Genomic DNA, 288358 nt, shown 5'->3' on the forward strand with positions numbered 1-288358 from the left:
AAAAAATTGTTTCAAGTATGGACTCCGATGTTTATTAGTTGTGGGTCAATGAAAAAAAAAGTTGCTCATCATCCCAAAGCCTCTAATCAATCTCTAAGACGTGAAATTAGGTACTCTAATTTGAGATTAGGTACTCATCTACATGAATGAATAATGGAAATAGTCATTCCTTATATCAATGAAATCAAGGAGTCTCCTCAAAATTAATATATATATATATGGTTATACTGTATATGTATATATATATACATACATATATATATATATATATATATATATATATATATAATTTCCTGCCTTAAAGTGCCTATTTATTAGATAATTTTTTCAAGGTATTTGGATTTTTACCTTATTTGATCTTATGAAAAACTATTTAAACAGCCCATGGATAACTTGGATAACTAGAAATCCTGAAAACCTCATTGGTTTAAAATCTTAATTATTAAGAAGGAAAAAAAATCATTAGAAGACTTATTTAAAGCAGGTTAAAATGGAAGGAGTACAAGATTCAATGCCAAGAGAGACCTGTGTTAGAATCATGATGTAGACATTTATCACACACACACACAGAAATACACAAATATACATATATATTATATGTCTTTGGGCAAAAAAAAATCATTAAATAAGCATTTATTATCTGTTTCTGAAGGGCCTTTATCAAGTATGTCTCCTAAATTCTCTCAGGGTTTCTGTAAAGTGAGAATAACAATAATACATATATGGAAAATCATTAGTACAAATTTTCAAAAAGGTGATAGTTTGAGGTAGGATTGATTTTTATGAGATGATAAGCAATGATGGTCCATGATCCCCACTCTAGTTTGGATTGTTTAACAGCTTTCATGGATAATGTAGAATATTTCCATATCAAATTAGTATCTCCATTTCAATAATAGTCACAAAATTTAATATTTATCCTTATTTGAACATCTGAACAACACTGTGGGGTAAATATCAACAAAGTTATTAATTTGTTTGGGTTGTATGGGGTGCTCAGGGAGGGGTAGTATCTCTGGTATGGAGGGCTTGTCATACCCTCCTAGGGCAGCTCTCCAGCCTCATACCCCCACCTGACACCCAGTTCTCACTTGTGGCTCCCAGTAGCTGCTAGCATGCGGCAGTGGCCACACACCTGGCAACGGCTTCGACAGGCCAGCTAAACCTTGTGAGGGTAGCCATCTGGTCTTCGACCCCTGGTGAACCAGGGCTTTGCTCACCCAGCATGTGAACACTGCTTCGGCTGAACAGACGGAAGAAACCAACAAGAAGGTTCAACGGCTGAGAGGGCAAGACAGCGAAGCACTGTGAAGTGCTTAGGGCATGTTGGAGCACAAAGGACAACACGGCCATCTAATGCAGCTGAGGAAGTCTCCAGACGTAACAATTTTTTTGTGCCACTGGACCCAGGCTTCCAACGCCGAGAGAGTGGGGCTGTCTCTGTGCATCAACTTTTCCATGTAAATCTCTTTCACGCACAATTATCTTTGTGCACACTCATCTATCCTAACCCCGTCCACCCTCTTCAAGACCTGTGGCGATGGGGGAGTGACAACGCAACAGGTGGAGGTGACCACTGGCAGTTGTTGTCACAATCCTGCAAGTAGGTGACCCATGGACCAGTGATCACTCAGGCCTGTGGGCAGCAGGGACGTTTGGCAGCATCCTGGGCAACTGAGCAGCCCTCTCTAGGACAGCACTGCTCACCCTAATCAAGGGAGGGGACTAGAAAAGTTGTCCCAAACATTGCCTGCCCTACAAACACCCGGTCAGGACATCGCACCTGGTGGGTCATCCCCTTTAAGTGGTCAAAATCAAAGAAAAAATACAAAGAAACTCCTACTAGGAGCATGAAATATCAGGACATTACTTGATAGAGAGAATACCCCAAGACCTGATGGAAGAACAGATCTAATCGGTAAAGAACTGGCGCCATATAACATTGGCATCGCAGACTTAAGCGAAACACGCTTACCAGAAGAGGGATCACTCAGCGAACCCACCACTGGATATACCTTCTTCTGGAAAGGTAGAGCCTCAAATGAAGACAGAATCCACGGTGGTGGCCTGGCCATCAAGACCAGTTTGCTCAAACAGCTACCAGACTTGCCTGTGGGCATCAGCGAGAGGCTCATGAAGATCCATTTGCCTCTCACCAAAGACCGGTATGCCATAATCATCAGTGCATATGTCCCAACCCTGAGCAGCACAGAGGAGACCATCGAGCAGTTCTACTCTGACCTGAGTGCCATCCTGCACTCAGTGCCCACCAATGACAACCTGATACTACTGAGAAACTTCAATGCCCGTGTTGGCCAGGACCATGAAAGATGGAAAGGAGTGCTCAGCAAACACGGTGTGGGAAAAATGAATAACAACGCCCTACTGCTACTCAGCAAATGCTCAGAATTTGAAATCACCATCACGAACACTGTGTTAAGAATGGCGAACAAATATAAAACAATGTGGATACACCCAAGATCAAAACAGTGGCATCTTATTGACTACATCATTATACACCAGCGAGACATCCAGGATGTAAAGATCACCAGAGCCATGAGAGGAGCTGAATGCTGGATAGACCACTGATTGGTTAGGGTGACTCTTCAAATGCGCATTGCACCTCAACATCCAAAAGGCACCCAGACAGTTCACGCATTTTACAATGTGAGTCCTCTTAGAGAACCATCTTATTTGCAAACATTCCAGTACTGCCTTGACAACAAGCTGTCTGCCAAGGGACCACTCACTGGAAGCTCAACCAAGAAATGGAACCAGTTCAGAGACTCAGTGAAGGAAACATCAAAGGCAGTCCTAGGCCCCAAACAACGCAACCACCAGGACTGGTTCCACTAGAACAACACTGCTATTGAACACCTATTGAGCAAGAAGAACAAAGCCTTCATGGAGTGGCAAAATAACCCAAACTCTGCACCTAAAAAGGACAGATTCAAGTCTCTCCAAGCCACAGCTCAGCGTGAGATCAGGAAGATGCAAGACAAGGTAGGAAAATAAGTTAGAAGAAATCCAGTGCTTTGCTGATATGAAAAACTACAAACAATTTTTCAGTGCCCTCAAGACTGTCTATGGGCCATCAAAACCCAATACCATTCCCTTGCTATCCTCTGACGGTGACACTCTCATAAAAGATAATATAGGCATTAGTAACAGGTGGAAAGAACACTTCAGTCAGCTTCTCAACCGACCCTCTTCAGTAGACCAAAGGGCCCTTGACCAGATCCCCCAAAACTGCTCCATTGAACAACTTGAAGTCCCTACTTCAATAGAGGAAGTCCAAAAAGCCATTAAACAAATAAGTGCAGGCAAGGCACCCGGGAAAGACGGGGTCCCAACCGAAGTGTACAAGGACTGAAATGGAAAGGCACTCCAGGCATTCCACAGAGTACTGACCAGCATATGGGAAGAGGAAGACATGCCCCCAGAACTCAGAGATGCCTCCATCATAGCCCTATACAAGAACAAAGGTGCACAAGCAGCCTGTGACAACTACAGAGGCATCTCACTACTCTCCACTGCCAGAAAGATCCTCACCCATGTTATACTCAACAGACTCCTGTCATCTGTTTCAGAGCAGAACTTGCCTGAATCACAATGTGGCTTCCAACCAGATCGCAGCACCATCGACATGGTCTTCATGGTGAGGCAAATGCAGGAAAAATGCCTTGAGCAGAACCTGAGTCTCTACATTGTCTTAATAGACCTGACAAAGGTGTTTGACACAGTGAACAGGGATGCATTGTAGGTGATCCTCAGCAAGCTCCATTGCCCAGCAAAATTTGTCAAACTGATCCAACTCTTTCATGTCGACATGACAGGGGAAGTCCTATCTGGTGGAGAGACTTCCGATCGCTTCAATGGCGTGAAACAAGGCTGTGTCCTTGCTCTGGTACTATTCAACCTATTTTTCACCCAAATATTATGACAAGCTGTGATGGATCTAGACCTGGGCTTCTACATCAAATACCGACTGGATAGCTCACTATTTGACCTTCGCCTCCTGACTGCAAAACAAAGACAACAGAGAGACTCATCCTGGAAGCTCTCTTTGCAGATGACTGTACAGGTTCTCCATCACAACAAAACTGTTTGGCCTGACTATCAGCCTCAGCAAAACAGAGGTGCTGTTCCAACCGGCACCAGGGAGGCCAACTAACCAGCTGTGCATTACAATCGACTGCATGCAGCTTTCTAAACTCAACACTTTCAAGTACCTGGGCAGCACCATCACCAATGACGGGTCCCTAGACCACGAGATTAATGCCAGGATTCAAAAGGCCAGCCAGGCACTTGGGTGGCTGCACTCCAAAGTCCTCCAACACAGAGGTGTAAGCACTGCAATGAAGCTCAAAGTGTATATATAACACAGTGGTCCTCAGCTTGCTCCTGTATGGTTCTGAAACATGGACACTGTACCAGAAGCACATGAAACAGCTGGAGCAATTCCACCAATGCTCCCTCCGGTCAATCATGAGGATCCAATGGCAGGACTGAATCACCAACCAGGAAGTCCTTGACAGAGCCAACTCCACCAGCATCGAAGTCCTGGTCCTCAAAACCCAGCTACGATGGTCTGGTCACGTCATCCGCATGGACCCACAGCGAATACCAAGACAGGTATTCTATGGTGAACTGTCAGCTGGACTCAGGAAAAAAGGCTGACCAAAGAAAAGATTTAAGGATCAGCTAAAGTCCAACTTGAAGTGGGCTGGCATTACACCAAAGCAACTAGAACTCTCTGCCTCTGTCAGAAGTAGCTGGCAAACCCACATTAACCATGCTGCCACCACCTCTGATGATGAGCAAAGTTGACATCTTGCCACTGCGCGTGAACGCTGACACCAGGCCACAACCGCGCCTCCCGTAATAACTGGCGTCCCATGCCCCATGTGCCACAAACTCTGCGCCTCAGCCTTTGGACTCCAAAGCCACATGAGGGTACATCAATAGATGATAATGCACAAAGACAATAGTCATCCTCGATCACCGAGAGACTAATATATATATATATATATATATATATATATATATATATATATACATATATATATATATATATATCAATTTGCTTTAAAAATAATAGTTTACATTAATATTAGGCTATAAGGTATCTAAAGAATTTTTATTTTTCTGATACTTAAAGTTACCTGGTGAATCAGTTGGTATTCATTTCTCTTTTTCTAGGTGAGAGACAAAAACAGAACAACAAACTGATCCATAGGGAGAATAAATGATTTTCTATGGGTCCCTCTGCTAGTAACTAACTAAAGGGAGAATTGAACTCATCATCTTTCTGATTTCATGCCTAGTGTCTGCTTTTCTTTTACTTAACCATATTGTCTCTACAAATTCTGCCTTTGTCAATTAGAAAATTGGGGCTTACCAAAATTTATTGACCTACATTGCTGTAATCAGAGTCAAGTGGGATATTATATGTAAAATGCTGTAGAAAACCATTAATTGCCATAGAAATATTGATAATTTCACTTAATTCTGGCAAGGATCACTCAGGGATTATGAGGACATTCTTCAGAAAAGAGTAGCCAAGATAGATGAGAACAACAAAACCTGACCCTCCCAATTTCAAAATCAAGACTATGGATTTTAAGAATCTTAAGGACTTAAGTTCTCACCACTCCTACAATTATGATGATGATGAAAATAATGATTTTGGTGTTGACTAAACCTGATGATTTTATCATGGGATACAATTTTAGATGAGGAAAATTTACTACCAATATATACTGACAAATTTTTCTTCAATTTACACATTTTTTCCCCCTTGGAGGCACTGAAAAGTTAAATGACTTGTACAAGGTCATACAGCTATTGTGTCAGAGGTGGGATTTTCATTTGGCTCTTTTTGCCTCCTAGGGTACCTCTCCATCCACTGCTCTCCCTCAATGATTAAGAAAAAAACAAACAAACAGGAACTGAGGTGAGGGAATCATTTATATCAATAAAAATATGCCAGATACATCTAGATGTTTTATTACTTTGTTTTAAAGCTGAAAAAGGCTTGAAAGCAGTTTGAATTCTCTGCTCCTTCAAGAACCTAAATAAAAAAAATAGTTAACTTAGAGGTAAGATATAGGTTTAATAATGAAAAAGAGGCTGAAGTGTCCTCAGGGAAAATCCAACTAAGCTTGAGGAATAGTCCAGGGCCACTTGATTAAAATCTTGCCTAGCTTTAAGAATAACCATGAGTATCTTGTATTCATGGTAAGTGAAATCCAAGCACTTCTCAAAAGCCCTTCAGTCTGCAGCAGTCAGGAGGGAGAGGATCAAGGAGAGGGTCTGCTTCTTTATAGCTGATACTTGTGGACCAGGAATTAAATACACAAACAAATAAAAGTTCTTTATTGACATCTCTAATGAATGGAGGGCTGAAGGTACAAAGAACCTGTGTTTATGCATATTTCTTCTCATGGTAATTTATATTTAATTATGTTGGGGCAACAAAATCCAAATGGTTTTGCTATTTGTTGACTATTAAAAAGAAAACACATACACATATATACAGAAGGGAAAATGTTAGTGACTCTAGTCAGCAGTGTTACAAATGAAAAAAGTAATGATGACATTCTGATTATTAATAGCAAAGCTAAAGCATAATATTAGCATCATGATAAGTAACATACACCACATTACATTTTGAAAAGCACAGAATAACAATATCACAATTACTGTAAAAGTATTAGGAAAATTACTAAGAAGCCTAATCTCTGAAATGATTAAGAACCGATCATGGTATATGCTATGAAATTTTTGAGATAGAGAAGAAGCATTAAGGGTAGAGAATGAAATATACAAACACTCATTTACATACTATACATATATATACACATACATGTAAAAGAGAGAGAGAGAGATACATACTTCATTCTATTCCCTGAATCATATATATGTAGGAAGAAAGGAAGGGAGGAAAGAGTTTTTGAAGAAAGAGGTGAGCTATTTTCATTTGTGGACTCTCCTGAAGTTGAGATCCTTTTTGTTTTTTTAAACCCTCACCTTTCCTCTTAGAATCAATACTGTGTATTGGTTTCAGTATAAAAGAGTGGGAAAGGCTATTCAATGGAGTTTAAGTGACTTGCCCTAGGTCACACAGCTATCAAGTGTCTGATACAAAATTTGAACCCAGGACCTCCCACCTCTGCATCCCAATCCACTGAGTCATCTAGCTGATACCTGATATCCTTTTTTAGACTCTGAGAATCAGTGGCTTTTAAAGGCTCCATGGCTGTCTCTTCCTTGTGACATGAATAATCCCCTTTCCAAAATCATTCTTTCCTTAAGTAATTATAATTCCTAGATAGATGAATTATTTTAAGTATTTCTTCGTTTAAAATATTAAAAATTTTTCAGAATACATATTGTTATAATTTTTAAATATTTCTTTTCTGATAATTTGCAATCCATGCTCTCTCTCTTCAGAAAAGATGAGGCATCCATTCAATCCCCTCTGTGTGACTTCTCCCTCTAACTTCCCTTACTAATGGAATTGTTATGATTACTATTCCCTACCCAATACAGGGGAAATAATATAAGAGCAAATACTTACAGGGTTAACACACACATGTGCTACTTAAATCCACCCAGATTATTACCTTAAAAAGATTACATTCACATAATTAAAACCTAAAGATCATTACCCATTACCCCCTCCTTTCACTCTTAGCAGAAGTATATTCAGAGACCTCACACCCATCTGTTAGCCAAACACACAAGTTCCACATCAATAACTCCTCTAAAGCACAAGTTACTGATACACTTCGTTGATATATTGTATTTACAATAACCAGGCAACATTGCTAAGGCGCTGTAATGAAACACAAGAAAATTGTAACTTGGAAATTGAGGAAAATTCCAAATCTAGTCTGTTTTAAGTTACCTTCTAACTCCATACCTAGCTATGAAATGTTTTGTTACCTATCCCCTAAGTAAATGTGATTGATTGTGAAAGCTGATCAAAAGCAACAATGATTCTCCTAGCTGGTCATCCCACAGGTCAGGGAGAACTAAACTCCAGATCACCCTGTCTATGTCATTCATCTCTATCATGAATATTTCTGTTGTAGCAACAAGGCAAATGATTGCAGAATGTTTATTAAGTGATTCGTTGATTGGTGACATATCCAATTATCTATAGAAGATCATGTACATTGAAAAATGATTGTGTGCCATAAAAGCATGTACTCACTGAAGCTATATAATAAACACAAATTCTGTGCCAAGGCAGAACAGCTGTCTGAGGCCTAAGCACAGTTCTGAGTACTCAGTTGTCTCTCATCTCTTCATTATTATCCTGACTGCTCCACCTAGACAGAAGGACCTTCAGATTTGAGAGACCACAGACTTGACTCTCAAAATGTGGTATTGCTGGGTCAAAGTGTATACACACTTTTGTAGTCCTTTGCATATGTTCCATATGATTGTGTCATTATACACCTCCTCCAGCAGTGTATTAATGGCCTGATTTTTCCACACTCCACCAACATTTATTATTTTCCTTTTTTGTCATGTTACTCAGTCACAGAGGTATGAGGTAGAACTCAGAGTAATTTTAATTTCCATTCCAATATTACTGATGTACTTTTTATTATTGGTTGCATATATCTGATGCTGTCAATGTAAAGAAGGATGGGAGCTAAGCGAGATAGGGACAGAGAGGAGTAAGACAAGGAAATAGAAACAGAGGTACAGAGTTAGAGACAAAGAGAAACAGGTATAGAGACAGAATGGTAGAGAGAGAGACAGAAAGAGACTGTTTGAGAAAAATAGGAAGGAAGATTTTAAAAAGTGCCGTAAAGATAGAGATAAAGAAAAATACCTAAAGAGTAGATGTTTTCAACCTATCACATAATGCTTTGTCAATGGCATCTTTAGCCTTTGATTTAATTACCTAAAACTTTTAAACCTTTCCAATTTATTAAAGACTTAAATGACATTTAGTTTATTCATTTGATTGATTGAATGGCTTATTCATGGTCTCTGTAACTTCTGTGACTTTGTTGCCCTGAATCAAGGAGGTCTTCTATCCTTAAAGAAACATTTTGTGAAAATCATGTTCTCATATATTGGTATAAATGGGAGTTATTAGCAGGAAATATCAGATTTTCATAAGCAATATCCCATAACATAAAATGTGACTGTAGGGTGTTGTGAGTAACAGATTCATTAATGCTTGTTTTTAAAGAATTATTTTGAACAATAAATTACTAATGTAAAGGCTCTTTTCCCCAACAAAGTGTCCCCTACCCATCCATTAAAATCATTCAAGAGTCCTTGAAAGTTTTATAATAATCTTCTGACTATCAAGTCCTTGGGATGCAGAAAACTAGAAGATATATGCTTATGAAATTATTCAAACTGTGAGAAAATCAAATAAAGAGGAAACTTGAAGATATAGTTTCTTTGAATGGTGTGGAATTCCAGATGATTCTATTTGCAGATAATTCTACATTGTTAATATCTCACTTAAACATTCAACAATAATATTTCTTGGTAATGATCATTAGCCACTTAAAATAGTTTTTTTTTTATTGTACTATATAAAACAACCAAGATGATGAAGAATGTCAATTGTCTAGAACTGTGAAATGGTGGATGACCAACTCAAATGTTATATACATGAGATCCATATCTGGGACAAATATTCCAAATCAACAATAACTTGCATTCAAAAGTAAAAAAAAAACACGTTAGATTGTCTTCAGAAAAACAGGTCTGTTTGTGTAATTTCCTATTTCTCTCAGTAACAAAGATTCATATTCATAAAAAAATATGGCACCAATATTGTGTGGCTTTGAGGCATACAACACAACATTCCATGAATATTGGAAATGAAATATCACACAGATGATAAAGTTATCGTGAAAGGTGAAAATGAACATTCTACAATATATAGTGGCATAGGGATAAACAAGGTGATCATATTAATCAATTAATCTCTAACCATTAAGCAACTACCATATGCCACACACTTTGCTGAGATGAAGTCATCTGCACACATATAGATTGATGATATAAATGAATGATCTAGACCAAGAAATCAAACATAAGAAGGAAAAGGACAGTTAAAATTGCCTTTGGAAAGTGCCTCTGTTCTCTTAACAACCTGAATTTTTTCCTGAATTTCTTTAGTTAAGTATATTGTAGGCACTGAATATCACAATTATAGAGAATTTTCATCCATTTACCCTGTCTGTTCAAGATTCAGGTAATGACTGATCATTATTTGTTAGATAAAAATCAGACTTTTAACCTCCTCCAAACATTTTCTCATTTCTTCTCCCAAACGAAACTTGTCTATTTCTACTTAAAATATGGAGAGGTTCTTGCCTATCCCTCTGATAAGTATGAATACAATTTAGATGATGAAATCAATCATTCAATCAATAAGCCTTTATTAAACTCTGTATGCATATCTAATTCCTCTAATGTGGTGTGAACTCCTTCAAGGTCGAAGAAATGTAATTGTGTATCTTTTATAGCCATTGGGAACTAATATACTGGCCTTTTCATATAATGGATTATTTTTTCAATGAATAAACCAACAAGTATTTATTAATTACTTTCTATGAAATAGACATTCTGTTAGATGTTGGGTATACAAAAATAAAGAAAAATATATTTTAATTTCAGGAAAGTAACATGCTAAATATTTGTGGAAAGGAAATAAAAATGTTCATCCTAGTTTTTGTTAATTTTGTTTTAAATTTATTATGTTTTTATTTGAATAAAATTCATTTAGTTATTTACATATTGTCAGATGTTCACACTGTTGGTTAGTTTTTTAAGGAGACATGTTACATATCTCAGTTAAGGCAATTAGCAATAAGACTGGACCAACTTGAACACCCAGGCAAAATTATTGGGATCATAGGTCATAACAAACTCAAGACCACTCATGGATCATAGAATTCCAATGTAGAAGAATCATAGAAATCCAAATGTAGATTTAAAAACCATCTCATTAGAGTCATACCTAAGGTTTTTCATCAGAGCTTTATTTCATAACATCTAATTGAGAAGGTGCTAAAAATCTTAAATCTTTCAGCAAAATAGAAAAAAAATTAGTTAGCAACAGCAATTAGTTAATAGCAAAAAAAAAATACAGGCTGATTGATCTGAGTTGAATTCTGCCTTCCAAAATACCTGTTTTCTCCCTCCTTAGCTTATTATTTATGCTATATTCCCTAAGTTAAAAAAAGAAAAAAATCATTATTATAACTCTGCATGGAGTTCTCACCACTTATTTTATAAAGGATACCTTGGTTTGCTATTGGATAGCAGAAGGAAGATTTCAATCCAAATCCTCTGAATCAGTAAGTTAACACACATTGATTAAGTGCCTGATAGGTGCTGACCATTGTGCTAGATATTTGACATATCAATTCAGAAATGATTTTTAACATATCCTGAAATAGCTAACATTCTGAATCTAAATCATCCAGTTGCCAATTAAAAGACATTTATTAAACATCTATGTTGCTTAATGGGCAATGCCATGGGCATATAAATAAAATAAAGGAACTCATCTCAACTTATAAAGTTAAAAAGGAGTTTGTATTTTATTCCAGAAGCAATAGAAGCCACTGGGATTTATTGAATCAGGGACTGTTATGGTCAGAACTCCACTAATGGAAAATAATTTTGGAAGTTGTATGGAGGAAGGTCTGGAATGGAGTGAGACCTTGAGGCAGTAAAAGCAATTCATTGATGTTATTTAGGCATAATGAGGTCTTCCTATTCTAATTCTAATTCCAATATTCTAAACCAAGCTGTTTATTAAGACTGTCTCCTTCTAACTAAGTCATCCCTACACAGTCAGGATCTAGAGCTTCTGACCCATAATTCTATTTCAATCATACTATGATGTCACTTGCAGGAATGGACTCTGAAAGAAGGGCTGCAGTGATTGTGGAAGCCCACAATGCATTGTAAAATATCCTCCCAGGAATGGAGAATGATGACAAATATAAAAGTCCTCTAATTGTTGAAACAGAGTCATAAAAGACAAGGTAACAGTTTTGGAATCTTGCTCTCTCTCATTTTAATTGCCATTTTGACTTTCACTTCTCCAGCCATTGAAATGATGACCCAGAAAATTCTGGAGCCCAGATTGTACTTGAAGACAAGGGATGTAGGTTCAGCCAACATTAATTGGATCCTGCTGATTTGTGAACAGAAAGGGTCACAAGCCAATGTCAGCCTGGCAAAATGCATGGGCATTAAGACTTCACAGGTGGTAGAACAAACATGGAATGTGACAGGAGGATATTTTGACAACTTGCTCTTTTGTGCTTTGCAATTCAATGTGCATCTCAAATTCTTGTAAGCTTAAGTAAATCGCTCTGCCTGCTGCTTCTATAGCAGTCAAGATTTGAGCTGGGGCTGCTCAGCTAGGAACACTCATGCCCCGTGCTTCTGAGAAGTAGAAGATGGCTGTCCTCCCAACTGCTATAATTCTACCTCCCTCTTTATAGCTCACAAAAGAAAAATCAAGATATCCTTAGTTAGCAACCTGTTTTTGCTTTTACCATGTAATATATGCTATTCCTCCTGCGCTGCACCCTTTTCTGATGCCGATTCCTCCATCTTATAACTTAGGTAACATAGTGGATAAAAGGCTGTGACCAGGAGTGAGGAAGACCTGAGTTCAAGTTCAGATTCAGAAACTTTTTAATTGGGTAATCTTGAGTATGTCACTTAACCTCTCTCCACCTCAACTTCCTCATCTGTACAACTGGGTATAATAATATCCCTATCTCCCAGGATTGTAGAGGAAAAAATGAGATGATATTTTAAACCACTTAGAATAGTGTCTGACCAAAATAAATACTAAATAATAATAATAAAAGAAGAATAACAAGAAGAACCATAAGAACAAGAACAAGAAGACAAAAGACAGAAGGAATATATAAATTCTATAATGTAACCACTTCTCATTAATGATTTCTGGACCTTAACATTAGTGCTTATACTTCACCCTAAAGGTCATTAGACTTTTCCATCTACCCAATAGCTGAACCCTCCTGGAGAAATTTTCTCTCCCAGTTAGAATGTGAGCACCTCAAGAAAAGTCTATTGTCCTTTTCTATTTGTAGCCCTACAAAGAGATGGATTCAAAACAAGCACTTAGCTGATTATTTTTATCCTTCCATTCATCCTCTCTTACTCTTTTAGTTGAAATATTTACAATTTGCTAGAAAATCAGTAGATGACCAACTCTCTTCTCAGAATTAGGTACACAATTTGATACCCTCTAATTGGGACCATTTTTTTTTCTTTCCTAGAAGTTCTGATCCACCCTGAACCTGAATTTCCTGGAATGAGAAGAGCTACAATAAGAAATATGTGTCATTTTGGGAAAACATGGGGACACATCATATTAATCAATTTCTAGACTCAGCTTCTCACACGATTATATAGAAATACCTTCCTCCCAATGCTGCATGAAAACTACTGTATCTTAGCCCCAGCTAAGGGGCTTTTTCTTCTGGCATTTCTACCTCTTAAACTTATCTAATCTTTTCCATTTTTTAAGGGGTCAAACCTACCTCCCACTTCAGCATGATGAAGGTGTTGATTTTCTCTAATTTGAAGGTTTGAGGCTTTGTACCATTGTTGGGGATGAAGAGACTAACCTTTTTTTTCTAATCTTTTTTCAGATTATATCTCTATATAATTTTCAATATTGATTTTCAGGAATTTTGTGATTCATGTTGTCTCCCTTCCTCTTATCCTACTCCCTTTCTTAGAATAACAGTGAATATGAAATACTTTTTATATGAGTTATTATACCATAAACATTTCCATGTTCATGATGTATTTTAAATAATACACATATTAATTATACTAGAGGCAATTTTATGGAGGAAATAAAATGGAGAATTCTTTGCTTCAATCGGCATTTAGACTTTACCAGTTCATTCTATAGGAGTGGATAATCTTTTTTCATGATAGGACCCTTAAAGTTGTCCTTTGTTTTTGAATTGTTGATAATAGTTAAATCATTCACAGTAGATCATCATACTTTATTTTTGTTACCAAGTTTAGTGTTTTCCTGCTTCTGCTAACTTTTACTTTGCATCACTTCATACAAGTCTTTTCAGAATTTTTGTGATCATCTTTTCTGTCATTTCTTATGGTACCATAGTATTCTGTTACAATCAGTCTGACATTCTAATTGCTACTGCTGCTTTTTCTGTTTTAAAACTTTGCTTGAAGCATATTAATTTCTGTTCCAGCCCTTTACCTTTACATTATGTGTTTTCCTACTTTAAATGTCATCCTTGTGAGACAGTAAGTTGTGGAATTCTGGTTTTTAATCCACTCAATGCTCTCCCATTTTATGGAGGATATCATTATGTTAATATTCACAGTAATGTCAAATTTCTTTTTCTCCTGTTTATGAACAATTGCTTTCCTTTTAATCTTTCCCTGTTCACAAATATTTTGGTTTCTGACTGCCACCTCCCCAAATTCACCTTTCTTTTGTCTACCCCCTTTATTTGTTCCTGTCCCCTCCCTTCTTCCCTATAGTGTAAGATGGATTTCTAGAGTTGTGTGTAGATGTTATTTCTGTTTTTTTTTTCAATTCTGGAGAGAGTAAGGGTCATGTATTGCCTACCACACACCCCATTAAACTTTCCATTGTATTGATTTTTACATACCAGGCTACCCTTGTTTTTTAGGTAGCATAACTGTTCTATGTTTTAAGAGGTGAGAATGAATTAATCCTCTTTTCCCCTTCTTTTGTTGCCCTGAATTCTCTCTTAGTACTTCCTTGAATACCTCAACTATAGCCTCATGGACCCCCTAAAATATATAAAATAGCTGAAGCTCTTCAGTTTCATATTAATTAGCCTGATTCTTTAGAATAAAAATCATTAACTTTCTGTTGGGAAATTAAAGTCAGAACTATGATCTTATATATAGAATCAGATCATCCCTTAGAGATTATCTAGTTCAAATATTTCATTTTATAGATGAAGAAAGAGGCAAAAATAAAATGACTTCTCTAAAATAACATAGGTAGTAAGAAGCAGAGATAAGATTTGAATCCTAGCCCTTTAACACTAAATCTGACCCTCAGCATGATATCTAGCAGATAGTAGGCACTTAATAAATGTGAATTGACTGCCTTATTTTACACTCTAGAGGAAAGGACTTTTTTTTCTTCTTTTATCATCATATCATTAATATTGTTATTTGTTCATATCCTGCTCAACTAATAAATAATTGGTTTTGAGGTCAATAAATACAGTTAATCAAAATATTAAAAAATATAATTTTGCTGCATCTATATAAATTAATGGAATAGATAATTAAATATTTTAGGTTTTTTCTGTAATTATTGTTTGTTTGTTTTCCTTAATGGTGGAGCATTGGGAAGATTTGCAGTCACATATTCAAAGATGTAATGAACCTATTGTTCCATGTCTCAACAGTGAAATGGCCACACTCTTTTCTTAATCATAGCAATTGAAGCTCATCCTCTTACTCTTTTAAGTCACTCACAAAAAGAGACAACCTAGCTAGAACCGTCAACTAATGGTTTAACACATAAGGTATGAAGGATAAGGCATATTTTCCTAGTGTTGATATGTCCAGAGATATTAAGTCAGCTGCAGAATGACAACAACAACAAAATACTCCTAAGGTACAGTCATGGAGCAAATAATCCTTAGTAATATTTTTAGTATCTGTGTTCTTGGAATAAGGAAAAACTACAGCCCCTTACAATACCCATCAAAGGACATTAAGAAATGGAGGATTAGGTGGTCATCATGTCGCTGGTATTTCATCTCTTGGTGTTTGACATGATTGCAACCCAACAAATAGAGTGGGAATTTCTCTACCACCAATGACATAGAAAGATATTCTCCCTGAAAGTTGACTCTATTCTTGGATTTCTCAAATAGGAAATATTTTCTATCATTGATCCTCTTTCTCAGATTTGTTTCTCCCAGAACATCTATTTTAGATAAAATGCTGAGGTCAGATATGTCTTAATTCTTCTGCAGGAAGCATTCCTTACTCACCAGGTTTTTCTCTTTTATGTCATGAGTTGACATTGCAATAGGATGACTTCTCCTAAGCTTCAATGATTCCTCCTTTTATTTGGATGACAGTACAATTTTGGCTCTTCCTTCTATCTCTCCTTCCAGTTCTCCTTTCTACATGATTGCCTTTGTTTTGCCTTGCCAAATATTCTCGTTTATTTATTTCCTTCAGCTTCTCATGGAATAGTAGTATGTTAGGGCCCCTTGAGTCCAGTGAATTCAATCATAATTTATACTATACTGTCTTACTAAATAAGCTAATACATAAATATGGAGATAACTTCTGAATCAATCATTGAATTTTAAATAGAATTTGTCTATAATGCCTAAATTAGAAACTGGAAATACTGGGGAAATTGAAAAATTACTCTGGGAAAATAACAAGTTAACAACTAAATACGTAAAAAGCAAAAATGAAATACAAAGGAATTTTAAGAAATGAAAAGATTCAAAATTTTGAGAGATCATGAAATGTCTTAGATATAGAAAGAAATTTTAACTGAAACTTGAAGAGAACTAGGTATTCTAATAATGGAAAGTGAGGAATGAGAGTATTCCAGATTTAAAGAAAAGTTATTAAAATGTTTTGGAAATATGGCATGAGATTTTATGTAGAGGGGAGAAAATAGGATATTCTGTATGGGAAATAATATGTTGGGAGGCATATGGAATATATACCAAAAAATTAATTTCAGGGACATTGTGAAATGTTTAAAGGCCAAACAAGAAAAGCTTTCATGTTTTTCTTAAATATGATAGGAAGCCAATATACTTTATTGAGCATGGGAAGGGCTTGGTCATATAGAGTATCATAAACTAGTATTGATTTCAGAGTTCATATTTTCCTGTCCCTGTCTCTGTGTTCATATATATATATATATATATATATATATATATATATATATATGTATATACATATATATATAAAGAGAGAGAGAGAAAGAGAGTTAGAGAGAGGAGAATCATTTAAAATATTCCAAGATTATCATTTATATTCAACAAATCAAAATTCATTCATGTAAATAAATATGTACAAAGGGTCTACTTATTTCAAGGGTCTATGTTCATTTGACATTTAACAGGAGTTTTCTAGTACACATTTAACAAACTTTTTTAACAAAAAAAATTACACACATTCATGTAAGTTTAAGTTGCATTATTACAATTTTCCATATTCTTTTCTTACATTTATTTAGACAATCAACAAAATAGTAAATCAAATCTTACTCATAGGAGTTTGCCAATTTCTGAGAACAAAATACTTATTCTGAGCAATTAACAATTGGCTCTGGAAAGGTAGTGGGAGCTGGCTCTGGCATCTTCAGTGTGCTCTTCTGCACATTTTGAAGTTTGTTGAATTGAATCTACTCTAGAAAGATAGTTTTGGTAAGCTAAGGGTCTGAACTTATGGAGCTCTCATTCATTCTACCACCATCAAAATGTCCTTGGACCAAGTCATATAAGTTACCTTATTTTGTCTATTCCCTCCACTTCCTCAAGACAGCTGGAAAATCCATGAAATGTCCTCTTAACACCTGCACTTTCAATTGTTAAATCTGCCAGCAGGTAGAGAAAGTTGCTTTATGGTGTGAGCAGGAAGATTCCCCGAGGACACAGTTAAGTAAGTCACAGATTTAATTTCTTTATTTTAGGTATTTTTAGTGAAAATGAAATTATTTAAACCCTCAAATATAAATAGTTCATCTCCTCTACTCTAATTAGTTTACTGAGTCAGAAAACATTCAATAGAAAATAGCAAATTAGTTGTGGCATCAGAGATCAATTAAATTTCTAGAAAATGCTTTGTTTTAATACATAGCAGACCCTACACCAGGATCTAGAGTGAAAGAGATGAATAAAGAAAGATAGAGATATAGACACAGAAGACAAAGAGACAGACAGAAAGAGTCACAAAACCAGAGAAATATAGAAAAAAAAAAGAGACAGAGGCAGAGGCACAGAGCTAGAGAAATGGACAAAGAAATAGATAAATATATTTTTCAATGAATAAATGAATGAAGATGTCTTCAAAAGTTGGATGACTAATTACCATGGAAGTTATAGAGATTTTCTTCAACATCTATACTTTGGATTAGCTCCTAAAAGATCCCTTCAAATTTGGAGATTCAGTGATTTTAGGAATGTTACCAAAAGTAGAGAAAGGGCATTCAAGTCATTAATACCAAGTCCAAGTTTTATACTCATGAATTTTAACATCAAGATCAGAGGTTTCTACAGTATATCACAGAGGTATAATGTGCCCATGTTGATAATATTTATGAAATTCGATAACTTTTTTAATAGTGTAATATAATGAATAAACTACCATTTTAATGAATAAAGGTAGTACTGTGAATTTCAATGTCAAGCAGAAAAAGCACTGCCTCCAACTTCTTTCTCTGCCTGCTAACTCACCATCACCAAGATGAACTTTCCTTTCTCCTCCTCCTTTGCCTTGCACATAATAATTATCCTTATGTATTTGTTCAATAAAGTGAAACTTCAATTAACTGAACTCAATAACCAGAACCCTCAATTAATCTGGCAAAATTGTTTTTACTACTTTGCACTATTGGGAGAGAAGCAAGTCAAAAGAAAACAAGCTGACCAGAATGATTTATGCCCAAAGACTCTATATGAAATGTCCTTGAGAAGGCCAAACCAGTTTCTTAAACCTAATCTACCCACAGGACAATGATTTACCAATAAAAATATCCTTGAAATAATGGTCTCTCGTATTTTAGTGCTATTTCTTATAAATCCTTTTCATCACCAAAATCCTTTGAAATTGCCACCTTGAATACTACAATTTCCACTTTAGAGATGGTCTAACAGAACATAGAAAAAAAAAAACAAGAAATAATCCTTGGACACAAACTGAGATTTTCCAACTCTTTGACCAAAGCTATTGCCATGATAGCATCTTAGATTCATTTTATCCTCTATGTTACATCTCTTCCATATCTCACATGCATTTATCAAATATCTACTCTGCTTCAGTCACTGGGGTAGGTATTAGTGGAAAAAGCATAAAAAGAAATGAGTTTTCTTTTATTTTCATTTCATAAAATTCTTATTTTATTTTGAAATATAAAATAATTATAAAATATAGTTATTTGTATTTGTTGTTCTGAGGCAGGGGGTGATATGTGTTATCTATATAAATGAAAAAAAAAGTAATATTTGAAATGAACTTTGAAAGCAATTGAGAACTACAGGAGGAAGAGGGGAGGAGAACTTGCATATAAGTCAGGGGAGGATGGAATACTGTAAATATATAAAAGTAAGAGGAGAGTTTGACTGTTATTAGGAGGGCACCCAGGAGTGTACCAGAGTCAAACTGAGGAAAACTTTAAAGGACAAATCAATCAATAGATATATTATAGTACCAACTAAAGGGAATCAGTTTTACTCCATGAGCAAGGGAGTAACATGATCAGCCTTTATTTTTTGGAATTTTCTTTTTGGTTGATGAGTTGGGAAAGAATTAAAATTTGAATTTTCCCATAATGACTTGCAATATAGAAATGACATAGAACTGCTCAGAGGTGGAGCCTTCTTAAAAATATTAAGATATATTTACCAGTTGTCTAATAAAACTAATACTCAAAAGGCCTTTAACTTAGAGAAAAGAAGAAAAAGGAGCACCAATGCCTGTAGCGCAAATGGGATACCAAAAAAAGTACATACAAAAAAAAAAAAAGAAAAAGATAGACAACCAGAAACTGACAGGAGTCAAAAGCTAAGAAATGAACCAGTAGTAATATGTGTTGCCCTAAATATCTATATGTAAATGTTTAATGTTTAGGCAACAATAAGAGTAATTAAAATAACTTGGATAAGGAGACAAATTCAATAACAAAGGTAATATTGCCATGTCATGTGATTAAACCATATATACCTTAAATAAAAGAAATGGACTGGATTAAATACTTTGAGGGAGCACTGAATAAGAAATAGGCATACTCATTGATAGCTATCTAGGAGCCAACAGGGGAAACCATAGCAGATAACATTTGAATGAAAGTCAAAAACAAATTAATAGAATGTTGTCCTTTGTTTATATTATAGGCCAAGTGCATGGAAAAAGAAAAAAAAAATGTTTTGAAAACTTCAATTATAGAAGAAAGTCATAATGACATTAGAGATTTCAATTAACCAAATATTGGCAGAATTTCTCAACATAAAAGCACAGCAACTAAAAACTTCCCATTTTTTCTTAATGATCATTTCATCCATCAGAAAAAAAGGAATTGAGAAAGGGAAATGTATTCAAGTCTTGGTTCTTATTCACAGGAAAGAAAACAATGGTATACTATGTTTGGAAAAATATAATTACATTTTAAAGTTCTACATAGGGAAAATGGTGGAGCTGGGAAATGAATCCATGATATTTTAGTACATAATCCTGGTGATCTCCAAATTATTCATGGTTGACTGTATTGGGAGTAAAATACCTACTGAGGAGAAAATGCCTGAAAACTTGTGGGAAATAGTTAGTTCCTCTTAAAGCCTGTGTTAAAATTCAGAGAAAACAATCAGGCATAATTTTATGGGCATAGGGATCCCCAGTATGAATAATTTCTTTTTCCAAATGCAAGTCTGAAATTTCTCTGCAAGTTAGAGTAGTCTTAGAGAGTTACCTAGAAGACAGAGATATTAAGTCATAGTTGCTTGCATTTCTATATGCATGTAATGTTTGCAAAGTGTTCCTATGGGTTGTATCATTTGATGCTACCAATAATCTTGGGTTGCAGGTATTATTATTATCCCTTTTTACTATAAGGAAACTGAAGTTATGTAAATTGGGCAGTCACAGAACTTGTAAATGACTAAGGATGAATTGCAACTGTATTATCTAAGTTCTGCAAATCTGAATTGCTTTCTACTTTAGAAGTGATCATGTTTGTAATAGTGGGAATTGCTTTCATGTGTGGGTTGAACTAGATGGAACTTTGAGCCCTCTTCCAAATCTCCAGTTCTGTGACAGGGAAAATACTAGAGGTAAAGAAGTGAAACAGGGCACTAGTGCAAAAGGGCAGCTGACAGGTGAGAAAGGCCTTAATGAAGTGGTGACCATGTGATTTTCCAGCAGAGATGAGGGTGAGAAATATTGTTGGAGTCAGAATTTAGACTTGATAACTGTCTGGATGTCATTCTGTATGAGGCTGATAGAAGCTTCTATTCATTTGGTGGAATTGGGGAAGAAAGGTCTCTGAGGAAGGAAAATGAGCCTCCATTATCCTTTTATCAGAATGTGATGGTGTGACTCTCCTGACAGACCATGTGGTTTATTGATCAGAGGAGTAGACTTGCAATCAGAAAGACCTTCATCCAAATACGCCCTTTGACACGTTCAGAATGCATGTCTCAGGGCCAAATGTTTAGCGTCTCTGAACTCAGAATTCTCTACACAACAGAAAGGTAAAGGGATTTCTTGCTCTGTACTAGTGATAATACTTTTATATAATAACACTGATGTAAAAGGAAAAGGCTTTCTTTTGTTACCAGGATTATATGCAATAATCCACATAAAGCACCAAAGTGTGGGCATTTAGTCCACTCTACAGTCTAGCATACGTGGTTTGGAAATCGCTAGAATCATGTAATAAAATATCCTAGGTGTCCCATTTGCCCCCAGATGAGACCATTTCAAGTAAATAAACTTTTCCAAATGTCACTTTCTCCGTATACTATCTGAGAGGGTTGGCCAACTCATGCCTAAAATTCCACCAAGATCTAAACATATGATCCTCTTATGAAGCAATATGTACTCATTCTAAGAAAATTTGTTTTTGTTATTTTTTATTTTATTTCTTATTGTTATTATTATATTGTTGTTATTATTGCTGCTACTGCTGCTGCTGCTGTTCCCTAGCTTTGCCATTTAAAAGGTGTGTAAGCCTGTGAAAGCCATCTAAATCCTCTAAGCCTCAATTTTAAGTCATTCCTCTATAAAATATAGATAATGAGAAAACTCACCTCAGAGACTCCTTATAGGGAATGATATTTCTAGACTGTAAAGTGCTATATAAAAATCAATGATTAGTCATAGAAAATGGCTGAAATGAAGATAATTCAGTACTGGATGAAATGGTTCACAGCTCTTATGTTCTGTGTGTAATCCTCTCCCAAACAGTTGTTATCAGCATATTGTCACATGAAACAAATGGGAAATCAGAGACAGAGCAGGGATTGTCAATAGGACCTACAGCACTTAATGCTCTTTGTTTTAGACCTGTCATTTCCAAAGCATAGGGGGTACTTGGTCAGGAACTTCCTCTAGAAAATCAGATCAGCACAGTTTCAACCACAGGAAGTCTTAGAGAGTTTGTTAAAGCACTGATATTTTAAGTCACTTGCCCTGGGTTACAAATCCATAATATGTCAGGGGCAGAACTTGGACCAAGATTTTCCAATTCTGAGGCTGGACTTCTTACCACTAGAAAATATTCTCTAGCCAAGAGTGTAAAAGTGTGAATTTTAGATTTTTTCCATTTTGCTTAGTCTTAGAATCCTAGCAACCAGGAATGTATACACCCCTAAGTAGGGGTGGATTAAGTGTTGAGGGGGGATGGCCTATGACCAAGATGGTCTAGCAAGTGACTAATAAGAAACAACTGACAGACCCCCTAGGCTGTCCTAAGTCAAGCTTAAGCTAACATTGGTTCATGTGAGACACAGGAAGTGATGTAAAGAACTGTCTATACATTTTGTTTCACTTCCTCTCTCTCTCTCTCTCTCTCTCTCTCTCTCTCTCTCTCTCTCTCTCTCTCTCTCTCTCTCTTCTCTCTCTCTCTCTCTCTCTTACTCGCTCCCTCTGAGATGTGGGAGTGTGATTTCAGCATCAGGAGTGTGCTTGGTAAGTGATTTAGGCTGATTCCTCTTTTCCTTTACCTCCTAAAACACTATCCTCCTAGGAAGCCCCTCATCTTGGAGGAGGCCTTATGGCTGGAAGCCAAGCTAGATTGAGTTGAGAAGACCCATTGGCCAAGGACTCTGAACTCCTATCTGGCTTGCCAGAGCAGTCCAATTCCTTTTCCTTTCCCATTTCTTCTTAATTTCTTCCTAGTATTGTAATTAAACCACCATAAAAATCCCAAACTGATGAGTATTTTGTTGGGATTGAATTTTAATCCCCGGTGACCTCTAGTATAATATATTCAGTCAACAACCCTAATTTTTACCCTTAACAATAGATCCTTAATTAATGCTTCTTGATTGACTTATTGATATTCCTAGCCCTTTAATAAAATGAAATAACAAATATTTTATTTTGCAAAATTTATGCCACTATTTAAATGTTATGTATTAATTCTATAATTATTAGTCATAATAGGCATAATTGCATAGTGCCTTCAAATAGCAGATATGATATATTTATATACATCTATGCATAACATGTACACATCTACATGTGATTTAAAAATATGAATTATCTAATTTATCAGTAAACTCATATTTCCTATACATGATGGATAAAATAGGAAGTCCAAGAAACAAAGTACAAGTCTATTGACAATGATCTGGCATCACACTTCTGATCTAAGAAATTTTCAAATTTCAAAATAAGCCTCGCTTTAAATGATGAACAGCTAAAAGCACACTGCATCTGGGGCTGAGTCAAAAGAGGCAGGGAGAGATGGTCATTCTCCTTGACTTTGCTGTGCTAACACTTTCTCCTTTCTGTCATTCTGTGTTCAACTCTGCATTACATTTTGAGAAGGTATTTAATAAACTGGAGAGCTTTCACTGAATGGTAGCCAAGATGGAGCACAGTTAGATCATGCTCAATCTGGCAGAATAAGGGGAGAGGGCATGTTGAGGTTGGAAAAGAGAAGATTTGCCAGGAGAGGGCATGAGAGCTATCTTCAAGTTGTTGAAGTGATGTCATGTGGAAGAAAGGTTAGACTTCTTCTCCTTGGCCTTAGGGAACAGAGGTGAAAGCAAAGGATTGAAATTAAGGAATTTCATTGAGATTTGATGCCAAAAGGAAAAATAACAAAACCAAGCAAAATCAAGGAACTCATCACAGATAAAGTTATGTTAAAATACATCAGGGTCACTCCTATGACTGATGAATAATTATAATCTACAATATAGTATCTCAAGGCCCTAGGATTTTACCACTATGGAAATTACCTCCGCCTTTCAGAGTTTGACTACCCAAGATCATAAGTGATTGTTTTCTTCAATGACCCAGAGAGAATCCAGAAATCACCTCTTGGGTCTTTGTCAGTCTGATCAAAACATTACAGCAAAATAATTCCTTGACTACAGTATGTGTCTTGGAATAAAAAAGATGTGGGATATAATCCTACTCCAGATATCAGGTCACTAAGTTTGTGATTTTAGTGGGCAGTGAAAGTGTATGATCTTAGTTGTTAAGGCATCTCAACCTTGGTTTCCTCATATGCAGAATACAGATAGTAAAAGAACCACTTTCTTATGATCATTGTGAGGATAAAATTTAGCATAACACATACTCTAGATTTTATGTAGGTTTTTTAATTGTTTTGCTTTCATGCTGAAGAGGAGGAGGAGGAGGCAGATAGGCCATTCTTTGTCCTGTATACCTTGAAAGTCTTTTTTTTTTCTTTTTACTTTCCTTTATTTTTTTGCTACATGTAGAAAAAAATTATTTTCTGCCTTTTTTATGGTTAAGATTCTCTTCTTCCCTCCTTCCTTCTGAGAAAATAAATGGTCTCTTATATGTTATAACAGTGTTTTCATACAATACATGTTTCCATATTCCTCACACTGTAACAGAAGACACATATCACATAGACAACAACAACAAAAATTCTTGAAGGAAAAAATGTCATGCTTTGATCTGCAATCAGGTTTTTAATATTTTCTTCTTTGGCTGTGGATAATATTTTTTATCATGAATACCTTGGAATTATTTGAGACTTTAATAATTAAAATTGGTTTGACTAAATTTATGAGGTAAAAATAATTATTGTGGTCACCATTTATAAAAGTTAAAAATTAAATTATGAGTATTTTAGTAGCTTTAATAGCTTTATTACAGCAGGCGAGAGATAGTAAAGAGGGAAATGCAGGAAGGAAGTAGGAAATATTTCCTAGTAAATACCCTATAATTGCTGATCCAAAGAAATACGACTCAACTCCAACAAAGGCTCCCTCAGGTCCTGATCTCCAACCAGGAGTCACAGTAGTCTCTCTTCTGCAAGAGTCTTACCAACACATTAGAATCCCAAAACAGATATACCAGTGCAGAAGTCCTGCCTTAGCCAGTCATCAAGGCAATAGAATGAATGAACAATACCCTCAGCTGGCTTTTATAAGCAGTTTTCTCAACAGCATTTCCTATCTCTCTGATTTCTCCTTCCTTTTACTGTGGGCTGATCTATCACAACTCAGGAACCAAAGTCATTCACTTTGGCTAGCACTAGGGAGTGTGTGTGTGTGTGTGTGTGTGTGTGTGTGTGTGTGTGAGCAGTACTTATGGTCTTTTAGGACTAAGTATTAATAACTAAGTAAGTATGAACTCTCTATGTTAGTGTTTTATTAATTGTTAAATAAAGGTATTTCAAGTTCCGGATCGATTAACATAAAATATAAAAAGGGAATAAAAATTTCCCTTTCACAGAACCTTGTCTTGTTGATAACAGTTTATTTATTTCTTCACAATTGACAATCATACTCTATATTTCTTTTGGTGTACATAATTTTCTAATGGTTGTGCTCACTTCACTGAACATTAATTCATGTCTTTATAGTTTTTTTAACTCATCTTCTTCATCATTTCTTCTGATACAATGTTATTCCATTAAAACCATAGATCACAACTGGTTCATTCATTCCCCAATTAATGGAAACTCCATTGGTTTCTAGTTCTTTACATGTACAAAGAGAACTGCTAAAAATATTTTTGTTGATGTAAGTCCTTTTCCCCATTTTCCCCATCTCTTTGGTATATAGACCCAATAGTGTTTTTTCCAGATCAAAAGATATGCATAGTTTTATGACCCTTTGTGTACATTTCCAGATTGTTCTCCAAAATGGTTGTATCAGTATACAGTTCCACCAACAGTATACAAATATCCCAATTTCCCCACATCCTCTTCACCTGTGTCCTCCGTTTGGAGCATTCACATGATATCCAGTCATATAGCCAAGTGGAATGAGCTGGGGGAAAGGAGAAGTGGAATTCTGTTGATACCCTTCCCTCAGTAGCTTGAATCTTTAAAGTTTATTGAAGATGAGGTCACTATGGCTATTAACCATTACATATTGATTTCCTAACCTATTCCATTAGTCAAATATTCTATTTTTTAGCAAGTATCAAATTATTTGAATAATTACTGTTTTATATTATAGTTTGAAATCTGGCATGGTTAGGCCTCCTTCTTTCATATCTTTCATCAATTCCCTTGAAACTGACCTTTTGTTCATCCAGATGAATTTTGTTATTTTCTTTAGTTTTGGGAAGTAATTTTTGGGTAGATTGATTAGCATGACACTGAATAGGTAAATTATTTTAGGTAGGATTGTCATTGATTTTAATATTGGTTTTTCCAATCAATGAGCAATTATTTTTTTTTCCAGTTTAGATTGGACTCTGTGTGAAAAATATTTTGTAACTTTCTTCATATGGTTTCTATATTCCCATATATGTTTTATAATGTCTATATAGTGATCCCTTATCTATTACAGTAGTTACATTCCAGAGACCCCCCAGTGATAAGCAAAAATCCAGGAAATAATGACATTATATTTATTTTATTATTTATATATATTCTAAGGCTTTATAAACCTTTTCAACTCTCCTATAAACCCTTTCTACATTCTTATTAACCTACAGTCACTGAACCAAACAGCACCCAGGATACAGAACACAGCACTGTAGTTGGTCTTTTCATTCCATAAGTCAATAGTGTGCCATGATAAGGGTTACTCCATGATAAAGAATTGGATATAATATTTTTCAAAACCTGAGATTGAATGGAGCCACAATAAGTGAACAATGATATATAAATAATAAAAACACTAAGAATATCTGACAAGGAATGTCTCCTGGTACAGAAACTAAACCTCTTAGTTTGTTGTGTTTTTTTTTTTAATCCCCTCTAGTATCTATTGGTTCCCTGCAAAGACATTGATGCTAACTATTGATTAGCTAAGGTCATAAAGCTTTAGCTTTTCATATAGGGCTTCTGGGCTGTTCTCTGGGGTAATTCTCATCTGTTATTTAATATTCTCTGCTATCATCTGATTGTTTTCAGCTAATATGTTTCCTCTCTCCTAGTGGGAGAGTTCTTATCAAGTCTTTTAGTTTAGAGCTTCAGGGAATATTAGCCCTTTGTGCTTCTAATCCAGGCCTGAATAGGTTAGGGAAAGTTTGGACCTTTGTTGTTATCAAAAACAAACAAAAACCAAATTTCTGCCCTCTCTGTATCTGGCAACCCAGTAATCCTTCAGACTTTCCTATTTTAATGGAAAGTACTAGACACTTCCCAGACTTTTTCCTTCACATATTGACCATATTTTTTTTTCTTTTCACTCTCTTTTAACTTCTCATATACAATTAGTGACTAAATCTTCTTAATTGTGCATTGACATTTCTCATCACTTCTCACACTAAAATAGACTTCTCTTTAGTTAAAGGGTTCATCACTATTTTTAATATATTGAAATGGCCTCCTAATTTTGCTTCCTATTTCCATTTTTCCTCTTTTCAATCCATCCTTCATGTACCTCTCAAAATTATCATTCGAAAGCATAGGACTGACTATATCACTCCTATAATCAAAAATATTAAATGGCCTTTAGAATAAAACTCTTTAGCTTGTCATTTAAAGAGATTCAAAATTTGTTTCCAAACGAAATTTCCAGAAGAGTTTTCATTCTGACCTTTAATTTCATGTTTTTCTTATGACAGCAGAGGATTCAAGTTAATATTTAGTGAATCCTTTATGGGCCTCTTCCTCTCTCTTTCCTCTTTCTCTTTCAGTGTCTGCCTGCCTTTGTCTCAGAGCACAAAACAATAAAATTAGTCCAAAGAAATGAATTCTTAATAAAATGAATTGTTTGCATTTGATTATAATGGCAAAAAAAGGATTATTGGAGGTAATAATAATAGAAAAGTTAATATTCTGATTGATATATTCTCTCATTCATATTTCATCTCATATTTTCTTCTCTCAAAAGGAAAACCTATTTCTTTGCATGGTGAATCTATAATCCATCCCTATATTATTATCCTATGTAAGTTTTGCCCCAAATTTCTCATAAATCTTCATAGACAAAATGTCAGAAACATTATTAAAAATTATACCAACACAAAACCTGAAAAAAATAATTGAGGAACCAATGCTCCAAGAACTTAAATACCATGAAAAATATCATGAAAGGAGTAAAAGTTCCAGAAATTAAAGTGAATTCTTCTGACTTAGTTCCAACCCTCATTCCACTTTATTAAACATATTGCTATGTGAAGCAGGTCACTTACCTTCACCATAAAGCCCACTTTTAGCATCAGTTTAAGATTATAGATTATTAAGTGCAACAGACTTTGGAATGTATATATGTCAGTCTTCTTAATCTGTAGAGAAACAAATTGAAGGTTAAGAATTTTAAAAGAATTATCCAAGATTTCATAAGTAAGAAGCATGAAAAGTCAGATTTGAATCAAGGTTCTCAGACCCCTGAGCCAGTAGTCTTTTCACCATGTCACGAAAGTCAAAACGAAGGTCCATAAAGACATAATCTTTTTATCCTCTGTTTCCATGGAAATAAAGTAGTCAGAAATAGAAAAAAACACATTTTAATGAAATTATCAATGAAAGCTTTTTTAGTACAGGAATGGGCACCCAATGATAAGGATAATGCCATTCATTTTATCTGTGGTAGTGAACTGAGAACCAAGATATAACAAAGCCATATATTTAAGTCAAAAGGACATTTTGATTCAACAAAGAAGAGAGGCAAAACTATTTTGTGGGAGATTCCTTCCCCTCAGAAGACAGCCTGATTATTGGCATTTACATATGGTCTTTTCCAAAGTGACTGTTATATGATTCAAAGAATGCCTGGCAAGTCTTTTCCCACAAAGTCTTTGGCATAGGTGAGAGGAGTAAGTAAGGGCAATCTTCTCTTTAATAAGAAATTCAAAGATATTCATCTCCTGTTTAGATATAAAAAGAATAAAGGCTACTGTAGGTCTAGTATTACCTTAGAGATAGCAAAGGATTATGGAAATAGATTTTTGGAGAAATGGCATACTTACACTACTACTTTGCCATTATGAATGCATTAGCTAGCCATATAGACTTAGTATGCAACTCCATTGAAAGCAAGATTTAGCCAAATTCAACACATAGAAGTATGTGAATTATTACTCTATTTTTAATTGTTATTTTAATCTTCTCCATGATCCAGTGATGTTTTATTTTCCACATTTTCAGATGAAGAACCTGACCAACTTAAGGTAAGTGACTTGTTATTCATTATTCAGTAAATAAATGATGGTGGAAGAATTTAACCCCACATTTTCTTTAATTTCAAATCCATCATTCTATCCACAAAGCCTTACTGTCTCTCAGATCTGAAGAGTACTAGAAACACATGCCTTGTAGTTTTGAGGCATCCATAATCTTTACATAATATCCTAGGCAAATGTCCACTAAAGGAAGCATTATGAAAAATTTAGATATTAGAAAAGATATTTTCCCCAGTTAAATTAAATATTCATTATAAGAGAGAGGGTGGGGGTAAGGATAAGCCTGTTCTAGATGTTCTAATCTCAAGTTGGCATCCCAGAAAGTAACTCTAATATTGCTCAAAATTGACCTAAAATTAACTGAAGAAAATGAAAAATTCTGGATTTTAAGTATGCCAATTTTCCTGGTGCCAGTTGCTATACATCTGAAGGCAGAATCAATTCTATCAAATAAATCTACTATTTCTTTTTTTTTCTAATTGTTCTTGTTTCCTTATTGTCTGCTTTCTACAATGAGAGTGTAGAAAAGGTTCTGGATAATATTATTTCAATGGACATTGTATCATTTAAGCTTTTCATTTCCAAGAAAAAAACTGTCAAGCTTTTTCTTATATATATGTGAGATGATAGCAGTCTCTTTCTGGGATATGATTCCTTTATGCCTTGTTGAGTAAAAACACCATTGGTTTCTAAATTATCTCAGTTGTAAGCCATTTTGTTAAATATTGGAGATGCTAAATATGAAAGAAATAGTTTTTTGAATTAATTGAAGTGGTAATCAAATAAGTTATGTTTATAGCAATTGTACGACACAGTAGTTTAATCTCATCACTATAATTATGATCGCATCATTGCTTCCATTCAAATATGCTTTTCCATCTGCCCTGATGGCCTTCTATTTCAGAATAAATATTTCTTCTTAATTAGTTTCTCAGGAGAAAAAAAAAATCTCATTCTCAATATTTAGTTTGGAGGGAATTCCCAGTTTGTTATTTCTCATAAAGTTTCAGATAGGATAAAAATAATTTGAAAACTCAGGTGAATTTGTATTGAAATTTTTTAGTATGAGTAGCATTTACATAATGAAGATGGCAAGAAATTCTTGGATGTTGACAATATGCAAATATTTTTCCCATCTTCCTGAAAATTCTCCATATGATTTTTCTCCAACATCATGAGAACCTCTTATCATTGCATAGATTCCAATGGTGAATTCGAACTATCATTGCTATAACTATTATTCAGTTATTCCTGACACTTTGTGACTTACTTTGGTGTTTTCCTGGAAAAGTGGCTAGAGTAACTTGTCATTTCCTCCAGCTCATTTAACAGATGAAGAAACTGAGGCAAATAGAGCTAAGTGGTTTCTCCAGAGTCCATACAACTAGAAAATATCTGAAACCAGATGTAAACTTCTGTGAAAATGAATTTTTAATCTTAATCAAATAGTTGGAGTTATCTACCCTTTTAACTTTGTGAAGATAAAAATTAACTCTTCCCTGATTGTGAAGATTTAAATTTTAAGTCCAGCCAATCATTAGAACACCCTATTTAAAGTTGAGTGGGAAGATATGCCCATTTTTAGATCTAATCACCAAAAATATAAACATCACACTTAATCATTAAGTGGGAGGTTTGTTACCCACATGTGAAATAGTGGGTGACAAATCAAACTCAACTGACTGTCCCTGGGCAGTTCTAAAAGCAAAAACATCAGCTGTGATTTGTAGATGTGAAAATTAGGAGAAGTGATGCAAAAGAAAGTACCTTTAAGAGGGAGTGACAACTGCCTGAGTGCAGTGGACTTGGAACTTTTACTTGGAGTGGAACCTCTTGTGAGAGAGAGTTCTACTGGGAGCTCTTCTGGGAGTTTGACTTGCAGTGGAGGCTGATAAAGAATCTGCTGACTGGTCTGACATGTGGTGAGTGAAAAAGCTGACTTTTAACTGCTGTTTTCTTTTTTCTGAAGAGACCAGCCTCAGAAAAGACCTATCCTCTTGAGAGGACTTCCCTGGGTGCCAAGGCCCATTGAAACTAAATCTCCCTGCGGAATGGGGGTAGCGGTGGGGAGGGGGCTGTGCTGAGTAAATTACTTAGTGCTTAGGCTAGATATCGTACCCTACCCTTTTTCAGATTTTTCTTACTTCACTCTTTCTACATTTTGTAAATAAATTAGAAAATAAATCTCTTTGGAATTAATTAAATTCCTGGATTCCACTCTTAAATAACCAAGTCCAAACTTTAAAAAAATTAACCTCTTTTCCCCCTTACAACTTAATCATTCAGGAACCTGTGAATCCTTTTGATAAGAGGTTACACCCTCAGAAGACAGGAGGTGAATCCCACAGACTCTGCCACTTGGGCAGTACTAGGTAAATTGAGAAACTTTGATTGGTTCCTGTGAAGATGGGGAAAGACAGTAAGTGACATGGGAAAGGGGACATAAAAGGCGATACCAAAAGACTAAATTCACTATCTTGGCTTCCTTGGTTCTTTGGAGAGGAGACCCTCTCTTGGTTGGTTCTTTAGTGGGACACTCTCTTCAGTATGAGCTCTGGTGAAAGTCTTGGAGGCAGTCACCTTTTCCTGGAATTGTTCTGGAATGTAGCTTTCTGCTCTGGAGAGTTTTGCTGGGTAAGAGATTGGACCTGAAGGAAGAGGCTTGCATTGGTGGATTCCTGGATGAAGATACCACTAGGACTTCCATGTGGAGATCAGGACTTGAGAGAGCCCATGCCGGGGACTGAGCTGGACTTTACCAGAGCAGCACTTATGACATTAGGTTAGACAAGGCTCTGTCTCCTTCCTACATTTATCACTTTCAATATCTCTATCTCGTTGTAAAATAAAAGCTGCTAACAGTCATTTCTGACTTAAAGGCTAATATTTTATATACAGTGATTTTATATACAATCTCACTTTTCTCACTCTGATATTGAGTCAAACCTAATTTTATTTATTATACTCATGAGGATGAGAATTCCTGACTCCAGGTGTGATACTTTATCTAATCTCTTTCTTAGATGTCCTTAAATTGACCTTTATTCGCAATGAATGGTGTGAATCTTAAAATTTTTCATACTCTACTTTGGAAATTTTGGTTAAGGATATTCCCCATTTTAAACAATGAAGGTACTTGGTCAGGAATGTATTGAGAACTTTACATTACTCCACTCATACTTAGGTATGCCTTAGAGGAAGATAAAGTTGTAAACTCCTGATTGAACAATGAGAAAAAGTCCCCAACCCATACTTATAGTGAGTCAAAAGCCCTTAAGCTAGGTCATTTTTTAGATCTAATACAAAAGGGTGCTAAGTACCTATGAAGGTCAAATTAATACTAAAAGATCAAGCAACTTACAAAAGGCAAGCTTAGCAAAGAGGTGTGAAGTACTCAGAAAATATAATCTACCCAGAGAAGTGAGAACTAAAGAGTGGTGAAAACTAAAAATGGGCAGTCCTAGGAAAAGTGTCTACTGTGATTGGTAGACATGAAAATTTAGGGGAGGTGACACAAGAGAAAATGTCCTTTAAAAGGAAGGAGATTAAGGACTCTGGAGGTAGTTCAGCTTTGGAAGCTGAATTGGAAATCAGAAGTCTCTGAACTCAGTTTAGGATTTGAGAATTTCATTGAAGAATTGGAGTATTTTTGGGGACAAAATCTTGTGGTGAGTGATTAAAGACTGACTTAGTTTCTCTCTTAAAGAGAAAGGCCTAGGTCAATTGGCCTAGGCCCTAGCCTTTTCCTACTATTTCCTCTTACTCTGTCTTCTTCCCTTCCATTAATTCTTTCATTTGCATTAATTAAAATCTCCATAAAACCCAGCTGATTTGGGTATTTCATATTTGGGAATTTTTCCCATGTCAACCACTTATTTTTTATTTAACTCAAGACACTAAAAATTATATTTACAGTTTTGGCAATTCAAAGTCTTGAGCCCACATTTTTGTGGTCACAATGGACAGTTCAAATATTGAAGTAGTCCTAGCTTTCTCTTATCAAGGCCTTAGAAATTCTGTAGTATAATTCTTAATCATTCTTTGGTTGCTGACTATCCATATGCAACATGACACAACTCTCTTTTGGGTAAAATACATTATATTCTCAGAAACTATTATATTTTTTGATTCTCAATGATTTATCAACCTGAGAGAAAATAAGTTCAAGTTAGGGTAAATATATAAAAACCTAGTTAAGCAGGTGCAGCAGTATTAAATACTGAAAATCCAAAGCACAAAAGCAGACTTTGCAATCACATTGTAATGGGGCCAGAAAGCAAATTAAGGGAAGCTAGAATGGAAGGTAGGGTATATGTTGGCTATTGTTTAGAAACACCTTGATAATGGTTTTAGAAAAAAAGCTAAAATGTTCTACATCAGCTGATGCAGAGTAAAATAAGTAGAATCAGGATAAGTGTGTCCATGTTTATTGTGTGATGATCACTTTGAAAGACTTAGCTACTCTCAGCAATACAATGAACTGGGACAATTCTGAAAGACATATGACAAAGAATGCTATCCATTTCCAGATAAATAAAGCAGATTATCTCTCACATTAGTTTATTTATGATTTTATTCTGGGGTTTTGCTTTTATATAAGTATTTTCATTCAACATTAATCAATATGGAGTTATATTTTACATGATAATACAGGTATAACACATATCAAATTATTTATTATTGACAAAGGTGGAAGGAGGCAGGCAAGGAAACAATTTGGATCTTACAGTTTTAGAAAATGTATTTTGAAAATTGCTATTATGTGTATTTGAAAAATGAAATATCTTCAAATAAAAACATTTTTTAAAGAAATGCATTGTTTTAGGCAATATGAGTCAGAGTCTTTTGCTTATACTTAAAGCTATTTACATGCTTTCTAAAGAGCATTTTGATATGAAATAGCAGACTGTAGAAAATTGATCACATGATATTCTACCTTCCCACTGTGTGACTTTGCGAAGGTTGTTGATCATGCCTAGAATATATTCTTTTCTCACCAATACCTCTGATACTATTGCTCTTTGAAACAGTCCAAATACCACCTCCTCAATAGGTCTTGATTCCTTTAAATTTTATTAACTCCACTTCCACAAATCCCTATGTATTAGTATTGTATGTTTATGCCACCCCCCCAATTTGTGAACATATTTTTTTCTCACTAATAGAATTTTGTTAAGCTCCTAGATTTCTAGCTAGAATGGCTGCCTGAATGTTGGCAGGCAGATATAATCACCTACACCTATTCCATTCAATTAAAAATTGTACTGGGCTGAATAATGATCAAAGTATAGACAATCTCTAAGTATAGACAATTAAGCCAATAGCTTAAAAACTCACCCAGAACTGCAATGGGAATATGGCTAGCCTGAAGAGTTTTGTGTCCTTAGTCCTCAAGAAGGTATGGATATCTGAGAAAGACACAAGATGGTGGGAAATGCATTGCAGAGACCATGAAAGGGAGAGGAAAGTAATGTCAAACTATCCCTCTTACCTATAAGATGTCAAACACACTACACTATAAATGTCATAGAGGGCTCTGAAAGTCCAGTATTCAGAACCATAAAGACTTGGTATGAACATGAGGTAGGGAAAGAGAGAGAAAAACCCAAGGAGGTAGAGATAACTGCAAGAAGGGACTCATGTAATCAATTCATTGGAAACTAGAATAACCCCTCCAAAAAAATCACTAAAAATACCATCTATTCAAAAAATAATTCATGTAATAAGGGATCATAGAAAGTATCATATATTCCCTGGTAGTTTTTAACCAAATAATAATAATAATAATAATAATAATAATAATAATAATAATACACTAAATAAATAAATAAAATTATAAGAAATCTATGAATACTGTCTTCCAAAAGCAAGAGCTTCTGGTCAAGAATGTCACCTGGTAAAGATAATCCCATAGAAGAGAAAAAGATTTTAATAGAATAGAGTATTTTAAATATTTTCAATGAAAGGACTAGAGTTGAATAGAAAATGTACGATGACTACATAATGAGTTTTTTATGCACTTTTAATATTTTTTTTAAATCATTATTTAGCAATTAGGATGGTAGGCTATTCCTACTGCGCCTTTTGGTTAACTGAAATCATATCTTCTGTTAATATTAACCTCATTTGTCTAAAAACTGAAACATAGAGCAAGAGTGCTAAAGATAGATTTCTGAGTTAATAACCAAATGAGGGGGAGAAAGAAATACATTTTTAAAATCTTGTAAAAAGCTTTTATTTGTGGAGAATTTCCCTGACCCAGAGTCTGCATGACATATAAATCCCTTCCTCTCAATTAGCCCATAATGACTGCTTTAAAATGTAACATTTTTAAATGTAGGATTTTTGAAGCTAATTGTTTAAGCTATATCTTAGTCGATTATAAAAGTATGTTTAGCTAGGTTCATTTCATTAGTTTATGAGCAAAATTATGATCCTGTTTAAGTCAATCTAATTTTTTAAAAAAGTTAACTTTAATGTTATCAAAGTTAGAATGGGAGGATAAAGCCTTCCTTTTTAATTCTTGGAGTCTAAAAGAATGAACAAGATTACAATATGTAAAATAATTTATTTCTCTCTTTTTTATAGATATGGAAAAGACTTAGGAAAAACAAAACTGCCAAGAGATATTTGAAGCATTGCCACACCTAAGTGTCATAAGTCTTATTTTAATTAAGCCCACAAGACATAAGATTCAATGGGTGAAAATTTTCAAATGTAAATTTTATGGGGATAAAAAATCTTTTCTACTACAAGACAAAAATGAAGCAAGATTCCTTCACAGTTAAAGGTTTTCCTCCCCTTGTTTCTCTAAAAGGTTGTTGATTTTTGAGGAATATTCTAGCAAGACTTCTGGTTCACGGATATTTTGAATTAAATGAGGCCTCAGGCCTTTCTACTCTAAGGTAAAAAGAATAATTAATTTTAAGCTTTCTGGTCCTATCTGATATTTCCTCCCATTGATTTATTTTATTCCTTGAATCCATGGTATTTGAACATGACAATGATGTTGTCAATGATAATATGTGGAGTTTTACCTCCTATATTAATTATTTCTATTAGGATACATTAAATAAATGCCTCTAGTATATTCTGTTAATTAAGCACTGGAAAGCTAATGGCTGAAATGAAAGTTTATGACCTTACAGAGCTAAAATTCTACAGGGGCATGTACAACAAATGTAGCATACTGTCTAGAATATTCAGTTTAGAATCAGGAAAGCCAATTAATACACTATTTCAAATTCTTAATAGCTGTGTGATCCTGGGAAATTCACCTAACATTTCAAGTCCTCAGCTTTCTCACCTTTAATAGAGGAATAATAATGTCATCTAACTTATTGTGATGTGAAGATCAACTGAGATTGTGTTTGTGTGTGTATTGTAAAGGATAATTTTAGCGTTGTGACTTAAAATCTAAAATTTAATTGGTTGCAGGGAAAATCCAAATAATAAAATACACAAATCAGCTGGAAATTTATGGCAATTTAATTGATATAGTGGAGGAGATTAAGAAGAAAGAAGGAAAAACAATAGGATTTCTACTGCCTGCCTAGTACCAGGCAGGAAGATTAGGAGATCTATAAAATCTATAAAGTAGGTTTTTTGAACAGTAAGGAGGAAAAGAATCCTAGTGAAGTTCAAAAGTGCTCAGCCAAGATGCCTGACCCTAAATCAGACAAATAATTGCCATAACTCTAAGATGTTGGAAAGCCTAGCATGCTGCCAGCCAGTTGCCTCTCCAGGGAAAAAGAGCAAAGAGAGCCAGTGACATGCCTTATATAGACAGTTTTACGTCACTTTCCTGCGTCTCATCTGTACCAATGATATCTTAGCTTAATTTAGGACCGCCCAGGGGTCTGTCTGCTTTTTCTGCACGTCTTTTGAAGGCCATTTTTCTCAGATACTGAATCCTTCAGTTTGGTGCAGACCTTCCTAATCTTGTTAAAACTAAGGAGGGTCGAGAAATGTAGAGTTCTCAATACTGATTCTGTTAGTCCAAGTATCTCTTTTGTTATTCATCAGGAAATAGCTAAATCAGATTTTCTAAAGTACAGTCTGATCAGGGTGGGATAGTTTTAGAATTCCCAATCCACTCTGAGGCCTGAGGAAGACTAGTCTCTCCATTGGGCCTTGTAAACAACCCAGCTATGAAATTACAATAGTTAGAGAGGAATAGAAAAAAGAGAAAAGCAAAACCAATGTTTTACTAGGCACATTGACAAAAAGCCAAATTAGGGGCAGTCTCCTTAGGCATAAAGTATACAATTACAATAAATGTTCAATCAAACTTCAGTTCAATCAACCACACCCAAAGTTCATTTTTGATCTTAATGTAGTGTAGGATTTATGGCATCTTTTTGCAACAGTTTATTCTCTGGATTTAGGAGTTAGCAAGTTTCTATTTATCTAAGTATCTATCTCTATTTCTCTTTAGATATGAATTCAAATTTCAAGGCCCAAGTTCAAATCCATGCATCACTACTAATGATAGGTATGACTGTAGGTATGGCATGTAAACTCTAGAAATGGATTTTTTCATCTTAAATAATGTGTCTGTATTAGATAACTTCAAAATTTTCTTCCATCCCAGATCTATGATAAGTGTGAACTCACTTAGGATAAGAAAGAACAACAGGAAACAGAGGGATCAGGAAGAGCCTGGTATGGGAAGAATTCTGTGACAAGGAAATCACTTTAAAAGACTGATATATATTAATTTAAGGTCGCCAAGGAATTCAGCTATGTAATTCCTAAATGAAAACTCAAGTCAGCAGTCAACCTTTTATGGAGTTTAATTACAAACAGGAGGAAGAAAGCTATTAGAGATAGAGAGAGAGAGGGAGAGAGAAAGGGGAGAGAAGGGAATAGGGCTTAAATACCCCTTCTGTTTAGGCTGGGCCAAAAGGCCCAAGCCCTTAGATAGCTGAGGCAAAGAAAAGAGATCAGTCCCTATCACTCACGTGACCAAAATGGAGAAACTGTCTCAGGGGCCTACACCTCCAGCTTCCTTCAGAGCAAGCTTCTCAGAGCACAACCTCTCAGAGCAAAAACCTCTCCAACCACCCCTTAGTCCTCAGACCCAGCTGTCTGTAAGGAAACCATCCAAGTTCACTCCCCTCAGTTCTCACATCTACCAATCACTGTTCATGTCTTCCCTGTGCCAATGGTAGCTCTAGCTTAACCCAGGACCACCTAGAGGTCTGTGGCTTTGCACATGTCTGTTGAAGGTCATATTCTCAAATAATTAAATCTTGATCCTTTGCTACAGCCCTTCCTAAATCCTGTTACCCTGAGTAGGGTGGAGATTGGAATAATTAAATTTTGATCTATGCTGCAGCCCTTTCCATTGTTCAGCAAAAGGTTTCTGTCCTAAAGTAATCTTAAGAAGGGAGGAGGAGGAACCTCCCTTGCCAATGGGGTTCACATTCCAATGGTGAAATTTCCAACATTCACAAGTCTAAGAAATTTTAAGGTTTACAATTCTTATGCTATTTCTTCTTTGAAAGAAATTAGCAAAATCAATCAATGATAAGAAAATAGCTAAGAAAAATACTATACCAAATATGAGGAATAAATTGTCATTACCTACAGACACACACACACACACACACACACACATGAAATTTGCTAGCTCTGACTCTGGCTCTTTTCAGGGTCCAAACACTGAAAATAATGAGTCTGGGGCAAGGCAGAAGTTACATACAGCTTCACTTTCTCATCCATAGGCTTTGTTTTTTATAGAGAATGAAGTGTTGTCATTGTGGCATTATATCATATTTAGGAAGAATTTTTTTTTTCCTTCAGAATATTGTTTATGAAGAGTCAGCACCCAAAGCATGTCTAGGGCTCCTCTAGAAACCCAAGCAATCCATGGGGCCAGAGTTCATCCCAGATATCCACCTGCCTCTCTCATAAATAGCCTTGCTGGGCCCTTCTCTCAGTATAAGGAAGTGTCCCTGTGAGAATTATTGATGGCGCCTTTCTCCTTGAGTCAGACTGACCCCAACACAGAGCTTCAAGGAATTTTACCTTAGAACACTCAGTGATTTATTTACAGTGCTCCTTACACCTACCCCTTTTAAATTAAAAAGAGGAAAGGAAAAAGAGAAAAGTCATTAGAATGAGATCTAAGGAACCCAATGTAATTCTAACTAACCAGTGGTACCAAGTTCTTTTTTAAAGGAAAGGAGCAGTAGCTGCCCTTCCCTAAACCATGTTCCTTTTGTATATGAAGGCCATAAATATCCTCTACTCAAATTCCCTTAAAATAACATGAATGGGGAATCTGATGTTTGATGTACAGTCCTGGTAGAGTTTCCTGTGAAACAAATAAAGTTTTATGGGCAAGGAAGGAAAGCTGCCTCTTTTAATTCAATAAGGGTATCAAATTGTCCCTGCAAATGTGTGTTGGTAGGAAAGGAGACAATTAGGATGAAAGAAAAAGACAGAGTAATCACCTTGCATTGTTCTTTCAGCAATTTAGAGAGTGAAATTTCAGAAGCGTGAGCCCATATGCTTGCAACCACACCTGGTACATTGCTGGGGAACAGAGAGAAGATCTTGCAGGACAACTTGGCACATATTTCCAAGGTAGTCTGCTATAACATAAAGAATGATGGAGAATTTTCCTTTTAAAAGTCATTCCAGAGTCAGCCTAGCATAATGGAGAGAGCATAGAACCTAGAGTCAGAAAGACCTCCGTTCTAGGTCAGCCCCAGAGATTTACTAGTTGTGTGATCCGTGACACAAAACTAAACATTTCTGGATCTGGATCTAGTTTTCCATATCTATAGAGGGGAGGACCAGATCCAAAGTGCAGCACCTATTTTACTTACCTGTTATGAAGTTCACAATAGATAATGTATAGAAATCTCAAGGCAAATAATAAATTGTTTTATTGTAAATGTATTGAATTAATGTGCCATTGACAGATGAAAAGTTTTTATGTCAAGACATTGACAGAGGGATCAGCTGAATGTAAAATAGTTCTTGCGATCTAAACCTAAACAAGAGCAGAGAGTTCATCAAGGCTCCGTCACCCCACATAGAACAATAAAACATCTCTGGTCTAGAGGACGATATACATCAACCAAGATTTTTACAGATAATAGCTAGCAGAACTGTTTTTTTAAACACAGGGTTTTTGCTTCAGAAAGCCAGTTTCTTTGCATGTTGATACATGTTCTCTCTCTCTGTTGGTACAGATTCACTGGGGCTATGAATCTTAACCTGAAAGGGAACCAAATGGCCATTAGGTCCCCTTCTGTTTTTTTTTTTTCTCTATAAGGAAAGTGTTTGTTACCTAGGTAAATAATTAGACTTTTTCCAAGATGGCATGGCTAGTAATCATCAGTTAGCTAGCAAATCCCCACAACCCCCTCCACACACACTAACAGTTTCACATTGTAGAATTATTTCAATTTAATAAAATTCAGCTCAACAATTAGCATTGAAAGGTTGACAATGGACCAGCCTCCTATTTATAGAGAGTTGGCTCTAGAGTAAAAAAAAACATGAGTTTAAGCCTCAGGACTAAATAATCATCTTTGTGACTTTGGCTACATCAAAGACTTCATGCTGTAAGCAGCTCTCTAATTCTGTAAATTGCAGGTTTGCATTAGGAGAAGGTTTCATCTCACAAAGAATTAATTTCTTACATCAATGAAGTCAAAGATCTTATCTGAATATATAGGCTTGCAAATCAATACTGATGATGATGATGATGATTGATGATGAAAATGATGGCCTAATTTCATATGTGGAACTTCATATATATTATGTCAATTGATTCTCCCAACAATCCCGTGAGGTAGGATAAAATTTAAATTAATATCCAGTATCTCCAAGTATATTTTATAAGGTTTATTAATAATCACTTAAAGTAGAAGAAAATAAAAAGAACAAAAGCAAAAATGAGTAAAAATCAGCTGAGTAAAATTCTCCTGCTTCTCACCTCACCCCACCTCCACAAGCAGTGTTTCTAAGAGAAGAGAGTGAGGGGTGGGATCTACACAACATTTATATTCTCCCTATGTTAGAATGTAATGTGACAGGGAACATGGGATGCTGGGAGAGAGCATTCTGGGGGGCCAAATCCTAATTACACAATAGGACCTTTTATTATCTCTCTTTTAGAGATGAAGAAACTGAGGCTGAAATAGTTTAAATCAAGGTCATATAGCTAATATATATCTCAGGTAGGATTTGAATTCAGCTCTTCCTGACTCCACATCAAACATTCTAACCTTAGTGCCACATGAATGCAAATACATCTATACATATGTATATTCATTCAATATGAAGTTAAATTCCAGGCTGGCACTGTGCTTACACCTGGGGAATATAAAAAGAAAAATTAATCAGTTCTTGTCCTCAAGGAACTTTGATTTTACTGAATTTTAAGAGACTTTAGAAATCATTTAGTTCAACTAGTAGGAGCAGAGATTTGGACTGAAAATTCATCTAGATATCTTGGCTTCTTTGCTTCTGCTTAAATAAGACAACCTATTCCTCATCTCTTGATACTTTCTTTGACTGTCTACCATGCCTGGAATGCTCTCCCTCTTCTTTTCTGCTTCCTGTCTTCCCAGATTCCTTCAGATTCAAACTAATGCCCCACTCTCTATAGGAAACATTTCCCAAAGCCTCAAATCAAGCACCCTTTTTTTGTTGATTATCTCCAATTCATCACAAATGATGGAAATAAAGATCTCTCTCTCTCCTCCTTCATTTCTTTCATCTATATATCCACCTAACATAAATATATATCTCATATATATGTTCACATACAAAGTTGATTGAATGATGATGTTACTTGTGAATTTTAGATTTACTTCACCCTACTTAGTCGAAAAATCAGGAATGTCTACACCCCTACTTCAGGATTAAGTGTTGAGGAGGATGGTATGTGACCAACATGTGCTAGCAAGTGACAAATAAGAAACAACTTACAGACCCCTGGGCTGTCCTAAGTCAAGCTTAAGCTACATGTACATGGTACATGTGAGATGCAGAAAGTGATGTAACAAAAAAGAGTCTATATATTTGCATCTCTTCCTCTTGCCTCTCTGTTTGGTGGTGGAGGTGTTGAGCTCTGGGTCTGTCTCTGGGACTTTCATGGAGACATGGCTCTGGCTTTTTGTGCTGGGTGGTGTTTTGGTGTTTTGGCATCTTGGTGTCTTGGCATGCATGGGTCAGGTGAGGCGTCTTCCCTGAGCTCTCGGAGGTTAGGCTGATTCCTTTTTTTTCTTTACCTTTCCTAAAACACCATCCTTCAAGGAGGCCTCTCATATCAGAGGAGGCCTCGTGGCTGAGGTCTCTGACCTTCCCTTGGTTTAGGCTAGACCTGAGAAATCTTATACCCCTTTTTCTCTCTTTTCTTCTTAATTCCTTCCCTCTATATTAATTAAACCACCTCAAAATTACCAAACTGACTTGAGTATTTTCATTGGGATTTGAATTAATCCCTAGAGACCATTAGTAATATATATTAGTCAAAACCCCCAGAATTTACCCCTTACAAACTCCAATTATACTGTGAAGTTCTTGAGAATGAAGAACATTGTTCATCTTCCCCTCACCCCCAGTCCTTAGGAAAATGTCTGCCTAGAACACAGTAGATTTTATATATATATATATATATACATATATATATATACATATATAGATCTTATCTAGTTAATCCTTCTCCCACTTCCTATTCCCTCACTTTATAAAGGAGGAAATGGACGCCCAGCAATGGCAAGGTCTTACAGGAAGATAGTTCCAGACCCAGGATTTGAGTTTAGATGCTCTTTAGTTCTCTTTTGACTTCCTCCTTTTTCCCTGAAGGGCATACTACATTACACCTACCAAAAGCAGTCATTCTGAATCTTTTCACAAACCCTTAGTCATGGATGTTCAGATCTTCCTGAGGCAGGGATAGAGCTCAGTGTCCTTAGAGAGACTGGATGAAAAAATATTCAAAGAACTGGAAGTCTATGGATATTAAAGAGAGGGAAAGAAATTGCATGAGAAACTTATTGATTAAATTATTTAATGGAAGTTGGAGGATTTAATATTAAAAAAAAGACTTGGGAAACACCTAATATCTACAGCTTTTAAAGTACAGTAATATGAGCAGAATGGAATGGAAAACTATTTTAAGTACTTATTATGTGCTAAATATTATATAAAGTTCCATGGTTTCTAGCACATCGTAAAGACTGAAAAAAGTGTCCCATTCCATTCTACTCAGTTATGTGAGGATGGTTAGTTGAATAATAAGTGGATAGCATTCTTAACCTGGAATGAGGAGCACCTGAATTTGAATCCAGCCTTAGATAGTGACTAGTTGTGATTTAGACAAGTCATTTAACCCTTTTTGCCTTAGTTTCCTTATTTGAGCTGGAGAATGAAGTAATAAACCAAGGGATCATGAAGAGTTAGATACAGCTGAACAGCTTTTTATTTTTTGGGTGGTTGGTGGCAGATTGGGTAGGGTGATAGACATGGAATCAAGAAGAACTGAGTTCAAATCTATCCCCAGACAATTACTAATCATCTGATCTGGGTAATGTCACTTAATGATGTTTAGCATCTCTTTTATAGGGGAGTTTCCTCATCTGTAAAATGAACTGGAGATGGGAATGATAAACCACTCCAGAATCTTTTCCAAGTAAGCCACAAATGGTGTCACGAAGAGTAAAGCATTAAAACAATTGAACAACGAGTTATGTGAATGCAAAACAATACTGAGACAGAACCCATTTTCAGTGAGCTCAAGCCTTAATAAACACACAAGATCAGTTTAGCTCCAGGTCAGAAAGACTAGATGGTTGTTCAACAACTTATGGTAAAAGGCAAGTAAAAGATCTAGGTACATTCTTCCTATAAGGAGATCTGACAGATAGGGCCAATGGAGAATTATCTTTAGATGATCACAGTGAGATTGGGGAGGGAGGAGAAACAGAAATAGATTGACACGAAAGGACACATGCAGGAGTAGATCCAAGTTTAAGAATGATGTCAGGAAAATAAATGAGTGAATAAGAGAATGAAAAGCTTTCCTCTCGGATAGATTTAAACTAATTGTGAATGAAGACTTTGAATTGAGAATGACATAGACAAGATTCCTGGTCATATACAAACAAGGTTATAAAAGCTATAATATTCTTTTTAATCATGAGATTCTGTGATTTTGTCTAAAAGCAAAGTTAAGAACAGTATAGATCATTGTAAAGCAAAGAAGAATAGAGAGATGGAAAGGAAGAGGAATGAAAAGTCTTCTGTGACTTTGAGAATATTATTCAGAAGAGGTTCCTAAAGGACAAGACACCTGACCTGGGAAACTAGGAATGTGTAGAAATCAGATCTTTAGGAATGGAGAACAAAATCTCAGCCACTCAGCATATTCCATGTACTTCCTCATTAATTTAAATCTATCTGAAATATTTTCCAGCCTTTGTTTCTCTGTATCTGATCCAGTCATTGCTTATTCTTTCCCAAGAAAGAAAGACAAAAAAAAATCTTCAATATTTCAGGCACTAAAAAATACCAAATGGCAATTAGGCAATGTTTTGAACTCATTTCTTGCCAGAATTAATATTTTAAATTGGCAGTGTCTTAGGAGAGATGTAACCCAAGCCAGTAAATATTAGTTTTCATATTTATGACAATTATTCTGTCCAAAATAATCATTTTAAGCTTCAAAATAATTTTTCTATCTGAATTAAACTTTACCCCCTTCAAAGCCTGGCTCAGCACAAATGTTATTCAATGCAAATGTCAAGAAATATCAACTGTGGAAAATGAAATTGCTGAAGAACACTGGATGGATTTTTTTAGTTACTTTTTTATTTTATTGAAGGCAATCAGAAGGCCATAGTGGAGACAGGAATGTCACACATGATAGATTGGACTGTAGTAGAACCCAGAAATAAAGAGAGGAAGGAATGGTGGGAGACACAGAAAACCCAAAAGTTTCAGAGGACTAATGAAGGATTACCCAAACCTGTCTGGCCAGAGAAGAACATGACTGATGTTGTGGGACAAACACATTGGATTTTGCAGCAGGGTCTTCTCACAAGAATGGGAGACTCTAACTATGCTTAGTCCAGAAGTAAGAAAATAATTTCAATTGAAGAAGTTTAGAGTGGTATAATAGCCTGATAGCTAGTGTAATAGTCTGGGGGCTAATCAGGTAGCCCTAGAGCTGATAAATTAGCCTAGGGCTAGTAGGGTAGCCTTTCTGGAACTGATAGAATATCAGTTCTCCAGGTATGGAGTAGCATTTCCAAGGGAGAAGTATCAGCTCTGCAGCTAATGGAATAGCAGCTCCATAGACCTGGGCTGATGGAGTAGTAGCTCCCAGAGTGATGGAATAGCCCAATAAATAATGCAGGAGCAACCCCAATGTGGACTAGCAACTCCAGTAGGAGTAGCAACCCTAGGTGTGTGTCACTGTTTGCATATTTATTAGGGCCTGGGAGTTTATCATCTCCCATTCCAGAGAAATCTTCACCTTTCCAGAAAATTCTGGAAAATGGGCATGGCCAAATTCAGTTGGAGGTGTGTTTTGTGGTTTGACATGTACATCAAAGGGAATAAGGAGCATGAGTGTGTTTGGAAGATTCTTCTGGAATGGCAGAGTCCCCAGTGGGCAGGTCTTTTTGTTCACCCATTGTGCACCTTGTCATCATTTGTCAATGTGGGAGAGGTCTCACTGCCTTTCTGGAATGAGATTATGGTGGGGCTACGGGACGAATGTGGCACTTTACAGGACTACTATATGTATGGCATGGGACCCAGGGCTTCCTCTGGATACCCCAGAGATATCCCAGGTCCTTTTCTCCTTGCATTCCTGTAGTGTCAAGGGAAGCTGACTCAGAGGAACAGAAAATTCATAAGGATAGGTTTCTGAAAGCACTATTCTCTTGAGATCTCTCCTAGCTTTCTTATGAATACAGAAATGCACCTCCCAGTTCTACTCTGACAAACATCTGGCTGTTCTCTAAAACATCTTAGTATTCCTTGAACTCCATAGGTCATCCCTCATGTCTTCAGGAAGCACAACATCACCAGACATCCCTTATGCCCTCCAGACACAAATCATCACCCCATTCCTGATTAAGGAGTAGCATCATCCCATCTCTCCATTTCTGGTCTAGTAGTCTATCTCTTCAGGGAGGCAGGATTCTACCTATTCCTTCCTATTGGCCATTTAAACTATAATTCAATTTACATTCAATTTAGTGAATCTCTTTTTTTACTTTTAAGCTAAATATTGGAGTCTGTCATTGCTGACAAGGGTAACCATCTCAATCCAGGGTTTTATCTCAAAGCTCTCCCACAACAGGTACATAGTTATGTCTTACAGTTCTAAATGAAAGTAAATAAAGGACAACATGAGTAATTAATAATTAGATTCATTAATTAATGATTCATTAATTATATGATTCATTAATATGAATTTATGAATGAATCATTAATAATATGATTCAATAATAGATTCATTAATTAATTAATAATTCAGACTCAGTTTGGAATATTATAGATCCAGTAGGCAGAATGAATGGTTAACTGTTCAATCTGCAATTTATGCTTGACTGCTTAGGAAACTACAGGTTTTGTGGCTGATGTTTAATCAATGCTAACTTGTGAGAACTACAAGATTTCAGAGTATGAGGGTCTTCTTCCTGTTACTGCCCCTCACTGCCCACTGTCTGCCCCATCACTGTTGAACACCAATAAACAAATAAGGATGGCCAGCGGGTGTGTTCAACCCCTCTGACATCTTCATATCTCCAGTGTTAACTTGAAATCTGGAGACCCCAAGTTTGCCCTAGCCCCCTGAGAACTCACCCTGAGGAAAGTCCCTGACTTGCCTATTTCAGACTGAAGAACAGACCTTATAGTACTTAATGATCCCAGTTCAGATGGGACTAGTGGATCTAATCAGATGTTAAGTACCATTTTGTCCTAGTAGTTTCTCCCATTCTATCAATGTCCTCTCCCAAGTAGTCCTTGGGTGGACCTCTCCCTTTTGTCCATTGTAAATCATCGGCCTCTCCCAGATAATTCTATCTTAGACTTCTCATTTCCTTGTAAAGTAAATGAATCATACTTTCCTATCCTCAGTTCCCCAAAAGGTATATAAGGCCCCAAGTTCTATTGTTATTTGGAGAATCTTCTAGCCTGTTGATCTTCCCAAGAGATACTGTTCCCATAGCCCCAGGATTTTGACTGTAGCATTTTGGTGCTTGGCTTTCTCATGGCGACCTATTATATTGAACCTCTTTCTTTCCTGATTAAAGACTTGTTTTTTTTTTCTGAATACTTTAGTAGTTCTGTGTTTTTCAAGGTTGACACATGATAAGTAACTTTGTCAACCCCAAGGTCCTTCACCTAGTCACCTGGCTTTGCCTTTTACAATTACAACCTCAGGACATCCCTGTTGGAAAGCAGTCTCTCTCCCCATTATGTTGCTATGTTTGACATCATTAATCAATAACCTAGAGGTCATTCACCATTGAGATATGCAGGTATAGACAAACCTTCAGAGCAAGTAAGTTGAAATCAGCAAGACAGGAAACTGATCCCATAGGGACTGGGCAGTGCCAGCAATTTAAGGAACCATGCTTGGTTCCTGAGATAGGAAATGAGAGACCTATTGGGTGGAGAAAACTGCTTTTAAGGTGAGACCAAAGGACTGCTAGCTCTCTTCTGGATGGAGCTTGGAACCTGAAGGAACCTCTGTTGGTGGGGAGCTTCAATCCATCAACTGGAAAATAGGGTAGTAAGCTAATCAATTCTCTATTGCTTTCTTACATTTCCCTCTCTTTGCTATCACTATTTTGATGTAATAAAGCTACTAAGAGCTACTATCAGCTTCATAATTTAATTTTAACTATGACACCACTCACTCTAGTTACCCATCCTTGAGGTCACACACCAAGCCCAAGCCTTTTGCAAAGTCTCTTCCTTCCCAAAGTCACCTATAAGTCACATGTCTCCTGCCCCCATGCTTGTCAAGTATTCAACTCTCCTGTAAAACCAATAAAAAAAACATTTTTGTCACTTTAGGCAGGCAGACTCCCACTGGGGAGCTGCCTCCATGCTGTCAATCTCCCAAATAAATCTTTTTTAAATTTTATTGGGGTACTTTCATAATTCTTTAGATGAAAAATCCCCAAGGCAGCTCTCCCATAACAGGACAATGAATTAAGGTGGCCAAACCATTCAAGTAATTTTTTTTCTCCATATGGGTTATTTTCTCTTTAAGGAGACTTCTTTTTGGAGTAGGAATTCCTAGATGTCAGGGTAGGAGGTTGTCACCAAAACCAGACATCTTCATATCTTGCTCTGAGAAACAGTAATGAATGTTCCAAAATGAGTAAAAGAATTACAATTAAGAAGTAGGGATGGAAAAAAATGTTCAAGGTTATGGTGATCAAAGATTAAAATAAAAAAAAATATGTATCATTGGATGCACAGCTGGCTTACCAAGTCACCTTGTACCTTCCCAGGCTCCTCAACTGATGCATTGGCAACAGAAGATAATTGGTTTCAAAATAAGGGCACATATGGTGATCCATTCACCAAACATCTCCCCAGTTATTACTAGCAGTGTCTTTTTTATTGCTTTCAAAGTTATTGCTAGAATTTATAGAACAAAACTTAAGGGAACGGCTAGAGTAAGAAAAGGGACTGAAGAGATGCTCAAAAAAGAAAGAAATCTAATAAAATGCATCTCATACAATCACCGTTTTTATCAAGGGGCCATTGTGATCATCTAGTCTAAACCCTGATTTCTCTGAAGTTAGAACTAAAGCTATGAAGATGTTGCCTGAATTTTCCACTTCATACAACTCAAAAGAATTATCTTCAGGATTTAAACAAGGTCTCGTCTCACTGATTCTAAACATAACCATTATTCCCTGCTATTAATACTAACCCATGATTGTTCAGCCTCCTCTGCCTACACAGTCAGCATTTATATCACATTTTAAGGTGTTCAATTCACTTGTTGCCTTTCAGTTGATTCACTCATATTTGACTCTTGCTTACCCCTATTTGGAGTTATGAAAATGAGTATTTCTTTTTTATTTTTAAACCATTACCTTCCATCTTGGAGCCAAGGCAGAAGAGTGGTTAGGACTAGGCAATGGGGGTAAAGTGACTTTCCTAGGGTCACACAACTGGGAAGTGTCTGAGGTCAGATTTGAAACCAGGACCTCCCATCTCTAGGCCTGACTCTCAATCTGCTGAGCTACCCAGCTGCCCCAGAAAATGAGTATTTCTGATTCCAGGCCTGGCAATAGATCCATTGAACCACCTGGAATCTCTCAAAGATTCCCAAAAGAGCTTCATAGGTATTTCATTTGATTGTCATAACAAGAGGAGTTTCAAACACTTTTTCTTTGACACACAGCTAATTACATTTGAGTCAGAATCTGTGGGTAAGTTGGAATAAATTATAATTCAATCAATAAACATTTGTTAAGTACATGTTTTGAGAGGGCCTTCTAATGAGTTCTGGGAGATGCAAAGAAAGGTAAAAGAACACCATGTCATCAAAATGCTCACCTAACAGGGGAGACAGAATACAATTGTATGGTTATATGTAGGCTACTTATAGAGTACATAAGAGGACAAGGAAAGAGCAGGCAGACATGTGAAGTGGAGGCTGATAAAGACATCTTGCAAAAAATAGGGATTCAAACCAAGTAAGTCCTTAAAAATATAATTAATCCAAAAGATGTGAATAAGGAGGGTAATTAAGGCATGAAGTTCATTCATTTAAAGATACAGAAGCAAGAGAATGAGTCACATGCCTAAAATCAAGCAGATGAGATAACAAAGTATATAGCATATTGGACTATGCCTTAGAGATACAGGAGTTCAAATCCTGCTTGAGGAATTTACTAGATATTTGACCCTGGGTACTTCAGTAAATGCTCTGTTCCTCATTTTTCTGAGCTGTAAAATGAGGATAATAATGAGTATAAATATAGTTCTCTGCAAACTTTGAATTGATATAAATGCTAAAACTAATAATAATCATTATGTGATTATTATTGAACCATAGATCCTTGGAAAAAAACAAAGTGAAATAAGTTTAGAACATTAGGAAGGATCTAAATTAGAAAATGCTTTAAAATGCTAAGTATAAAATTTTATAGGACTACTAATCCAAATGCTATTTTTATGAATATCAGACAATTATAATGAACTTTAAGAATAACAATCATACAAATACACAATTATATTCATTATCTCATTTAGGTCTAATAATAACTTCTCAGGGAGATACTACTTTGATTCTCCACCCCATTTTTTAGATGACAAAATAAAGGTAAACCAATGTCTAAGAATAGAACTAAACTTAGGTCTGTCTCCCAATCCAACATATAATGTGTTCATCTGGATTACATACACATCATCCTAGAGGTAATATAGAACCACTGGAATATATTCATGCATGGATATCATGGGGGCCAGGAAATGAAAAAAATCTGTGTTTGAAGAAAATAAACAGATTGGCTGTGTTTAGGTGAATTTAATTCTATCAGGGAACCCAATCAGGTAGTTGTGTTGAAGGTCTAACTTAGGGTAGATGGAGGGGAAATTATGGCTGGAAACCACTCAATAAATATCTAACTCAACCATTATTTAAATGTCTACTCTTATACTCAAGATACCATGAGGCAGTAGGGATTCAGAAATGAAAAGGTAATCTAGAAACCTATATTTTCTTTGTAAAATATAATTTATGTTAGTGTGGTGGAGTGAACATTAGGAGGGTCAATTATAAAAGCAAAACAAATCAGTGTAAAGTATAATCAAACAATATCAAGAGTTTCCTTTAATTTCATTGGGACAGAGCAAATAGGTTTATTAGGGATAACAGCAGCAACAGTAGTAGTAGTAGTAGTTTCTTGGTAACCAGGGATGAATATTGTCTTTGTGTGTTTTTGTGCACAAAGACACTTGTGCATGAAGATTTAAGTGGAAAAGTCAATGCACAGAGACAGTCCCACTCTCTCTGTGTTGGAAACCTGGGTCCAGTGGCACGAAAAGTCCTTACATCTGGAGACTTCCTCAACTGCATTGGATGGCTGTGTTGTCTTTTGTGCTCCAACACGCCCTAAGCACTCCACAGTGCCTTGCTGAGTTGCCATCTCAGCCGTTGAAACTTCTTATTGGTTTCTTCCATCTGTTCAGCCAAAGCAGTCTTCACATGCTGGGTGAGCAAAGCCCTAGTTGACCAGGGGTCCACGAAGACCTGATGGCTACCCTCACAAGGTTTAGCCAGCCTGTCGAAGCCGTTGCCCGGGGTGTGGCCACTGCCGCATGCTAGCAGTTACTAGGAGCCACAAGTGAGAGCTGGGTGTCAGTTGAGGGTCAGAGGCTGGAGAGCTGCCCTAGGAGGGCACAACAAGCCCTCCATACCAAAGATATTACTCCATACCAAAGATATTACTCCTCCCTGAGCACCCCATATACCCCACAGCAGCAATAACTAACATTTATATAGTACTTTCTATGTACCTGACATTTTGTGATTTTTATATTATATGATACTTACAATGACCCTGAGAGGAAGGGTTCTAACAGGTGAGGAAGCTGAAATTACTTGCCAAGGATCATAGCTAGCTTCTGAGGCCAATTTTGAGTTCAGGTCTTCCTGACTCCAGGCCTGCAATTCAAACTACTCCTCCCTCCCCATCTGTTCCTAATTTAACCTGAATTTAAATTAGAAGATGGCAAGGAAACAAGTGATTGTCATCAACAAGCAGTTGGAAGTCATTCATTGGAGACTCAGAATGTTTCAAAGACTTTGCAAAATATTGGGAATAAAAATTGTGTTGAGACAGGGTCTGCTTTCAAAGATCTTATGATGTAATGAAGAAATCACTGAATAAAGGGCAGAGAAGGAGTCAAAGAAGAGAGCTATGGCTTTAGAAATGCCAAATACAATGATTGGTTCAATAGAGTAGCATATTGACACATCCATTCACAAAGCAATAGTTGGGGTCTGATTACAGTTATCAGGACAAGTGAAAGATGATGACTTTGTTCCACAAGGATGGTAGCAAAAGGCCCCATCAAGGTAAGTATTAATTCAGAGCCTCCCTTAAGAAATTCAAGTCACAAAACCCACTAAAAATACATCTCAATGAACAGATTTCTCAGCTTCTGAAAATAACATTTAAAGGACTGTGTAGAAAGAAAAAGAAGTCACGGGGTGAGAAAAGATTTTCCCCCCTAATTTACAAGGGGATGTGGGTGAAATCTTTAAATCATAGGATAGTGTACATAGTCTAAATTGCTGGAGGAGAGAGGATGTAGGTAATAATATTAAAGGGAGGCTGACAAACATTCAGTGGCTTAAAAATGGCACAGTTTTAACAAAAACAGGACATATTGGACAGCTTATTTTGGACTCCTGAAAGCAGTAATCAAGAGACTCCCAGAATCAGAGAAATTTAGGAATAGAAGGAATACTAATAGCCATCAATTCTGATCTATATCTGAAAGAAATTCCCAGTTTGTAAAATTCAATATCCTTGAATATTAATATTCATTTGATATCCTTGAAATTGATTCTATAGATTTCAGAAAGAGCTGAAAAGCCCTACATGAACTAATGCAGAGTGAAATACGCAGAACCAAGAAAACATTGAACACAGTAACAGCAAGATTGAGGAATGATCAAATGTGATAAACTGAGCTACTTTCAGCAATACAATGATCAAGGACAATGTGTGAAGGAAATTTCTCTTCCTTCTTTTCATGGGGTTGCATGGTTAAACTCATCTCCTGCCAAGGATCTGACCCCATCTAGGACTGTGTGAAAGAAAGCATTGGGTGAATTGAGTCAGAAGTGTAGAATGACAGTCAGAAAAATGTAGCAGTAGAGTTGAGACCACTAGATAGGGGGAATGATGATCTTCCCTGCAATGCCCCCTGGACTGCCCCACTGGGCATCACAGGGAAAATAGAAAGCCATAGTTGGCTCCCAAGTTGTGACAAATGAGAATTAGTGGGTGGAAACAAGGTTTGATAAACTGAGGCAAAAGCACATTTTTGTTCCCTTCTCTTCTGTTTGTTGCTTACTGGCTTGTCTGTGGAGCATGGTTAGGGGGTCCAAAATGGAGGCTGTAGAAGAGCAAGCTAAATGAAGCAATAAACAAAGTGCCTATTATGTCTTCCTTATTTTACAATTTTTTCTCCTCCTTTTAATTAATAAAATTATTAATTTATATCCAGGCTGAAAATTTTCACTCTCACAATTCCTAAGGAGTTATGATGAAGAATGTTCTCTACCTCCAGAGAAAGAACTGTTAGAGTAGAAATGCAGAGGAGAGCATACAATTTTTTTCAATGGTTTATTTGGGTATGTGTTTTGAGGTTCTGGTTTTTAACATTAGAAACTTATGAAAATGAATAATATGGAAATGTTTTGTGTGATAATATATGTATAACCTGGATTGAACTCCTTGCCAATTTCAGGATGGGGAAAGGAATGAGGGAGGGAGGCAAATCAGGTTATATAAGTTAGGAAAACTCATGTGGAAATTTATTACATACATTTGTTTAAAAATAATAATAATAATTAAATAAAAAATAAAAATAAATTGATCCTCCAGGCTATTCAGAAAGTCCTACAAAGAGGAGAAAGATACTCCATCTCTATAGCAACTTCCAGATATAGACAATGCTAATGGTTAGGAAAATTGTAATGATATTTTATTTTTCCTTACCATAAAGCCTAAATCTGCTTCTTTTATGAAATGTTCTTTGGATATGTCTGTGGTGTAGTAGATAGGAGTACAGCTAGCAAATGTTTGAGATAGAATTTGAACCCAGTTCTTCCTGACTGCAGCTCTAGTTCTTTATGACTTCTAGCCACAATACTGCCTGAATGATGTGCATTTAGGAAACTTAAATTCCAACTATCCATACATATTAATAAATGTCACAAAACCCGGGAGGCATAGATTGATTAGAATCTGCATTTTTAGAGGTAGTAATGATGTGGATGAGATTCCAGGTCCAATGACATGTTTGAGAAATTTATTTCCACATAGTATTGCCAGTATCTGTAATTGATACAGCTGGACAACAAAGGAAATGTTCATCAAAATCTGACAAAAGATTGATTTAGAGAATGAGCATTACCTGCATTAATATTAACAATAATTTCTATTTTTTAAATTATTTTTCTTCCAATGACCTAGTTGCTTTCCCATAAATCTTAGTCAATGTTGTGGTTCTATACCAATAATCACATTACTAAAATTGGAAAAAAATATTCATAATGGGGTCATGGCAACTTCTGCCTGTAGGCAGCCTGAGGCATTTTGAAATCAGTTCAATTCAGCAGTCACTTATTCCTTGACTTCAGGGAACAGAACACTCTGCTAGGCACCAAAGAGACAGCAGATTTAGGGAGGGAAATCATGTTTAAGTTGTTTCCCTTTTTATTTCCACCTCATAACTTCCCTGAATTTCTTTAAGAGCCAGTTGAATCATGCAAGAAGAAACTGTAAAAAACCTGAAAAAAGGTATTAATGCTAATGTCTTCCCTTTATTGATTACCCTAAATTAATCCTGTATAGAACTCCTTTTAACATAGATGTTTGCATGAGGTATCCCCCTTAGAATTTGACCTGCCAGAGATCACAAACTGCTTTTGCCCTTCCTGGTATCCCAGTTCTTAGTACAGTGCCTGGCATATAGTAGGCATTTAATGAACACAAGTTGACTGACTGACTGACATGACAATATCTGAATGCAAGAGGAGTTTTGAAAGATGGGATGAATGATGTATGAAGGATAGGATGAGTGATATACCCACAGCAAAGATAGGAAGGCATCAAGGCAAATTTCATCAAGTTACAAATTTTGCATATGTTTCTTCCCTCAATAGAATATAAACTTTATGAGGCATCACATATTATTTTTGTCTTTTTATTCCAAATGTCTGTCCCAGGATTTGGTAAGTGGTAAATATTTAATCTACTTTAATGTTTGTTGGTGGCTTGATTGATTATAATGGATCTGTCCTAGTGAAATTAAGATATGGGCTAGAATGATCAAAGCATATATTAAGGAGGTATACTTTGATAGTTCAATGAATTTGTAATCTCATTCAAATATGAGTACTTTCTCCAAGTAATGCCTTCCAAAGTCATTCTAGCGTATCCATATTGTTCAATTTTTCCATAGCCTTCCATATAACTAACATAGGGGATTTCCATGTTATTCCAAGCTCATATTCTCCTAGTACTACATGGAGAATAATGGAATCTACCTACAATCCATCATCTCTCCTTTGTTATTGCTTTGTGACAGACTCCAATTTTGTTTTGCCCTCATCTGCTTCTCTGATTAAATCCACTCATTGCTTCACTATTTATAAAAATTATTTAGCCTAAGAAATGCAAACACTGTCATTGTCATTGTACCTTGTGATTTTTATCCCTCTCTTCTTCTCCATCTTTCTCCACTCTCTCTCACATCGAAAAACCAACACACACACATACACACACACATATATCTATACTGATGTATGTGTGCATATATGTAAGTGGGGGGAGAGGCTAAGTATGAAGTGACTTTCTCAGAGTCACCTGACCAGCATATGATCCACCTGTGATATATATATATATATATATATATATATCACACATGTGTGTGTGTGTGTATATCTATCTCTATCTATCTATCTATCTATCTATATATATAAATATATATATATATATATATATATATATATATATATACATAGTGTTAAAATAAATTGTGATTGGGACTCTGAATATATTATTTAGGTGGTCTCCAGGGATTTAATTTCTAAATCACAAAAAATGAATTACTAAAGTAAATGGAATTTATGATAGTTTATTCACAATATTTACAATAGAAGGAAGGCATTAAGGAAGGAGAGAGAGAGAGAGAGGAAAAGGAAAAAAAAAAAACTCTGGCTTCTTCTGATACCAATAAGAATTTCTAAGCTCCATCCAGGGAAAGAGAGTCTCAAGAACATGGGCCTTACCTGGAGGTTTCATGCCTCCAGAAAGGTGGGATCGGTCACTAAGTCAGCTTTTCAGTCAGTTTTTCACTCACCAAGGGTGAGAGTCTAAAGGAAGTCCGGTTGTCTGCTTCCAGCCACTCCTCAAGTGTCTGTCTTCTGGTCACTTCTCCAAGTTAGTGCCTGAATCTCTGAAAGACTATCTGAAAGTCTGAATCCAAATGAATGCTCTGAATCTGAATGACAATTCTAATGAAATTAATCTCCTCCTGCCTTTTGGTGCTCTTTTAAAGATCTTTTTCTCTTGTGCACCTCCCCTAAATTTTCACATCTACCAATCACAGCAGATGCTTTTCTCCAAGACTGCCCATTCTTTAATTATCACCTTCCCTGGTTAGAATATATCTTTTTTGTTTTGCTTAACACTTCTTTTGGTAAATTCACCTTTTGTAGTTACTTAACACCTTTTCGTAGTTAAAATCTAAAAATAGATTGTAGCTTAAAATTCTAGCTTCACATTAAAGAAAGAGCTAAGTACCTTCATTGTTACAATCAGGAGATTACAATTTTATCTTTACAATAAAGAAAGAGCTAAGTATCTTCATTGTTACAATCTGGAGATAGCTAAATCCAATCTTCACAGTAGCAAATTGTCATCCAGTCTTCAAGGTGGAAAGATCTGCATTCATTTCTTTTCTCATATACTGGGTTCATTAAAATGAGCAAGTTATTCATCTTTTAAATGATCAGTTAAGACAATTCTAAAACTATAAATTAAAAAACATCACCAATCTGTTTTGATCCAACTTCCTTACCTAGCTATCCCCTATGTTGATTTAATCATAAATTTAATTTCTATCTACTATATAAATAGAAAAATAAAATCTAATCACAATATCATGTTAAGAAACACCTTGGGTGATATTTTCCTCCAATGAAAATTAACACTGAGTCATTAAAAATGAAGAAAAAGTATATTTTCATGTTTTTTTCTCCTTATAGTCTTTTATCAAAGACAGATTAAAAGATGTCACCACAATTGTACCAAGACTGTGGGAAATGAAGAGCAAGGTTATCTGACAAATTAGTAACAAAGCATTTATCAAATTCTGGCCTTCAAAATCCCACCCCAGAGTCCTCTTTGTCAAAGTTCTTACAGTATAAATTAGAGTGAATTTGGTTTCAGGGCAAAATAAAAAAGAACTTTTTTAAAATAGCAAAATGACAGAATTGAAAGTTTTCATTTATTATTTATTTCATTAACTATGATTAGAGTTATTCAGATTTACCTGACATCTTTAATCTGTGACTTTCAAAAAAAACAAACAAACATTATTTAATTCAGACTTACAATAATTAGCAAGGCTGCCCCTTCCACTGCAATCTGTCATGTCATAGAAATAATTCCATTTATTTGTTAGATTTGTACAATTGGACCTTTCATTATCAAAACACCTCAAGGCAAAGTATAAAAGCATAGCAATTCATTAAAACACATTAAAAATTGGATGGCAGCAGGGATCAGTTCCAGGAGCCATACAGTGCCAATATTGTGGATTAGAGTTTCATGTTTCTAATTAAAAACAAAAATCTTATCTACCATCGGATTTGTTTGAAACCTATTGAGTTTGCATGTGTGTGTGTGTGTGTGTGTGTGTGTGTGTGTGTGTGTGTGTGTGTGTCCTGGAGTATTGGAAGTGTGCATAAGGGCTTTCTAAGAATTTTTAAAATATTTGAAATGAAACACAGATGAGTCTCTGAAAGGACTTTTTGTTGTTGTTGTTGTTCTCCTTTATGTATTGTCCTCTCCCACTAAAATGTTAGGACCTTAAGAGCAGGGATTGTTTTTTAGTTTTGCTTGTATTTGTATTCCAGATACTTAGTAGAGTATAAGATTGGTAATAGGTGTTTAATAAAAAAAGAAATGATATATCAATCTATTGATTAACTATGTGTATGCATATATTTATGCATCCATGTTTCTGTCTGTCTGTCCATCCACCCATCTACATGAGATTATCAGATCTTAGATTTAGAACTACAATTTGCTCGCTCCTCATTTCTACATCCTGGCTTCTCTAGCCTCCTTCAAGCCCTAACTAACTTCCCCCTCCTATATTAGGTCTTATTCATTCCCTCACAATTATTGTGTCTTTCTTCTGTTAATGATCTCCAATTGATTTGGCTTGTAGCATTTTGTAAATAGTTATTTGCATATTACAATCTCCATTAGACAGCAAGTTCTTGGGAATGGAGATTGGCACAGGGTAAATGCTTATTAATGTGGATAGAATGACTGACAATACAATTCCTACCTATTAGAGATGAGGAAACTGAGACTCGGATGAATCTAATAACTGCCCAAGACTATGCAACTAGTGACAGAGGTGAGATATAAGCCCAGATTTTTCTGATTGCTATTCACACACTCTGTCTAATGCAACATGTTGCCTCTCACGATGTGTTTCTATGACTGGCTGCCCCAAAGGTTTTGTTCTTCTTCCTTGATTTATTTCTGTTTGAGGAACCTAAACCTAAGTTAATGTCATGAAAACAGCTGCCTAAGAATCAAACATCACTGGGGTCTCCCTCTGGCCTCTAAAAGAATTCACCACTTTTTCAAATCTCCGTTTCCATACCTCCCACATTCAACAGTGGACTCTTTCGGTGCCTTTATTTGCTGTGTATCCACGTTGTTAGTGCAGTGCAGGAGTTTAGTAAATTTGTCTTGACTTAATTTGCAATGTAATAGCCACTGTCCAAAGGAATTCAGAAAGTGCCTTAGTCTGGAAGTATTCATTATACTTACTAAAAACAGTGACTTTGAGTCTAAAAGAAGCATTAATTTAGACTTTATGCTCCTCTTTAAATTATATTTAATATATATTATTATATATTTATATACATATATATAATAAATTTAAATTATAATGAAATAAAACACTGCAAAAATCACCCAATGAAAAACCAAGATTATACTGTACTAGAGGGAATCATCCCAAGGAAATTTGTATATAAAAGTGGAAAAGGGGACAGTGGACAGGAGTGTTATTAGAGAGGAAGAGTATTCTAGTGGATAGAGGGATAACCTTAGCATTTTGACTCAGAAACATATTATATGACTCTGAAAAAATCTTAATCCAAACTCCAATCCTAAATAAAAGTGTCTCTCTTCCAAACACCTCTTGATGGAACCAGGTTCTTCTAGACAACCAGATTGGCAACTGTGGGTCATCTTTGTTTCTTGCCATTCATATGACATACTCCACCCCATTCTCAATTCAGTTGTCAAGTCTTGACAACTACCTGAAGAATTGGATTGGTCTCATCTAATCATTTTAGACTTCATCAATCAATAAATGTTTAGAAAGACTCTACAAAGTAAAATTAATTACTTCAAATATACAGAAAAAAAATAAATATATCATACAGGTATCTCAAACCCTAATGGAATTGTATAAAAGGACCCCCTTCCTCCCCAGGTGATGAACTTTCTTCTCCTCTGACCTAGTCCATTAGCTTGACTGGAACACTCCAGGGAAACTGATTGGTTCCTGAGGTGTGATAGGAAGGAAGTGATATGGAGAAAAAGGACTATATAAAATGAGATGGGAGAGGAGGGGGGGTCTTCCCTAGTGGTCTTTCTGCAATTTGGCATTGGTGCATAGGGTGGAAGACACTCTCATGGGATGATAAGATTAGGGTGAGAGGCTAGGAAATATTTTTAATGTCATTCCCTCCTTATTTCTTCCTCAGACTATATTTATATTAAAATTAAATTGTTAAAAGCTACTATCACCCTCATGACTTAAGGGTTAGTTATTCTATAAATGGTGACCATAGTAATCTTTTTTAAACTAGTATTTTATTTCCAACCCAATTTCTAAATATTGCACTTGGCATAATTTTAATTTTTCAAATTTAAACTATAAAAAAAGAACAGATATAAGTATGTATGCACAAAAGTATATGTATGTGTATATATGCATATGTTATATAGTACATGAAAACTTGATTTGTTTTTTGTTAGGAGGAGATTACTTATAGTTTAGGGCTATGTTGTTGAATCAATGGCATATGTGCTGGAAGAATCCTAAGAGCTAGGCAATGGGGGCTAAGTGACTTGCCCAAGGTCACACAGTTAGGAAATACCTGAAATCAGATTTGAACCGAGGACCTTCCATCTCTAGACCTGGCTCTCAATCTACTTAGCCACTTAGCTGACCCTTAGAGATTCTTTTTAATGTATTTCCTATACTTTTAGAACATATAAAACATATGCTAGAGGGGGCACATAGAGCCATCTCTGTTGGAAATCACACCATCACCCATCAGAGTTAATTTCTAGAAAGTCAGAGGGACTCAGGGGAGGAACTAAGCTGTTCCCCTACTCCTCTCTACCTCTTTTGAGGACTTTTCTCACTTAAGTCCTCCTTCTGTCAAGCAGTCCACTGGGACTTCCTTCCTCTGCTGTCTGTGGTAAGGTGTGACACTCAGTCTTTGGGGGGAGGTTAATGGCACTTGTTCTCCAAAAAGTTCTTCATCACTGTTCTCTACTATGTTAACCAAGAGTGGATAAAATACTTAAGAGATGGGCTGACTTCTTCCCATGAAAGGACTTTCATATGCCCAACTTTTTCACTTTATTAATAATTTATTTGTGTTATTTCTTAAAGCCAGAGATATGTCATCATTTACAGTAAGATAACATCAAGTCCTCCTAATTGCTTTTTAAATGAAGCTATTTCACTTCAGGAAGCAGTTTGTCATCAATGAAAGTTATAGTGAGTTCTGATGTGGAAGACACTAAGATCTGGGTTCAAATTCATCCTCTGAAAACTATTCATTAGGTTAAATCAGCTAGCAGTTGTTAAGTGCTTGATATTTCAGACCTGGGGTCAGGAAGACTAATCTGCCTGAGTTTAAATCTCTACTCAGACACATCATCTGTGTGAACAAGGTCATGTCACTATATCTTGTTTGTCTCAGTTACTTAATGAGAAAATTAGTTTGACAAGGACATGGAAAATCCCTTCAGTATCTTTGATAACAAAACAACAAATGGAATCTTTAGAAAGGACTAAAAAAAACAAAAAAAATAAAAACAACTAACTAAACAGAAATATCACAGGCATGGTTCTAAATGCCTAGTTAAGAAAAGTAAAAACAATTCCTTCCCTCAAGGAGCTCACATTCTAATGGGGGGGGGGGAGAGAGATGTAAATAACTATGTATGAATTAGATGTGCAAGAGAATATATGGGTGCTGGGAGCCATCAAGCCATGATGCCTTGACAAAGAGTGACCCTTGACAAGATGTGGCTGTCCACTCTATCCCCTTTGCATAACCTCTCTCATCAATATCCCTTGCCTATGTAATTGACTTGATTATTATTCCCACTAGACTCAGAAGGAATAATGCAAGAGCAAAATACCTGTACCCTAATTCCCCAAAACATCACCAAAAGATCAGATCCTCAAATTCAATCACAAAAGACTAGTATGGGTTAATTTCTACTTAGGTACATAATTCCCAGTAATACTGCAGCTATTGGCCAAGTCCAGAACTTTCCCACTCACAGAAACTTATTCTCATGAATCCAGCCAACAAATCAATCATAAAGGCCCATACAAGACATACAGGTACACTACAGGTACACTAAGCATCAACATGCCTCAGTGACTTGACTTCACAAACTTCAGAAACTCCCTTGTAAACCCTGAAAAATGATCAGTCTATTATTATATCGGAATTGTGTTCCAAGTACCTCACAACCACAATGGTATGATTGTTGAATTGTCTTTAAGAACTTCTGATTGATTATTTCTTTTTATTAAAAGTAATAAGTAAATTTACTTGATTGTGTGTAAGCTCAAAACTCCTCACAGGGTAATCAGAAAATTAAGCCTACTGTGATGAAATAATTTATCTTGCGTGAAACCTTTATTCTGTCAAGAATCTGTAATCATGATACAAGAATATAGAATGTTAATCAAGTGATTTGTTAAAAGTTAATGTATAACTTTTCCAATTATATCTATTTGGACATGTGTTTTAGGTAATGTATCTGTATGCCAAGAAAATGGGTATAAAAATAAACACCTAGCCTGGGGAGGGTGGAGCAGCTATCAGATGCAAAGCATTCCCATGCCCATAAAGATACAGCTGTCTTCCATTTGTTATTTTCTTGACTGATTGTTTGCCACCTGTCGAGAACCCCTGGAGTCACAAGTGAGGCTGGATCTTGCCCGTGGTATATGGAAAATATTAAAAGAGGGAAGGCTCTAGTGGTGGGAAAAATGGAAAAATATTTTGTTTAAAAGTCGTATTTGAGTAGAGTCTTGAAGGAAATAGGGAAATTAATGACTTGTGAGATAGTGGACAAATCATTAAACCTCTTCAAACTTCAGTCTCCTCAACTGGTAAATGGGGATAGTGATTACTGTGATATCTACCCATATAGAGCTATTTTAGGGTGCAAAATACAAATAGATGCTAGAAAAAAATGATCATGAACCTAAATCATGTGAAATGCTTTAAAAGCATGAAATATAGAAATTTCAGTTATTTGGTTAGTGTTAAGTGAGAAAATCAGTTATAATATTCTTCTAAATCCTTTCATTGTTTTCCGATTGTCCAAGATTATGACAAAATTAATCAAACATGTTACCCATTGACTATATAGTATCATATATTCAGAATGGATAAAAGACTGTCCTTGGAGTTATGAAGACTTGAAATCATGTGTTCCCTTTGACACATAATTCAAGTGTGAGCCTGATCAAGTCACAGCCTTAAAAAGTCTTGGGAAAGCTCTTTAAAAGCAAAAATTGGAAAGGGATTATCAATATACCTCAGAGCTCCCACACTGAGAGTTCATCTGACTGACTAAGCATAGATATAGAGCAAAAGAAACAAACTATACCAGCAATGATTCTCTACTATTATGGAAATATGAGAGTCATGATTTACATATATTTATATATGAGTGTATACATATATTGTATGCATATATTAGGTGATATCTATTGATCTATCATTATCTGAATATATCTCTGTATCTATTCATCTAGCAAACTATGTACACATAATTTTCTGTGTGTCCATTTTTCACCCAGAAAGAGAGAACTTTACATACTCAGGCTTGATACTAAAGACTTAAGAAATTAAGGATTCCATCAACGTGTCTTCAATGTCTGAGCCCAGCAATTAATTCTAATATGTTAAAGGACTTTTATGTTTATGATCCATCATCATGAAATGTAGGCTCATTGTGACTTGTATTTTTTCATTAACTTACCTCATTTTATTTATTAGCATCCATTTATATCTTACTTTATAATATATACTTTTCCCCAAAGTAATAAAATAAATTTCTTTTTTTCCAATCTATATTTCAAATGGTTTTTATTCCAATTAGTCAGAATGAGTGAGGTTTTATCACAGAGAGTTCACCCAGTTTTACAATTTATATTAGTAGCAGAAGAGGATATAAATTCTATTAAGCTGACTTTTATTAAGCACCTACAGTATGCAAGAATGAAACTTCATTAAGCACATTTAGTGTGCAAGTCATTTAAAAAAATAAATAGCATGAAGAATGTGCAATGCTTGGGGGCCTCTAATTCCACCTCTGACATTAACTACCTTTGTGACCTTAAGAATGTCCTCACACTCCAGTTTTTCAATTATGAAATGATATAGTTGCAGTAAGAAGCCTCTCAATTTCTCTCTACCACTAGATCTATGATCTTGAGATTACAAATAGAAAAGAAATCAGCAAGGACTTAATGTAAAGATGTGTTGTGGATTAGTTCTTGGGATTGAAGTTTCATGAAATTATAATTAGTTGTAGAGTTAAACTAAGGTGGTGTGAGAAGGGTTTGCTCATGTTGACAACTTCATCAAGAGGATTTTTATTATTTGCCCCACCCAAGACATTTGAGTTGCTAGGGAAAAGGGAATTTTATAAGGAGATACCCCAAGGATCATAGTCCTCTGCATTCTTTTGGAGTCTACCACCTTATATAATGTATATACCACTTTACCTCAAAAAGTATCTGCTCTTCTCCATTCCTTTGTCATCTCCCAGGGATTGTGTGATATGATGTATGTGACTACAGTGAATTATCTCCAGGCTCTTTCCTTTTCCTTTGCTTGCTCTGTTTTCTAATGCCATCATCCCTCTCTGCTCCCAATAGTTGCCTTTGATAAGAAAGCTCTATAAAGCAAACTTCATTTGGTGCCTCCTCACCTACATCCTCTACATGGTTATCTCCATTTTTAGGGACGTCCAGTCCCATTGGAAGATGTAAATCTGTCTCTAACCTTTCCCTAATTCTATGGCTTCCCCTCCTTTTGTTGGTGATTATCCCTTATTTAATTAAGATAATATTACTAGGGGTGAGGAAAAATTTAGTTCATAAATAGAATGTTTTTCTAGTTGGGCAGGATGATCAGCATCCCTGGATTGGTTTCCTTATGAGACCCATGTTTTTGTTTTTGTTTTTGTTTTTCATTATTATTTTTTTAAACCTTTACCTTCTTTCTTGGAATCAATACTGTGCATTGGTTCCAAGGCAAAAGAGTGGTAAGGGCCAGGCAATGGAGGTTAAGTGACTTGCCAAGGGACACACAGCTGGGAAGTGACTGAGGCTAGATTTGAACCTAGGATCTCCCATATCTGGGCCAGACTTTCAATCCACTGAGCTACCCAGCTACACCCTTGTTTTACATTATTTAGAACCAAAAGATATTTATCAAGATTTTTGGCTTGGGTACATCCCAAGCACCCTTACCTAAGAGATCTCCTATCCCATTAAAAAACCAAGGCAACAATAGGCAAAGTTTTAAATGTTTAAATGTGTCCTATTATCTTGCTGTTGTGGAAAAAAAAAAGTACAAGTTATTTTCATTAAGTCAAATATAATGTGTGTAGGGTAACAAAGAGAGACTCCTTAAAGAAATGCTCAGATATTGAAGCCCTTTGCATGTGAAAGTTTGATATGCCTAAAAGTCAATTGATGATGAAGTATTGGTGCTGAGGAGTGATTGTAGGGGGTAATATATAGATCTGCTTTTGAGGTTGTTACATTCTCATGATTGTAGCATCACATGAATCTATTAGTAAATATAAAGAATTTATGGGAGTGAAACACTAGCAACTGAGAAGAATGTGATCATAGGTATAGAGGTATCAAAGACTGTATGGGTCACCTAATCTAGTCAGAAGAGGGCTGAAGCTAGCTCATCCTCTCACAAGGGCCAATTATTAAGTTTTCAGTACCATTGATGTTTCAGATGTTGGCAAATGTTACAAATCAGAGATTGAGTTGTTGTTTAGTTGATGATCTAGACATAAGAAAGTAACAAAGAAATACCAGTGACATAGATTAATTAATTAATTTCATGAATTTTTCTTTTCAGAATTAGCTGTTAAGAATTTACCAACACATCCCTAAATCCAGGAAATTAATGTTAAGAGGAAATTAAAACCAGTCAAGGTCATGAGTGCAGAAACAGAATTCAAACTAAAATTATCTACCTTGAACCCATTATACGAGCAAACCTCTGTGAGGGTGGTTAATTTATCTATTTTTATTGTGAAGAATTGAGCTGGTCTATTAAAGGAATCAGTAATGATTAGAGGTATACGGAAGTAGTACAATGGCTCTGGGTCTGAGTTGTCTTCATTTTGAAGTGAGTGAAAACTATCCACACTCCTCTCTATTGCTTCCAGTTGTCATCTTCCCACATCACACAGATACAGTAATGGTAGTTACTGAGTTTTCATTTAATTTTTATTGGAACTAAGTTTCAGCACAACTTCTTGATCATCTCCACACCTTATTTCCTTCACACCAGAAATTACTTGCATCCTTCTCCCATAAGTCTTGATCTCTGATTCTCTTATTCTTGCAGCCTAGAATTCAATAGAAGAACTTTTGCCTTGTTCTAGATCTAATCTTCGAGGCATTCCCTAGTCATCATTACAGCATGCCACTTTGTGTGTTCCACTCCCCTTATTTCCAGATAACTTTCATGCTGCATTTCCCAATTAGAAAATAAACTCCTTGAAGGCTGGCACTTTCTTGCTTGCTTATATTTGTACCCATAGAACTTATTATAATATTTAATATTTGTAAGTCCCTAATAAGTGTTCTGCTGATCAATTTATCATTTAATCTATCCATATGATTCTATAATGAATATCCGTTTACCTCTCAGCAAAGATCGGTATGAAAATATCATCAGCGCATATGCCCAAACACTGACCAACACAGAGGAGACCATCGAGCAGTTATACTACTGGGAGACTTCAACACCCGCTTTGGACAGGACCATGAAAGATGGAAAAGAATGCTTGGCAAACACAGCGTGGGCAAAATGAAAAACAAAGGCCTACTGTTACTCAGCAAATGCTCAGAGTTCGAACTCCCCATCACGAACACTGTGTTCAGAATGGCGAACAAATATAAAACAACGTGGATGCACTCACAATAAAAACAGTGGCATCTCATTGACTACATCATTGTAAGCTGGCGAGACATCCAGGATGTACAGATCACCAGAGCCATGAGAGGAGCTGAATGATGGACAGATCACAGATTGGTTAGAGCAACTCTTCAAATGCGCATTGCACTCGACATCCAAAATGCGCCCAGACAGTTCACACATTTTACAATGTGAGTCATCTTAGAGATCCATCTTATTTGCAAACATTCCAGTCCTGCCTGGATGACAAGCTGTCTGCCAAGGGACCACTCACTGGAAGCTCAACCGAGAAATGGAACCAGTTCAGAGATGCAGTGAAGGAAACATCAAAGGCAGTCCTAGGCCCCAAACAACACAACCACCAGGTCTGGTTTGACAAGAACAACACTGCTATTGAAGACCTATTGAGCAAAAAGAACAAAGCCTTTATGGAGTGGCAAAATAACACAAACTCTGCTCCTATAAAGGACAGATTCAAGTCTTTCCAAGCCATGGCGCAGCATGAGATCAGGAAGATGCAAGACCGATAGTGGGAAAAAAAGGCAGAAGAAACAAAAGAAATTAGCTTTGCTAATACAAAAAACTACAACAATTTTTCAGTGCCCTCAAGACTGTCTATGGGCCATTAAAACCCACCACCACTCCCTTGCTATCCTCTGACAGTGACACTCTCATGAAATATAAAAAAGGCATCAGCAACAGGGGGAAAGAACACTTCAGTCAGCTTCTCAACCAACCCTCTTCAGTTGACCAAAGCACCCTTGACCAGATCCCCCAAAACCGCACCATTGAACAACTTGACATCCCTCCTTCAATAGAGGAAGTCCAAAAAGCCATTAAACAAATGAGTGCAGGCAAGGCACCCGGTAAAGACGGGATCCCATCCGAGGTGTACAAGGCCTTAAATGGAAAGGAGCTCCAGGCATTCCACATAGTACTGACCAGCATATGGGAATAGGAAGACATGCCCCCAGAACTCAGAGATACCTCCATCATATCCATATACAAGAACAAAGGCTCATGAGCAGCCTGTGACAACTACAGAGGCATCTCACTACTCTCCACTGCTGGAAAAATCCTCGCCTATGTCATACTCAACAGACTCTTGTCATCTGTCTCAGAGCAGAACCTGCCTGAATCACAATGTGGCTTCTGACCAGATTGCAGCATCATCGACATGGCCTTCATGGTGAGGCAAATGCAGGAAAAATACCTTGAACAGAACCTGAGTCTTTATATTGTCTTCATAGACCTGACGAAGGCGTTTGACACAGTGAACAGGGACGCATTGTGGGTGATCCTCAGAAAGCTCGGTTGCCCAGCAAAATTCGTCAAACTGATCCAGCTCTTTCATGTCGACATGACAGAGGAAGTCCTATCTGGTGGAGAGATTTCCTATCACTTCAACATCTCCAGTGGCATGAAACAAGGCTGTGTCCTCACTCAGGTACTATTCAACCTATCCTTCACCGAAGTATTAAGACATGCTGTGATGGATCTAGACCTGGGCATCTACGTCAAATACCTACTGGATGGCTGACTATTCAACCTTCGCTGACTAACTGCAAAATCAAAGACAACAGAGAGACTCATCCTGGAATCTCTTTTGCAGATGACTGTGCTCTCATGGCCTATCAAGAAAATCATCTTCAACCATTGTGGACAGGTTCTCCACCACAACAAAACTGTTTGGCCTGACTATCAGCCTCAGCAAAACAGAGGTGCTGTTCCAACCTGCACCAGGGAGGCCAACAAACCAGCTGTGCATTACAATTGATGGCATACAGCTTTCTAACGTCAACACTTTCAAGTACCTGGGCAGCACCATCGCCAATGACGGGACCCTAGACCACGAAATTAATGCCAGGATCCAAAAGACCAGTCAGGCACTCAGGCGGCTGGACTCCAAAGTCCTCCAACACAGAGGTATAAGCACTGCAATGAAGTTCAAAGTGTATAACACAGTGATCCTCAGCTCACTCCTGTACGGTTGTGAGACATGGACATTGTACAGGAAGCACATGAAACAGCTGGAGCAATTCCACCAATGCTCCCTCCAGTCAATCATGAGGATCCGATGGCAGGACCAAATAACCAATCAGGAAGTCCTCAACAGAGCCAACTCCACCAGCATTGAAGTCCTGGTCCTCAAAACCCAGCTACGATGGTCTGGACACATCATCCACATGGACCCACAGCAAATACCAAGACAGGTATTCTATGGTGAACTGCCAGCTGGACTCAGGAAACAAGGCCGACCAAAGAAAAGATTTAAGGATCAGCTAAAGTCCAACTTGAAGTGGGCTGGCATGACACCAAAGCAACTAGAACTCGCTGCCTCTGACAGAAGCAGCTGGCAAACCCACATTCACCACACTGCCACCACCTTTGAAGATGAGTGAAGTCGACGTCTTGCCGCTGCGCATGAATGCCGACACCAGGCCACACCCGCACCTCCCCTAACAACTGGTGTCCCATGCCCCATGTGCCACAAACTCTGCGCCTCAGCTTTTGGACTTCAAAGCCACATGAGGGTACATCAATAAATGATAATGCACAAAGATAATTGTCATTCTCGGTCACCGAGAGACTACTAATATATGATTCTAATAACTCTGCATTTTTAGAACTTCTATTGCCTCTCTACACTAGAAAGAAAAATGGGCATGTTTGTCTTTGGCAATGAAACTCAAACACATGTTTTGTCTTTGAATTTGACTTAACATACCTTTCTCAGTCTTTCTCAGTATTAGAATTCTGATTCATGGATCCTGCACACTTGACTGAACTATGACAATCAATACAATGAGTACTTTATTCATTACAACTTTTCATCTGCCTGGAAAAATTCTCCTTTCTAGACAACTCTCCATATACTTTAAAAACTATCTCATGTACCACTGCCCCGAAAAATTAGGCTCTGGCAATCCTTATTAGATGACTTTTCCCCCAATTTCTTTTGGTAATCAATCATATACTAAGAGGGGACATTTCTGACATCATCTTCTTGAAACATGATTATTGTTATTTAACTTTGCATGGATTTAAACCATTTTTTTTCACCAAATAGACTGTGAACTCTTCAAGGGCAAGAAATATTTCTTATTTTTCCTTTGTATCCCCTGTGATGCATAACATGCACTCAATAAGCATTGGATTTACTTTCAAAGTCCTACAATCAGAAGCTTTTTTATAATCTTGTATAAAAAAGAAACTTCAATATCACTGGTCCCCTGGCATCTACCAACAACAACAAAATGATATTTCTTAATCATAATTTACCTTTGAGGTGATAAATTCAACTTTTCAAGGCTGTAGAATTTGGAGATGTTTTCTCTTGGGAAAAAAATGTCAGGTATCTACCATTATCAACTTAACTTCTAATTTGTCTTCAATTCATTGACATTTGAAAATAAACATTTCTTCACTTTTGAATGACAGTTATTTCATAGCCAACGCAATCAACAAATACTTTCTTTTTATTATGATCTTTCTGGAAACATAATATTTGAACTATTCCTATGGTAAAGTTGATGTTTAATGGAGACCAGGGAAAATTTTCCTTTACTTATTTTTAAATGATTTTCAGTCAAGAAATGTCCACCATCTCTACCATTTCAATCTTCCCTTCCCTCTCCATTGAAAAGTAATAAATATAATATTTTTGTTTTGAACATTTATATAGATGCAAAATTAATATCTATATTTTCTATGTACAAAAACATGGTGTCAATTTTCACTGTGATTCCATTGTCTTTCTATCAAGACGTGGGTATCCTCATCATGATCATCATCATTGTTGACATCATACTTAGTATTTATATAGAACCTAATATGTGACAGGTACTACATCAAAAGATTTAATTTATTATCTTAAACAACATGGTATTTAGCTACTCTTCGGATTCCTATTTTACAGGTTAAAAAAAAAAAGACAGAGGCGACAGCCATTTGATTATCCTAGGATGACAAAGCTAATAAATTTCTAAGTGTCAGCTGTGGTCTTTTAGCACCACTCTCATGCTCTATGCATTGAACTACTTAACTGTTCAAAGTATATCTCTATGAATTCTCTGGAGTTATAACTTGGTATGACATTTATCAGAGTTTCTAAGTTGTTCAAATATATTTCCATGTTATATCTCTGTATTTATATTTTTTCCTCATTTCCTTCACTTAACTCTGTATCTGTAGAAGTCTTTTCCATTTTCTCTGAATCTATCACCATAATCATCTCTTATACAGAAACAGATTTTTTAATGTTTGTTTCTATAACTCAATAAGTAGTAATTCCATAATTTAAGGTATCCAAGCCATTTAGAGTTGTTTCTAACTGCAATAAAAAAGATACTGCTATGGATATTTTGGTAGTCTTAGTTAGATATTATTTTGCATAGTAATAACATTTTCCTTAATTTACCATCCCTTTTATCTTATGATCTTTTCTTCTTGATTCCTTGTTCTGTGAAATGCATTTCTATATACAACTCTGTATGTGTGTGAATTAATTTTTTTCTCTTTTGACTAGTTAATACTAGTGTGAAGTTCAATTGTCAATAATTCATTTTCTTTTTATTCCTTGTTTCTAAATATACTATTTGGGTATATCAATTGAGATAATATCTCTATCTATCTATCTATCTATCTATCTATCTATCTATCTATCTATCTATCTACCTATTTACCTGTCTTTCTATCTCAAACATTTTTTCAACAATTAGCTGCTCAATTGATTTGCAGTCATAAATTTAAAAAGGTAGTGATTGTTTAGGTACAGCAGTGTTTTGATTGACTCTTGTCTTAGTCTTCTCAATCACTGTTTCAGAAACTCAGATTCAAAACTTTAGTGTCATCCTGGACTCCTCCCTCTTCCAAACCTCACATTTCCAAGAAGTTGCCAAATTGCCTTCCATCACATTTTTCACCCATTAGGTGAATTTTCTTCATTCATAGTCAGCACCTAAGATCAAAGCCTCATCATCTTCCATCTAGACAATTAAAAACATAGTTCTATTTGGTGTCCTACTTCATGTTTCTCCATACTTATACCAACTCCACTTAAATGACCCAGTGATTTCTTTTATAAATGATTTGCCCTTCTCCATCATGAAGTTCCAGGGGATAATAATATAATGTGACTACATAAAACTATAGAGATTTTCATTCTAACTCATACTCTCTTTGATTAGTAATTTTCCCATTTCAAAGTCCCATTTCTTCTTCAGATTTCTAGGTCTACTGTTGAGAGGGTAGTAATGCCTCTTAAAATTGTTGAAAACTCAAGTCTCCATTCTTGAGGGTTCTTTCAGATACCAATCATAAATGATTATCACCTCAGGATGATTTACTGTATTATTATAAATTAACTATTAGGAAGAGATATTTCCTGAGAAGATACAGAAAAATCAGACACACACACACAAGCACACACAGGTGGGGATAATGTCCCCATTTCAACTTTTGTCCCTTGGGATTTTGGACTCAGACTTTAAGTATTTCTATAAAACATGTTCTATCAAGTTCACTTTTAAATGCATCTTAACTGATAGATGATTCACTTCCTTTTCTAGGACCTGGCATCTACCTTGAAGGGTAATTTGTCACTGGAATATGGCCTCTTTGGTCTTCCAGGACTTTGTTGATATCAGATAACTCTGGCCGGTACTGTGACCTCAATTTCTGACTGCTCACTCTTACAACCTTTCAAATCTCACAAGGTCACAGTCACATCTATTAGGTCTCACTTAATACGACAGAATCAAATAGATATAATAGTAACAGAAAAATAAGGGAACAATGCACTGATGGACTCTGATGATAGCCATAATGGAAAAATGCTTATTGTACATTATTTCTTTTTTTTTACTCTCTCTTCCAACATATGTAAATTTATTTTTCCCTAAGCATAACTTTACTTTTTCTTTATGTATTAGCTCAACATTCCCTCATTTCTCACTTTTGTCAGTTAAAACATGTAGTTACTGTCAAATTCAGCCCCTAATTTACCTATTATAGAAAGAAAATCTTGAGTTAGTGTGTTCTATTCCATCAAATTATTATATAGATACAAAGATAAATAAACATCAATAAAGATTTTAAATAATCAAATCTGAAATGGGCCTAAAAGTGTAGATTAAATATAGACATAGAATTTGATGGGTAGTGAGAAAGAAATTGCTTAGAGAGAAAGTGAAGGTGAAAGAGATGAAGAGGCATATCAATACAGATAGCTCTGTTTATATATCTACAATACAGTATCTCCCTCTCCACTAAGACTGGAGGCTCCTTACTGGAAAAAGATTGTTTGATTTCTCAGAAAGTGGAACTTAATAAACACTCACTGAGGTGGGTTGTATTCCACATTCCTAAATGCCAGTACCAACATAAAGTATTATAATTAATAAAATAATAATAATATTAATAAATTCAAAAGGAGAGCAACTTATTGAGGAAAAAGAAAAGGGAAAAGTAATGTGTTTACAACGATATGAATGCTGGAAAATTCACCAAAAATTCAAATAGTTAATTTTTGACACTTTTAATCCTTTAGTAGTAACGACTTGAAAAATTTTTCACAAATATCATAAGCTCAAGATTCAAAGAGGTAACAAAATACTGTAGAATATAGAACCATATTTGCTATGTTGGAATCTTCCTTTAGACATATCTTACCTGTATGATCATGAACCAATATTTTTCCCTCTATGGGTCTCAGTTTCCTTTTCTTTTAAGTAAGGGATAATGATTCTATCTCTCTCTTTCCAAATTACTTTGAAGGGCACCTTACAAACTTTAGAGTTCTAAAAAATATTGAGTGTCAAGATTGGATTTAACTATCTCCTAATTATAACAATGAAGGTACTTAGCTCTTCCTTTATTGTGAAGATTTAATTGCAATCCATGGTCTATTTTTAGATTTTAATGCCCAAGATGTTAACTCAGTATTTAAAGTACATCTACCCATTTAACAACCAAAAGATGTTAACTAACTACAAAAGTTATATTTTAACTAAAAAATGTATGAACACCTATTTCAAACATTGAGTGGGCAGTCCTGGAGAGGAGCGTCTGCTGTGATTGGTAGATGTAAAAATTTAGGGGAGGTGACACAAGAGAAAATGGTCTTTAAATAGAGGAAACAGACACACAAGGAGATTTGATAGATCAAGGATTCAGTCATTTGGAAGAGAGACTGGAAGATCAGTCACTTGGATTGGAAGACAGACACTTGAGGAGAGACTGGAAGACAGACACTCAGACTTGGAGTGAAGACTCTTGGCTGTGGAACTGGACTCCTGGAGTAACTCATGAAGGGGATCTCAGACTTCTTTCCTTTTATTTACTTATTTATTTTTAAAATTAAAAAAAAAAAACCTTACCTTCTGTCTTGGAGTCAATACTGTGTATTGTCTCCAAGGCAGAAGAGTGGTAAGGGCTAGGCAATGGAGGTCAAGGGATTTGCCCAGGGTCACACAACTGGGAAGTGTCTGAGGCCAGATTTGAACCTAGGACCTCCCATCTCTATCCTTGGCTCTCAAGCCACTGAGCCACCCAGCTGCCCCCAACTTCTTTCCTTTTAGATGGTCACCTTGGTGAGTGAAAAGCTGAGTTAGTTTTCTTGCCTTTCTGGAGTTGTGAACATTTCGTTTTGAGAATCCTTTCCCCTGGCTGTTCCTTGGAATTTCTATCTAGCTCTGAGGAAGCAGAGCTCGCTAGCTCTCCCCTTTTATCTCTTCCTTAATATCTTTCCTCTATTATAAAAATAAACTACCATAAATTCAATTTACATTACTAATTCAATTTATTATTTAGAAATTAAATCCCTGGTGACCACCAATATAATTCATGTCCAGCCACAAAAATATAAAAAGAGATTTGGTTAGTAAGAGATTACACCAAAATAAGACCAAAAAAAGGGTAAAAAATGAAGTCAGGGAAAGGAAAATGTGATGTTCCTTTTTCAAAATAAGTAACAAAGCACAAAACAATGAAGCCTATGCTTCCACATTGGATTCAAATGCCTAACTACAAGTGGGGGATTACCACTGGGTAAATGACCCTCATGAACTGAAATTAAATGGCACTATTAGCTTATTGAATATGATTAATTTTTGATTGACATTGATAAATGGGAAGAGGAGAACAAAATACAATGACTGCTGTATAGATCAATCCTACTATTGTCTAGGAACAAGACTGGGGATATTTCCTGCTATTTTCTGTAAAGATTAAAATTAATATCCAATATTCCAAGTATTATATGTAATAATATTTATTAAATTCAACTTCAATCAAAGGGAAAGTGAAAGCCAGAGAAACCAAGCCAGCTCCTCTTTGCCTCCACCTGGCTCCAGCCTGAGAGATGAAGAGTGTGGCCAAAAACAAAACTAAAAGCCTCAATGAATGTCATGACTCTTATACACAAAAGGGAAAAGGGAATTGTGGGAATTATAGTCATTAATACATTTCTTATGATCTGGACTTGACTCTGGAGACATAAAGACTCTTCCTTTAGAGGTTTATTAGTTTGCATTTTAAGGTGGAAAATCTGTCTTAACTGTTCAATGATGAGCAATAATGCACTTCTAATTTTATATGATCTTAGGACAGGGAATAACTCTATTAATCATTTAATAATAAATCTCTGGGCCACTTATCTAAGACTTATTATGTGTTAGATATTTTGCTTGACAATGGTATACATTGAGGAATATAGATATTATGAACCTGCAAACTTTCTGCCAAAAGTAGTGTTATGTTGATGAACATATTCAGCTTTAACTCAGAAGACCTGGAGTCAAAGTCCATTTTTGACACATGGGAAAATTATAGGATTGTATTTTTTTCAAACTAGAAAAGGCATAAGAATTTTGAGAAATTATATATGACTCACATAGTCACAAATATAATTAGTTCTCCACATTAATGACATATATTTTCATTTACTATCTGTAAACCTTAAAATTCCTTAGACTTATAAATGTTGGAAATTTCACCATTGGGAAATTTCATACTTGGAAAATTTCTTACTGATAGTCTATTGGAATGTGAACCCCATTGGCATGGGAGGTTCCTCTTCCTCCCTTCTTAAGATTACTTTAGGACAGAAACCTTTTGCTGAACAATGGAAAGGACTTTGACCTATGCTTAAGCATAGAACAGGAATTTCTTTGAGTCATGATTGATTTTAGAATTGATACAATGGAGATACTTGGAATCAATCTCCACCCCACTCAGTCCTAACAGGATTGAGGAAGGGCTGCAGCATAGATCAAAATTTAATTATTCCAATCTCTACCCTACTCAGGTTAACAGGATTTAGGAAGGGCTGTAGCAAAGGATCAAAGATTTAATTATTTGAAAATATGACCTTCAACAGACATGTGCAAAGCCAGAGACCTCTGGGTGGTCCTGGGTTAAGCTAGAGCCTCCATTGGCACAGGGAAATTGATGGACAGTGATTGGTAGATATGAGAACTGAGGGGAGGGAACTTGGATGGTTTCCTTAAAGAGAGAGGGGTCTGAAGACTCAGGGGTGGTTGGAGGAGTTTGTCGGAATGGTTGCTGTGTGCTCTGAGAAGCTTGCTCTGAAGGAAGCTGAAGGTGGGGGCCCCAGAGACTGTTTCTCCATTTTTGGTCACATGAGTAATAGGGACTGATCTCCTTTCATTGCCCCAGCTATCTAAGGGCTTGGGCCTTTTTGGCCCAGCCTAAACAGAAGGGGTATTTAAGCCCTATTCCCTTCTCTCCCTTCTCTCTCTCTCTATCTCTAATTACTTCCTCCTATTGTAATTAAACTCCATAAAAGATTGATGGCTGACTTAAGTTTTCATTTAGGAATTACATAGCTGAATTCCTTGGCGACCTTAAATTAATATATATCAGTCTTTTAAAAGTGATTTCCTTGTCACATATCCTTCCATGGATCCTGATTCTGGGTTTTTGGGACACATAGAAGAGTCCAGCTCCTTCTTCCTCATGATGGCTTCTCCAGGTAGTATGACAGCAAAAATATAGTAAATCTTGGATTTGGAACCAGGAAAACCTACTAGCAATAGAGCCAGATAGGATATGCCTATTTGGTAAAGTACCTAACATTTGTTTATCTTGATTTTCTGACCTGTAATGTGAAAGGAAAGTAGACAAGAAATTCACTTCTAAATGTATGAACATCTAATCCCAAGTTTATATACATATATATGTATATATATATACATATATATATATATATACACATATATATTTCTCTTTTGCCACAGCAAATGTATTCTTTTCTAGAAAAAATATCCCAAATTGCTCACACATGCCCTAGCTATATAGTGAACAGAATTAACTACAATATTATAAAACAAAAAAGCTCAAGTCTTTGAGAGTATGTCCTTATTTTTTCCACAGATTTTATTTCTATGAATGTAGACCAATATATCATTAGCTTTTGTGACAGCCACAAGATACAGTTGAGTTTGCATGGTACAATCTCTTTAAGTCTCTCTGTCCCTATCTTTCTCTCTTTGTCTATCTGTCTCTCTATAATTTTCACATGACCTGATCTGTTCCTCTTTTCCTTTTCTTTGTAAAATGATGGCAATGATTTCTGCTATATTTATTCCCACATGGTTTTTGTCAGGTTAAAATGAGATGATATCTGTAAAGTGCTTTGAAAAATAAATGGAGAAGTACAATGTCAATGTCATCAATATTTATTTTTCCCATTTACAAAATGAGTTTTATTAATTTCCAGGAAAAGATGCACCTTTTTGATAATCAACATTTTATGGTACAGAATCTTGCTTGTAATATAAGGTTCAATACTTCAAGATGCATATGTAAAGGAGGTCTGATAGAATAGGTATTATACTAAACAATGGGCATACAAAGAAAGGAACATCAGTCCCTTCCCCCAAGGAGCTAGCATTCTGATTGAAAATGAATGGCATCCAGAAAATGATGGAGACACGTAGAGTGGGCATTAAGAGATTGCAAAATAGCACCTATGAAGAACTCTGATAAAGACAAAAATGGATGCCATCCCCAAATTATATGATGGGATAATAATTCAAACTGGTCATGTGGCAAGAGAACAGGACAATAGGTTGATGGTCAAAGTGCTCCATAGGTACCTTTGCAATGTTGGGAGAAATTGAGTTTAGCTTCCAGCCAGGAGGGGACCTTCTGCAATGAATTTTGGGGAGGACATGAAGTAGATGACCCGACATAGATGGGTTATAGTTGCTGTCAATGAAAGAAATATTCAATGCAATAAGATCAGAGACCCATTTGAGAATTTGAGTACAAAGTGAGCAGGGTATTTTTATTCAATAATGTTTTCAAGCTGTGTGCTCAAATGAGAAGTGTTATATTAATACAATTGATTGATAAAGATCCCTGGGTGGTAACAGTGAGGTTGTATTTATATTCTGCTTTTTATTTATTCAGAATACTTCTGTTCACAAGTGGAGAGTGTAATAACTAAATTAAACTCCTGTTCCTTAATATCCATTGAGTTTAGTAATATTTACTTGAACAGGAGAAGGCAGATAGAGAGAAAAGAAAAAAAAAACCTGTTCTAAGTAGCCATGTGGGTGCTCTCCACATGGTTCACTCAGATACCTTTCTTTTACTACTCACTCAAGAGAATAGCAACAGCCCACTTCCTGGAACCCCATTTTTTATTCCTTCTCTTTTACCTCCCAGATCAATTTTTTAATCCTTTCAGGCTCAGGTACCTTGGTCAGTACCCCCTGACTCACCCTAAATGGTGTGATGTAAGAGGGACCCCAATGCATGATCTTGGGAGAGGGCTCCCCTCACACAATACCTCCTTTGATTCTTTGGAAGACCAGCATGTTATATCTCTTTATTCAGTTTTTTTTTTTAGAATAATAACATGTCAGGTCTCCCCAGTGAATAATTCCACATATGTAGCCTATACCTCTAACAATTATCTTACTAGAGGTGTATAAAATATTGCACTTTACAAAGAGGGAATTTACAATTTGGGGATAGGAAGGAAAGGAAGAAAAAGGAGAAAGAAAGCAAAAACATGATCAATAAGTACATTTACAAAAAGCCAAATAGAGAGCAGTCACCTTTGGCATAAGAGTTTACATTTAGGATAAATGATATGTTCAACCCCCTCCAATTCAGTTCATTATATCCCAAAGTTCTCTCTGGATCTCTCGATGTGTGGTTTCTGTAGGTAGCCTTATATCAACTTCTCCAGAAGATCCACTTTCTTGATTTGAGATGTTAGAGATTTTCGGTTCCTAAAATTACTTCAAAAGGTCTTAGACTTTGGAATTTAGGAAATTTATATGAGAGCTGTGGAAAATTTAACTGTCCAAAATAAATTTCAAATTCACTACAGACTTTTACTTATTTTAAGTAAGGATTTATTTTAAGTAAGGATTTAAGTAAGGAAAATTTGGAAATAATTAAATATAAATTCTAATTATGATAAGGGTCTAATACTAATAATATAACCTTTATATTGAGATTTAAGTGTTGCAATTTGTCATATGTGTGTGAATATATTCTTTTTTGATATTCATAGCAATCTAATAAATCCTTTTTTATATAAACAAGGAAAATGAGACTAAGGAATGATTTTGTTATTTTCTCAGATTTACAAACAGAAATTAAAAAAAAATAAGTTGACCACAGGTTTTCTGGATGCCAGTTTCAGAATACCCTCTATGGTGTACCATATCCAAAGTGATTAGCACTTACAGCTGCTGAAAACTTTAAACTCTAGAAACATCTCTTCCATTCCAGAAATATTTCATGGATATTTACAATATTATTATTTATTAGGAAGAGTAATTAAACTTCTTCTGCTTAGAATATGATACCACTATTAGGGATAATGGGTTATAAAGACATTTATCTCATTTTAATTTAGGAGAAAATCCCTAAACAATGCTATTCCAAAGTACATTATTCAACTGGGACTATTCAATCAGAAGTCTAATCATAACTCACTGGAGATAGTAGGAAAATAATTTTTTTTTATCAAGACTGTTGAATTGGATGCCCAATGAAGTTGCAATGAATTTGGATACTCTATGATTCTTTTACTCTTCTAATATAAAGGACCTTCTGTCTGGGTTTCTAGATGGATTGTGAATGCCAGATGAATCCCAAATATGAAAACATTTTAAAGACAATTCTTCTTTAATCTGAATACTCAGAGCTAATCTCCTTTACTATATCCCCTCTCTGTGTGTCTCTGTACCTGTTTTGTTGGGTTTCATTCTCCTTTTTATTTCCTTTTGTTTCTCTGTAACTCTCTTTTTCAGTTTCTATCTGCTTCTAACTCTCTCTGTCTTTGTCCCCATCACTTTCTGTCTCTAATTCTTTCTCCTCTTTAAATCAAGAAATTAATTTAATGTCTAGTATCTTTGTATAAATTCTCATGGCTAATAAAATAGAAAAAGTAAAAAAAAATAATTATCTTTCAAACTTAAAAGTCCAGTCAAAGTAATTATTTAATTGGTTACAAATTATTTGCATTGGATGGATTTATAGTGTTGTTGTTGAGCTGTTGATTTTCTGTATCTATAGCAGTCATAAATTGTATAAGAAACTGGAAAGGCTCCAAGAAATCATTGGCCAAACACAATATACATTTATTTGTTTGGGAGCTGTTCCCTTATTGTTTTGAGTGGATTAGTAGCTGAAGTTGATATTCCATCAACATTATTTCCTTTCCTGATAGCATAATAAAAATATGCAAAGAGAGACCTACCTCAAAAATTAGAGGACTTTAGAGGCAATGTCTGTAGCAAGACTATTCATTCCTAGTATCTTCTCTCCCCTAATTTCTGCCATACCTGTATTTGAGACTCAACTAATATGTTACCTCTTGCATGAAACATTTCCAGGTAATTCTTCCATCAGTTTATTAAAGTTCTCCTTCCCTTCTCAGGAGTACTTTGCATTTACTTTCTCTGTATTTTGTATTTGCTCAGGTATATGCAGGTTATTTTCTACTAGTAGAATGGAAGATCATTGAAGGCCAATGCTTTTATGTTTTTGTTATTACATCTATAGCAAAGCATTATTTAAAATGCATGCATGTGGATGTGGATGCATGGGATTGTGTACATGCATTTGTGTGATAGACCCCTATAGGACTCTGGTGACAATGCTTATGGAGTTCTCCAAAAAATGCATTTTAAAGACATAAACTAAAATAAGATTACAAAAGTGTTTGAATGGGGATTAATGAGGACTCTGGTCAGGTCCTGTGTTCAGAGGAAATTAGGAAATTACAAGTCAATGAAATAGAAACAAAAAGAAATTTACTTTTTCCTAATATGGCATGGATGTGAGAAAGAGAAAATACATATACATTTCATTTTGTGGTTATTCCACCCTCCACCCCAGCCCTAGCTTATCTCCATGTAGAAACCTTTTGGGTAAAGGGGAACAATAACAATATACTGAGAATCTTGAAAAATCCTCCAAGTGTGAGATGTCCCAAGTACTTGGGTTTTTGATGTTATGTTATAAGGTGATGAGGAAGTGGCATCAAGGGAGACAGAGATGCCAATGGAGGTGCAGGGATGGCTTTATTAACTTTTATAGAAAAATAGTTCCCATTTCAAGAAATGGGAATTTTCATGTTAACAGTAAAGAAAATGAAATACTTGCTATTGAACTGTTATTTTCAGTAGTAATAATAGTAGCCACATCAGAATTAGTATTAGAATTAACATTAACATTAGCATTAATATTATTAATGTATTAACATAAGTATTAGCATCCATTTTATTGACATTAGTATTGGTACTAGCATTGCCAATGGCATTAGTATTGGCATTAATATTCATTTTAGCACTAGAATTCATGCTAGCATTGTAATTACTATGAGTACTAGTATCAGTATGATCATTAGTACTAATTTTAACTTTTCTAAGAGTATTAGCATTAGCATTAAAAGTAGCATTATCATCACCATTAGTATTATTAGTATTAGCATAAATAGTTGCTATTACTTGAAGATTTGCAAAAGCATATAAAATATGATCTCATTTAATTATCATAACCACACTGGGAGAGAGGTTAAGTGTATAATTTTTAAAACATTATTCTGGAATCTTAAAAGATTTTTTTTAATATAGAAGGAAGAAATAGTCCTTTCTTTATGTAAGTACAGACAAAATACACTGTCCCTACCATAGAGAGACACATTTCTCCCCAATGGGGAGAAGGAACTGATTATGAATGAATCCTGAGGCAGTCTAATCAACATTCCAGATCCAATTCTAATCCTAACCTGTAAGGAATCGCCCATTCCCTTCCCAAAGCCATGCCACACATACTCAATTTCTTCCCCTTGGAATCAAGCTGGAAAAAAGGCAAATTAAAATGTATATGACAACTAATGAAATTCTAGAAAAATGTCAGCAGACCATCTTAGTCTTCTTAATCTAAAAAAATCTCGCAATAGTCCATAGAGTATGAAATATAAATAAGTAATAATGGAATAGTAACTTGTCCTTGGATCATGTTATATAAAGTCTGACAAATCTGAGAATATTAGTATTATTTTTTTGTTTTTGTTGTCATAATAAAAACATTATTGGTAGGGATGAAGGTGACAATAAAAGTAATACTAATAACATATATTGTTTCAGTTTCAACAAGTCCCTAAACATCTATTCATCACCTTCTATAAGCCTGACATTTTGCCAAGCAACAGGGAAGCAAATACAAAAAAGTCAGTCCTTTCCCTCAATGAGATTACTATTTAATGGTGGAAGATTATTCATTTTTCTTTGGTCTCTGAAACAAAGATATTATAGTGTTATTACTGGAGCAAATACATGCAAAATTTTATAGCCCTTTGTGCATACCTCTCGATTCATTGTTCTTTGGATTGGTTGGACCATTCTGCTACTCCAGTTAATTATAGTAACTATTTCCTTTATTTCTTTTGGGATTCATTTTTAATAGGTATGAATGTGTTATTCAGAGTTCTTTTAATTTATCTTTCTCTAATCAACAGTGTTTCAGAACTTTTTATCAAAGAACTATAGATAACTTTATTTTTTTCTTCTGAAAACTACCCACCTATATCCTTTGATCATTTATCAATTGAGAATAGCACTTATTTTGTACATTTGAAATAGTTCAAAACTTTGAGAAAAAAGCCCTTTATTAGAAACTTGCTATATTTTGCTTTATATAATCTCATTGTGACTATGGCACCTTTTAATAAAATATAATTTTCCTCCTTATCTCTTTCAATTAGGTTGATTATTTTTGCTTTTGATTTGCTTAGATCTTTTGCTGTTTGCTGTTCTTGTCTTCTTCCTTTCAGAAGCAACATAACAGACCTTACATTAGTCTTTCATTTTAAGCTTGTGTGTGTATCTGGTACATAGAATATTGTTGGAATCTAGTTTCCAATCCATCCTTCTCTCCACTTCTGTTTTGAAGGTTAGTTCATACCATTCACAATTATATTTATAATAACTAACTATACATTTCTTCCCATCTCAAATTTTTTTTTCATTTTATCCTGTTCCTCCTAAAATCTCTGTTTTTTAGGCCCAATTACTTCTTCCTCCAATAGACCCTCTCCCTTATCATTCCCTTCATACCTTTTATTCCCTTCCCTTTCTATATTTATGTTAGCTAATGTGGATTTCTATCCCCATCTGAGTGTCACATACATATACACATGCATAAGTATATATACTATCTTTTTACCAATTCTGATGAGAGTGATATTCATGCCTTATAGACCCCCATCTACCAAGTTTACCCACACAATAAAAGTTCTTCCTTTTATGTGAGAAAATGTGTCTCATTCTAATTCTCCTTTCTCCCTTCTCCTAGTGTATACCTCTTCTTCACCTCTATATTCTTTTCTTTGGAGATCATTGCAACATAGTCATCTCACAATTGTCCCTCTCTTTATGCATACTCCTTCCAACTTCTTTAATAATGATAAAATTCTCAGTAGTTCCATGAATCATGTTCTAATATGGGATTGTAAATGGTGGATCATTGAGTTTTGTATAACAATGAACTTTCTCAATGATGACATCTCTAGGGATATGGTAGAAACATCAAAGGAAGTCCTAAAATGTAGCTGGATAGGACATATTTTTCCATGAATGACATAACAAATAATTAAATAACAACAACAGTGAAATAAAGCATTTAATTGGGTCACAGCAGATTTGTTTGTGGCTTTATACTCTTAGATGTCATTTAAATCACCTTCACAGGGCTGGTGAAGACACTCTGCATGGATTCAAGACCCACCTGGCATGAAATTTTGACATCTTATGTCAGTCAGTGGAAAATGACTTTCAAACTTTCTCCCCTTTAATTTCAATGAATACTTTTGACTTTTCTTTAGACTAGACTCCTATTCTCTGCTTTTTGCTCATATTTTAGTCAAAGAACTTCTATCCCCTGAACATTATTAAGAAATTATTTGAGAAATTTGATTATTTTATCCCTACAATGAGAGATACACACATATGAAAGCCTAAAAGTAATGATATATATGTATATACATCTACATAAACATATATGTAACTGTGAGTGTATAAGTACACCCATCTATGAGCATATGGATGGATGAATGGATATGCCTTAAACAAATATTGGGGGGGGGGAGTTACCCAGACTCAAAATCATGAATTTCAATTAGTGTAAATAGCTGCTTAATGTCAATCAATGAAGGAGATATTTTTGAAAATTAAGAATTCTCTGTGTGTGTGTGTGTGTCTCTCTCTCTCTTCCTCTCTGTCTCTCTCTCTTTCTTTCTCTTTGTCTCTGTCTCTCTGTCTCTCTCTGTCTCTCTGTCTCTCTGTCTCACTCACTCACTCTCTCTCTTCCACCTGGGAAGATGTTACATAAAAACACTCAATTCATTTTAATGTTAAGAATGAAGATTTTGCTGTGTGACTCTGGGCAAGTCACTTAAGCCTCATTGCCTAGCCCCTTATCACTCTTCTGCTTTGGAATCAATATGCAATATTGATTCTAAGATGTAAGATAAAAGATTTATATTAAAAAGAAATAAACAAATATAAGGAATTAAGGTATTAAATGCAGTAATAGTAGTAGTCTCTCAGTAACCGAGGATGATGATTGTCTTTGTGCATTTTTATCTATGGTGTATAGATGAGTGTGCACAAAGACACTTGTGCGTGAAGGAGATTTAAGTGGAAAAGTCAATGCACAGAGACAGTCTCACTCTCTCGGCATTGGAAGCCTGGGTCCAGTGGCACGAAAAGTCATTAAACCTGGAGACTTCCTCAGCTGCATTGGGTGGCCATGTTGTCTTTTGTGCTCCAACACGCCCTGAGCACTCCACAGTGCTTTGCTGCGTCACCATCTCAGCTGTTGAACCTTCTTGTTGGTTTCTTCTGTGTGTTCCGCCAAAGCAGTCTTCACATGCTGGGTAAGCAAGGCCCTGGTTCACCAGGGGTCGACGACCCGATGGCTACCCTCACAAGATTTGGCCGGCCTGTCGAAGCCATTGCCGGGGGTGTGACGGTTGCCATATGCTAGCAGCTACTGGGAGCCACAAGTGAGAGCTGGGTGTCAGGTGGGGGTCAGAGACTGGAGAGCTGCCCTAGGAGGGCACGACAAGCCCTCCATACCAGAGATACTACTCCTCCTTTAGCACCCCATACACCCCAATGTATTAAATGTATTCTTTTATATTTAACATCATTAGTCCATTTATCCTTTAAAAACTGAATGACTGAAGTTTTATTGTTGTGATTCTTTGTTGAGATCGTCCAGATGAAAAAAGAATATCTTTTGGTTTGTATCCACAATTTTAATAATGGATCATCTTGAGCTTCTCTATGAAGTTTGTCAAATAATGTGGATTCATTAAATTCATATTTTCAATTCTTTCTACTATAGTATAACTCATTTGACTTTTCCACTATTCTATTACTAGAATGCAGAGTCAATTCTACACAACACTCAGGCGTCAAACTATCCTCTAAGTGTCTCCCGCCTACATCCACATGGTAATGCCTCTCCTCAAAATTTGTTGATTTCCTAGTGGACCTTTAAAGTATACCTCAGTTGTCTATTGAGGCACAGTTCTAGTGAAAAGTAGTTAGTTCAGAAGTGATTTTCATATCCCATTAATTGTTAGGGTTTCCTACCTCTCTCAAAAACTTTGGGAAATTCATACAAACTTTTTTATCCAACTGTGCCTGTATTTTCCCAGAAAAAAATATTAGCTGCTAGGAGTTAGAATTTATTTTACTTTCTCTGTATATCCCCGGGATGGTGTCTGAAAAAAAATAAAAATAGGAGTCATTAAATCAATGCTTGTTGATTGGATGACTTATGATGTACTCTATATAGTTGTTTTTTCTTTATAATTAGTAAGACAGAACTTCTCACAGTAGGAACTAAGTTGATACTCTGTTCCAATACATGTTTTCAATTTTATGGCAGGATTTAGTAATTTGCTGGCACCAATTAGCTTAATGTGCTATTATTCTTTTTGTTGTGAGTATATGATGAAATGTTTAGATATGGAGAATCAATAACTGCACAACAATGTTTACATTTTGCATTATTAAAAAAGTAATTATCCACATAAGCAGTCAGCTGTGTGGAAGTAGCTTCCTTTCTTTCCTAGTCACAGGCAATAATCATCTTTTGAAGTGTTTCTTCTGGAGAACTCTCATGTACCCTCAGATATACCACTCATCCACCTAATTCCAGTGTATTGGGATCAATTGGAAGTCAAGGAATGAGGTTCAAATTCTCCATTTCCTACTTACTTTGTGACCTTGGAAATGGGCCTTCTTGTTTCTCTAATTTACTGTAGTTATTGTTTTTCTTATTTTTATTTTTTACTTTTACTGCACTTTTAGATTTTATTTACTGTAATGTATTCACTAGTTATTTTATATTTATAAAATGGAGGTGGACAAATTTAGTTCTTAGGCCACGTCCAGGTGTAAGTATATATTCTGTTGTCATAGAAGGATGATGTAACTAACTTGGACTTTATTCATTTTGAAATGATGTAAGATCCTGAAGGGATGGGACTTCTATTTTTTGTTTCCTTAGGTTTTTATCTCTAATATTCGGGACTGGGCTTTGTACATTTTTATCCCTTGCAATTCAATAAGAATTCACACATTTAAATAGAGAGACATGGAGAGAAGCAGAGACAGACAGACAGACAGTAGGTGATGAGAATGGAAGTGTAAGGCTGGGTCTTTAGTAAAAGCAGCTATAAAGTCATGTTAACCTAGAAAAACACAGACCCACTGAAGTAGGTATCAAAACAACCCAAGTCTCTTATCAGGACAAGGGAGACTGTTCTTATGGCCACTGCAGAGTCATCCATACATACACCAATACCATGTATTTCATGACCCAACTTGGTCAGTAGTCTCTAGGCAGCAGTGGGTAGCAGTTGAAAGAGTGGTGGATCTGCTGACAGATTCCTGGATCTGCTCTTGGGCAAGTCACTTACCTTCAATGGATGCTAGTTTCCTCATTCAAATGTAATTGGTCAAAATAACCTAAAAATCCCTTTCCAGTTTTTGGTTTCATTGCTCCTTTTTGTTTTAAGTGTTGATGTGAGAGACTGAGTCTAGGAAGTTGATTTGACAGAATTAAAGAAGTCTCTCATCTATAGTTAGCATATAGTCTTCTGGCTTTCAGAATTTCTTCCATGAACTAATCATGAATTACATTGAGATTGCTTTTATGTGGGATTATACTAATCTATAGTAAGAGCGAGGCTACTCTTAGAAGTTGAAACAAATTACTGGGGCCCCCAAGCTTGTCATTTTCCTATTGGGTTCAGTGCCTTAGATTTCAGATGACAGAGCCAGAAACACACTTCAAAATGATGGTGTAGCCAAAGTAAGAAAAAAACACATTTTATTTCCAATAATATTCTTTGTAAATGTCATGTGTTGATGTAGTAAAGACTTCAACTTTCTCCATTAGCTTAATTGGACTAAACAGGTAGCACTTCCTCCCCGCCCCCAACATGCTCCTTCTCTTCACCCCATTGTTTTTTTTCTTCTATACTTTTCCAGTGCCATGATGTGTTGTCCCTCCTCCTACTCAGGATCAGGATCAATTTTTTTTCTATGGATTCTAAATTTAGGGATGAGGAAACAGATTTAGGATGGAACTATAAAGGATCTGAGATCAATCTGGACCATATTCCCTGAGTTAGGCTCAGAAGTTGTAAAGCTTTTTCTACTTTGAATGTAAAATGTGATTGATCTATCTGTCAAGAGCAAGAGACCATATCAAGTAGACTGCTTTCACATCTGGCCAGGACCATCAAAGCCAGGGAACAAAAGAGGGTTTTACTCAGCCTAACACTTCTCTCCCAATACCAGGCCCACCAATGTTCACCTTCCTTAGACTCATTAATTTGGCAAGCATTCCCCCAGGTTTTATCCAATGTTAGACCATCATTGGAATATTGTTTGGGAATTACATGACAGATGTCCTTAACATAAATTTTAATGATCAAAATACAATAATGGACTAGTAGGAAAAAATGACCTGTTTGCCAAGCTCTCTACTAAATGACCAAAAAAAGCCTCTCAGAAAAAAATATATATATGCTCAAAGATATATCCAAATTACTTATCTCAATTACAGAATGTTAGAAATATATATAAATATTTTTTTAAATACAGGATCCTATACTTATATTTAATCAGTTTTGCTTCAAAGAGCTCCAATTTACCAACTCTATATCCCAAACTTCTACTTTTTTATAGAATTAACTATCACCAGCAACATATCAATCTACTTCTATTGCTGTCAGTTACTACTACAACTATTACCACCACCACCACCACCACCACCACCACCACCACCACTACTACTACTACTACTACTACTACTACTACTACTACTACTACTACTACTACTACTACTACTACTACTACTACTACTACTACTACTACTATTATATCTAAGACTACAAATACTAGGACTACTGCTATTAGGATGAGGGTACAGTCCCCAAGTTATTCATTTAAATGGAAAATCCCATTATGGGTAATTCACATTCATTATGTATTTTCCTAGAGACATTTGAGAGTGTCAGTTATGATTGACAGGGGTGTAACTGGGACCTGACCCAGAGACTAATGAGATGAGAGTGTAATAGTATAAAGAAGCCTTATTGTAGGAAAGGAGGGGAAAGGTGGAAGGAAGGAAAGGAATAGTGAGGGAGAGAGCCCATTACTCCTGTTCAGAGTGGTTGGTGGCTTATTGTTTCATCTGTGACAAGGGTTACACTGAGAGTTTCTTGAAGGCAAGTGTCTAAGGCACAAAGGTAAATTTTGGGGTTTCATAAAATAAGATTGTCACTTGTTTAGGCATCTAAGATGCCACAGTCATCTACTTCATCCACAAGGGAATGAACTGCATCAACTAGGGAATGCCTGACCAAGTTGTGTGATGTCATTGTGATGGAATCCTACTGCACTATAAGAAATGGTGTGAGGGATGGTTTCAGAAAAACCTGGGAAAACTCATATGAACTCATGTGAACAAGCTCAGGAAAACATTATACAAAGTAACAGCAATATTGTTTGATGGCCAATTGAGAATGACAGCTATCCTCAGATACAATGACCAAACATAATTTCAAAAGACTCATAATGGGAAATGCTATCCACTACCAGAAAAGGAAAACCAATTAACAACAAATGATGGAATCTGAATGCAGATCTAAGCATACCATTTTCACTTTATTTTCTTTGAGGTTTTTCTTTGTTAGTGAGTGAGTGATATGTCTTCTTCCACAACATGGAAAGATGTATTTTATGATTATCTATCTATCTATCTATCTATCTATCTATCTATCTATCTATCTATCAAGTTACTACTCCCCATATCAAATTGATTACAGTTTCAAGGAGAGGAGAAAAGAGTGTGAAAATTTAACACTATCCCACACCCCTTTCTTTGCCACCAAAATATAAATTTTGCATTTTAAAAAGGGAAAAAAGACTAAATATTAAGATTGACATTTCTACTCTGCTTCTCATCCCAGACAAAGCCTATTGTTTATCTATAAAGGAGTAGAGTTTAGAAAATACTGGGTAGAGAAAGTAGGCATGCAACTCTGTAGTTATTCTAAATGTCCTGTGACTTCTGGCATGAAGAAAGTCATTGTCTCTCCTCTTGGCTCTCTGGCATTCCAGAAAACTCCCTCCAGCCCAGAGTGAGAAGGAATACTGCAGTAGGGGCAAGTTTGGAAAGGGACAGTAAAAAGGACATAAATTGGAGGACATGGTAGCCCTTTTCCTGACAAATCCTGAGCAAGTAGGTTCATTTCTCTGCTATGTTTATTGTTTGCTTTTTAAGTTTGCTTAATTAATTAATTTAGAATAGTTTTCCATGGTTACATGAATCATATTCTTTCTCTCCCCTCCTCCCACTCCACTCCCATAGCCAATAAGTAATTCCACTGGGCTTTACATCAATACATATTTCCATAGTATTAATATAATATAAATAATTCATGATCATTTAGAGTCTACATCCCCAATCATATCCCCATCAAACCATTTGATCAAATAGTTGTTTTTCTTCTGCATTACTATTCCCACAGTTCTTTCTCTGGATGTGAATAGCTTTCTTTCTCAGAGGTCTCTCAGAATTGTTCTGGATCACTGCATTGCTTCTAGTAGAAAAGTCAATTATATTTGCTTGTGCCACAGTGTATCCATCTCTGTGTACACTGTTCTCCTGGTTCTGTTCCTTTCACTCTGCATCAATTCCTGGAGGTCTTCCCAGTTCACATGGAATTCCTCCAGTTCATTATTTCTTTGAGCACAATAGTAGTCTATCACCAACATATACCACAATTTGTTCAGGCATTCCCCAATTAAAGGGCATCCCCTCATTTTCAAAATTTTTGCTATCACAAAGAGCGCAGCTATAAATATTTTTGTAGAAGATTTTCCCCTTATCATCTCTTTAGGATATAAACCCAGCAATGATATGGCTGGATCAAAGGGCAGACAGTCAATCTTTTAATGCCCTTTGGGCATAGTTCCAAATTGCCTTCTAGTAATGTTGGATCAATTCAAAACTCTACCAGCAGTGCATTAAGGTCCCAATTTTGCCACATCCCCTCTGAGAAGACTTTTTAAGGGAATGGCAAGTCATGCATGGCTGGAGGCCTTTTCTGTCTCTGTCCCATTTTCATTATTTAATAATTAACTATAAATTAAAGTACAGTCTCCAGAGAAGATTAACCTTAATAGGAGAGGAGATGGGGAGAGAGGGAGAGAGAGACAGACAGACAGACAGACAGAGGAGGGAATTTGTAATTCAAAGTGTGAGAAAATGAATGTTAAAATATAGTTTCAAAATGTAAGTAGGGAAATAAAATATAAAGCAGTGTATGGGCAACATAGTTTAATGGATATAATGCTGACTTTGACAGGGAAGATCTATGTACCACCTCTCACATGTACTCTCTCTGTAATCCTGGGCAAGTCATTTAGTCTTCATATGAAACTTGGTGGGCCAAAAGTTGCCAAAAAACTTCTACATTCAGTACTAAGATACTGAAGCTGAGGAAGCTTTATTTTTTAAATTTGGATTCTTAGATATTCTTGAGTCCAAGTCTATAGGCTTCTAAAACATCAAGAAGAATGATAATTGTACTAAAAAATCCTGTCAACATTAGAGGCTCATAATTTATTTCTTCTTAGTGGATATATTTAACAAGCTAACAATTTTTTCTATTAATATTACTCTTTCAGAGTTTCAATAAGTTTCCTTATGTGTATTTTTAGTGATATTGAAATATTTTTACTTTACTCCAAAGTAACCCTTGTCTCAAGGTAACTTGCCTTCAGGAAAATCCCTGACCTACCCTTGTCACAGCCTGAACAATCAAGCATCCATTATCACCCAGCAGAGGAATGGTAGATATAGTCAAATATTAAGCACACTTTTGTCTTCTTAGTTTCTCTTACCGCATTTAGACTCCTCCCAGAAACACTAGTCTTGGGTTACAATATCTTTCCTAAGCCCTCATATAACCAATAAGTGATTTCTCTTTGGTTATACTCCAGAAGGTATAAATATAACTCCAAGTTCCTAATTCAAAAGAAATCCCCAATGTTGGTGTTTTTCCCAGAGACAGTGTTACCAGAGTCTCAGAGCTGGATGGTTCTGTGTGCCTGTTTGACTCTGTGTGATATAAGAACATTGTCTCCCTTTTCCTGATTAAAGATCTAATAGGTCTATTTTTCATATAATGTGACTTCAGGGGCAAATAGAAGTGAATATTTAGATCTGAGAGAAATTTATGTAGAGATGGAAACAAAACACCAAACTATGGAAGATGATGTCATTAGGTGAGTGAATGCACAAAGAGAAGAGAATACCAATCTGAGACTTGGAATCTATTTAGATTTAATAAGCATAGCATAAATTAACATAAACTATTTTATGTATAGGTTTCTTAGTGCTGATATGACTGCATTCTTCTTATAAAACCATGTGGTCAAAATAGTCTTTTCAATATGTAACTCTAGCCCCTCTTTACTAATATTTTATTAACTATTCTTGCATCAGTAGCTATTAGAAATATTGGTATACAATTTACTTTTTGGTTTTCTATGGGTTATCATTCCCTAGATTGAGTGTAAGGACTATATTTATTACTTCAAAGGAGCTTAGTAGGGAGCCTTCTTTCTCTATTTTTGTGAACAATTTAACTATTTTTTAATTAATTTCTCTTGAAGTGTTTGTTAAAATTAACCTACTAACTTCATCATAAGAGAAGTCTTAGATTTAGTGATGAGGATTTTAAAGGTCACTTATTCCTTTGTTTTTCTGTATTTACTTTATTTTTTTACATATGAAGAAAAGGCCAAAGATGGGATAAGGCAGCAGAATGAGTCAAAACCAATCTCTCTGACTCCAAATAATTCTCTTAGCTAGTCTTGGACTAATTTCCATCCTGACATCTTCTAAACCTCAGCTAAAGCTCCAATTCAGATCTCCACAGTGAAAATAGGAACCCTTCTGAACTCTTCCAAATTGACTTTATATTTAGTTTGAATACATGTTGCAGACTTCCAGATTGTTTACTCCCAGAAGTTAGATTCCTTGAGGGCCAAAACCAGAGTTCTGTTTTTATATCTTAACTGCCTGACAATGCGGCTGAAATATAGATTACTATTAGTAAATTCTTGTTTGATTTAATAAAAGCACAGCACATTTGAATTATTACCAGTTTACATTTTTGAATGAATTAATGCATAAAGTATTTATTAAACACTTAATATATCAGACATTGTGCTAAGGGCTGAGGATACAAGTATAAAAACTGAGAGAATCTTAGTCCGTAAGGAGTTTGCAAAGGAATGGAGAACAGAAATCATAAAAAGACAAGCTGAAGATGGAGAAATAACTTGGTTCTAGCCAAGGTTAAGCAGAGATTCTATTACCAGCATCTAGGACTCCAAGAGTAGTAATGATAGCTAGATTTTGATTGACATAAAGATTTCAAGTTTGCAAATCATTTTACTTGTATTACCTTATCACATCTTCAAAAAAAGAAATATTCTGATGTCATTTTGCATGTAAGGAAAATGAGAAGAGAGATTAATTGATTTGCCCAGGTTTATATATCTATTAAATATGGAAGACAGGATCTGAATTGAGACTTTCCTAACTCTTGATTTAGAGCTCTAGGAAGTGGGCTACTATGTAATTACTCCTAGATGTGTCTCAGTAATTATAGAATGTCTTTCCTTTTGCCCACCCCCTTACTAGCTTTATATCTTTTTTATTCTCCTAAATCCTTACAAGGTACATGGAATCCATCTTTAAGTGCATGTGTTTATCCATAGAAATTTGGGGTGATCAAGATACTCTGCATTATGAATCTATGTTTGAGATTATTTACACATATAATTTATATATGGATATTTTAATCTATCTATCTATCTATCTATCTATCTATCTATCTATCTATCTATCTATCTATCTATCTATCTATCTATGAATCCATCCATCCATCTATCTCTCCATCTACCTATTTATCCATCTATCTATTTATCTATCTCAAAACATAGATTCATATATCTATATATATAACATATATATATATATATACACTCAATATCTAGATATGTGTGCATATGTTATATATGAGAGAGAGAAAAGAAAGGGGGAGAAAGAGTTTTTTTTTTTTTCAGCAAGTAGTATGGTGATACAGTGATTCATTGATTCATTAACTGAGGTTCAAGGTCTATAAAATCTACTTTACTGCAAATTCTATACAGTATTTAAAGTCTCTGGCTGAATTTTTTTTCCAACAGCCTGTTTTAGCTAATGAAGCCATATACATGTCCCTACATCTTGTTTCATGGTCTCTTTCTGGGTAACAGAGCCCTTACCTTTTATTTTATAACATTTATTCATTACCAAGTATGTCTTAGGGATTTTGCCAAGTGCAGGGAATATAATTAATAAAAAGAAAGACAATCTTTGTCCTCAAGGAGTTTATAGTCTTTTGTGGAGAAACAATCATTATGATTATGAATCTTTATGATTCCATGAAGAACACTGTCCATCAGATTTTTTGGACAAAGATACTAGAGTGTTTTGTCATTTCTCTCTTTTACTCTACCTGGTTTTAAATCCATACAAAAAATATAATCCCAGGCTAGATACTCACTGATGTCTCTCTCCTCCTTTCTGTAGCATTTTTGAGTTTTGTAGAGTGTTCAGTTTCCTATAGTGATAACATTATGGGATGATGCCTTGACTTGCTATAAAGTATATTTATGTGAGACAGAGTTGTATACATTCATCAGCCTCACCCTTCAGAGTCATCAAAGTCAATGGGAAGATAAAAGTTCAAGATGACTAATGGTAGTCCGGGATGTCATGGATGACCATTGACTTTTCAAAGTCTGGCCAAGTTCTAAGCACTCCATAGCACCTGCTTCAGCACCACAGCACCACTTTCATGGTTATTGGGGGGAGGGGGATAGTTCTCTTAAAACTGTTCTTCACATGTTTGGGGGAGGCCATCTGCCAACTTGCCAATGTAAAGCCTATTGGTTACCTTCAACCTTGTTAGGCTGTCTATTGAGATTGTTTTACAAGGGTGTGTCCATTCTGTATACTGAAGATTCTTGGAGCCACAGATTCAAACTGGGTCACAGGAAGACACCAAAAGTAGATGAGAAGCCCTAAAAAAGGCTTTGCAAGTCCTCACACCAAAGGTGCTCATCTTTCCTGAATACCCCCAATACATCCCTCCTAAATACCCCTGAACACTCTACAAAACTCAAAAATGCTACAGAAAGGAGGAGAGAGACATCAGTGAGTATCTAGCCTGGGATTATATTTTTTGTATGGATTTAAAACCAGGTAGAGTAAAAGAGAGAAATGACAAAACACTCTAGTATCTTTGTCCAAAAAATCTGATGGACAGTGTTCTTCATGGAATCATAAAGAGTTGAACAAGACTGAACGACTGAACAACCACAGCAAGACTAACCAATGCAGAATGTAGTCATCTGAGATGTTGACTTCTGTCTTCTCTAATGGAAAATATTAGGAGTTTGGTGCTGTGACATCCAATCCTCTCTAATCAGAGAGGAAAGTAGGCTAAGGGAAGTGTCAATCATTGGAGTTAGGAGCATGGTGATGACATTAGATGTGATGAATTTAACCTGGGAGTTGCAGGTAGTTCCAAAGAGGTGAAATAGAATAAAGTTAACATATTTAGTGGATTGGCAGTGACTTTTCCTAGAAACATGGTTGACTCTAAGTCTAGAAGATTCCTTTATAGTATGCATTTAATCAAGCTATCACCAGCCATAATTAAGTACCTCCTATGTGGATATGATGACAAAAAGAAGACAGCCCTTGTTCACAGAGAGCTTATATTCTACTAAGTGAAACACTGGATAAAAGTATGTACAAATATGTGTGCAAAGGAAAAATATTCTCTTGGAAGGATCATCTGAAAGGGTTCTTAAACACTGGGTCAAATTGGAAGGAAGCTAGAGATGCAAATATGGAAGAAGCAATCCTCACATAAGTAACCATTTTAAAAATGACCAACATCCCAATAACCATTAAGATTTTCATAATGCTTTATTTATCATACATTTAGAGATGGAAAAGAGGATACACAATGTACATACACATGATGCCCATTCACAGGTTATGGACAAAGATATGGCCCTGAAGTGAGGGAGTCACATGTTTAAGTCCTCATTTAATTTGGATGTGTAGCTCTAAGACTTTCCAATTCATAGAACCCCAGGCAATTCTCCATGATTCTTGAAGATTATTAACTATAAATTGATTCACTAGAATTTATCACACAAATGAAATCATACTTTTGAACATTTTAAAAAATGTAAATATAATGAGATTCACATAATTGTATTTTCATTATCATCATTACCACCAGGTTTTATTTAGTGTCTACTATGTGCCAAGCATTATGCTAAATGCTTCACAAAATCATCTCCTTTGAATCTCACAGAAGCCATGAGATAAACTATCAGTATTCCCATTTTACAGTTGAAGAAATTGAGGCAAATAGAGGCTAAATGACTTGGACAAGTAGATGAAATCACTTTATTAGGTGACTTGAGATGGTCACAAATGTATGTGTCTAGGGCCTGATTTGTACTCAGGCCTTCCTGTTTACTGTGTCAATTAGTTTAAGATCCTAGTTTATGACTATTTTCTTTGCTAACAACATTGTTCAGAAAGAGCAAGATAATTAAGACTGGGATAGCAGAAGATTGATGGTTCAAGGTTTATTATCTAATCTAACACTTTTGTGTGACAGAATTAAAGAAACATTTATTCAAATATATATGTATGTATGCATGAATATGCATATGTTATTATTGTTCAATCATTCAATTGTGTCCAACTCTACATGACCCTGTGGACATGTATGTGGACATAATATGCCAATACTGTCCATGGAGTTCTGTTGGCAAAAGTAATAGAATGTTTGACCATTTCATTCTCCAGTGCATTAAGGCATACTGAGGTTAAATGACTTGTGCAGGGTTACAACTAATGTCTGAAGCTGGATTTGAGCTCAGGTCTTCTTGACTCTAAGCCCAGAACTATAGTCACTGAGTTGTCTAGATACTCCATGTGTATCCATATATTTATTTATCCATATATTTATCCATATATCCATATATTTATCCATTTATTCATTTGTTCTTTTGTTCCTACATTTAATGTAATTACTTTTATTTCTTAATAGTCTTATTTAGACACTATTCTCTACAATACACTCTAATTAAATAATAGAGACAAAATGGCCATTTGATATAATTCTTTGTTTCAAAAACCTTGCAACATAGTCATGGAGAATCTTGAGTTAATCGTGAAAGATTGATTTCAGGGAATCTGCAAATTTAGATGGAAGAAAATGTTTCTTTATTTACATTAACTTCTCACTAAAATTTAGCATTGCCCTCAGTTATGACTTTTTGAATACTATACAGAGAAAGTTTCCATAAGATTTCCCTGACTGTCAAAGGGATCCTTAATATAAATAATGTTAAAATTCTTGCTCTACTAGCAGGATGAGAGAATAGACAGTTCTGGATGTCTACAGAGCTTTAGATCAATTACAACCAAACTAAAACTGTATGCAGATCAGTAAAAGCATCACTGTTGGACTGAAAAAATGCAAAACTTGGAATCCCAGGAACTAGGTTTGATTTCAGGCACATTCACATGGGTCTATATATGTGACTTGAAAAAATATATATATAAACTCTGAGAGTTTCAGCCTTCTTCTATGGAAATGAAAGGATTTGGGTCAGATGATTTCTAAGAACTGCTTCTGCTCTAAATGTGTAATTCTATTATCCTGCTTACAAATGGCACTTCTAAAATTTTTAGTTTCTGTTTGCCATTGATTGGTATTTTTATTAAAGACTCCATTGAGCTCAAGGCAGCCAATTCAGAATAAAGACCACAGACATTAACTGCCTTGTGTCACTAAGAATTGGTCATTAGTTCTCTATAAAGGTCATTCTCAGTTTCAGAGATATCCCATATGCCATCACTTCCCAGAAGCAGAATATAATTTTGCTTCAAAGTTGGCAGTGTGACAGATGTCCTTATCCTTGAACCCTTGTATAAGTTTATTTGAGTCTCCCCTGGTTCATTATATGCTAGTAACACACCACAGTTAGATGAGAGTCAGGAGTAGTTTTTGTTTCTGTTCTGTTCATTAGAGTTTAAATAATTCATCAATTATTCAATCATCTTCTATTGACTTATTAAATCTATCAAGTATACTTTGTTTATTTCAATCATTTAATGTTTGTCTCTGAAAACTATATAGGCTTGTATGAATTTAATATAAATCTATACTCCTGTTTTCTTTTAGAAAGAAAAGTTTTCAAAATCCATTTCAATTGGTCTCAGTCCCACCATTGGATTGGACACACATGCTTATTATGGTAGTGCGCCAGAAACCTCCATGCTCCCTGGCATCCTGGGAGATGCTTTCCTCTTGTGTCATGTGACTCCTGGCATCCAGAAAACTGGTCTTTGATATGGACTGAAGTTAAATCTGTCCAACTAGGGAGACCCAGAGGTGACATCACAGGGTTGTAAAATAGGGATTGAGTAAGAAGTAAGGCTCTCTCTCTTAGTCTGGGGATTTCTCTGATGGGGCAGCTCAAATGTGGGATTGGCTAGGAAGCAATATACTAGTCTTTTGATTTTTCCTGGCATGGCTTTTCTTGGCTAGGGAAAGGAGACATGAGATAGGGAGCATGCTCAGATTATCAAAGTGTGTCCAGGTGTGTCTCCCCAACTTCAACATTTACTATCTAATAAATAATTATAAATTAACATACCATCTCCAGAGAATTGGCATCCTAATAGTCTACATAGTTCCTCTAAGGAAATGATGTTTTGGAATTACAAAATTATATAATTGGCAGGTCAGAAGATAGTAAAATCTTTTGTGGAGAGTAAATTGATGCTATGGTAGAGATTTGAGCAAATTTCAATATAAATATTGACACTAATTCTAAGTGGTTATTTTCCCAAAACTTTTGATCCTCAAGTATATAATAAGATACAGGTTGGATGATTTAGACTAGATGAAATGATGCAAGATGGTGACAGCCTAAAAGTCTATCTTATAGGGAAAAACTGTGGCTCTCTAGCCCAGAACAAATGTTGAAAAAGGCAAAGGGTAGTATGTCTAACTCACATTTATGAAATAATTTAGTCTAAACTGTTTTCATGGGAACATGAGAGATGTGCTCAATTATTTAAAATGGAAAAAAAATCTTTTATCGAGTACCTACTCTGTGTCCAGAACTATGATTACCACTGCCATGATGTGGCATTTGAATTGACAAACTGTATTATGGCTCTGTTGGTGAACCTATGGCACATGTGCAGAGGGTACTGCTCTTCTCCCTCTCTCCACAAATGCTTGAATACTTTTCTCACTTCCCCCCACCTCTGACTAGCACCCCAATGGGAGTACTTCCTCCCTATCCAGACTGGGGTAACTCACATGAGGCATGAGGGTTGCAGTTTGGGCACTCAGTTTCTAAAAGTTCCACCATCACTGTGCTACAGAATATATGTTAAACTGCAGTTTATATATTGAGCAGAGATAATAGAAATAAGTAGGTTTTGCAAAAGGAAAATCTCAGGCTTTATATCAAGGAGGAAAACAACAACAAGAACTTTTTGACTTTTAAGTGTAACCTAAAAAAGGAAATGACTTCTTTGGAAATCAGTGAATTCCTCTTCATCTTTGAATCCAGGCTAGAGAATTATTCATTGGGCTTGTTGGAGAAAGGTGTTTTTTTTTTAATTTTGTTTTCCTAAATATTTGTTGGAATCAATGGATTCTCAAGTAGCTTTTTCCAATATCTAGTAGACAATTATCTTTGGTTTGTGAAGCACTTTACACACTCACTTATTCTTACTTTTATAGACTTCTGCCTTATTCCTCTCCAAGTACTTTATAAAACAGAGACCCTAGGTTATTTTTTTTTCTTTCTCTACAAAACTTCCTCTACCAATATCAGAGATTTTTCTTTGCTTTCCCTAATGCATTCTTTCCTTCCTTGTTTCAACCTCCTGGATTCCCTAGTTTCCTTCAATACCCAATTCAAATCTCATTTTTTCCAAGGGGTTTTTTCCAGTCATTCCTCACTGCTAGAGCAATCCCTCTGATATGACCTCCCATGCCCCTGTATACATCTTGTATGTCCATTGTTCACCTTGAGGATTAGAAATACATATAGATATAGATATATAGATAGATGTGTGTATGTGTATATATAGTTATATGCTTATATATGTTTCCTATTTTAGCTCTTAAATATTTGTTTGTCTGGCTTCCAATTCTGAGATTCTGTGATTCTCTAGCATATTAGAAAATTATTTAATTTTGGGAAAGGTAAGATCTGATCTCTTATCAATAGATGGAAGAATTTACCTCAGTGAATAAAACATTCTGGATTTGTTTGAGGAAGTGGAATGTGTGTGTGCATGTGTGCATATGTGCATGTGTGTTTGTATGTGTTTCAGGAGATCATGGGTGGTCATATTTTAATCTACATTGATTGCTGTAAAATTTCTCCCTATCACTGTTCCCTAGAGCTATGTGGGCCAACAACACATTTGGACAGATCCATTTATTCTGTTATTCTTTTCCCTAAAAAGATAGATTCAAGGCAAGAGCAACAGATATTGTTTTGTCTTTTGGGCCAAGGCAAGCCAAGGGCCCTAGCCTTAACTATTTAAGTCAGGCAACAGGCATGGGTATGGTAGGGTCACTAGAGAAATCATTTGTCCACAAGAAGGCTATGGATTGGGGATAATTCAATGATCAATGGCTATTTAAATGATCTTTCATCAGCATCAAAAGATATTTCCATGATCTCACTGAATTTTTCTCAGAGAGTAATTGACAGCATTGTCATGAATGAATGAACTGAGGACTTCTCATCACAAGCCTCCCTAGGTTTATAGTCTCCTTGTTCCTGACCACAAAACAATGACTGCATGCTATTTAAAAGGAAAAAAAAAATATGCCTATAAAGAGGCCATTTTAAGTGAAAGGGGAAAGGCAGCTGGGCAGAATGTATAGAATGTTCAACTTGTTCTAGCTCAGATATTAGCTGTCTGACACTGGGCAAGTGGTTCAACCTCATGGCCTCATTTTCTCATCTAAAATACAGGAATTAAAAAAAAATATATCTCACAGGGTGGTTTTGAGGATCAAATGAAACAACATATATTATCACTGTTAAAATTATTCTATAAACCAAATGCTAATCTCTTACTGTTTTTATGTAAGGCAAATTCCATTAGGTTGACCTCTGATCCAGACCAGGTAGGGGAGGAGTCAGATCCTACTTCTGAGGGACAGGAAATGCTTAAAGGAGGAATTCTCACTGGAAGCAGGCCAGAGAATTTTTATTTTTTTGATAAAAGAAAAGAAATCTTCCTAGCAACCAAATCTATCTAAAAGGAGAAACTGGCTGCCATAGAAAGGGGTGAGTTCCTTCCCTAAATGACCCCTTGTCAGCTGTACTGCAGCAGGGATCATCAGTATCTCTTTTCCTCAATTGTGTTGGACTAGATCACCCCTGAGATCATTTCCAGCTGAGAGATTCTCTGATTGTAAACATGCCTCATGCTGTAGTTTTATCACTTAACAAAAATCAATAAGCACTTTTTTTTGTCTCTCTTGTAATAGGCACTGGGAATGTAAATGCAAAGAATGAAGTCTTTGTTCTTAATAAAGTATACAGATTCTTCCAATGCAATGCAATCCAAATTGGCATTTATTATACACCTACTATGTGCCAGGATCTCTGTTAAGTGCTGGGGATACCCTTGATAAAAAAAGAAAAAAAAAGAGCAATTCCTACCCACAAAAACTTTATAATATAATAGAGAGAGACGACACTCCAAAGGAATCAGAAAATCTGAGAGGGAAGTACTCAAGGAAGTACCTGGAGGCACAGGTTAATCTTGTTCCAAGTACTAGAAATCAGGTAGAAGGGCACAGTGGAGACTGAACTTGCAAAGCACCACTTTATCTTTACCAAGACAACCTCATGTACAGTCTGATCTATGGGTAAATGAAGAATCAAATGCAAAAATTAATGAAGGAATGGAAAAAACAACAACAACAAGAGAGCAGCACATGCAAAGCAGAGAGAATCCAAAGCAGATACAGCCATATAAATGTCTACATGCATGTGGCTGCACATATATACATATTTAAACATGACTAAGTGCACAAGTTAATGCCATCTATATATACCCATGCTTAGTAATAGATACATATGTATATTATACCCATCTATGCATAGATATGTATGTTAGTGCCTTGGCATACATATACAATACACATGTGTATACATACACACATGTAATACATGTGTACACACATAAATATATATAAATGTATGTTCACATATATTTGTGAGTATTTAAATACACACATACAATGCTCAGTCATGCAATGCAGACATACAGGTACACATGTTCATATGTATATGTAAGGCACATGTGAAGGTATGTGTGTGTTTATCCCTCAGAGAGAGTGGCAGACACTGAGGATTTGAGCTAAAGTGTAAGCAAAGAGAAAGCTTTGCTACAAGCAATGTTACACTGTTGTCAACATGGAAGGGATTCATTTTGGCAATTGATGTCTTTGGCCAAAATTGTGGTTAATACTGTAGTTCTGAATCTAAGAGCTTGGTAGAACAATTGAGAGGAACCCACCTCCCAAAGTATTTGTTCTAAATATCAAAGGATATAATATTTGCAAGAATTTATTTAGCACACCACCTGGCATGTAGCAGATGCCATAGAAGTTATTCTTCCTCCCCTTCTCCTTGTACGTTTGATCAAAATACGGAAGTCTGGAAGAGGAGTGGACTGATGGGGAATAGATAATCCATTCTTCTCTGAACATGATCAGTTCTAGCTGTGTCCAGTTTATCTAGGTAAAAATATGTAATGGACAGTTGGTGGTGAGGAACTCAAGTTCAAGAGGGAAACTGAGGCTGGATCTCTAAATCTGTGGATCATTTGCATAGAGCTGTTGAGGTCACTGAGAGCAATTGTAGAAAAAAAAGAAAGTATATGTAAATGACTGTGCGGCCACTACCATGGAGTGCCAGAGGAATGAAGTTACCTGTTCAGTGTCACCTAATGAATAAATAAGAAAGTCATCCTTGTTTGAGAAGAGCCATATGCTGTTATTTCTTAAAATTGAATCACCTGGTTTCATGAAGACCTTTCCTTTCCAGATGGGGACTCCCCAAGTCCTCATTCTTACTAATTCATAAGGTAAATAGAGTTTTCCTATCTTTGAGTGGTTGCACTACTGTCTATACCATGTCTGAAATGTCTCTCATTCATTTCTTTCTTCATAATAAAACTTGGATATCTTGGAAAATTTACTTCATGCACCATCTCTCTTCTAGGAAGTCCTTTATCATCCGAAGTTCACATGCAGGTTGCAACACCATTCATCTCAATGGGCTAGTATTTTACACTTCTACTATGATAAGCTTGCTTTGACTAGCTTTTCTGCTCATACCAATTTCTTGAAATTTAATGGAGTGTCTTTATTTCATTCCCTCATTCCTTATCACTCTAAAACCTCAAAGCACATCAATGAATATTCACCTTCAAGGTTTTATATATATATATATATATATATATATATATATATATATATATATATATATACATATATATATATATTCTTTCATGCCTTCTCATTGTAGTTTGGTCATATCCATAATCTTCTATCATTGTCTCATGAAATAACTTTCTAATTCATTGGATGACTTCCCCAACTATTTTTTAAACATCCACTGGTTGCCAGAATGGCATTAAAGTGAGCCACCTGATATCTCTTACAGTTGTTAATGGAATTCTGAAAACCAGATGAGTAAATTGAAGGAAATTTTTCCCCCAATGGGAGTATGAGAACAAGGCCTAGATTTAAAAGCAGAATGGACTTCATAGTCAATCTACTCCAAGTAACTATTTTAAGAGGGAAGTGAGGATCAGGGAAATGGTGTGATTTCCCCACAGTCATAAATTAAGTAAATCTGAAGTAAGATTAAAATCCAAGTCATCATAAGGAGCTAAATCAATTGTACAAAAAATCAAGCCATTCCCCAATTGATATATGGCCAAAGGACATGAATAGGCAATTTTGGGATAAAGAAAGCAAAACTATCAATAAGCACATGAAAAAAGTGTTCTAAATATCTTATAATCAGATAAATGCAAATCAAAACAACTCACAGGTATCACCTCACACATAGCAGATTAGCTAAAATGACAGCAAAGGAAAGTAACAAATGTTGGAGGGTATATGGCAAAATTGGGACGCTAATGTATTACTTGTGGAGTTGTGAATGGATCCAACCTTTCTGGATGGCAATTTGGAACTATGCCCAAAGGGCGACAAAAGACTGCCTGCCCTTTGATCCAACCATACCACTGCTGGGTTCATACCTCAAAAAGATAATAAGGAAAATGAATTATACAAAAATATTCATGGCTGCCCTCTTTCGGTGGCAAAAAAAATGGAAAATGAGGGAATGTCCTTTGATTTGGGAATGGATAAACAAATTGTGGTATCTGTTGGTGATGGAATCCTATTGTGCTGAAAGGCATAGTGAATTGGAGGAATTCCATGTGAACTGGAAAGACCTCCAGGAAGTGATTCAGAATGAGAGGAGCAGAACCAGGAGAACATTGTACACAGAGACTTATACACTGTGGCACAATCAAATGTAATGGACTTCTCTACTATCAGCAATGCAATGAACCAGGACAATTCTGAGGGCCTTATGAGAAAGAACACTCTCCACATCCAGAGAAAGAACTATGGAAACAGAAACACAGAAGAAAAACACTGCTTGATCACGTGGGTCAATGGGGATATGATTGGGGATGTAGACTCTAAATGATGACTCTAGTGCAAACATCAATAATATGGAAATAGGTTGTGATCAGTGACACATGTAAAACCCAGTGGAAATTGTACACGGGCTACTGGGGAGAGGGGTGAAGGGTAGAAAAAGAACATGAATCATGTAACTGTGGAAAAAATATTCTAAATGTAAAATTTTTAAAAATAATTAATTAAATTTTTAAAAATCCAGGTCATTTCATTCTACTGAGCAATGTCAACACCATTTGGCTTGTAAGTCCCCTAGTTAAAGGACTATGTATTAAAGATCCAGATATATATCTGGAATGAGAGATAGACAATGTTACTAAGTGTTATCTTGCTAAACCCATTATATCCTATACCCATTTTCTAGCTCAAACTGAGAGTAATTCTATTAATAACAAAACAAAACTCATTGTCTTTAGTTCTGAGCTATCATCATTAGGGAAAGAATTAAAACATGTACACACAAGATATGTTAAAGGAAGGCAAGGCTTTCTAGAGTCCATCTCTCAGCAAACACAGATCTATGCCACACAGTAGTAGCAGGAAAAAGAATTCCAATATATATTTGCTTTATGCCTTCTGCATATTATAATACTTTGTAAGCCTCCAAATATACCAACACAAACAAAGCAAAAAACAGACAAAATGAAATAGTGTTTGATTGACAAGAGCTTATATTTTAATGTTGAGTCAAAGACTTATTAGAGCTGGGGTATACCTTACAGATCATCAGGGAAATTTAAGCTTCTTGGGCCCAGTTAAGAAATTTCTACTGGAGACAATCATAGTTTAGTAAAAAAAAGGAGGAATTGTAAAGTGTTTGAAGATCATACTATATTGAACCTATTTGAAGGTGGCTGTTTTTCTTTGAAAAGTAAGAATTCTAGGAGAGAATGATTATTGTTTTCAAATGAGTAAAAGTATGTCTTATATTTGAACAAATATTTTTGAAATGTATGAACCCAGTGGAAAGAAGAACCTTGGAAATTACATGAAGGTTACAGATTTATTTTAGGAGTCTGGCAAAGGTGGGGGAGACTTCCTAACAGAGATAACTAGAAATTAAAAGGAGTCTTTACTTTTTAATTATTTATTTATTCTTAAGCATTTTTCCATGGTTACATGATTCATGTTCTCTCCCTCCCCTCTCCTGGACCCAACAAACTATTCCACTGGGTTTTATTAGTCTTTAAAGAAATGATTGGTTCCCATTAATGAAGGGTCTTCACAAAAAGTAACAAGATCACAGATTCATAAATGCCTTTACTTTATCCATTTGGAAAGTGATATCCAGAGAAAATAGTTGGCTTTTCCAAATTTACATGAGGATTGATGATGGAATTTTAACAAAGGCCTTCCTGAATCCAAGTCCAGTTAAAATCAATATCAATATACAAGTTACTTCTTGCACGAGTATATTCAGGTAGGAAAATAACTTTCTGAAGTCCAAGTATTACTAGCAAGTTGTACATTTGCTCCTCTGTACAGATATTTTTGGAAATAATAACTTGTTTGGGCTTAGAAGCCACCTCTTGTGCCAAAAAAAGTTCTCCTACATGCCGCTGAGTGGGATGGTAAAGGCTAAATTGAATCACTCTGTAAAACTCCTTCCTGCCCTTTCCCCACTCATGCCTTCTCTAATTCTTTGTCTGAACATTTCCTCAGTTATACTGAGAGTAGAAAATGCAATTGTGGGAACATCTCATTATGTGTGATGAGTCCATCAAACAATTTTCTTGTCACTAAGTGCTCCATAAATGCACTTAATGGGCAGCATTGTTATGACAGCCAAAAACCTGGTCCCAAACTGGTTATTTACGTACTTAACAGCACCCATATAATCCTCAGCTATTGCAAAAAATCTATTAGATTTCTCTCTTCTTAAAGAAAGAGCCAATAAAAAAAATCCATTACTCTTTTATGGTATACTCTTTTCTACTGATAATATTGTGCCCAACTTGGACAATGCTCCCAATTGGCAAAAAAGCCCAAATGGGATTTCCCTTCTCACTCAAGTCATTTACATCATTATAACATTCCTCTAATGGTAATATGGAAGGTTCCATTATAGAGTCCTAGACAAGAAGACAATCCAGTAACTCAGAGCAATAACAAACCAGCCTTCAGCTGTAAATAATAGGGGTAAGGGGAAACATCCCCTTAAAGAAAGATTATATTCATAATACCTGAGAGGATAAAACAGACACAGAAATATGGGTCGCAGGGAGAACTCTGGGAAGTGGCTACTGGAAATCGCATCCAAATAAGCTCATCTCATTAACTATCAAAAAGTAAGGATGAAAGTTCACAAAAATTTACATATAATATTCCATTTGATCCTCCTAATAAATACTGGGATAGGCAGGTGTTTTTAATATCCTCATTTTACAGATGAGAAAACTGAGACTGAGGTCAAGTAAAAGTCACACTCACACAGCTAGAGAATATGGAATTTAAACATTGAATTCTGCTCATATTTTATCTATATATGTTACCGTAGATCTTCTCACTCTCGTCAGAAGTAGTCACTTGATCAAATTGTTATTCTAGTTCATTTAAGCCAAAAAGGTAATTTGGATGCTGACATTGTTTACCCTTTGTTTTTGAAGAAGGACAGTGATATCAGAGTGATCACCCCATGATTTCTTGGATTTGATTCATATGAGTCAGAGTTGAACCCAGTCATCATTCTCATTCTCTCCTCTAGCCATCAAAATCCAGTGGCAAGACAAAAGTCAAAATGACCAGCCTGAAATATAGGAGATAACTTTGGTATCTTCAATGTCTGACCAAGCTTTAGATGCTTCACCATGCTTGCATCAGTAATATTTATGGTCATAAGGAGTAAATGATCTTATATGTACTTTCCTTTGGGGGAAGCATTAAGAATAAAAATTAATCTAGGAAACTTTATAATTAATTTATAAATATTTATTAGTAAAGAGAGAGAAAGAGACCCAGCCTTTATAACAAATAGAATCTGGTCCCAGATTCCAGCCTGGAATGGTCCCCTCCATAGCTACTTGCCAGAGATAAGTGATAAGATAAGAGCCACCCAGACAGAGACAGAGTAAGACTAGGAAGAATGACAAGAGCCAAAGAGCAACTGGGCTTCCTGAGCTGGCTTGTCAAACCTAATTCCACACCTCCTTCCATTGGCCAATGGCTTTCATACATCATTCTGTCTTGGCTATGTGGTGCTATAAGACCTCCATCAGGCATCTGACTCTAATCTTTTCTGGCATTGGACTGAGTTGGAGGCCCTTAGATATTTAATTCACCCAGAAGTCTTTATTGGCCTAGGGTAGACATCTCTCTAAGTCACTGATGGGTTTAAAGCCTGTCAATTGCTCTGACCCTCATTTAGCTAGCCCTGGGCTGTGGCTGATGGGCATGCTATAGCTTCTTGGAGCCACCATTGAGAGTTGGGTGGTAAGCAGTCATCATAAATATACAAGCAGCTCTGAAAAGGGCTTGGTGGACTCAGTAGCAGGTTGTAGTGGAAGGAGTCATGAATTTGCAGCCTAGAACCTGGGTTGGAATCCCACCACTATGTGTGCTTGGGAAAATAATTTACCATCTTTTCGTCTTATGATGCTCACATATAAAATGGTCATGGAGGATCCTGGAGGAAGAAGTTTGGGAATGATCCCAAGGGAGAATGGTGTAAAAATTATATCTGTTGGCAATTACCATGTAATGACCAGCTGTTATTAATGCAAATTTTATGGATGAAACCTCACCTTTTTTCTGGCAACCCTTACTATTTGAAGAATATGAAAGACAATAAAAATTCATGAGGATAGGGATAAGGAGAGGTTTGAATAGTCTGGACAAAATGCCTTTGTGGCACAGATCAAATATTTTAATAATTTTCTAAATTTCTCAGTGCCAAGGACCATAGCATCCATCTTCAGATCCTACAAAACACCAAGTAGGGTAAGAGGTAGCCTTTCATAGTGAGCTCACAAGAGTACTCAATCAATATTAGTCAAATTTAATTGAACTGGGAAGCTTTTCAGAATCTTACAGAGAGTGTGTTTACTCTTCCTTTAGGCATTATTTTAACAAACTTATAAAGCTATTATCCTCATCCATTAAAAGGGGGAAATTAGAGAAAAAGTAGCTGGCGTAGCAAGGAACATTGAGAGCACAACTCAGTGACAGCTTATTTATAGTTGATGTAGTATGTGGATGTTTTACTTTTAGATGTACATGTATACATATGCACATGTATTTATACACACATGCTAATACATGTGTATATATTTGGACTTGAGTTTATAAACACAAACATACAGAAGTATGCAACTACATGGATGAGGATTTTTTTTTAAATTGGCTTTTCATATGACAGAAAACATTTTCTTTCCCCTGTAATTATCCATTCTATTCTTTTTCAATCTCTGTCTCTGTATAGTGAGAGAGACAAAGCTAGAAAGAGAGATAGCAATAAAAGGAGATATTAATTTTGCATTGTAGAAGGAGCCAAAAATGCTCATAACATGTATGATATAGTATAGTGGTAGTCTCTCGGTGACTGAGAATGACTATCTTTGTGCATTATCATCTATTGATGTACCCTCATGTGGCTTTGAAGTCCAAAGGCTGAGGTGCAGAGTTTGTGGCACATGGGGCATATGGTGACCTCCACCTGTTGCGTCACCATTCCCCCATCGCTGCAGGTCTTGAAGAGGGTGGACAGGGCTAGGATAGATGAGTGTGCACAAAGATATTTGTGCGTGAAAGAGATTTAACTGGAAAAGTCGATGCACAGAGATAGTCCCACTCTCTCGGCATTGGAAGCCTGGGTCCGGTGGCACGAAAACTCGTTACACCTGGAGACTTCCTCAGCTGCATTGGATGACCGTGTTGTCTTTTGTGCTCCAACATGCCCTAAGCACTCCACAGTGCTTTGCTGCGTCGCCATCTCAGCCATTGAACCTTTTTATTGGTTTCTTCCGCCTGGTCCACCGAAGCAGTCTTCACTTGCTGGGTGAGCAAGGCCCTGGTTCACCAGGGGTCAACGACCTGATGGCTACCCTAACAAGGTTTGGTCGGCCTGTTGATGCCGTTGCCCGGGGTGTGGCTGCTGCCACATGCTAGCAGCTACTGGGAGCCACAAGTGAGAGCTGGGTGTCAGGTGAAGATCAGAAGCTGGAGAGCTGCCGTAAGAGGGCACGACAAGCCCTCCATATCAGAGATACTACCCCTCCCTGAGCACCCCATACACCCCAACATGTATGATATTAATATTAATATACATTGCCTACTCTGTACCAGGCACTGGGCTAAATACTTCCTGAACATTATTTCATTTGATTAGCATAAAAATGCCGGGAGTTGGTACAAATATTAAAGCCATTTCAAACCTAAGGAAGTTGGTTTATACAGAAATTAAGTGGTATGCTGAAAGCCACATTTTAAGTGAGCATCTCAGACAGGATTTGAATTCAGGTCTTTTTAATTTCAGTCATAGAGTTATTGCTTTCTATTCTCTGTCTTCACATCAGGGAAATAGTTACACTAACAAAAAGGTGGGGTATTCCCCTAAACTTGACATGAACTATTAACTTAATAGAAATCTTCTAGAATTTATTTGGCAAAAAAAAAAAATCTTTAGAGAAAGCCTGGTCATTGTACTCCCTGACCTTCACTGGGGTTGTCTTTTTAATAAATGTTATCTACATATTCAGAACCTTCTTTGAAGCCTTTTAAAGTTTGGTCAGAATTCTCAGAATTTAAATACCAATCTTATTTTTTTAAAGGGTAGAAATGAAGATTGTCAAGGAAGAGATAAAAATAGTTACTTCAATGTATAAACATTTAAGCCTACATATCCACATGTGTAAATGTGTATGTACACACACACACACACACACATATATATATATATATATATATATATATGTACACAGATATTTGTCTGTGATTATTTAAACATGATGTTTACATGTATTTACTTTTGGACCACTCCTCAAAGCCAGAGATTATAATACATTTTATAAGTCCTGCCATACTTCACATTCATATACATTAAGGATACATGACCCTCTAATCTGGAAACATCCACACATGACCTGAAAGAAAACCTCACCATCAGCAAAAATGGAGAACCAGCCATTAAAATCACCTAGCTCATGTGTTTCTTAAATAAGAAGATTCCAAATATCTATTTCCATTTCTCTGAGTTTATTTGGGGCAATACTGTAGGATGCTGCAACAAATCATTGAATTTCATATCCATTTTCCAATGCAAATAGGATGTTTCCTACTCTTCTCAAATGCTATTATATGTCCATGGGTTCCTTGAATCAGAACATGGCTATTTATTTGTTTAAATAAGTCACTGGTTTTTTGTTCAGGAAATCATCTTGAAACCAACCATTTTAATTGTCATTCTGGATTTGAATAGGTTATATTTAACAAAAGAAATTGTTTATTCTAAATTCAATTCAGTTCAATTCAATTCAATTCAATTCCACAAGCATATATTAAGGCCTTGTTTTCTGTTGGGCATTGTTAATATCCAAAGTGATGAACTGAAACAAGCCAGTAAGGAAAAATGCCTAAGAATGGCATAAAAAATTAGGCAATTATTTTATAGTAAAATCCTCTTTAAGTTGTTATAATATTTTTTTATGATTTCTCCTTACTAAGAAAACTGATAGCTGGTGCTTATTGCAGTTGAGCAGACCATGAAATATTGATTTATGAATAAATGGATGGAGTTCTGTATGATATTCCCTATATTTCTTCTGTGGAGAAACTTAGATTTTTTTTTTCCCAAGAGAAGAGCAAATCAAATGGGGCATGGCTATTATGAGAAAAAACAAACAAACAAATATTGCTCATTGGAAAAAATGTTTGATTAAGAAGTGATACTTTGCTGTTTTCTTGTTCAAAATCTCAAAATATCAATGACTAGTATGTTTAAAAATATAAAACAATAGCTGATGCTTTCTTGGGGGGAAGGATTAAATACTTAGAGAAATGTTACATTAATGAAACATGAAAGTTATGGCCCTATATTTTTATTTCACATTTCTCAGTATACATTGCTATCTTTTTACCTCTGTCCTAAAAAACACTATTTTTCTGTGTTTTTTAGGACAATGACCACACACTGTTGCACTAGTTTTGGTAACCATAGCTCAGTGCTGTTTATTGCACAGTGGAAGCACTTCATAAATCTATGTTGATTTGTCTCTCAATAGCACATATAAGTAGCTCAGCCCATCTGCTGATACAGTTTTACCAAGGAGTAGCCACTTGAAATGTTCTGGATTCTTGTATCCACAAATGAAAGTTGAATGAAAAGTGGACATCAAAGGCAAATGTGTAGCCCTGAAAAGGGCTTGAAAGCCCTCACACCTGAGATGCTACTCTTCTCTGAACATCCCATAATCAAACCTATCAGTAAGTTACAGAATTGTCTTCCAAGCTGATGGAGTGGGTGGATAAGTACCATTTGTTCTAACAACCACAAAGAAGCCTAAAGCAGGTAATGTGGAATGTTTAGAGTTTGGTCAGACATAAAAATGCCAAGATAATTCACTGTATTTCATGCTATAACCAATCATCTTCACTTTTGCCTTGCTTAGATTTTGATGATTCAAAAAAAAAATTGTGGCTGAGGGCTTTGGGCAAATCTGACTCACTCAAATCCAATTCATGAACAAGTCAAGACATCATCCATGAAGCCATTTGCCTTCTCTGAAAATGAAGGATGAACAACAGCATAGATAGAGTTCTCATGAACAAAACAGAACAAGAAGAGGACTTACTTCATTCACCACAAATAAATGACTCATGATGGATTGCCATGGATGGATTGCTTTCTACATCTTTAAAGATCAGACCATTAGAATATGTAATTTAGCTATTTCCTGATCAATAACCATAGAGATACTTGGAATAATAGGATCAGGTCTTGCAAACTACATTCTCCACCCTTTTTAGTTTAACAAGATTTTGAAGGTCTGCATCAAACTCAAGATTCAATTATCTGAGAAAATGGCCTTCAACAGACATGTGCAAAAAGAAGGACAGACCTCTGGGCTGTCCTAAGTCAAACTGAGTCCTCATTGGTACATATGAGATGCAGGAAAGTGATGTAAAGCTGTCTATATAAGTCACATAACTTCCTGTCACTTCCTCTTTCCCCAGAGAGATGACTCTGGCTGGCAGCCTTCTAGGCATCCCGGCATCTTGGCATGGTGGTGGCTATTATCTGAGTTCCGTGGTGAGTTTTGCCCTGGAGCTGATTTAGGGTTCGGACATCTTAGTTGAGCCCCTTTGGAGGTCAGGCTGATTCTTTCTTCCTTCATACTCCAAAATCTTATCTCCTAATCTCACTGCTTGGTACCAGCCAGGCAGAGTTGGGGGGGGGGAGAAGGAGAAAACCTACTCTTTCCAGCTGACTTGGTTTTTTCATTAGGATTTTATAAATTAAATCCTTGGCGACAAAAATAATTATTACATTCAGTCTCAGCCATAATTTTACCCTTTACAATTCCCTTATCTATAAGGTCAAAGATTCATTTCACTTCTATTTTGAGTAGGACTTTCTGTCGAAGTATGTATGAGATAGACTGGTTCATAAGATTGTTTTCAACTCCAGATTCTACATATTTTCTTTTTATTTTTTTGAGGAAAATCTTTAGAAAAAAATGAATTAAAATGTAAATTACAAGCAGAAGAAGAATAAAAGAAAACACAAGTAATATACTTTCTAATAATGGTTAGAACTCTTCAAAGGGCCAACTGGCATGCTTGCAAAGTGGATGCTATTTTCTCCAAAATTAGAAGTTTTCAAACAGAGGCCTAATGACTTGTTACTGAATATGTTGAACAGAATTCCAACTTGATGAATTTTGTGCCAAAAATCTGTTGAAGATTATTTCATCTCTAAGGGAAAGGAATCTTTTGACCTTTCTATGCACCCCAGTGCAAAAATCATGACTGATTTGCATATATTAAGTGCTTAATAAATGATTTTTGATAGACTGATCTCAACCTATGGAACGATCCAAAATATATATTTAAAAATAGAATAACTAGGAATGTAACATCATTCTATGTCAATGAGTAGAGTTCCCTAATTCTTGTCTTGCTCCTCTAAACATGACTACCACCAGCACAACCATAGCAATTGTTGGCATCTATATAACACTTAATTTACAAAATACTCAAGAAACAAAATCTCATTTCCATCACATAATAACCAGCTGAGGTACAGAGCAGAATTACTATCTCATAGCCTTTACTTTACAACTGAGGAAACTGATACTTGCAGTAGTAAAGTGGTTTTATGAATTCCAAATAAATAATAAAGAGTGAATTATGCAACACAACTCTTTCAAAACCAAAATCATTATGGTTTTCAATAAATTATAGTTATTTCAATCAATCAATATATCACAAAATATTTATTAAGTGTGTACTATGTACCAAGTATTATACTGAATTCTGCACATCAAGGTACAAAAAATAATCTAATTTTCCCTTACAACCATTCTGATATTAGACCATGACTAACTGAAAAATTAAGTAGCTACTTGGTGGAGTAGATAGAGTGATGGGGCTGAAGTAAAAAAAAAAAAAAAACTTAAGTCTGCCTGAGTTCAAATCTGGTCTAGGATACTTATTAACCATGTGGCCCTGTACCAGTCACTTAACCCTGTTTACCTCAGTTTGCTCATCTCTAAAGTGATCTGGAGAAGGAAATGTGATATCATTCAATTATCTTTGTTAAAAAAAAACCCAGATGGGGTTACACCGAGTCAGGGATGACTCAACAACACAATATAAAGAATTATTCCTTTAAGTAGTTATTTACCTTTTCACCTTTAAAATTATGACTTTTACTATTTGTAAAGCTTAACAATGGATTTAATTTAAAAACATATTTTAAAGAAATATGCTCTTTTAAATGCTACTTGTTAAGTTTAAAACATAATTGTATCCTTTTTTGCATTCTTTTCTTTTTACTATGCTCTGGGAATTTGCTCTAAATCCTAAAACTTTCTTCAATTATAGGTAATTCAGGAAAATTACTGATTTAATCTTGACTTTGAGGATTAAAGAACAGTGCTAAAGTTTCATGTCTTTGTATTTGAGGGCAATGGGATGAAGACAGAAGTGCACAGACATGTAAGGCTGGTGAGATAACTATTGTACCTCTATCTTAAGTAACCTTGACCCTCTGCATTGTCTGTCCTCTTTAGCAGGAGCAGATTTGTATTTGCATATATAATGTCATTATCTGAATTTTCATAGAATTAAAGAATCCAAGAAATGGAAGAAATTTAAGAGGCCATTTAATCTTGGACATACTTCTGAATGAATAAGAATAAATGGATCCCCCTTGGCCACATGCCCTCACACACAAAACACACACACACACACACACACACACACAAAGTGTACTCTAGATTTTTTCTTTCATGACCCATTATCATGTATGTTTTTTTTTTTTGCTTCCCACTCTTCTTTAGTTCCTTCCCCAATTAAAATGTAAGCATCTTGAGACCAGGAACTGTCTTTCCAATCATATTTGTCTTCCTGGTAATTACCATATTGTTTTGTTTCATTTTGTTTTGTTTTGTTTTGTAAAAGCTTAATTAATGGTAAATGAATAATTTTTGACAGAATGAAATGAAAGATAATCTAGTCTAAATGCTCACTTTATAGTTGGGGGGGGGGGGGAAGAAACTGCACAGAGACCAAGAAAGTCTATTTTTTTCTCCTGAGAACTAATTAATACTGTGAATGAAACAGTGAAAGTTTTCAAACTCTCTTCTACAAGATAAAATAACATGGATAAAGCAGATAATCATTTGATTCTAGAAATTCAGTTGTTAAAAGAATTAGTTACAATAGTGATTTAAGGTAATGAAATTCTTATAATCCACTATGTTGTATGGAACATTTTTTTAAAATCTCATTTGATCTCCATGAAGTAAAGATGATATGTATAAGTCTCCCCAGTTTAACGAAGAGGAAAATGTACTCAAATGATTTACACATGGTCACACTGATAGCAAATGACAGGTACACAGAGAGAAAAAAAAGCATCTTGGCCCTTATTTTATTTTTCAGAATGAAATCCATTACAAAGAAAAACAATCACCTACCAATGTTCTTTTAAGGGGAGGGTAAATGATGATGATAGTAGTGTTTTTAATGTTTTTTAAGTCAAATAAATGTTGGAGGGGAAGTGGAAAAATTGGGATTCTAATGCATTGCCAGTGGAGTTGTGAATTGAACCAACCATTCTGGAACACAATTTGGATTTATGCCCAAAGGACTTTAAAAGAATGCATAACTTTTGATTGAGCACTACCACTACTAAATCTGTATCCCAAAGAGTTAAAAAATGGGAAATAACCTGTTTGTACAAAAATATTTATAGCTGCTCTTTTTTTTTTTGTGGTGGCAAAGAATTGGAAACTGAAGTGCTGTCCTTCAATTGGGGAATGGCTGAACAATTTGGTTTGTGACAGCTATTGAATACTATTGTGCTTCTTTAGGGAATGATGAACAGGATGATTTCAGAAAGAGCTGGAAAGACCTACATGAACTGTTGCAGAGTGAAATCAGTAGAATTGGGAGAACATTATACACAGTATCTGAAACATTGGGGACAATTAATTGTGATAGATTTTGCTACTAAGAGCAATACAATGATCCAGGACAATTTTAAAAGGACTTATGAATAGAAATGCTATCTAATTCTAGAGAAAGAACTGCTGGAGTAGAAATGCAAATGAAAATATGATTTTTCACTTGTTTATTTATATAGATGATTTGGGGTTTTGGTTTTATAAGATTACTCTTTTATAAAAATGAATAATATGGAAATGTGTTTTGACTGATAATACACGTATAAACCAATGGGATTGTTTGTCAACTCCCTGAGGGGGTAGGGAAGAGGGGAGGGAGAAAACATGAATCAATTAACTTTGGAAAACATGTAGAAATTTGTTATTGTAATAAAATAAAGATAAAATTAAAATATAAATCATCTGCACTTTCAAAATATTTTTAAAATGCCTTTATAATTTATAATAATTCCAAGCATGAGAATATCTCTGATTAGAATAAGAGCTATATTGTATAATGGTAAAATGTGCTGAAATTGACCTGCTGATCAATTTCTAAAGCTATATATATACTTATATATATGTATATATATTAATAATAAATATACTGGGTTATCTTTAACAAACATCTCCCTTCATTACCAGGGATAAAATAACTCCTATAGAACTTTGATCTCTGAGGAAAATAAACTCAGATGACAAAGATTTGACATTCATTAATTTTGCTATGTGTAAATCCCCTGAATGAATCCATGATCTTGATGGACTACTGGAGCACAAAAATTATTTATTGTCAACTTAATACCATAGGAGTGCCTAGAAGAAAGTTGAAGAGGGCTGGGAAACTCTCAAGAAAGAAAAAAAAATTAAGGCATAAAGGATTAAAATTCCAAAAAAACAAAGAAAGGAGTTGACCAAAGGACCTAATGTAAATGCCCATTCTAGGTAATGAATTAATCAATTTAAATGCCTTTTTTTTAAAAAAACAGGTACCAAAGATGGAACCTAAATAGAGCAGGCTATGACAGGTGAATACAAAGTTTGCTTCCCCATTCATCATTATTCTATTAAAAATAAAGTTATAAGAATAAGCTGATGCTGTTCCAAATGTCTTAATGTAATACACATTGTGTGTATACACATATGTGTATATAATTTATCTCTATAGATACCTGTATAAGATATACCAAAATACACAACTACAAAGATATATACAATATATATAATTATATTAGCCAAAACGAGGAAATGACAGGATGGATATGACCATTGCACTACAACAAAAAGTTAGACTATTGTAACTTAAAGTGGAGAATATGACAAAGATTTAATCCTTGTTTTGCATTGGCCAAATAATTACTCTTTGAACCACTAAAGAGAAAAGAAGAAATAATAAGAAGTTGATACTCAAAATAAAGAGATAGATAATAAGTTCTTATCTAGATATTGTCAATGAGTACACATCAATATAAACAGATAAACTATATCAGAGAGCACTGGGCCTATGTTTGCAGGTGCGAATGGGTTCTGACAAACACAGTAGTTGCACATTTATCATTTATCATTGAAAGACTGATGGGAATGATAGAAGAACCAAAGGAATGGAGATGTTCAAATGTTCCTAAAAGGGAAACGAATATTAGAAAATTGTAGGCATATCAACATGGCTATAATTCCTGAAACAATTCTACATTTTATGATTAAAAGAATGATTAGTGGAATTCAAGGAAAGGACTCAGTCATTATTCAAAACCCTCATGGCTGCTTCATCAAAAACAGCCCAGGACAGAATAATCTCATTTTGCTTTTTGATAAGATGACTAAATGTGTAGATCAATGGCAGGATATAAATATAGTTTGTCTAGTGTTTTATGAGAGCATTTATCAAAATCTCTTGTTCTTTTCATTCAAACATGATGAAAAAATTTAGAAGGTCAACAACAATACAATTATTTTGATAGAGAATGGAATGAATAGCTGTGTTCAAAGGACCTTTATTTTTTCTTTGTTTGTTACATTAAAATTCCCAGTTATTTCCCTCCCTCACCACCTACTTGCACTTTCTAGAAGATGTGTCTTAAGACTCAAATGTATATATGCATATACATATATGTGTGTTTGTATGTATATATGTATATTTAGATGTGTATATGTGTGTGTATACCTTGTTTGTTTCTAAATATCAGTTCTTTCTCTGGAGGTAGACATACACAAATTATTTTTCAAAGACTATTTCTATTGCTATAAATAATGTAACCTTGGTTCTGTTCATCTTGCTCTTCATAATTTCATATAATTTTATTTTTCCATTTTAAAAAATTAACCCGCTTGTCATTTCTTTTGGTGCAGCAGTATTGCATCACAACCATATGCTGCAACTTGTATAGCCATTCTCGAGTGGATGTGCATCCCCTCATTTCCAGTTGTTTGCCACCATGAAGAGAGCTGCTTCAAATACAATGTATACATTATTTTCCTTTTTCCATGATCCCCTTAGGAAACAGGCCTAATTGTAGTATTGGTGGAGGGAGTCAAGGTTTGTATGCAGCTTTATAACTCTTTAGGAATAATTTCAGATTGCTCTCCAAAATATTAAAAAATGTAAAGCCTTACTTGGGTCTAAAAAGTCAACTTCCAAAGATAGAAGGACATTTGTGAATTTAATTTCAGTCCATACTTGCAACAACATTTTTTTTTTATTTTCCACATTCTTTCCACATCCCTTCCAACATTTCCCATATTGCACTTTTTTTCAATATGGACAATCTGATAAGTCTGAGATGTTTTTTTTTTTTATTTTTAATCCTTATTAACAATTTGTTAAAATCTTGGAAGAATGTATCAAGTGCAAACAATGTCTCTACCTATTGTTATAGTTTGTCAGTGATTTAAATAATAGAAATTATGCTCATCAGTTTTTCAGGTTACACAAAGATAAGAATACATTATTTCATTACAAAAATAGGATGTAAATAAAACTTGACAGGCTAAAAAATGTGAACAAAGTAGAATAAAATGAAATTAAAAATTATAAAGCCTTAATTGGGTCTAAAAAGTCAAGTTCAAAACATAGGAGGACATTGTATGTAAAGACTTTATGATTTGGAGATCTCGAACTTGGGTTTGCATTCAAACTATGCCTTTGGAATGGATCGAATTGTACAGAAATCATGTTTAAAAGTTTTATTTCAAATCTAGTATGGTGCTAAGTAATGGGGATATTAATACAAAAGCAGAGACATCCCTTTTTCAAAAATATAGGAAAAATTCATCTAGAATTAGTGATGGACAGCGAGGAACACTTAGGTCTGGAAATTGGCTGGAAAGTTGAGAGTAATCCTGGACAAATGGATTAACATATTAAATTTTTTGAATTGATTTGATTTATAGTTCATGACAAAAGAAAGGGGCAGAGGAGGGAAGGGAACAACAGGTTTACATCAGTGATGTGACTAGTGAAGTTGTGGAGAAATTGGTCAGAGAGAAGAACTAGAGAGAAGTGATAGAAAAGAAGAATGTCTGGCTATTTCCTTTCTTCTCAGAAACTCATTCACAAATCCTCATAATGTTTGTTTTAGTTGCTGATTCAGGAAAATGGGCCCCAAGAGAAGGCACAGTATTTGTTGGGAGTAGCAAAGTCTCTTAGCAGGAGGCTTTGGAGAAGGTTAGTTTTCTACAATGACCTTGGGAAAATCACTCATCACTGTGCCACATTCTGGTATATAGTAGGCTCTTAATCAATTTTCCTTCACAAAAATGAGAGAATTGGGCTAAATCACCTCTAAAATTCCTTTCAGCTCTAAATATAATCTTATTATACAAATATGGGGAGTTATTATTCAAAAGAATTTTATTTAAGAGGGATCTTTAGTGAACTGTGAGTCTGATGGCAATTAATGCTATGATATGATTGGTGTTTCTCAGTCATTTAGTTATATGTGACTCTTCATGACCATGTAGACCATATAGTCCATGGGGTATTCATGGCAAAGTTCCCGGATTGGTTTGCCATTTCATTCTCTGGTAGACTAATGCAAACAGAGTGGGTTGCCAAGTATCACACAGCTAGTTCGTATCTGAGGTCAAATTTGAACCCACATCTCCCTGACTCCAGGTACAGTGCCTTTTCCATTAAGCCACTCAACTGTCTTACAGAAAATCAGAGACTGAGTGATTTGCCTAAGGTCACACAGTTAGTGAGTGTGTGAGGTGGATTAGTACTGAAGTGTTTTTATTCCACGCACAGTACTCTAACCACTGAGTCATCTAGCTATCCATTATATAGGTATATTATCACAGTGCATCAGGGAAAGAAAAATATTCCGCACTGGGAAAGGCCAAGTGTGATAGTCTTACTTTACTTTCTGATAGTCAGATGACATCTGGATTACTCTTTTCAATTTAAGGTGCCATATTTTACAAGTCAAGTTGTAAATCCATATTTATTGAGTATCTTCTATGTTCCAGACACTCTGGTAAGTGCTGGGGGTTTACAAAATAGAGGGGGAATAGTCTCTGTCTACAAGGACCTCATGATATAGGGAGTTAAACAACATGCAAACTATGTAGAAACAAGCTGTATGAAGAATTCTTTTTAGTATTTAACTATAAGTCTATGGATAAACTCAAAAGCATAAAGAAGAAAGCAATGAAAATGGCGAAAAACACTTAGTAGGTTCCCTATAAATGTTAACCAAGTTATGTATTAAATTATAGGCCTTCAGATCATACCAGATGATGATGATTGATTAACTAAAACACTTAAAATGTCCTGCCTAAATAAGAACAGCTCTAAAGTGATAAAATGCTTCTTTTAAGTACTGAAGATGGTGAAGAAAAATATTAATACTTTACTCTTTAGTATAAAGACAGGTCTGCCAATTATAAAATTAATTCATCATTTTTAAATCCTCAAAATTCCTATCCAAGTACTTTTCTATTTGAGAGAGAAAAATACCACCTGCTGAGTCCTGCCATGCCCTCATTCATCTCTCTTCCACAAGCTATTTCAAAATAATATTTATAGGATTCTTAAATAAGGAACCCTGACAATATGATATTACCTAAAGATACAAGTAAGGGGAAGGTGAAAGTTAACATTTTGTCTCATCTATCTAAAACAATAGTCAGTTAATGGGAAAGAATCATTTTCTAAAGCTCTCAATTCCTCCATTACTCTTTCCTTCTAGGCATGGAGAAATAGGAGGTATTCCTAGATTGATTATTATAATAATCTGACCCAGATGGATTAATGAAAGAACTTTTGCCCTAATAGAAGAATCCTTTCTGGACTAATCAGAAGAAATGATCAAGCTATTCTTTCATAAGTGAATGTTAAAGGGGGATTAAGAAAGTTGGTTTTTTTTTTTCATTTTTTATAGAAAAAAAGAAACTGAGACTTTTTATATTTGAACATAATTTTCTACCTAATATGTACAATGGAATTGGAGAGGTTAGTCTACTTCCAAATTGGAATTGGAGAGGTTAGTCTACTTCCAAAAAGGCTTATCACATTGAGGAGGGGCCAGCCTCTTCTTTGGTAGCAATGAAAGCTGGAAGATATAAGTGGAAGATACAAATATGCAAATGCACACTGTGAAAAAGACAGATTCCTAATAATTAGAGCTATTCAGAAGCAACATTGACAGCCTCAAAGATCAAAGGGTTTGTCCACCCAGACAATCTTTAGGCCAATACCTGGCAATTTCCTTGATATGCTGGAGAAAATGATTTTTTTTTCATAGTGGTTTAGACTTAGGGACCACAGAGACCTTCTCAACTCTTAAATTTTGTGATTGTGCCTTTCATAGGAACTGACAGATATTCTACTCTCATAATTAAGCCAAAACTACCTCATCTTCCATCTTAGAATCAATACTGGATGTTGGTTCTAAGGCAGAAGACCAGTAAGAACTTGGCAATGAGGGCTAAATGACTTGCCCAGGGTCACACAGCCAGGAAGTATCTGAGGCCCAATTTAAAATCAGGACCTCTCTTCTCTAGGCCTGGCTGTCAATCCATTGAGTCACCCAGCTGGCCCCTAATACTAATTGTTTTGAATACTGCAGAAGTGATGATGATATATATAGGAGAAAAAAAATCCCATTTTACATTCTTTGCATCATGCTTTATGGTTTATAAAGTTCCTCATATTCATTTTTTCTCATCCCATCAACTCCCTATCTTGGTGAGATTGGCAAGAATGTTACATTAGCCCAACCCATGCAGCAATGAGCATTTATAAAGCATCTTCTGTATGACAGATTTGGGAGTCAGACTCACCAAAAGGGAAGGGGATAGGAATCGGGGTCTAGTTATATGGTAGAGAAGCTCCCTAAGAAAGCAGGCAGACGGGTGAGGCAGAGTATATAGAGTGAAGAGAAGAAACACTGACTGCATCAAACAAGTCAGTCTTACTGTAAATAACATGACACATGGCTAGATGGCCAGGAGTCAGATAGTGAAGAAACTTCAACATCAGGTTAAGGAGATCGTATTTTATTCTGGAGAAAAAAGGGAACCACCAATCCCCTTTGATTAGAAGAGTGCTGCGTTTATACCTGTGCCATAGGAGGATGATTTTGACAAGTGTGTGGAGAATGGATTGGGCATGTTAGAAAAATGGAAGCATAGTGAACAACTAGGAGGCAAGACCACACTGTCATCTAGGACCCTGGGCTGAGAAAGAGGCAGAATTGAGTCAAATTATCTAAGGCAATTAATTGTGTATGGTCCTGGGCAAACTTCCTTCTGCCTTAACTTACTCATCAATAAAATGGGGATGCTGCAATAAGAACACCTATCTCCCAAGAGAGATGCAAATGAAATCATATTTGTGAATCTCTAATTACAGTTCCTGGCACAATACAGATGCTTATAAATGATTGTGAAGTCCCCAACTACTACAGTCTAAATGAGAGTTCATAAAGTTTCAGATACATTGAGGCCTGAAGAAGTGGCCAGAAGTGAATCCATTCAAGAGATGTTATGGCAATACTTGGATATTGATTAAATGTAGTGAGTGACAGACAGGGAGGATTTGAGGAAGACCCTGCGGTTTTTTAATGTAGGATGCTAGGAATGTTTTTTTCTTTCAGTAGAAATAAATTTCAGCAATTCCTTAACACTTCTAGGTTCAAACACAAAATTATATATTTGGCCATCAAGGTCTTACACCCCAGCTTCCCTTCTTCTCTCTTATTGCCAGTTAGTACTCTTCCATGCAGTGACATCAGCCTCTTTGTTCTTCCACAAACAAGACACCATTTTATCTCCAACATTTTCCCTGAATGCCACCTATGCTAAGAATGCTCTTGTCCTTCTCTCCCCTCTTGTCATCCCTGATTTCCTACATATCCCAGCCAAAATATCATCTTCTATAAAGATCATTCCTTATTCCTCTTATGTCTAGTGCCATCCCTTATTTAATTATTTCCCATTTATCCTATACATCATTTGATTGTTTGTATTTGTTTACTTCTCTTTCCCATTTCATTAGAAGACCTGTAAGGTCAGGGACTATCTTTTCCCTCTTGTTATAACCCCAGAGTTTAGCATAATTCCTGGCATATAGTTAGTTCATTGGTTGTTGTCCTTCTTATTTGAAGAGGACCAAAATAATATCACAGTGATATCTCTGGGCTTGTGAAGAAACTGGATTGAAGTGAGGCAGTTGCACACAGTCATCACCCTCCCACTCTCTTCCATTGACCGCCTCATGGCTATTGGAAGAAATTGTGCTCATCCATCAGTCTTCACGTGATGGCTGTAGACATTTCCCCCATCTCAGCAATAGGTTTGAGGTCTGTCAGTAGCCCTCAACTTTGTTTAGCCCTTCTGCTGAAAGACTTTACTAGGGCATGACTGCTCTTCATGCTACAGATTTTGGGAGTCACAGCTGTGACTGAAGGAACTCATTGAGGGGACTTGGTACTAGGATAGATTATAGAAACTCTAGTGACCCCTGTGGCTGGGCAGAGGGGAAAAAGCATCAATAGAGAAAGGAGATAAGAGATCACAAGACAAAGGTTAAGGTTGGATGTCCCCTGACCTGCCTCCACAGGTGGCTCAGGCAAAATAGAAAGCCACAATTAACTCCAGAAAAGTGACCTGTGAGAGTCAGTGGGCAGAAAACAAGTTTGATAAACTGAGGCAGGAGTGGATTTTGGCATCTTCTCTTCCATTTTTGATGTTGTCTAGACTACCATGTGAGTGTTCCTGGGGGACCCACATGGCAGTCACAGAATAGAAAGCTAAATGGGGCAGCAAAGAAAGTAATCTTTCTATCTTTATTCCCCATCTTTTATTTCCCCAACTCCATTTTCATTAAAAAAAAAAAAGATTAGATTTATGGCCAGTTCCATAATTTTTCCCCTATTATGCATGAGATTTATGGTATAGGTGGTCACCAAAGAAGGAAAACTGTTCTGAAAAAGGCTTGGAAAGTCCTCACATTGGAGGTAGTAATCATCCTGACCACCCTTTTCATCCCATAGTAGAATTTTTTGTTACTGACTCATAACAAACAGGGGCTCAGGTAATTTCTTAAACTATAAGACATTCAGGTCCTTATTATTCTTTGTCAGCATTTTGGTTGTTATTATTGTTTCTTAACTGCAAATGCTTTGTCACAGTCTTACCAGAATCCATCTACTAAGACTTGACAAGTCAGAACATTATTGAAATTATTATTAATTCCTTTATTCTGAGCAATATTGAATTCTATGCTTTTCAAAATATTTATTACGTGCAAATTGAGTGCAGGGCACTCTGATAGATACAGGGGAAAGAGTTGAGAATAAAGATAAATTAACTCGTCTTCAAGGAGTTTATACTCTACTTGTTGGCCAAGAATATACATATGTGTGTGTTCTTTTCTAATCTCCTACCTTCCATTTTAGAGTCAATATAAAATATTGGTTCTAAGACCAATGAGTGGTAATGACTAGGCAATGGGTATTAATTAACTTGCCCAGGGTCATAAAGCTAGGAAGTGTCTGAGGCCAAATTTGAACCCAGGATCTCTCATCTCTAGGCTTGCCTCTCCATTTTCTGAGCCACTTTACTGCCTCCTATATCTTAAATTTAGAGTTAGCAGCATGAGTTTAAAAAGAGAGAATATCTAAGCAGAGTATCAATATCAGAGTCAACTACTGTCATGATGCAGAAGAAATTCATTTCAGATACAACCAAGTAATGGGGAAGGGAATGATATATACCATTGACATTGATATTTGATATTCAGTAACATTGATTTCCCTTTTATTATTATTGTGGTGGTGTTTTTGTTGTTACTGCTATTGTTGTTTCATTGTGGTTGCAGTTGTTTCTGTTACTACTGCTAATTGGATTGAACCATTAATATAACTATCTTATCCTTAGTTATCCTGCCCCATCTTCTCCATCACTGTCTAGTAACCCAGATCTCCTCTAACCAGGAATACTGAAATTGATAATTTGAACCTTTTTACTGAATTTTGCAATATAAAAATAATTTGTTTATTTGTGTAGCTTTTCAGGTTATAAGGGACACCTCATGACACTGCTTTGAAAGGACCTTTTTAACTTTACATTTTTCTTGAATCCCATTAAGGATATGAGAAAGAAAAGCTGAGTTGTTACAAGCAAGGAGAAATGACTAAGTGACTTGTACTTTCAAAATATCCTTGGGTCTCTCATCTGTGACACATTTGTGCTTTGAAAATAGCATAAGTGCTATACATATAAATGTAGCTTATTAATAAGTTAAAATGTGTCATAATGCCTTTGATAATAACATTTGCATAGTCTTAATATAGTTTCTTCAAATTATGAAGTCAGATTCCAGAATATATTTAATTCAATCCAATTAAAAGTATTTGAAAGTTATCACAATTCTATTTATTATGAGGCTAAATATTATGTGAGGCGCTTAAAACAACAAAACCAAAATAAAGCTTACAAAACTAAATAAAATATGTCTCTAAATTCAAAGAGATTGCATATATTTTCAAACTCTTACTTAAAAAAAAGTATTGATTCTAAAGCAGAAGAGCAGTAAGGGTAGGCAATTGGGGTTAATTGAATTGCCCAGAGGCACACCACTAGGAAGTGTTTGAGGCTAGATTTGAATCCAGGTTCTTCTGAATTCAAGCCTGGAACAAAGAGATTATATTCTGATGGGATAATCTTTAAACCCTGACCTCCTCACATGAATAGTTATGTCCCAATTAACCAAAGCTCACAAAGAATCATACCATCATTTTCAAAAAAGAAACTGAACATATCAAATCTATAGATTTGTGGTGTTATGAGGTAGGAAGTTATAGTGATGAGGAATATACAGGGTGAGTGAAAAAAGTGCTAATATTGAAAGCTTCAGTGATTGATATTTTTCTAGTGAGGATATCAGACAATGTGAATCACAGATAAGTGATCTCTACAGATTGCTTAGTGTCTCCCCCTGCCATTTAACAGAAAGAGAAATTGATGGCCAGAAAAGAGTATCTTTCCCAAGATCAGTCAAAAAATAATTAATGAAATAATTAGGACTATAATCCAAAAACACTTGAATCACTCATTTCTAAGTAGTATATATATATATATATATATGTATATATATATATATATTTCTCTACAGTATGATGAGATATGAGGTCCAAGAGGATGAGACCATATAATCAGTTTCTTTAATCCCTTTCTGTCCCTCTGTCTCTGTCTCACTTTCTATCTGTCTCCATCTTTTTCTCTGTCTTGTTCTCCCCACATACAACCCTATCATTTTCTGCTTCTGTTTTCCTCAAATGTAAATACATACACTTATAATATACTCTGTGCATATATAAACTATGTATAAATTATGTCCTTCCATCTTAGAATCAATACTGTGTATTAGTTCCAAGGCAGAAGAGGGGTAAGCACTAGGCAATGAGGGTTAAGTGACTTGCCCAGGATCACACAGCTAGGAAGTGTCTGAGGCCAGATTTGAACTTAGGACCTCCCATCTCTAGTCCTGAATCTCAATCGACTGAGCCACCCAGATTCCCCCAGATTGATCTGATAGAAAAGCATACAAATACTTTAGATAACATATCAATATTATTAGTATTTTGACATAAATAGCATCTATTTTAAATATTATCATTAAGTCATCAATTTCCCTTTTGAACTATAGTGATGAATGGGATGTAGTGCTTCATCTAAAGTATGGAGCTTGGATGAAAAAGTGCATTAAAGTAATTCCAGCTGAAACCTTCTCTGCATGTTGAATTTTTCCAAATTGCTGAAAGAAGGGAGAGGTGAAAGAAGCTACCTTGTATGACATAGTCATTATGTGTCATAGGGTGGAATAAAAAAAAGATTAGTTATGAATTTTTAATGGATTTACATCATATTCATATATTAGCTAAAGGCCCAGGGAAGCATATAACAACCATTCTTAATAACAAGGAGAAATAGTGATGTGTCTGGGAAAATTCCATTTACTCATATATTAGGGAAATTGAAGATGATACCATAGTTGCTCTCCAAGTCTTGAGAACAGTACTGAATCATACAGATTTATTCCTGACATTTTACCTGGATAATGCATTAATTATTTCTTTCACTCTTCTAATCAATTATTACATATTAAATTGCAGGTATGATGAGCATGTTGGGATTGATAATAGAGGAGGAGGTGTGTCAAAAATAAAGTCAATGCTTTTCTACCTGAACAGCTAAACCCAGCTCATACTCAAATATAGTTTTATCAGTAGTTGATAAAAAGAATCAGATAAAGGCAATAACACAAAGGCCATATCTCCTACAAATATAATGGGGTAGAAATCGAGGTTTTTTTATTTTTAAACTGTATGAGACAGAAAAGAAGGGGGTGCAGTGTGAGAGAAGGAGAAGGTCAGATCCACAGACTTCAAAGAAAGAATACTAATCTTCAGGTTATTGACTGCATTTTTAACAATTATCCCCAAGATCCATGAAGTGACATGGTGCTCAGAACTTAAAAAAAGGGCTAAAGTAATTCCACAGTTTGGATTTGTCTCTTCTGTTTGACATGGTAAGATTTTTAGCCTCATGCAGGCATCTAAAGTGAATATTAAGTATGGAATTTGAGGAAGTTAAAGAGTTCTTCAACAAGTCAAACCTTAGTTCCTCCAAGTCTGTTTGGTCACCAATATTCATAATATTAATCAACTTAAAAAAATCATTATTATAGTCCAAAACTCATTCAGACCAAATCCTCAGTCTGAGTGCCCTTGAGGCTAATTCATTTTTATCTATTCAAATATTCACTGGGATCCTTGGGTTAGATATGAATGGAAATTTTATTTCTTGAAGTCCAAATCCTTCATTCCATTGATGAGAAAATTTAAGATCCAAAAAATCAATAACTTAATCAAGATCATATTTCAAGTAAAGAGCAGAACCAGGTGTTGAATGTGGTTGAAATTCAGTTTTCATTCTAATACAAAATTTTGATTAAAAGGATAAGTTGTAAAATTTTATTTTTGAGCTAAAATTTACCATGGAAATAATTTTTTAAATGAATTCACTTGTTTTTCACCCAAAATGTACAATAATACATGAATATTTACCAAAACTCAATGCAAAATAGAATGTGATGAAGATAAGAAAAGGGGTACTAAGAGCCTTAAGAGACTGAAGGAGAGGGAAATTAATTTCCTCATTTGAAAAGGATAAGGGCAAACTTCCTGGAGGATGTGGCATTTCAGCTTGATCTTGATTATTGGGTAAGATTGCTAGAAGGTGAAATGAAAACTTTTTGGGAAGCATTCCATGCATACAAAAATAGATGGCAACAGAAAAACTTTAAAGTAATATTGAATATCTGAAAGTATCAGTAAGTTATCTAGTTTACTTTGAATGTAATGTACATTGGAAGAAATGATATGTGATAAAATGGGGAGGGGAGATTGTTTAATAATGTTGTTCTCTGTTGAAGCAGTTAAATAGCACAGTAGAAAGAACATGATATGAAGATTGGATTTAGCTATCTCCTGATCATAACAATGAAGATACTTAGCTCTTCCTTTATTTGAAGATAAAATTGTATTCTCCTGATTGTAACAATGAAGGTACTTAGTTCTTCCTTTACAGTGAAGCTAGAATTGTAAGCTACAATCTATTTCTAGATTTAACTATAAAAAGGTGTTAAGTAACTACAAAAGGTGAATTAACCACCAAAAGGTGTTAAGTAATTACAAAAGGTGAACTTACCAAAAGAGGTGTTAAATAAACCAAGAAGATATAATATAACCAGAGAAGGGGAGAACTAAAGAGTGGGCAATCCTGGAGAAAATCTAACCAAAGAAGGTGAGAAATAAAGAATGAACAAAACAACTTTAACAAGTCATCACAAGGGTTATCCACTATGACCAAGTAGGATTTATACTTGGAATGCAAGGATGGTTAAGTATTAAGGAAACCATCCACATAATTGACCATATTAACAAGCAAAACAAAAAAAAATTCACATGATTATATCAATCATGGCAGAAAAAGCCTTTGACAAAATACAACAGTCATTCCTTTTTGAAAGCACTAGAAAGTATAGGAATAGAAGGGCATTTCCAAAAAATAATAAACAGTATATATCTAAAAACAATTGCAAACATTATCTGCTATAAGGATAAACTAGAAGCATTACCAATAAGATCAGGAGCACTAGAAACACAAGCAGTAGAAATTAAAGAAGAAAAAGAAATTGAAGGTATTAAAATAGCCAATGAAGAGACCAAGTTATCACTCTTTGCAGATGATATGATGGTCTACTTAAAGAATTCCAGAGAATCAACTAAAAAGCTAGTAGAAAGAATCAACAATGTTAGCAAAGTTGCAGGATACAAAATAAATCCACATAATTAATCAGCAGTTCTAAATATTTCCAACACATCCAGGTTAGAGTTAGAAAGAGAAATTTCATTTAAAATCATCCTAGACAATATAAAATACTTGGGAATTTATCTGCCAAGACAAACACAGTAATATATGAACACAACTACAAAACACTCACCACACAAAACTAGATCTAAACAATTTGAAAAACATTAATTGCTCATGTGTAGAATGAACTAACATAATAAAAATTATAATCCTACCTAACTTATTTTCTTATTTAATGCCATACCCATTGAACTAAAAAAAAATTTATTGAATTAGAAAAAAAATAACAAAGTTCTTTTGGAAGAAAAATAGATCAAGGATATCCAGGGAAATAATGAAAAAAAAATGCGAAGGAAGGTGGCCTTGCTGTACCAGATCTCAATCTATACTATAAAGCAGTTGACATCTAGACCATATGATGCTGGCTAAGAGAAAGGAGTATCAGTGGAAAAGACTTGGGGTAATTGACCTCAGCAAGCCAGTTTGTGATAAACCCAAAGAATCCAGCTTTGGGGACAAAAATCCACTATTTGACAAAAACTGCTGGGAAAATTGGAAGACAGCATAGAAGAGACTAGGTTTGGATCAACATCTCACACCTTACACCAAGCTAAACTCAGAATGGTGAATGCCTTAAATATAAAGAATAAAACCATAAGTAAATTAGGTCAATAAAGAATAGTATACTTGTCAGCTCTTTGAGAAAGAAAAGAATGTTAAGACCAAACAAGAGTTAGAAAAAATTACAAAATGCAAAATGTTAAGATTAAATTTAACTCTCTCCTGATTATAACAATGAAAATACTTAACTCTCCCCTGATTGTGAAGATACCATTGTAAGATCTGACTATTTTTTAAATTTAATTCCCATAAGAGTAAACATGGTACTTAAAGTTGAGTATAGAGATCTGCCCATTTTTTGATCTAATCACTAAAATTGCAAATACCCCACTTAATCATGAAGTGGTAGCTTTGTGACCTATGTGTGTGATAGTGTGTGATAAATCAGAATCAAGTGACTTCCTCCTGGGCAGTCCTAGAGCATGACTTCAACTGTGATTCTTAGATGTGGAATTAGGAAAAGGCACAGGAAATGACACAAGAGAAAATGTCTTTAAAAGGAGCTGTTACTTCCTGTGAGAAAGACAGTTCTTTTTTTGGAGGTGGAGACTAAAAAAATGTTCCTTTCTTTGATCTTTTGACTCAATCAGACCTGAGACCCTCTTCCTAACTGGACTGACATGTGGTGAGTGAAAATCTGACTGTTAACTGCTGGTTTTTCTCTGAAGAGATTGGCCTCACAAAGGAGTATCCTCTTGAGAGAGACTCCCAGTATCCTCAGAGACTCAACTACAAAGGCCAAGCTTTGGCTAAGAACTAACTTTCCCTGCCCAGGGACCAAGAACAAATTAACTAATGTTTAGGCTAGATATCTTCCATTATCCTCTCTCCAATTTCTTGCTGCACTCTTTCTACATTTTGTAAATAAATTGTAAATAAAATCTCTTTGGATTAATTAAATTCCTGGTGACCACACTCATAAAAATATAAAGTCCAACCCTTTTAAAATTAAACCCGTTTTCCCCCTTTACAAAAATAAATAATTTTGATTACATTAAATTTAATTTTTTTTGTTCAAAAACAACAACAACAATGCAACCAAAATTTGAATGGAAGCAACAAATTGGGAAAAAATTTTCATAACAAAAACTCTGATAAAGGTTTAATTACTAAAATTTATTAAGAGCTAAATAAATTGTACAAAAATACGAGTCATTCCTCAATTAATAAAGGGGCAAAGGATATTAATAGGCAATTTTCAGATAAAGAAATCAAAATTATAAACACATGAAAAAGTGTTCTAAATCTCTTATAATCAGATAAATGCAAATCAAAACAATTCTGTGGTATCACCTCACATCTAGCAGATTGGCTAACATGAGAGCAAAGGAAAGTAATGAATTTTGGAGGGGATGTGGCAAAATTGGGATATTAACTCACTACTAGTGGAGTTGTGAACTGATTCAACCATTCTGGAAGGCAAATTGGAACTATGCCCAAATCGGTGATCCAGCCATAGCACTTCTGGGTTTGTACCCCAGAGAGATAATAAGGAAAAAGACTTGTGCAAATAGCTGTGCTATTTGTGGTGGCAAAAATTTGGAAAATGAGGGGATGCTCTTCAAAGGATTGAGGAGGAAAGATTTTTAAAAGTTATCCTCTGTGGGGGAAAAAAAACTAAATAAAACAAAACATGGCTTGTAATGGCAGGCAGGTCTGCTTATAGGGCTGTTGGAAGACTGGAGACTGGGTGGGTACAGCTTAGGCTGAATCAGCAGCAGGCCAAGAGAAGTGGCCACAATGGTGGGAAAACAGGTGGGCAGCCAGGAGTGCAGGCTTGAAAAATATATCTATTTGATCTTAAAAATATTTGAGAATTCTATCTCTTTGTGGTCAGCCAAAAATATAAACATCAAAATTAATATACAATAACTAAATATTATATTTTATAAAGTTTTATTAATAACTAAAGCAAAAGAACTGCCTGAACTCAGCTTGGTCACAGGTCAAAGAGAGAGTGGGAGGAGTTATAACCACTTAAATATGATCAAATAATCATGCAAATGTGGAGAAGCAGAGGAGAGAAAAGGATTCTAGGTAATACAGAAATGAAATTTGGGTAAGGTAGCTTTTTTTAGGGGTTCAAGTATTTCTAACTATATAGGAGTTAAGGCTTTCTCAATATATCAGATATTATTTCCACCACCACTTTACATATGAGATTAGAAATAATCAAAGGCACATAGATACTAAATAGTTGAGGCAGGAGGGAGCACTAGGCAGTGAAAAGAACATTGGGCATAGAGTCATGGTTCTAGGTTCAAACCTCAGACTGTCCATTTACTATTTAAATCATTTATGAGAATTCCATTTTTTCTTCTTCAGTTTCCTAATATGTAAAATGAGGGCTTCAATTTGATGTATTATCCTTTCTATGATCTAAACACACACATATACACACATGTACAAAACTAGCCTTGCTCTGATTTCAAATTCTGTTATTCTTCATTCAACTAATCTCCCTCTCAAGGAATTTATTTTTTTTCAAATCTATCTTATGTCTATTACATCAATGAACACTTTTATTGTGTTTCCAAGATGGAATTGCTCAGTTCTTCATTCTTTTGTTAAAAAGGAACCCACAGCCTTGGGCAGAAAAGTATTCACCAGGAGGCTAGGAGCTGCTTAGCTTAGCTTTTTCTTGAAGTTAGGGAATATTGTTTAAGGGCTGCCAGTTTAAGTATCATTGCCAATACTTGATCATGGAATTTTATTCCTTCTTCATTCGTCCTTTTTGATCTTGATATTTTTTATCCAAAAAAATGATGCCCCCTTTAACTTGCATATTATCTTCCCTGCCTCTCCACAGCTCTCTGTCTTCCTTTCCTCTCTATTTCTGTATCTGCAAGTCTGAGATAAGTGTGGTATTATTCCATCTTTTATAGTTATATTTTGAAGCAATTTTTATACCAATCATGTCATTCATTTCCACATCAGAAAATTAAAATTGGTCAGTACCTTCATACATTTCTACAACTTTGGAGATACCCCAAGCAGATTACTCTAACTAGTGTTCAGCCTTATTTGTCTGATTCTCTACCACACTCTGGATTATGAATGGCATGTATTGTTAAGCATAAGAGTCCAATGAGTCATTCTTATAACAGGAGGTCTAGTTTGCATAGTTTGGATCATACTCTTCTTTGCACCTTGTCTCAAAATCTATCTGTGGCTTGGAAAGCCTTTCTTTACTCTGTCCCGCTTCTGATCTTCTTGTGCTTCAAAACCTACATCAAATGCTACTTTCTCATGAAATCCTTCTCTCATCTTAAACTGAAGGAACAGGAAATCTGAAAGTGAAAGTTGTCCTTTCTGTTTCAGATTTCCTGGTGCTTTTTATGTTGTTGGTATTGAGTAATTTATGTCATGCATGACTTATTGGCAAAATACTGTGGATTGTCATTACCTTCTCCAGTTCAATTTATAGAAAGAGAAACTGAGGCAAACAAAGTTAAATGACTTGCCCAGGGTCACACAGCTAGGAAGCATTTAAGGCTAGATTTGAACTCAGGAAGATGAGTATTCCTGACGTTATACCATACTCTCTATCCACTGTGTCAACTACATACTATTTCTCCATGTATTCAAAATTATTAAAAATATTCTTCTATATCAGAGACCTGTCACCTGTGTGCATTGAGGGGGTAAGTGTGGTGGTGGGGCTAATCTCTGAAGTATTGATCATCTCTTACTCTGTTCCCTTTCTTTCAGCTCTTTTCCACATTGTATAGATTTCAACCAATGTGAGTCACACTGACCTGAAGAGACTTTTTCTCTTTAGGGAGAAGGGAACAAACATTCCTTAAGAGCCTACTCTATGCCAGGCTCTATACTAAGCACTTTTCAAATATTATATCAATTGATCATCCCAACAGCCTTTAGGGTGTATGTGTGTGTTAGAGGAAAGGGCAGTCATTAGTGATAGAGGGCTCCTTGACTTGATGCCCACATGCCAGGTATTGTACAGAGCGGAGTTTTGTTCAGGATTGGATTGAACTAAAAAGCCTCTTAGACTCCTATATTTAATTTTCTCTGTGTTTGTGATTTTCTGATGAATGGTTGCTTAGCCAAATTGCTCTCACAATGAATCTCAGGGATTGAAATAAACCCTCTTACCCAGGAAACCTAGTTGTTGGAAAAAAAAAAAAACATTCCCCACTGACAAGTAGCTTTGGTTTGCACTGCCCACAAAATTTGCATGGGATGAGTTCAGAGGAACCTGATACAATACAGAGAATTACAATTCTGAGAAGCAGTAGAGATCCCTATTCTCATGGCCAAGAGCAAATGAAGAAGTGAGTTTAATAACAACTTACCCCTTATTTAACCAGGTTTAGTCTAAGTTAATCTGTGGAAGAGGGAATGTTATCTATATTTCAGGAAGGAAGAAAACTCAGGAATGGAGAGGGCATAGAAAAATGTGGAGAAGGGAGAGAGAGAGGCAGAATGGCAGAGACACACAGATAGAGATAGAGACAGAGATAGACAGTCAGGTAGACACAGACATAGACAGGGAAACAGAGATACACAAACAGAGAAAGATAAAGACAGCAAAACAGAGACACAGAGACAGTCCAAAAGACTTGGAAAGAAGCCAGATTCCCAGAAATAGGGAATGATGAGCTAGATAGTCATTTTGAAAAATGAGAGGTGGATATCTATGAAAATGTATAAGGAAAAAGCAATGATTATGCCCTGAGATTTGGAGTTATTTGTTAATCTCTTTGAAAAGTGCTATTAGTAAGTGCTTTAGAATCAAAGTTATAAGATAGGTATAGACAACTCCATTAAATCGATAATCGAACCAAAGGTATGAATAAGGCACTAAAATGTCTCTAATCGACTTGGAAGTAATAAAAAGTTGTTTGTTTGGTTTTTGTTGTTGTTGTTGTTGTTTTGTACCAGAGGATAACATAAGACAATTATACACAGCAAATATTATAAAATTTAATGCTATAGGGCATCTAGGTGGTATGCTAGTCTTGGGGTGAGGAAAAAATGATCTTTCTGAATTCAAATCTTGCTTCAGACACTCCCTAGATGTGTTACCCTGGTCAAGTCACTAAATGCTGTTTGCCTAATTTTCCTCATATGCAAAGTGAGTTGGAGAAGGAAATGGCAAACCACTCTACTATCATAGCCAAAATCCCAAATGGGATCATTAAGAGCAAACATGATGGCAGAATGACTGAACAACAACTAAGATGGTCACAGACAGTCATGGATCAAAGAATATATATAAAATCATATGTTTGACCTTAAAAGCAAAATCAAAAGCAAATTCAATTCTTTCCTACATGTTCAGTTGTCTTACACTTTACTCCCTCACCACACTTGGCAATCCAGGGACAGTGATGTACTTACTGGTCTTCAAACATATTATATCTTCTTCTCCCTCCAAGCTTTTCACCTGGCTGATGCTAACATTTAGGTATTTTTCCTCCTCCTCATTACCTCCTGCTTCCTGGGACTTCCTTGGCATCTCAGCTAAAATTTCAACATTGGAAAAGAGTTTCTTCTCATTCCTCCTAAATCTTAATTCAATGCCTCTAAGATTATTGCAATTTTTCCTGCTGACATGTTGTTTGTATATAGTGGTTCATTTGTTTTACCTGTGACTTCTTTGAGAGTTAGGGGTGGGGTTAGTTGTTTATCTTTTCTTCTTTTTTTTCATTTAGTTTCTGCCTTGTATCCTCAACACAACACAGTATCTGAAACAAAATTGGTAAATGTTGATTGACAAATGATTAAGACTGACAATAAATCAATCAATAAGCATTTATTAAGCACCTACTATGTGTCTGCAAGAAAAAAGATATCAGGGAGCATCTGAGTCATTCAGTGGATTGAGAGCCAAATCTAGAGATGGGAGATCCTGTGTTCAAATCTGGCCTCAGACACTTTCCAGCTGGGTGACTCTGGGTAAATCACTTAACCCTTATTGCTTAGCCTTTACCACTCTTCTGCATTGGAACCATTACACAATATTGATTTTAAGGCAGAAGGTAAGTTAAATAAAAAGATATCAGCAGTTAAGAGTCCAGAGCCTGTTTTGCACTAAGACCAGCTCCAGGAACTGACTCTTGCATCAGTTCCATCATAGAATAAAAAATTGCTTGTCATAATATTCTTTGGAGTGAAGAGAAGTTCAGATATGCTTCTGAAAAGATAGTGGCCCTCATAGTCTTGAAGACATCAATAACCCAGGAGATGTTCAAACATATTTCATAAATGGAGTAAAGGACTTCTAATAATCCTGAGCTATGAATTTTCCTTTGACCACATGAGAGATCTAAGGTTAAATTCACATTCCCCTGAACTCTATATTTGATTATGGGAGGAGTCAACCTTCATTTGGGAGAATGTTTTATAAAAAAAAAATCTTTATTGTGTCACTTTATTGCTTATCTCTATACAAAAGCTATTTGGTTAGACAATTCTAAAACACATACCAGATGGGGGCACATGAATTACTCTTCTAGAAATCTTTCCCCAAACACTCATGGTTATGGCTAAGAACTCAAGGGAAATGTAATCATTCTCAGAAGATCCAGAATTCCAATTTAATTGAGAAAAGTAGCCCAGGGGGGTACTTCGTAAGTATTTATTAAATTGAATTAAATTAAATTGAGCCCATACCTGAATATGAATATCCTCATTAATATATGGCATCTTCTTGGATATCTATAGGGATCTACAATCTACTAAGTTTGGGAAAAGTTGTTGCAACTTTGTGATCTTTCTGCCAATTGAATTGGTGAGATGTTGGTTTTATTCTTTGCATCAAGCCTAAATTTGTTTCATATAACATGAATGTGTGTAAATGTAGTGTTTCCACATGGGAAGGTAGGTCTTGAAAACTTCATTGTGCAGTGGATGGAATTCTGGTCTTGGAGTAAAGATCTGGGTTCTAATTTCACCTCAGACACTTGTTCATTCTTTATATGTTTTCATAGGATTGGAGAAATAAGGAAGGAAGATTTAAGTTATGACAGGTTGCAAAACAGGAAACTCAAAGGAGGAACTAAGGGAAAAGAGGATTCCAAAAGGAACTTTAGGACAGAATAAGAGGATGATGTGGTACTGGAGATGGGGCAGAGTTCCTGTTGGGATTGGAACTTTGAATTGGCAACTTCCTGAGAGTTAACTAAGCAGTCCTGAGGAGCAGTTGGCCTGTTGGTTGAGCCCAGAGACCAGCTTCCAGCTTCTGGCCATTGTTTCCCATTGGTTCTTCTCTCTTTGTTCCTGTCCTAACTTTGAAGATATTGTTGTGTTCCTGAAGAAGAAAGCCAGTCTGAAGAGATTTTGTACCTGCCTGTCCTCAAGGAGACTTTCAGGCTTTTTTGCCTGAATCCCTTGTGTGGCTTTGACATCCAACCACCTCCATCCTTATTCAGCACCTGAACTATACTGGGTTTCCCCAAAAATCTGTTTTGGAGTACCTGTAGTCAGGATAGCTAGAATTTAGGGATCTGAGTTACTGACAGAGAGAACAGAGTGATACTTAGCAACAAGAAACCAGAGACAGATATTTTGCAACCCTCTTAGATTTGGAGGGTGCATTAATACAGTTACTAGTGCCAGGGAACTATATCTGCACTCCTCCTTATCCCATTCCTTGTTTATATACCAAATTAAACCTTTTATTAACACAACAAAGAAGTAAGATTGTGTTACTTAAGGGTTACAAGTCTGAAGGCAGCCATTTTGGTCTTTCAGCATGGTACAGAGACACTAAGTGTTAATATTCACATCTTTCATTTTGCTTCTATTTCATGATTTTAACATAGATGGACAATGAACCTCTAGACACTGCTCTAAAAGAAAAATGAAGCCATCACCCTTTGGCTTCATTAGCTCTTCTCTAGGTAGATCACTAAGTATTACTCACTTTCTGATCCTTTTTCTCCCCCCTTCAAATCTGGAGTTATGGCAATGCATTTCTTTGAAAATTATTTATTTTCTTCATTTATCCCATATAATGGCCTGTAAAGGGTGAATACTATGGTTGAGACTGAAAAAAATCTAAATTTAAATGGTCGCCAAGGGAAATCCCAAATAATAAAATACCCAAGTCAGCTGCCAAATATTTATGGTGACTTAATTACAACAGGAGGAAGAAAATATTAGAGGGAGAGAGAGAAAGGGAGAGAAGGAAAGGAGTTTAACTCGGAACCACTCTGGCTCAGGCTAAGCCAAAGAGGGTGTTAAGGCCTTGGAAAGCTAAGGCAAAGAAAGGGGTCTGTCCTTATCATGCACGTGACCAGTCTGAAGGAAAGCTGTTTGTGGAGCTCCTCCAAGCTCAAGCTCCAGGATGGAACTGAACTCTAGCCCTCTCCACAGGAAGTCATGAGAACTCCAGAGGATGTTCTCTACCTCACTTCCTGTGTCTCACATGTGCCAATGGTGGCTCAAGCTTGACTTAGGACTGCCTAGAGGCCTGTCCTTTCTTTGCACATGTCTGTTGAAGGCCATCTCCTCAGATAATTAAATCTTGAGTTTAATGCAGACCTTCATAATCTTGTTAAACTAAGAAGGGAGGAGAAATGTAGTTTCCAAGATCTGATTCTGTTATTACAAGTATCTCTATTATTATTTATCAGGAAGTAGCTAAATCAGATCTTCTAAAGAATGGTCTGATTAGGGTCGAATAGTTTTGAAATTCACAGGGGAAAATGTTCCTCCTTCTTTAAGTTTTCTTAAAATCTAAGTTCATATCCTCTTTTTTTTCCTCATCACTTTATTTGATAATAAATTTATTCCTGTACAATTTGAAAGAATGAGTTAATTGTATTATAATACCCTGTATTGTAAGACTTCTTAGGTCCATCTTTCTATAGGCAAGTTTGTGGTACATAACAGAAAGGAGAGAAGTCTTCAAATACTCAAAGCCTAGTTTCAGATCTCAACTCTGATACCAACCAATTGTGTACAGATAAACTGACACTCTGAGACACACTATCCTCTTTTGTACAATGGATATAATACTATTCCAATCGCATTTGCTTGTTGTGACAGAGAAGGTTAGGTCTGAAATATATTTTGAAAATTTTCAAGTTCTATATAAATATTTGCAATGGTTCTAGAATCATCTTGTTTTTCATAGCTTTTTTCTCCCCAGTGAAGTTCAGAAAGAAGTTTTCGAGCTCTAAGTTGTCATCCTACTAAACTTTTATATTCAATTCTCTTTGAATTATTCCCCCTAAAGTGAAGGTTTTTGGGGTAATTAAACAAAATTTGGGGGTAGTCTAAGCTGATCTTCTCAAGATTCTCTGAGACAAAGTCAATTCCAGTTGAGAAAAGAGTGATTATGAAGAAGAAGGGGACAAGGGTGATGATTAGGATATTTTGATATCTTCCAAACCACAGAAAAGGGAAGTAAAGTTTTTAGACCCAAACAAAATTTTCATTGAATTCAATTAATTTGAATTAACACCAGGTATTGCTAGAGATTTATTAATAAAAAAATCTTGAATCTTCCTAAGATTATCTTTCACCTATTCTTTGTAGCATAAGAGAGATAAAGATAAAGAGATGTCACTTGTAATCCCACCAATACAGAAACTCCCTGATGAAGAATGTCCTTTTATCAATTAAATATGGTACCTTCTCAGATATTTTGTTATAGAGAGTTGCCTCAAACACTGAGGGGTTAAGTGACTTGACTGTGGAAATACAGCAAATATACTATAAAGGTATGTCTTCAAATTAGATCTTCCTGGACCTGAGCCCAAGACAGATTTTCCCTACTATATCTCCAGAGTCTATCTGCTCTTGCCTAATCTTCTTCCATGTTGTCCCTCTCATCATGCTGGTCACCAAATGAGGACTCAAAGCTTTTCTTTATATCTCCAATATTAGTAAATGGTAAGCAATAAATAAACATTTGTGGACTGACTGGCATTAATAAATGGAAATGTCCTCTTATATGAAGCTGTTAACAATTAAAGAAACTGAGGTGTGGAAAAGGAAAGTGACTCATTCTTTCATACTGGAACTTTTTTTTTCTTCTGCTAGCAAAATGCTAACAACGACACCATGTTTCTCCATGATCCATACTTGTTCAACTTGCTTATTTATTGAGGAATCTATCCATCTCACAATCCTAAATACATATGCAGATGTAATCTTCATGGAGAAAAAGCAGTGACAGAGAAGTTGTATTTCTCTCTGTTCTCCATTATGTCAGCAACTTAGCCCTGCTGATGGTTTCCTGGTAATGCAGGGAAATGTTGAATGATATCATCTATCTGCGTGGTCCATCTTTCTGTGTCGCCAATGGCTTTTGCAAACATATTCCAATGGCTATCTGATGCCAGGAAAGAACTGGTATTCCCATTGTATAATAAGCATTGTATTCTCTATGCACATTGCTAATTGTGTCACATATTTTAAAACACATGGATGTACCAGCCTTGTGTGCATCTCTGCTATATAATACATAGGCGTACCCTTATATTAAAGCCTATGGACCCCCTCTGAAGATTGCAGGCAGGCATGTGATGTGCAGCAGAGGCAAGGGCTGAAAGAGGCTGTGGATGGGAGGGGACTGAGGTTCATTTGCAGTTCCTGGGCTCTGTGCATTTTTGGGTGGGTTATTTTCAGTTTTGAAATAAGTGATAACTCAATGCAGTGATTCATTACCTTAAGATGGCCTGAAGCCTTGAATAAGCTTTTCTCAGCTTCTCTTGAAAATGAAATTTTCCCATAACTTTCTTTCTTTCCAAACTCACCCCCCTTCCTAAGATTACTTGTATTCAAAATATCAATCAGGTTGAAGGAGGAACTGCTTTAGGGATATTCTTCTTTATGTCTAGACTCTACGAGACTAGAGTTGTATGGCATTTCAGCAGTTCAGTAGATGACAGTGTAGAGTCTTTGGTTTTGAAATGAGATGACTTGTTTGACTTCTTGATTAGGACAATAGGCTTTTCCATCATTGGTCATTAAAAAGGAAAAATTGATGAGGACTCCCAAATGGTGTTAGGGAGGGACAAAAATATTGTCGATATGAGTTTGACTATTTCACTGTGGAGATGCTTTCTAACTTTCAATATCGGTACGATTTTGTGAGCAATTTTGTAAAACATGTATGATCTTAGGTATGCCATTGCCTCCTTTTTGCATCATATTTATGTTTTTGTTTATTTTTATTTATTTATATTTATTTTATTTTTATAAAATTATTTGTAAAATTGTACAAAGAAGGTGGCATTAACTGATTTCTAAGGTTTTAATAGTCTCTATTTCATGTCAATGATCCTTTTTTTCTGTGGAAGGATAAAAGAACATTCATGAAATCTTTTCAGCAACTAAAGGGATTCCTGGAATGAAACATACACCAATGTCCATCGTGCAATGATCCTTTGGGGTGGGTTCTATATCATCTTCTTACACACTAATCTTATATTTCTCAGATAGAAAATCAGAGAGTATGGAATGAGAGAAACAAATACTCTCCAGGTATCTGAAGAGGACTAGGATGATGGAGAGCTGGAGTGAATCATAAATGGAAAGTTAGCTGAATGAGAAAGGCAAAGGAAGAGAAGAAGATAAGGGAGAGGAGATAGAGAAAATTAGGATGGTAGAAAAGAGTAAGGGAGAATGAAAGGGAGGGAGGAGGAGAAGTGGAGGAAAGAAGAAAAGAAGAAACAAAAAAAACAAAAAGAAAGAAAGAATGAATGAATGAATGAAAGAGAATGAAAGAAAGAATGAAAGAATGAAGGATGGATGGATTTGGTAAAATAGGCATTTAATAAACTTACATGGAAATTTTAAAGATTGATAAATACATGTTCACTTAAATTATGTTGAATTGAGTTGAACTGGAACCCATTTTTATGAACTTCCTTGAAAACATATTTACAGACTGGTATCTCTGTCGCAATATATGTTTCTTGAATGAAAAAAAAAAAAAACAAAATTGGTGAAAAGTCATTTGGATTTAAATCCAAAATGACTTGCTATGAAATAATCCTGTAATGTGCTCACAGCAAGCATACATGTTTTTTCACCCTCTATTTGTTTAGATATAACCCAACTTCCTTCCAGTACTATACTGTTATGCAAAAGACAAGGCATGTACCACTGCTTCCCTTTGTTTATTATTCTAAACTGCTGTATGACCATAATGTGTTGATTAGTAATAAAACCCTTAACAAATGGCTAAGAAGATGTACGTGCTGTTGTCGCAGGTAGTAAAGGAAGAGAGAAGGGGAAAGGCAAACAAAAACAAGATGCCACAAAGCAAGAATGCAAACAAACCAGCAGAGAGTGTTCCATATCCCACAGGCAACCCTGGAGAGCTGGTTATCTCTAATTGACGGCAGGGATGTTGGCAGAGAAACTGTTTCTGAATGAAAAAAACATGACTTTCCTGGGAAATTCAGCAATCCAGTGCTGCCCCAACTCTAGGGGGGCAGGAAGGAAGCACAATCCACTCTCGTGGTTCTTCCACCAACATAAACTCACATTTTCCTTTTGATTCCCCAGAAAGTAATTTTACTCTTGTGTTCTGGAAGTAAAGCTGTGGATACTATTCTTTGTTTTATTGGATAATATATTTAGATTTGAAGGGGTACTGCCACTATTCTACCTCATGGACACTATCACTGTGCTTTCCATTTATATTACTCAGTAGACTTAATTAACTCTTATAAAAGTCATTTGCTTACATGTCGCAGCAAAAATTGCAGTTAGAAAAATTCTCCATGTTAAACATGAGTGCGCTCTCATATAAACACAAGTAGACCCTTGGGAAAAGTAACCTTGCAATCAGAGTAACACTGGTAGTAAGGCTAATGTATATCATACTCATGTGTTACATAGGTAACTACACTCCTGGCCCATAGGGCCTGAAAGGGCCTTTTTTCCTCTGGAATTCAGTACCAGCTCATTTCTAATAAACCCTTTATTGCTTTGAGTCATAGTTCTGAAATCTGCTTTTTCCTTTGAATTACTCTGTCTATGAATATGTTTCTGTCTCACAGCTAATTTCCTGATAGATGCAATGATTCTTCTTCAGTCCATTAGGGGTCCTTCACAGCTCAATCTCCAATATGTGTGAAGGAGAGAAATACTGAAGCCCCTCTCCTTCCCAATGGTGGTCTCTGAAGACTGCTCCAGGTGGGCAAATTCTCAGAACACTCCAATTCTATTGTTCACCTGACGGTAGATGTTTAAAACACACAGAGTCAAGGCCAATGTTTTGGTTTAGCTGAATTTAGTCTCTTTTCAGTTCTAAAAAGAGAGACATTCAAATCTCATAGATCATTATGATATAGATACACCTTATTTTCTCATAAAACCCATTTTGGTGATTTTATTCAATGATTATATCAATTAAATTTGTAGGAGGAAATCCTTTGGCCCCTCTTATTAAAAAAGAAACATCTAAAACTTTGTGGTATTGGTCAAAATTAAAGATGGAAGAATTTTCACATTCTGTCTTATAAATACTATCTATTAACAAGCTTCTGAATATTTATCTATGTATCTATCTATCTATGAATCTCTGTATATGTATCTATCTACTTATCTCTTTCTATTTCTCTCTCTATATTCATCCATCTATCTATCTATCTATCTATCTATCTATCTATCTATCTATCTATATCTATCTGTCTGTCTTTAGTCTTTCTGTCTGGTAGTCTATCATCTGTTTTTAAAGTTCTTCTTGAGCTCAAGTCCTAACTTTAGAGAAATGGGGTTGTTTTCATAAATATTAGACCATTCAGATGAGATGTAATAAAAATAAATGAGATAAAAGGATGTATGATAGAAAGAATGAATGAACATATAATGAGAGATTGACCAATATGGGCTCAGTCCCTCATTGAAGATAAAGAGATTTGCCTTTCATAAAGGATTATGTAGTACATGTACTGTGTTTTCTTAATTCTCTGAATATGTGGATATTTTGTGAACCTGTTTTGGACATATGCAAAGGAAGACCACTACCCTCGAACTTTAGTACAGGTGTAGTCTGTTTTCTGTTGGTGTGCAACTTGGTCAAAAATAGTATTAGTTAGGAGTACTCTCTCTCTCTGTCTCTCTGTCTCTCTCTCTCTCTCCTCTTCCTCCTCCTCTTCCTCTTCCTCCTCCTCCCTTCTCCCTCACTTTTCCTTTTTAAAGAACAAAACTCTGAGCTGGATTTGCTGGGATGAGAAGACTGTCCCGTCTAGTCACCATGTGGCCATGGATTCATGATGTCATTAATTTTTCATCAGTATTTTTTTCTAAATTGTAGCAGAAAAAGTACTGATGCTTGAGAGAGAAAAATACAGGTTACAATTTTGGTGTTTTTAAAGGTTGGAAAGCCATTAGAGGTCTCACAACTTGAGTCAGCTACAGAGACTGCCAGCAACCACCTCTGAGTTATGTGAAGAGCCAGCAACCAGGAGGTTTGGCTGACTTGACCCATCCAAGCAGGGGATTGAACTGTTACCCAGAAATGAGACAGCTCATTCATCAACTATGGCACATTCAGAAGCAAACTTGGTGAAGATTATCTGAAGGCAGAAAATGATTTCTAGGGCAAAGTTGTAATTAATATTTCAGTCTCCCCACCCAAGGGAATAAATTGGTATGGAATTGATAATGTGCCATTAAAATTAGGGAGGTATTCTACTTTGGGTCCTTGTTATAGCTTTTCAGTATTTTTTTTCTTTGTGGTAGTCCATTGATTCATTGATGTGAGAGATATCAATTAGACATTTGTTATTTAGATACCCTAGATAATAATTAGAATTAGAAATATTAGTAATGAATCCTGACAACCTATTTATCTATAGAACTCAAAGTGGAAAAATAAAAATATTCCTCTCTGAAGGTTCCTGTGATGTAGAAGTGGAAATGTAACTGAAGATACTGAATCCAGGGCCTACCCAACAAATATACAAATGAAACATATTTATCAAAAACTATTTGAATGTCAAATTTATACTTGACTATCTTAAATGGGTAATTATATAAAATAAAATGCAAAATGTATCCCAAAAGCATTTATTGTCTACTTTGTGTCAATTTATATTTTTATTTTTTTAGAATTAAAAAAATATTTAATTAATTGATTTAGAATATTTTCAATATATATATATATATATATATATATATATATATATATATTTAAAAACCCTTACCTTCTGTCTTAACCTGAGTATTGATTCCAAATCAAAAGAGAGGTAAGAAGCAGTCAACTGGGGTTAAGTAGCTTGTTCAGTCTCACTGAGGCAGGAAGTGTCTGGGACCAAATTTGAACCCATGGCTTCCTGACTCCAGGATTCATTATTATTTTCCTCAGGGGTGACTATGTTATTTTGTGAATTTTGATTTGGATTTGAGCCTAATTTAGAACAAAAGACTATCTCCCAGAATCTAGAAGGATAACCTTTTGGAGAAGGCTCCATGAAGATGCCTACAGAGATCACATGCTACACCAGAAGATCCAGAGTGAACATTGAGGTATGGTGAATTTGAACTTTGGAGGGAGTTGAATGTATTTCTTTTGAATGTACATTCTTATACCAAAGGGGTCTGTCCCCTAATTGTTTTTTATTTGTCAATGCACCTATTATTGGCTTTTTTCCTTTTCTCTTTTATTTTCCTCTTTTCCCCAAATTATTGTAATTTCCCTTTAAAAACAGTAATATTTGTATATAACTCTAGTTCAAGTTATAAGTTAGTTATGTTTTCATGTTTCATTGGGGAAACTGGTCTCCCAAAGGATCACAGGGGTGACATTAATTAGAATATTGAACCCTTAGACTACATTTTCCACTATTTTCTTTTCTATTTTGTGTATATGCGTCATGATGTGGTTGGAGTTTTTAGTTTCAGTTTGTATGGCTCTGGTTTCTCTCTGTTCCATGTGGAGGCTGGGGCGAGCGAGCTCTCTTAGTTGCTCTAGTCTTTTTTTACTTTCCCTTTGCTTCAAGTTAAATATTTAATAAATAGAGTATTGTTATTAATTTTAATCTTTACAAGGCCTAGTGCTCTATCCATTGTGCTACCTAGATACCTTTATGTGTCAGATGTATTATGTGAAACAAGGAAAAGCCAAAGGTAATCTCTGATTTTAGGTAACTTTCAAACTAATGAGAGAGACAAAATACAAGTGATTTAGTACAAACAAGCTCTTTGTGAGATAACCTGTAAATGAACCACATGAGAAGCCAGTATCACTAAAGGAAGTCCATGAAATTTTCTTTAAAGAAAGTGAATTTTTTTCTGCCCTTACAAGGAATCTATGGAAGCCAGAAAGCAGAGGGGCTAGTCAGTGGGAATTCCAAATGCTATAATCAGATTTGGCCTTTAGGAAGATTCAATTGACAAATGAGTAGAGAGTACTCTGCATTAATGAAGGAGTTGAGGCAGATTTGACCAATAGTGGGCAGTTGGAATAGTCCAGGTATACGTGATAAAGGCCTACATCAAAGGAGGGGAGAAACATCAGTGGGAGATATGAGGAGGGATAAGAAGATTTGTAGAAAAGATAATGTAGTAATTTGGATAGTGAAATTGTTAGTGAAATATACAATAATTGCCTTGTTATAAAGAGGGCAAAGATGAGATTATGAAATAGGGATTTTTTAGTGAACCTAGCCAGCACAATTTTGTGATTTTTTCTCATTTCTTCGGCAGCATGTGGGTAGGGATAGATGATTTGTGTTATAAAATGCTGAAATTTGGCAGAGAAAGATGAATGAAATCATAAGCATCAAGGCATTCAATAAAAGAGGAACAGACTTCTTGTTTTATCAATGAGTCAAGTTAGGGAATAGTCAAGAGTATATTTAGTGGTTGACCATGGGAAAGGATTTAGGAATTGGAGGTCATAGGTGAGGATAAAGAAAAGGATTTGGGGTTGCAACCCAGGACAATGGAGCATAGTAATAACACATTATGTTTATATAATGAAATAACAGAGTTCAGGAACCTGAAGGTGGGATATTTTTAGGTGGTAAAAAACTTAAGGATATGACCATTTTTGTGTAAGGTTGAGGCATGGAAGAAGAGTAAGTAGCCTGTGGGAATTGAGTAATTTAAGAACTGAGAGTCAAAGATGTTGGAGGTAACATAAATATCTATGTTGAAGTAAAGTACCCTATTAGGAGGAAAGGAGCTGGAGAAGAGAGGCAATAAGCCAGTCACTAAAATCATTGTGGAACATATCCTAGAGGTCTGTTGACAAAAGATATCTGAATTTCCATTGAATTATAGAGATGGATTTAGTGAATATGGAAAGAGTAGAGGCTACTGAAATGCCAAATAGTGGTAGAGGGACATCCTAAAAATGTCAGCAGGCAATAAGGAACACTGTAAATACTCAGCCTGGATAGTGAGTGAAGCTGAATGATTGTCAGTGTGAACAGTGATGGAAATGGTGGCCATGGAAGCTGTATCATTAGGAGAAAGCCAGGAGATGAAAGATCTGAGAAAGAAGGCTTAAGGTGAAAGCTCATTTGTTAACTCTGAAGTAGACATTCAAGAGAGCACAGTGGAAGTGGTAAGAAGGTTTTGGAGATTGATATTGGAAGCTTTGGGGTAAGGGAGCTGGGATTAGGCAGTGTAATTCAGAGATTGAGATTTAAATGACAGCTGATGACAGAATCATTGAGGTAAGTGGGAGTGTGTTAAGGATTTAATAATGAGTGCAGATAACATGACTTTTCTCAAAATTCCAACTTTAGTTTAGAATCCTCTCATGGTGTTAAGTTGTTATATGTAGCTGGAAAGGTAGAAAGGGAAAATGTAACCAAGAGTAGAGGCTAGGTTTACTAGTGAAGGGCATGCAAAGGAACAATATTTCCTTTATTCTTCAGCAGACAGCTGGCCTGGGCCAAGTGATCCATATAGGAAGCATAGTGAATAGAATAAATATTACAAATAAATTACATATTGATTTCCTTTTAGCATTTCTAACCACTCTAGGAAGCCCACAAAGTTCAAAAGTAGTTGGCAACCACCAATTACTGATGGCTTTTTTCTTTCTAGTAGTACACTAAATCAACAAAGATTCAATCCTCCTATCTCTCTCTCTCTGTCTCTCTGTCTCTCTCTCTGTCTCTCTGTCTCTCTCTCTGTCTCTCTGTCTCTCTCTCTGTCTGTCTCTCTGTCTCTGTCTCTGTCTCTGTTTCTGTCTCTCTCTCTCTCTCTCTCTCTCTCTCTCTCTCTTTCTATCTTCTCTCTCTCTCTCTTTCTATCTCTCTATCTCTCTCTATCTCTTTCTCTGTCTAACTGTCTATCTACTTATTCATCCAACTCTTTATCTATTTGGAAGTGTGTTTCCTGGTAGTAAACCAGTCTCACAGTCAAGATGAAAAGTAAGGCTATCCTCTGAGACAAGTGTCTCTGAGACCTTCCATAAGTGGCTTAACTTTTCAGAGACCCAGGCAACTTTGAGGAAAGCAGTGGACATGCATAGTTTCCCCAATCAGCTGTTGTATGTGCCAAAGAAATCGCAGGCTTAGTCCCAATCCAATATCTATATGTATATATTAACATCAAGGTAAAATACAATGTGAAGACAGATTTAAAGAAAAACAATTGCAAGGTGTGGATTTATGCCCTCTCTCTTTTGCATTGTTCTCTGCCACTGCTTAATAAATCTCTACTTCTTTTTCCATATCAAAGTTTTAAAATTTTCCTGATTCTTCTCCTAGATTCAGTTATTTCCAACTGGGTAAAGGATGAGATGAGGGTAAAATTTGTGACTTGCCATAGGTTTGAATTAAAAAGCCTCTTGGTTGGGGGATTTATCTATTTTCTACCTCCTTATCAGAGAGAAGCAGTTCCTTTTACCACTTTAGTACTGATATACCTGAATTGTTTCATGCTCTGGAAAGAAAAGAAAAAGAAAAAATATCACAGGCATCTCTCTGTCTCTCTCTTTCTCTCTGTATCTCTCTCTGTCTCTTTTTTTTTCTCTGTCTCTCTCTCTCTCTCTCTTTCTCTCTCTCTCTCTCTCTCTCTCTCTCTCTCTCTCTCTCTCTCTCTCTCTCTCTCTCTCTCTCTGTCTGTCTCTCTCCCTCCCTCCCTCTATCTTTTTCTCTCTCTCCCCATCCCTCTGTCTCCTCCTCTCTTTTTCTCTCTCCTCCCCCCACAAACTCTTCATCACTATCCAGATACCTTGTCATGAATATCATGTTTCTTTTCTTTGTGATAGCTTTGTTCATGATGGGGGTGGGGTTCCTTAATGTCAAATTGCATTTGCATTGCTTTGCCTATTAAGGCCTTTAAGACCCTTGGCTTATATGAAAAATCTTTATTGAACTTCACTTGAAATTCCTCTTTAAGATACCCTAGCAATAGCTTGAAGCAATATTTGTTGTTGTTCCTTAAGTGCTATCATTGGAAATGGAACCCTGCCACATAATTTTCCTAAAATGTCCAATTCTCCTTCTGAGCATACATACAGACATATATGTATATATATATATATGTATATATATATACTTATATAGATATACATATGTGTATAAATATAATCTTTATATATTTAAATTTTCACATATAGGCATATATGTTAAGACAGACAAACAGAGACATAATGGAACCAACTAGATATTTTAAATGTTTTTTTCTTTATATTCTTTTTTAAAAACCCTTACCCTCTGTCTTGGAGTCAATACTCTGCATTGGTTCCAAGGCAGAAGAGTGGTAAGGGCTAGGCAATGGAGGTTAAGTGACTTGCCCAGGGTCACACAGCTGGGAAGTGTCAGAGGTTTTCTTCATATTCTTTAATGAAAGAGGTGGATTAGTGGAAAGACCATTATATTGAGGGAGCTAAGGACACCTGGGTTTATGTTTTAATTCTTAAGGTACTGGTATGAATGTCCTTGTCCAAATCATTGAATTTTTTCTGGCTTTAATGTCCTCTTATGTTGGACTGAAAGGCTTTGAATATACTTCTCTGATCTGAAATTTGTAAATTCTATGGTTGTATAAATAGAAAGTATGATGTTTCTTAGCAAAATATATGATTAAAATGAAAATATTATTAGGTATATTTTATGAATAGTAACCTGTTTTTGAATGTTTTTAAATATCTCATTGAATGTTGCACAGTAATTTACAATTAAACAGACTTTTCTGAAAAAAATTGCTTTCAAAAAACTGTTTGAATGTAGTTAATAGCCAGTTTTTTTTTTTACTTCTCCTATCCCATATATGAAGACTTGAATGAAAGTTGGATCAGGGACTCATTTTCCAAGTCCTCCAGTAGGTTCTGGGTCAAAATTCAGAAATATTTTTCTGGATAGTTTTATGTCTTAGATAACACTGAAATTCTGTTTATGTGGTTCCATCAAATGTATTTCCAATTCTCAAGCAGAGGTATGATTAGGGTTAGAGTTGAACAGAAAGTATCAAAGTGTGCAATCTATGTCTAGTGTATCAGTGTTAGGTCACATCCTAAAAATGGAATCTGTAAGGATAATTTTAACATTGTGACTTGAAATCTAAATAATTCGGCACCAGGGATGATTCCCAAATAATAAAATACCTAAGTCAGCTGGGAATTATGGAGATTTTAATTAACATAGAGAGAAGGAATTAAGGAAGAGAGAGAATTAATTTAAACTTCTCTGGCTCAAGCTGAGCCAGGAAATAGTTAAAGGCCTTGGCCAAAGTGGCCTCCTAAGTCTAAAGGAAAGGGGGTCAGTCATCACTCACCACGAGACTGCCTCCAAGAAAGCTCAAGTCCTCCTCTAAACTCAATCTCCTGAACTGAGTTCTACACTCCTGATCTGACTTTTAGCCTCCTTTTAAACAGAATTTTCTCTTATGTCACCTCCCCTAATTTCTTATGTCTACCAATCATAGTAGATGCATTTTCCAGGACCTCCCATTCTTTAGTTCTCACCACTCTTTAGTCCTTACCTTCTCTGGTTAGATTATCTTTTGACTACTTCACACTTCTTTGTTAAGCTTGTCTTTTGTGAGTTACTTGACCTTTTTGTGATTAATTTAACCTTTATAGGTACTTAACACCCTTTTGTATTAGATCTAAAAAATAGACTTAGCTTAAAGTTCTAGCTTCACTATAAGGTATGAGTAAAGTACCTTCATTGTTCAATCAGGAATTTACAACTTTATCTTCCCCTAATGTATGAAACGTATGGGTGGAGTAATGTAAAGTTCCCTAGATATTCCTGATTCTGTTAGACCAAGTATCTCCATTGTTACAATAAGGGAATAGCTAAATCAAATCGTCTAAAGTACAGTATGAATTTTTAAGATTCACAATCTCTTCTAAAGTGCAATGGGCTGACTCTAGGAGCTATAACCTCTTTTTTATAAGAGGTCTCCAATGGGAGGCTAAATGTCAAATCATTTTCCAGTTAAGTTGTAGATGGGATTTTTTCCCTTAGTAAGTAGTTGAACTAATTGGGTATTTAGGTACCTTCCAAATATGAGATTTTATATTCCTAAAGAAGTTATCTATCTAGTTATCTGTATCTATGTAAACACACACAGACAAACATATATATATATATGTATATATATATATATGTATAGAATAGAGCTTGACATATAGTAGGCACATCTCTCCCTCTGTCTCTTTAAGAGTCAAGAGAGCAGGATTTCTATGTGGAGTAGAACTTACAAGGATCAGTGAGCCAGAGATGAAGATTCCTCCGTTACCAAGGAGAGGAGGGGAGTATAAGGAACAGTTGGCAGTTAGTGGTCTTTTGTCTCACAATCTTGTGAGCAAAGGAGGTCTGTCTCTTAGTCAAGGATACTGCCAGTTAAATACTGACATATGAATCCAGAAAGGGATTGAAGGAGGTTGTGAATGGTGAATGTTTATTTAGTAAGATGGCTAGTTAGTGAATAGATAGTGTAGGTTAGATAGGCCTGGTCTTACCAGGCAAGAAGAACTTGTCCTCAGAAGACAGAAGTAGGGTTTTAGAAATTTTAGTGAGTATAAGGAATTTAGGTGTAGTCATACGTTATTAGGATAAAAATCTCTCTTTTCTCCTCTATTTTCTGTCTGTATTTCTTCTCAAATTACACTTAGTGTTTCATTAAACTTCTCTCTTCACTTTTGTCAAACTCCTACAGTTTAATTCTTATAGTAGGTACTTACTAAAGGCTAAGTGACTAACTTAAAATAAATGTGAAGAAAAGCACAGAAACTTAGTAATTTCTTTCAGTAAACTTTGTTGACCTAATGTTTGAAAAAATGCTTGTTAAATATAGTAAATATCCCAGATTGATTAAGTTAATTCTGAAGAAGGCAGAAAAAGATAAATGATAATTTTAAATAGAAATCCTCTTTTTAATCATATAACAACCTTAGCATTTTGGCAATTTCCCTAAGTTGTCTTAGTCTCCAGATACTTTCTATATCTTAATCCTATAAGTGATTCCTTCCTCTCATTTTTAGGAATTTTCAATTCAGTTCAAAGCCCAATTCAGATGCTTTGTCTTTTAGGAGGCATATGATGCTTTCTGCTATTACTGGTTTTTGCTTCCCCCTCAAATAATCTTGTTTTTCCCAATCTGCATATCTATGGTTATTTTTCCTCATTAGAATATAAGCTTGTTGAGAGAAGGATCCACTTCCATTTTAGCTTCATATGCTCAGAGTTCATCAAAACCAGTCAAGCATTTAATTAATTAATATATAACAATTATAAATTAACTTAATTTTATATGCTTATCATTGTGTGAATAATTAGGGCTTAAATGAAACTTTTACCTTTCTCTCTCTAAGGACATTGTATTTGATGGGGATAAAGCATTTACATAGAAGTAGTTCCAAATACACTTGGCAGTAATTAAATATGACCCATGGGAAGAAAGTCCTAGCATATGGGGAAACTAGAAATTTCCTTCTGAAGAAGGCAAAGATGAAATGTCTTTTTTGTAATCTTATATTTTAATGCAATTTATTCCCAGGTATCTTTACCTCTCCCTTTCTGCACCAGAGAAGGCATCATCCAACAAAAGGATATGTATATATCAAATTTATTTCACACATTTCTAATTATCTGTTCCTTCTCTGGAGGTGGTAATTCACAAGTTATTTTTCAAATATTGTTTCTGTATGAGGTATATAATGTTCTTTTATTTTACTAATTTGATTCTTCATTATTTCATGTAGGTCATTCCAAGATTTTATTTTAATTAACCTGCTCATTATATATTTTGATTCAGTAGTATTATATCACAATCACATATAATTTCTTCAGCAATTCCCCAACTGATGAATGTCCCCTCAATTTCTATTTTTCCCCCTCCACAAAGAGAACTACTTTAGATATTTTTGAACATAGAGTTGTTATTGGGTTTTTTTTTCTTGATCTCCTTGGAAACAGATTCAAGAGGATTATTTATGGATCTAAATGTATATGCTGTTGTATAATTCTGAGCATAATTCTAAATTGGTACTCAATATGGTTGGATCAATTTGCAGTTCCACCAATAGCGTATTAGTATCCCCATTTTTCCACAATGCCTCCAACAATTTTTTTCATTTTACCCAATTTTACACTAGATATGAGATGATATATCAGAATTATTTGGGTTTTCATTTTTCTAATCATTAGTGACTAAGAAGACTTTATACATATATCTACACATGGCTTTGTTATCTTTTGCCCATTTGCCAATTGAGGGATGACCCTTATTCTTATAAATTCAACAGAACTCTCTATTTATTTTAGATATAAGACCTCAATCTGAGAACCTGAATAGAAATCCTTCCCCCTCCAAGTTTCTGCTTTCCTTCTAATCTTGGCTATAATAGTATTATTTGTATAAACCAATTTAATTCATTACACATTATAAATTTTATATCTCACAATGTTCTCCATTTCTTTTTCCTTCATTTCCTCTTTTCAAAAGAAAAAAAAATACTGAAAGGTAATATGTTTCTTGTTCTAATTTGCTTATGATATCTCCTTTTATGTCAAGGTCATATATCTATTTTGATCTTATTGAATAGAGTACCTTGTTTCTACCAAACAAATTTCTAGTTATATCAACCCTTTTCATTGAAGAGTGAATTCTTATCCCCAAAACTTGGATCTATTCTTTTGTCAAATACAAGGTTACTATAATATTTTATTACTATTTGTCATATGTCTGTTTTATTCCATTGATCTACCTTTCTATGTCTTAATTATTAGCAGATAAATTTGATAATTATTTCTTTATAATGTATAAAATCGGGTGCTTCTAGAGCTCTTTTCTTTTTTTATTAATTCATTTGATTTTCTTGATTATTTTTTCTGCCAAATGAATTTTGTTATTGTTTTCTTGCTCAAAATAATTAGTTACTTAAATTTTAGTAGTTTAATTGCAAAAGAATTGAACAAGTACATTAGTTTAGGTGGGACTAGCATTTTGATTATATTAGCTCTGCCCACCCATGAACAATTGTTATTTCCCCAATAACTTAAATGTTGCCTTATTGGTGAAAAAATATGTTTATTTTCCTGTAGTTTTTGGCAGGCCTACTTCCTGGCACTTTTCTCAGTGTGTGGTTACTCAAAATAATGTGTCTTTTTCTATATCTTCTCTTAGGACTTTGAAAATGGAATATAAATGTGCTAAAGATTTATGTAGGCACAATGAATTTTGAATGATGTCAAAAGATTCTAAGAGGCAAAGCCAATGAGAGAGATCTTTGCACACTTTGAAGACAGATTTAATAAAGACTCAGAGGCCAAAAATGGAGGTCTATATGCAAGGAAAATCAAGTAGGTCATTGTGGTGGAACTAGAATATATATGGAATGGAATATTGTGCCAGAGAACTGGTCAGGTAGATTAGGAAGTTTAGACAGATGTGTCTTCTGGAAAGAAGAGTGAGATAATAAATAATTATTTAAATATTAAAGAGATGAGGTTATTTTTACCTAAAGCCTAGAAGGATCCCCTGGAATAGATTAAGTAAGGGTTTATTGGTGATATAAGGATAAACAATATTTTTTTCCCTCTTATCCTTTTCTAGTAGAAGCTTATGCTCTGGGGATGGAAAATGGGAATTGGGGCAGGGAAGTAGTTTGGAAATTTGAATACTTTCTAACATTACGGAACCTACCAAAGCTCCATTGGTATAACCTTCAACAATCTTAGATTTCTTTTATATTAGCATGAAGTAAAGAAGTCAGAGTTAAGCAGACTTTTTTGTACACTCTATATCGAAAGAATGTCTGTCTTCTAAAGGCATCTCAGATAGTTTGAAAAACAGTAGCAACATAAGGATATGGCACTGTCAGTTTTGATCATCATCAATATATATTTAGTCTAGCTCTGTAGAAGGATGTCTGTAAATAACAAGGTGACTCAACTCATAAACAATTCTCACATCTCGACTGCAATCATTTTCCAACATGGATGTGAGAGAATAGCTGTTTGAGCTTTTGACAGTTTTGCTATGTAGGCTATACCAGATGCTGGGACAAAATCTCCATGGCTCTAATCTGGAAAAAATGTGACTAATAATTAGGATATAGGGATCTTTGATTTCTAGTTACAAGCAATCATAAAGGTTATCTAACCTACCTCCATTATTTTGTAACTGAGAAGCCCAGAGGTTTACATAAGCATTATATGACAGTACCTGGGTATGAATTTACTTTTTGAGATTCTAACTACTCCTCATCCTGAATCATCTTAGATCAGGCTTTTTAATTGAACTCTTAGGAGAGAGTCAAGTCTTTGTATGTCCTGATGAGTGACCACATTGGCTTTAAAAATTCCCAAGAATTGAGTTTGGATTGGGTTTGTGCAAGATTTAGCTGCTTCTCATTATCAACATTAATTTAGAGCTTAGGATCAAGGTCCCTAGAATGGAACTAGTAATCAATTCCTTTTCAGAGGGAAGGGGCACATTACCCATCATCATTTCTCACTCTCATCTCATATCCTTTATTCATATTATGAAGTTAAATTTGGAAAAAGAGAACTTTACTTTGAATCCTGCAATTCTTTTTCCTAGCTGTGTGACCTCTGGCAAACCTCTTTCCTTTTTGCCTCAGTTTCCTTTCTTTCAAAATAAAAAGATTGGAATAGATGATTTCTAAAGGCCTCTAGAGATTTAAATCCTATGTCATAAATTAAGGGCTGTAAATACAGAATTGTGGGAGAGGCATCCCAGTGACTCATATTGGCTCTATTGAGGATATATTAAGGGATTTTTCTGTATGTGTCAACAAACTTGACAATCCAAGAGTACTTATGTCTCATTTGCTGTTATTTATGAACGAATAGAGGAGTGTTTTTTCTGGGTAAAATAATTTATTTTTAACAGGGTTCTTAATATTTAAAATATTCTTATTCCTTGTTTCTGCCTCCACAAAAATGACTCCTACTTCAGTGTAATCTTTGTTTTATTATCATTCTTAAAAATCTGTCAAATATTTTATGGATTCTAGAATGCTCTCTGAAAATATGTTTGCAGCATGGATATCTTCTGTATCTTTAATGAAAATGCCTGGTCAATGTCCAGGCTAACAAGTTAATGTCCATACAATCTGTGTTTAGAGACAGCTGGTAGCATAGTGAATCGTGAGTTGGATACAGAGAAAGAAAAAGACCTGATTGCCAGTTTGGCTTCAGATATGTACTAGTTGTGGTACTCTAGGCATGTCACTTAACCTCAGTTTGCATCAGTTTTCTCAACTGTGAAATAAGGATAATAATACAATAATGCTTCCTACCTCTCAGGGTTGATGTGAAGATCCAATGAGATAATATTTGTAAAGAAAAACTTAAACAGTGCCTGGCACCAAGTAGGTGGCACAAATGCTTATCATCTTTACCTCTCATCTAGTCAGTTATTGGTAACCTAGTCAATGTTTAAATTATCCAATCTGTATCGAAACTAGTCAGTTCAAAAAACTTAATACTGATTGAGCACCAATAATTTGAAGATTACATCACTAGTTATTGAATGTAATTCAAGAGATATTACATATAAACCTTAGACTCCATATATTTAGCCCAATATGCAGAGATAAGATATCCTTCCATTTATCATTCCACTTTCCATAGGTCATATGATAGATAGGTGGTACAGAGGACAGAGCACCAGGCCTAGGGTTAGGATGACTTGGGTTTTATTCTGGTCTTAGACATTCACTACCTGTTTGCCTCTTGCTAAATCACTTAAATCCATTTCCCTCAGTTTCATCATTTGTAAAATAATCTGGAAATGGGAAACTATCCCAGTATCTTTGCCAAGAAAACCCCAAAATGCAGCCATGAAGAGTATAAACATGACTGAACAATAACTTTGTTTTCAGATTCCAGGAATTCATTGATGCACATACCTTCTCCACTCATCCACATCATAGTTTCTCTGTAACTCTGCTTAATTTCAGATAACCTCATTGTCAAATTGATCACAGCATGAAGAATTTTTCTACCAAAAAACTCAATATTTCTCATTAACTATAGTGTTATAAAATGTCACATTATAGTCTATTTCAAGGTTCTCTGGTGAAGCCATTCATAGCTTCATTGTACTATCTGAGATATAGTTCTACTAATTTAGTTTTCATCAATCAAGATTTAGCTCTGTTCCATGATAAAGCATCAGAGGTTGCTATTGGTGGAAGAAGACATGGGGCATATACAAAAAAGAATGATGATATAAAGCCTTTCAATGTTTGTTCGATCAATCACTTCTCATTTATTTTGTGTGTTTTCCCAAACTCTGTGGGGGTATGTCTCCATTGGAACAATCCTTAGTGAAAGAAACGAAGGCCAACAGAGTATCTTCCAGTTTTCATATATTTAGTCAATACAGAATCCATGTGCCCGAGATAAGTATGATGAAATGTTGGAGAAGAAACAGAGGAATATATGAAAGTGGGAAAAGATCTTGAACCCCCATATCGTAAGGTTAAGTGAAGGAACTGTGGGCAATTAGAGAAGAGACTTGTGAATAATCTAAATGTCTCAAAGGCCTATCACAGAGAGAAAAAAGTAGGCTGGTTCTATTTGATCCCAGAATATCAAACTAGAGTAATAGTTTCGCTTTGTTATCAGTTGTAACTATGAGATGACATTATCCCAAAATAGAGCTGGTCAACTCAAAAAGTAATAAGCTCCCTTTTACTGGCAGTTTGGAAGGAAAGATGGGATTACTATGTATTGTATAGGAGATATTTGTTCTGGTATGGTTTGGTCTGGATGACCTTCATGTTCATGTGTAATGGGTGAATTTAGGGTTATTTTTTACTTGTATATAAATTTAGTTGGTCACCAGGGATTAATTCAAATCCCAATAAAATATTCAAATCAGTTTGGGAATTGTATGGTGGTTTAATTAATAAAGAAGGAAGGAATTAAGAAGAGAGAGAAAAAGAAGTATAAGAATTTTCCGGCCTAACCTAAACTAAGGGAGGTTCAGAGACCACAGCCACGAGGTCTCCTCCAAGATTAAAACTAGCTTGGCTTCCAGCCACGAGGTCTACTCTGAGATGAGGGGCCTCCTAAGAGGATAGTGCTTTTGAAGGTAAAGGAAAAAGAGGAATCTGTCTAAACTCACTCACATAGCACGCTCACACAAAGCCCGGACAAGAACTGCAAGCATGCCAAAATGCCAAGATGCCCAGCATGCTGCCAACAAACACGTCTCTGCCATGAAAAGAGCACAGCAAGAGAAAGTGAGGCGATTATATATACACTTTTTTTTTTACATCACTTCCTGTGTTTCACATGTACCAATGGTAGCTCAAGATTGACTTAGGACAGCCCAGGGGGTTTTTCAGTTGTTTCTTATTTGTCATTTACTAGCACATGTCTGTCATAGGCCATCCTTTTCAACACTTAATCCTTAAGTAGGGGTGTAAACATTCCTGATTGCTAGACTAAGCAGGGTGGAGTAAATCTATAATTCACACATTAGTAGATTTAACTAAGAGATTATGAGTAGAGGATAGGCTCCTTGAGGCAAAGGCCATTTTTATACTTGTTTTCTCTCCCCAGAACTTAGTATAATAACTGACAGACAATAATCCTTGAAAAATGTTTGTTGATCAGTTGATAAATTTGAAATATGAGGCCAGAGTCGCTATGAAGTGCCAAGGGAGCATTTCAAGAAGATATAAGTGAATGTTTTGATGTCTTGACATCTTGATTGTTTGGAAGTCAACAGGAAAATTACATTTAAGGGTATTACTTATATCATTTTCGGTAGCAGTATGTATATAAGTTCAAGCATTTACCCTTCCCCCTGGCATGCCATGCATTGTAGATAATAGAACCTTGAGCAAAGTCTTGAGAAATTTTTGATGCATTCCTCTTGCATATTTCTATGAGCCTAATTGCAGCCTTAGATTTTTCACTCACAGCTCCCGTTGGGAACAGTGTACTTCAGAGAACAAGATCTGGCACTGTGCAGAGAAAAGAAGGAGAGATGGAAACAAGGGCCATCAGCACACTGAGCCAAATCCCGCCCTCAGAAACATTCCACATCCACAATTGCCATGAACATCAATGGGCCCAATTTCGCAGCTATTTCTCCAGTAAAACCCCCACTGAGGGTAGCCTCCAAGGGAGCCATGCACAGTCTGCCCATTATTGTCAGTGAAAGGCTAGCATTCAGAAATGCTCCTTTGTGAAAACTGAATACAACTAAGGAAATCTAATTATGTAGTCAAATGTTGTGGGTAAATGCCTCATTCCTTGTTCTAATTATCACCTAGCCCAAAGGGGAAAACTTCATTTAACAATGAGCTGGGTGAACAAGGTTAATTTCTCCTCCCAAACCTCTTCAGATAGGAGAAAAACACACAGCTGGATTCCAAAGCCCAGCACAAGGCACTGAGTTGTGGGGTTTATCTCTGAATTTCCTTCCTCTCCCCCTTCTTCATGTTTTCTTTCTTTTTTTCCCTTAATTCAACATAACATTACGAACAATTTGATATAATACTTGGGGTAGGAAAATGGTTTCAAAAGCATGAGGATTTAGATAAATGTTTTATATATAAGAAGTTAGACAATGGACTCCACATACATTGTTGGACAATGCTGACTAGACTAAAGGATCAACTTAGAAAAATAAATAAATAAAACAAACAGAAACTTTAAAAATACAGTAATTAAGCTATTCCTCCTAATTCTGAAAAAAAAAAAAGATTAACTTGAGAATATCTCCACGGTTGTCTATAACTTGTAAATGTCTTTTTAAAATGTAGTTTCCTTGTTTCTAATTCCAATTACAATGGTAGAAGCATCTTTCATATCCTGCCTTATTGAAACCTATCTACCAAATTTGAGAATTGATATTTGGATCATTTCTTCTTAATTTTCATGGTCTTTCTTATAACCTAAGTTGTCAGGTGTAAATTGAAAAGCTTTCTAATTTTCTCAAATCCCTGCTTTCTTGATTAATCATCAACATCATAAGACTGGGTCATTGGTGAGATCATCAACTATTCTCCCCCCCTTCCTCTTAAACTCCACAAATATCATAATACTTAGCCATTTCCAATGGGATTATGTACAGTGTTTATTCTTCAATAAAGTAGACATCTGACCTTAACCCTAACAATCTAGGCCCTATGCCCCTTTTCTGGATTCATGGCCTTTTTCCCATAACAACTGGTGTCTCATGCCCCAAGTGCCACAAACTTTGCGCCTCAGTCTTTGGACTTCAAAGTCATATGAGGGTACACCAAAGATGAAAACGCACAAAGACAATTGTCATTCTTGGTTACCAAGAGACTACTACTACCACAGAGAGGCTATATCAGTTCACAGCTCCACCAATACCATATTAGTATTCTGATTTTTTAAAGCACACACCTTCCATTTTAGGATCAATACCATATATTGGTTCCAAGACAGAAAAGGGGTAAGGAATAGGAGATGGGTGTTACATAACTATGAAGTTTCTGAGGTTAGATTTGAACGCAGAACCTCCTATTTCTCAGTCAGGCTCTTAGTCTCATTAACTATCTAGCTGACTTCAATACCTTGATTTTCCATATCTTCTTCAAAATTTATTATTTTTGGTAATATTAGCCAATATGATATATGTGAGGTGGTAACTCAAAGTTGTTATAATTTTAATTTTTCTAAATAACAAATTCTTCATCTGAGAATTATCTGCTTATATACTTTAAACACTTGTCAATTGGAGAATGCTTTATAGTCTTATAAATTTGTTTTGGTTATCTATATTTCTGAGAATGGAGACCTTGACAGACATGCATGATATATATTTTCCTATTTTTTCCCTTCTAATTATGGTGGCATTGATTTGGATTGTATAAACACTTTATAATTTAGTGTAGTGAAAATTATATATACAATTTCTCAATATCTTGTTTGGATATAAATTTTTCCCTTTCCCATAGATCTGATGGGCAAACTATTCCATACACCTATAATTTGTTTATTATCTCACCCTTTATTTCTAAATCACTTATGGTTTTGTAATTTACTTTTTTATATGATGTTGGTCTGTGCCTAATTTCTTCCCTACTATTTTCTTTCTAATTTTCCTAGCAGTTTTTTGTCAAATACTGATTTTTTTCTTCCAAAGGCTTGAGTCTTTGGGTTTTCAAATACTAGGATGCTAAGGTCACTTACTATGGTGTATTGTGTGCCTAAGCTATTTCACTGATCCACAACTATTTCTTAGGCAGTACCAGCTTGTTTTGATGGCTGTCACTTTATAATGAGATCTTGTGCAGGTAAGTCATTATCCTTCTTATTTTTTCCCATTAGTGCTCTTGATATTCTTGGCCTTTTGTTTAGATATATCATCTTCATGCGGTCTTTTGCCTTTGAAAGATGCAGCTGGTTTTTATTGATTAAACTGTCATCTAATTTCACTTGACTCTAACATTTATTTTAAAAGTTTTGGAACTCAGAAAGTGGGAAGGTGGATAAAAAGATTCAAAATAATCAGGGAATTATGGTCAACTCCTTGAGAAAGACAGCTTGACTTCATGGATACACAGTTGACTTCAGAATCAACACATCACATCAACTTGGATTTAAGTTCTGTATCTGTCAGTTACAATTTATATGATCCCAGGAGATGACTTAATTTCTTAATGTCCCCAGTCAATTGAATGAGAAATTTAACATCTTCCTTGCCTAGATAAGTCTCAATAGACATACATTTCCAAAAATAGATGTATAATGAAGTGAAGAGAAAAATACCCAAACAAATCTCTCTATACTAATGAAACCACAGATTTCACAGGTCTGGTTCAAAACTGTTAGTGACATTTCTCCTTATTTGGAAGAGGACCAAAGACATTATAGGGTGATGACTTTACTTGCTTTGATTTAAATTTAATTGAGGGAAAAAGTGTTCAACCCCATTCTCTCCTCCAGAGTCATTGAAGTTCAGTAGCAAGCCAAAATTCAGGAAGACTGGTGATGGTCTAGGATGCAGTCTTTCTGTCATTGATTTTTAAGTTATAAGCACTCCACTGTACCTGCTTCAGCTTTCTTCATGGCCACTGGAAAACACTGTCATTTACCCATTCCACAGGAGGAAGTCTTCACATGCTCTCCCTTTGTCTCTGCTTCTATCTTTCTCTCTGTCTCTTCTATTTTCATTTAAGCAATTGTCTTACGGATAATTTTAAGGATGAATTAGCTTATTTAAGAAGATTCAACTACAGAAAGAATTTGTAAAATTTGGGAATTTCTATCCAATAATATTTAAAATAGGAGGGCTAATCTGCATCTGCAGTTTTAAAATAGTTACCTGTCATATATATGTCACTTTTCTAGAAAAATCAGAGATGAGGAAATAAGTACTGGTGAGTTGGTGTGACAGCATATGTAAGTTTTCAACTCTGACCATGAATGCCCCATCTGAAAATTCACTGTTACAGATCTATGATTATCCTCAAGAAAAACAAAACAAATAAACAAACGACAACCAAAACAACTCCTACTCATTTCCAGATACTACTTTTATTTGTTTCTGTTTCCATAATAAAAACTCACAATTATTTAATGGGTCAGGCTACCCCATATTTCTTAATGTAATTTTCCATTAGATTTTAAGATAATTCCATTTTTCAGATAAGACAACTGAGTCTGAAACAGAAAGATCCATTTGCTCAGCAACATTAAAGAAATGTTATAGAACTGGGACTCATTCTTTTGAAACTGCACTCAGTCATTTATCCTCAATGCCAGATTATTCTTATTCTTCAGAGCTGCCTCCCCTTCCAAAGTCCCTTTCCAAACCCTTTCATTCTAGCAGAACTTACTATATTCACTCCAAATACCAATTTTCTTATTCTTAAGAGCAGCTTTCACTGTAGAAAATATTTGAAAATATGGGCTTCGGTTATAGTCAAATATCAACATTAGCATTTCAATGGTTTCATGACCTCATAGATATATGTACTACTTCCAGTGGTATAGCTGGAAACCCAAATATTCCCCTCTGACCAGCTTTAATTCTTATCCATGGTTCTTTATAGATTCTACACTAGAATCCATTCAGAAAGGAAGTTCTCAAGACCATAGAAACCTACTATAATATAGCAAGAAATGGAAAGGATGTCACAGGATATCAAACACTCTCCCCTTATTAGAGAAATTAGGAAAATGTTTATTTTTTTAAATTTTAATTAATAAAATATTAGAAGGCATAGAGAGGAAAATGGGACTTGGTAATAGTTATAATAATGTCAAAAAAGAGAGACATGATGTAGGTCTTCCAGCTAGAGTCAGCATTTTTTTTCACTCAATTTCCCGTAATTTCTTTATCTATGGTCAACAGGGTTTCTACTCTTACCCTTTCCTATAAAAATGTAGCTGGTTGGAAAACATTGTACACAGAGACTGATACACTGTGCTACAATCAAACCTAATGGACTTCTCCATTAGTGTCAATACAGCGATCCTGAACAATCTGCAGGGATCTAGGAGAAAAATCACTAGCCACAAGCAGAGAAAAAACTGTGGGAGTAAAAACACTGAGGGAAAGCAACTGCTTGACTACAGGGGTTGAGGGGAAATGTCTGAAGAGAAACTCTAAATGAACACTCTAATGCAAATACCAACAACATGGAAATGGGTTCAAATCAAGAACACATGTGAAACCCAGTGGAATCACGTGTCAGCTATGGGGGGGGAGAGGAAAAGAAAATGATCTTTGTCTCCAATGAATAATGTTTTGAAATGACCAAATAAAATATTGTTTAAAAAAAACACAGAGATTTCTGTATTGACTTTTCAAAATAAAAACAGGAGAATGTGAAAAAAAAGTAGCTGATTAAGATTAAGGATCAGGAGTTTGATTTCATTATCATATTATTTACCTTTCTTATATACTTGCATATTTCCCTTAGATTTAATAAAAAGAAAAAAATAAAACCAGAAAACAGGAATCAAAATTTGAAGTAGCTTCTTTTCTTTATTCTTTTTAAATTATTTTTATTGGAGACTAATTTCTTCTGGAGCAGAAGAATTATCTATTGGATAATTCTCTGATTCTTTGTGATTTGAAACCTCTGGCTTAAAATGAAATAACATAACTCACTCAACCTTTTAATTAATTTGACATTCATTTGATTCCTTGTACAAGGCAGCTACTATATATTTTAGGTGAATTGCATAGGAACTAATTCCACAACTACTTAATGAGCAATAATGATATTCATAATATGGTTACTAAATGCAATAAAGGGTAGAAAAATTGATAAGATCAATACACAAAGTATTTATAAATTATTACTTCTGTTTCAATATTTTAATATTCATAAAATATGTTTTTATCTATATGTGTATTCATTCCACCAATGGCTACTTTTACTCTTATGCAATTTGAAGGCTGGTGTTTAAGGATTCATTTCATTCGGTCAATAATCAACTAAACATTCTATCTACAAATATTGCACACCTACTATATCTAAATCCTGTATTTAGTGCACAAATAAAGTGTAAAGTACAAAATAAAGGCCCCTTAACTTGACCCTAACCTTAATTCTATCTACTATTGAATTAGTTATAAATCACAACTAGAATGATTGTAAGAAGCCAGATGAACAGTCTGTCATCAAACTCATACTTGAAGACTGACATAGTTTCGTCAAATCAAACACAAATTTTCTGCCATCAAAATTTTTGAAAACCATTTAACCTAAATATGAGGCATGAAAAAAAGTATTGTAGGGTGGGCTACAACCTAATAGATGAAATAAAGTAGAAACATTGTTCCTGTATATGTTAATGGGAAGTTGGCTTCTAAGCCACTCTGTTCTCCTAATTTTCCCTCCCTTCTAGTGAATAGTTGAAACACAATTAAACTCTTATTAAAATAGTTCTGGGACAATGATGAAACTCCTCCCCCCCCTTTGTTGGACAGATTTTCATTTTTCACCATTTTCCATTCCCAAGTCTAGCCTAGTCATTTCAGATGCAGTGTAAAATTAATTCCTTTCTCCTCTTTTATACACGGAGAGATTCCTTTGTAAAAACATCCCTTGTTGGTCAAATAAAACATATTGATTCTTAACAGAAAAGTTCAATACTTACTATCACAGCTGTAAGCATAATACAATAAGAAGCAGTCATTTTGATCTCTGCTGAAGCCTTTCATCTTGACATTTGTTAAATGGATCCATAGATGGCTGACAATGAAAATAGGGGCTTTAAAAGCTTACTGGAAAACAATAATAGCCATTTCTCTATCCCTTCATTAACCATAAAATATTTCCATATGCCTTCTAAGAAAAACAAACAATTTAGATACAACGTAAATGTTGAAGACTATAACATTTAATTTAAAATGTGTGGGTATTGGTTTATAGCACCTTGAGTGCTATGAAGGGGAAAAATAGCATCACTGGAGTAGAACTTAAGTTCAAGGAGAAAAAAATGTCAGCCTGTTATAGTCATATAAGAGGAAATTTCTCTCAAAAATTATTAAGACTTGCACAGCTATGAATGTTAACTTAAGGGGAAAGTCTGGGCCAAAAATATTGACAATGGAGCATACAAATCCTGAAATAATGATTATATGATTGGGACTCTTTTTTCCTAAATATAAAATTGGGAGAATAATTTTGGAATTATTAATTCACAAGCATCTTTTTTGGAAACTTATTTTTAATCTTAAGTCAATATAGAAATGCATTTTCTCCTCCCTTCTCTCATAAGTGAAAATGCAGTATCATGAACTTCTTATAATCTAAAGCAAAAACTTTCATCAATGTTTTTTTTAATTATTTAAAGAAATAAAATAAAATGTTAACATGGGGAAATGAAGGCAAGGTGAAACTATTACAATTCAAAATTTATCCTATACTCTGAAAAAAATATTTTACTTCTTTCCCTTCAGCTCATTCCAGGTTGCCACTAAGGTGATTGAATATTTTTTTGTTCATTTAATTGTTTTTTTTACTTTGAATATATTTTTTACAGATGAAAAAGCAAAAGCATAAAATGAGTAAGTTTAAAAATATTTTAGTGACAGTCTAATATAATTCCTTCATTTCATTAATTCAGTGACATATGTCCAGATAAATGAGATAGTATACTAAAAGTCATTGGGCAAGGAAGAAGCAGAGGATAGATTATCATGCAGGTCTTCAATTCTAAATTTTCTTTTCATGAGGGTTAAATGGTGAGTCAATGAAGTATAATAGATTGACAGCATTGAATTGTAGATCATATGTTTAGAACTAGAAAGAATTTATAGTACAGTGATGGCAAACCAATAGCACAGGTGCCAAAGATGGTACACAGAGTACTCTGTGGGTAAATGGCCGCTCTTCCCAGTTCCATTATTAGAAAGGCATGCTCCCCTCCCTCTTTCCACCGAGCTTGAAGACATTTTTACACTTCACCTGTCCCTCTTCCCAGCACCCAATGGGAACACACAGGAAGTAAGGTGGGAAGCAAACAGGCAGTAGAGGTGGAGGCAAGTGAAACACTGGAACCACATCCCTCCCTTCCTTGCTACAGTTTCTGAGGACATTCCTCACTTCACCCACCCAACAGCTTAATAGGAGAGCTTTCCCCTTCCCCTGTGGGAAAAAGGGGTTTACCAAGCACTTGGTGGGGGGAGGGGCAGGACACAAGGTCTCTGGAGTAGGACCTGGAACTCCATCTCTAAAAGGTTCAGCATCACTATTATAGGACAACTAGATCAAGTTCTTCATTTCCCAAAGAGTAGTTGGGTCTCGGGGAGTTTTTTGCCCAAACTTACATAGATAATAAGCAAATTCCTAGGAACCAGGCTCAGATTCTCCCACCTTAGTTTTCTCACTTATAAAAACTCCAATTATCTGTTGCATTAATCAATGGAACCCAAGTCACAGAATTATTATAAGACTCAAATAAAAAAAAATCATCTCTCTCTTATCTATCTATCCATCAATCTAGTCTGTTATTATTTTATTCATGTTTATGGATATATATATATATATGTGTGTGTGTGTGTATGTGTGTGTGTGTCTATAGTTATCCATTATTATTGGAAAGAGAATTGGATTTTAAAACAGAGAATCTGTCTTTGATTTCTAGACCTACCCCCATATTAAATGTGGCCCCATCCAAGGCGTCAGTCTTTTAACTGATAAGATCTTCTGTTTCATCTTTTTTAATAGCGAGTTGGACTAAATGACTAGATCTGCTTCAACTGTAAAACTATGTGTAATGGATATATCTTTTGAATATAACTTATCTATACAATTATCTGTTGCAGAAATCGTGTGAAATTAATAGTTATTGGAAAGGAATAACTTTGACATGTTAAAAGAAATCATCATGACAGCGATGATGATTATCTGATTTACACTTTATATTGCATTAGATATTGTTTCATAGATAGTAAAGAGTTAGAATTGGAGTCAGAAAGACTTGTTTTTCCAGACTCAAGTTTGATACCTACTTAATGTATGAAAAGGACAAGTCACTTAAGCTTGCTCCCAATGGCACCTCTAATGGATTAGTAGATGTTCCCTAATTTGGGATTTCATAAAAGTTTAGTTTTTGTCTGAACATCTAAGTTAAATCTCTCTCTTTACATCTTCCATCTCTTCTGCTTCTGTTCTCTGAGAAAATTTGATTCATCAATCAATATGCTAGAGTTCTGTGAAAGGATCTTTGTATTGAACTTGTATCCTGACAGACAACTGGCATATTTTGACCATAGTGAATGGACTTATGTTATTTCAGGATTCTTTACCTGGAATCAATGAATTTGTTTTGGTTTTTGAGTTATATTTGTTTATTTTATTTTGACACTTGTACTTTCATACATTATTTTTTCTTTTCCAATCCTGTGTACTTTGTTGTTTATACATTTTTTTCTGAGAAATGGTTCATAGACATGTGGTTTAGACTATGAAAGTTAAGCACTTAGTAAAGTTTGAGATTGTCTAATCTAAACCTTCACACCAAAGTTTAGAAAAGGAAAGCTTTCCTGTTGCTCTAAACTGGCACTTTCTTTTCTCATATTTTTCTGATTTTTTGTTTATTTCAGCTACTCTCAGATTAGGGAGGTTATGACCAAAATGCAGCATTAAGAAATTGATAGAGAGCTGATCTTGGAGTCACAAAGACTTAAGATCAAGTTTCACTGCCAACACACATTAAACACTTTACAAGGATCCTAGCTTCTGACCACTCAGTCCATTATTGAATACCAGAAATTACAAAGTAATTGATCTACTCATGGGAAGACTTTCCATAATGACAGCTTTCTGTGCCAATGTTATTATCACACAGGATTTAATCTTTCATATAACTGTGTTGTCTTTTTTAATTTTTCTATTTAAATGTAAATTTTAAACATTTAAAAAATTTAGAGCTCCAAATTCTTCCTCTTCTTCCCTCTGCATTTTCATTGAGAAGGCAAATAAATTGATATAGGTTATATGTGGAAGTCATGAAAAACATTTCCATTTTAGTCATCACACTAGATTTAAAATGATTAGAGCTGATGATAAATATTATGACTGAAGTGATAAATAATAATATGAGTATGATTATGATAATGTTGATAAATAATAATGCACTAATATTATTCCATTTTAAATCAGATATAATATTTTCACTAGTGTGGAAAACTCCCAGAAAAACACAATAGTAACTAACTACTGTAATTCTTATTACCACTAACTTACTACTATGGAGTTTATTGAGATTGTTGTTGCTGTTGTGCTGCTCTTCTTTTTATATGTGCAGAATCAGTGGAAGGAAACTCAGATGATAGAAGGGATCTCCTTTATGTCTTATGAAGGTCAGTTCAAGGAAAAAGAGACATTTTCACTATATAAGAGAATACTGTTCAAATGACTACTATTTTCAGGCATAATTTTTCAATAATATCTAACAAAGTCTATGATTCTATTTTCATAGTATCAGCTATCAGTGAACATCTATTAAACTCTTACTCTGTGCTGGCATGAAGCTAAGTGATATGAGTATAAATATAAGCCAAAGGAGCTGGGGGAAGCAGTCCCTGCCCTGAAGTAGCTTATGTTCAAATAGCAAAGACATCAGAAACAGGGAAGCTAAAGGGGTTAGGAGAAATCAAATATGCATGACCTTGGACCCTAATGATGGATAAAAGATACATTACTAGGGCATCTTCTGTCATAGAGAAGATCATTTCAATTTCTTTTACTTATCCCCAGAGTTCAGAACTAGGACAGGTGGCATTTGGAAAGAGTAAATCTGGCTTATATGCACAACAAAATATTCTCTATTGCTACCCCCAAATGAAATGGGCCTTTATGGAAGAAAGAAGGAATTTCCAACCCTGGAGTTATTTATCCAAAAACTGGATAGCCAATGGCCAGATATGTTTTAGAAGACATCTATTTTGACAGATATAATTTAGAGTAGTTTGTCTCAGAGTTTCCTTGTGAGACTGGGATTTTGTAAAAGTTTGATATTTACATCATCCATCCTTATTTTAGGAAGTGTGAGGCTCTATTTTAAAAATAGTATATCATTGTATATTTTCACATGTCCCTACCCATCAGGCAATGCCCCTTACTACAGAGCAGTTTTTATACTATCAAAGTCCAATGCATTTAGTATAGCCCCAGGTTGCCAATTCCTTTGTGAGAAAGCAGCATCAAAAGGCTGCCATTATCTATACATCTCTGCCACTTGTCTTTCTATACTCTGAAAATAATTGAGTTCATCAACAAATCTTTAGTAACCACCAGTGAGTAACTGTTTCCTACTCTTGCAAACTCTGATCTAACCCCCTAAATCCTCAGAGGCTTAGAGTGCATTGGCAACAATAATGAACTAGCTGGCTTCACATTCACTTTTCTCCCCTGGGAAGAAGCCCCTTTAGCACATATTTGTTCTCTCCTGAATGCAAATAAAGTCTCCCTACTCCAGAGAATAGCTTAACCAATGTCATTTCTTCAGTCCATGCAGCTCTAGGATGCAGAACACTGCCTTAGAATCACAGAATGGACATTTTTAAAGCAGTTTAGAATTACTGAAAATGACTCAAAGACTAAATATTCTTCGGTCAAGAGAACCCACTGTCAAACATATCCATCAATGAGGATGAAAATAGTTAGATGAACAGATAGACAGAAATACAGACACCAGCATATAGTCAGAGTGGGGAGGTGGATAGATTGAACATTTATTAAACATCTGTTATGTGCCACACACTGTATTCAGCACTGGGGATATGAATAAAAACAAAGTGGACAGAAAGAAAGGATTCAAAAATATTCCCTCCAAAAATTTTAATAACTATTAGTGAATGACTAAGCAAATTGTCATATATGAATATCCCATAAGAAATAATGAATGAGAAGGATATTAGGAGGCATACTAAGGCTTATGATTTGATTCATAGTGAAATAAACAGAATCAGAAAATATGATGCATAATATGTATGACAACATGAGTGGAAGAAAAAAATAATAACACAAATCAAAACTGAAGGTTGATGATTACAATTGACCTTAATAGAAAGAGGAGAATGAACTTCCTTCTTTTCTTTCCAGAACTCATTGGAGAATTGGGGCTGTTTAACACTGCAACAGGATTCACTGACCTGTGTATCAGTTTTGTTGGAGTTTTTTCCCCCATTAAAATAGAGGAATCACTGCTGGGTGGTGGAGGAAACAGGACTGTGTTGGGAAAAAGTAGTGTGATTTAAAACACAAAGTTATAAGCAATTTTAAAAAAAGATATGAAAGAAAGAACTCAAGAATGTCATCACAGGAGCAAAATCCATTAGAACACTAAGCAGTAAACTAAAACCTAGAAAGAAGAAACAATTTGCTCAAGATCACTTAGCTGGCTGAGGCTAGAACTTATAGTCCTTTGTTCATAAAACTGTTTCCATTCATAGTGCCTTCTTTTTCTATGCAACCTCATCATGGCTAAAAAGGTCACAACTATAGGAAAATCATAGTAGAATGGCAATAAAATGTACATTGTTTACTTATTTAATGAGTTATCCTTTTTACCATAGATTAATAGCTTTTCTAGCTCTTTATCATTTCTAAATGACTCCTATTTGATTGTTTTCCAAGAATTGAGGACTTGGGCTTTACCTTCTCTGACAAATCAACTTAGATTGGTACTGAGGCTATGTGAAGTCACACAGACACTAGGACTTAAAGGAAAGGATATATATCATAACTGTGGGACCTTAGAGAACATATATCACATCTTTGTTCCTCAGTTTTCCATTTGTGAACTGAGGAGGTAAAATCAGACTATCCTTTGAAGCTATAAAACATGTCCCAGCATTTCTTTTTTTAATGTATTTTGTAAAATTAAATTTAGAATAAAATTTTGACAATTGGTTTTTGACATTTTGCAATTCAAATTGTCCTCTCTTCCCTCCCCTATTTCCTCAGGTCTTATATAGATTATATCAATGCTTTCATGTAATTAGTAATATTCTCTCAGTAACCGAGTATGACGATTGTCTTTATGTGTTTTTGTGCACAAAGACACTTGTGCGTGAAGATTTAAGTGGAAAAGTCGGTGCACAGAGACAGTCCCACTCTCTTGGTGTTGGAAGCCTGTGTCCATGGAGACTTCCTCAGCTGCTTTGGATGGCCATGTTGTCTTTTGTGCTCCAACACGCCCTAAGCACTCCACAGTGCCTTGCTGTATCGCCATCTCAGCCGTTTAACCTTCTTGTTGGTTTCTTCTGCCTGTTCCGCCAAAACAGACTTCACATGCTGGGTGAGCAAAGCCCTAGTTCACCAGGGGTTGACAATGACCTAATGGCTACCCTCACAAGGTTTAGCCAGCCTGTCGAAGCCATTGCCCACATATATCTATATTCCCCAAGGTCTGACTGAAGACATATCACATATACAATAAAATATAATTATAATATATAAAATTATATAAATATGTGTTATTTATATAACATATATAAATAAAATATAAATACAAAAATACAATAAAATAAATAAAAAACTCATGAAGGATATAAAGTGAGGGATTGTATTCTTAAATCTGCAATTGAATTCTAAATTCAATTCTAAATTCTAAATTCTAAATAAAGCCTTCTTTGGCTTGGGATAATGACTTTTTTATGAGTCCTCAGGGTTATCTTGGAATCTACTTTTGCTGATGAGAGTATAGTCTTTCACACTTGGTCATTATTGGATATTTCTGTTACTTTATACTCTGCTCCCCTCACTTCACTTTTAAATTTAAATTTATATAAGTCCTTCCAGGTTTTTCTTTTCTAGGCTCATCCTATTCATCATTTCTTCTGCCTCAATTGTTTCCCATGACAACCATATACTGCAATTTATTCAGCCATGCATCAATTTATGGACACCCCTTCAATTTCTAATTCTTTTTCACTACAAAAAGAGATGCCAAAATATACTCAAAGTAGTATTGTTAAAGCAGGTGTTTTATGATGCTTTGAGTGTGGTTAGATATTGCTCTCTAGAATGGTTATATCAGTTCACAGTTATAAGAATAGTGTATTAGTGTCCTAATTTTTTCATGGAGCTTCCAACATTTATAATTTTCCTTTTTTTTCCATATTAGCCACCCTTTATAGGTATGAGGTGGTATTTCAGAGTTGTTGTTGCTCTATTGCTTCTAAGACAGAAGACTGCTAAGGTCAAAGTAATGGATGTTAAGTGGCTTGCCAAGGATCATACAGCTAGGAAGTGTTTGAGATCATATTTGAACACAGGACTTCCTGTCTCTGAGCCTAGTTCTCAATCCACTGAATCACCTAGCTACTCCTCAGAGTTTTTCCTCTTTAATTATCATTTTTCTAATCAATAGTGATTTGGAGCATTACCTCATGTGACTATAGATAGTTTTCACTTCTTCTTCTGAGATATGCCTGTTCATAGCTTTTGTGTATTTATCAATTGGGAAATGATTTGTATTCTTATAAATCTGGCTCAGTGCTCTATATTTGAGAAATAAAATCCTTGTCAGAGATATTTGTTATAATTCCCCCCAGTTTGTTGTTTGCCTTTTAATCTTGGTTGTGCTGGTTTTGTTAGTCAGAAACTTTTAAGCATAATGTAATCAAAATTATCCAGTATATTTTTGTAATGTTCTCTATGTTTTGTTTAGTTATAAATTCTTCTTTTATCCATAACTTTTACAGGTAAACATTTTGTTTACCCCTAATTTGTTCATGGTATCCCCATTTATTTCTAGATTAAGTATTCTTTTTGACTTAATCTTGGTGTGTATTGTTAGATATGCATCATCATTTCATCACTCTTCCTTATGCCTCTGATGCCCTTTGTCTACCTAGACACATATCTACCTAATGGAATTTCTCACCTGTAAGGCCTTAGCCAAAGTTGCTTTTTACATGAAGTCTTCTCTATATTCCTAATGCATAATAGCAAATGGTTTCTTCCCATTTGAACCCCTAGCATTTGAAAGGCCTCTTCTATATTTATATTCTAACATATTTATTTGGTTCCCATCCCTCTTCCTCTCCCTTCCCCACATAGTAGAGATTTTAATTTCTAATGGAAAAACTCAGGCTTATGACTATTTGGATCCATTTCAGGGCCTAATATAGTGAATTGTAGACATTTTTTTTTCTTTATATGTGTTTATAAGGAATCATTACAATTGGAATGACAGAGTTCTTTTCATCTCATCTGACAAAAGTGAAAGAGTACTTTAAGTATCTCCCTCAAAGAGCTAGGGAATGATAAACTGTTTCCAAAGGGACATCCACAGATTTATTCCCTTTGATGTTGTTTGAGACTCAGTCTCAAAGCCCTGGTTGTATAGTCAGCATTCTTTTTCTTTTCTCAGCAGAGGTGACCAAATGGCAATTTACTATGGGACATTTCTAGCCTTGGAGGCAAACTTCCTGGTTTTAGAGGTCAAGAGCTCTAAGGTTTTACAATTTATAACAGTTGTCCATAGGAAGCGTCTGCTCTCTAAATTTAATACAATGGTTTTGGGAAGAAAAATGGCAACCAAGGAAGGGGAACACCAGTCCTTGGCCTGGTTTACCAGATCTGAAAGGCACAGCACAGACATAACAATTGTGAATTATTGCTTCCAAACTATGATAAAAATGATTTTTTTATGTTGCAAGTGTACACTTCAGTAGTTATGGTGCGTGTTAAAGTCTTTGCTAGTTTGTGCTTATGAATCATTTGTGTTCAACACTTCTTTTGTGTAGGGGGACTCAGGCTGTTCTAAAATGTTTCTGATCAATTAGTCAAATATTCATTAATGCTCACTGTATCAAATAATGTATTCAGATTGTGCATAAGAATTCTATTTATTTCCTTCTCACAAATGGCCTTCCAACAACATCTAATTAAAGACATTCAAAAGATGGAAAGTATGACACAACATAGCAGCCCATTTAACTATAGGACAATTATTAGGAAGATCTACTCTCTTCTTATAAACCCATCAAACTGAAATTGGTGAAATTGTTCCAATGGTTCTTAGAATTTCCATCTGGACCAAGCAGAACAAGTGATATGCCTCTTCAGTCGGACAACCCTTTGAATAGAGGACTATTACAATTTTCTAGGGATTTCTTCTCTCTAGTCAAAAACACCCCGAAGTTTTAATTAATTCAATTGATCCTTAGAAGGCAACTTTTAAAAGCCCTTTTCACTCCTCTCAGGAATGAACTTGTTAAATCAAAAACCTTATAATCTAATGCCCAGGGGGCAGCTGAGTAGCTCAGTGGTTTAAGAGCCAGACCTAAAGACTGGAGGTCCTAGGTTCAAATCTGGCCTTAGACACCTCCCTGCTGTGTTACCATGGTCAAGTCATTTGACCCCCATTGCCTAGCCCTTACCACTCTTCTGCCTTGGAACCAATACACGGTATTGATTCCAAGACAGAAGGCAAAGGTTTAAGAAAAATCTAATGCACAAGAGTGGGCACAGTGCTCCAGAAGTAACTGGATAAAGTCAGGGACTGTTATTTCATATGTGAATAAGGACATGGAATAAGCATTTATAGAATACCTGATGAATGCCTCTTGTTCAATTGTTTTCATTTGTGTCCAATTTTGGGAGTTGCATTTGGGATGTTTTTGGCAAATACACCATTATGATTTGTCATTTATTCTCCACCTCATTTTATACATGAGGAAATGGAGACAAAGAGAGTTAAGTGACTTGCTCAGGGTCACATAACTAGAAAGTGTCTGAGGCCAGATTTGAACTCAGGAAGATGAGCCTTCCTGACTTGATCAGGGTAATGTGCATATTCAGTATCTGAGGCTGGATTTGAACTTAGGTCTTACAAACTCTGTGACCAGCAATCTATCCACTGAGCCATTTAGCTGCCCCTAAGGAATGGCAACAGTATACTAATTTATTCCTTATAACAGCTCTCAGAGGTTGGTGGCATTATTAGACACATGTTAAAGTTTAGAAAGCTGAATCAAAATGTGACTTTTCCAGAGTCATACAGCAAGAAAGTTCCTGAGGTCAGAATGAGGTCTTCCTGACTGCCAAGCATCCACTTTATCCACTGTGTCATTAGTTGCCTCTATAGTTCAGTGCCCCATGTATCCTGAACATGTTTGTCTTCTAGCTATTCTTCTCTTGACAGTCCAGAAGAATAAAGGCCCTGGACAACATTTGGTAAGAAACAGAGGTGCCGGAGGCCAGAAGACCTGAACTCTCTGACTCATGTTTGTGCTTTGGGATGATCTTTTGAAGAAGGCAGTAATTACTGGTTACATCCTCTCCTTCCAATTCTACCCCAAACATTCCCACATGTGGCCTCCGTGTCCTTTTTTTTATGCTTCCATTAAAGAGTGATGCCGTTTTCAAACATGCTTTCAGATTATTGAAGCTACAATTTTAAGAGTCTTATGTCATCTGTCATCTTTTCCTCTCAGATCATGGCAGAAGGGTAGTGGTGATCTCAAGGGGCAAATACTCCTCACTCACTCTTTCCTAGTCCACATTCTCTCCTCCTTGATCTCTTTTGGAAATCATCCTGCTTCCTTTTTTTCTTTCATTGGGCACAATCTCTCTGAGAGCAGGTGGCAGGTAAGATGGAGGCTGTAGTGGCTTCTTTGTGTTTCTTCATTTATTGTGCATAACATTTCTGTATCAAAAGAAGAGAAGAATAGAAAATATGGAAGAAAGATAAAGGGACAAGATTAAGATAGGAAATAAGGATGAGGACAGAGAAGGGGAAGGGAGGGGAAAGACATAGAGACAGAGATAGCCCAAGACAGATAGATTTGGGCAGAGACAGGCAAAGAGATGGAGAGAGAAGACACAGTGACAGAGAGAAATACTTGGAAAAAAGCACAGGCAAATAAAGTCAGAGAAATATACAGAGATAAAAGGGTTGGTAAGAGCAAAGACAGAGAGAACAACAAAGGAGAGGGAAATGGAGAAGACAGATACAGACATGCAGAGACACACGCAGACTGATGGAGAGACACAAAGAAAGATAAAAAGAGAGGGAGAGGAGGCAGTGAGACAGAGACAGAGAGATGAGATATAATAAAAGCTATAGGAAAAAAGAGATCCAGAAAAAGGAAGAGATGCAGAAACAGGGAGAGACAAAGAGATAAATGAGTAAAGATGCCAAGGAATCATGAGGGAAGGGAGGGAAAGTTGTGTCAGTTTCTTCCAAAAAAGGTTTCAGTGCTGGCTGATCCCAGGATGCTCACCAAAGGCTCCTAGAAGTTTAGCATATTAAGGGCAGAGTGAGGAGAATTGACTGTGCATTGATTGAGAACCAGGGGCTGTTATTTCAACACAATAAAACAAATAGATTCAGAGTCAACATGTAGGCATATTTCAAATAAGACCCTGGCAGTACCTGGAGTTTCAGCTCTGTTGACTTGATTATTTTTCTGGGTGTTTATTTTTCTTTTCCTCTCTGTAATCATTCTGCCCCCAGCCAGGGTTTTGTTCTCCTATGTTGCCTGTATTTTTGTTATTCTATTTCAGCCTCTTCATTAATAGAAAATGCTCCTTCCCTCTGCCCCCTCCAAAACAGAATATGTCAGTAAATGGAACATCATTGCATATGGCACTCAGCTCAATTCAGGAAATAATTGTTAGCCTTTCATTGTGTTCAGGGCTTCAGTGCAGTATTTCTACAGAGCCTGAAGAACAAGACTAACAAGCACAGACTTGGGTAACTTCAGGAGTTTGTTTTTGTTTAGGGATGTGCTGAACTTGATCAAAATATCATAGGTCTGTGCATTTAGGGTGCAAGAGCAATTTATCTGACTTCTAATAACAATGATGATAATGAAATTATTGTTATTGTTATTTTATTATATATTAAAGGTTTACAAAACACTTTACATGCTATAACATTTGATCATTACAACCATATGACAGGTAGAGTTCATTATTAGTATATTTTATATAGGAGGAAACTGAGGCAGACAGAAGTAAAGGATTTCATTTGCCTAAGCCTATAGAGTTAGTAATTGTATGAAACAGGGTTTGAACATGGATTTTCTTGACTATTCACTACATCTCAAAGTTGCCTCGATATAGTTTAAAATTCCTTATTTGATATAAAGAAAAGTGAGGCCCAGAAAGATTATAGATGATGATATGATCATATACTTGAAGATGGAAGGATGTATCAGACTCATTCAATCCAAATGGCTCATTTTGTACTTAAGGAAAATGATGAACACAGTGATCAAGTAAGGTGTCCAAAATGAATTGATAAAGCACACATTAAGTTTTTCCTCAGATTCTTTCTATTTGTGTAGCTATTGGCAAGTCACTTAACTATATACACCATAGTTTCCTTGTCTATAAAATGATCTGGAGAAGGAAATGTGAAGAAAACCCCACATAGGGTGACAGAGAGTCTGATGACTTATACAACTGAACAAGAACATTGATATGCTAAATATTGGAAATATAGAAACAAGGAAATGAGTCATCTACACAGTTAATATCAGAGTGGTGAATTGAACCCAAGTCATCTGATTCTAAACATTGCATTCTTTTACTGTTTCTTGTTTGCCTAAGTTTACATAGGTTTTAAGCAGTAGATATTCACAGGTCTTTTCCAACTTTTATCTTTTAATTTTGCATATCACAGCATACAATCCCTGCCTTCAAGGAGATTGCTCTTTTAATATGATCAATTTAGTAAAGAAAGAACTCAATCAATATCAAGAAAAACCTAAATGCAGTGCAATGAGAATTACAAGACAGATCCATCATTTTTACCTGTGGGAACACTTGATGAATGAGGATGCATTTAAGTGTGAGGAGGAGGCAATTAAGTAAAGTGAGTTCAATAGCTTAGAGAAACATTGCTCATTGCAACAGCAGGAAGCTCTGATTAAAATCATGGAGCTTCTGAAAGACATGTGAAGAAATACAAGTTAAGGCTGGACAGGAATTTAGGAGACAGTTTTCAGATTTTCCTAAATATGAACAAAGGAAGGAGAAATACTAGAAGCAGGAAGGTAAGTTGAGAATTAAGCAAAGTAATACTGGTAAGAAATGAGGAGGATTTGATAGTGATGGGGGTAGGCAGCTGGCAATGAGGGGTAGTAATAGGAAGAGGAAACTCCTACTCTGAAATCTTGCAATTCTCACTAGTTAGCACTAGTTAAACACAAACTCTAGCATTTATATTGCAGCATCTATATTGTTGATTAGTCATCATCAATCACCTATACTGGATTGCTCTATAACATTCTGTACCGGGCATCAGCTTTGTGCCTAATCTGTTCATTTATTACTCATATTGTTCTGTATCCACTTTAGTTCAGAATTGTAAAACATAATTAATTACCTATAGTGGTCCTCCAATGTATTGAGTCCCACCCCCACCCCCACCATATTCTCATTTCTAGAAGGGCAACGAGATCTCTCCCACAATGACAAATGATGACAAGGTGGATAATAGAGGAACATGGAACATGCACACTGGATATTCTGGCATTCCAGAAGAATCCTCCAAACCTGAGCATGCTCCTTATTCCCTGTGACATACATGTCAAACTCCTAAACACACTTCCACCTGAATTTGATCATGCCCATTTTCCAAGGTTTTTGGCAAGAGTGAAGACTTCTCTGGAATAGGAGATGACTGTACCTCAGACCCTAATGAATATGCCAACCCTGTTCCACAGAGGACTGAACCTGGCATGCTACAAACGGAGCTACTACTCCACACAGGGAGCTGCTACTTTACACTCAGAGCCCACAACTCCACACCCAAAGAGCTGCTATTCCATCAGCTCCAGAGAGCCCCCAGGCTTATCCCTCCATCCTAAGGCTATCTGATTAGCCACCAAGCTTTTCCACCAGCTATTTGTCTATTATGCCACTTTAAACCTCTTCTTCTTCAAATAAAATTCTTTCCTTCTGGACTGAATGAAATATGAGTCTCTCATTCTTGGATCCAGTCTTTGCCACCTTTGGTGTGTTTCTCCCACAACAATAGTGCCAGTAGGAAAGGATGGGCTTTGGGGTCATTCAAAAGAGACCTTGAGTCTATAGAGACAAAAGGACAAAGTATTTGACAGGACTGAAGAGAGGAAAGTTAGATTGGAGAGTTAAGAATGCTCCCATGTATGGTTCAAGCATGGGTGCTTAGGAAAGGAAAGGCATGAAAAAGAAGGAAAATTGTCAAGAAGTACAATGCTGAAGGATGATCACAAGTTCAGTTTTTGAAGATCAATTTTGGGGTGCCAGAGTGACACCTTGATGGTGATAACTAGCAGGAAGCTGGAGATTAGAGACTGTTGGTGAGGAGATATATAAATACTTGTGAATCATCTGTATAGAGGTAATGCTTGAAGGTATGAAATCATTAAAAGAGAGGTTGCAGGAGAATAGACAGCAAGGGGAATACAAGGTAGCCAAGAATAAAGGAATAGAAGGGAAGGAGAGGAGAGAGAAGAAAAAGGGAGGAAAGGGGAAAGAAGGGGGATTAGAGATGAAGGGAAGGGAACTGAACCAAAGGGAAGGAGATGAATAGGAAAATGGGGAAGGAAGAAAAAGGGGATCAGAGGAAGGGGTGGGAGGAGAGGAAATTACAGTATATGTGGAGGACAAGAAGAAATCACTTTCCTTCTAATGCCAGCACAATAATGTTGTTTGGATACTTTGATCAATATTTTGAAGATTTGCTCCCAAAATGCTTATTTTCTATTCTTCAACATTGGATGGCTGTTTTTCCCCTGAGATATACTGAGAAATATTTTGACTAAAATGAAACCAAAGCAAACATTTTACTTCTCATAATGTAGTCCTTTGTCAGTTCTGTATGGTAGGAGGTGTTCAAGAACTAGAAGCTTTAGTGGGAGGGCTTGCCTAGCACTTTTCAGGATCACTCATCCTCTTTGCTCTCTGCCTTTTACCCAACTCTCACCAGTGGCTTCACAAAATATCACAGGCACACCAAAGTAAAAACATCTCAGCAGATGGGCTGATTCAGGTAGAGAGTAAATGATATCTCAAACCCATCAATGACTTGGGGGGACTTCCCCTTCCGAGTATGGGAAGACTCCCACTCTTTATCCAACACAGCAGGCAGATAAGAACAATTTGTTCCAAAGGCCAGGAAGGCAACTGAAGCAGGCACTGTGGAGTACTTAGAGATTGGTCAGACAATGGAAATGCCAAGTTCATCCATTCCCAGAATCCCTGTCTCTCAGTTCTTCTGACTTTTATCTTACCATTGGACTTGGATGACTGGAAAAGAATAAAGCTGATGAACTAGTGAAACTCTTCCTTTCTTAAATCCAATTCAAAATAAGTTAAGACATCACTCTAATTTCAAAGGTCCTCTTTGAACAGAGGATGAATAATGATACTTGAAAGGTTAATCTTTTAATCATGGTGGTTGAATGTTGAATTGCAAGGGGAAGAGGGTCTAGTTGACTAAATCAATCACCCTATTTAAAGTAACAAGATGTTAAATCCTCTAGTAAGAACACAACTGACAACCTATTAGTTGCATAAACAAAGTCCAGATGTATTGAGAAATGTAGTAACACTCTTATTAACCTATATAAACCTAGGAATTTAGGTTTACATAGGAATTCAAGTGTCTACCTGGCAAGGAGGAGAAAGACTCACACCTAAGAATAAATCAGGAAGATTACATTTCTTCAGTTTTGCATGAGGTCTACTCTCTCTACCTTAATCATAAGAGAATCTTTGGAATCATGGATAGCAAGGGAACTTCCCATTTCTGATTTCCTGATCAGCATAGCTGATGGCAGAATTATCATCAGGAGCTAAGGCTCTACAAAGAGCACAGCTGAAAAGCTACATGGAAATTACGGGGGCCAGAGTGAGAAATTAATCAAAATTATTTCAATATGATTACCTTTTTGCCCCATTCTACTCTCTAGCATGATTCCTCATTCTTCTGGATTTTTCATGTACCAGGGGGGTAGAACAAGTGTTAACCTTTGGAATGATTTTCCCCAATTGGAATTGTAATAATAATCGGAAGGTTACCTCATTTCTAAAAGCTAATTATGACTGCCTGACTAATTGACATTAAACAGTAAGAAAGGATCCAAACAGATGAGAGCTTGTGAAAATTATGTCATTAGAAAGCGATCTCCCCAAACCCTCAGCTATATCCTTAGACCCTGGAACCCCATCTTCCCAGTGTGATGAGGGTTGGGAGGTTTAGATTAAAATCTAAATGTGCCTCTTTACTAGGAAATGTGGGTTTTGATTAATGATTCCTCTATTCCTTTAATTGTAACATCGTAGTATTTTTGTATAAAAGATATATGTGTGTAGATATCTACACACACATACATATATGTCTTATTTCCCCTTTCCCCTTTCCCCTGTCCCATATAAATTCTTTGAAGAGAGAGACTGTTTCATTTAATCTTTGATATCCTTTGAGTTCTTACTTCATTACATATGAATGGATGCTCAAGAGAAAGAATAAATGTAAAGTATGGGCTGGGATCAAATAACTATGAATACTAATGGAGAGCCATGTTAAATACATGTCCTTGAGTTCTCATGCTGCCTTTATTACAAGCACTTCAATATATTATCATTTTTAGAAGATGAGAAAAGAATCAAGTTTCTTAATAGAAGTCATATTGTGAAATGTGGGAAGATGAACCTGAAACAGTTAGCTTTTAATTCCTGCTTTGCTCTAAAACAGCTGTGTAATTTATACCCAAACATTTGTGTTGTCTGAACTTTTCCCCATCATCTGTAAAATTAGGAGATTGAATTAAATGCCTTCTTTCCTGTTCTGGCATTCTGTGATTTCTATTTATTAGTTAGTTATTATATAAATTTAGTGATAGTATTTAATAGTAGCAACTTATGTGGGGCCATTACGCCAATTTAAACACCATTCCATGCCTGTTTTTATCCCATTACATGAGTAGCAGAATATCCTCCATTTTCAATGTTTCCCTACCCCAAAAGTCTTTCCTCACAACAGTAAACAATGGAAACTCAAAAGACAGAAATTAAAATACTTGCCTCTAGCTATCATGGTAGTGCAGGAAAGCAGAACTAATCTTCTTCATTGGCAACCACATTTCTTCGTGATCCTCAGTGAGTCTTGGGAACTGAAATCTTGCATTCAGAGATTTGCCCTTAGGTAAATAATCTTGAGTCTCTTTTCCCCTGCTGTAACAATTGGGGTGAAGTAAAATCTATTTCCAAGACATAAGGCAATTTTTGGAATTGCCTAGGTCCATGGAAAAGCCTCTTTATTCAAATGAGGGAATGTGAACTAAATCTAGCTGTTTGGAGCCATGAAATGCTAGCCATTAGAAATGATTATATTTTAACCATTGGAAATTCAAAAACCCTCTAATCTCAGAGGCTAAATCATCAGGATTTAGCATTACCAAGGACAAATAGATTAGATTCTGGGATATGAGTTCAATGTGCCTTTGACCCCTAAATCAGCAATTACTATTGGTTGTCTAAAAAATTCTGAGACAGACCTCTATCATCCCTCCAATAGTGTTTCTTTCTTTAGACTCTAATTCTACTAAACTAAACTAAACTAAAGTTTAGAGAGTTGTGAGGAAAATTCTCTCCAGGTTCATAGCTCAAACAAATCTACTCTAGGCTGGCAGAAGGTTGAGTCCCTTGATTCCAACTAAAAGTATTCTGTTTATTTTTTTTCTAGAGAAATCCAAAGGGATATGACCAACTTCCTCAACCAATCAGAACAGATTTCTTGTCATACAATTGAATACAATTGAATAATTATTTATTAGGCACCTGGTGTGTGTCAGGCATTTGGTAAGCACTGTGGATAGAAATATGTAAAAGAAAGACATCCTTTGCTCTCAAGGAATATCCAATCTATGAGGGGAAACAATACACAGAAAGAAGCTGGAAAAGGGAAGGTGGGGATTACAGAGTACCCAACAAAGCTGCAAATGGAAAATATTTATTATTGGCCTTCAGTCACTTTTTTTCAGTCACGTCCTGAAAATTGTAATTCAGTAAACCATCATGTTCTTTGGGATTTCTTGTCAAATATAATGAAGTTAATTGCCATTTCCTTTTCTAGTGGATTAAGTCACAGAGAGAATATTATATAAAATCACCATGTAAGGTGCTTTTTATCTTTAAGTTTATGATGTTGCCTGTATGACCTTGAACAAAGCTACTAAATCTCACAGATTCTCACATTTCTTCCCTATGCTGTTGCTGTTGAGTCATTTTTATTGTGTTCCACTCTTCATGTCTTCACTTTAGATTTTCTTGGCAAAGATACTGGGGTGTTTGCCATTTCCTTCTCCAGCTCATTTTATAGATGATAAAATGAGGCAAACAGCAGTAAGTGATTTGCCCAGGATCACGTAACTAGTGTCTGAGGGTAAATGTGAGCTCTGATCTTCCTGACTCCAGACTCTATTCTGTATCAGCTGGACCATCTAGCTGTTCCTAAATGGAGAAAATGAACAGTTAGCAGGAAAGTCAAAGTCCTTGCCCTCTATAAAGAAAAAATACTTTGTGAAGAATTTAGTGCTTCATCCTCCTATCCTCCAACCAGACAACAAAGGAGACTGAAGGAGTTGGGGAAAAGCTGAGTTTAAAATGCATTGAAGAGGATATTTCAGTGGTTAGCTTATCCTGGGAGGGGCATCATTTTCACTTGAGTTTAAATCTATCAGAGATACAGATGGTAAGTAGAAATTTCCAAACTGTTGTCATTCATATTAAACCCTCAAAGGGTATTTACAACCAAGAAATATATGAGGGCATAGAATCTAGTCATTTACTTTAAGTGTGGTATTTAATTTATTCTATCCACTTCCATTCATTTTTATATAGTTCATATGTACTAGTATTGTTTATTTTGCCTTCCCTACTAGAAATGTATACTACTTGAGGGCATGAATTAGTTTAACCTTTATTTGTCTTTTCATTATCTAATACAGTTAGTTATTAATAACTAATTTTTGGATGATAAATTTGCTGACTAAAATGGATTCTTCCCTAGAATGACTTCCATGTTGGACAAAATTTTCATAGGTGATCTTCTAGGTGATCTAAAAGCAATGGAGAATATGACTGTACATAGAAGTGACATAAGAGAAATGAAAGGGAAAATGTGTAAAGAGTTGGTGAGCTAGTCACATAATTTAGTAAAAATAAGAAGTCTACTCTCTAGTAGTACTGCAATAATACCTATTTAATGTTAAAGTGTATGAGTTGGGCTATATGCCTATTACTTTTTTAAATTTAATTTAGTTTGGTTTTTAAATTAATTTAATTTTGTTTTAATAATTATTCATATTTACTTTTCAGATTATATGTAGATACATTATAATAGTTCTTTTGTGCCACTTTGTGAACCTTGTTCTCTTACTCCATCTTACCACTCTCTCCTCTTCAAGATTCCAGTTATATAATATAGATTGGACATGTGCTTTAATATGATACATATTTCCACATTTATAAAGATATGAAAGAAGATGTATATCCTTTATACTGGAGAAAAAATCATGAAGGCAATAAAATGAAGGATAATATACTTCAATTTGCATTCAGATTCAATTAGTTCCTTCTTTGCAAGTGAATAGTTGTTTTGTTGTTGTTGTTGTTTGTTTGTTTGTTTGCTTGCTTGTTTGTATACTGAATGCCCTGAAGTTGGCCTTGGTCCTTGAATTGCTGGTAATACGGTGAAGATAGAACTAACTCTCCCTCTATTTTTAGCTAATACAACCATGAACTTAAAGTACCCCTTTTTTGCACCTAGTTAAACTTTAAGTGAGTTCACAAAACACTTACTAACTCACACCTCCAAAGGGTACAACCACTGCTCTCCCCTGGGCAGTGCTAGGAAAATGTGGGAGGCTTTGATTGGTTCCTGTGAAGTGGGGGAGTGACAGGAATTGGCATTGAGAAAACTACTTTAAAAAGGCAAGCCCAAGCATTCATTCATTCATTCTGTGTTGGTGAGCCAGGCTGGAGAAGTGGTCACATTGTCCTAGATGTCCTTAACTGGAGCTTTCTAGACTGGAGAAGCTTGCTGGATGAGTGACTCAGGCTGAAGATGCCACCAGAACTTCCATGTGGAGATCAGGACTTGAGGGAGCACCTGCTGGAGGCTGAGCTGGATTTCACAAGAGCAGCACTTATGGCTGGTAGGCTAGACTAGACTTTGTCTCCTTCCTATATTTCCCACTTTCAATATCTCTACCCTGTTGTAAATAAAACTGCTAACAATAATTTAGACTTAGGGGCTAATATTTTATAAATGGTGAACACTTTTAAAACTTTTATACATAGTGAAACCTAAATTTAATTGTTATGATAGTTTAGTCATTTGCAGTTGATCATCATACATTATTGCTGTTACTGTATATTACATTCTCCTCTTTCCAGTCACTACAATTTGCTTCATTTTATATGAGTCTTTCCACATTTAAATATATATGTATATATATATATATATATATATATATATTCCAGTACAAACATATACCACAAGTTGTTCAGCCATTTCATAACTGATGAATAGCTATTTACCTTCCAAATCTTTGCTACCACCAAAAAAGCTTCTATGGAAAAAACTGACTGCTGACGTACTTTCCAAAATTAAATAATAAGATTTCACACATGTTGGCAGGTTATCATATATGATGTAAAATAGAGATTCAAACACTGGACTTAAATCCCCAGAAGTCCTTGGTACTTCCCAGAATTCCCTATAATCTCACCTGAGTCCTCACCTGAGTGAGAGAACATAATTTAGTATTTAAAGGGCTCTCTGCCTCCCAAGCTCTCTCTTCTTCCGCTTCTAAGCACACGTGTCTCTCTACTTGGCATGAAAAATGTAGTAAGTGAATTGTGAATGGGTTAGTCAGCCCTAGGCACGTGCTTTTCTTATTTTGTATTTTCTCATTTCCTTGATTTCTTATAATCTTTAATAAACCTCATAAAAATATAATATTTTTAGTAGAGAATCTAATTTAATTTTTACAGTTTGGCTGACCACGTCAGTTGTGAAGAAGTACCCTCAATCTTCTTAACTTTCCTAAATCTTTTCTCTACTGTGACTAAATTCAGCTTTTAATAGCAACTGCCTAGATTTTTTAAGCCATGTTCCACCAAGGATTTTCAGAAAAGCCTCTTGATCAGCTCTGCTCCTGCTGCTTGCTCTTGCTTCCTGCTATCCCCAATTGCCTCTCCGTACCTTCTTGATCAAGATAGCTCACCTGGTCCCAGCCCTGCCCACCCCAGCTCTGACTCTGGCTCCTAATCCTGGCCTCTCTCTAACTCACCTGGCCTAGCTGATATCCATCCCCAGAAACTCTTGCCTCTGACCTAGATCACTCATCACCCCAAGCTGCTGGTAGCTGCCCTTTGTGTTTGTCTTCAAACAGGGGTGTTATTTCCTTAGGCTACAATTAGCCTCCACATGGGGATAGGGGGGAGAAAGAGCAGAAGGAAGAAACTTTTCCAAACAGAAAATTAAAAGCATGGTTTATTTCAAAGTGTATCTTTTGATTGCACTGGTCCTTTTATTTATCTCACATGAGATTCGGGGAAGAAATTCATCTCCCTGCAATTCTATGCCATTTGGGCCTACTCAATTTGAGATTCCAAAAACCCACCCTCATTATAGGGGAGCAGCTCAGTGGCTCAGTGGGTTGAGAACTAGGCCTAGATATGGGAGGTCCTGGGTTCTAATCTGGCCTTGGACACTTCTGGGCAAGCCACTTGACCCCCATTGCCTATTGCTTACCAATCTTCTGCCTTCTGACAATAGGCATTTAAATGGATAAAAAAAAAAACCAATGAACTTTAAAGAAAATGGAAAGGCGCCGAAATTCAAAACGATCAACAGCACAGACCCTGGGAACCCTCCTCCTGGACCTGGACCCGGATCAAAAGGTACGGCTCCCCTTAAAAGCCAGAACCCGAGATCCCTCGGACCTCAGGGGTAGGAGCGCAGAGTCCAAGGCTCCCGGAAGCCACAGCCCGGCCGGGCTCAGAGAGCAGAACCCTCAGGGCCTTCTACAGTCCCGGTGAAAGTTACTGCCTGGGGCTTCCGCTGCAGAGAGCTGGTCGAAACAACAGCAACCCTCAGGGTGGGCAAGACAGCCTCACGGGCTAGATCCTGCTATCCAAGCCTCAGTGAAAGTCCTCGCCCTCGGAGCTTGGGCTAGCTGCAGCCCATCCCCCCGCAGGCCAACAAAACAGCCTCACGGCCAGCGATTCTGAAGGCAACTTCCGGAAAGCGAGCCGGGGGGAGAGTGTGGCCTCGTGGTCCGACCCTTCCATTCCAGTTCCAATGAGGCATATTCAGTTTAACCCAGGGAAAGCTCATAGAACCATCTGCCCAAGACTAAAGCCTCTGAACACCAGACAGAGACAAGAAAAACTAATCCTCCACATTCAGAAATGGCAAACTCCACAGAACCACAGAAGCCCCAAAATACCAAGAAAAATAAGAAGAAAGGGGCGACTTTGGACACATTCTATGGAGCCAAAATACAAAATACAGAGCAGACAGAAGATAATATAAAAGAAAATGCTCCAAAATCTTCCAAAGGAAATGGAAACTCTCCACAAACCTATGAAGAATTTGAATCAGAAATGACCAAAAAGATGGAAGCCTTCTGGGAGGAAAAGTTGGAAATAATGCAAAAGAAATTCACGCATCTACAAAACCAGTTTGACCAAACTGTAAAAGAAAACCAGGTTTTAAAGGCCAGAATCAGGCAGCTGGAAGACAACGATCGTGTAAAAGAGCAAGAATTAATAAAGCAAAGCCAAAATACCAAGAAATTAGAAGAGAACATAAAATATCTCACCGACAAGGTGATAGATCTGGAAAATAGGGGGAGAAGGGATAATTTAAGAATAATTGGACTCCCAGAAAAGCCAGAAATAAACACCAAACTGGACATGGTGATACAAGATATAATCAAAGAAAATTGCCCAGAGATTCTAGAACAAGGGGGCAATACAGCCACTGACAGAGCTCACAGAACACCTTCTACACTAAACCCCCAAAAGACAACTCCCAGGAATGTAATTGCCAAATTCCAAAGCTATCAAACAAAAGAAAAAATCCTACAGGAAGCCAGAAAAAGACAATTTAGATATAAAGGAATGCCAATCAGGGTCACACAAGACCTTGCAAGTTCTACTCTGAATGATTGTAAGGCATGGAACATAATCTTCAGAAAGGCAAGAGAGCTGGGTCTCCAACCAAGAATAGCTACCCAGCAAAACTGACTATATACTTCCAAGGGAAAGTATGGGCATTCAACAAAATAGAAGACTTCCAACTTTTTGCAAAGAAAAGACCAGAGCTCTGTGGAAAGTTTGATACCGAAAATCAAAGAGCAAGGAATACCTGAAAAGTGTTTGCTGCAGTCCTGGTTTCTACACTTCTATCTTAGGGGTTGACTCTCCCCCTTGTGATCTGTCTGTCATTCAGGAGAAGCAGATCTACAAGCAGGTCCCCACCAACCTAGGACCCAAGAATTTACTGAGGACATGCCCCTAAGGACCCTGTGCCTACACCCTTTCCCTCACTGTACAAGTTTTGGCTACTTCCCTGTGTGATATGTGAACCTTGCATTATAACCTTGTCACTTCTCTAGATGCTTCTAGGGTAGAAGCACTTATGAGAGTCACCCAGATACCACTGTAACCTTGGCAACCATCCCAGCCTGAAGCCTTGGATATTGCCTACAGTTAATACCTCTCTCCTGACAATAGGCAGGGACAGCTCTACAACCATTCTCAGCTCTGAAGAAGCTACAGAATACTGAGACCTTTGCCTCTTTTCCCTTAGATATTTGGAGGGGGTGGGGGGGAATGACATGGGCATTGTGCCCCTAGAAACTTGGGCAAACTATTTCCACTCGAAGGTACCCGATGGTTGTATGCGTCCTCAGATTTGAGCCCCTGTGTAGCTAAAGGCTCCTTAGATTCCAACCACTGTTTTTCCTAAGGTCTTACTCTATAACAGCAAGTGTCTTTATTGGAGAGGGCTAGATCTTCTATTTCTCCAGCAGGGTGGACTCTGTGCTGCTCTAGGAGAAGAATGCTGTTTTTATGCAGAACACACAGGTCTAGTTAGGGATTCCATGATAAAACTATGAGAAGGCCTGGCCATCAGGAAGAAAGAAAGTAAGGCCCAGAAATCCTGGTATGAGCAGCTCTTTCACAAACCCCTGTGGCTGACAACCCTCATTTCCACTTTATTGGGTCCCCTTTTCATTCTCGTCATTTTGCTGACCTTTGGTCCTTGTATCATTAATAGACTTGTGGCTTTGTAAAGTAGAGCATTAACACAGTCCTGCTCATGGTCCTAAGGCAGTAATACCTGCCCCTAAATGACATCCATGCCCCTATGAGGACACTGTCCCTATGACTAGGGGTCCTCATTGTCCTAAAAGAAGTGGGGAATGAAGAAACAGACTGATATCATGGGAACTTGCCCTCCAGATGACCCCCTAATGGATCCCTTATCTCAAGAACTAAGATTGACATGTCCTTATTTATGTAGTGCCCTAAGGATATGTTATCTCAGAACTTCAGGTTTCACTGACCTGACCTAGGTCACCATGACCATATAGTAAAGAGAAACATCTGGGTAGCAGAGACTAAGATTGATATGCCTTCACTTTTGGAGACTGGGTTTCAGGACAACCCCCTCCCCCCCCCCTTCCTATCCCATCTATATAAGCCAGGTCTAGGAAAGGCTCAAGGTCTTCCACTTCTCGTGGAGGCCCAAGCTATAGCTTGAATAAAGTACCTCTTGTGTATTGCAAAAAAAAAAAAAGAAAGAAAATGGAGGTTATAGTTTTATGGCATTTCAGATTCCAATGTTCTATAAAGATGTCTATATTCTATTGCATTTTGCTGAATGTTTTGTTTAAGATTTAATTTTGTTTATTTTAAGTTCATATAGTATTCAATACTATTCTGTTACACTGACTTGTGTTAATGAACTGGATTTTAACTACTGTTAAATTCTGTTGCTTTTCCCCTATAACTATACTGAACAAATATTATTGAAAAAGTGTATATTAAAAAAAAAAAAAACAGCCCTTTTTCTGTTTTGACTTTGTAAATTGTCACATAGAGGATAGATGGACTTTATAAAACCTGGTTAAAATTGTATAACAACCTTTGGAAAATTTAATGAGCTAAATATCTCAAGTTGATTTTAAGAGGTTTTTAGACATGATTTTTAGGTTGTTTTTCCAACAACTCCGGTCATTTCACCTGTTTCTAACACTAGGTAAGGTCCATTTTAGTAGCTGAAGTGAAATACAATTATAATCCCCCCTCCCAGGTTTATAAAAATGTGAATGGATGGGACATCACAGTCTCATACCAAAGGAGCTGGGAAGTTAATCCCAGGGCATTGTACCCCTAGAAGACTCCACAATGAGGTACATCTCTCATTTATAACTCTTCAGTTCACTTTACCCAACATCAACAGTCCAGGGGTTTGGGTTTTTCCTAGACTCCTCTGCCACATTTTTTGTAATGATATCTAGATTTCTTGATGGTGCTCTAGACCCAAAATGAGTTTTACTTTGTTTAAATATGTTTACCAAGGTTGAAAGATTTGCTACACCAGAAAAACTTGTGACAAGTATCCATGTTATTTAAATGTCATACAGCAGACATATAATATATGATACTGAATTTATTTGCTTTGATTTTAACTGGGCCATTGAGAATTTTGTGGATATTGATACGTATATGTTTGTACTTCTGTTTTTTAAAAAAATACTGTTACTGTATAAAATTCATTTGCTTATACTCACAGTGGATTATGGCCAGATATGAAGAAAAAAATGGATCTCATTTTAGGTGAGAAAGCCTTGTATTCTATATTTTCTTAACTGAAAAATGTGTGTCAATGATTATAAGCTATATTTTTGAATTTTAAAACTATTTTATTATTGTATTTTTCTTGCATGTGTAATATACTGTTTCAGTTTTTTTTATTTTTTCTCTCCTTTTTATTTTTGAAGCAGATGTCACCAGTATTAAGATTTTCTTTAATTTTTTTTTTGATTCAGCAGTAATATGTTTAAAATACATTGGCTATAATGTCAATGCATGCCCCAAAATCTTGAGACTATAAAATGATGCCACTAATTGCTTAATGATTCTGTCCAATTCCAGGACAAGATATATAAAAGAACCATTGAACAGGGCCAAGGAAGCAAAAGCTAAACCTGAATAGTGCCAAAAAGAGCACATAGGAAATATTAATATGGACTCGAGGTTGTAACACTTGACATATGTTAAGTCATAGGCCTTCCTTGTTTCCACACTGTTCTTGAAAATACTTACAGACAAGTATCTCAAATTTGGCTCCTTCTTGGCCCCTATAATCTAGTCCCTTTTCTGTATTTCATAGTGTGGCAACTTTCTGTAGTCCTGGCTACTGACTGGGTAAATGCTTACTTACTTATATCATTTTAATTGGACCTGATTCAAGGACCTGTTATAGATTTATTTTTTTTCTTTACTTGGAATTTTTACACATAAGACTTTGATAGTGTATATTTCATCCAGAAATTATCTTTTTTATTTGTTTTTTTTAATTATTTTATTTCTCTTACCAATTGATTTATATACCTCACAACTCAGCCATGCATTCCTAAGTGATCCCTGTGTTTTTCAATCACCCTCTTTGGAGGGGAAATGAATAATTATTATTATTTTAAATTGCAAACTCTAAATTCTTTGAGAGAGAAATTTTAGGTTAATACTACCTCTCTGAATCCAGAAACTGAACTGTTTGGAAAAGACACCATGAAGATGCCTCCAAAGACCACAAGCTGCATCAGAAAGATCAAGAATGAACTTTGGGTGTGGTTGATTGAACATTTAATTTGTATGTATACTCTTAGGCCAAATGGGACTGCCCCCTAACTGGCTTTTTGTCAATGAGCCTAGCAATCATTGGTTTTGTTCTCTTTTCCTCCTTTCCTCAAATTATTATAATCTTTAAGTTGATTATGTATCCATGATCCTTTGGGGAAACTGTTTTCCCAACAGGATCACCGGGGAGGGGGGGTTGTAAAATGGAGATTTGAACCCTAGACTTCAATCCCCAGAAGTCCTTGGTACTTCCCAGAATTCCCTATAATCTCACCTGAGTCCTCACCTGAGTGTGTGAACACAATTTAGTATTTAAAGGGCTCTCTGCCTTCCAAGCTCTTTCTTCTCCCACTTCTAAGCACACACATCTCTCTACTCAGCATGCAAGATGTAGTCAGTGAATTGTGAATGGGCTAATCAGACTTAGGCATGTGCTTTTCTTATTTGGTATTTTCTTATTTCCTTGATTTCTTATAATCTTTAATAAACCTCATAAAATATAATATTTTTATCAGTAGAGACTAATTTAATTTTTACAATGACAAGTGCCATATAGGAGAAAATACTGTTGGAAACAGAGTATATAATGAAAATTTCAAGAATCAAAAATATTCCATTTTTGTTGGTATATCAAGGATATGAAAGGGAAGAAAAATAAATGCCTAGAAAGCTTATAACCAGACTCCAACCAGGTAAACAGTAACACAATTCTTTTAAAAAGCATCATTATATAACAATATATAGATGTACCCTATGTTTTGATTTTCCTAAAGCTCAGTTCTAATTCTGACACTGCCTTGATTTAATAAATTACAGTATCTCCTTATCACCTCCAGAATCAAATATTAAATATTTTTAACATTCAAGTCCTTTTATAACTCTTCTCTTCCCTGGCTTTTCCATTTTTTTATTCCTTACTCATAATCTAGATCTAGGGACACTAACATCCTTGCCATTTCTTGAACTAGGCACACCATCTCTTGACTCTAGGTGTTTTAGCTGCCAATCCCCTCTACATGGAATGTTCTCTCTCTTCATTTCTTCCTCTTGGTTTCCCTTGTTTTCTTTAAGTCTCACCCAAAATAACACCTACAGGAAGCTCTTCCCAGGCCCTCAGTTCTAGTGCCTTCCCTGTGTTGATTATTTGTAATGTATATAGCATATAGATTATTTGTACAGAATAATTTGCATAGTATTCCATAAATTGATTATGATGAATATGATTTAAAAAATGAGGATGACCTACAATGAAATAAAAAAGTTGATTAATCTTTCCAAAAGTAGGTAATAAAAGGATAGCTAAGTATGCAAGACAGCACCCAGAAATTGAAGACAAGAATTGTCTTTTGTGTTCTCTCTATAAAAAGCTCCTAGTATAGTGGCAGACATATCATAGACTCTTAATAAATGCTCATTGACTGACTTACTCAAAAACTTGGGATGTATTATATGTGATATGTTAGAGTATGAAGAGAACTACATTTTGAATTATAGAATGTAGATTCAAATCCTTCCTTCAATAAAAAAAAAAAACTACCTTAGTGACTACGAGCAAGTCACTTAGTTTCACTGAGTTTTTGTTCCCTCATCTGTACAATAACAGGGATGGTCTATATGTTATCTGAGGGCCCTTCAATATCTAGAGTCATGATATTAGGATTTTATACTTATTGTCAAGATGTCTTTGGAATTGCCATTTGAACTCTTTAAATTTCATGATACAAAATTTTAAAATGGAATGTTTGGCTTAATGAACCCCTCAGGTGCCTTCATTAATATATTGCACAATACTTCTGTGGCCATCAGAAATCACCTATGAACAGTGATACCTTGTTTTGATCTTCTGATAAAGGAAGTGAAAAAATAATTTGCAAAATCTCTTGGAGGTCTAATAGTTTAATCAGCTCCTAATTTGGTAACTATAGCACAATTAGTGTAAGAATTGAATTACTACTTCTACCCATATATAAAATATATATATGCATATATATATATATATATTTATAAATTTATTAGAAAGGGTAGATATAGTTTTAAATCTCATCATTCCTCTAAGTAACCTGACCACAAGTTGCCTAACCTGCCAGTCCCTTCCTCTTTCCCCCTTACCTGACTGTTCTTTTCCAGCATTCATTAAAAAGCCAAAAAGCCCAGAAAGGACCTTCCCCCTCACTTTTATTGACATACAACATGTACCTGGACACAAAACCTGGCACAACTGTGTTATGTCAGGATTGTTGATGGACAGGTCAGGCTACTCAGGAGAGAGAGGGAATGGACTTTCCTGATACATTAATATATACTCATAGATTTATTAATTGACTTATTCTAAATTTTGGCTGCTGCTGATATTGTTTGTAGTAGTAATTTTATTGTGTCATGGAACTGAAGAATTCCTTTTATTTCTCTGTTTCCTCATCAGTAAAATGAGAAAGTTGGACTAGATTAGATCAAGCAATTTTAATCCATGAACTATGGACAAGACATCCTTGGATAGATGTTACAATATCTAGGAATTATGATGAGGAAAATAAAATAAAATAATCAAGCAACAAGAAAAATAATTCTTTAAAAACTACAACTTTTTTTCCCTAGTCTTTAATTGAAGTTAATTTCCTTCAATTAGAATGAAGATCAACCAACACCCACATATAAATGATACTGAGAATGAATCTACAAATTTGCCTGGTGTGCCAAAGCTTTCTTTGGCATTAAGACATATAAGTAGCCCTGGGTAAGGGGATCACTTAAATCTCTTTTATCTCTGGCATCCTAAATCTCTGTTTTGTAAAATCAAATTGAATATAAATCCACCCTCAGACACTTTCTAGCTGTGTGACCCAGGACATGGAACTTTATCAATCCCTTCCTCTCATCATTTGTAAAATTTGTGGATTTGTCTAGATGTCTCTTTATAATCCCAGTCCTGAAAACATTGAATTCTTTTTATATTGTGGTTATTTAGTCATTTCCTTTCATTCCTGACTTTTTGTGTCTCCTGTTGAGGATGTCTTGGCAAAGATATTAGTGTGGTTTGCAATTTTTCTCTTTCAGTTCATTTTTCAAAGGAGGAATGGAGGCCAAAAGGGCAAGTGACTTGCCCAGCTAGGTGGAGTCACACAGATAATAAAGGGCTAAGGTGCAATTTGAAAGCAGGTGTTTTTGACTCTGGACCCAGCACTATATCCACTGTACAACTTACCTGCCCTAGCTCTGGATATCTGTGACTCTGTTGTCTTATAATCAGTTTTGTTGTTGATTTTTATTTTTTGTTTGCTTGTTTTTATCCTGCTCAGGCTAAAGTATGTCACATTCAACTAAGAAGTATAAATTGGAAACAAAGGCTAGCAAGAACATAGAAAATGCTCGCAATCATTAGGCAGTCTCAATCAAAAGGACAGATTTTTAGTTTTGCACAAAAGAATTCCAGTACCACAATGCAACATTCTTGTCTTTTTTGGTCGTCTAAAGAACTACTAGAGGAAACAGTTTGGTCTTTCAATTTCTTGGTAAATATCATCCTATAATTACTCTAGACTCAGATTTAAAAAAAAAGCTCCATCGTCAAATGGATTCTAAGGACAAATGACAATTTAATGCAGGTCAATAGACCAATTAGAAATAATCGTGTCTTCTTAGTCCTCTTAACTCTGAATGTTTCCTGTCTTTCTTCTCAGCCACAACCCCCATCAATGTCTGATCACTCCCCAGCTAACAACCAAATGAACAACTGAAACTTAACTTAAGGTGATGGCACCCACTGGTAACGTTTCCCATTCTTAGTCTTCATTCTTCTGTCCCCATCTTCATCTGAAAATGAAGAGGCTGAATTGGCTAATTAGCTCATTTCCCGAGAGAATATCAGAGGAATTGTTGAAAGTTACTGAGCTCTCAGAGGTAAAGGAAAAAAGTTGCCAGAAGATATAAGAAGATGTTATAGAGAAAAAACAGGAACTATTTTAAGGTGCCAGGTTTATTATCCAAAGAAATATTCTTCCTCAAAGGTCACCTTAGTGACAATGCATTAAAAATGAGGATGGCCAAGGGATGAAAGGAAAAGATGATTAGCCTTTCCAAAAATATGTAATACAAGGGCAACAAGGGATGCAAGAGGGAACCCAGAAACAAACAAAGCAGCCTTTAATTACAAGGAATTGAGAGCCTGAAAGAAGATAAAGAAGCAAAATAAAATATTTTTTCCAATCTAAAAAATCACCCCTTTTTCTTACCAGTGGCCATACTACTGGGTAATTAATACCCATTTGTCTGTCATACTTTTAATAAGATTATATAACCCCTTTTTGGAAATGCTTGCAACCACCTGTATATAAGAGAGAGATATTAGATAATGAGACAAAGCAGAATTATATTGTCTATTTTGTGAGGGTTTTATATTCAAAAAGACCACTTTCTGTGAAAGAAGGTTTTCTTGTCCTATCAAAATAGAAAGAAAATCAGAGCACTTAAGGAAAGTCAACATCTAGGAGGCTGGGAGGATAGGTCCCCCAGAGTAGAGATCACATGGAAGATGGTAAATTGAATGATCATGATAAGAGCAGTGAATAGAATTGAACCACACAGCTTGATAAAGACATTTCTATCATGGGAATATTTTTTGGTCTTATTATCTTATTTATGAATTGATATTTCTAATTATAAAGCACACCAGAAAAAAGGAAATAAATGAGTGATTGAGGGGAACATCTATGAGAAAATATATCATTAATCATTCATATGTGTTAAATAAAACCTAACATGACTTAATTCCATGAGGAGCTCAAAGGATATAAAGGAGGAATAAATAAGTATTCTAGTTAAGTGATAATGATCATAATAGACAGAAATAGAAAAAGTTAATGAAGAAAAGAGGGGGAAATGATAATTTTCTAGAGTAAAAGGAACAGAAAAGCAACTTAAAAAAGAAAAGAATTTGGGACGGAAGAAGAAAAAAGGGGTACTTTTGATTCAAATTCAGTAAATGCATATTTATTAAATAGGAGAAGAAAAAAGGGAGATATAGAATTAAAGATTTGAACACAAATAACAAAATTAATGTTAAATAAAACTAAAATATGGAAAGAATGACAGTCAGTAAAGGGGATGTTAAGGATGAAGGAAATAAAGCCACTGTGGGTACAGTTGCCTTAAAGTATATTAATAAAAAAAAAAACTAATTTCAGAGGGATTGAATTGTTTAAAACAACAAAGTAAAACACTAAAAAAGTTTTAATTCTGGAAAAAATACTTAGAGACACAAAAGGATTTTTATAAGACAGTAAATATCTAAAGGAGAAGGGTCAAGTTGGAGAGGAGCCTTCCCTTTTTTCCATATGACCTGAAATAATATACTGAAATTATATATATATATATATATGTATATATATATATATATATATATATATAATAGTTCCTTTTAAGATAAGGGAAGGTGGGGAAAGGAATTGGGATGATCTATCTAAAACCAAAATCAAGTTGTTAACTCACACTATCTAATACTTCTCTCCCTACAAATCTACTTCCTACAACTAGTTAAATTAAACCCTCTTAGTTAATATATAGAGTGAGAAGGAAATTAAAGTAGCAGGAACAGGGTTCAAAGGAAAGTCTCACTGACAGTTGTCCTCTGGAGTCCTGAGTAGCTCTGTTGGAAATCACTCTCAGCATCAACAGGAATTCACAGGGATAGGCAGAATCACAGGAGTCCACCCCAGAAATACTAGACAGAAACTCTCTTGACTGCTTAACTGTCTCTCTCAGAAGAAGAAACTGCCCTGTCACTCTCCAGAGTTCTGAAGCCTTGCTCTTGATTCTGCCCTGCAGGATTTCCTGCTAATTTCCTATAACAGACCTAAGTTAGAAAGAAATGGACATGGTTTTCTGGGACTCAGAACTGCTACAGGGAATGAAGATTTAGAGGTTCCTTATATGTCCACTGTAGTATTGGAAAGATTATAATGTGGAAGAGCATCATCTACTTGACTCCAGAGGAGCAGGGGTTAAAAGTTGCAGAGGAAGCCTTTAGTTAAAACAAAAGTATAGCTAGGGGTTACTTGGAGGCTCAGCAGATAGCTTTCTAGTCCTGGAGAATGGAGGTCATGGGTTCTAATTTGTCCTCAGACACTTCCTAGCTGTGTTACCTTGGGCACATTACTTAACTCAAATTTCCTAGCCTTTACCACTTCAACTGAAACTTTGTACAAATTCTAAGAAGATGCTTTAAAAAATGATTGTGTTCTTCCCTAAAAGAATGTACTACTCAGAGAGGAGCTGGGTATCTTCTTACCCTTTCTCTGAGCTAAGCTTGATCACATCTTAGGTATAATTGCTGGGTTTTTTAGGAATAGACTCTGTATAGTTAATTAGGTGGCACCTAGGATACTTGAAATTAGGAAGTACAGGATTTTAATATTTCCTATAGGAAACTTGGCAAGTCACAACTTCTTTCTGCCTCAGTTTATCCAGAAAATGGGGACACTGATAAAACCTGCTTCTCTGGTTTTTGTGAGGATCAGTTGAGCTGTTTTAAAAATACATTTCAAAAATTAAAGCATTAAATAAATATTTGTTATTATTATTAGATTATAATGTATTGTCATTAAAATCCATTTAAAAATAGAAATATCTGACAATGTCCTACATTTATGGAACTTATAATTTGGAGCTATAAGACCTAGATTAAAATCCAGGGTTTTTCACTTAGTAATTCTATGAATTGGATGAATAACTTCATCTCTGAGGTCATTTCCCTGTTTATTATTATTATTATTTCATTAATATCATTTATATTCTGGCCCTTCCTTTTTTCTCCATAACATAGGCCCCATCTGACATACATATATACATAACACTAAACCTAAATTCTCTCAGCCCCCATAGCAGTGCAACAAAAATCCACAATGTTGTAGACAACTTTAACCTCCTCCTGTACCCCATCTCAAACTTTCCAGGAAGGTACTGCCAGTACTAGGGTCCATGTCTGGCAGTGTTACCAGCCTCCCCTCTAACCTGACCTTACCTTTTGTGTTTCTACTTATCAGTACTTTCTCTGAAGTTGAATATCCACATGTTATTCTGCAAGTATTAAATATATATCTGTTAATAATGGCCTTTTTGTTTGACTTTTCACTCTTCATTATTTCATGTATTTCTTTCCAAGTTTTTTAAAATAAATTTGTTTATCATTCTTCTGTATCAATAGTATTAAATCACAATCATATACCAAAATCTGTTTATCCCAAATTGATGCAAATACTTTCAATTTCCAGTTCTTTGCAAACACAAAGAGAGCTTCTATAAATATTTTGGAACATATAGATTCATTTCTTTTTTTTTCCCTATGATTCTTAGGAAATAGACCAAGTGATATTATTGCTGGATTTAAGGGAAAACACAGTTTTATAGCTCACTGGGTATAGTTCTTAATTATATTTCTAGATGGTTTGTTCAGTTCACAGTTCTACCAATGGTGTATTAGTGTCCTCACTTTTCCAAATCAACTCCAACATTTGTCAATTTGACCTCTCTCTTGCCTATTTATAATTTGGGGGAATGACTTTTATTGCCATAAATTTGACAAAGTTCTCTAGATATTTTAGATATAAGACTTTTATGAAAGTGACTTTATATGATTTCCCCCCCCCCAATTTTCTATCTTAATTTCTTTTAAAAAGGAAAATTTCCCTGATCTTGTAAAGATTCTGTGATTTTCTTTCTATGTATTATCACAACTTAATAGGGAATATGAATCAATCAATGAGCATATCTTTATTTTTATACAAATGGTATAAAGCTAATCCCTTCAAGAGAGGGTTTTCTTTTTTTTTGAGACTGATGGGGGGCTTTCTAATTGCCCCACAAACTGCACCTTGCAAGCTTAGAAGGATATGGGGTCCCTGGCATGTATGGGCAATGGTTTCATTACGTTGGGTACCTTTGAAGAATACCAGTGTCATAGAATTAATTGAAATGGTCATTGTTAGTGTAAATTAACAGAGTAACAAATTAGAAAAAAAAGCCTAGCAAGAAACATTGTCATGAAACCAATTTAAGGGAAAAAAATCTAATTAGTAGTTAAAGTCACTGAGTGGCCTCTTCTATAACCCTTATGGATAAAGAACCTGGGACTTGAACATTTTGACTCCTTATAGATAGAGGAGTAAATGTAATCATGATAAAATTACATCTCAGAGAGCAGTAAAAAGCAACATCAGAAGCTGCTCAATGTGATCTCTGTGTTCTTTCTTGCTTATAAGTAGCAGAGACAAGGGGGGGAAAAGAATGGATTTTCCTTTCATTGAAATCTTGAATTATCTGGTCAAAAAGCAAATCATTAAAGAAAGTGATATTAGAAGTTCCTGATCAAGGAACACTCAAGTCAAGAAATTTAGTCTAAAGAAAAATTAAAATCTCCTAGGAATGGATGGAAATTGAAAAAAAAATAAGGGCGAGACATCATTTCTTGAAATTCTATTTTCTGACTCCATATATTTTACAGGTAAAGAAATTGAGTCCCAAAGGAAAGAAGTGATTTGTCTATTCTCAGATATATTAAAAATATTAAACTTTGAATGGGAACCCAATTCTGTTGACACCTTATCTAAAACCCTCCCCTCCCACCCACCCTGACTTCTAAATGTTTTCTGTGTCAGAAAGTACTCATTTCAATGATATTTTTATTTATATAGCTCAATTGATCAGTTCATTCTACCTTTGTATTCCTTCTTAGAGGATTTTAAATGCCTAAATTTAGATCTGGAAGGCAAGTTAGATATCTTTGCTTTGAAGGATTTTGGTATAGAGATAGGGGCTTGGGCTGGGATTTTTATAAATATATTGGACAGTTCCAGTTGAAGAAATGTCAACTGTGATCATAGATTTATTCGTTTTTATTTTATTTTATTTTTTTGATCATGGATTAGCAGTGGGAAGTGACTGTAGAACTAATCTATTCCAAAATTCTCATTTTATAAATGAGAAAACTAAGAAACAAATAAGTTAAAAAATACTCAAAAGCCAAAAGATTAGTGATTGTCTAAGGTGTGATTTGATCCCAAGGCATCTTCAGGAGAATTCGGAGCATCACACTTGAATCCAAAACTGAAAGGATGCCAGCCAATTGATGTCACAAAGGCAAACATTTGAAAGTACCTATGTACCAAGCAACATGCTATTCATGGGATATAGATGTACAAAGAATGAAACTAGGATCCATCATCACTACCTTTCCTTTTTCCAAGTCAGTCAGTACTTATTCCTATTTCTGCCTCTATGTTTCTAACCCAGTTATTGAATTCAGTCCTGCTATTGGAGAGAGGTGAGACAACTGAAAACAAGCAGGATTATTCTTACTACTACATATTACTTCTTACACATATACATATATACATGCCAGTATGGTATTTTTGTTGCTGTTCTCTCATTTCAGCATATGTTACTCTTCAGGATTCCATTTATGATTTTCGTAGAAAATATGATAGAGTCATTTGCCATTTCCTTTTCCTGGTCATTTTTCAGATAAGGAACTAAGGCAACAAGGTTTCAATGACTTGACTAGGGTCACATAGCTACTGTCTGAGACCAAATTTGATGTCAGGAAAATGAGCCTTCTTGACTCTAGATCGAGCATTCTGTCCACTGAACCAACTAGCTGCCCATCTTGCTGTTGTATATTATACAGTTCTATATGAGGTACATGTGTATATGTATATATTTGTATTTCACATAATATATGTATAAAGGCATCATATAGATATGTATATACTATGTTATATATGACATATTTATTACATGTCTATATATGCTACAAGCTATATGTGTGTATATATACAGATGTGCATATTTAACCATTTATATTACACTATAAGGGCTTAGCAATTCATTGAAATATCATTCACGCTTTGTTCCCCAAAATACATTCCCATTCTAATAAGAGCACAGCCTCATGTGACTAAACAGGGAAGTCAAAGCAGATCTCTACTGAATTCTAAAATTAACACAGTTTAATTTCATTCACCAACAATGTTTTTAATAAAACTCTTTCCTTCTGTCCTAGAATCAACATTAAATCTTGATTGTAAGGCAGAAGAGGGCTAAGGGCTTGGCAACTGGAGTTAAGTGATGTAGTCCAGGGTCACACAGCTAGGAATGTCTGAGCCCAGATTTGAACCCAGGTCATCTGATTCCAGGTCTTGAGATTTCCCAGTGCACTACCTAGCTGCCCTTAATCAGACAGTTTAGTTCTCCTCCTGCCTCCAGATATTTCTGGACACATAGAGTTTTTAAACTTCTCTGATTCTTTTTTTTTCCTCCACAATCACAGAAAATACCATGCTTATCCATTCAGCTAACAATTAATAGGATTCTAACTCAATATATTGTTATATTACCAATGTTTGATGAGCTACAATTTGCTATCTAAATGTGTTACTATTATATATATATGTTTCTTATTCTTTAAGTAGACTCAACTTACCTGGTGATGGATGGATACAAAGAAAGAAGAAAGGAAGGGAGGCAAAAGATAAATGAATCAGAACATTAAATCTAAAACAGACAGAGACCCAAGCACACATGCCATCTCTTTTTCATTCTGTATCTCTCTCACAGCCCACCCAAACACCCTCTCTATGCTTAATAAAGCTAAAAAGAGTTAGCCTGTTCCAAGGTTAGGCTCACTGTCATAAGAAAAGCAGAGAACTGATATTGAAGCAGTCCTCTGAGACTTCCACTGAATGGCCCCAAGTGTGTTCCCAGCTGCAGTATTTGAGTTAGGGATTGGTGCCAGGCCAGTCCTCGAATACCTTGTAGACTATATATTTGTCTTGATATGTTCAAATATATTTTATTATGCCCCAAAGAAAATGGCAGCCCTACAATATTATTTTCTTAAAATTGCTCAGCAAAACTATTTCTGCTACATTTTGAGTTATATAGAATTTGGAGGTAGAAGGGACTTTTAAAGTCAAGGCAACATAGTATAGAATATGTAAGATATAGAATCAAGAGTCTTGCATTTAAATTCCTCCTTTTATTTTCTCTAGATATGGACAAAGGGCAATTCAATGAATCTCTCTGAACCATAGTTTCTTTATCTGTAAAATATAGCTAATAAACAAAATTGTTTGAGGTACAAATAAAGTAGAGACAGTTTTGTAAGTCTTTGGACATAATATCAGTTCACTCTCCAAAGTGGCCAGATCCATTAAAAGTTCCACCAACAGGGTATTGTTGTACGCATTTTTACATATCTCCTTGGACATTTGACATTTTGCCCTTTTCCCACTTTAACCAATCTGATAGGTGTAAAATGATATCTCATAGCTGTTTTGATTTGCATTTTTTATTAAGCAAAAATTATTTAGAACATTATTTTCATATAACTATATCCAGCTTTTTTTTTCTTCATCCCAAAACTCTCATTTCATTTCTTTTCATCATTTATCATTTGGGACGTGGCTCATATTTTTATTTTTTTAATAAATTGGACAAAGCTTTTAGATATTAAGCCTTTATCCAAGCAATTGTTTATATTTTCCTCCAATTTTCTGCTATCCTTCTAATCTTTGCTACATTAATTTTATTTTTATAAAATCTTTTTAAGATGATGTCAAAAATATTCATTTTATATTTCACAATGTTATTTATCTCTTGTTAATTTATAAATTCTTCTCTTATCCCTAAATATAATAGGTAATATGTTCCATATACTTCTAATTTGTTTATGATATCCTTTTTATGTCTAGATCATGTTTTTTTTATTTGATCTTCTCTTGCTAAATAGTGAAAGAGGTTGTCCTATACCTAGTTTCTGCCAAAATGCATTCCAAGTTTATCAACAATTTTTTACCAATTGGTAAATTCTCATCCCTAAAGCTTGGGTTTTGATTTTGTCAAATGCAAGGTTACTATAATCTTTTATTATTGTTTGCTGTATGTTTACTCTAATCCACTGATCTCTTTTTCTACTTCTTAGCCAGTACAAGATAGTTTTGATAATTACTACTTTACAATACATTTTAATACCTGGTATTGCTAGACCTCCTTCCTTTGTTTTTTTTTTTTATTCATTCATTTGAACTTTTCTACTTTTTTAACTTCCAAATTAATTTTATATTTATTTTTTCTAGTATTACAAGACATTTTTTTCAGTTTTTTGGTAATTTTATTGGTATGGCATTGGTTAAGCAGATTTGTTTAGGTAGAGTTGTCATTTTAATTTTATTGGATCTTCTAAACACAAATAATTAATAATTCTAAAATATTTAATATGATTTAATTTATATGAAAGGGCTTTATAGTTATGTTTATGATGTTCCTGGATTTATTTTGGCAGGTATACATCTAGGTATTTTATTCTATCGATGGTTATTTTTAAATTTTTATCTCTTGCTATGTCTTTTTTCATGGCTTTGCCAGTGATGTGAAGAATTGCTGATTTTTGTGTAGATTTATAGTCTATACTGCTACTTGGCTAAAATTATTGATATCATCTATAATTTTTTAATCTCTTATATTTTCCACATATATTATTATATTGTCAGTAAAAATGTATTTTTCTGATTTCATAAAGAAAGCACATTCTAAGTTTTCTCCTTTCAAATTACTTCTTGCAGATGGTATTAGGTTTATGCTTATCATTTTAAGGGAAACAATATTCCTATACTTTCAAGTATTTTTAATAGAATTAGTATTGTAGTTAGTACATTTTTGCATGTGGATATAATAATAATAATAATTTTCTTTTTAATTTAATAAATTGTATAAATAATTTTCCTCATATCAAACCATCCCTACATATTTGATATAAATCATATTTGTTCATAATGTAGAATCTTCATTATGTATTATAGTAGTTTAGCTCATAATTTATTTAGGATTTTTAAATCCATATTATTAATGAAATTAGTCTTTATTTTTCTTTCTGTTATTTTTTTTCCTCCAGCAACATTTGTTTCATAAAAAGAGCTTTGCAGAACTTCCTTACCAATTATTCTAAATAATTTCTTTAATATTGAAATTAGTTAATATTTAAATGTTTTGTAGAATTCAATTTAAATTCCATCTAGTCCTGCTGTTCTCCCTCTTCCCCTTAGGAACTTCTTTTGTGGTCTGTTCAATTCCTTATTTCTTTTCTGAATCAGATTTATTTATTTTGTGGGCAGCTGAGTAGAACAGTGGATTGAGAGCTAGGCCTAGAGACAGAAGGTCCAAGGCTCAAATTTGGCCTCAGATACTTCCTAGCTATATGACCCTTGTAAAGTCACTTGACCCCCATTGCCTAGCCCTTACCACTCTTCTGCCTTGGAATGCATAGTATTGGTTCCAAGACAGAAGTTAAGGATTTAAAAAATGAAATAATTTTATTTAAATCATCTATTTCCTCCTCTATTTGTCTAGGCAGTTTGAATTTTTGTAAATAAGTCTTCTATTTCATTTAAATTGTTAAATTTATTGGAATACAATTGGACAAAATAAGTACTAATAATTGCTTTATTTTCATCTTCATTAGTGATAAATTAACCACTTGCATTTTTGATGATAGAGATTTAATTTTCCTCTCTTTTAAAAATCATATTAAACAATGGTTTATCTATTTTATTGTTTTCCTTCCAAAGAACAATCTCTGATTTTTCTTTATTAATTCAAAAGTTTTCTTACATTCAGTTTCATTAATCTCATTTTTAATTCTTAGGATTTCCATTTTAATATTTAATTGGGGATATTTAATTTGGACTTTTTCCATTTTAATTGCATAATCCATTAATCTGTTCTTTCTCTTTTATTTAAATAAGCATTTAGAAATATATTTTCCTCTAATTATTGTTTTTGTTCTTATACATATTTTGCCATGTTATCTCATTGTTTTCATTTTCTTTAACAAACTTCTTTACTGTTTTCATGATGTTTAATAAATTTAACAAATGATACTTTTTTCCTTTTTCATTTCCTAAGATCATTCAGTTAAAATTAGCTGTCTAAAAGTCTCTCATGAAACACCCAAGTTGTATAATAAGAAACCATAACTCAAAGTAAATATAATCATTTCTTGGATCTCATGAAAAATGATTAATAGCATGATGAACGCATTAATTCAAAGGAGATACTTAGTCATACAGCTATCAATATATGTATTTGTGTATGTATGTATGTATGTATGTGTGTACATCAATATCTATTTTTATATTTTGATTCATTACTATATACATGTGAAAGATATATAGGTAATGTCAATATATATTTAAATTTATATTTATTATGTATGTTGAGATACGTAATAGATATAAATATTTGCTGAAACTCTACCCAGTTTCCTATGACTTGTTCTACACTGCCCTTTTCATTGCACCAGGGAAACAAATCTACCAACAGTTCTAATTCTGATCAATTGATAAATCTACTATCATCAGATATGATACAACCAAGTTCTTTTTTTTTTTTTACATTCTTACCTTCTGTCTTAGAATCAATACTGTGCATTGGTTCTGAGGCAAAAGAGTGGTAAAGGCTAGGCAATGGGGGTCAAGTTACTTGCCCAGGATCACACAGATAGGAGACACAACCCACTTCTAAGCAAATCAGACAGAAATGTCTTATTGAGTAGTTTAATCGTAAAGGCACTCCTTCCCAACTATTTCTAAAATATTAGCTTTGTGGAAAATTTTTTACTATGGCAATAAGAGGAAGAAATATTTATAATCTCCTAACTATCTTGTAGAAAGAAAAAGTCTACTGAATATTATGAGTTTTGCTTACATAATACTAAGTCAAAAGAAGATAAACAAAAAGAACTTTGAATGAGCAAAACAGGATTATTTTGACACACTCACATTTTTCCTCCTTGCCAAAGTAATATGGAAGTTGTTCAAGTCATTTACAATGTTCATTGATGCTCGTTGATGTTCGTTGATTCAAGTCATTATGACTTGAAATGGCAAACCAGGAGTCTCTTTATTACAAGACTCTACTTCATCAGCATTTCTTCTTGACAATAAAATCATCAGTCATGTGCTGTTGATGGCTTCCTTCTTTTTTTAACTTAGCCTAGCACATTGTAGTTGTTGAACTTCAAAAATAACAACAAAACATTAACTGATTAATGTTGGCTAACACCAAAATCTTTATCTATTCTACTTTGCTTTACAGATATTATTTCTCTGGAGCCTCACAATAGTCATTTGAGTGTCAACAGAAGTATTACTATCAATATTTCTCAAATGAGGAAAATGAGGAGCAGAGAGATCATGTGACTGACTTGCCCTGAGTCATAAATCTAATAAGGGCCACAAGTGAGATTTTAGCACAGGTCAGGCAGCAGGTCAATTGCTCTGTCAAAGACATGATGATTATACTACTTCAGGTTTCATAGATAACTCATTTCTAAAAGACATTCTTCCATGGTGTATTTTTTTAAACCTTAGAAACGCATTGGACTCCTGAATTCTTCTCCCCTTCTGGGTTCCTCCCCAATTCTGGGTTCTCAGTTCACTCTTCGGTTCACTTCTCACATTGACCTTACTGGAATCAACTTATAATTAACTGGTATTACCAAAAACTCCAGAACAAAGATGTCTTCATCTCTTTTCAGTTTGTACTACTTAGTCATCCTCAAAAAATTTTTTTAATTAATTAATTTATTTAGAATATTTTTTCCATTCTTACATGATTCACAAGCTTTCCCCGCACCTCTTCTCTCCCCCCTTTCAAAGTTGACAAGAAATTCCCCTGCATTCTACATGTATCATTGTTCAAAACTTATTTCCATATTATTCTTCTTTGCAAGAGTTATCTTCTGAAGCCAAAACACCAATAATATCCCCATTGAGCCATGTAATCAATCATATGCTTTTCTTTTGTGGTTTTAGTCCCACAATTCTTATTCTATATGTGGATAACATTCTTTCTCATAAGTTTCTCTGGATTTTCCTAGATCATTGCATTGCTACTAGTAGAAAAGTCAGTTACATTTTATGGGGGCACAATGTATCCGTTTCTGTGTACATTGTTCTCCTGGTTCTGCTCCTTTCACTCTGCATCAGTTCCTGGAGGTCTTTCCAGTTCACATGGAATCCCTACAGCTTATTTCTACTTTGAGCACAATAGTATTCCATCACCATCAGATACCATAATTTGTTCAGCCATTCCCCAATTAAAGGGAATCCCCTCATTTTCTATTGTTTTTGCCACCACAAAGAGTGCAGCTATGAATATTCTTGTACCAGTCTTTTCCTTATTATGTGAGAGAAAATTTCCCCTACCCCTTAAATGAAGATTAGACTTTAATATTATCAGTAGTCTTGAGATAATCATAGCTGTTATTCTAAGATAGTTAGCATAAGTCATGATTTTAGCAGGCTTTTGTTAATATTCTGGTATAATTCTTAGGGTTTTGGATTAAGGAAATAATTGCTTTTGCATAGGCCTTACTGTGAGTCCCATCCTTCAAATTTTCTATATCAGTCACCTTAACTTGTGATCCATTATATGTCAGGATACCTGGCCTTTAGTTCAGAACCTTCTACCACTCATCATCACCCATTCTTAGCCCTGACATCATTGCTTTTCTCCTTTCCATCAAGTGATTCTGTTTTTTTTAGTTATCTTTATTTTTCTTTAAAAATATTTAATTAATTAAATTAGATTATATTTTTCCTTGGTTACATGATTCATGATCTTTCTCTTCCCTCATTCCACCCCCTCCCATATCCCATATGCAATTCCACTGGGTTTTACAATTTTCATCATCAAGTGATTCTTAAGTCATGGTTAAAAGATTTATTTTACCAAATAGGGAGTGAATCCTAGATGACTTAATCAATGAATCATTGCTCCTGGGTGTCTCTATTCTTTGAGGGGTATGACTATTTCTATGATTTTTCTATTGGTATAAAAGTTTGGGGGAGTATTAAGGAAGGTCTCTCACAGTGCTCAGGGTCCTCTTGTCATGACTATAGGTCTGGCTTTGTTGTGGGATCAGCCTTCTCATAATAAACTTCTTTCTTATGGCTTGGATATTTTGCTTGTCATTTGTGTAACTGTGATTAGAAAAAATCATACAACAATTATCTCTTTGGGTTACAAATCCAGCAGTGGTATGGCTGGATCAAAGGGAAGAGAGTCTTTAAAGCCCTCAAAAGACATTCTTTACTGTGTCTCCTTATTGAATGAGTACCTTTTCCCAAACCCAATTTTCTGTGCCATAGTTTTCAGCTTGCTTTTTGGTGTTGTCTTTTTCCAGAATGTAAGCTTCTTGAGGACAAGGACTTTATGCTTCTACTTTTATTTTTATTGGATTGGTACAATACCTGGCTTATATTAAATGCTTAATAAGTATTTGTCAATTGACAAACCAATGATGATAACAACTGTGAAAAAGAAGACAACAAATAATATTAAATAACATTTTAAAGGTTTTATCCTGTCTTACAAATATGCTAACACTGAAGAAAAATAACAAATTTTAGTATTTATTAGCAATCTTTCTATGGGATATAACTTTCCCCTTAACTTCTCAAGGTCAAATTGATAGTCTGCCATCAAAATAAGATTAATCTCAGCTCAAAGGAGTTATCAAACTGGGTTGGGTCCTTTTGTCTTTTGATAAGAATTTAAAGGAGTAACAGCGGGGATGTTTAGACATATTGAACCTGACTCACTTGAAAATCCAGTGGGTCAGCCAACTGTTTGGTGAAAGGTTAGACTGTCATTTTTCTTGTTTAGGCTTGTGATGAAGCAATGAGAGAGAAGTTAAGGTCTCTAAGTCAAGCTTCTCTTTCAAAATATCCACCAGTAGGGACTGCCAGGGGAGGTCCAATAAATGAACTGTCAGGTGAATCAGGTAGAGAACACACTTCCCATTAGATGAGAGAGTCAAACCTCATTTCATTTATTTTTTATTTACAAGGCTAGTAAACGTTCCCTGATTTGTTAGGAGGCACATGAATCTAATAATAATGTTGTTCCCAGCAAAATGGCCTCATGTTCTTTATTGGTTAAAATTCAGACATGACATCATTATGTTAGTCTTATATATCACATAATCCCCTACTTATAATGGGCATCATGTATATATATATTTTTTTTTTTCTAACTGGGACTCAAACAAATATTGCTTCTTGTTTACCTATAGGGAGCTATAAAGATTTCATAATAAAAAAACCACCAGTGAAAAAATCAGGACCTCCTGAGACAAACCATTCTAGTTTGGAAAACCTCAAATTGCCCAAAAATTTTCATGACATAAAACCTAAAATTGGATCAATATACTCCCTGATTTTTATATTTTGATTCTGAACTTAAAAAAAAATCAATACATATTTGTCAAAAGGCCTTTGTATAAAGGTCATGGGAACAAGGAAGATTTTTCAAACTGGGCAATCCTACTTTCTACTGAGTTACATTTGCTATCATGAAATTCATTATCCTTGGCAACATCAAGAATTCATCACAACAGCTTACTTTTATAGCTGACTCAAAAGCATTTTTTTTGCCCACAGAGAATATACTAATTATAGATAAAAATCTCATGATCATCCTTTCTCTACTGAAGGCATCTCCATTTATAAACTTCACTCCTTCCCTGAGGACTGACCATATTGCATCTATCTTGTAGCTGAAGTCCAACTAGGATGCATTCACAGATTCTATCCTGAAGGCAAACTCAAGGATTGTTGATTTTGTTAACAGACACAATTAAGTAGGGTAAATATCATTTATGGCTGTCAACAGTGCCTTTCAGATCACCAAGAATGTAATTAGAAAGATTAGCTTACTCAGAGGTAGCAAAGCAACTTACACTTCCCCTAAGTAGTATAAATATATCATGATTCCTTTTCCTTGGAGTTTTGGAATGAGTCTATTGTGATGCATGTCTAGGCTTGTGATAGGAAATAATCTAACTCATGGTGTGTTAGAGTTAACATTTCCAATTAACAATTCCATCAATTAGACACACATTCTCATGGATATGGTATTGATCAATGTGGGTATTTCCTCAAAATAAAATCACACACCATCCATCAGTGCTTTTATATTTTCCCTTTCCATGTTCATCTTTAAGTTCTCTACTGGGAGTCCACATTATGTGTTTAGGGATTTCTTTGCATTCCTTTGTCATTGCCAAGAAATCAATGGAGAACCTGAGATACCCATTTTTTCTCTCCCCCAGTCCATTCTTTTACTCTCTTCTTTTGAAATTCTTCATTTTTTATGTGTTTCAGTCTTCTCGTGCCCCGTGAATCCTCTGTTGAGCTCTGAATGATTGCCAATTTAAAAATTATGAAATTAAATCATTTTTTTCAAATGTATCACTCAAATTTACTGATGTGGAGTTTGGTTACTTATGCAAGATTTTCTTTGCATCTGTGTTCTTGCTCTTCTCTGTTTCATGCAAGTCTAAGGGAATATTATACATATGAATTGCATGTAAGTTTTCTTAGGTCTTAGGTAGAGTTTATACTAAATGGCTAGGTAATGAAAACTTCTTGTCCCCAGGGCAGTGATGAGTGTGTCCTTGTGGTCTTGATATTGACAGAAGCTGGAAAATCAAGGAAATGTCGCTTGCACTTATATTTCCCAGTCTTATCATATAAAGCAGGAATGTCAGCATTGTCCCTGAGTGTGTGAATGCTATTAGACATGTTCTAGGAAAGATCTTTCAGTAAAGAAGTTATCTTTGTTTCAGGAATTTGCCACCTAGAAAATCATACACATCATTCTTATTTATTCCTTATGTAACCAAGAGAGTAAGTTCACTCTTTGTTATTGAGGTATTTCATGGCTTATTACATTGTTCTTATGCTGCACTCAATGTTTAAGAACTGAGGTATGGTTGCATCATGATCATCTTCATCATAATTCACCATAATTCGGGTCATGTAAAGAAAAGCTAGGCTTCTTACAAGAATTTCCACAAAATTCCATTTTGGTCCAATTTTATCTGAAGTGCTGTGTGTAGTACTCAATAGAATACTTAGCTGGGGCATATAGATGAGGCCAAACAGAAAGAAAAATAACATGAAATCTGTATTATGCAATTCACTGAAAGAACTGAGAGAAGCACAGCCAATATGGCAGAAAAAGGCAGGGGCTCCTCTGAGATCTAACAAATTTCCCTCCAAATTTTTAAAAATAATATCTCAAAATCAAATCTGGGGCAGTAAAAGAACAAGAACAACAAGAAAACAGTTGAAATGACTGACCACTCAAGAAAACTTAGAACATTGTTAGGAAACGTCTGCCACACTGGGGTGGAAGTAGAGTATAGGCCAGTGTAGGAAAGCTCCCATAAGTAAGCAGCAAGAATTGGAAGTGATTGAATCAGTTGAAAATTGCCCTGATATCCTAGAACTAGAAGGTAAAATAGAAATTGAAAGACTCCAATGACAAACTACTGAAAGGGATCTCAAAACAAAGACTCCCATGGTCAGGATTACCAAAACCTTAGCAGTTTCAACATTAAATGAAAAAGGTTTTGAAGTATGGTATTCTAGATGATAAAAAAAATGTAGGATTACAACCAAGAAACAAAGACCTAGCTAAACTATGCATAATCCTTCTGGGGGTGAGAGGAGAGTATATTTAATGAAATTGAGGTCTTTTAAGCATTCCTAAAGAAAAAAAAATCTATCGACAAATTTCCTTAATGAATATCAAGACAAAGCATATAAATAAAATACCAGAAAACTGATTGTAACAATATATGACAGGGATCATGTGTTATAACAATATGAAAGTTATATTACGAATGCAGAGATGATTCAATATTGGGGAAATTATCAGAATAATTGAGGGTATCAAAAAGAAAACCATGATAAATCATATGATTATGTCATTAGATGTAGAAAATATATATTTTTAACAAAACACAAAAGCCATTCTAAATTAAAAAAAAAAAAACAGAGGAGATAGAACTATTTAACCCCTAGATCATGGGATATTGTATTAGCAAGGGGTACTTTGAAGAAGAGGAACTGATGTTTAGCTAATTGGGGAATCAATATAAGGTGACACTTCCTTCTTTCCTCCCTTTCCCCCAAGTTGAGCTGTTTACCAATGGAGTCAGTCAGTCATTCCCTTCTATACAGTATCTGACAGAGAGGGAGGGGGGCCTTGCATCAGGAATCTATAAAATGCTTGTATCTTCATTCATGCATTGAGCTTTGCCATTAGGGCATGTCCCCTTATTCATGAGTAAGAATAAAGACTGTATTTTCTACTACTCATTCTCTGACACCAGGTTTGTAACAATAATTTGAGTGGGTAGTCTTCTATTTCATCCCACACAATAGAAATTTGGATTACTATCCAATGTTACCTGTATTACAATCCTCAAATGAAGGTTCTCTCAGTCAAATAAGATAGTGTGTAAGGTGTTTCATGAACCATAAAGGTACAATGAAATTTCAGCATGAATTTGAAGAAAAGACCCTGAGACTTGAACAAAGGCTACATATTACGTAGTGTAAAGGTGTTCAGTAAACAGCTATACTAATACCAATCTCCTCTACAATATTCTCATCATCTGGTGGTCGAGGATTCCCTACTTTACTTCTGCTGATAGACAACTCATTACCTTACAAGGCAATCCATTACCCTTAAGGGTAGATATAATGTTTGCTTATTTATTGCCATTAAACTGAAATCAGCCTCCCTTCAATTCCCACCAATTTCTCTTATTTCTACCCTCCAAAGCTATGCAGCAGAAATGGAAACCCACTATGTGTATAATATCCCTTCAAATACTCAAAGCTAGCTGTGATGTCACATTAAACATTTTTTTCCAGGTAAAATAATTCTCATTCTCTCAACTGATCCTCACATGGCTTACACCCCACCTCATTATCTTAGTAGGGAAAAAATACATATATTAATCTCCCTCTTCAAGCATACTATTGGAGGTAGGTGAAATTGAGATAAAATCCACTGTACTTATTCTTTAGAATTTTAGCCACCGGAAAAGTATACATGGCCACGTAGTGTGGGGGAAGGAAGATCTAGGACCCATTTGTGCTAGAAAGTGACAAATCAGAAACAACTGACTTGCCCCTGGGCAGTTCAGAGCCAAGTTTAAGCCACCATTGTTGAATATTAAGGTGGAAGAGAGGCACAGGAAGTGATGCAAAGAACTGCCTTTAAATTCCCTGGTCATTTCCTGTGAGGGTATCTTTGCCTTGGAACTTGACTGTGGAGTACCTTAGGCTTGATATCTCAGACTGCTTCCTTTTGGACTGTTATTTGGTGAGTGAAAAGGCTGACTCCCTTTCCTTGGCTTTTTTGGAGGCACTAGCCTCTGGAAAGACCCCTCATCCTAGAGGAGGCTTCATGGCTTGAAGTCTTGTTAAATTTAATACTCTGCCCCCTCCCCAATTTGCTGGGGTCTCGGAATTCCTGCCTGGTTCAGACCAGGCCAGAGCAGCAGTTCTCTCTTTCTCTCTTTCTCTCTCCTTCTCTCTCTCTCTCTCTCTCTGTCTCTGTCTCTCTTTCTCTCTCTCTTCCTCTCTGTCATTTCTTTAATTTCTTCTCTCTATTTGTAAATAAACTACCATAAAAGACATTCTGACTTGAGTTATTCATTGGGATTTAGTAATTAAATCCCTGGTGACCAACTCTCAAATATTCAGTCAAACCATAATTTTTACCTCTTACAGGCACTAGTTTCTATCCCTGTTCAGATTTAGATGTAATAGTCTGGATGCAATCTGTGCAGGGCAGAGAAGTGTAGGTTGATTATGTGCTTCAAAAATTGCTTCTCTTAATTCAACATAAGAATATATTAATTTATAATTATGTATTTTTCATTCACCTTAGTGCTTATAGTCCTTCAGAGTGATGACATTTTTAACCTATGTATATTGTGATATGACCATTTTCCAACCCACTCCCATTTAGTAATTTATAGCTGATTCATTTGACTCAATGATAAGACTTTATATTTATACCTAATTTGAACTTTAAAAAATGCAAGTCATCTTTCTAGATTAACAAATGCCTTTATATCCTTTCTCTAACATCAAGTGAATTACAGATGCATTCTAGATTCATCATATATGTCATTAGTGTAAGCATGAAATCATAGAAGTCATTAAAATATTCAAAATTCCATGACATAGTTAGAACCTTAAGACACTCATATTTCCAAGTAGTATTCTCTGCTGGCACAAATCTTGACCTCTTTTCCCTAATCCCATATCCAACAAAGTCACCAAAGAGAAGAAACTGGAATAAGTACCTCCATAGTTGCATTGACCTCAGCCCCAGTGGTGGGCCAAATTCTTCTGCTATGCCCCTTGGAAAGTGTGAACTTCAGTTTTCATGTAAGTACTGTTCAACACAGTAGTAGTCAGCTCATTTTACAGCTATAGACTATCACATTCTTTTACAGAGGCAAGAATTGTTTGATGATGAGCAGCACTGCCCCAATCTCCTCCCCAATCTCCCAGGCTCATCAATGGTCTATGTAACAGCTTCTGCAGGTTGCATTCCCAAAAGACTATGTAACAGTGCTCCCCTAAACACATCTTGGATACTCCAGTGTTTTGATGATGTAAGGTATATCAGATTATAAATTTCTCTCCTCAACTAAAGACCCTTTTATTATTACCACTTGGGTAATTTTATTTGTTCAGGTTGACAGTATTAAAAACTTAATTTTGTCCCTGCCCCTTTTTCTCTTTCCAAAATATTTAATAAAATTGCTATTTAATAAAAATATAATTACATCTAGCCCCTTCCTCTCATTCTTGAATCCTGATTCTCTTCACCTTTAACCCACATATTTCCTAGTCAACCATTCCCACTCCTTCAATTATATCCTCTGACTTTCCTGTTCCATAATGAACAAAATACTTCTCATCCTATAACTCATACTCATACTCTCTTACCTATTACCACTTACAGATTCCTAGGTCCCTTCTGAATAAAACCTGATTTCCATGTATTCTTTACAGCATTGGTTATAGATGCTTTCAAACTTTTGACTCATTAATCCCTAAGGGCAAAGTTAATATACCATTTCTCTACTATCATCTCTAGACTCATTATTTTTCCTTCATTAAGAAAAAAAATTCCTCTCCTGAAGTCTACTGAGATTTTTCCATTTAATCAAAATCTTTATAGCATACTGACCCCCCAAAGACTTTTTCTTTATTTTCTTTTCACTTTTAATTTTGAACTTAGCTAATACACAAAAATAGTATTTCCATATGGAACACAGGAAACTAAAAAAGAACAAAGGAGAATATTTGAATATTTATTCTATACAATTTGATATTTCTAAACTTTATAAGAAATTCAACCTATTAATTTCAAAATGATATTCAAAGTAGGATTCTTCCACCTTAATTTAATTCCATAGTTTTTGTATTTACTATTGATAAAAACTTGATCTACTTGCTGTTTTTTAAATAGCTATTGATATTACTTCCCTCTATCCTTCCTTCCTACCTACTCAAATTAAGAAAAAAATTAAACAAACATATGCAAATAAAATCATTCACAATAGAGATTTTTTTTTAAATCCTTTCTATTTGTTTACCCTATATTCTCTCTGGCAAGGGGTTTGGAACATTGTTGTATCATATAGAGATGTGGTATTAATTGCTGGCAACAGAATTCTAATGTATACATATCAAATTATTTTTATCCTTAGTTTTCCTTAGTTATCCTTAGTTTTCATTATGGAAATAAACCTTTATTCTGCTCCCTTTTTTTCCATATCAGTTCTTTATTAATGGATGATTATAATTTTCCCCCTCATGTGGAAACTCAGGATTTGGTCTATATCAATTGTATTTTTCTGTTTTTTTATTTTGTTTCATTTTTAAATTTATTTTTTAAAAATTTTTCCATGATTCCTGGTTTATCCCATTCCTCTTCTCTCTCTCCTCCTGGAATTGACAAGCAATTCCACTGGATCATACATGTATAATTGTTCAAAACCTATTTCCATGGTATTCATATTTGTAATAGAATTATCTTTTAACATCAAAACCCTAATCAGCATTATGATTACTGTGTATTGCCCTCCATCATATTATTCCTTTTAGATCATGTTCCTTTCCATTACACTCTGTCCTTCTCACCAGTATTTTACTTTTCATCACTGTCCTACTTCCCCCTCTTTTCAATTACTTCTCCCTTTCCTTGTCTTATTCCCCTTCTACTCTTCATGGTGATAAAATTCTGTACCCCCATTGAATATCCTTGTTTTTCCCTCTCTGAGCCAGTTATAATTGAGAGCAAAGTATAAGCATTGCCCATCACCACCTTTGTCTTCCCCTCTCTGTAATGATTTTTCATACCTCTTTATGTTATATAATGAATCCCATTATATCTCTCCCTTTCCTTTTCTCTCAGTGAAAACCTCTCTTTCACCACTTTATTTTGCATATCATTCATATGCATATATATCATACATACACATTGTTTCATATTATCACATTTACATACATCATCTTACATCATCATATTTATTATGTTATCATAATAAACTTACTTCCCCACACTCTTTCTGTGTAAATTAATTTTCTCTTATCTACTGCTAAGAGTACATTTTGAGAATTGCAGGTATCCTCTTTCCATGTACACATGAAAATATTTTTACCTTGATGAGTCTCTTAAATTTTCTTTTCCTTATTTACCTTTTTTTTTGCTTCTCTTGTTTCTCATTTTGAACATCAAAATTTTAAATTAGTACTGGCTCATTCCTCAGGAATGCTTGGAAATACTTTATCATATTGGATGCCAATTTTTTCCTTTGGAAGAATTTACTCAATTTTGCTGGAGAGGTGGCTCTGAGTTGTAAACTCAAATCTTTTTGCCTTCATGAATATCATAGTCCAAGCTTTTTGATCATTTAATGTAGAAACCTCCAGGTCCTGTGTGATCCTGATTGCAGCTCAATGGTATATTATTGTTTTATTTCTGACTGCTTGAAGAATTTTCTCTTTAGCTTGGTGGTTTTTTTAATTTAGCTATTACATTGCTGAAAGTTGTCATTTGAAGATTTCTTTCTGGATGTGATCTATGGATTCTCTCAATTTCAATTTGATTTTCTTCTTCAAAGATCTCTGGGAAATTTTCATTGATAATTTTTTTTGTAGTATGATGTTCAAGATTTTTTTCTTGATCATGGTTTTCAGGTAGTCCAATAATTCTCAAATATTCTCTCCTAGATCTATTTTCTATGTCAGTTGATTTTTTTCACAGAAATATTTCATGTTTTCCTCTTTTTATTTTCCTTTCCCACATTACCTCTGCCTCTCTTAATTGTTTTTTGAAGTCTTTTTTAAGTTCTTAAAAATATGTGTCCAATTTATATTTTTCTTTTGTTTTAAAACCTTACCTTCTGTCTTGGAGTCAATACTGTGTATTAGCTCCAAGGCAGAAGAGTGGTAAGGGCTAGGCAATGGGGATCAAGTGACTTGCCTAGGGTCAGACAGCTGGGAAGTGTCTGAGGCCAGATTTGAACCTAGGACCTCCAATCTCTAGTTCTGGCTCTCAATCCACTGAGCCACCCAGCTGCCCCCGAATTCATATTTTTCACTTGGACTTTGAGAGTATTTCCTTTGCTTTCATTATCCTCATCTGTGTCTGTACTTTGTCCTATGTCACTATAAAATTATTTAGAATTAGGTAATTTTTTGTTGTTTTATGTTCATTTTTCCTATCCAAATAGAAGTAGGCTTAGGGGGATGATAAGATAGTCTGAAGGCTGAGAACTCTGAGAGTCTAGTCCCCCTGATGATTCAGTTGAAATGCTGATAGCTTAAAGGCTTGCCTTAGGCTTAGACTCAAATTGTTGGTCTCACTGTGTACTTGATCCAATCAGGTGTGAATTTTAGTTTTACTCAACCATCCTTAGTCTTTAGAATTCTAGCAATCAGGAATGTATAACCCAAGTTAAGGATTAAGTGGGAGGAAAGCCTATGACTGGCATGTGCTAGCAAGTGACAAATCAGAAACAACTGACTGACCCCCTGGGCTGTCCTAAGCCAGGCTTAAGCCACCATTTAGTACATGTGAGACAAAGGAAGTGATGTAAAAAACTGCCTTTATATTTCACATCACTTCCTGTGAGAGGAACACTGGGTGGACTTAGCCCTGGAACTCAACCCTGGAAGAGCTCAGCGTGAAGCCCAGACTACTTTCCTTGAGACAGTCACGTGGTGAGTGATAAGACTGATGCCCTTTTCCCTTGGCTTCTCGAGAAGCCCCTTGACCAAGGCCTCTGAACTCCTGCATGGCCCAGCCCAGACTGGAGCAATTCAATTCCCTTTCCCCTCTCTCTCTCTCATTCTTAATTTCTTCCTTCTATTGTAGGTAAACCATCATAAATTCCATTCTGACTTGAATATTTCCTTGGGATTTAGAATTTAAATTCCTGGTGAACAACTACATTTATATTCAGCCTCAACCCCTAAATTTACCCTTAACACAGGTACACCCTTGATTGTCCTGTCTTGGAGCTCTTCCCTGAGCTTTAGGCAAAAAGATTAGTACTTAGTATTTTAATAATATCAGCCTAATGTGTGAACTATGTCCTTATCACAAGCCCATCCTATTTTCTGATCTGGGGCTCCAGATTTCTCTACAGGTTTGAAATTTGAAGGGTTATACATTAGCTTATACCAGTATTTGCCCAGGGAGAATCTCAGGATCTGAATGCTTGGTTTAAGCTCAGGTTCCAAACCTCAGGCAGACAGCAGGTGTGGGGTGGGGGTATGTGACTTGTTCTTCCCTCCTTGCTATAGCTTTTGTCTCATCCCTATGGCCCATATATTCTTTGTCTACTTTTTTTTTATTTCCTTTCTTGAAAGTTATTTCACTCTGTTTCCTTGTTGGTTCTTTCACTCCTGTATTCATTTTGTGGTGATAATTTAATCTTGGTTGGAGAAGATTCTCATGGTGGCACAGAGCTACTCTCGATTATTCTACCATTTAGACTCCACCCTCAGAAATTCCTATGTTGTTTTATTTTAATTTATTGCACAGATCACTAAATTATTTCTATTTTAATTTTTGTACTGATATAAATAGATCTGAACAGTTTTCTCTCATGAATTTTAATATGGTAACAAAGCTTTAAAAAAAAACAACATCATACATCTCAGGAACTCCAAAGAAATTTAAATGATCTATCCTTGTCTTGTTTAGATAATCTTTATAATTACCAATCGCTTAAATTTTATTTGTTTTACTAATAATTATGGATTTCAAAAGGATTCATTGATTTCTATTTGATCCATTTTAACTATTAGGCCATTCCCTTGCATAAAGTTTGCTACTTTCAGATCTAAGAAACTTATTCTCTGTTAAAATTGTTGGACTAATTATAAAGCAGTTTGACAGAAACAAACCATAGAAGAATATTTTATATCATTTAATAAGAAAAGTCTGAAATGGATAAATAACCTAGACATAAAGGAAGATATCATAAGCAAAACAGAAGAACATGGAAAATATAACCTAACAAATTTATATAGTGAATCTATGAATAAGTAAGAGATCAATGTAAGAGGCAAAATGTTTAATTTTTATTTTTGTACAAAGACAAAACAAAATTAGTATAGCCAAGATTAGAAGGAAAGCAGAAATGAAGTAAATTTTTATATGTCATTTCTCAGATAGAGGTCTCATAATGAAAATATATAATAAACTTGGCCAAATTATTACTATGAACCACTCCATAATTTAAAAAGAATCAAAAGATATCAACAGACAGTTTTTGGATATAAATTTTAGAACCATGTATAGTTATATTAAAAAAAAAGAGTCAGTCACCTGACACCCATCATTTTTGTTATAATCTCTCTTGGGGAGCTGAGACCATTCATCTATTTCCCAAAACATTCAACTGCACAAAAAAAAATATAGTTGCCTTCTTTGGCATTTAGAACCAAATCCAAGAAAGGAAGGAGACAAGAGGGCTCTTTGTGGTAGCAAGGACCTTGAAATTAAATGACTTCTGGAGAATGATTAAACAAGTTGTGGTAAATGATCATGATGGAATACTTCTGTCATAAGAAATGATGAACAGACTAATTTCAGAAAGAAGAAAAACACATAGAAATATTTTAAGACATTATGAAGAACGAAATGCATAAAACCAGACTTCATCCTTCCCTATATTATGGTTTACTTATCATGGATTTACTGTATCAAAGTTTTAAAAAATATATATCTAATTTTGTATGGAGAAGTTACACTTATCAGAGCACACTATTTTGTTTTCTTTTCTTTTCCTTTCTTTTCTTTTCTTTTCTTTTCTTTTCTCTTTTCTTTTTTTTTAACCCTTACCTTCCATCTTGGAATCAATACTGTGTATTGTTTCCAAGGCAGAAGAGTGGTAAGGGCTAGGCAATGGGGGTCAAGTGACTTGCCCAGGGTCACACAGCTGGGAAGTGTCTGAGTCCAGATTTGAACCTAGAACCTCCCTCTCTAGGTCTGGCTCTCAATCCACTGAGCAACCCAGCTGCCCCCAAAACATAGTATTTTCTGATGGAATGAATGTCAACCAACCACAGTGCTGTGTTCTGTATCTTAGACACTGATTGTCTCAGTGACTGTAGGTTAATAAGAGTGTGGAAAAGGTTAATAGAAAAAGTGGAAGGGCTTTATAAAGACTTAAAATATATATAAATAAGAAAATAAATATAGTGCCACTACTGCTTGGTGTGACAAGGGAATCACTTTAAAAGACTGTTATATATTAATTTAAGGTCGCCAAGGAATTCAGCTATGTAATTCCTAAATGAAAACTCAAGTCAGCAGTCAATCTTTTATGGAGTTTAATTACAATAGGAGGAAGAAAGGAATTAGAGATAGAGAGAGAGAAAAAGGGAGAGAAGGGAATAGGGCTTAAATACCCCTTCTGTTTAGGCTGGGCCAAAAGGCCCAAGCCCTTAGATAGCTGGGGCAAAGAAAAGAGATCAGTCCCTATTACCCACGTGACCAAAATGGAGAAACAGTCTCAGAGGCCCCCACTTTCAGCTTCCTTCAGAGCAAGCTTCTCAGAGCACACACGAACCACACCGACCAACTTCTCAACCCCCCGAGTCTTCAGACCCCCCTGATCTTTAAGGAAACCATCCAAGTTGCCTCCCCTCAGTTCTCACATCTACCAATCACTGTCCATCAATTTCCCTGTGCCAATGGAGGCTCTAGCTTAACCCAGGACTGCCCAGAGGCTTTGCACATGTCTGTTGAAGGTCATATTTTCAAATGATTAAATCTTTGCTCCTTTGCTACAGCCCTTTCTAAATCCTGTTAACCTGAGTAGGGTAGAGATTGGAATAATTAAATTTTGATCTAGGCTGCAGCCCTTACTCAATCCTGTTAGGACTGAATAGGGTGGAGATTGATTCCAAGTATCTCCATTGTATCAATTCTAAAATCAATCATGACTCAAAGAAATTCCTGTTCTATGCTTAAGCATAGGTCAAAGTCCTTTCCATTGTTCATCAAAAGGTTTCTGTCCTAAAGTAATCTTAAGAAGGGAAGAGAAGGAACCTCCCAAGCCAATGGGGTTCCCATTCCAATAGACTATCAGTAAGAAATTTTCCAAGTATGAAATATCCCAATGGTGAAATTTCCAACATTTATAAGTCTAAGGAATTTTGAGGTTTACATTGGATTTTTGCCCAACACAGGGGTCTTGTAGTGAGGGTTCACTGTAACATTTTACATACATAGAAAGAACTGATAAACAAAAAAATAAATAAGATTTCATTTTATATATACACAAATGTACTTTTTAAAAATGTCGTCTCTAATTGGAGGAGAGGAAGGAGGGAGTAAATGAACAAATTAATTAATGAAAAAATCAAATTATCTCCTTCTAGGATATAATATTTTTGATCTGCCAAATAATTGATACTGATCATCTTCAGTTTTTATTTTCTTCATCTAGCTACTAAATGAAGGTTTTAAGTTAAGCCTATAATTCAAAGTCTTTGCCTCTATTTTGCTTCTCTCTTACCTGTATTCCTGTACTGACTTCTGTGTCTTGGAGCTGCCTGTCATTTCACAGGCCCCTTTTGAAGATTCGTTTGTTAGACACTCATCCTCCATATATTTCCATTTTATTTTTCAAAAGGAAAGAAAATTCAACAGATGTATTTATCAGATCTTTTAATTATTTGTATGACCATTTTTCTACTATAAATGTTTGTTGTCTAGAACATGGAAATTAAATTGACTGAGGAAGCTAGGTATTATTTAATTATACCTACTCTCTTATTATGCATTCCCAATCCTTCCTTATATTAAGATTATCCTCCTTATCAGAAGGAATAAAATCAAATGAAAACTTCAGTAGTTCTGGTTTATCCCCAGGAATCATTAACAATTTAACACCCAATTTAATGATTTTTTTTCTTATTTTCTTTAGTTACTCTTTTACAAACACCTTTTTTTTTGTTTTATTTTACATTTATAATGCATACCAGCTAATTCTGAGATTTAACAAAGGATTAGCTAATACCATTAGGACCTACCCACAAGGTTGCCTTGAAGTGCCAAAGAAAATATATCTTTGTAGATAATTTTGAATACATCAGTACACTACATAAATATCAGTTAATCTGATTATTATAATTAATATTATAAATAAAACTACTATGTCCCCCCTTTTTAAAATTCGTTCTTTCTTACTGGTTCATACTTACTTCTTCAATTAGAGGGCACCCTTCTACATGAGATCTTTCTTGAACCAAAATTTATATCATTCCTTCATGACCTTATATCTATTATTTTGGATAAATTCTTAGGTGCACTTGTCCCCTTCCTCCTTCCCAGTAAGACCATAAGTTCCTTGAGGACAGGGTTTCTCCCTCTCTTTCTTCTCTCCCTCTCCCTCCCTGTCTCTCTGTGTCTGTATCTCCATCTCTGTCTGTCTCTGTCTCTGTCTGCCTGTCTCTCTCTTTCTCCCCCCAATTCTCTTTATCTGTCTCTGTCTCTGTATCTCTCTCTGTCCCTCTCTGTCTCCATCTGTCTGTCTGTCTCTCTTAGCCCCATAGTGTTAAGGAGAAATTTTTTGCTTCCCTAGTTAATTTTAAAATACATACATTTCCCAGGATTTCCTCATCCATTAAAATGAATTAATAAATAAAAAATAATACTTTACTAGAGTCAATCAGCCTCTACTATATCCACACCTTTCCCTTGAGGTAACTTCCCTTTCTGATTGAGTAGAATTCAGATATTTTAAACCTTTAGCAATGTTATCCCTCAGAATTTCACCTTTAGTATTTTAGAGAACCAAAGGTATCCAATGCTCTCCCTTAAGTTATTGTTGAACACAGTCCCTCTAAGAAGGAATATCCAACTTGTCTAATCTCTTAGTATATCATTTCCATTTACAAATTCTATTTTATAGCATTTTATATTGTTTACTTTCTTCTAAATTTATCATAATTTCTATTTCAGCAATCCAATCTATTTGTTCATCCAAAGGCTATAGAAAAGGAGTTCCATTTATTTCTTTTTTCACCATTTGAAAAACTGAATTATCATTATGTCAAGTTTATATCTATATCTATATCTATATCTATATCTATCTATCTATCTATCTATCTATCTATCTATCTACATTGGAGGGAGAGGGAGACACAGAAAGAGACACACAGAGATCGAGGCATAGCTACACTGAGAGATACAGAGAGAAATCTAATGTATACTTTTTTTCTCATTGGGTATAAATTTGCTTATCTGAGCAAAATGAGGATGATAATAGCTAATCTACCTCCCAAGGCTATTTTGAAGATCAATGAGATAATGATCACAAAATGTTCTTTAAATATCAAGTATTGATGCTTTGCCCCTTTATACAGTATCTTTGCTTTTCTGAGTATGACTTGTGTCTCTTCAATCTTTTCAAGTTCCTTGAGGTTTGAGGATATTTTTTAATTCATGACCTTGAAAACTAATAGAATAAGAGGAACATTGAAATTATTTAATGATTTTTTAGAATGAAGGAAGGAATGATTTAGCAATCTGAGACTCAGTTTTCTCATCTTTAAATGGGTCTTCTAGGCTAGATGATTTTTAGAATTCCTTCTAAGTATATTTCCTATGATCAGGAATAATATAATATAATATAAATATTTATATTAAATATGTTTTATAATGCAAATAAAGTAACCTAAGATAATCAACATAGGGAGAGATTACCTCAATCAAGAGAGAACAGGAAAGATATAGAACTATCAGCATTTGGTTTTAGAAAAAAAAGATAATGTGGTGAATACTATGCTGGCAGAAAGGGTCCTCAAAGGGGGTAATGAGTTAAAATGGAAGAGATGGGAAGAATGGGGGAGGGAAGACATTCAGAAGGCAAAGGGAGACACAGAAACAAAAAATGAAGGCTGAGTTAGAGTCAAGGGCCAACTCTCTTTGAGAAGGGAATGCTTTCATGCTTTTCTAAAGGAAGAAATTCTAGTAACAACTTCCATTCCTGAAGGACAAAGGAAGCAGAGTACAGATTTATGAGCAGTATTCAGGGATTTTTGTCTCCATTGTGTGTCAAAAAACACATTCTTTGCCAGTTGAAGTCTCAGCACCTGGGAAACTGTGCCAGCTGAGAGAGAGCCTCAGCATGATCAACCAGCCTCTGGGTACACCATGGAGGCATCTTCCCTTCTTAGAATAGCCTAAGATAGTACCAGGTGTGCAGAAGGGTGATGACTACCTACTGTTCTTGGAGCTGCCACCACTGACTTTGCTAAGTCACATTCAAAGATAGACAGTCATAAATGATAAGTGTGGAAGTGAGCTGGTAGAGAGATGAGGCAGCAGTGTCAAGAGTTTTTCCCTTTTAGAGATACTCCATATAGTTAAGCAGAAGCATTTATACAAAAATAGTCATATGTTTGTAAAGCATATTATAAATGTTACCACTATGTGTGTTTGTGTGTGTGGGTACAGACAGAGCTATATATCCACATTTACATATTCATGAAATATGTAGATATGTATATGAATGAACAAATAATACATAAATATTCATATATATATCTTTTGTTATACATTTAAATAGATGAATTCATGAATACATCTTCATATTCACATATACATATACAAGTATTATGTGTTTAGTGAGCATAAATAACAGGAGATAGCAATAGGATTTGTAGTTAAATTTAAATAGACAACTTGTAAATGCTGAAGGGCACAATTTTGTTAAGGAACCAGGGGAATCTAACCTCTGGGTCTTGCATTATTGGGACTTATTTTTCCAGTGGCATATATTTCCCAACAAAGTACCTCCATTATAGTCAAGAGGATCTTCTTAGATCATCTTGTAAACAATAATGTTATTATTCTAATGCTTGGAATTTAATGCAAACTCATGTATTAAGCATCAAGTCAACACATATTTATTAAATTTTGCCCACATTTTTGAAAGTATCTTATTTATGAGGAATTTTTTAAAAAGGGGGAGACTCTCTGTGCCAAAACTCTCATGTTGTAGTGGAGACTTCTGCATGTTAATTACTATGGATAAACAAGATAAAAATATATTCTGAATCAATCAATCAATTAATTAATTAATTAAATAAGATCTATATGGGGCTAAGTGTACATAATCTGAGGAAAGACCTCAAAATTAGAGAGGATTAGGAATGATATCTTGCAACAGGTTAGATATTAGCTGAGACTTGAAGAAGGGTAGAGAAGCAAGGAGAAAGGCGAGGCTGGGGAGAGTTTCAAGCATGAGGGACAGTGAGAAGACAGTTATGAGGAGATAGAACGTCTATTTCAGGAAACAGAAAGACCTGTGTCACCCAGTACATGATAGGTCTTGAAAAACTGGAAAGTTAGAAAGAGGGGCAGATTGGGAACTAAATGAACATAGATAAATCTTATAGCTTTTTTAGGATTAGTTCCATCATTTTTTTAAATGGTGCTGAGACTTGATGATGTTTAGTTCTAGGACCTATTCCTATACCTATGATCCTATGGTTTTATTTTGGATTTCTTGAAATGTACATTATGTGTTGCTCCTTTAAGATGAGAAGTTATCAAAGAGAACATCTTATTGACTGAAAATGTAAATTTTCTGTGGAACTCAAAGAGAAACAGATTTAGGATCACTGGATTGTGCTGAGGACAATTGAGGCCGAAGGAACCCCTCAGAAAAATATTTAGAAATTAACCTGAGAAGGAAAGAAAGGCTCAATGGTAAAAAATACCCACTGATGTTTGCTCAGTGTTTGGCCACAACCCTGGAATATCCCTCTGTGTTTGCTGTATCTTCTCCCTGACACATCCCTCCATACTTGTGATCTCTTCTCTCTTGAGTGAATTTTCCCCAGAACTTCCATTTTTTGGAAAGTCCCAGTTCAGCCGTTTTTCATTCTTCTCTTAGCTTTGTTCCTCACTATGTAGTCTTGTTGTATGTTTTTATTCCCCCTTTAGAGTTAGGTCTTTGGGTGAATATAATGTTTATTTTGGATTGTAAGTGTATACTCAGTCCTTAGAGCAGAGCCCAACATATAGTTAATGTTTAATAAGTGCTTATTGACTTGACTTATTGACTTTCTATGATGGGGGTAAAAGAGAGAATTATTTCTTTCCCAGTAGCTTTTAAATTATTTTTTCCAGAATTTTCATCTTTTATTGCTGGGAAGACTGTGAAACAAAGAATTACTTTGGCAGTAGAGGATAACTGCATACTAACATTTTATATCATGTTGACAAAAAAAATGGGATTCGGAGTTTTCAATCTAATTTAAATAGCTGCCTGCAAATGAGGAAGGACCACTTTGACACATTATGTTGAGATTATCTTCAGTTTCCCCATCAGTAAAACGAGCTGGAAAAGGAAATGGAAAGCCACGCTAATATATTTGAAAAGGAAATCCCAAATGGGGTCACAAAGAATGAGACATGATTAAAATAACTGAACAACAACAATCACTATCTGTTACCTATGATTGTGACAAAGTTTCTTCTCTTGGGTTCACTTTCCTCAAAGGTAAATTGAGATATTAAAAAAGATGATCCATATAATTACTTCAAGACCTTAAATTATGATTCTGTCTAAAAGACACAGTGCTGGGTCTCCACAATAGAAAGAAAGAAAATCATCCTTGCATTTATTTATTTAGTTAGTTTTACTTCCTCCTTATGTGATTTTTAGATGAGTCATTGAAACTTTTCTTCCTCAGGTTCTTAGCCTGAAAAATGATAGGACTCTGTAAGATGTTTTCTAATATCCCTCCTAGAACTCTTCTAGTTCTAGATTTGTCATTCAGTAGCAGATTATTTAATTCTATTCCTGTATTAATGTGCTACAAAATGTGGACAATTCAGTGAGAGGCTCTACAATAAGCGGGAATGTTTTTCTGAAGACAACAGATGATTTTGTCAATACAAAATTTTCTTTTACCAAATGTATTTCTTTGATTACTTTTTTTTCTTTCTTTCGGCTGAAATCACCATGAAGGAGCTCAATAATCACAGGAGTACAAGTAAGAGAGCCAAGATTGTAGGTAGATGCTAAGGGAGAGTCAATGTGAAAGAGACATTGCATTGGTCTAGCCTGGGTAAATTTCAGAGTTGGACCAGGTCATATTCTCTGCTGTATCAATATGTTTAAGCAAATGGTTTCCCCTCTTGTGTCCAATCCCCCAGGTTTGCTGGGAAAACTTCAGTACAGCCTTGTAAATAAAATAAATATCAAGCTTTTCTTTCAGAAACTCAGAGATAACACTAGGAAGTGTCAATATAAGGATCCTGGAACCCAGAAGGAAATGACTCTTCAGTGGAGATTGTCACAGGGTAATCTCTCAAGGGCCAGCTGAGGCCATTCACCTATGTGCCAAAACATTCAACTGCACATAGAGAAAAATAGAAAAGTGTCCCTTAGGGAATTTACTGAAAGTAAATACAATGCCTAGCAAAACTGTAGCACAAAATGCCTTTAATGTTTAAAATTTATTTTAATCAGATTTTGTTTATAGAGAAGATAATAACCAGAATCATTTTAATTAAGAGCCATATCTTATACTGTAGGAAATTAGGAAGGGAACAAGAAAAGAAAGGTGGTTGATAAAAGGGATAGTGCAATGTAGGAGGAGATGCTTAAAAGGAAAAAAAAAACATTTTTTTGAGAGATGGCAGAGTTGAAGGAGAGAGAGAAGGATCAAAAGGGGGAAATAAGATGGGAAAAATATAACTAGTAATCATAACTATGAATATGAATGGGATAAACTCTCCCATAAAAAAGAAGCAGATTAATAGAGTAGGATAAAATAGAATCCTAAAATTGGTTATTTACAAGAAACAAATTTGAGGCATGGAGACAAATAGAACAATGGTGGGGGGGGCTGTAGGGGATAACAGCAATATATCACAATATACACAGGTATTATACATTCCAACCAGGCATGTTTTATACCAGGAATCTAGGGTCAGTTTAATATTAGAAAAATTATCAGCATAATTAACCAAAACTAACAGATATCATATAGAATATCAATAGATGCAGAAAAAGTCTTTGACAAAATGTAAAATCCATTATAAACACTAGAAAGCAAAGGAAAAAAATGGGCCATTCCTTAAAATGCTAAGTGCTATCTATGTAAAATCATCAGCAAGTACTATATGTAACAGGGATAAGCTGGAATCCTTCCCAAAAAGATCAGAGGTGAAACAACAATACAAATTATCACCAATATTATCTAATATTGTACTAGAAATACTAGATTTTCAATAATAGAAGACAAATAAATCAAAGTAATTAAAGTAGGCAATGAGGAAATAGTTTAAAGTAACCCTAGAAAATATTGTGGAAATTAAACATTTGTCTGTATCCCATTTCAACACCCCAAGACAACCTATGAAATTTAAAAGGTGTGTGAATTAAATATCTTAGGGATCTCCAACCCAGTTCAATCCCATAGTACTCATTTTAAGTGAATGGACAGAGGAGTAAAAGAATTGCATGGCTGTCCATGTGGCTAATCAGTGTCTCCACAGAGGCCAGAGGTATGTGTGCCTGGGGGCCAATGGAAGGATGCAAGGGTTAGAGGAGGCTTGAAAACACTTAGGCCATTATCCATGTGAATCATAAAACTACTCAGACTGTATCTTAGAAGATTTGATTTAGCTATTTCCTCATTGTAACAATGGAGATACTTGGTCTAACAAGAATCAGGAATGTATTGAACTGGGAAATTACTCCACCCATACTTAGACATACTTTAGGAGAAGATAAAGTTGTAAACTCCTGATTGAGCAATGAAAGTACTTAACTCACACCTTATAGTGAAGCTAGAACCCTAAGCTAAGTCTACTTTTAGATCTAATATAAAAAGGTGTTAAGTACCTGTAAAGGTTAAATTAATCACAAAAAGGTCAAGTAACTCACAAAAGGTAAGCTTAAAAAAGAAGTGTGAAGTACCTCAGAAGATAAAATCTAAGCAGAGAAGGTGATAACTAAAGAGTGGTGAGAACTAAAAATGGGCAGGCCTGGAAAAAAGTGTCTACTGTGATTGGTAGACATAAAAATTTAGGGGAGGTGACATGAGAGAAAATTCTCTTTAAAATGAGGCTAAAAGTCAGTTCAGGGAGATTCTGAACTCAGTTCATGAGATTGAGTTCAGTGGAGGACTGGAACCCAGCTAGGAGATGGTCTCTCCTGATGAGTGATAAGACTGACTCCCTGTCCCTTAGGCTCAGGGAGGCTACTTTGGCCAAGACCTTTACTTCCTGGCTCAGTGTGAGCCAGAGCAGTTTAAATTCTCTCTCTCTCTCTCTCTCTCTCTCTCTCTCTCTCTCTCTCTCTCTCTCTCTCTCTCTCTCTCTCTCTCTCTCTGTCTCTGTCTCTCTCTCTCTCTCTCTCTCTCTCTCTCTCTCTCTCTCTCTCTCTCTCTCTCTCTCTCTCTGTCTCTCTGTCTCTCTTTTCTCTCTTTCTCTTTCTCCCTCTCCTTTCCTTAATATCTTCTCTCTAAATTAATTAAAATCTCCATAATTCCCAGCTCACTTGGGTATTTTATTATTTGGGCATCATCCCTGGTGACCAATTATTTAGATTTTAAGTCAAAACACTAAAACTATCCTTACACCCATGAGGACCTGCCCTCTGCCATTTCAGTTCTGCATCTTCTTTGCAATATTCTGACATATCAAGATGTTTGGAGGACTCATATATTAATTGATTTTTCCAAAATCACATGGCTGGGGGACAGCTGGGTAGCTCAGTGGATGGAGAGTCAGGCCTAGAGATGGGAGGTCCTAGGTTCAAATCTGACCTCAGATACTTCCCAGCTGTGTGACCCTGGGCAAGTCACTTGACCCCCATTGCCTAGCCCTTACCACTCTTCTGCCTTGGAGCCAATACACAGTATTGACTCTAAGATGGAAGGTAAGAGTTTAAAAAATCACATGCCTGGCCTTTATCAGAAATCAGATTCAAGCCTAGATCTTTAAGACTCTGAGAATGGCTCTCTATAATTTATCATTTTATTAATAACTGGCATTGATCTAGTAAAGTCATTGTGAATCTTTTAGAGATGGAGTGCCAGGCCCTGCCTCCACTCTATGACCTCCAGGCCAAGGGCTGTTCCCCTCCCTACCACCAAGTCCTGGATGCCTTGCCCCCTTTACCCCACACAGGGAAGGGAGAAAGCTCTCCCATTGTGCTGCTGGATAGAGAGGTGGGTGATGTGAAAAATGTCATCAGGCACTGTGGAGAGGGAGAAGGGAGCAGCTCTACTCATTTCCCTATGCCTTTTTTAGTAACAAACTGGGGGGGGGGGGCTGTTGCATGCCCACAGATAGTGCTCTGTGTGCCATCATAGGCACCCATTCCATAGGTTCACCATCACTGTCCAGCACTTAATTATTTGTAAATTGTTTCATATATGTTACCATGCTAGGATATCTCAGTAATCTAATGAGCTATGTATTACTCTGATAATTATTCCCATTTTTTAAGAAAGCAAAAGTTAAGATAAATTAAGCTATTTTTTCATGTTTCTTTTGTTAGTAACCACCTATGGTGGGCACTGTTGCCAGTAACTCTCATATGCTTTTGACTATATCCTGATACATTGTGAGTGGTACAGTAAATGTGGCAACCTAGTAGGCTTCTTGGTCGTGTTGTGGCTTAGTTACAAAAATCGAAGGAATAGAATTTTATTTATACACATGTTATGAAGCTTGATATAGGATTCTTTGTGCTCTAGTAAACCCAAGAAACTTCTTCACAATCTGGTTGTACTCTATATTCCCTAACTTATTATATAGTACTCTTTATTGCAAAATCTATTTTTTTTCTGTGCAAACTACTAGTCATTGTTTCCTATACATGGAAATCTACTTCTGTTCATGTATCTTTTCACTGGTTGTTCTGCTCTTTCTCCTTAAATCAGTCTCACGAAATATCCATTACTTTCCCATGTTTTATAAGACAACCAGGACATATGAGTATATACAAAGTGAATATAAAGAGATCAAATACAAATATATTCCAATGAGTTTCATACAAATAGTTTGGGATGGAAGACATGGACAATCATGAGCATTGGGAAAGGGTTCATGCAGAATATGGACTGATATCTTAAAAGAAAAGAGAGTTTCTATTTGGTGAGAATAATAAGGGAGTAAATTCCAGCTTTGACTGGGCAATCAGACAGAATGAAAAAAGCTAGAATGTCATTGTATGAATCACATAAAGAAAACCAATTTTAGTGGAAGGCATTGGGCCAGAATGAGAGGGATGTGCAATGAGGTTGGAAAGAAAGCTTGTGGCCTGATTGTGAAGGTTATCAATAGTTAAAGGTGACTCCCCTTTTTTGTAAGAGTAATCTGGAATTGATAGTGTAGGAGAGAGTAACAGTCATAACTGCATATAAAGGAAATCATGTTAGTAGCAATGTGTATAATGGAAGACACTAGCATAGTCTTAAAGCAAGGATACCTATTAAGAGAATGTTATAATAATCTATTATAGAGGAATATAATGGAATCCTTTAGGTAATCAAGAAGTTATTCACCAATCTGGTTTCCTGAGGTCATGGTGGCATAATACTAATAAGTCATCAATTAAGAATGAAGCAAGATAGATGGTAATTTTCCCTGAGGATGACGTAAAAATCTGCTTAGATAGAGATATTTAAGACAGTGTTAATAATATAAAAAATATTTTAAGTAATATTGACTGGAAGAAATACAAGAAATTTGACTTTTTGTAAAACACAAGGAATTATACCAAAAAGAACTTGCTGGATAAAAATGTGTATCCTTAGCTCTAGGAAATAAATAAGACATTTATCATTGAACAAAGGTGGTCTTGCTTAAGTCAAAGGAAATTACTGATTGCACCAGATTTGGGAAAGAAATTTCCAAGAAATCTGAAATATCACCCCTTCAATAATGAAGACTTTTGCTTCCAATAAGAGATGAAATGAGACAATGAAGTATATTACCTGCTGTAGCTGTGTCCCTCCACTCACTTACACCAAGATAGCTGAAGTTTATCAGTGATTTATTTGAAAAATAGTACATCTTTGTCTACAGCTCTCACAGAACCAAGGGAATTACTTGAGAGTAAGGGATTGTTTTCCCTTTGTCTTTTTATTGCAATTCCTAGCATGGTCCCTGAGAAAAGTAGATTCTTATAAACACTTGTTAAGTGAATGACACAATCAATAGAATGGTGGACTTGAAATCAAGAAGAATTGGGTTCAAATTCATTCTCAGACAATTAACTAATTGTGTAACACTGGGGAAGGCCCTAATCATTGTCTCTCTCAAATTTTCTTCTCTGTTGAGGAAGAATAATAAAAGTTCTCCTTTCCCTTAATTGTAAAAATTAAAGGAGATACTACATATATGTATATATATATATATATATTCTACATATATTCCTTTATATACTCTAAAGAACACTGTAAATCCTATTATCATTATTATAACTGTAATCATTTTATTATTGTTCTAACCTATATCCATAATTGTATTTTTAAAAACTATTTAATTTCATAAAATCAAAGCTAAAGGAAAATGATAGAGAGAGAGATACAAATCCACATGTAGATAGAGCCTATCTATCTATCTATCTATCTATCTATCTATCTATCTACCTATCAATTATCTTCTACCTTTCACATTAAGCAAAGTAATATTTTTTTCTGTAAATTACAAGGTTATAGAAATGAACTTGAAACAAAAAAGAGTTAGGATAGGTTAGTGGACAAAGTATTAGGCATAGTATCTCAAAGACTCCAAGATTGACACAGAAATACACACATACAGAGTGAGCAAACTATTAACAAACTACATTAAAGGATACTATACAACACTCATAATTATGAAAAGAAAAATGTGTGTGAGTATGGGAGTTTTTGTAATATAAAAAATGCAAATGAAGTAGATGCCTAACAAAAGGGAAATGCTAAACAAATTGTGTTACATGTAAAATAAAACATAAACAAATATGATGAGTACTCAGAACCATGGAAAGACTTAATTTATTGATGCACAATAAAGTAAACAATACCAATAAAAGAAAAAAATGTAATGCCCACAAACTATGAAAATGAAATAAATAACCAGGAGACAATCAAAAATAAGTTTTCAAAAGTTAAAAAAATAAACATCTAAAGGAATAAATATCTGAGACTTTCCCATCTCAGTCCTTTACAGAGTTGTGATGTCTACAGATATTGATTACTGAATATTTTTCTATACTTTATCAAGGCATTGATGAGTTTTGATTTTTTTTTCTTCTTTCTTCACTAAGTAGCTTTTATTTTTCTTATGTAGGATGGTTCTCTTGGAGATGGAAAGAAAAGGATATTAGGAAAACTTTTTGACCATTTAAAATGTAACAAAATTCATATTTAAATAAGAAGGAAATAATTATCGAGTGGTGAATGTTTTCAATAACTTGAGGAGAATAAAGACTAAAGAAAAATGATTAGATTAGGAAGTCATTGGTCCTCTTTGATGGATCAATTTTAGGACTGCTCATAATGAATATCAAGGGAAAAGTTCTAAAGACTACCCATTATGTCGTATTTCCTCCCCTTCAATATTTTGTACAATTTCAGGGCATATCAATGCCATATATATACTTAAAATAGTAATCATTGACATTTACCTAGTACTTGAAAGGTTAGAAATAATGTTTAATTTGGATTATGTCTTCTGATCCTCAACATAACCTCATTATTATTACACCTATTTTATGGATGAGGAAACTGAGGTTCAAAGAAGTTAATTGATTTTCCCATAGTCAAAGAGTGTTAAAGATGGGATTTTAAATCAACTATATTCTGACTTTAGGGCTATTGAGACTTGGTACTCAACCAAAGGATCTCTTAGTTTAATTGTTTCCACCTAGAATTTTTATAACCTTTTTCTTAGATGAGAAAATAGCATCATAGCTGGAGGGGACATTAAAGTCCATTGAGTACAGTTCACTTGTTTTTATGGTAAATGGTATTGAGTCCCAGATTTAAAGTGTCTTGTGATCACAGAGGTAGGAAGTAGATGTGACAGTATTTGGATTCAGGTCTTTGTGACTCCAAGCCCAGCACTCAATCCAATGTCTTTTTTTTTTCCTCTTCTATATCGCATCCTGTTACTAAAACCTAGTCAAAAATCGTGACCTGCAAATTAAATCATATGACTTCGTCTTCTCCTATTTTACCTTAGGCCTCCTCAATATTATGCTGAGTGAGGAAATAGTCAATTATTGTCTGTAGTTTGCCCCCCCCACCTCATTCCATATATGTAGAAGATGGGATCACAGGAACAAAAGGTTTGATGTATAAACTACATTTGGTGCTATACTGCAATCAAAAAGCACGGAATTAATATTGTGCCTCAAAAATTTATTAGGTCTGTGACCCTGGGAGTATCAATTACCTTATTTTATGTTTACCTCAATTTCTTCATTTGAGAAGTAAATGTGTTAGATTATATGCAAATTCCCTTACAAGCCCAAATCTATCGCAGTAGGATGAATTAATTCAATCTCTTCAATTTATAAATGACTCCCCGAGTTGTTAACTTATTTGTTCAACATGGCAGAACAGAATGGCCCTTAATATCTTCCTTCAACAATCAAATTCTACCAAGAAACAAGCCCTACAAGGACCAGTAAATATTTTCTTCCCACCCAAGTTCTTTACCACTGTCATTTTCCATTAATTCTGTAAAACATGCTTTCTATACCCCTAATCTGACAATGAGTCCTTGATATTTTACATTATTGTTTATTACTTAATGTGCATCTTTTGCCTCCAAAAATAGATTGTAATCCTATAGCCATCAAACACTGGGTTGATAATTATTTGTAGTCTGGGTCAGAATATTGATGCCCAACCCAAAGCAAGAGCTCACTGTGTTGCTATCAATATCATGTGTCAATAGGGAACATTATGGAGAATAAAAATTTGTCAAAGCTTTACAGTGACCTTTTTGTTCATATTTTTTTAGTATTCAGAAATTATAACAGTTATAAGATTCTCTATTGCACAACATCTGTGCATTATCTGACAACAATGATAGAATATTTTTACACCAGCCAACTATGTAATATTGAGCAAGAGACTTAAAATCTAATCACAGGGTGAATCTGTCAGAATAGCTAGGCAAAATTGTATGATGGCCTTCAATAAGCAAAGCAGTCAGCTGGTTTGAGGAAGAGGTCTATGCAGAGGAGCAAGACTTATATGACATATGAAAGAGTCTCTGTAATTTAAAATAATCTTATTGGTGAGATTTTATTTATCTATGTGGGGAAAGGACAGAGAGGGTATTCTTAAATGTCTCAGAAAAAGACATTTTTTTTCTCAAATTGGTGAACTGCTAAGGACATAAGGTAGACATTCCACAACACATTTTTGGATGTCAACCTCAGAATACTAAACATTAAAATATGCAAGAAACAATGATGTAGCCAATAAGTAGGTTTCCCATCTCTGGACTTCTTCCACAAGCAAAGACTAAATAATCATATGATTTTTAGAAAGAGGTATCCTTGTAAGTTATTAACTAAAACAGATGGCTGCTAAGATCTCTTCCAGGTTGAGAGTTTAGGGGATGAAATCCATAATAAAATAATTATTGGGAGGTATTATGTATTCATGCCCTCCTTCAAAATCTAATGGATGCTCCTTTAAAGTAGGTGGTCAAGAAATAGATAGATGCCAGCCTTCTTGTCAGGGAATCTGTATATATATACATTTCTGTCTGCATGCTAAGTGTGTTTATGTGGGACATTGTAGAGAACTAGACTAGATGGTTACTTGGCAGAGTCAATGAATAGAGCAATTTCAAAATGGTAGAAAACTGAATCAGTGAACATGTCATTTAAATACCCTTTATGTAAAAAGTGAATCACGGAAACATGTCACCGCTTTCAGAAACATGTTCATCCCATACTTCATATTCTGAGATTTAAGTTTTCTGTTGATTTCTTGCTATGCACTTTCTCCTGAAAATCATGTCAAGAAAATTTATTTTAAAAACACCATAAGGACTACAGCAATGTGAAAAGAAATGACATTAATATCATATCATTTTGATTAATGCAGTGACCAGTCATGATTTACAAATGTTGATAATGAAATGAACCTTTCTACCACCATTTGAAAGGTGGTGAAATATAAGTGGGGACTGACCAATATATTATCAATCACAGGGAAAGGTCATTTTATTTGGCATCTATTTGTTACAAGGGATTATTCTGTTGGAGGTAGGAGGAATTATTGGTAAGTGAGAGTTATACATAAAACATTTTACAATATATATTATTGAGTAAATTAGTTGGTTGTCTTTTTGTTGGTCAAGGAAAACAGAGATTCTAATTTTGGGAATACATTTCTGTATTATCCTGTTCTTGTAATCCATACCAAACATATGTGTGAGAAGATACACATTTATACATTTATGCTGATAGATAAATAGACAGAGAGATAGACAGACAAAGACAGGGAGATAGCTAGACAGACAGACAGACAGACATACAGATAGATAGACAGACAGACAGATAGATAGATAGATAGATAGAAAGATAGATAGATAGATAGATAGATAGATAGATAGATAGATAGATAGATAGATAGATAGATATACCAATGATAAATAGAAATGCAGGTAAGTAAACTGATTTACATTTCATTGAAGGTGATCAGGACTGTCAGATAATGAGTCAGAATTTGAACTCAGGTCTCCCTTAATCCAACTCAATAATTATTTTCATTTTTGTCCATTCTCTCACATTTCATTCCAAATAAGAACATTCTAGCCAAGTAAACTTTTATCTGCTCTCTTTAGATTGTCCTAGTGACACATGTTCCTTTCTGCATTTCTTTACTATTAAGAAAATTCTCTTTGCAAATCAGAAGTCATAAAATGAGAACTAAAGCACACTGGCTTTTAGAAATCATATTTTAAAAAGAGTACTGCATTTTTGCCCTTTCAAGCTCTAGCCAGAGCTCTTGATGAGTGAACTGTGTTCCTATGCGGAATAAAACTTCATTCTATTCAATAAAGAAACTACTTCCCTAACTCATTTAGCTCTATTATTGAAGTTTCTTTGGAAATTCCAGGAGACACATGGGATACTTGCCAAATCAGTACTGATTTGGTGATCCTCAATAATCACATAAATCCTTCACTTTATCTTTAAAAATTGAAACCCCACCTTCCCTGATGTTCTATTTTAAGAAATGATGTTTCACTGTTTTTTCAAGTGCTTTCTGGAAAGAGAGGACTGATCAAACAGGAACACAGACCAAATAAGTTTTCTTTAATTTTAGAACATATTGAATTCCTTTACTTATTCCCTTGCTTTTCTAGAAACTATTTCTTAAAAGTTATCTGGGAAAGAGATTTAATGAGAAAAGAAGAAATGAGTTTTCCCTTCAGTTTACATTTTACAGAGAACTGAGAAAAGTGTTTTCACTTGTCAAAAGCAATTATTATTGAAGATAATATTTCCATATAATGAACCTATTTCTTGCCTCCCTTTTTATTGTCCAAATGTACAACAATGCCTTCTTGTAGTACACCACAAACAACCTCTAAATTTTGCTTTTCAAAAGTAGTTTTTTTTTCTTATGAAAATCAAGTTTATTTTAAAAGTTTTAAACCTATGGGATTGTTCAACTTCCATAATTAGTTTTATCAAGCCATACAAAGCATTGCCTGAACTAGGCCTTAAAGGAAGCTGGGAATTTTAAAAGATGGAAGAGTGGACTATTTCATTCACATGTATTTCATTAATGTGAAGGTAGAGTGAGGAAGAATGTAATTGCAAAAGCCAACAAATGAGAGATAGAATTCCACTTTGGGAAAAGGAAACAGGGCCAATCTGGATGGAAGTTTGAGTGTCTTTTTACATTTTTTTCCCAGAACACAATGCTTGAGTAATGGGAAATTTGAATGGCCATTTAATACAACTTCTTATTTTTCAAAGCTAAGGAAGCTTAGAGTCACTGTGAAATCCTTGTATGACAGGTCTCAGAAGTCCTTTGGTCTTATTCTTTTGGTTCTATCAAATTTTCCTCAACAGTCCAACTTAGATTTAGGATCTCACCCCCCCCATTACTCAGCTCAATTGATCTCAAAATCACATATTTCATAGTTTCAATTGATTCTTGTTACATGTAAGTATAACCTATATCTGAATGAAAATCAAATCACATTTAGGAGGTCAAACTACTTTGGAAAAATGACTTCTACTGAGAGTTAATTCCTTATAACAAAAATGAGTATATTCTGACATAGAAAAGAGAGATTCTTTGGTGCTCCTGAAACCTACTTTTCCCCAACTTTAAAAATATATATATATTCTTCCTCCCCTTGCACTGTGGAGTGTAACCATGAAAATATGGTTTGCCAAGACTGTGAATTGCCAAAACTGTAAGGGTTTCAGCAAACTGTAACAATAATTTTAATGTCTTGATTTAAATAAAATTAAGTGGTCACCATGGGAAAATTCCCAAATATGAAAATACCTGTCAGCTGGGTTTTATGGAGATTTTAATTAATATAAATGAAGGAATTAAAGGGAGGGAAGGAGGGAGAGAGAGAGAGAGAGAGAGAGAGAGAGAGAGAGAGAGAGAGAGAGAGAGAGAGAGAGAGAGAGAGAGAGAGAGGAGAGTAGAAAGGGCCTAGGTCATTTTGGCCTAGGCCTGAGGCGGAAGGGAGACTAGTCAGTCTTTATCACTCACCACAAGATCGTCTTTCACTGAAATCCTCAACTCTTGAACTGACTTCAGAGACCCTCCTCTGAACTCCTCTACCTCCTCCAATTCAGCTTCCAAACTGAACTAAAAAACAAACTGAACTGAATTCTCCTTTTTTCAAGAAATTTTCTCTTGTGTCACCTCCCCTAAATTTTCAAACCTATCAATAACAGTAGATGTTTTTTTCCCAGTATTTCCCATTCTTAGTTCTCACCACTCTTTAGTTCTCACTTTCTCAGGGTAGATTATATCTTCTGAGTATTTCACACCTCTTTTGTTAAGATTGCTTTTTGTAAATTGAATGAACTTTTAGTGATTAATTTAACTTTTATAGGTACTTAGCACCCTTTTGTATTAGATCTAAAATTAGACCACAAAGCTTAGGGTTTTTACTTCCCTATAAGTATGAGTTGGGGACTTTTCATTCTTCAATAAGGAATTTGCAACTTTATCTTCCCCTAAGGCACTGTCTGAGTAGGGTGGAGTAATTTTAATGTTATCAGTATATTCCTGACCAAGTACCTCCATTATAGACAACCGGGAATAGCTTAATTAAATCTTCTGAAATGGAGTCTAAGCAGTTTTAAGATTCACAGGAGTCAATTCAACCTCAACAAATTTCTTCCCTATGAATATATACTGCATTCTATTGGAAATATATATTACTTGTTTCAAGAGGTTCCTTTTTTCCTGCCACTCTTTGCCCATTGAATTTCTACACATCTTTAAATTCTGAATACAAAGATTATCTTCTTTTGAACCCATTACCAGAAGTTCTTTGTTCTTAGTGATATAATCCTCTCTAGATTTTCTATGACTTTATTGAATGCCTCCTTAATATTAGAGATCTCATTTATAGTCATTTAATATTCCCAAAACACTTCACACAAGCATTGTATTTGAGATTCATTTCAACTTCTTTAGGGATAAGTTCTTAACATCATTCTACAGCTGCATTAATTGAGGCACATATAGATTAAATGACTTGACCAAAGATACATAGCTAGTAACTTTCAAAAGAGTAATTTAAACCTTCATCCTAGATACAAGTGCATTACTCTATCCATTATGATATTCTGTTAATGAACTTTTTTATGAACTGTAAGTTCCTTGACAGCAGGGACTAATCCATTGTTTTTCTTTTCCCCCTAGTATCTCACATGATGACTGGCACATAGTAGTGGATTTATACTTTTATGGCCTGAGTAAAATGAATTCTGTGCATAATGTCATATTGTCTTACTAAATTTTAGATATCATATTATATGTTGGTTTTATAGCCTCTGAAAAGACCAAAAACTGTGTGAGGTCTGGGACTATATCTTATATAATTTTTTCTTTTGCTAAATGCACAGTTTGTGTACTAAAAATATTAGGAATTTACAAAATGCTCTACATTTGATAGATGGGTGGAATGAAAGGAACTACAATTTTCATTCAATTGATCTCATAGGGCATCTGAGCATTAAATGATTGTGTATATACATTTTTATGAGTCTATTAGTATATGAAAAAGGGGCATGAATGATGTGGAAAATCTTTCTTATATTAAAATGATACTCAGCCATTTACTTGAATCAATTTATAAACAATGTAATATGATCGATAGCTACCACCATTGCATCAAATCAATAACAAATATTCCCTTTTGTCACTGTGTATTCAAGAAGTGGTTTAATAACAAAGAATTGATAATCCTCATTAAAAACAAAATAAAAGAAAACAAATATGCTTCCCCAAGTCAGGATTGCTTTGAAAGATATAAAGATACCCTTCAATGGCCAAGCGATGTTCCTATTATTCTCCAGAATTCCTGTATTAGCCATTATTCTGAACATTAAGAACTTATTTCTCAGTTTCACAGAATCATAGAACTTCAGGTATGGGCGTATATGTCAGTAGCTGTCTAGCCTAAGCCATACATATGTAGAAATCACATCCATTCAACCAATATCTATTTATTCTATATCTATTTTAAAAATTTAAAATCTTTTGCTGAAAGACCACTAGTGATAAAGGACTCACTACTCACTGAGGCAGCTAAGTATTCCTTTTTTTTCCCATATGTACTAAATTCTCCTTTATAATCCTTTCTTTAGGAGGAGAAGTTTCCCAACTTAAAATTTATACACCTTGTGCTGAACTTATGGAGGATTAGAAAAAAGATCAAACACGAGGAGACATGAATGAGTTCTATTCTGTGTATTTGGAGGCAGAACCAAACCAAAACCAAAACCAATTTATTAAGCACCTCTTATGTGATATGACCTATAGTAATCATGTTACAAATATGAATTCCCTTGCTTCTCATAGCTGAGGAGGAGATATAATTATCCCCATTTTACCATGGGGAAAAAAAAACTGAGGCACATGGGAGTTGAAATATTTGGCTTGGTCACAGAGCTAATAAGTATCTGAGGCTGGATTTGAATTAAGGTTTTGACTCCAGCACCAGCAATTATCTATTGCATTAGCTATCAAAATGAATGACTTCACATATATATTAGAATATTCAGATAGTGAGCTTTTTGCACATAGCTAGCTTCCTGAACTTCTTTATATTGCTCATAGTTTTCATACCTGGGGCCAAGATATGAAATTTTTCAATTATATTTGCAGTACCTGCCTCATAGTTGTTGATGTTGTTGTTTTAAACCTGTACCTTCCATCTTGGAGTCAATACTGTGTTTTGGTTCCAAGGCAGAAGAGTGGTAAGGGCTAGGCAATGGGGGTGAAGTATCTGAGACCAAATTTGAACCTAGGAACTCCCATCTCTAGGCCTGACTCTCAATCCATTGAGCTACCCAGCTGCCTCCAGTTTTTGTTTTTTCTAATGATAAAAATACTTTGGAAATTATATGGTGAATTCTTATTTTTAAAGGATAAATTATTTCATTATTTATTTATGGAAGGCTAATCAGCAATAAAACAAAGTTTTAAGGACCTCTCATTTACTTTATTTTCATAATATGAAGGGATAAAGTTAGGTTCTATAAGTATATTGGTTTGGAAAACACTCATCTAAGAAAATTCCCTCAACCAAATCAATTAGTGATTTTTCTGAAACATATTCCTACTATAAAATAATAATGTGTTTAGGATTTACCTACAGTAATAATGTTAAATGGGAATTTAAATTAAGATCCCTTGGAGAAGCATATTAATTAAGAAAAATACAAATAAACTTGCTACCCTATATTTATTGAAATTTTATTTTGTTGAATACTTCCCAATTACATTTCTTTTTAGCGACCACATTTAATTATTTTGGTCAATTTCTTTATCTTTTTAAAAACTTGAGTTCCAAATCTCCTTTCCTTCCTCAATTTCCATTTTTTTTGCAGCACAAAAATTCTTATTATATATACATTTGTACATATAGGTCCTGTTCATTTTTCTTTAATTTCTTTGGTCTTCAGAACTAGTGATGGTGTTACTGGGTCAATAGGTATGAATAGTTTTATATTCCTTTGAGGATAGTTCCAAATTATTATTGAATAAGGTTTAACCAGGTCAGAATCCATGAATATTCCATTAGTGTACCTATTTTCCATGAACTTTTCCAGAATTTCTCATTTGTGAAACATATCTATTTTTTTAAATTTTCATTTCTCCAATCAATAATGATTTAGAATATTTTCCCCATATGACTATAGATAACTTTTATATCTTCTGTTTGTTTATACTGATGATAATAATCAATTGGGAGTCAGGACTTATATTCATTTTGAACCATTCTCTGAACATTTGGTAAAAGAGTTACCTATCAGAGAAACTTGCTGGAATTAAAAAAAAAAAAAAAGATTCTCCACTGTCTATCTGCCTTTCATCATAATGTAGTTTTTTTTTTTCAACCTTTTAATTAGGTCTGTTTTTGCTTTTGCTTCCTCTGTACCCTGCAAGATCATAATTACTATCTCTGGCTAATTTAATTCAGCAGAATCAAAATTGATTCCAGTCTATCTTTCTTTTTTAATTTTAAATCTCTGTGCCTTTATATTTCAAGTGTACTTGTTTTAAACAACATATTGTCATTCAAATTTCTAATCCATTCTGCTATGTACCTTCATTTAATGTGAGCTCATCTCATTCAAATTCACTATTATGACTACTATCTATGAACTTCCCTCCATCATATTTTCTTCTGTTTATCCTTCCTTCTAAAGTCTTCTTGTTCTTTCCCTGTTTAAGTCTTTTGTGCTTCTGATTACTACCTCCATTAATTTTCACATTTTTGAAATGAAATAATTTTCTGCATTTTACTTCTTTCCCCTTTCTACCAGTGAATTCCTTTCCTACATTTTTTAGATAAGCCCATCATTATTTATGTTCTGTCTATATAGATTCCTTCTAACAACTCTAATAATGACACTTATTAGAAATTATGTGTCATCATTTAATATGGTGATTTCACAGTTCAGCTGTATTGCATCTTTTGTGATTTCTCTTTAATATTTAATTTTTAGGCTTCTCTTGTGTCATATTTGAGTATCAAATATGTTATTCAGCTCTTTTTTCTCATCAATAATACTTAACTCCATTTCATTAAATATCTTTATTTTTCCCTTTTAGGTTTATAACCAGTTTTCTCTGGTTAATACTTGGTTGTAATTCTACTTCGCCACCTAAGCCTTTCAATTTTAGTGTGGAAACTTTCAAATAGTGTTTTTTCCATACTTTGGCTTCATGATATTTGAATGACTTCTTCCTGGCTGCTTGAAATATTTTTCTCTTTGACATAAAGTTTAGGAATTTGGTTATAATAATGAGAAGAGTTTTCAGTTTGCAATCTTTTTGAAGAGGTAATTGGGGAATTTTATGAATGAAAATATTACCTTCTGGATATATCAGGGAAGTTTCCTTTTATAATTAAAAAAATTTATAGAGTTTTAATCATTTTTCCACAAAGTGTATTGTTTTTTTAAATCATCTCTCCTTGATTTTTCCAGATATTTTAATAAACTATATAATATTTTTTCTCAATATTTTATTCTTTTTATTTTATTATATTATTCCTCAATGTCCTATGGAGTCAGCTTCCACTTGTAGAATTCTAATTGTTAAGGAATTATTTTCTTTAGTGAAATTTCAAGCATCTTCTCCCATTTAACCATTCTTTCTAATAACTTCTTATTTTTTCCAGGATTTTTGTGCCTTCTTTATATGTTTTATTGAAACATTCATTTATTTCCCCATTTTTCCTCTGCTACTCATCCTTTACTTTTTTTCTTTAATGTTACCAGAAAATTTTGTTTGGATTGTGTTCATATAGAATTAAATTATTTAACATTTTTATTTATTTTTACTATTTTATTTTTTAAAGCTTCATTTAAACTATGGTTGTAAGTATTTTCACATTGTTGTCTTCTGATTTTTTGTCTTCTTAATCTTCCCTGTCAAAATAATAGACTTTTATGGTCATGTTTTTCCAGATTATTTCATAACTTTAAGCTCTATATGATAGTTAGGATTTGTTGTATTAACTTGGGGATGGGCAGGTTTGTCCTAAATTTTATGCTTTTTTTTGGTGTTACTTTTTTCATAGCTAATTCTAGAGATTAGCAAGTATTTGGTCCTTCCAAGATGGTGTGATCCAGAAAAGAAAGTGTCTGTCTGGTCCTGGTTCTCCCTCTGGTCTTTACAAGCAAGGGGGTCTGCTCCCCTTTAGTTCTATAATGCTTATCTTCGACCTGGTACTGGGACCAGGGGCCTTGCTCTCCCATGATAGTTCTCCTCTCTTCCTTGAAACTGTAAGACCTTTTATGACTGACTACAAGTGTTCTTTTCTGCTCTGGAATTGACACTCAGAAGATTTTTGGACTGAGAGTTCTTGAAGGTACTACTACTCTCTTTTCCTTCAAGGCTTGCCTCTGATACTATCCCATATGTAATCTGGGCCAACCCAAACCCTGGCATCATAGATCTTTCCTGATGACCTCATAAATTTTATTTGGTAGGAAAAAATGTCTAACTGACATTTTGTTGGCTCTGCCACTTCAAAATTAGATTGGATAAATTGTTTTATTTTATTTTTTAAAACCCTTATCTTCCATCTTGGAGTCAATAATGGGTATCAGTTCCAAGGTAGAATGGTAAAGGCTAGGCAATGGAGGTCAAGTGACTTGTCCAGGGTCACACAGCTAGGAAGTGTCTGAGGCCAAGTTTGAAACTAGGACCTCCCATCTCTAGGCCTGGCACTCAATCCACTGAGCAAACCAGCTTCCCCCTTGATAAATTATTATATTTTTTTTTATAGGGAACTTTTGGGAAAGTTTGGCTAGGTAGGTGCTTCTAATATGACATCTTGATTTTAGCACCTCTCAATTACTTTTCTATCTAGTTTGGTCTATACTGGATGCAAGCTGTATGGCACCTCTGAATGTCAGAGAAATTAAAGTGTATAAGTAGTGTTAGTGAATCAACACATTTTTGCTTCTTAGTTATAACATAGATGTGAAGAAAAAAAGGACCTTAGACACTATCTAATTTAATTCCTTCACTTTACAAATGAGGAAACTGATGATCCCAGAGGATGAATCATTTTCTTTTTTTTTTTGATGTCACAAATGGATTAAGTGATAAAAGTGATGCTCAAATTAAGTGTTTGGAAAGTGGTTTCAATTCCTCATGTATGATCTCCAAAAGTATTAGTATTCTCAGTAGATATAGATGGAAAGAGAGATATTTATTTATTTATGAAGTAAAGAAGGGCTTCCATATAGCACCTTAAGGTCTATGTACATAGTTGGTTCTACCTCCTTGAAAGACATAAGTAGAAGTTAGATGGCAATAGTTCATCATGTACGACACATTCATTTGGAGTTTTAGACTTGGAAGTGTACGCTCATTTCCTACCTCTAACATCTATGACTTGTGTAAAACTGGAAGAGTCACTTGAATATTCTGAGCCTCATTTTTCTATGCTTGAAAAAAAGATGTTAATAATATTCATAGTGCATCTATAATGCCTCTCAGGATTGGGAGATGCAAATGAAAGGAAGAACTTGCAAATGTTATTCAACAGTGACAGTACAGCCTTGAAAATCTTTTCAAACACTAACAATCTATGTGATTTATTAATGAAGATAAAGAATGCTTGACTTTATTACTTTTGTATGAAGTCGTGCCAATAATTTCGTTATAACATATTTTTTACCCTTAATTTCAACTTAGAGTCAGTATTATGTATTTGATCTAAGGCAGAAGAGTGCTAAGGGCTAGGTAATGGGGGTTAAGTGACTTTCCCAGAGTTCCATGACTAGGAAATTCCTGAGATCAGACTTGAACCTGAGATCTCTGATCTCCAGGTCTGGCTCTCTATCCACTGATTCACTTAGCTAACCTGAGCCATTTCATTCTTGAAAATGAAATGTGGTATAATTAAATGTGGTAAAATTAAGTGTTTTGACTTTGAATTAAGAGCAACCTATATTCACACCTGACATTTGACTCCTTCTTGTTCATGGTAAACCAATTAACTTAGATGAATTCTCTAATGCTCAGTGCCTTATCTGTAACTTGGAGGAAATGGTACCTTCTAAATTTAGCCCACACAACTATTGTGAGGATGAGATGAAATAAGAAATTAAAATACTAATGTAAATTTCAGCTAACATTCTTATTTCTTCAAGTAGAAAATGAGGAATTTAGAGTAGGTGAATTCTGAGGTTCTCATTTTATGACTTCATCATCTGTAAAAGAATGGAAAGTTCCTAATTGATGTTTAATGAGGAAATATGTATAAAGTACTTTATAAACTGTAATATACTATAAAATACTGCATTTGTTATTATTTTTTCTTTGGATGATTCTAAGAACAATGTACCAGAAGGGTCGACTGAGAAAAACTTTTTTAAGCATTAAAAGAACTGAGAAATATTAAGCGTGGAGAAGAAAAAGCTTATTTGAGTTACATTTATTATTTTAAGAATCTTTAGGCTTGTCAAGTGGAAAAAATAAATTAGAGTGGTTTACTTTGGGCAGATAGAACTGGGAACAATAAATAGAAGTTACAAAGTTACATAGTTTGATTTGATAGAAAGAAATGCTTCCTGAAAATTCAAGATTTCCAAGACTAGGTGGAACTAGTTGAAGAGGTATAAGGTTTCCCTTTACCAAAGGCCTAAAGGAAAAACTAGATCACCACTTGCCACATGTGTTACATTAGGGATGGTGGTGGGGTTATGCTTTGGAACTGATAGACACATGAGTCCTGCCTAACTCTGAAATACTATGATTGCTCATTTTTTCTTAAGAGCAATATTTATACCTACTTCTCAAAATATATAGTGGATTAATAGAATACTATTATAATATAGTATAATATATATATATATTATATATAATAATAATAAAAGAAGAAGAATAGAATTTTCAGTGGCCCTTATGAATTCTAGCTTTAGTTAGGTAATCTGCCTTGGAGTCAAAGCAAGAAACACATTTTTTCCTACACTATGGTCTACATACACCAGTCCATGTGCATGTATATAACTACTTGTACATATATACACATATATGCCTATATGTATGTGAATATATAAACAAGTAATCTATTTCTGCATGTCTATATTTCTCTATGTACCTACATACACATGTATATGAACTCTAAATATTCATGTGTATATAAAACATGTGAGAACATATATGAATTCATAATTATGTAAAATATCAACATATATACAAAGCTATATACACACATATACATGCACTGTATTGTTTTTTGCCATGCTTGAGGGTGTCTGTGTATAGTGATGGGGGATATGAAAAATCATTTGCCCATGGTTACATCACGTGTCTATATTCCCATAAGAAGGCTTTGAATTCAGTACTGTAATGAATCAAAGATCAGTCACCTCTTCATTCCATCCACTTCCCTCTATACATCTGCAGCTTAAACCCTTTTGGTCTCTCAATATTTTCATGTAGTCTAGGCAAAGCTCTCTGCTGTTTGTTTTCTACCTCTAAAATATCCTACAAGTATAAAATACACCATTTGGTTCTTATTATTAAAAATGAGGCCCATAAAACCAGATGGTAAGCACCCATCTCCAAAAGCAAAACTAGTTTTGAAATTAACCACACATTCCCGTATAATGAACCATATAATTAATCTGTGAACAAAATGATAAAATCCCTAATCGTACATACAATCAGCTGGCACTTTGTCGATGTGGTTACTAACTCAGCTGTTTCATTTAATACTCTGAGTTAATGAGGGGTCTCATAGCCTAACAAGATGAACATTAGAGGATACTCTTGGAATTTTGGTTAGCAAGTAAAAGAAGTAATTAGAATATATGTATGCATACACACACACATACATATAGATGTACGTATACATACAAATATAGCATCATAGTGGTCATTTGTGAATCTAACTGAAAGTCTGATAGTAAAAGAAAGGTACCATATATTAAAGGTGCAACTGTCACTGTTCACTTTTGACAGCATGGGGGAACTATTTCCAATTCTCAGATAACACTATTAACACAATATTTAAAACTTCCCTTTCCTGTTCTTAAGAAATGGCTGCCATAGAGGTCAATGACTCTGACACCCATTTAACAGAACCTCAGCAAGTCTTTAAAATTTTGCCCCATGTAAAAATGGAGATTTGAACCCTGGACTTCAATCCCCAGAAATCCTTTCTCTAGTTCCCGAGACACCCTCTAATCTCACTGAAATTTCCACCTGGGTGAGCTCAAAATTTCTATTTAACTGGCTGTAAAAGCCTACTGAGTTCTCTTCCTACTTCTGCTTCCAAGCAGATGCATCTCTCATGATGTAAGTGAAACTGAATGGACCTTTCAGCCCTCCTAGGCATGTGCTTTCTTACTTGTACTGTCTTTAAATTCTTAATCTTTAATAAACCTCATAAAATATAATACTTCTAGTAACAAAACTAATTTTTACCTGCCACAGTTTGGCGATTTTAATCTTAACACCCATAGTAAAAAATATTCTTCAAATAAATTGATCTCCTATAATTTAATAAAATTTGAAGTTCTACAAAGAACAAAACCAAAATATGAATTAAATCAGAATATAAAACTTGAAGACTTTGGACTTATAAATAATGAAACAATGTTTTTCATTCATTCATACTTTGATTGGGTTGTTATTTTGTGCAGGGTACTTTGTTATGTATTGGAAGATATTTGACCTGGAGTAAGATATTACCTCCACTATTAAGTAGCTTATAGCCTAATGAAAAATCCAATCATCTGGAAATATTATTTAATGAATATTTATAAAATGCCTACACTCATATCATTCAGATACTAACCTAAATGCCTTGTATACCAACAATCATAAATGTGATTTTAAATGGGATGAATTCACCCATAAAATGGAAGAAGATATTAAAACTAGTAAAACTGATTATCACCTGGTTGGTTAACTTTTACCACAGAACAGCAGGTGAAGAGAGAGAGAGAGAGAGAAGAAAGAGAGAGAGAGAGAGAGAGCTTCCTTCCAAAGGCACAAGTCTATATAGGACTTGAGACTAAACCATTCAGTTCCTCCCCTCAATATCCCAAGAAATCTCTGATAGACAACCAAGGAGAATATGAATTTCAAAGGCCTATCAAATCTTCCCTCGTTACTTCATAACAAGGGAAGTACCCTTGGTGCAACTTGGAAAAAGCTAACATCAATACATTCAGTCATATGGATTCCAACATGGCTTCTGGACTTTATTTAATCCAGATTAACCAAAGCTTCTCAATGCTGCCCTTAATCCTTTTATCCTTATATTTGGAACCCTTTTCATAGGTTGGGAGGAAATGGGAAGACTAGTTTTATAACAGGATTCAACCAAAGTGGTTGGAGTTGCAGGGAGGGGGGGGAGGAGGGAAATAAAGGAAAAATTACTTCACAAAATATTATAATTCATTACTAATTATCCACAGACCTCTAGGAGAAAGTTGAAAGAGAATATAAAAACATTTTTCTCAGCATTATAAGACAACTTCATAAAACTTGATGATTGTTATTGAGACAACATGCCAAAATTTTGGGGATGCAAGCAAAACAATATTAAGGGAAATTTATATCTCTAAGTGATGAGATAAATACAATAGAGAAATGTCAGATTAATAAAGTGGGCATACAAACAAAAAAAACTAGAAAAGGAACAAATAAAAATATCAAATTAAACAAAAAATTATAAATCCTGAAAATTAAAGAAAAAATGACAGTAAAAAAACAACTGATGAATAAAATCAAGGAATTGGTTTTATGGAAAAATTAAAAGTAGATAAATGACTGATTAATTTATTGAAATCAAAAATAAAGAAGAAAATAACATTAACAATATCAAAAATAAAAAGGAGAAAATTAAAACAAAAATTATTTAGTAATTTTGCCTAATTATATGAATATAAATCTAACTTCAACAAAATAGATAAATATTAAAAAAATAAATTGCTGAGATTAAGAGAAGAGGAAATAGAATACTTAAACCTTCCCATCTTGGAAAAATAAATTGGAGAAGACATCAATGATTTCTCTTAAAAAAAAGATTCTAAGGCACATAGATTCACAAATAAATTGTACTAAACATTTGACCAACAATAAAACTTAATGTTCCATGAACTATTTTAAAAATATAGCAAAGGAAGGAACTCTACAAACTTGGAGGAAAAAATGCGGAGAAAGAAAAATATAGACCATGTTATCTAACAAATAGTGATGGAAAAAAAAATATGAGCAAAATACTAGCAAGGAGATTTCAGTAATACATCTCAAGGATTGTACATTAGGACCAACTGAGTTTAATACTAGAAATTCAGGAATGGTTCAATATTAGGAAAAGTATCAACTTGACAGATCAATAACAAATATAAATTATGTGATTATTTCAATAGATGCAGAAGAGGGTAAGGGCTAGGAAATGGGGGTTAAGTGACTTGTCCAGGATCATACATTTAGGAGGCCAGATTTGTACGTACAATCTTCTATCAGTAGCCCTGGATCTCAATTCACTAAACCACCCATCTGCTCCCTCTAATCAACACTTATCTTAACAATAACTCTAGAGAACATTTCAATTAATGGTGATGGTAATAAAAAATGATTAATTGTATTAATCAAAAACCATCACCAAGCATTAACTGAAATGAGGACAACTAGGTTACTCAATAAAATCATGAGTGAAGCAAGAATCCCCAAAATCAGCAATAATTTTCAATCTTGTACTAGAAATACTAGTTACAGCATTAAAACAAGAAGAAATTTAACTAAATAAAATGACAATGAGGAAAGAAAACCATTACTTTTTGCAGATGATATAGTGATATACTTGGAGAATTGTACAGAATAAACTCCTAAAGCAGTCAAAACAATTAATAACTAGTAAATTTGCAGGATATAAAACCAACAAAATCATCGGCATTTTCAAATAATTTTACCAATAAAGCCCAATAGCAAGAGATAGAAAGAGAAGGTTCATTTGAAATAACTTTAAACAAGATAAAATACCTGGAAGTCTTCCTGGCAAGACAAACCCAGGAACTATATGATCACAACTACAAACATTTTTCACTCAAGGATAGTCATATATAAGTAATTTTTTTTAAATATATAATTCTTCATGGGTAGTCTTAGCCAAAATAGTAAAAATGACATTTCCACCTAAATTAATTTACTTTTCCAATGTCATACCAACCAAACTACCCCCAAATTATTTTATATAGCTAGAAAAAATAATAAATCTTTTTAGAAACAACAGAAAACACCAAAATATCAAAGGGGTTAATTTAAAAAAAAAACTATGAATGAAGGAGGTTTATCTGGATCTCTATATTATGAAATGGCAACCATTAAAACAATTTGGTATTGGCTAAGAAAAGTGTGGTGGACCGATGGAATATGTTTAGCACTCAGCATGCAGTGCTAAATTTCAACCAATGCTTGATAAAACCAAAGATCTAAGCTTTTGGAAGAAGAACTCAGTAATTGAAAAAAAAAACAAACAACAACAAAATGACTTCTGGAAAAATCAGACAATAGTATGGCAGGAGCTAGGGATAGGTCAATACCTCATGCTATATAGAGAACGTTACAGGCCGGCTAAACCTTGTGAGGGTAGCCATCGGGTCATTGACCCCTGGTGAACCAAGGCTTTGCTCACCCAGCATGTGAAGACTGCTTCGGCTGAACAGACAGAAGAAACCAATAAGAAGGTTCAACGGCTGAGAGGGCAACGCAGCAAAGCACTGTGGAGTGCTTAGGGCGTGTTGGAGCACAAAAGACAACATGGCCATCCAATGCAGCTGAGGAAGTCTCCAGATGTAATGACTTTTCGTGCCACTGGACCCAGGCTTCCAATGCCAAGAGAGGGGGACTGTCTCTGTGCATCGACTTTTCCACTTAAATCTTCATGCACAAGTGTCTTTGTGCACAAAAACGCACAAAGACAATAGTCATCCTCGGTTACCGAGAGACGACTACTACTACTACTACAAAATATAAAATAGATTACTTTGACAACATTAAATTTTAAGTTTCTGCATAATGTTATAAGGAAATGATCAGGAGCAGGAGCTGCTGAAAAGGCAGAAGCAGGAAGGTTCCAGAACTCTGGAGAAGTAACAGGACTGTTGCTTCTTCTAACAGACAGTAAAGCAGGAGGTTCAATTTTGTCTAGTCTCCTAGGGGTGCACTTAGTGAACTAACTAGTCTCTCTCCTGTGGCTTCCTTGTGATCCATCTTACCAACTACCTGTTCCTGTGTATACTGTTGATGCTAAGAGATATTCCTATAGATCTGCTGGAGACATCTAAAGCCATCTTTCAATGAGACCTTCCCTCTGAGCCCTGTTCCTGATTACCTTCCAACCTTACCACCTCGATCACCATCCAAGGCAGGATTTGGGTTAGTGAAGTGTATTGTATTATAGGAACTGGGACTTTTAGGTAGAGAGGTAACTGACAGTGCAGATACCATCTCTCTGAAGCTACCAACTAGATTTGGTGGTTTAGCAAGGGAAGGTAAAAGTAGCAAGTGTCTGATTGACAGGCCAGGATTCCAGGAGCCACAGGGTCAGGATTCTAAGTTGTTGAAAGGATCAGGTTTCTAACTGTTGGTCTGGAACTGAAAGTGAAGCCTGTATAGTAAAGATCTGATCTCTCCTGAACTCTTCTGGACAGCTTGCAAGCAACCTCTTTGAATACCATCAAACAGGGGTGAGAGGAAATTCTCTAATCCCTTTGGTGGACAGAGTGGAAACTTGGAGGAACCTCTCTTTTCTGGGACATTTGAGGACTCGGCTAGATTCCTGTACCTGACCCACCAAGGACTCCCTGTGTATGAGAAATCTGGTTCCCTGTTGGACTTACCCTTAGGAAACTTAGGTATTTAGTTTAGGGTAGTTAGATAGTGGGTTTAATAACTGGGATAAGAGTCATATGTAAAAACAAATTCTCCTTATCCTCCCTTACCTTTCCCTTCTTTGTTAATAAATTCATTTTATTTATATGTGACCCTTCCCTTGTGTATAACATTCATTTTCCCCTTTCCTAAAAATTATAACAATGGGAGCTTTATTATACCTTTAGACAGATTATTCTAATTCTCTTCCCTTCCTTCCCTCATCTTAAATAAGCCCCATTTAATAATATTAGCTTTTTCCTATAAGCTTTATCCTGTTGGCCTTCCCAAACCTGGTGTCCTTCTGATATTGGTCCTAATCAATTATTCCTGTACCCACTAAGATCCCATTACCATCTGATATCTTTCAAGAAATAATTATTTCAGCTTAGTATTTCAATAATCAAAAGCAATACAACCTTGATTAAAGGGCAAACAACAAACTGGGGGAAATCTTTATAGCTAGTGTCTCTGACAAAGTCTTCAGTTCTCAAATATGAAAAGAACTGAGTCAAATGTATAAGAATACAAAGCATTCCCTAATTTACAAATGGTCAAATGATATGAGCAGGTAATTCTCATATGAATTTAATTAAAACAATCTTAAGTCACATTAATTTTTTTCCAAATCACATTTGATTAGAGTAATGGAAATTAAAACAACTCTGTGGTATTACTTCATACCTATGAGGCTGACTGGAATGAAGAAAAAATGAAAATGATAAATGTTGAAGGGATATGGGGGAAAATAAGATACGAATACACTCTTGACGGAGCTTGGAACTGATATAACCATTTTGGAGAGTGTAAATTGAGGCAGGAACCTTATAAAACCAAAACTTCTCTGCCCCAACAGGAAGAGTATCTGAGGGACACCAAGCAAAACATAAGCCCTAGAGGACAAGAATCTTTATATTCTCAATGGAAGGAATAACCAAGGAATACTGTATTTGGAATGTCAAGGAAATATTCATTAAGTGACTACCTTAATCATGTGGAACTCTCAGCCTAATGCTAGAACAGCACAGAAAGGGGAAATCAGAGAGTGGTTTATATAGTTTTCTACAAAAAGGGATTTGAGCAATGGATTGATACAAGATGGAAGTAGGACATATTATGGGTGGAGAGTTCCATGCAAAAGGGACAGAGTATCAAGAACAGGGGATGAAATCCAGGAACAGGGACAATGACTCTGGATACATTTTTTGATACAGATAAGTAGGATAAAACAAAGAGTCAGGTGATAACAGCTAAATAGGATGTTTTAGAAAGTCCAAGCTAAATGATAACTCAAGGATCACAAGGAATGGTTTGAGTTAAGTTAATTTCTATGGTCACTGGCTCTATATTTCTAGCTAAGTTGATTCTCTGCCACTGCAGAGGATTCTTGGTTTGTCAAGCAATTCTGAATTTTGATTGGTCCAGTCAGTCTTACACAGTTGCTGTGATTACCAGGATAGTTGGGGAGCTCAAGATAATCAAGATATTTAATATATTAATTTTACCCAAGAGAAATATGGAACCATACCAATATAGTATACCTTTTGACCCAGAAATATAGCTTGTAGGTTTGTATCCCAAAGAGATTAAAAGTAGAGGAGCAGAATCTACTGAAAAATATTCATAGCAGATCTTTTTGAGAAAAAGAGATGTTTATCATCTAGAGAATGGCTCACCAAGTTATGGTATAATATTGTAATGGAATACTATCATGTCATAAGAAATGACAAACACTATCATCACAAAAAATACTGAGGGGAAAAACATATAAAGTGAGCAGAACTAGGAGAATATTGTGTACAGTATTAAGAGTTCTGAATGAAGATCAACTCTGAATGACTTAAAGATAATCAACAAGGCAAAGATCAGGAAAACTTCAAGGGACTCGACAAAAAAAAATATCTATTACTATCAAAGAAAAATAAAGTTGGAATACAGATTGAAGCATACCTTTTTTCTTCAATTTATTTCAAAATCAATATTTTTTCTAGTGTAAGCAATATATGTCTTGTTTCCCAACATTATGAACATGGAAATAAGTTTTATATGATAACACATAAACAACCTATATCATGTTACCTGCTATAATGGGGAAAAGAGAAAGGTGGAAGAAAAATGAACAGATATTAAAAAAAATAGAAAATATGTAATAAAATTGTGTTAACATGTAATCTGGAAAAAATAATATTTTAGGAAACAAGTAAGGGTGAGGAATAAGGATGGAGCAAGAATTTGAAGAGATTTAAATCCTAAATAGAGGGTTTTATCTTTAGAGAGTAGGGTATCATAGGAGCTTATTGAATAGTGAGATCATAGGAAATCTCAATTTTCTTTTTTTTTCCTTTATACTTCATGTCACATTCAGTCACTCATTGGGAGGTATAGCTCAAGTTTTTGCTTCAGTCATACTTTAATTTGACATTATAGCCTCCCATAGATTCAATTATTATCTGTATAATTTTGAATTCTAGAATTGTATATCCATTCTCAGTTTCTGATTTCTATCTATCATCACTGGCTGTCTATTAAACATTTCGATGTATGTGTTCTGTAAGGGAAACAGAATAAAAAAATCATCATTTCCTTTCCTGAATTTCTGAACTGATACTTGCTGATTGGATTACCATCCTTCTAGACATCAAGTTTGACAAATACAGTGCAATTTTGTCTTTTATTCACTCTGTCATATGCAATCTGTTGATGAATTTGAACTTGTTTCATTTCTATGTTATTTGGCATTTCTTATTAGGTCTCCTCCTCTTCACTAACACAAGCCATCCCCTAATCATCTCTCACTTGTTCTACTACAATAATCTCATATTTGGGATCCTTTCCTCAAAAAATTTCTTCTTCAAAAAGATGTCAAAGATATTTTCCCAGAATGTTTCACAAATTATATCAACTAATTCCAGTAAGGTTAAATTCAGATGGCACCTACTATGTTTACAATCCAACATATGTTTCTGTTTCATTTTAAAATCTTTTCACAAACTGATCACTTGCCATCTTTCCAGGCTTGCTTCCTAAATATTTACTGTGGCCTAAGCTCTATAACCCAGACATTTGGTGATCTAGCCACACTGTCTTATTACTTATTCTGGAGCATTCATCCAAACCCTTCTTTTTAAAAGTCTTACTGTACTATCTTTCATAAGACAGAAGAATGGCAAGCATTAAGCAATGAGGGTTAAGTGACTTATATGGCTTACATATGCTTATTCTTATAAATAGAACTCAGTTCTTTATATGTCTTGGAAATATGAATTTTGTCAGAGACACTTGTTGTACAGATATTTTTCTCCTTCCAATTGTTTCCTATTCATCTTAATTTCTTTGGATTTCTTGAGCAATAAAAATATATGTAATGAAAATTATCTATTTTCCTCTCTATGATCTTCTCTGTCTGCTGTTTGGTCATAAACATTCTTTCTCTCCTTTCTTCTAACTGATAATTTTCCCCTATTTCTCTACTATATTTATGATATGGCCTTGTGTACCAAGGTCATATACTCACTTTAATCTTATCTTGAAGATATAAGATATTGATCTCAATCTGTTTTCTTCCATACTACTGAGCAATTTTCTGGTGTTTTTTTTTAATCAAATAATGAATAGCCAATGTTATGTCTTTGCATATAAAAAATAGAATACTAGGTTTGTTTAAAATATATGTTGTAAGCCTAATGTATTTCTTTGATGCATCTTTCTACTTTTAATGACTATCATTTTGGGAATTAATACATCAATATTTATTAGAGATAATACAACAATATATTATAAAATGAAGGGAGAAAATAAATATTTTAAGCATTATTTATGTTCAAGGATACGTGCTTATTGCTTTATAAATGTTATTTCAGTTTTTCCTCACAACAATAATGAAGTAAAAATTATAATTTTGTCATTTAATAATTGAAAAAAATGAGGTAGAAAGAAATTAAGTGCTTCCTCTGAGGCAAAAGAGAACTCAGATTTTCCTAATTCTATTCACAGAAATCTATTAACTATATACTATCTAGGTAATATGATATAGACTAATATATTATGTAATAAGTAATATGGTATAATATATGCTACACTCATATAACAATGTAATATGTTCTTGTAATATAATGCAACATAATACAAATGCAATTATAGAAATGGATTTTATTAAATTATATTTCATGTTATGTTTCTTAAGTGAATTTAATGACATAATATTAATGCATACATTAAATATATCTTATTATGTTGACCAAGGTAATGGAACAAAATAATACAGTAGAAGTTACTTCCTTTCCACCATTAAATAAAAGCAAAAATCTGATCACAGTTGCTAGTGCATATCATCTCAAAGGAGGATCTTGTTTATTTTGAATACATTCTCCACTTATAAATATTTATGCTACTTCTTCTCCTCCTTAGAAGGTGGAAGAAGGTGGAGACTACTTCATTATTGGCTTGCTATTCCCAGAGTTTAACTAAAGGCTTGGACCTATGCATTTGCTAACCTTGCTCCCCAATCTACCATCAGCATTTGCAGTAACTGCTATGATCAAAATGATGGTTAATTTTTTACTTGACTACCAACAGCCACAAATCAGAATTTGAATTATTGTTTTCTTGATTGTCAGTACTTAGGAAAGTGATGCAAAAAATTTTTATAATGTAGATAAAATTTAAGCTTGCATCATGTATACATGCATCCCTCCTCCATCTTCAAGAGATGGATATTAAACATTTAGCAGTATTTTCTTGGTTGCAAGGATCAAGTGAAATTGGACAAAATGATTAGCTAGGACTGCTGTTATAATGGAGGTAACTCATCTGCTTACTAGTTATGAGTGGGAAAAATTATAATATATGAACTTCTTTAAAATATCAACTATGACTCTAAGATGGTGTTTTTATCAGTAAAGATATAGGAAAATGCATGTGTAGAAAGGGTATGCCTGCTCAAAGGAAAAAGTGAAAAATCATGCTAGTCCTTGAATTTGAGTCTAGAAATAAAGCAGAGACAGACAGAGATACAGAGACAGTGGGCAAGACAGAAAGAGATAGAATGACAGAGAAAAATAGACAGAAAAAGGAGCCAGACAGAGAACATACACACACACACACTCACATATACAGAGAGAAAGAGAGAGACAGAGAGACAGAGAGACAGAGAGACAGAGACAGAGAAAGACAGAGACAGAGAAAGACAGAGGCAGAGAGAAATGTGGAGAGGTGGAAATAAGAGAGATTTAGTCAGAAATGGACACAGAAAGAAAAAAAAAAGTTAGTGACAGAAACAGAAGGATATAGAAAGAATATTTTATTGATTTGCATGCATTGATAACTAAACTGATGGCTGAAAATACAGATAAAAATACACAAAAGACCTTCTTCCTTCAAGGAGTTTAGATGCTTATTTTGGAAGACAATACAAAAAAGGGGAGCCCAGTATGTTCTGTTGATGTCTGGAACTGAACAAGATGAAGTCAATAGTTGCCCCATTAAATGCCACTTAGGTTCCAGGCCCTTCATCCCAGTTTCCAGTGGGGAAAGAGGGAAGTTGATGACTTAACGGCATGAGGATGGCTAGATATGTGAAGTCCTAGGCAGTTTAGCCTTGTGCTGGGATACAATGCCACGTGGAAATTTATTGCAATATTTTGAGCAAGAAAGTAATAAGATTAAAATGGTACTTCAAGAATATGAGTTCTATAATCCATCCCAGATGAATTGAATGAAGTTAAGATTAGAAGCATAGACATACTAGTAGGGAAAGTCAAGGAGATATGTGAAGAGACTGCAGTAAAACAAATATATGTATATGTTTATATTTCATATATTTATATATACATGCATATGCATGCTATATCATAAAATAATGAGGGCAGATAGGTGACATAGTAGATATAATAGTAGATTTGGAATCAAAAGTACCTGTATTCAAATTTAGTTTCAGGTACTTATTAACTGTGTGACACTGGATAAGACACTTAAATTGGATTGCCTCAGTTTCCACATCTCTACAGTGATCTGGAGAAAGAAATGACAACCCATCCCAGTATCTTTCCCAAGGAAATCCCACATGTGGTCACAAAGATTTAGACATAGCCGAAATGATTGAACAACAATGATAAGAAAAAATGACAGTATGAACCAGAACTCAATTTGTCATATTGAGAAGTAGAGAGAAAATGAGAATAATCACCTGATAGAAAAGGGAAAAAAAAGTAATAGCAGCAGCAGCAGCAGCAAATATTAATTAAAAGACTAGGCAGAGCAGGCAACAATATACCAAGCACTAAACTTGCATTATTATCTGTGATCTTTTCAGTGAAGGTTTTGTAAAAAAAAAATAAGTACAAGTAAATTAAAAAAAAATAAAACAACAATCTGTGAATAGCAGAAGTTACACAAGGTTGCCTTGATAATGTTGTTAGTGAATTTCTTCCCCATAAGCATCCATGTCAGGTAGAAGTGAGTCAGAGCATAATGATATTGACAGCTGTCTTTTTAGTTTTTTCATTAGTTGACAATCATCTACAACTTTATTATTTCAATTAACTAGATATTTTGAAATGAAATGATCCAATGGTTCACCTGAATGTACAGCAATTTACATTAATTTAGAAAATCCATTTATGCAAGAGTACATTTGCATTAGGAGGTCTATGCCACTGTTAATTAATCTGTAATGGTGCCAGTGATGTACATTTTCTGGGTCACAAGTCATGAAGGGATCAGTTTCCCTTGAAATGGTTTCTGTGACAGCTACATTTTAACAGGACTAACTGTGCCATTAAATGTCTTTCTTAAATGCTCAGAAAGTCTGCATCACTATCACAGGAGATAATATGGCCTAGGAAATCAGAGAAATTGAGTATTTTTTACATGCTGAAAATCTAAGCCATTGGTAATGTATAGGTAAGTATATCACCATTCATCTGTATCAGCTGAAACATGTTTTAGTCAAAGGAACAGGAAATCAATAGGTAGGCCAACAAAATAGTTTGGTATGTTTTCCCTTTTCTGCCCTTGCTAGACATATTTCCAGAACAAATTCTAGATTTTAGTCATAAAAGCAATGAAACATCTCTATATACATATTGTAAAATAATTTTTCCCAAAGTAGTGCCTTTCATTTAATGGTAAAGACTACTATGTCTTCATCCTATTTACTTTTATCAATTCCTATGATATTCACAATCTTTCCTCCCCCTCTCTTTGATTCTGCTGCTGTTTTGCTATCTCTTAGGATTCCAATTGTCAGAGAGTTTGATGTGTTTTATTTCAAAACTGTGGTGACTTAACCAAAGTTGTTGAAACCTATCTCTGAATCGACTTCTTTTTGGCAACCAGTAGATATATTTTCAATCCAAATCAGAGACATATTTCTAGGTATTCTTGGGAAAATAACTTAATATTTCTAATATTAATTAAGCATAATAATTAAAATATTTAAAGAGAAAATTTTTAACTTGTATGTTTGTCATGACCTCCTTTATTAGTATAGTGAAATCTCAGAATGATATCTTTAAATAATTGAAGAAAAAGTTAATTTCAAAGTTTAATTAAGATAGAGGCATTACATCCACCATCTAAGTTCATGAACATGTTAGAATCTACCAATTGACCCCAGAATAGGCTCCCTGAGTATAAACTATGACAGTTGTTGATCAACATTGTAAGATAGCTTTTTGGTTCAGAATTGTCTACACCAATAAAATTAAAAGTCTGGATCATTCTTAAAATATATGTGTATATAAATTTATATGTAAATTTTAATTACTTGAAACTATAAGCTAAGACTTTTGAAATATCCTATGTGTTCATATCTAAACTCTATTCAGTGAGGAAATATAATATTTAATTTTATTATTTATTAGAATTTTTTGGGAAATCATTTTCCCCTTAGCTTTCCAAAGTTGCCTTGAAGTAGCCTATTCCCAAACTGAGGTAACCCCCTAGTCCCTTGAGTTTTCAAATTTGGTTGGGAACTTTGTCTTTTGATAAGACCTTGAAAGGATTAAAGTCAGGACTCATCATTCACATTGAACTTTTACCTGTAAGAAAGTAAAATTGGCCAGGCATGTGGCTATTGAAAGGCTGTTTTTCCTTTTTTAGGCAAATAATCACCTCTCTTGTGATGAAGTAATGAAGGAGGAACTGAAGTCTCTAAATCCACTGTCCTATTCACTATTCAACAATGAGAAATATCTTGTATATCTTGGAGTATACAAAGGAGGGACTAAACAATGAGCTCCCAAATTATTCTATCTATCTATCTATCTATCTATCTATCTATCTATCTATCTATCTATCTATCTATCTATCTATCTATCCATCCATCTGTCTGTCTAACTATCTATCTAATCACCTGTGTAAAGAAATATTTTGGACTTTGATTTTCAAAAGAATCATAGACCATCAATTCATTGGTTAAATAGCAGCCTAATCAATGAACTGATATTCTTATCACCAAAAAAGTCTTTCAAATATTTTTTTCATTTATAACTCTTATGTATGTATGTGTATGAATAGTAATATATTCTATAATATTCAAGTTAAATTATGCATATACACATACATGCATGTGCACATATGTTTATGTACAATTGCATATGCTTCTTTTAAGTTGAGTTCATTTCACTTTGTTAAAAATTTTACTTCCACTTTTAAAACAATCCTTACCTTCCATCTTAGAATCAATACTGTGTATTGGTTCCAAGGCAGAAGACTCATAAGGGATAGGCAATGGGGGTTAAGTGTCATGCCCAGGGTCACACAGCTAGGAAGTATTTGAGGTCAGATTTGAACCTAGGACCTCCTGTCTCTAGGCCTGGCTGTCAATCCACTAAGTCACCTAGCTGTCCTTTACTTTCACTTTTTAAAATTTCCTTGATTTCAACTCCCTGATGACTCTCTTTACTGCTATAAATATTTTATAAATTTAACAAATGGTTATGATGGATAGAATTTTAGCTAGTGTAAGCCCCCCCCCCCCATATCAATATTTTACTACTTAATTAGACTCACCATCTGATGGCAGGGGGTTATGTTTCTAAATTCATACTTGAATGTTTTCTCATTATTACCTTCAAGGGTTGGTGCCCTCATGCCTTGGGTTTTGAGAACTCGTTGTCACCTTTTCACCCCTCCAAGAGATCAGAGTAAATCTGTTAGAATTGAGTGATAATGGAGGAAAAAGATGAGACTAATTTGAGAATATCATCGTCATTTATGTCTCATTTCATTTCTTCCATCTTCTTATACTAGAGTTGTATGATAGTCCTTAGAGAGGCAGCATGGTACAGTGAGAATAATTTGGAAACAAAGAATATGGATTCATATTCTAACTCTCCTTATTGATTCCAGGTTTTAAATGAATAACATCTATTGACTTTTAAAATGTTTCATGATTAAAAACTTTAGGGGTCATTAATTAATTGTCCAAAGTTCCTTTCAGTTATGAACCTATTATATTTTCTCTATTATCATCTTTATTTAAAATTATTCTTAGGATCCTGCATTTATTTACCATATAAGCTAAATTGGCATTCCCTTATTAATTAATGATTCCAAAAATCTATGCTTACTACTCATTATCCTATCTTACTATCTATACTATCTTACTACTCATTATCCTCTGACAAAATATGATTCTTTCTCCAATGATCATTTGATTTACTGAAAGTCAAAGACCTAGAAAGTCAACCACTTTAACTGTCTCATAATATTATCTCTATTCCATGTTTCTGTAACAAACTATATGCAGTTGTGTGGTTAATGGTGTAACAACCAACATTCTGGAAAACACATCTAAACTGGAAATATTTTTATAATTGATCTTAATTATTAATATTTTCACCTTGACTCTTCTAACTTTAAACAATCAACAAAATAATAAATCATAGCCTGATTTATGCTATTTTTCAATTTCCTAAGTGAAAATGTTTACCCACCCTGAAAATAAATAATTATCACTCTGTTCAAGCTGTTATCAGCAACCCCTGCACCCACAACATTTGAATGAAGTTGGGTTTTTGTCATTAAAAATGGAGAGAATTTTAGACCTCATCTAAGACAATAGAAAATATTTCCATATGTTGTGCTCTTGTTGAGGACTTAGTTTCCTGATGATAATACTCCTTTAATTTTATATTTCCAAAAGAGTACTTGGTCTGACTGACATATATTCTTTTTGCTTATGAATTTTGTTTATTCTTAGTCCAAAAAGCCATAACCTACATAGCATAATTACAAAATCACTACCTTGTCAACACTCTTCCCTTGAAATTTTCCATGCAAATGATAAATAGGACAAAGGCAATTTAACAAATAAGAAACTGAAGGAGCAAGAAAATAAAGGGTGTGATTACTGGTACAAACAGTGTGGGGATTCCATTGCAATTAGAAATTAGCAGAAACTTTGGCATTGGAAAGAATATTTATAGAAAGAATTTATATATTCCATGAAAACCGTATCAGGGTAGAACCAGAGGGCAACATAATCTTTGAGATAAAAGGGAACTTCAAGGCCATCTATCACACCCTGAACACAAACCCATGACTTTTCTATAACACTATTCCCACAAATGATCATACTCAGTTTTAGCCAGTGACTTGCATTTAGTTAGCATTTAGAAAATCATGGTGGATTAATTGATTGATCGATTGGTTGATTGATTATTGTAATCATGGCCAATCTCTTAAATTTGATCCCCTAACTCTTTCATTATCATTACTCTATTCTGTCATTACTTGAATAGCTCAAATAACAGGCAACATATTATCTTTTGAGGCAGCCCATTCTACTTTTAAGATAATTTTAATTATTATAAATTTATTTCTGATGCCAATTCTAAATGTACTTTGCATTCTATATAGCTATCATGGTTGTATGGCCAAGAAAGTATGTCTCTATACTTCATCCCTTTCTTACTCTAACAATCCTCTGGTTCTTTAAAAGGTCTTTATGTGACTTAAACTCAAGGCCTCTCGTAATCCTGCCTCCTTTTCTCTGGAACATTCAAATTGTCAATACCTTGTCTGTAATGTAAGGGCCCAGAACTAAATAAAGTCTGTCAACATGCAGTACCATTAGCAGTACCAACAACAACCACTTCCACCACTGTGGAAGCCATAAACACCAATTCCATCCATTACCACCACCCACATTTTTTTTGTTTAAAGCACTTGCTCCATTTTAGGGGTCTTTAGTGTAATCACTTCTCCAACGGATATTTTCTCCTTTTTGTCAGTTCTATACTTCATGATGACCTATCAGAAACATGTGTTAAAATTTTACATATATATGCATATATATACATATACATATATAGAGAGAAAAAGTATTTTTGTTTTTCATTAATCTTTTCTGTTATATTCTCAATGAATTAAAAAGTGACACAGATGTCAATGCATTTCTTTCCCCCTAAATGTTTATTCCTCTATTTCTCTATTTGAAAGGCATCTATGTTTAATGAATTTAAGCTGTATACTCTAAGACAGATTTTCCTATATACTATGGAATTTCTTGGGGGGGAGGAGGAGTTTTAATATGTCTCTTGATATATTAAACCAAAAAATCTGAATTGCTAATTTTGGGTCACTTTATTGTAGCAATTCCTTTTTTGATGTGTGTTAGAATTGATAGCTGATAAGATCAACATGAACCTTCCAATTCTCTAATTCTGAACTTACTTTTAAAATTGTGCTTTATTTAACCATGGAAATCACGGGGTAATAGATGAACAGTTAGTTGGTCATTGTTAGGAAGATTTAGCTAGACTAAAGAATGATTCTTAACAGATGACAATGGGGCAGACGGCTACTTTCAAGTTACATTGAGGGGTAGATAATGAATAGTGCTAGCGGTCTGTATGATATGAGGGTAAGATGGAAGGTACGACCTGAAGGAAGTTAGGAGGCAGTGGGAAGATACATTGTGAACCTCAATACTACTCCATTTCCTTAGAAGGAATACAATTGGACCCTCTAAACTTATTTTAGCTAAGTGAGCAATCAAGTTGTAGAAAAGAAATTTCTAACACTAATAAATTTCACTGGGATAATAATAAAAAAATATTTGAAACAAGGCACCAGACCAACACTTCTAGGTAGGTGAAGAATGGTGCAATGGAGAGGAAAATGAAATCAATACCTATACATTTACAATCCCCTCATAACCTGTAGGTATAAGGCTTCTCTCATTGCAGCCCATCAGAAAATGTTTCATAGAAATTACAAGATTGAGAACACAAGCAGAGCCCCACTTCAGCTGCACACTCCTTGTTTAATAATGTACATTTCTGATAGTGATTGATGGGTGTGATGGTTCATATATTAAAGTACCTCAATAGAAAAATTAGATTCTATTTTTTTTCTCCTTCTCAGCTGAGTAGGTCTATCAATTCCAGGCATTTATCTGCAGGCCTGATACTAGGGTACCTGCCAGAGATATACTTAAAGGTCAGCAAGATTACAATTAATTTTGAAGAGCTTTGAGGTGGAGGTGGATGAACACAATTAACCCCTTGTGGGCAGACAGTACAAAAGCAGAGGACTAAATTTATTTTATCAACCACAACAAAATCTCTGAATCTCTGAGACAATCTTTCCTGGCTTACAATTGAATGAAAAGTCTTATAAGTAGTCATTCAGGCTTAACTTCAAAGCCTTGAATTACACAAATAACCTCTGCCCACTGTTGGACAACTCTAAATTCCATTGAGTCATTTTGCCTGCTTATTTTCCCATTCAGCCAGCTAAATTTTTGTGCAACTTCCAAATGGTACAGATTTGTGTTGTGGGACCACATAGAAGAGATACAGTTTATCTTCTGTGAGATATCCCTTCATATATTCCATTCTAACATTTATTCAAAGAAGTTTGTGTTTCTTTTTATTTCCAGGTTAAGAATCCCCAATTCTTAGTACAAAACCTGCCGTAATATTGTGTCCTATTCTTTGACCACCCCTGATAAAACTTAATTGAAACATGATTCAATGAGAATTTGCTATGATCCTACTATGAACCTACTATGTTCTATGTCCTCTATTGCTAAACATATGAAGAAAACATTGAAGAATATGCACTCAGGAAGGTTACATTCTCTCTCTTTTGGATATACTCATCTTTATAAATTCATTCCTAAAAAGTTGTGACCAGAAAGGAAAACAATATTCAAAATGGTGCCTGAGGAGATCCCAGGACAATTGAGGAACATCTACTATATATTAGACAGTGTGTCTTTCATACTGTATTTCTATTGAAATGAGCATTCAAAAAGAAGATCAACAAGATACTCTCTCTTAGATCTTTCTTCCACTTATGCATGTAACAAAACTTCCAGAAAACAAAACAAAACAAAACAGAGATTGTTGCTAGAATTACTCTCCTTAAGCAAAGTAATAGTGTTCTGTCATTATTGGTTTATAGGTGGCAGTCACCAAAGAGGTTATCTAATATAATACCCTCATTTTGAAAATGAGGAAACTAAGTTCTAGAAAGGTGAAGTGACTTAGGATAATGGATTTTGAGGCAGTAGGAACTTTAGGAGCTATTTAATTTGATTGCTTAATTTTATATGTGAAAAACCAAGATCCAGGATTCAGGAAGTTTTGTCATTCTTTTTTTTTCTTTTTTAATAAAACCCTTGCCTTCTGTCTTTGAATCAATAATGCATATTGATTCTAAGGCAGAAGAGTAGTAAGGCTAGGTAATGGGAGTCAAGTGACTTCCCCAGAGTAATACAGCTAGGAAGTGTCTGAGTCCAGATTTGAAACTAGGATGTCCTGTCTCTAGATCTGGTGCTCAATCCACTGAGCCCCCCTGTCATTCATTTTTGATGAAGAGCAATGAAACAACAGGGTGATTTTCTGACTTGTGTATAAATTGAATTTAAGTGAGACAAAGTTGCACAAAGTAGTCTTGCTCTCTCTTCCAGTCATCCAAGTCCAGTGGCAAGACAGATGTCAAGGTAACTAGTTATGGCCTGGGAGGCAGAGGATTCTTGGCATCTTAGATGTCTGACCAATTTGCTGTGCTCCACAGCACTGAATTCCACAATCTTTAAGGCCATTGATAGAAACTATTCTCATCCAACATTTTACCAGGTGTAGATAATTACCCAAGATTATAAAGGAATTCATATCAGTAGAGTAAAAGGGACCATAGGGATTGTTGATTGCAAGATTCTCATTCTGCCACTCAGGAAATTGAGGCCCAATATCGTTAACTAACTTAATGGCCATTTGAAGTGTCAGATTGGGAATTTGAACTCAAATCCTCTCTTTCTCTGGGGGGAATTTCTATTTCACAATGTTCCTATTCCAGGTTTTTATGGACCACAGGGCATAGACTTTATTTTAAAGTAGCTGCAAGTATTTCTCATTACTCATCATAAATTATATTCTTCATAAATTCTTTCCTAAAATGTGCTTCAACTCTATAAGTATCTGTTGTTCCATATATATTAGTTCAAACTGCAGCTCCTCTATTATAATTTGCTCCAGTTGGTAAAAATAAAGAAGTGCAGTTTAATCTGATAGATAAATTCACTAGCTGGTTAATTCCTCAACTAAATTTAGGATGGTCTTTAAATAATAAATTTCTGTCCATGTTTTCCTTCTTGGTAAGTGGCAGGACTACCTGACTAGATAGGCTCTAAGTCATTTCATTACTTACTTTCTGTGACTTACTTAAATATAAAAAAGCAGTAATTGAAGAAAACATAATTTGTTCTTTTGGCATGTCTACAAGAAATAACCTTTATTAATTTACTATATACTAATTCCAATGATTTTTCTAAGACCAATAGATAAATGTCTAAGCTGACACAATCCCTATATGCCATAAATGTCTTTATCCCAAGATAATGTGAATATTGAGGGAGAAAATCACAGGTATGTGAAATAAGACCTTCTGCCTGTGTCCTCTTTTATGATTATCTGTTTTTCTCCCAGAATTGCCATTAAAAGAGGATGCCCAGGGCTTTCATGCCTTCATTATTGTCCAGGCTATACACATTATGTTACAGGATTCCTCTATCATGTTTTTGCATGGATATCCATTTGACCACATTTTTTTCTTTTCAATGTATTGTCATTCTCCAGCAAAATGTTGACTCCTTGAGGTTAGGAATTACTATTCATCTTTTATTTGTATTCCCAGTGCTAACCTGAGATGTATGTCATGTAGCTGATTCTTAAGATATGTTCTCTACTGACCTGGTTGTCCTGGTGTACCTTGAGGTCCTTTCTAGAGCTAAATTATGTAGTATGACAGTCTTTGAAGGTAATTAACTTCCATGAGATTCATTTTCCTCCTCTCCAAAACAGGAACATTTTAAATAGATTCTCTGGTTGTTTACAGTAAAATAGTCTTCTGCTCATTTACTTATTATAAAAAAAAAAAAAACTTCTCAATTGTTTACTGATAAGAGAACACTATGCCAAGGAGAAACAAAAGGATACTATAGATAGTCTCTAACCTCCTAGAACCAATAATTTAGCTGAACAGACATTTCCATATACATGAATATGGATGAAGCTAACCTACATGTGGTCTTCTGAATGGAGCTAGAATGGAGATGCTGGCTGCCAGTAGAATTAAGCTGGAGGTAATCAGCAGGTACAATAGCCTGGTGAACCAGGTGATATTTCCCCATACCATGGTGGCATTGTTGCCAACTGGCATATTCTTCAACATCTTGTTCTTCATCATTGAGGAAGTCACCTCCATCAACTATGTCTGACATAAAAATAAAGAGCTGCTCATTTTCCTAATATCCTTTGACTTCAAGAAATTCAGGGTCCTCTTTACAGTGATTTCTATTAAATGCAGCTATATTTGCCTCTGAAAATAATAATAATAATAATAATAATAAAATGAAACTAACCTCCTTATATGACAGGGTCAATATTTAAGTCAACTTCCATCATGATTTTCTTTTGAGTCAATGATAGTAATCAAGTAATATCAGATATTTTTTTTGTTTTGAGTGTTAAATTCATGTGTAGCAAGAAGAACAGGGAAATGGATCAGGTTTCTTGTTCCCTGTTTTCCAGTCCTCACAAGAGTATGCTAAGGACACTTGCTATTTATACCAAACTGTTACTGGAATCAAGATTATCTACAATATGATGAAAATCATAGCCTACAAAATTCTCATACACTTTTTCAATAACAAATGTTTGCTTTGATTAAAATAAAACTGAATTAAATTTCTGTCATTCACTGGTAGCATGAATTTATTTTCTGTGATTAAAATCTAAAATCATAAATCCGGAAAGATTGGCCTGGCACAAAGAAATGTTATCTATGTCTCAATTTTCTAATCTTTGGGCTATATCAACAATACATTTTAAAAAGGTGACTTGTTTGTTTGTCCAGATGTATAATCTCAAATATAAAGAAAACCTTGATGAAGAAATTACCTTCTACTAATAAAGATGTGCAATAGTTATGCAAGTTTAAATTCTAGATGCTTGTCTGGGGACACAGAAGGATGAAAAGTTTAGACCTTGTTTCCAGAATCAGTATGAAATGGAGACTCATAAGTGTAGAATAGAAAGGCTATTCAGGAGTCACTGAATCTTTTCCTTTCAGGTTATGAGGGAGAACACTGAGGTCAAGAGATTTTAATCATCTTCTTAGAAGATCATTGATAGTAAAGATCTCATAGGCTGAGACTTAGTTTCTTAGTCAGGCAATATACATTTATCAAATACTCTTTATATGCAAGGCACTGTCTTAAATGCTATAGATACACAAGTCAACAGCCATTCCCAGCTCTTTTAGAACCTGTAGTCTAATGGGGAAAGTCAATGTATTCAAAGAAATTAAAAATTTGGGGAATGATTTTTAGAGATGGATGAGCTCCCAAAGGTCATTCAATTCAACCCTCTCCTTTGAGAAATGAGGGAAATTAAGCATGTGACTGATAACAAAGAAAGTAAGTTCTATGGGGTCATGGCTTCATGGATAAAGATCTGGGAGGAAATTCAGGAGACTTTCTGTTCTAACTCATTTCTCCAATGAATGAATGTATACTAGGTCAGGAGAAAGTCATGAAACCAAATCCTTCTGACTTTGAAGAAAAATCTACATCAATAATTTCTTACTGTTTTCCAACTTAAGATTTTCCCTTCTCAAAAACAAATTATAACAGTTTATGAAGCACATGAAAATATTTAGGTTCATGACCATTTCCCTCTGAGATTTATATTTTGATTCAATTCCCTCAAAATGAATTTTTCCATGTGAGAGAGAGAGAGAGAGAGGAGTGAGAGAGAGAAAGAGAGAGAGAGAGAGAAAGAGAGAGAGAGAGAGAGTTGGGGTGGAGAGAGAGAGAGGGAGGAAGGAAGGAAGAAAGGAAGGAAGGAAGAAGTAAGGAAAGGAAAAGATAGGAAAAAAAGGAAGAATAGAGAGAAGAGAGAGAGTGTGTGTTTTGCATGTGGGGAATGAAGAAACAAATTCAGATAAGCATGAAAGGTAACTCTAAAGCTACCCATGCAAATTTCAGAACAAAACATGAATCTTTCCTATAGCATCCATGAAATGGTCAAGTAATAAGTGTGTCTATAGGTCTTTCATTAAAATAAAGCTTACCTAATCCTAAATCTGATTTTATTCCCAAAGCCTTTATTATATTTATCTCCCTTTGATAATATATAAATTTTGTAAGAAGAGGGATTTTGCATTTGATTTTTCTCTCTTTGTATCTCCATCATTTAATAAAATGAATTGACATAGAAAATCATGAATTTTTGAAAAAAAAAGTATCCATTCTATTACTTTGTCTTGTTATACTCTCTCCTTTTATGATCTCATCATTTCACATGAGCTATAATTGTCATTTATCTGCAGATAACTCCTACATGTAGTCATTTATCGTTAGTTTCTCTCCCCAACCCTAATTTTCCATCATCAAATACTAGTAAACATTTAGAACTGTGTGTCCAGTAAGTAAGTCAAACTTTATATGGCCAAAATAATTATTCTTCCCCATAAATCCATGCCCTTTATGTACTTCCCTCTTTCTCTGTTGAATGCATCATCTTTTCCCCTGTTTAAATCTTAGGATCATGCTCAACTTCCCAAACTTACCTATATACTACACACAGAATTAGTCAGCCCATAAGCATTTATTAAGTGTTTAATATATGAAAGATACTGTGCTGCTGGAAAACTCAGAAGGAAAATATGTTCCTGCCTCTAGGTACTCATATTCTTAAAGGAGGGAAATTATGTAAATAAATAGATACATACATATATATATGTATATATATATATATATATATATAGTGTAGTTGCTAGAAGATGGAATTTTAACCTTATAATTTTAAACCAGCAAAAATTCAAATTATTGATCATTTTTCTATTTATACAGCCAAATACTCCAGGTTTAGTTTTTATCATGTCTATCTTTGAATACTTCAATAATCTCTAAATAGGTCTTCTTGTTTCCTATAACTCTCCACTTCAACATAGCTTTTAAATTGCACCAAAAGTGATTCTTCTAAAGTATAGATTTGAACACACCACTTCTCTCCCTAATAAATTCCAGTAGCTCCCTATTGCCCTTATGCTTACATAAAAATTCCTCTGCATTCAGAACAAGGGAAATTTAATTCAAATTTTACCATTTGCACTTATGATCCATGTTACATGTTGATGTCAATTTAACCTATCACATACTTCAAATTATTTACAGTAATTTGATTTTTGTGGATATAAGATTTTTGTAGATACTCCCAAAATCTCAACAAAAAAAAAACCTGTTGTATTAGAAATTATATTGGATCAAGAGTCAGACATTGAATGTTCAAATATTTATTGTCCTGGTGCCTCTATAATAATAGTTTAAATCAGGGATGTAGCCTAAACTTCATTTTTTTTCTCTTCTAATACTGGATAAGGAAGGGTTGGACTAAATAATATTTTCTTTGCCATTCATATCTAAAACTTAGATGTTAAGATTGCATACCAAATTGTGCACTAATACCACAACTTTGGAGAGCAATCTGAAATTATGTTAAAAGTTATAAAAGTGTGTGTATTTTTTGATGCACAAATATCTTTATTAGGTTTATTTTCAATATGATCATGAAAAAAGGAGGGAAACCCTGTATTTTCTAAAAAATTGAGAGCAGCTCTCTTTGTGTTGATAAAAACTGGAAACTGAGGTCATATTCATCAATTGGGAGAGGATGTCCACCTCTTGGGGAATGCCTAAACAAGTTGAGGCATATGATTGTAATGGAATACTTCTGTGGTATAAGAAATAAAGAACAGGTTATTTTTAAATGGAAAGTTCTACATAAAATTATGAAGAGCAAATTGAGCATAACCAAGATAAAATTACATATAAGACAAATATTGTTTAAAGAATAACTTTTCAAAGTCCATTTCTAGAGAAAGAATTGATAAATGGAAGAAAGCTAGTCATAGATTTATACATGCAAATATCATTTCTCAAACAATGTCTTCTCTAGTATGGGGAGAGAAGGGGAGGATGGGGGAAGATACTTGGCAACTATATTGTAACAAGCAAATTAATAAATTTAATTAAAATGATGGACACAGAATATACTGTGAACCTTATTATGTTACATAAATATCAACTATTGTTATAAAAAAAACAATGTCTTAATATATAGAAATGTACACCAAACTTCTGATTTTAGGGACTGAAAAATAAAATTCATTTTTCTTCTCTAAAAAATTCATTTTTCTTCTCTAAGTTAAGCTTGGATTTTGTTCTTATGCCCTCCAGAATATAAATTGGGATTTAAGAAAATCAATGCAGAAAGATATTCTCAGTCATTGAAAATGAGAATGAGAAACATGACTCATTTTGCCAGTTCGGGAAGGACAGTCAAAGTTAGACATGAAATTCTCAAAAAGCCTGTGGTCTAATAAAGAACTAAGCAGTATATGCCTAAAAGTGTAATAAGTGAGATTACGTTTGAGAAATAGAAAATAAAGAACTACATGAGTTCTGAAAGGAAAGATTAATTCTATAGGCAAAAACATTAAGGAGAAAAGATTAGGTCATTAACTAACTTCTTGAAACAGAAAGCAATAGAGGAATAAAGCTCTATAAAATATGTGAAACAGATTTAATTGAACTTACTTAAAAGAGTCTATTTTTAGATTACACAATGAGAGCATTTACTCTTTGGACATTAATAAACAGCATAAATTCATTGCTTAATTTATAATTTCTAGAATTAAGAATCCAGGGAAACTTTGAATAGACATCTTCTTAGATCACAACACCTTGGAAGCACTGAAAATTTAGAGCCCACCCCCTCCACCTGAGTTGTAAAACCAGACAAAAAATTCAGACAATATATATCCCCCTCCTTGCAAAAGGAAATAAAGTATTAAACTCATAGAGTCCAAAGACAAGAAGTAAGCTAAATAAACAACAAAAAACACAAACTAATATAGTAAAATTACCTGACAATAAAATAAACTAATATGATTAAATGAATTTTCAACACAAATATGAAATAAGACAATGACCTAAACATATATAGTGTTCAGAGAAAGAAATGTTCATTGGAAAAAATCCAAAAAAATGTTCTAGAAAATTTGAAGAAAATAATTCAAAATTCAACAATCAAATAGAAGTATTAAAACAAAATCTAAGGAACATAATGAGAGGTATTAACAACAATTTTTGAAAAAAATAGCAATTTGTTAAAAAGAGTTATATAATCAAATATACCTCTTTTGGACACTATAGACCATACTATCCTTTTTTTTTTTTTTTTTGCAAAGGTTCTTGAGTGGTAAGCAAACAGAGTTTATGTTACTTGTTCAGGGCCATAGAGCTTGTAAGTATCTGAAGTCAAATTTGAACTCAGGTCTTCCTAAATGCAGGTTTAGTGCTTTATCTCTTATTTTGGAATGATCTACAAAGAAGAATGATTGGGTGGGAAAAATGTATTCCAAAAAATGTAAGGGAAAGGATGAATAATGAAATTAATATTTTAAAAATCAGGCTATATGAGGAAGATTTATATAATCAAGGGGAGCATAGGAAGGGGAACAGGGAATGTTTGAACAATATCATCATCTAATCTGGTTCCAAGAGCTAAGAATATACATACTTACATCAATTCATCCTTTCCAAAAAGAAAGAGGGAAAGAAAAGGGTTGAGAAAATGTTGGGATGTAAGAGGAGGGGTAGATGAAGAGATGCAGTATTTGGATTAAAAAGAGACTCCTGAAGAAAGTACCAGGAATAAGATAAAGGAGGAGTATACAGAAAGCAAGAGGATGCAGAGGGATACAGGGTTAGCTGTTAATAAAGGTCTTGATTTCTGAATATTAATGGAAAAAAACTTACTGATTAAACAGAAAATAGCACAATGAATAATAAATAAAAATCTAAAAATATATTTGTATGAAATGCTTATAAAAGAAAGAAATGCACAACTAAATTAGGAGAGACAGTATCTATTATGTTTCAATTGAAGTAAAATAAATATTCAGGGTTAAAAATCAAGATCTTTGGCAAATAATGTCCAAAAAAGTAGAGCTAATTAAAAGAAATAATCAGGGAAACCACATTTTGTTGTTACCATCAATAATGAGTTAAAATTAATACTGAACTCATATAGATAGAAAAACAAAGCTCCTAAATTCTTGAAGGAAAATTTCAACAAGTTATAAATAGAAATATAAAGCAAAAGTATATTAGCGGGGGCCTTCAATTTATTCTCCTCAGATCGAGATAAATATAACCAAAAATAATGTATAAGTTAGGGAGATAAATAGAATTTTGGAAAACTTAGATAGGAACTCTGCAGAATATTGAATGTGAATAGAAAAGATTATATTTCTCAATGGTGCATGATGACTTCTCTTTGTCTCTCTCTGTCTCTGAGTGTCTTTATGTCTTTCTGTCTGTCTATCTGTCTAACCCACCCAACCATGGATTCGGGCATTAAGAAAAATGTTCACAAGCTAATTAGAAAAGTAGAAATACTAAATGTTTATTTTCCTCACCATGACGCAATAAAATAACATTCAATAAATGGCCATTGAAACATAGATTAAAAATCAATTTGAAAATAAATAACCTAATCCTAAAGACTTAGTGGGAGATGGAAAAATGATAGTTTCAATCAATAATGTCAGTAACATAAATGAAAACAATATTGCCAAAAAGCAGTTATTTATGAATACAGCCAGAAAAAATATTTAAGGAAGATCATTCTCCAAAAACTCAAATTAATAAAACATCAAGCAACAAAAAGAGCAGAGCAAACAAACTTATATGGAATTTAAAAAAATGAGAACTCATATTATACACCATCATGGAAATCCTTAATAAAATCAGAGATGAAATTAGTAAAATTGTATGTCAAAGTAAAAATTGAACATAAAATTAAGAAATTTTCTTATGAAAATACCTAAGATTAAGAAATATGGATTAATTTATTTTCTGGGAAACAGATAAATTACCCAAAATATTTTAAATGAAAGGGTGGTCACAATTAATAATGTTGAAAAAAATTAATAGGTGCATTTTTCCAACCGTGTCAACAGCATGACACTCTTAAAGAAATATATAGATATTTATTAATGTTCACACACGTCTTTTTTTTCAGATTAATAGAATAGAATTCTATTCAGAGAATAGAATAAAATAATGATTGCATAATATTATCTTAGAAAAAATGTAATGGATAAGTAATTGATCAGCTCTTTAAGATGTGAGCAGGATATGATGGATTTACATTTGAATTCTACCAAATATTAAAAGCAACAACATTTAATTCTAATGCTATTCAAACTCATTGAGGAAAGGAAAACTGAAATAAAGGAATCTTACCTAAATCCTATAGTAATATGATTATGGTCCTGAAGCCTAACAAGTGAGAAGAAAAGTAGAAAAGAAAAAGTTTAGATTAATTTTCCTAATTAATTTTGACACTATTAAAAATAAAATAATAATTAGAAGATCATGATGATATATCAAAAATATCCTGTAATGTAATCAGGATGCATTAATGCAAGGCTGGTATAATAATAAGGAGAATATCAGTATATTTGAATATATCCACATCAACAACAAAAATTATATTATTATTTCAATATATGAAGAAAATATTGCTAAAATACAACATCAATTCTTCTTTACCCTAAAAATTATATGTATTAACATTTTTTCTTAAATTTATTAGTATTATCAACAAAACCAAAAGCAATCATTAATTGTAAAAATTAGAATTTTTCAAATAATATAAAGGGAAGAATTAGGGATGACCATCATCACCATTATTATTAAATATTATAATAAAGATTCCAGCTATATCATTAAGACAAAAATAAATTAAAGATTCATATACAATTTAGGAAATCAATCTATCACTTTTCTTCAGTTAATTTGATGGGTAACTTAGAAATCCATAGATTCAATTTTTTTTTATGTTAAAACAATTAATATTTTCAACAAAGTTTTAGAATATAAAATAAAAAAACTATCACAACTAATCAACATTTTCATATATTAACAAAAGTTTCCAGAAGGAAGTGACAGAGAAATTCCATTAAAAAAATTTTTAGAATGTGAAATACTTCAGTCTAACTATCTAGACACATATCAGAACTATATGAACATGTTTACAAAATACTCTTCACACAAATAAAGATAGATTTAAATACAAGCCAAGCTAACAAAATTAAAATAGTTATACTACCTAATTGCTTATTCAGTGTCAAACCACTCAAATTACCAGAGAGTTATTTTATAAAGTAAGGTAAAACAACAACAAAATTCATCTGGAGGAAATAAAAGTTCACTTAGATCAAGGGAATCAATGAAAAATGTGAGATGGAAGGAGATTTAGGAGGAAAGATATCAAATTTTGCTACCATGCTGTAATTAACAAAAGTGCTTAACAAATAAAATCGTTGATTACTGGAACAAAGTGCAAAATATTCAGAAGGAATTGAGCAAGAGTAACATCCTGATTACAAAGATATCAGATGTTGGCTTTTGTTTGACAAAAACTGCCAGTGTAGTTGAGACTAGGTATACTGCAATGCCTTACACCATATCTAGGAAATGTTCAAAAACCCCCATGATTTTTTCAATTAGTGATGATATATTAAGGTCAGTGGAACATGAAAGAAATTTCTTGTCATAGCTATGTCTGATTGAAAAGTCCTGTCCAAAATTAAAAAAAAAAAAAATAGAGAGGTCCATGGGAGTAAAATAGATAGTATTGATATATATATATATATATATATATATATATATATATATAATTTCAAAAACAAAATTAGTAGAAATAAAATTAGAAGAAAAGCATGAAACTGGAAAAAAATATTTTGCAATAAAATTCTGTGATAAAGGTCTCGTTCTCCAATATGTAGGGAATTGAAGAAAAAATTTAAGAATAAGAACCAATACATTGTGACCAAAGAGGATTAATACCAGGAATTGAAGGATTACTTAATGTAATGAAAACTATCAACATATTTGATAGTATTCATGACAAAAAGAATAAAAATACACATATGATTATAAATAAATGAACAAAAATCTTTAACAAATTTCAACACTTATTCCTATTAAAAACATTTCACCAGGAGGTAGGGGGGAGGAGCTAGGCAGTTTAGAGGATTGAAAGTCAGACCCAGAGACTGGAGATCCTGGGTTCAAATTAGGCCTCAGCTATGTCCTAACTATATAACCCTGGTCAAGGCATTTACTTCCTATTTCCTAGCCCTTACAAATCTTCTGCCTTCAAATTAATACATAATATTGATTCTAAGACAGAAAGTAAAGGTTTATAAAAAACACTGGATATCATAGGTATAAATGTATTTTTTCTTAAATATATATGAAGCATCTGCCCAAAACTACCCACAAGTATTGTTTTTAATGGGGAGAAGTTAATAGCATTCTCAATAAGATCAGGGGTGAAACAAAATGTTCATATTCACCAATATTATTTAGCATATCATTAGAAATGCTATCAATAACATTAAGAACAATAAATTGTGGAAATAAAAATGTATGGGGAGGTAATAAAACTACATCAGTTTTCATATAGTTTATTTGGAAAATTCTAGAGATTCAAGTAAAATGTTAGTTGAAATTAAACCCTCACAAATCATCAGTATTTTTATATATTACTAATAAAGCCCTTCAAGAAGAGAGAGAATGAGATGCTCATTTTAAAATAATCACAAACAGAATAAAATATCTGGGTGTATGCCTGCCTAAGAATCCAGGTATATATGTAATTATAAAGAACTTTTTACACAGATAAATTCAAACCTAAATAACTAAGAAATATTTTTTTTCATGCTTGGGCAAAAGCAATATAATTAAAATAACAACCCTACATAAACTTACCTACCTATTCAAAATCACCCTAATTAAGTACTAGATCTTAAGTTGTATGATAAAGCAATAATTATCTAAACCATCTGGTACTGGCTAAGAAATTGAAAGGTAGATGAATGAAAAAAAAAAACAGATGTACAAAAAACAGCAGAAAAGATTATAACAACCATGTATTTGACAAAAACATAAGAGCAGGTTTTGGGGAAAAAAGAAATCAGTATTTCAACATAATTGTTTTGAAAACTGCAAAATGGCTCAGCAGAAAGTAGGTATGGAATAATATTTTACACTGAAATTAATTTTTTTGGTATAAATAAAACAAATGTTCAAGTTAGAAGGAAGGTAGAAAATTGGGGAATAAAATGTATAGATAGCCTCTCAGATAGAAGTTTCACATATAAAACACAGAGGGAATTTTACCAAATTTATAAGAATTTATAATTTATAAATATATAATTTGTAATTTATAAAAAAAAAGAAGAGAGGAAGAACTAATCAAAAAAGGATAGGAGGGCAGTGTGAGCTGAGAAATGACAAACCTAAAAGATGAAGGAACAATAAAATCCATAAGATTTGTCAAAAAAAAAAAAGAATAAGAGCTACCCATCAATGAATAAAGAGGCAAAAAAAAAATACAAGAAGAGATTTTCCTAATAAATAAGTGGCCAAAATATGTGAACAGGAAATTTTCACAATAAGTAATCAAATAAATCAATAACCAAATATAATAAGTTCTGAATCACTAATAACTAAATACATGAAAATTAAAAACCAATGTGAAATATCACTTTGTAACCATCAGTTTGTCTAAGATGACAAAAAATATCTAAATTTTGGATAGGATTTGGGATATATATATATTAAGGCACTTTGAGTTGAGGTTTATACTAGCACATTGAAAGCAATTTGAAATTATGCTCCCCAAAGTATTAAATTGTGAATATCATTTGACCCAGCAAAACCACTTTTAATTTAGTAGCCCAAAGAGACCAAAGGGAAAGGAAAAGAGCCCACAATTAGTAGAATGGTTGAACAAATGTGATATATAATTATAAAGAAATATAGTGTTATAAGAAATCAAGTCTATGTCTTCAGGAAGATCTATAAACTGATGCAAAATGAAAAGAAAAGAACCAAAAGGACAATTTAGATACCAACAACAATATTGTAATAATAATCAACTGTTAGAGACTAAGTAACTAACTCAATGACTTCTCAAAATTCAAAAGACTCCTATTGAAAATAGATATCCACCTCCAGATAGGAAATGGATGAACTCGGAGTATATATTATATTTTTTTTCATACTGTTACCTTTCATTACTTTCTCATCCCTTCTTTTTCTTAGCCTACCACCCTTCCTTCAACCTTGCTTCCCCAGGGTTAATGCAAAACTTCATTGTGCAAGAATTCTTATTTGTAATGGAATTTGAATTTCTAGAAATTCTTGCTTTCTCAAAGTGTGGGAGGACTGGGGGAATGGGAGAATCTGGAAATGAAAAAACTGAATAAACATTAAAGTGATGGAGAAAATGTTAATGAAGTAGAAATTACTTAAAAAGATTTTGTGGTGTTTTTTTTTTCTCCTTGGAGTACCAGTTGTTAAACATTTATTAGTACATCACTGCTCACATCTTCAGATTCATTCAATTGTACTCATTGAAAACTTACTAACTTTCTACTCTATGAAAAATACTAAGATATGTACAGATAGGTACTAGACACAGAGAATTGTGCAAAAATTTTTAAAAAATCTCTCTTTTCATAGTGTTAACATGCTATATATCAGGGACACAAAATTGGAAACAACTATGAAAAACATACAAATGTGTTTTATGGACATGTTAACATATAGTTTGATTATAAATGGCCTTTAGTAGGAACTATCAATTGAATTGAGCATTTCAGGAAGTTTGGGATTCCAAAAGGATGAGTTGAGAAATTTGAATATTTTATGTAATAGCATTACAAAAGTTCCATTTTTGAAGTCTAAGTTAAATAAAACAGACTCTCAAACTTACATTGTTTCCTTTGGTAAAGATAAATTTAAGGTTGAGACTGAATATAAAATTATTTGGTCACCAGGGATTTAATTTCTAAATTCCAATGAAACACTCATGTCAGAATGGAATTTCACGGTGGTTTATTTACAATAGAAGAAAGAAATTAATGAGAGAAAGAGAGGAAAAAGAATCTAACTGCTCCAGCCCGGATTGAGCCAGGAAACAAGTTCAGAGGCCTTGTCCAAGGGGGCCTTCCCAGAAAGCCAAAGGAAGGGGAAATCGGTCTCACTACATGACCAGCTCAAGGAAGCCTTCTGAGGGGCTCCTCCAGGCTCCAGTTCCAGGGTCAACTCCACTAAAACTCCCTCCCCATAGGAAGTGATGTGAAATACAAAGGCAGTTCTTTGCATCACTTCCTGTATCTTACATGTGTCAATGGTGGCTTAAGCTTGACTTAGGACAGCCAAGAATTCAGTCAGTTATTTTTGATTTGCCACTTGCTACCACATGCCAGTCACATGCCTTCCTCTGTGACACTTAATTCGTAAGTGTGGGTGTATACATTCCTGGGTACTAGACTAAGCAAAATGGAAAAAATCTAAAATTCATAATCCCCCTGATGATGACTGGGGGAATAGTCTCCCCAGTTGATCACTAAACATAATCATCCTGCAACTCTAAATTTTCTAAATGCAGGTGCATAAAAAATTTAACCTTCTAAGAGAAAAACTACAATAGTTAGAGGTAATAGAAGAGAGAGAGAGAAAGCAAAACCAATGTTTTGCTGGGCACATTGTTATAGTTAAAAGAGCGGTTGACTTAAACTGTGACAGGGAAAATATGTTTTCAAGACTTTGTATAGCCAAAAACATAAAGAAAATGTTTAGTGTCTTGATTTTATATCAAAATAAAGTGGTCGCCAAGGGAAAAATTCCCAAATATGAAATGCCCAAGGCAGCTGGGTTTTATGGAGATTTAATTAATACAAATAAAGGAATTAAAAAAAAAAGGAGACAGAGAGAGAGAGAGAGAGAGAGAGAGAGAGAGAGAGAGAGAGACCGACCAGCAGCCTCCTGACTCCTGACCCTGACCTCCAATTCAGCTTTGACAAGCTGAACTTTTTTCAGAGGCCTTTCTGACCTCCTTTTAAAGAGAATTTTCTCCTATGTCACCTCCCCTAAGTTCTCACATCTACCAATCACAGTAGACGTTTTCACAGGACTGACCATTCTTAATCCACACCTGATTAGACTAAACTTTTGAGTAATTCACACACCTTAGTAGAATAAAACCTCACACCTCCTGCTAAGCTTGTTTGAACTTTTAGTGATTAATTTGACCTTCATAGGTACTTAGAACCTTTTTGTATTAGATCTAAAAATAGACCCAGTTTAAGGTTTTTAGGTTTACTTTAAGTATGGGTTAAGTACTTTTCATTGTTCAGGAGTTTACAACTTTATCTTCCCCTAAAGTATGCTTAAGTATGGGTGGAGTAAAGTTAGAGTTCTCACATTCCTGATTAAGTACCTGCATTGTTTAAAATGGGGAATGGTCTTAACCAAATGTTCTAAGGTAGAGTCTGAGAATTTTTAAGATTCACAAGTCTGAGAAATTTTAAGATTCACAACATTGACAAAAAAAATAATTAGGGGGCAGTCCCCTTTTTGGATAAAAGTGTATATTCAAAATAAATGCTCAATCAATCTTCAGTTCAATCAACCACACCCTAAAATTCATTCTGGATCTTCCTGATGTAGTACAAGGCTGTAGGTATCATTCTGCAAAAAGTTCATTTTCTGGTTTTTTAGGAGTTAGCAAGCTTCTTACCTGAAGATCTTTCTCGAACAAAAAATTTGAATCTTTGCTTTTATGAAAATACAATTCCGCCTGAAGAGGGTGTTGAGAAACATCCAATTCAATTCAGAATGCAAGGTTTAGATATGGGGTGTGTGACTCAATTATCAAAAGAATACACAAACAAAAATACAAGAATAAAATAATGGGGGGGCAGCTGGGTAGCTCAGTGGATTGAGAGCCAGCCCTAGAGACGGGAGGTCCTAGGTTTAAATCTGGCCTCAGACACTTCCCAGCTGTGTGACCCTGGGCAAGTCACTTGACCCCCATTGCCTAGCCCTTACCACTCTTCTGCCTTGGAGCCAATACACAGTATTGACTCCAAGACGGAAGGTAAGGGTTATTTAAAAAAAAAAAATAAATAAAAAAAAAAAGAATAAAATAATGGAAGAAAAATTAAACTTTTTTTTTCCTAAGAAGGAATAATTCAAAATCAGCATCCAAATATCAAAATCTATGTATACAAAATTTTGAGTAGTCAAGAATAAATTCATAATAGGCCCTTGTATTAGGGTTTAATACCTTTCTAATAGGCCCTTGTATTAGGGTCCAATTAAAGTAATTTTTAATCCCACAAGGCTGTAGGACAGAATGCAGTAATATTTCACTTACCCATCTGCATCCAAGGCTACAGGATGTTGCCATACTATAAGAGAGAAAAAAGGACCAGACTTTTATTTTGACAGGAAAGTGTCATTTCCTGGTCAGATTTACCTCCATTCTCAGGGATAAGGGGAGCCAGGATGATAGCCAAATTTTGGTATTGCCTGTAAGTATTTTCACAGAGAGTGTGGATACAAGGAAGTCCTACATATTAACATATGTCAAGTATTGCAACCTCGAGTCTCACACTAGGTTGAAGTCCTTTGTATGGGCTTAGAAGTGTATCAATCCTCCCTGGATTGGTTTCTTACTCTTTTTTTTGACCTGTGTGCTCTTTTTGGCACTATTCAGGTTAAGTCTGTGTTCCTTTTTGATCCCATTTCCTAGAATCAGACACAAACATTAATCACAGTACCATAACAATTTTCAATAAATGTCAGGTTCCCAAAGCCTAAAGCTGTTTTGGTATGTATTAGTATTATAGCAAGTATATATATATATATATATATATATATATATATATATAAAGTTTATGTTATTGTAGAATAAAAAGTTAATATTGATTTTATGTACCTTAAGTACAAGAAATGAGAAAAGGGAAAAGTCAAATATTCTAATCAAAATAAAATAAAAGCAATAATTAAAATAAGGAGAAAGAGAAAAGAAAAAAAAAATCAGGAATTCAACGTTACCGAAAAAACAGCATCCACTTGTCAATGGATTATTATCTCCAATACATGTATTGGATACAATCAGTTTCAATAGAAGATACTCTCTTTACATGTGAACAATAAATCCAAGAGTCTTTCTCTCCAATTTTTATAGATGTTGGAGTAGTTAACAATATTTGGAATGGTCCTTCCCATGAAGGCTGAGTTGCTTCAGTACACTAGAAATTCTTTATATACACTTTGTTTCCTGGGTTCAGGTTGTAAAGTGAAAAGTCTAGTGGTCCAGCTTGTACTGCAGCTCCAGATTCATGGAGTTCATGTATTTTGTGCTATAATTCCTGTATATAGGAAGCAATAGAAGCATCTCCTCCTAATAGTGATGTATATGTAGGGGAGAATGGCTTAGCTTGTATAGGTGGATGTCCAAAAAGCATCTCAAATGGTGAGATGTGTAGGTCACCCCTGGGCCTGCTTCTAAGATAAAATAGGGTCAGAGGGAGAATTTCAGGCCATTTTAAATGTGTCTCAGTGGATAATTTGTTAATCATACTTTTAAGTTCTCTGTACATTCTTTCACCTTGGTCTGCGTTCTGGGGATGGTATGGAACATGGAAATTGGGAGCTATCTTCAAGCAAGAATATATCTGATTTAGAACAGAATCAGTAAATGACTTCCTCTGTCTGAATCAATACATGCTGGAAGGTCAAAAAAAGGAATAATCTCTCTGTAAAGCACCTTAGCAACAAAAGCCACAATGGCTTGGGATGTAGGAAATATTTCCAGCCATCTGGTCAGTTGGTCTATTATGTCTAGACAAAATTTATATTGTCCAGCCATTTGCATTGTTATGAAATCTATCTTCATGTACTCAAAAGGTGTGTAAGCCATAGGACATCCACTGTTACAAGGGAATCACTTTAAAAGACTGATATATATTAATTTAAGGTCGCCAAGGAATTCAGCTATGTAATTCCTAAATGAAAACTCAAATTTACAGTCAATCTTTTATGGAGTTTAATTACAATAGGAGGAAGAAAGGAATTAGAGATAGAGAGAGAGAAAAAGGGAGAGAAAGGAATAGGGCTTAAATACCCCTTCTGTTTAGGCTGGGCCAAAAGGCCCAAGCCCTTAGATAGCTGGGGCAAAGAAAGGAGATCAGTCCCTATTACTCACGTGACCAAAATGGAGAAACAGTCTCAGAGGCCCCCACCTTCAGCTTCCTTCAGAGCAAGCTTCTCAGAGTACACTGCCACCACTCCGATCAACTCCTCAACCACCCCCGAGTCCTCAGACCCCCCTGATCTTTAAGGAAACCATCCAAGTTGCCTCCCCTCAGTTCTCACATCTACCAATCTCTGTCCATCAA

The sequence above is a fragment of the Monodelphis domestica genome, chromosome 1 (assembly GCF_027887165.1).
Source record: "Monodelphis domestica isolate mMonDom1 chromosome 1, mMonDom1.pri, whole genome shotgun sequence".
NCBI lineage: Eukaryota > Metazoa > Chordata > Mammalia > Didelphimorphia > Didelphidae > Monodelphis > Monodelphis domestica.